The sequence below is a fragment of the Oncorhynchus kisutch genome, linkage group LG6 (genome assembly GCF_002021735.2).
Source record: "Oncorhynchus kisutch isolate 150728-3 linkage group LG6, Okis_V2, whole genome shotgun sequence".
Taxonomy (NCBI): domain Eukaryota; kingdom Metazoa; phylum Chordata; class Actinopteri; order Salmoniformes; family Salmonidae; genus Oncorhynchus; species Oncorhynchus kisutch.
Genome location: NC_034179.2, coordinates 49,888,287 through 50,148,575, shown reverse-complemented (window position 1 = coordinate 50,148,575; position 260,289 = coordinate 49,888,287). Strand labels below are relative to the sequence as shown.

General features: G+C 42.2%; 5 protein-coding genes across 51 annotated transcripts; 3 read left to right on the top strand and 2 right to left on the bottom strand.

The window, feature by feature from the left end:
• Positions 1-35,145: 35,145 nt before the first annotated feature.
• On the top strand, positions 35,146-87,349 carry picalma (phosphatidylinositol binding clathrin assembly protein a). 47 transcript variants are annotated; one of them, XM_020485853.2, is made up of 25 exons: positions 35,356-35,501; positions 35,734-35,873; positions 50,618-50,760; positions 51,315-51,390; positions 53,406-53,508; positions 53,790-53,883; positions 54,092-54,203; positions 65,808-65,914; positions 66,009-66,050; positions 70,496-70,581; positions 71,216-71,339; positions 71,615-71,745; positions 73,698-73,798; positions 75,352-75,498; positions 76,075-76,158; positions 76,503-76,583; positions 76,823-76,915; positions 78,445-78,564; positions 78,759-78,789; positions 78,913-79,012; positions 79,348-79,371; positions 81,916-81,975; positions 83,561-83,665; positions 84,791-84,894; positions 86,761-87,177. In XM_020485853.2, the coding sequence occupies exons 2-24, from the start codon at positions 35,744-35,746 to the stop codon at positions 84,881-84,883; spliced, it is 2,187 nt and encodes a 728-aa protein (XP_020341442.1). In that variant the 5' UTR covers positions 35,356-35,501; positions 35,734-35,743; the 3' UTR covers positions 84,884-84,894; positions 86,761-87,177. The 47 variants fall into 47 exon arrangements, with proteins under 47 accessions (XP_020341453.1, XP_031682728.1, XP_031682737.1 ...); XM_020485854.2 differs by having other exon boundaries at positions 35,357-35,501; positions 71,609-71,745; positions 78,466-78,564; XM_020485852.2 differs by having other exon boundaries at positions 35,357-35,501; positions 71,609-71,745; positions 86,764-87,177.
• A 1,039-nt stretch (positions 87,350-88,388) lies between these two features.
• On the bottom strand, positions 88,389-98,403 carry ccdc83 (coiled-coil domain containing 83). Its single transcript, XM_020485867.2, has 10 exons — positions 97,765-98,403; positions 97,058-97,142; positions 96,573-96,741; positions 96,250-96,417; positions 95,896-95,987; positions 95,762-95,830; positions 95,055-95,176; positions 94,658-94,728; positions 90,328-90,515; positions 88,389-88,675 (listed from the first exon to the last, which is right to left on the bottom strand). Exons 1-10 carry the CDS (start codon positions 97,827-97,829, stop codon positions 88,490-88,492), a joined length of 1,215 nt encoding a protein of 404 aa, XP_020341456.1. The 5' UTR covers positions 97,830-98,403; the 3' UTR covers positions 88,389-88,489.
• A 7,059-nt stretch (positions 98,404-105,462) lies between these two features.
• Positions 105,463-107,540, top strand: LOC109892944 (CREB/ATF bZIP transcription factor-like). Its single transcript, XM_031826853.1, is given in 3 exon segments — positions 105,463-105,564; positions 105,566-106,592; positions 107,082-107,540. Coding segments are annotated over 2 exon segments (795 nt in total). The 5' UTR covers positions 105,463-105,526; the 3' UTR covers positions 106,323-106,592; positions 107,082-107,540.
• A 1,918-nt stretch (positions 107,541-109,458) lies between these two features.
• Positions 109,459-112,223, bottom strand: tmem126a (transmembrane protein 126A). Its single transcript, XM_020485850.2, has 5 exons — positions 110,917-112,223; positions 110,556-110,683; positions 109,954-110,147; positions 109,760-109,874; positions 109,459-109,673 (listed from the first exon to the last, which is right to left on the bottom strand). The coding sequence occupies exons 2-5, from the start codon at positions 110,666-110,668 to the stop codon at positions 109,475-109,477; spliced, it is 621 nt and encodes a 206-aa protein (XP_020341439.1). The 5' UTR covers positions 110,669-110,683; positions 110,917-112,223; the 3' UTR covers positions 109,459-109,474.
• A 9-nt stretch (positions 112,224-112,232) lies between these two features.
• LOC109891842 (disks large 1 tumor suppressor protein-like) lies at positions 112,233-211,000 on the top strand. The gene is made up of 5 exons (XM_020484318.2): positions 112,233-112,663; positions 116,750-116,881; positions 192,116-192,264; positions 210,473-210,541; positions 210,983-211,000. Exons 1-5 carry the CDS (start codon positions 112,645-112,647, stop codon positions 210,998-211,000), a joined length of 387 nt encoding a protein of 128 aa, XP_020339907.1. The 5' UTR covers positions 112,233-112,644.
• The last annotated feature ends 49,289 nt before the right edge of the window (positions 211,001-260,289 follow it).

Here is a 260,289-nt window from a genome sequence, read left to right as displayed (position 1 = left end):
CCCAGCAGCATTCATTGAGCGAGCAAGCGAAAGTTAACAAGTCACAGAAATGTACGTTCCAGTGGCAGTCAGTGCCGTTTAAGATGAGGGAGGACAAATGTTTTTTACATTTTTTTTAAGCATGGCGTTATTTCTATTACAGCATATTGGAGGACTGTCATTCATATTCCATTCACCCAGTTCAATGTAATGGCAATAGGTTTAGGCTACTACATGATACTCTAATGTTCCTATACTCATGTCCTATACCCATCAACCTAACCTATGAATGACAGTTTATAACATAGGTGCACACAGGTCGAGAGACACATTTAAGGTGACAGACGGTGACATTCAATAATGCCTTGCACACTCTTACCTGCATCTAGCTGATATAGGGTGTAATCATTAGTCCAACAGTTGCAAACAGTAGTTTTTATTGGACAAATTCAGGTATGTTTATCCCCGTTTTTGTTACTTTTGCTTCTGTTTAAGAAATGTTTTCAACAGAATCGGCAGAGTGAATACTACACTGATCACGCGTAAGCACAGTTCACTTTCATAGCAGCCACGTTGTATTCCTTCTCGCATCTATGCGCTTTCCTCTCACCTCTTCCCTGGTGGATTTCAATGCACAACACATCAGCTGTATGTGACCAGGCAAAAAACACCTTTCCAAGCCAAACCGCTACACACAGCCTACATCGTTGTCACCATATTAGTTATATTAGTAACATCGTCAGCATAGCTAATAGAACTAACGCGTTTGTAAACCCGCTACAATCATGTATTAATGGTGGCAATAAATTAGTAAAACCAAAAGCTTACCTTGGAAGAGTTCCAGACTTGTGTTGGAAAGTCATAGTCAGCTAGCTAACATAGCATGTTTGCGGTTTCAAATACTAAATGTTCAGTGAATGTGAATATTTAGGTGGTTTAAATTAGGCTAAGTTTCCTACTAACCTAAGTTGACAGTGACAAATTCTTGCCTGTCCATTATTCTAGAACTAACGATGACTGAGTGTGAGGAATGTTTTCCATAATGTACATTTCATGCATATACATTTGAACAAAGAACATCACATTTAGTGTCTCCATTTATCGAGTATGGAGACAAATGGTAAAGGTGATCAAATACTGCCTGAGAAAATCTAAATATTGTGTAACCTACCAATAAATGTATATAGAGGAGTGCCGGGTGGGGGGCACAATGTTAGTCCAGAAATGTGAGTTTTACCTTGTATGCCAAAATCCTGAGCCTCTGATGGAGACAGAACTGTCATCAACGTATGCTTAAGTATTCCCCCCTCTAGGAGCATTTGTGTGCCCTGGTTACCAATGTAGCCAACTGTAGAGAAAGCGAAATGCCTAAGCAGTATGCAATCTTAAAATCGCGTGGTCCAGTGAAACTATACGGCAAAAGCCTGGGCTCCTGACCTGGACAATATAATTCTAATCACTGCATGCTATATTAGAAAAAACAATCTGTTTTTCACCCTGTCAAACTGATTATATATTGTATTCAGTCTTCGAGATGCTCTAACAAGCATGTGTATCTGTACTTGGTGCTCTTCAACTCTAAAATGCATTTGGCAAAAACACAAAGAAAAAACAGCAGGTCTCAATGTCTAATAGTGAGTGAATCAGCTGAGCCTATGCATGCTGTATAGCACTTAGTTGATCCCTGGGAACAGGAGAGGAGAGCTGAATTAGATCTTGGGAGAAAAAAGTCAGACAATTAATCACAGAAATCATTGTAGCATATGCACTAGGAATGAACATCCTGACAGTCAAAAAAAAAGACAGCTACTAGGAGAATGAAAGAGGCATGGTAATCTGCATCCTGCTCCAACTATGCCTATTGACAGGGATAGTGTAGCATTTATTTGTCAGCATGAATCAAAATAGTAAATATTTTATTTAACCTTTATTTAACTTGTCAAGTCGGTTAAGAATACATTCTTATTTACAATGACGGCCTACCAAAAATCAAAAGGCTTCTTGCAGTGAAGGGGGCTGGGATTAAGAATACAAATAAATTAAATAAAAGTATAGGCGAAAACACTCATCACGACAAGAGACAACACTACATAAAGTGAGACTTAAGATAACAAAGCATGGCAGCAACACATAACACAACATGGCAGCAGCACAAAATATGGTACAAACATTATTGGGCACAGACAACAGCACAAAGGGCAAGGTAGAGACAATACATCACGCAAAGCAGCCACAACTGTCAGTAAGAGTGTCCATGATAGAGTCTTTGAATGAAGAGAATGAGAACTGTCAATTTTGAGTGTCTGTTGCAGCTAGTTCCAGTCGCTAACTGCAGTGAACCTAAAAGAGGAGTGTCCCAGGGATATGTGTGCTTTGGGGACCTTTTACAGAATGTGACTGGCAGAACGGATGTTGTATGTGGAGGATAAGGGCTGCAGTCGATCTCAGAGCGGGGGGGGGTTTATAAATAAGCATCAACCAGTGTGTCTTGCAACGGGGTGAAAGAGGAACGATTACGATAGAGGAAACCAAGCCTAGATTTAACTTTAGCCTGCAGCTTTGATGTGAGCTGAGTGAAGGGCAGTGTACCGTCTAGCCATACTCCCAAGTACTTGTATGAGGTGATTACCCCGCTCTAAACCCTCAGAGGCTGTAATGACACTGGTGGGGATAGGGGCAGTCTTCTTACAAGAGTTTGTTCACAGTTAAAGCAAGAGGAAGCTTGTTGAACACTAATAAAGCTTTGTTGTAGAACATTTAACACAAAATCCGGGGAAGGGCCAGCTGAGTATAAGTGTATCATCTGCATATAAATGGATGAGAGAGCCTCCGACTGCCAGAGCTATGCTGTTGATGTAAATTGAGAAGAGCGTGGGGCCTAGGATCGTGCCTTGCGGTACACCCTTGGTGACAGGCAGTGGCTGAGACAGCAGATGTTCTGACTTTATACACTGCACTTTTGAGAGAGGTAGTTAGCAAACCCCTCAAAGACACCAATATTCTTTAGCCAGCCCACAAGAATGGAATGGTCTACCGTATCAAAAGCTTTGGCCAAGTCAATAAAAATAGCAGCACAACATTGTTTAGAATCAAGGGTAATGGTGACATTGTTGAGGACCTTTAAGGTTGCAGTGACACATCCATAATCTGAGCGGAAACCAGATTGCATACCGAGAGAATAATATAGACATCAAGAAAGCCATGCAGTTGATTATTTTGAAGTTATTCCAACACTTGATAAACAGGGCAAAATAGAGAGAGGCCTATAACAGTTAGGATCAGCTTGATCTCCCCTTTAAATAAAGGACAAACCGTGGCTGCCTTCCAAGCAATGGGAACCTCCGCAGAGAGGAGAGAGAGGCTAAAAAGGTCAGAGAGAGGCTTGGCGATTATAGGGGCAGCAACCTTAAAGAAGAAAGTGTCTAAACCATCTGACCCAGATGTTTTTGGGGGGTTAAGTTTAAGGTGCTCCTTTAGCACCTCGGACTCAGTGACCACCTGCAGGGAGAAACTTTGTAGTGGGGCAGGGGAAAAAGAGGTTAGGAGCATTGGGGCTAGTCGCATTAGAAGGGGTGGGAGATGTGGAAATGTTGGATGGGCAATGAGGCATGGCTGAATCAATTAGGAATCCTGACTTAATGAGGCGGTGATTTAAAAGCCCAGCCATGTGCTTCTCGTCAGTAACAACCACATCAACTTTAAGGGACATGGGCAGCTGTGAGGAGGGTTTATTCTCTTCTCACAAAACATTACTGATGAAAAAAGTAAGAAGTTTCTTCATAATATCTTATGTGGCATTGACATTAGGGACGTGCTTGAAACCAATAAATACGCCAATGTGACGGGGATGATACGATTTGGTTATTTTTTTATTGTTCAAACATTACAGCCATCAGACTAGCTATATGAAAACCAACAATGGATAACCAAGGAAAGTGCAATAAAAACTTAAGCAAACAAGAGCTTGAAGTGATGGTGGAGGAAATAGCAACCATGAAAAGGTTGCTGTTGGGGAGACTCGATAACTGCGGGGTCACTGTAGAGACCAAAAAGAGAGGATTGGCGAGAGTGGCCGAGTCTGTCTCTGCCGTCGGGGGTATGGCAAGGGACAGTGACGCCGTAAAAAAAAGTGGTTGCAAGTCGGTTGCTAAGAAGAAGGGAGCTGATAGACCATTCATGTGGACCAGCTGGAGGAGAAGGTGTCATTCATGATAGGTGAGACTGCGGGGGACTGTGCGACCGGTAAGTTAGGTAGCTACGTTAGCTAGCTAATGCATAACGACATTATAGCCAACATAGCTAACGACCTTAACGTTAGCCAAGTTTTTCTTTGCAAGTTGACGAGATAGAGCTAGCTATTTAACACAAATATTTTAATATATTTATGAATGACTAGCTATCTAGATAATGCGTGTTTAATTTGTTTTCTTGCTGTATTTAAGTATCCGGTAGCCAACTGTGTATGTGGCGCAAGAAAACATTCATGGTTACAAAAGTATCCATTCGGCTCAAGACAAGGGTTTAGCTGTCCTAAAGTTAAGTGCATTTCCAATAAGAAATCCTAAAACATTATTTTCAAGAATTCCATTTCATCTTACCTTTTTTCTTAGGAAGATTTTTTTTTTAAATTAAGAACATATCCAAGGGCTTTATTGTGGAATAGCAACTTCGCTTAACTTTCTTCATAAGTCTATAGTTAAGGAAAAAATGGCAGTTAAGAAGTTTTTGTGAATCCGGCCCCAGGTCTTTAACCATTTTCCAGAACTCCTTGGATTTAGACCCACAGATAGAGAACTGTTCCTTACAGTAACTAACTTGGGCCTTCCGGTTATCCTGAGGGCACTTATTTCTCATTTGCCTGAACCAGAGCCAGTCAGCCTGAGTATGCATGTGCCGAGCCTTTCGCCAAATGCAATTCTTGAGGTTGAGTAACTCTGCAAGATCACGGTCGAACCAGGTTGCTGAACCTCTTTTTAATTGTTGGTTAACATCACTGAGAATATCAAATAAGAAGTTCCAAGCGTCTTCGACAGAGGGGATCAAGCTGATTCTATACCAATTTACAGAGGCCAGGTCATGAAGGAAGTCTTGCTCATTAAAGTTTTTCAGCAAGCGTCTATGACAAATCAGGACAGGTCGTTTCACTGAGCAGCCATTACGAACACAGGCTGTAACACAGGGATCATTAAGGTCATTACAGAAAACACCAGACTAATACCTATCAGGATTATTTGTGAGGATAACATCAAGGAGAGTAGCCTTTTCTGGGTGTTTGGAGTCATACCTTAGTAGCCTTTTCTGGGTGTTTGGAGTCATACCTTGTGGGATTGGTAATCCCATTGCTTTAGGACTTGGTCGGGTAGTTTAAGTATGTTCCAGTTTAGGTCACATAGCAGGACAAATTCAGACTTAGTGTAAGGAGCCAGGAGAGAGCTTAGGCCAGGTAGGGTACAGGCCATGCTGATGGAAGACGATAACACCCAGCAACAGCCGACGAAGAGGTATTTGAAAGTTTAATGCTTAAAACCAGAAATCAAATTGTTTGGGGACAGACTTGGTGGAGACAACTGAGCACTGAAGGTTATCCTTGTTAATGATTGCCACTCCCGCACCTTTGTAAGATCTGTCTTGCAGAAAAAGGTTATAACCAGAAAGGTTAACATCGGTATTCAAAACACTCTTTCTTAACCACGTCTCAGTAATGACCAACACATTTGGATTGGAGCTGTGAACCCACACTTTCAATTAATCCATTTTAGGTAATAAGCTTCTAGTGTTAACTTGCAGAAAACCCAGGCTTTTACAAGAGCAGAAATCAGTGAAACAGATATCAGAGCACAACTCAGAGCATTTTGCGACAACCACAATAACATCTGCTAAATTTCTGTATGTGACCAATAAAATTAGATTTGCTCCTGCTAGCAAGCAACAGGTCTAATTGTTGTAGCTAGCTACATTGCTAAGGTTTCTGTGTTCTATATAAAGTTGGGAGTTATTTTACAGCTATATAGATTACAAATATAAAAAGACAGAAATCACCAGCTGTGTTTATATACCTTAGGCGCAGAGAACATGATTGGCAGATGTGATAAGCAGATGATAGTATCTGGATAGCACACACATTTTGATTGGTTTACTATTTAGTACTTCATAGAGTTTGCCTGTCCAGCTAGCGAGTGTCTCTAGCACAAATGCAAGCGGAGCAATCAAGGAGGGAATGGGAGTTTTCATGCGAGGCAAACTGGTTGCGGACTTCTAGGGGTTCAAAGTGAGTGGTTTTCTCCATTGGTTTGAATGGGTAGTTGAGTAGGGCGTGACTTCAAAGAGTCAAGCCCTTCAAAACATACAAACTGATGCGTAAAAAAACACAGAAACTCAGTCAACCAATTGAAAACATAGAACTGTGTTTTTACCTAATAATTTCTACCCACCACACCACTGTATTTGACATGCGTTTTAGTTTGAGCGCACCCTTGTAGGCCTATTGAGGTCTGGTGTAGTCCACAGTCAAACATTTATCGGTCACTGTTAGCCCAGTAAATGTATTGAAAGAGGACCCAGTGAATGTAGAGAAAGAGGCCATAGATGGCCACGGAGAGAATAAAGAGCTATGAACCCATACTGTATTTTACTTATTTTCTAACAAATGCATGTCTTAGCATCAACAGTTTGTGTGTGTTGTTTTGTGGGTCAGAGCAAGATGAATGCTGTTTTGAGTAAAATATAACATGTTGAATGGGTCCTTATGGTTGTAACGTTAGTTGTATTGACAAAACACAATATGGGTTAGGGTTATGACCAAACCCTAACATTATCCTAAACGTATTGAGGAATCATCTTAGGTAATTGCAGATTTTGGCCAATAGGTGTCCTCCTAAGGGAATATATTGTATGTGATGGGAACAAGACGTGGGTTTTGAAATGTTATCCAGGGTTGCATACAATTCATGTGTATGTAAATCACACCTGGGTCCAAATTGTATTGTTTTCTTTCAAATACATTAGGTGGACTTGATTCACAGATGTGAATGTTTTATAGTTCCTGTGTAGGCTACATTTTATTTATTTTTTTATATATATTTTTTGGAAAGGTAGGTGGCCACTTAACAGTTTAGCAGTTGAGTCAGTTGTCTGTATGTGAGTGAGTGAAAATAAATGCTAATCTCAATGATATTGTTTTAGAGTTGATATAACCTATGTGCGGCAAAACCAAAGCTAAAAGGAATAGATGATTCAAATGGATGATTTTTTTCCAAATCCATCAACCAATTGCACATTTCTGAAATTCCTGTTTATTCAATTTGGGAGATTTTTTAAGGATGTCTCATGTTTATTGTGTTGTGAACTGATTAGGTAACACACTCTGTACGAACATTGTCTGGATGATGGCTTGTCTCTCTGCGATAATCAAAGTGTGAGGGTGTCAGTCAAGGACCTCAAAATCATTTCACTTTGCTATAATACAAGGATCTGTGAACATCTTGATATGAATTGACTTTAGTGTTTGCTTGATGTAGTCAACTTCCCTAAAAGTGCATTCCTCAATTGAAAATGAGGTTGAAACTTCTCACCGAACCTGAGATTGAATGATAAAGATACATCTGTTATTGGTTTGACATGTGCAAAGTCTACACTGGGAAAAAAGCAAGAGCTTACAGACATTTTGCCATTTTTCATTACATTCTTGAATTGATTAAGTATTCTAAATTTGACATTAACTACATTCCATTAGGGTTGCACAATTCATGGTCATATGGCAAAGTAACAGGATTTTTCAAAAACCATGGTAATTCATTATCTTGGAAATCGCTGAAAAATGTGGGAATTTATACTTGTAAAAGTATGTATTTTTGTTGATTCTTTATCTTTTTGTCCATGTTGTCGATGAGTTTCTAGTGGATAGATCATGATGAAAAAACATAAAATCATCAATGTTGTGATGCAACTCTTCAAATTTTACAATTACCACACTCAGCCCCAAAATACAGATACAGTGGGGTCTGGAATTATTGACACCTTTGATAAAGATGGCAACAGTAGATGGGCCAGAGTGTACTTCCAGATATCATCAGCAGTAATACAATCAGGGCATGGCAGAGGACCAGGAGAGCTCTGCAGTGTTGATTTTTTCTGACATTCAAATGTGCATCAGATGGCAACAAGATCATATTGTACAGAAATTTCATCAGGTAACATGAATATAAAGCCGGCAAGAGGTGGTTCGAATAGGATGGGAGGCCAAGAGTCTGTGTAATCAATAGAGAGTCAGAGTCCTGAGTGTGGGAACAACAGTCTGTCCCACGGTTGGGAAAAAAAGAAAGTTCATAGTCAACAAAGCACGCAAGAGTCATGAGGCAAATAGCATAAAGCACAAGAAAAATATATAAAGACTTGGGGCTAGCCATTGTAAGTTCAAAGAGTCACTCGCCCCAACAAGATAACTTGAGAGAGTATCTCTCTATGAGTCCAGTAGGCTATAAAAGTATGAGATAAAATAAATAAATAGTAGGCCTATACTAGTTCCTTAAAGAATTTCTGAGTAAGCTCACATAATAAGCTTCACAAGTTAATTAGCCTACCTAAAATTCAGATCAGTCCAAAGTCTGCACTGTGTGTATAAGTGCGTGTGTGCTGGAGGGGAGCGAAAGCCCGGGAGAGTGGGTGGAGTGTGGTGGGGTACCTGTCCCAGACAGGGGGAGACAGGCCAGGGCAGGTGGTGAACAGATCGCCAGATGGAATCCTAGCAGCAGTCAACGATAGTAGGTGTCACACCCGTTTGGGAGAAGCTTTTTTTTCGAGGCAGATTCCTTGTAGAAAATCGCAGCCATCTAGCTATCAAGTGTCTGTCGACTGTTTGTTTTTTTCCATGTGCAAAAGGTGGTTGTTAGCTATCTGTATCTCTTCAGTTATGGCAAATGTTCCTTTACGATGTCCTCTTATTGAGGTCATTTACAGTTGAAGTGTCCTGGCTCCATATCGGTTCAGAAATGATCTAATTAGCTCTAGTGCGCCTAAAGTCATTTTCCAACGCTTTGTCACCGTTATATCAGTTCTAGCGCTTTGTCGCTGTTATATCAGTTCTCGCTCTTTGTCGCTGTTATATCAGTTCTAGCACATTGTCGCTGTTATATCAGTTCTCGCTCTTTGTCGCTGTTATATCAGTTCTAGCACTTTGTCGCTGTGTTGGTGTTCAAATACTGGAGAGTTGAGACCAAATCACGGACGCTGGACAGAGTGGATTTCAGTTGTAACAAAAGACAGTTTTAATGAGTCAAAGATATCTTGTCCTGCAGTTTTACGTGCACGGATCTAGTTCATTTAACTCGGTAAGGAGTCAGGTGAAAAAGAGACCTAGACATTGGTCACAGCAGATTTTATACATGGAATATGTAGGTGGAGTCTTGTCGTGTTGGTCTTCTGACTGGTCCCAAAGGGTTGGAGGCGGACCTGCTCTAGCCAGATCAGAAGCCCCATTGGTGCACAGCAGAGTCTTGTTCTCTGAGCTCCCGACCAGTAGAGGGGGTGAGATGTGTGTTTATACTAGGAGATGTTTGCGTCAGGGGTTCGTGAGGTAGAGGGGCATTTTTTATGGCTGGGTGTATGTGTTCATGCGATGGAATGTCTTTCTTTCATGGGGTCGGGAGACAACAAAGCTGAGGGGATAGTGTTAGGGGGGTAGTTTTATTGCTGGCTGTGTGAGCTAGTTCCTGTTTTAGCAGGGGTACGTAAGATGACTTGAGTCAGGCGGTTTGGCTTGGCGCTGTATAATATATGAGCCATGTATATGAATGTTTACATATATATATATATATATGACAAATCCCCCTCTTCCCATGTACTAGACGTGAAAACTATAGCAGAAAGGTGGTGGTTCCATTCGTGGGTATACATAAGGTGGTGCTTCTAACCTTGTCTGGTGTGCATGGTGGGTCTGTAGGTGTAGTGCTACGTTTGGTGCGTGTGAGATTGAAGGGAGTGGTGCTAGGAATGTTATCAGGGATATGGGTTGGGGTGAGAAGGGTTGATGCTTTAGTATGTGTTTGTTGTTCTATTAACCATGTGAGAGTGCCTAAGGACACCCCAAAGATCAGTAGGAATATCACAAACAAAGGGCCAGATATCCCCAGCCTCACCCAGGGAGGGAGAAATGTCCCTCTAACTGGGCGAGGTTCCTTTTTCAGGGGAGGCGGAGTTTGATCCTGCATCACCTGAGGAAGGAGTGTCTTCATTTGGAATCGAATTTAGGCCGCTCAAATCAGCTCTGACTTCGGTCAGTGATCTGGAAGGAGTTGGGGCTAGGGTGCAATGTGTAAGGTGGTGCCAAGGTGCGCCTGATTTACCTTTGACCTGGACTGAGTGTGAAGTAACCTCCTTCACTTCGTACGGTCCAGTCCACCTGGGTTCCAGCCACTTTATCTTGTGGACTTTAACCCTCACCCAGTCACCAACCTTTACCTTCAGTGGTGGCGTGTCCCCCGGCAGCTCCCCTTCCTGGACCTTGTGAACCTGGGTAGAGAGTGCTGCAGAGGGAACCGTCAGTTTTTTCACATAATCAGACATTACAATTTGTTGTACATCAAGGGCGGGCATATGACCTCCCTCCCTTGGTGGACCAGGCATGACTCTTCCAGACACTTTTGCTATCTTAGCTTTCAAAATCTGATTTAGCATTCCACCAGACCTTGGGACCGGGGGGTGGTACACAGAACCAAATCTGTGTGTTATGCCAAATCTTTCTTCCACCTGTCTCAGGTGTTTGTTATTGAAATGTGAGCCATTTGTCACATTTGATTTTTCTTTGGATGCCATACCTGGGTATTAGTTTGGTTTTTAGCCACTTTAATGACTGACCTAGCATCCTCCCCTGCTGTTGGTATTGCCTCTACCCATTTGGAGAACCTATCTATTATAACTAGGAGATAGCGTTTATCTTTACATTGTCGGGGCCCATGTCGGTGTAATCTATACTAATGTCCTGAAAACATGCATTAGGTACTGGGTATTAGCCCATCGGTGTTTGATATGGTTTCTTTGGGTTGTGGCTGCCACATATGTTGCATTTGTCACAAAATAAGTCAGTCATTTCTTTCATGTGAGGGTGCCACCAGATGTGCGAGGCCTTTTGGAGGGTCTTTAGTTTGCCTTCGTGTGTGGGGCCATGTGCTTCTCGTAAAAGTTCTGGGTCCATCAGTGTGGACTGCTCCATGGGCATAGGCTGAGTCTGTATAGATATTCACAGTCTTTCCTTTTCCTCTGATGAGGGCCTGCGTCAATCCGATGATTTCAGCTAATTGGGCAGGTGCTGGTTAAGGGATGATGGCTGATTCAAGGGTGACATGTGATCTTGCTGTTGCTACTGCATGTGATTAGGAAAGGGTCCTCCTCTTCCTCTGCCACTTCCTGGTGCCTTTCCTCGTACACTTTCTCTCCATTGCTGTTGCTGCGGGGAGAGTGGTTTCCTGCAATCTCTGGCAAAGTGACCGGGAATTCCGCAGTTATAACACTGGTAGTTTCCCCCTCTGTATGGTCCAGTGTAGGGGCCCCATTGAGCCCGTTGCTGTTGCAGGATATACTGCTGTGGGGGCGGGTATTGGGGTGGTGGGCCCCCCATAGGAGCATTGAGTGGGGCTGCCTGCTGTTGGATCATCTGAGAGACAGTCTGGGCCACTATTTGAGAGATGTCTGTTTTGGTGCCTGACTCCTTCGTTTCTTCCGCCACCATCTGTTTCTTAGGTTTTTCTCCTTGTTGTGCTTCCTTCAGTTGGAGTTTCAGGAGTTGTACCTGGAGGGACTGCACCTGGCTCTCAGCACCCCCTCTTTCCCTGTAAAGCCCATGTCCCTATCTTGAGCTCCACCTCCGCTCTCTCTCTCGTGCCTATTTTTTAAATTAAAAAAAAAGTGTATCTCGTTTCTCTCCGTCTCACTCGCTTTTGCATGCTCTACTGCGTCCTCTAGTTCTTTTTGCATATCTTGGAGTTTCCCCCCTGTAGGGGGTCCCCCGCTAAAGTAACCTGCTTGTGTCCATTTTAGCCGTAATCCTTTCCACACTTTCTCCACTTTCTCATACTGTTCTTTACCTCCCGCTCTATTAATCATACTCTGATCTAAATATTCATTGAATCTGAGTTTGGGCGTGGTGGCTGCAGACATTTTTATCTAATTCGTCAGATTTTGTGTATAATGCGTTATCTAGGTTTTAGTCAATCCTTTGTGTGGCTTATTTCTATCTTTGTATACTCAGGCCGTCCCTGTTCGAGACCAGGGATGTACTGTAGTGCTAGCACAGACCTTCTCTCGCCCCCACCCTCGCACAGAAAGATCTTATCAGTAATGTGGTTGCAGTTACGTGTGTGCCTCCGGCATGTAATTCGAATTTGTTCAGCGATTTGTTTAGGTATTTTCTGGAAATGATTTGGCGATTTCCTTTTGGAACAATATATCAGTGAATATATGCGGTTCTATAACAATTTTCAGAGTAATTCTAGCTCTGTAGGAAATATAGATAGAAATTTAGACAACTAATAATCAGTGTATAGCTCGGCGGCTTGTCAATCAAAGGCAGTGCTTAGCTCGGCGGCTTATTTAAGTACTTTCTAGTCTATAACAATTGTCAGAACAATTTTAACACTTTAGGCAATACCAGCAGAATTGAGAAACTGAAAATCAGTGTTAGCCCGGGCGCTGTCAATCAAAGCGTCACATTGATTCGACTATTGGGTGGCTAGGCTATCAGCACGAGTGCATAATAGCCCAGTTACGTAACTTATCCTGGCGGTTACTGTTAGAAATTGGATATGTAGACGGGCGAGTCGGTCAAGGATCGATTCAGACAAGGTGGTAAATTGTATGACAAGCTACAGTTTATTCAGAGTGAAGATATCTAGAACAGCGTAATTACGGCTCTCCCGCTGGTTCCTACGGAACTGCTGACAAAGAGGCCGATACAATCAGTACACCACTTATATATAGAACAGAAAGTAGGTCGATTCTGGAAGATCGGATCTTTGGATTGGTTCAGCTGGGGTGTAGTCTGTAGTCTTCCGCCATTGGCTCAGTTGTCTGTCCGTCATCGTAGAATCCTCTTCGGGCACACAATGTTCAGCTACAACGGAGATTATGTGTGTGCGCGCTGGTTTTGGCAATTAGTGTAATGCGGGAGCTATCCTGTAGGGGACCCCACAGGCTCTACTTTGAGTTGTAGCCCTTTATTAACAATAGTTTGGTCACCTTCATAAGAAATAGCATTTCTCTACAAAACCCTCTCTTCACGTCTCACCAGAGACGTGACACAACCTAACTGGATCCAGACACAAAGAGAAACTTCTCCCAAGGGGACTATGAAATAAGGCACGGTATTAAACAGAAATAGATATATATGTATTACCATCATGTTCTCCATTCAATCCCACTATGTACTAAGTTGGCTACCAGCCACCTAGGAACTTACAACCCTCATTTAACAGAGCAGAGAACAACAGCTCAAAATGAAAGTAAAATGCTTGTCTACATAAGCCAACTTTTTTCCCGCAGGAAAAAGTTGTGATTCCCTCTCTTCACATCTCCAAAGAGATGTGTTTTAAACTAGGCAAGTCAGGCGGAATGATCCACTTGCATAACACATACATACATCCCCATAAGGCAACAGCAGATATAATGTAAACCTAATAGGCACTCTCCTCCTCATCCTCGAATTCAAGTAGGTCTTTATCCAGCAGAGGAAACATCTGGGAGGGGGAGGAAAGGTCAATAGCTCTAGAGATAACCCTAGTGGCAAGGGAACGGATGCATGGAATGCAACAGCATCCACAGAGAACTAAAATGGCAGCGAACACCGAAATGGATACCAAAATGGAGGACACCAGGGTTTTATATTTACCAAACGCACTCATCCAGGAGTCCCACATCGAGGTATCCATCCCAGAATGAGATTTCATTTTACCATTAAGCGTCCGCAGACCTTCCAGAGCTACGGTCAAGCTACCATCGGAGGCTGTGTTATTAGGGATGAAAGTACAACACTGGTCACCAAACATAGAGCAAACTCCACCTTTCTCCGCCAGTAGCATATCCACTGCAATGCGATTCTGGAATGTCATAAGAGAAGTTGCAGCCAGGCTCTCATGCTCCATACCGTTATCTCGCACCTGGCTCCTGTTATCTAACAAAAAAACGCTTGTTCTCGCAACCCCACGCTCTGAATGTGCCCTCCCTTCTGTATTTTTTCCAGCATGAGAAAGTCCCCTGGCCCTGACACTTTTAACAATGTTTCAAGTCAGCTATGTTGCATAACACTTGCATACATCAACACAAGCCAACAGCAGATAATATTCAATCATATATATGGTAATGGCTATAATGTAAAACACAGGATCCAATAATCCCTCTTTTTCACACCCCCAAGGGTGTGAACAAAAATTCAGCAATGAATCATATAACAGTCACAGAGTTTAAAATACCTTCATGTCAAAAGAGAACAGCTCATTCAAAAACAGAACAAAAGAAAATGGTGTGAAATTTAAGTCCCCCTTTTGACACCCACAAGGGTGTCACTTAGCAAAAACAGGATAACACTTTATTGTCATGTAAGATACAGGATAAAACTTTGGTCATGGAAAACAGAGTAAAGCAAAGCAAAGCATTATTATAAACCATCTGGTCCTCTCAGCTACTCCTATCCTGCACCAGTTGGGCTTCATGCCACCCAGGGACTCGAAACCTTCACAACAGGGAGAACAAACATACTGGAAAGAAAACCCATCATAAAGATGTATAACAAGGAACTGTGGTGGTGTAAGATTTATTCTACTACCTCACCCACAGCATACCATGGGTCATCCTCAGTCAGTCCCATCCTCCCCTGAAAGCATGCTTCAGTATCAGCATCTCCAACTGGAGCATCAAGCAAAGGCATCATCATGCCTGAAGCCTTCACCACATCTGTAACAGACTTCTTGAAACACAGTATGATGCAAGCAGCACACCACATCAAATAACAAAAATACAAAAATTAGGGTCAGAAATCCAGTAACCACCATTCTAGTGTACTTACCAAAACCAGGCTCCCACTCAAGAGAACAGGCCAGACTCCTCCACCCCCGCCATGGTCCTCATCTCAGCAGATAGTGCATCAAGTGCATCAAGCCCACTAAGGGCCTTAGATATACTACCATCTGGACTGGTGTTATTAGGAATATACGTGCAACATTGTTCACCGAACATCTTGCATACGCCCCCCTGACTGGCAAGAAGCATATCCAAAGCAAGTCTATTCTGTCTGGCAACCCTAGATGTGGCCTCAAACTGTTCAGACATACCAGTGAGTGCATCACGGGGGTAATTAACAAAACGCTGTTGATCATAGTAGATGTAATGAATCCATGCAGTCTGTCTTGCATCCACTATGGCTGGACCTATAATCCATCATTCCTGCCCAAGGCCTGAAGCTCATGAGGAACCCCCACCGGCACTCCCAACAGGTTAGTGTGTATGTCAACTACATCCTCTGTCCATGGAGCACTACTTATATGTCTCCCATGGGATGGAATGTTTTCAGGTCCCCTGGATACAGAACCCAACAGCTGTTCAGCAGTAACATCAACAATGGTCAGTGGAATTATCAAACTGGTCAGAGCACACGTACCTTGCCAGTCTCCTCTAAGAATGGGTCTCAGCACTCTTTTGGGTCCACAGATCCACCACACATCAGCCAGACCACTAGTTTGGTTTAGGCCTGTAACTGGCCAAGTGGAATTAATGGTTATGTTACTACTGCAATCAGCTTCAGGCAATCTCCCATAATCAATGCCATTACCTGTACCCGTGATGCAACTGTAATTGCCCCCATATGCCTCAACACCCCAAGGGGCCCGATGAGGAGGTACTGTAGGAAACACAAGGCTCAAAGAGGAACAGAGAGTTGAATTGGCCTCAACCAGGTAAAAACCTCTCAGAATACACAACCACCCCTCTCCTTCTCCTATAGCAAATGGGTGTGTAGCCAGAACAGGTCTATCATGACCAATGTTTCATGTAACTCATGCAGTCCTTTCTTTTCAGGGTCTTAACTGTATACCTCATATAAGAAAGCCACAAATTGTCCATACCAATAACACCAGTCTCAGTGCCTAATTGATCAATAGCTGAATAGTCTCTAACATTAATTACCTGAATGGGATTTTTAACACAGTGGTGGCAGGTTCGGTCCAGGGGTGGTAGAGGAGTGTGTCTGGCCCCGGTTCATCTGTGACCTCTGGTTTTGGCAGCACCTTAATAGAAAACACACCCATCGTGTCTGTCCCGGTCCTTTGTAGTCCGAGGGTGTAAGTGCCTGCATCAGAGAGCTTAATAGTTTTGATGGTTAGTAGGATTTCATCACCTTTACAAAGTTCAACAGTGCTCCCAGGTTTTCCCATATCATGGAAAACCTATCCACCTTTGTGGGATCCCCTATGCTATAAGGATACCCTCTCTTCCAATCCCAGAACTGTCCCAAGTCGGTTATCCTGTAATCCCCATACGGACACCCTCCCAATTTAATATAATTTCATTTATAATTTTCGTCCACTTGTTCTGTAGACATACATTCAGCACTCCACGGGTCAGAACCTGGAATCCGCTGGTACATCACCATCTATTTCCATCGATTTCTCCAGAGTCCTGGAAATAAGGCCTCATACACAGGGAATTAGACAACAGCCCCATAAAACTAAACAGTCACACAGGTGAATGTAGCCCATAATACAGTGATCATAATATTTTCCCCATTTTCTGAACATACTATCAAACCCAATTAATCAGAGAAGTATCCACCCCAGAGTTTTCTGTCAACCCGTGAGCCAGGGTGGTCAAACCAGCTGAGGCTTCGGGCACTGATTCGTCCGGAGCTGTGTTATTTGGGATGTCACCCACGATAAGACAGCTCAGACAAACAGCTTCCATGTGAAGCCCCACCCTTTCCCCGAGAACACATCACTTAGCAAGAGCCAGACACATCTTCACTTCTAATGAACAAAAACAGGGGTGACAGGACAGGGAGGATTTTCTTCATTCGAGAGATGGCCCCCGGAATTCTGTTAATTCCAGTTCTCCTCTCGAACACTGTTTATTGTTCGATAGTGTCAGTGTGTCTTACCCTCCCGCCGTGCGATATGAATCCGGGTAGCTCTTTCAGCTAGCTGTCACCAGGAGACCTTGGTATGGTCCCCCCAACAAGCCTCTGGGACTGGATTGAGTGACTTCACCTGTAGTTCACCTATAATGCATAAAATGCTGGACATACAGGCTTGGTTAACAAACAGTTTCTCATATTTTTTATCTGATTATATCTTTACCTTCTATGCCCATTTGTTTAGCTACATTTTTTTAAATTATTAGTTTCTTATCCAATAGGCCCCATCCTATCCTAGACCACAATTTACCTATCCCCCTTTTGATACCTGGCTTTGCCCAGGTAACAACCTTACCTACTGTAAATAATGACTTAGGTAAGATTAGTATATTATCCTTCTGTTCTGACATTATCATGTAGGAGCGCCCCTTTAATTTTCCACATGTCCAATTCTCCCTTTTGTCTCCACTCAGTGACTGTTATCTACACACTCTGTTATCTTTGCTCGTCCTGGCTCCCTTCTAAAACTTCTCCTCTCTGCTCTCCAACCGTCAAGGTCTCTGCAGTGCGGGGGAGGGCTCATCTGTCTGCCTTTTCCCATGTTTCCACATTTTAACTAAATGTCTCACTGTTTGGCTTTATCTAAACTCATGGATTTTTTATTTTTAGAAAAACATGTCTATGGTGGCAATTTCTAAAGTCTTTATATAGGTTAAGTAAACTCCACTATAATTAAGTTACCTTAAAAAACAAATTAAATTTCAAAAAACTTTTAAAAATCTTTTTATTTATTTTTTAAACAGTATTACCCATGACCACAAATGTATTATTCAAATGGCACCCCCTTGTGGCTGATCAGACCACCCGAGAGAGCCATGAAATCCGGTCACGGGTTACACCATCCCCCCACATTCGTGTTCCATACCATATTAGACATATTAAAGAACACTTTATCCTTAAAATAAAATAAAAATCACTTGTGTAATTAAAACTCATAAAATAAAAAACTCATAAAGGTTCCATATGTGAGCGTGCCTCTTTAAAATATCATGTCTCTGGGAACATGGAAATCCCCTTAACCCAAACATTTACTACAAAAACAAATCCTAATAATTATGATAATCCCCTCAAACTCAAATAATTTGTCTCGATGTTTCATGTCTTATTCGTGTTTCTCCAAATTGTCTCCCCAAAATACTTCTTAAATACCCAGCCATTAGACAGACACACACAACTGTGATAAATGTGCACTGTCCCTTTAACATAAAAACCTCAGCCTGCAATCCACTCTGCGGGCCTTTCATTGTTCTCCATAATGAAAACAGATTCTAATGTTAGTATACCTTGACCTCCTGTTTAATTTCAATGATGTTATCTGAACAATCAAACCAAAATCAATACCCGGGAAGTACTTGTGTAAATGAATTAAAATAACTAAATAAATCTACCTTATTTCTCAGCATTTGGTTAGAACACCACTCCCGTCTTACATCGACCACACCCATCGCCCCGTACCTAGTGTACAGCTTATCTATTACTCAGTGGCTCAATTAATGTTTAACGTAAGTATGTTCAGATGTTGATTATGTAATTCTACAACATTAGTATAGTTCAAACCTCATAATATAAATCCGCAAAAATAATTTTGCGTTAATAGAGTTTAACACTTTTTCCAACAGTCATGCACCCCCCTCAATATTCTATGATATAACTCTCATCAGCAAGCCTGCGACTTTTTCAACATTCTCACCGGTTCCAGCTCCAACTGAAATACCTAATGTACCACACTCGCTTTGTCCCCGACCTCATTCATATCGATATTAGTCCCCGACTGAATATCAAGCGTGTTTCATGCACAGGATTTGATTCTCACAAATCTTCATTTACGCCAGTAAGCAGACCAGTGGGAGACGCAATGGCCCCGCCTTCTGTTCATTCTCTGTTTGGTCCCTTGGTTCTTAAATACATGGCTTTTATTTCTTTCAACTTCTTTGTCTCTGGCCTCCTGCTACGTCCCTCTCAACTCACATTCCATTGTTTTCAGCTGGGCCCCTGTTGGCGGCCCCCCCCCCCCTAGATAACCTGCTTGTGTCCATCTTAACTTCAATCCCTCCCAAACTTTCTTTATAGGCGTCCATCGTTCCTTTCCCCCTGATCTATATTCAATTTTTTGTTCTAGGAACTCATTAAACCTCAGCTTTGGAGTATTAGGGGTCGCCATTGTGAATTTGCTTTAAACGTAATTTAATTTAATTCAATCGGAATTTAATCGTAGTTTTAATCGAAATTCTCTCCTTCTATCTGAATATAGTTAGCATATACTTCGCCCGACGTTGATTAATACCCACGATGTATTCGAAGAGACACTGCTGCTCGTACTCTGCCTTATCTCAGAGCTTCTCCTTCGTATATTCAGGTTGAGAAAAAACGCATGGGCTGGTATAGCATTTGTGGAGCGCACAACCAAGGGATCTATTCGACTATTTAGTCTCAATATTTAAATATTATATTCAGATATTATTTCAATTATACATCAGTCATTTCGTTCCTGATTATACATTTATACATGTACCTATTAACATAGGTACATACAATATAGACGTTTCGGATTTATCCAATATCCCTTATTATAATTCTATCTCTCTCCCTCTATCTAACCACCAACAATCTTAATGGAAACAATTACAACCACATTGCATTTTAACATAAACAGTTACAAATAGACAAAACAAGACAAAACAACACGTTATATCTCTGACCCCTGAAAGCCGATCCTTATCAGTGAATTCATATCAGACTGAGCCGTACCGGGTCACGGGATAAAATTACAATTTATCCCCTCGGCGCCAGATTTAATGAATAGTAATTAACTACCCCCTTACTGATCTCTATTCCTGATCCCTATCGAGCTGACCCCTATCAGAATTATTACACATGTCCGACCCCTATCGGTGAATCTCTATCAGACTGAGCCGTACCGGGTCACGGGATAAAATTACAATTTATCCCCTCGGCGCCAGATTTAATGAATAGTAATTAACTACCCCCTTACTGATCTCTATTCCCGACCCCTATCGGAACTATCCAGACAAAACAGTGATCACTCATCATTGAAAGCTAGCAGACTGTGCTGACCGGGTCACGGGTCCCAAAATTACAATTTGTCCCCTCGGTGACAGATTTAATGAATAGTAATTAGCTATCCCCTTACTGATATCTCATCAATGATTTATATCACACCGGCCGTCGCCGGTTCGTTACTACATATGTTCACATACACTGTTATTTCGACTCGTCAGCAAATTATAAATTTACACAAGAATTCATACTTACTCGGAAAAACTGATCAAAATTTGGACAGACTATACGACAATATGCAAAGTTTGATTTAACAGGCTTTTGCTTACCTTATTTTTTATGGTGCACCTTGAAATTAGTTTTCCGAGTTGAGCAGAATTGTTGTCCTCCCCCGAAAGTCTTCACCCGTCTTTTTTTATTTTTTTATTTATTTTGAACCGTCCTTTCACCGACTCGCCCCCCCCACACCCAAATCAACTCACTTCGACTGGATCGTTAGTAAACTATCCTCTGCCTACCATTTCTGTTAGAAATTGGATATGTAGACGGGCGAGTCGGTCAAGGATCGATTCAGACAAGGTGGTAAATTGTATGACAAGCTACAGTTTATTCAGAGTGAAGATATCTAGAACAGCGTAATTACGGCTCTCCCGCTGGTTCGTACGGAACTGCTGACAAAGAGGCCGATACAATCAGTACACCACTTATATATAGAACAGAAAGTAGGTCGATTCTGGAAGATCGGATCTTTGGATTGGTTCAGCTGGGTTGTAGTCTGTAGTCTTCCGCCATTGGCTCAGTTGTCTGTCCGTCATCGTAGAATCCTCTTCGGGCACACAATGTTCAGCTACAACGGAGATTATGTGTGTGCGCGCTGGTTTTGGCAATTAGTGTAATGCGGGAGCTATCCTGTAGGGGACCCCACAGGCTCTACTTTGAGTTGTAGCCCTTTATTAACAATAGTTTGGTCACCTTCATAAGAAATAGCATTTCTCTACATTACTCCACAACAAACGTTTCTCTCAATTTAATTTCCCCGGTCTCAAAATCGTGGAACGTCAACTCTAGTTCATACGTTTTCTCAATACTACATTCATTTGTACGACATTCACCTTGAATTTCCAACATCCATAATCGTGTCCTTTACATGTTAAAACACAGCCTCTTATTTAACTTCACCTCTATACACAACCTGATAAATATATAATCAGGATAGTTTTCCATGCAGATTTCAGAACAAATAGGGTCCCAAAGGAATTTAACACATTGGTCAATCACAATTCACACATTCCTATTAACGTAACTCAGTATAGGCCAATTATAAAAAAATAAAAATAAAAACCAGCAAAACAAGATATCCTCGATCAATGCCTTAGGTTTTTATGTAAAAAATTATTTGGCAACGATTCATACTCACGCCCAGTACTTTCTGATCAAAATTTGGTTTAGGCTATAATACAATATGCAGATTTCGATTTAACAAGCTCTGCTTACCTTATTAGTAGAGCGCTCTGATCAGATTTCCTGAGGCAAGATGAATGGCTGATTGTCTCCTGAACAGGTCACTATTCCGTCTGATTCGAACCGGATGATTTGTCTCGCCTCTCACACCAATTTATCATAGATCGAATTTAGGAAAAACCATCCTCATGCAACCAAGTTCTGTTGGTGTTCAAATACTGGAGAGTTGAGACCAAATCACGGACGCTGGACAGAGTGGATTTCAGTTGTAACAAAAAACAGTTTTAATGAGTCAAAGATATCTTGTCCTGCAGTTTTACGTGCACGGATCTAGTTCATTTAACTCGGTAAGGAGTCAGGTGAAAAAGAGACCTAGACATTGGTCACAGCAGATTTTATACATGGAATATGTAGGTGGAGTCTTGTCGTGTTGGTCTTCTGACTGGTCCCAAAGGGTTGGAGGAGGACCTGCTCTAGCCAGATCAGAAGCCCCATTGGTGCACAGCAGAGTCAGTAGAGGGGGTGAGATGTGTGTTTATACTAGGAGATGTTTGCGTCAGGGGTTCGTGAGGTAGAGGGGCAGTTTTTATGGCTGGGTGTATGTGTTCATGCGATGGAATGTCTTTGTTTCATGGGGTCGGGAGACAACAAAGCTGAGGGGATAGTGTTAGGGGGGTAGTTTTATCACACTTTATTGTGTGAGCTAGTTCCTGTTTTAGCAGGGGTATGTAAGATGACTTGAGTCCGGCGGTTTGGCTTGGCACTGTATAATATATGAGCCATGTATATGAATGTTTACATATATATATATATGACAGCTGTTATATCAGTTCTAGCACGTTGTCGCTGTTATATCAGTTCTCGCTCTTTGTCGCTGTTATATCAGTTCTAGCGCTTTGTCGCTGTTATATCAGTTCTAGCGCGTTGTCGCTGTTATATCAGTTCTCACTCTTTGTCGCTGTTATATCAGTTCTCGCTCTTTGTCGCTGTTATATCAGTTCTAGCGCTTTGACGCTGTTATATCAGTTCTAGCGCGTTGTTGCTGTTATATCAGTTCTCGCTCTTGTTATATAAATAATCTAATATAAAGCATTACTAGCAGACCAAAGCTCTGGTTAAACCGGATGCCCTCAGATAACTCTGGGCCCAGTGTCCTCAGTCAAGTTTAGAGCCTACGTGCAATAACATGATTATCCGAAGGACACACAGCTGCCATCACGCAAATATACTCCCCTGTAAACTACAAAGATCATCCTGCAACACTAGCGAGCTTAGAGTGCCAAGCTATCTCACTGACATTGAACCCTACATGCACTCCTGCATAAACAGGAAACACCTGAGCCTAAAACAGACATTACCAGTCCCTAAATCCACGCTTTCCTTGACACACATACATTTCATGAGCACTGTACACTCACACTATACCCCCCCTACTGGTCGGGTGCCAAGAGCAAAGGACTTTGCTGTGCACCAATGGGGCTCCTGCTCTGGCTAAGAGCAGGCCCGCCTCCAACTCTTCAGGACCAGTCAGAAGATCAACACGACGAGACTCCACCTACATTATTCTGTGTATACATTCTGTTGTAAACTCTGGCAAGGGAGCCTAATTTTTTTGACTCCTCACAGAGTCATATTGCTTAGGTCCGTGCACGATGTAGGACAAGATATCTTTGACCACTAAACTGCCGTTTTGATACACCTGATTCCACTCTGTCCAGCGTCGTTGTTTTGCATTTCCTCTCCAGTATGTAAACACCAACACTCTTTGTCGCTGTTATATCAGTTCTAGCGCTTTGTCACTGTTATATCAGTTCTAGCGCTTTGTCGCTGTTATATCAGTTCTCGCTGTTATATCAGTTCTCGCACTTTGTCGCTATTATATCAGTTCTAGCGCTTTGTCGCTGTTATATCAGTTCTCGCTCTTTGTCGCTGTTATATCAGTTTTAGCGCTTTGTCACCGCTATATCAGTTCTAGCGCTTTGTCGCTGTTATATCAGTTCATGGGCTTTGTCGCTGTTATATCAGTTCTGGCGCGTTAATATGTTTTATGGGGGGGGAAAGTATGAAGTAGGTTACCTTCAGCATTTGTACAAATTATGCCGCTGACAGGTGACGATTGCTGGCCGGATACATGCCAACATGTGTCTGACTGTTCCATTCATAGGAATGCTCACAGAGAGGGCATGTCTGCATGATGCTGATGAGAGCCCCCTTGCTGGTTTTCACTATGATGCATGTTCGGCTGCAAATCTCTCAAACAACTGCAGCAGGTCATTTTATGAGGTGGTGTTGACTGGGAAAGGCCTTTGACAGGGTGTTATAATAGACAGCCAAGTGGTAAATTGCATTTTGTTCTAAAGAAAGGACAAAGCTTTTTGCCAATGCACTTCACAACCAAAATGACTGTACTGGTTGTATCTGCATGGCTGGGGAATTAGCCTACTAGTTTATCAAGCCGGGTATTTTTGAATACAACTTTTCACATAACATACATTATGTCACGTTCTGACCTTAGTTCCTTTGTTATGTCTTTGTTTTAGTATGGTCAGGGCGTGAGTTGGGTGGGTTGTCTATGTTGTGTTTTGCGGTTGGCCTAGTATGGTTCTCAATCAGAGGCATGTGTCATTAGTTGTCTCTGATTGAGAATCATACTTAGGTAGCCTTTTCCCACCTGTGTTTCGTGGGTGTTTATTTTCCGTGTCAGTGTTTGTTTCCACACGGAACTGTTTCGGTTTTGTTTTTTCACATTGTCGTTTATTGTTTTGTTCAGTGTTCTTATTAAAAACCAAGATGAACACTTACCACGCTGCGTATTGGTCCGATCCTTGCTACTCCTCGGAAGAGGAAAGCCGTTACACATTACCTGTTGTTGTTGATGAAGCAGTCTGTGTCATCAGGGCAGTAACTTTGGTTACTATCAGAGTAGTGATGGCGTGTCCTTTTCATAACGGAAAAGGTGTCACAAGGGTACTTGTGTCGCATGACACACTTGTATTCTGAGATCTTGCCTGATATGCTGTGAAAATAGCAAGTGAACAGCGAATTAAATAATTTTTTGAGGTAGCTAGACCATTGCAATCACATTGCTGTTATGATACTGTTGCTCCTTCTGATAGGTCTGGCATCCATTCATGACCAAAGCAACAGTCTGGCACCCAACTGTGCACTTTGTCTAACAGAAAAACAGGGTCAACGATTGTCATCATCCCTCAATTATAATTATAAACTGGGTGGTTCGAGGCCTGAATGCTGATTGGCTTAAATGCTTGATATTTCAGACCGTACACCAGAGATATGACAACTTTTACCAGCTGATAATAGCAATAAGGCACCTCGGGGGTTTGTGGTACACTACATACAAAAGTCTGTGGACACCACTTCAAAATCAGCTTTTGCTCACAAATAAAATAAAATTTATTTATACAGGCCTAATTACATCAGCTGATATATCAAAGTGCTGTACAGAAACCCAGCCTAAAACCCCAAACAACAAGCAATGCAGGTGTAGAAGCACGGTGGCTAGGAAAAACTAGAGAGGAACCAGGCTATGAGGGGTGGCCAGTTCTCTTCTGGCTGTGCCAGGTGGAGATTATAACAGAACATGGCCAAGATGTTCATAAATGACCAGCATGGTCAAATAATAGTAATCACAGTGAACAGGTCAGGGTTCCATAGCAGCAGGCAGAACAGTTGAAACTGGAGCAGCAGCACAGCCAGGTGGACAACAAGGAGTCATCATGCCAGGTAGTCCTGAGGCATGGTCCTAGGGTGGGTAGAGAGAGAGAGAACTTTAAAAAAATACTCCAGATATAGCAGAATGACCCTAGCCCCCCGACACATAAACTACTGCAGCATAAATACTGAGGCTGAGAGAGGAGGGGTCAGGAGTCACTGTGGCCCCATCCGATGATACCACCAGACAGGGCCAAATTTTCAGATTTTTGCAATGTTACGTAAATGGGGAAAAGCTGTCCTCAACATTCTTGATATGTTCGTCAAAAGAGAGTAAAGCCGAGGTCCTTCACAGTTTTATTTGAGATGACTGTACAACCATCAAGATTAATTGTCAGATTCAACAGAAGATCTCTTTTTTTCTTGGGACCTAGAACAAGCATCTCTGTTTTGTCCGAGTTTAAAAGTAGAAAATTTGCAGCCATCCACTTCCTTGTCTGAAACACAGGCTTCCAGCATTGGCAATTTTTGGGCTTCACCATGTTTCATTGAAATGTACATCTGTGTGTCATCCGCATAGCAATGAAAGTTAACATTATGTTTTCGAATAACATCCCCAAGAGGTAAAATATATAGTGAAAACAATAGTGGTCCTAAAATGGAGCCTTGAGGAACACCGAAATCTACAGTTGATTTGTCTGAGGACAAACCATTCACAAAGACAAACTGATATCTTTCTGACAAATAAGATCTAAACCAGGCCAGAACTTGTCCGTGTAGACCAATTTGGGTTTCCAATCTCTCCAAAAGAATGTGGTGATCGATGGTATCAAAAGCAGCACTAAGGTCTAGGAGCACGAGGACAGATGCAGAGCCTCGGTCTGACGCCATTAAAAGGTCCTTTACCACATTCACACGTGCAGTCTCAGTGCTATGATGGGGTCTAATACCAGGCAAAAGCATTTCGTATACATTGTTTGTCTTCAGGAAGGCAGTGAGTTGCTGCGCAACAGCTTTTTCAAAAAAAATTGAGAGGAATGGGAGATTCGATATAGGCCAATAGATTTTATATTTTCTCTTTTTCAAGAGAGGCTTTATTACTGCCACTTGTAGGTACACATCCGGTGGATAGAGAGCCATTAATTATGTTCAACATAGGAGGGCCAAGCACAGGAAGCAGCTCTTTCAGTAGTTTAGTTGGAATAGGGTCCAGTATGCAGCTTGAAGGTTTAGAGGCCATGATTATTTTCATCATTGTGTCAAGAGATATAGTACTAAAACACTTGAGTGTCTTCCTTGATCCTAGGTCCTGGCAGTGTTGTGCAGACTCAGGACAACTGATCTTTGGAGGAATACGCAGATTTAAAGAGTCCGTCATTTGCTTTCTAATGATGATGATCTTTTCGTCAAAGAAGTTCATGAATTTATTACTGCTGAAGTGAAAGCCATCCTCACTTGGGGAATGCTGCTTTTTAGTTAACTTTGCGACAGTATCAAAAATACATTTCGGATTGTACTTATTTTGCTCAAGTAAGTTGGAAAAATAGGATGATCGAGCAGCAGTGAGGGCTCTTCGATACTGCACGGTACTGTCTTTCCAAGCTAGTCGGAAGACTTTCAGTTTGGTGTTGCGCCATTTCCATTCCAATTTTCTGGAAGCTTGCTTCAGAGCTCGGGTATTTTCTGTTTTCCAGGGAGCTTGTTTCTTTATGACAAATGTTTTTAGGGGAGCAACTGCATCTATGGTATTGTGAAAGGTTCAATTGAGTTCCTCAGTTAGATGGTGTCGGGTCTTTGGCTATGCCGGATTAAGTGATATAACATGCTATTCTATAAAATAATTTCTCCGCAATTAATACCACATGATTGAGCTAATCATGTAAATGTAATTAACTAGAGAGTCGGGCACCACAAAATAATATTTATAGAGCTGTTATCTTCCAAATAAACTCTTAAAGACCTAGTAATATTTTACATCATTAGCAGTCAATATCAATCTTAATTCAGTCTCATCTGAAAGTTGTACATTATTTTATCTGCACGAACCCTGGCTAACAAGTTGAATCAGCAATATAAAATTGGGTTTAATTATTTATTTACTAAATACCTAACTAATCACACAGAATTACACATACACACAATTAATCATACCTTGATTACAAATTGCGTCATAAAGGAAAACGTCCCGAGCGGGCGGAACAGATATGACAGCTTGTTACACGAAGGAAAAGGGGCTGGGTTGAGTGAAGGAGCGGGAAGACTGAGGAACAAAGGGAAGAAGCTGGGCTATCGTAAATACAGTATCTTATGCATTCTAAATTACCGCCCATTTGGAAAAGGAAAATGCAATAAATATTTACTCTGAGCTGCGCTTCGGTAGGTTGGTGGTAGATGGAAGGCCGTGTTTCCCAACCGAGTCCTTTGAAGAATGTCTCTGGTGGTCAATTGGATACGTTGTAGTAACGGCGTTGTGTGGTAGACGGGATACTCTGCCTGTTCCTTCCTAACCTGCGTTTGCAGCTACGGTTGCTAACTCAACGGCTAGGAGGTATCACTTCTATAGTGAATAAGAGTTCAAAGTTCATACCATTCTCAACCAAAGCTCACGCTGATGTTGGCTTCGTTCTGTAGTTATTATCTGAACCATTCTGACATAGGACCGTCGTCCTATATCCCCGGAACAGGAAGTTATGTTGTCGTCAAGGGCTTATATAGGAAGGGAGAGGAGGGCATGTTTGAAAAGTTTTATAGCCCATGTCCCTTCACAGGGCGGGCCACTGATTGAGCAGTCCTATCTTATGAAAACCCACATCTCACATTTTAGAAGCTAAAATCACATTTCATCCCATCACAAATCATTTCATATTCAAACATTTAAATTGAACAACATTTCCATGTGAATCCGATAACTCTGATGTGTAGACTTTCCACTGTAGAGTTTGTCATCTTATCATTGATGAGAATGTCTCAGATGACAACCGAACTGACATCATATTCATTAAGTACCACCGCATATGTTCAATTGTTTGGATTACCAGAATATAGTTCATTTCCCCCCACCTACTGATGTTCCCAGAATCTCTATGTTAACCAAGGGTTTTGCAAACGTAACCTCAGTAGGGTAGAGAGAGGAAAAAGGGGGGAAGAGGTATTTATGACTGTCATGACAGTGGTTAACTGATTTTTGTCCTCTGACGTCCTTGGGTAGGCAGAGGGAGTCTGGAAGGGCATCAAGGAATCTTTGGGTTGTCTGAGAACTTATAGCAGGACGTCTGATGCTCCTTGGTTGTGGTCTGAGCAGATTATTTGTTGCGATTGCAAAATAAAATGGTTGTCCGATAGTCCAGGATTATGAGGAAAAACATTAAGATCCACAACATTTGACAGTTGTATAAAATCGAGCACACAGCCATGCAATCTCCATTGACACACATTGGCAGCAGAATGGCCTTACTGAAGAGCTCAGTGACTTTCAATGTGCCATCATCATAGGATGCCACCTTTCCAACAAGTCAGTTCGTCACATTTCTGCCCTGCTAGAGCTGCCCCAGTCAACTGTCAGTGCTGTAATTGTGAAGTGGAAACATCTAGGAGCAACAACGGCTCAGCCGTGAAGTGGTAGGAATATAGCTCACAGAACGGGATCACAGAGTGCTGAGGCATGTAGCGCATAAAAATGATCTGTCCTCGGTTGCAACACTCACTACCGAGTTCCAAGCTGCCTCTGGAAGCAACATCAGCATAAGAACTGTTTGTTGGGAGCTTCATGAAATCGGTGTCCATGGCCGAGCAGCCGCACACAAGCCTAAGATCATCATGTGCAATGCCAAGCATCGATTGGAGTGGTGTAAAGCTCACCGCCATTGGACTCTGGAGCAATAGAAACGCGTTCTCTGGAGTGGTGAATCACTCTTCACCATCTGTCAGTCCGACAGACTCCTTCTAGGTTTGGCGGATGCCAGGAGAACGCTACCTCCCCCAATGCATAGTGTCAACTGTAAAGTTTGGTGGATAAGGAATAATCGTCTTGGGCTGTTTTTCATGGTTTGGGCTTAGTCCCTAAGTTCCAGTAAAATAACATTTTAACACTACAGCATACAATTCCATTTTAGATGATTCTGTGTGTCCAACTTTGTGGAAACAGTTTGGGGAAGACCCTTTCCTGTTTCAGCATGACAATGCCCCCGTGCACAAAGCGAGGTCTCTACAGAAATTGTTTGTTGAGATAGATGTAGAAGAACTTGACTGGCCTGCACAGAGCCCTGACCTCAACCCCATCGAACACCTTTGGGATGAATTGGAACGCGACTGCGAGCCAGGCCTAATTGCCCAACATCAGTGCCCGACCTCACTAATGCTCTTGTGGCTGAATCGAAGCAAGTCCCTGCAGAAATGTTCCAACATCTAGTGGAACGCCTTCCCAGAAGAGTGGAGGCTGTTATATCAGGAAATATTAATATATAGCATAAAATATCAATATTAATGCTCATGAGTTTGTAATGAGATGTTTGACGAGCAGGTGTCCACATACTTTTGGTCATCTAGTGTATGGCCAATATACCAAGAATGTGTCCAGGCACTTCACATTACGTCGTTTCATGAGCTGAAATATCCCAAAAATGTTCCATATGCACAAAGAGCTTATTTCTATCAAATGTTGTGCACAAATTGGTTTACATCCCTGTTAGTGAGCATTTCTTCTTTGCCAAGATAATCCCACCACCTGACAGGTTTGGCATATCAAGATTATGATTAAACAGCATGATCATTACACAGGTGCACCTTGTGCCCGGGGCAATAAAAGGCCGCTAAAATGTGCAGTTTTGTCCATAACACAATGCCACATATGTCTCAAGTTTTGAGGGAGCATGCAATTGACATGCTGACTGCAGGAATGTCCACCAGAGCTGTTGCCAGAATTACATTTTTATTTCTCTACCATAAGCAGCCACCAACATCATTTTAGAGAATGCCCAACCGGCCTCACAACCGCAGACCATGTGTATGGTGTTGTGTGGGCGAGCGGTTTTCTGATGTCCACGTTAAAACTAATGATGGATAAAAATGTGTTTTGTAAAAGTCAAAGATCATTTTTTATTTATTTTTATTTCACCTTTATTTAACCAGGTAGGCTAGTTGAGAACAAGTTCTCATTTACAACTGCAACCTGGCCAAGATAAAGCATAGCAGTGTGAACAGACAGCAACACAGAGTTACACATGGAGTAAACAATAAACAAGTCAAAAACACAGTAGATTTTTTATTTATTTTTTATTAAAAAAAATAGTCTATATACATTGTGTGCAAAAGGCATGAGGAGTTAGGCGAATAATTACAATTTAGCAGATTAACACTGGAGTGACAAATGATCAGATGGTCATTTGCAGGTAGAGATACTGGTGTGCGAAAGAGCAGAAAAGTAAATAAATAAAAACAGTATGGGGATGAGGTAGGTCAATTGGGTTGGCTATTTACCAATGGACTATGTACAGCTGCAGCGATCGGTTAGCTGCTCAGATAGCAGATGTTTAAAGTTGGTGAGGGAGATAAGTCTCCAACTTCAACGATTTTTGCAATTCGTTCCAGTCACAGGCAGCAGAGAACTGGAAGGAAAGGCGGCCAAATGAGGTGTTGGCTTTAGGGATGATCAGTGAGATACACCTGCTGGAGCGCGTGCTACGGGTGGGTGTTGCCATCGTGACCAGTGAACTGAGATAAGGCGGAGCTTTACCTAGCATGGACTTGTAGATGACCTGGAACCAGTGGGTCTGGCGACAAATATGTAGCGAGGGCCAGCCGACTAGAGCATACAGGTCGCAGTGGTGGGTGGTATAAGGTACTTTAGTAACAAAGCGGATGGCACTGTGATAAACTGCATCCAGTTTGCGTAGTAGAGTATTGGAAGCCATTTCGCAGATGACATCGCCGAAGTCGAGGATCGGTAGGATAGTCAGTTTTACGAGGGTAAGTTTGGCGGCGTGAGTGAAGGAGGTTGCGAAATAGGAAGCCGATTCTAGATTTGATTTTGGATTGGAGATGTTTGATATGATTCTGGAAGGAGAGTTTACAGTCTAGCCAGACACCTAGGTACTTATAGATGTCCACATATTCTAGGTCGGAACCATCCAGGGTGGTGATGCTAGTCGGGCGTGCGGGTGCAGGTAGCGAACGGTTGAAATGCATGCATTTGGTTTTACTAGCGTTTAAGAGCAGTTGTAGGCCACGGAAGGAGTGTTGTATGGCATTGAAGCTCGTTTGGAGGTTAGATAGCACAGTGTCCAAGGAAGGGCCAGAAGTATACAGAATGGTGTCGTCTGCGTAGAGGTGTATCAGGGAATCGCCCGCAGCAAGAGCAACATCATTGATATATACAGAGAAAAGAGTCGGCCCAAGAATTGAATCCTGTGGCACCCCAATAGAGACTGCCAGAGGACCGGACAACATGCCCTCCGATTTGACACACTGAACTCTGTCTGCAAAGTAGTTGGTGAACCAGGCAAGGCAGTCATTAGAAAAACCGAGGCTACTGAGTCTGCCGATAAGAATACGGTGATTGACAGAGTCGAAAGCCTTGGCCAGGTCGATGAAGACGGCTGCACAGTACTGTCTATTATCGATGGCGGTTATGATATCGTTTAGTACCTTTAGTGTGGCTGAGGTGCACCCGTGACCGGCTCGGAAACCAGATTGCACAGCGGAGAAGGTACGGTGGGATTCGAGATGGTCAGTCATCTGTTTGTTGAGTTGGCTTTCGAAGACCTTAGATAGGCAGGGCAGAATGGATATAGGTCTGTAACAGTTTGGGTCCAGAGAAGAGGGGGATGATAATAGTTTCACTATAGTTGTAGTTTTTTAAATGATTTTATATTGTTTTTTCATTATTCGTTTTTTATTTGAGTTTACTATAATACATTTGCTACTGACTGAATCGAATCCCATTAGTCTCCAGCTGCACAACATACGTAATCAATTTGAGCACCAGGCTTGTCCATATAGCCAAGTATGATAAATGACGTTGACAAGATGGTCGACTGACTGCTCTAACAATGTAAATACATGTCCACAAAGGCGAAAGGCAGACCTAAAGCGGCGAGATTAGTTGGGAACATTCTAGCCAATTATATTTTGTAGAAAACATCAATACACAACTGCCAAGTACCTCAACTCCAAGATGACTTCATCCACGGAGTTGAGCGCAGGCTATAGTTTATTTTTTCTAAAATGAACCGCCGACTCCTTTGAGTCTATATGCAGACCATACTCATAAAATAAAATGTGTAAACTCTTACTGTGTACCTATGTTTGTCCTCTACTGTTGCGTGCTTTTCTTTGTTTGAAATCCATACTTTTGCATAAAACGTTAATCAAATAAAACTACCAACTATTTTCTCATTGCTGTTTCTCTAAATTGGCAACTCGGCTCGAATGCATGTACCAATCGACTCTCAACAAGGAAACAGTCTGTGGTTGTATTTGATGAACATTTCATTAAAACATATGGATTTCAGCAAACAAAGGCACGTAACAGAGGATAGATATAGGTACACGGTTAGTGTTTAAGAATTGACATGTTGAAGTATCAGCTGCATAGCGACTTGAAGTCGCGGTTCATTTCAAAAACTTTAGTCTGATCTCAACTCTGTGGACGAAATACTTGGCAATAATCACCTAAGCATTATGAAACTTTTATTCGATAAAGTAAGCATCACCTATCAAAATAGCAATTCACTCTAATCTTGACCATATTTGACACTCAATAGGCAGGTTTCCATTGATCCAGGTTTATTAGACAAAAGTAGTGTCGCAGCAAAGACATTTCGGCATGTGTAATGGAAACTGCAGGACTAGGAAAACTTTTGTTAAAGATGGACAACCTCTTGATCCGTTCGAGAGGGGTAGATTTGTATTTTGTCTAACTTTCTTTATTGCGACAAATGATGGAAACACTTTGGAAATAAATTATTGCTGAAAAATTGAAGGTACACGGGCATTTGATGTCATCACATAACTATAAATCAATCAAATGTATAATTAAAGCCCTTTTAAATCAGCCAATGTCACAAAGTGCAATACAGAACCCAGCATAAAACCCCAAAAGACGTAGAAGCACGGTGGATAAGAAAAACTCCCTAGAAAGGCAGGAACCTAGGAAGAAACCAGGCTCTGAGGGATGGCCAGTCCTCTTCTGGCTGTACCGGGTGGAGATTATAACAGTACATGGCCAAGATTTTCAAAGGTTCATCGATGACCAGCAGGGTCAAATAATAATAATCACAGTGGTTGTAGAGGGTGTGACAGGTCAGCACCTCAGGAGTAAATGTCAGTTGACTTTTCATAGCCAATCATTCAGAGTTAGAGACAGCAGGTGTGGTAGAGAGAGAGTCGAAAACAGCAGGTCCGGGACAAGGTAGCACGTCGGGTGAACAGGTCAGGGTTCCATAGCCGCAGGCAAAACAGTTGAAACTGGAGCAACAGCACGACCAGGTGGACTGGGAACAGCCAGGAGTCATCAGGCCAGGTAGTCCTGAGGCATGGTCCTCAAAGAGAAGAGAGAGAAAGTTAGAGGGAGCATACTTAAATTCACACAGGACACAGGATAAGACAGGATAAATACTCCAGATATAGCAGACTGAACCTAGCCCCCGAGACAAACTATTGCAGCATAATTACTGGAGGTTGAGACAGGAGGGGTCGGGAGACACTGTGGCCCCGTCCAACGATACCCCCAGACAGGGCCAACCAGGCAGGATATAACCCCACCCACTTTGCCAAAGTACAGCCCCCACACCACTCGAGGGATATCTTCAACCACCAACTTACTACCCTGAGACAAGGCCGAGTATAGCCCACAAACAGGAAGATCACGTCAGTGACTCGACCCACTCAAGTGCCGCACAAAAGAAAGATCATGGTCCAGAGTAACGCCGAGGTCCTTCAGTTTTATTTGAGACGACTGTACAACCATCAAGATTAATTGTCAGATCCAACAGAATATCTTTGTTTCTTGGGACCTAGAACTAGAATCTCTTTTGTCCGAGTTTAAAAGCGCCACTCCACATTTCATTCTAAATGCCTAATACTTGCAAAATAATAAATGCAAACTCTTTGCAGGACAAGGATTGCCCTGACTTTCAAGAATGCCTTAATAGCTTCGCCTTGCTATTCTGGTTGGCTAGCAAGTTTCACCATCCAATTATTTCAGATCAAGAGCTCACCAGTTTGAAGTCTTAATCCGGGAAATTAGTGACCTCTGGTTGGTTCAGCCATCCTATCGGAAAAATGTATGGGGAAATAATGCTTAAAATAAGTGCTAAAGCTAACACAGGCTTAATCTGCTTAATACATTTCGTTCTATTAGATAGTAACAGTAATTTAACATTACGATTATGAATTATGAAGCCTTTGTGCTTTTTTAAAATTACATACATTCTTCAAAATTCACAAAAAGTGATGTTAGCTGATGAAGATTATCTCAGAGAACAAAACGTATAAAATATAAACCCGTGTTTCCTACATATATTATTTTTGGCGTTTATCCAAAAACCCTACAAAAATGCCATTCATTTTCCCAATAAGTTTTTTCCAACGAACCATGATAGGAGTTAGTGCCTACAATAAACCGCCATCACTATTTATCTCTATTGGAGTGCAAGTTTCATCATAGCAAAATGATGGCACATGAGAATTATTAGAATATGGCAAAAAAAAACGCGCCCTCAATCTGCCTGGACAGATTCTGGGTGGAGTTGACCCTACTGCTTCACCTCTTCCTTTCTGATAGGCTATAGCCCGTCCCTGGAGGATTCAGACCCGCCATTTTCCTGCAAGCCTCCAGTCCATTGGAGCCAGCAGGGGGAGGTGAAGTAGAAAAGAGCACAGACTTGTTCAGTGGGAACTAAAGAGAGAGGGAGACTCAGTCAGTGCGAGAGAGCGAAAGAGAGAGGGGGAGTCAGTTAGTGCGAGAGAAAGAGAGAGGGGAGTCAGTTAGTGCGAGAGAACGAGAGAGGGGGGAGTCAGTTAGTGCGAGAGAACGAGAGAGGGGGGAGTCAGTTAGTGCGAGAGAACGAGAGAGGGGGGAGTCAGTTAGTGCGAGAGAACGAGAGAGGGGGGAGTCAGTTAGTGCGAGAGAACGAGAGAGGGGGAGTCAGTTAGTGCGAGAGAAAGACTTTGTTAGGAGAGACCGCTCATTCGGAATTGGCAAGAGGTAAAAACTCTTAAGTTTGTATCCAATATAATATACAACCAAACTTCAATTTTACGCTCACTTATCGTGGATGTGGGCTCCATATCACCCTGGGATTTAGCTACAAGAGTAACGTTTCTGCCGTCTCATTTTTCTCGTCTTTATTTTGTGTCATGTGGCAGAACTGTGGAAGCTACAGAGGACAATAGCGATTCCACAGGATTTGAAACATTTGTTCTATATCTTAATACAGAAGTGCGAAGATGTCTGGGCAAAGCATTACGGACAGGATAACCGCAGCTCAACACAGTGTTACCGGATCTGCGGTGGCAAAAACTGTGTGCAAGGCGACTACGCATGAAATTATGGGTCCGAAAAAGAAACATTTAGATTGTAAGTATCAATATGTCGGCGAGTTGCCACAATGTTGCGTTTGATCAAGCGTATGTATTCGTTAGAAATTGTTTGGACTCTGGCTGAGGCCTACGAACATAAACCGACCCGTAGGCTATAATCAAGTAGTTCTTGTCTGATGTTCGCCTACCTATGAAACGATGCGAGATTATCTAGAAATGTTCTACAATTGCCCTAAATTCGAGTCAATGTCATGCTGTCAATTTTCAATTTTCAATTAGCCTTGGCACGTGCTTGTCATGTAAACAATGAGATTAACTGGATTACAATCACGGCATAGCCTATAGGCTACTATTTATTGTAACGTTTTAAACTTATCAAGAAATGGTTTGACTTCCACCAAGGATGATGGTTATAATTTTAATTATATATAATGCAATTATTTAATAATAATATAAATCTGAACTGCTCTAATTTGTTTATGCTGGTTTCTATCTCCTTCCAATAGCGATTTTACTTGCTTACAGGCAATTTACTGTCCACTGAGTGTGCCTACACGATCGTATGCTCTGCGAACCTAGACGTTATCAGAGGGTTTCTCCTCCCAGTATTTTTGGCTGACTCTGTTCTTTAATCGTTCAATGGGGAACCTCGACAGAAACGTAACTTTTAGTGTCATTACCCGCAAGATGGTCTGACTAGGCATGTAAAATAATACCTTATGCACTTCCTGACATTTGACCATAGTTGAGTCAGTTTTTACCCTTTTTGGGCCTATGGATAAGACCCAACTATCACAGTGAGGAGTGATGTTTGCCTATTAGGGATCAGGGGACCATTCGCCTTGGCGGCCATGATGTTGGGAATAAAGCGGGGACACAGGTTCACACCACCTACTCTTGTGATAAGTACCATGGGATCTTTGAGACCAGACCACAGTGCGCCACACCTTATACCACACCCATGTTATATGGTTCATGAGCATTGTGAAATCAACTTGCATGCACATAATACACAATAAAATAAACACTGAATAAGGCAAGTAACCTGGGAAGCAATTACTGAAATTAGATCTCAATCCAACCATGTGTTGGTATATTTGATGAGCAATGTATGTGTCGGAGAACAATCTACATAAAGGTATGGAAGTGATTTCTCATTATAAATATTATCTATTGAAGCATGTCATGTGTGCTCAGAGTACTGCAGTGATGTTTTTGCTCTTTAAATTCCCAAATACAACATGCTACCTACTCAGGTTTTTCCGGTTCTTCCTTCTGAATCCAACCAAAATTTGACTTTGCTTTATGCAAACCCCTCCAAGACACGCTTATACAGTGCATTCGCTAAGTATTCAGACCCCTTGACTTTTTCCAATTTGTTACGTTACAGCCCTGTTCTAAAATGGATTATATAAACATGTTCCCTCAATCTACACACTATCTCATAATGACAAAGCAAAAACAGTGTTTTAGAAATGTAATACATTTTAGAATAAGTCTAATGTAACAAAATGTGGAAAAGGGGAAGGGGTCTGAATACTTTCCGAATGTACTGTTTTGTACACTGAGTGTACAAAACAGGAACACCTACCTAATATTGAGTTGCTCCCCCTTTTGCCCTCAGAACAGCATCTAGGATTTGATACCAGCAACCCGCCAGTTGCCAGCTCACTTCCTGTCAGATTTCTCCTGTCAGACCTAGGATTTAAACTGGCAACCCTACCTGCCGCCCCATAAATCCATAGCTCCCCAAATACACCAAAGCAGACCCAGATGGACTGCTGAACAACTAATCAAATGGCCTTCCGGATTGTTTACATTGACCCCACCACCTCACCTGATTTTTACACTGCTGATACTCGCTGTTTATTTATGCATAGTCACTTTTTTTACAAATGACCTCGACTAACCTGTGTCCCCTCACATCGACTTGGTACCGGTAGCCCCTGTACAGGGCCTCATTATTGTTGTGTACATTTGTTACTTCTTTATTAGATTTTTTTTTAAATGGGAAAAAAAAATGAACTTTTGTTTATTTAATATAGAGTTAATAAAATGTATTGAACTGCATTGTTGGTTAAGGGCATTTAAGTAAGAATTTCACGGTAAGGTCTCCACCTGTTGTATTCGGTGCATGTGACAAATGAAAAAGTACTTGATTCGAGATAAAAACCAGGGTCAGACCCACCTCCAGACCAGGATTCGAAAGTGCAGGGTCTGATAACCCGGGATTACCCTAATTCACAGTGGTGGTGGTGCATAAATATGGCGTCCTCCATGCACTTACTAGAATTGCCTCATTTACTAAGTTCGCTGTATTGTTCATGGCTCTCGCTTACTCTACACATTTTTTAAAAATACATTTTTTATGTTGCTATTAGCACAGTATACATGATTGCAATGTCAGCCATAAGATGCTGGCAATTTGAAAAACTGAAAGTAGACTGCTGATATATTGATGCATTGAACCATGTTGCACGCCTTAGCGCCAAAACTCTGTGGATTGTGCTAAAACAATCACGTCATATCTGAATCCCGACATCTCCATGTACCTTCGCCATTGAAAAATCAAGTGAACTTCATCTTAAAGGTCCTCATCCTGTCCACACCTTTTACTGTGTTAAAACAATATGTGTCCTCAACGTACCACCGCTGCATGTGCTTTGCAGACATACCTAGGTTCTGGTCTGTCTTTTTTTCGGGGGATACCTGGAAAGTTGGTGGGCTGCTGTTATATGTTGCAGATCTATGTGATAAGTATTTTCCAAGGAGAACTAGTTCATCAGAACACAACCACTTGTAATGTTGCAAGGAGTGTGGCTGGTGAAAGAGAAAAAAGGCACAAGCAGGTCTCAATGAAAATGACATTAGCAGTGGTTAAGTCTTTTCCTTTCCAACAAACTGACGTTGTGATTGCATGTTGACGCACAAAAATAAAGTCTACAAAAGAGTGCATCAAGTCTTGTTCATGAAAAACTGGAGGTATCAAGTATTTATGGCCAACTGATTTTAGTCACCAGCAGAACAGTTTTCTGTTACAGTGACAATTTGCAATTACAATAGCAAGCCTTCTCAATGGCTGAACAGGTTTTAAGTTGGCATTAGCATTACCCATTTTGACTGTATCCTGGTTTATGGTGGTGGTAAAAATTTGTTCAGACTCAGTCTAGGTTGGTTTTTCATCTAGTCTATTCCGTTTCTTCCTGGTGTTTGCCCTTGCCGTGTCTGGTTACTCCCGTTTAATGGGTTTTAATTCTGGGTCATTCTCAGCACCCTAGCATCAGTGCTGAAGCCGATTGACTGCAGGCATCGCCACGTCAATATCTGTTCACACCATGCTGCTTATTTGTATATGTTTCGGTGACTAGAGAGTGAAACCAATTTCCTGCTGGGCACTATTTTTAGCATTGGCTCTGTAATAAGAAATGTCATGTGTGGTGTTTGACGGGGGTTTTGAAGGGCATGTCTGAAACTCGAAGCTAAAAGAGTGTGTAGAGGCCATCATACCTCACTGACTCCTGTCCCTAGAAGGCTTCTTGATAAGGAGGCTGCTGGGGAGGGCCTTAAGGCTCCTTTTGTAGTCTGGGGGTGGCAGGAGCTTAGCAGGAATGTCACAAAGGTTGGAGGTACTTCAGGAGGGCCAGCAGCACTTGGAGTTGGCGTTTCCTCAGACCGAAATAGCAGTGGTGTCTAGCTCTCCTCCGGTCTGATTTGTACGCAAGATATGGCCCCTTTCTCTTAGCTCCTTTGATTTGGGTTGGGTTTCCGGCCAGTGTCCGCATTCTTTAACACTGCCTGTTAAATAAACTCCACCAAACAACTTTGAGACTTAACAATTACCAGAGAGGGGGGAAAAAATGGTGCAAAGGTCAAACTGTAGTATTTTCCATGTTATGAGCCTGCTCTTGTTTTCTGGTCTGCTTTGGTTAAGAGCAGGTGTAAAATTTTCTCCAAGATGACTGCTCTTGCAATTTTAGAAATATAGAGCTATCACTTTAGTATCCAGTTTGTCGTTATCGGTGCAACTTACCCAACTCAATACTGCACCCATCTATTTACAGAGAGGGGAAAAGACTGCCATTTTATTGCATGGTAGTGATTTTATGGTTTAATTGCTTTTACGCTAACCCATTTCTGCCCATCCCAAAGTGCAAGGGTCAATCGCGAGTGTAGTCTGTTTGATGCTTTAGGGACTTTTCAACCACTGTAAAAGGAACATTTTTATTTGTCATTGTGTCACTAAACTTGTTTTGCATCCCGAAACAGGATGTGTGATCATAATGAGGTATTGAAGTATAGTTCCCAACTTCCCACATCACCTGCCACTTGATATGATGGCTACATTTGGTGAACAATAAAGTCATTATTTTATTTGTTTTAAGTCTGTGATGAGGACCTTTGTACTTGACTATAACGTCACCTTCCTTCAGTGAGTCAGCATGCCTGGACTTCCATTTGGAATTGTTCCCTTTTTTGATTGCATCCTTTGTGTATTTGTTTGTGCAAAGGTCTTTACAATTGGGCAAACATGATGGATGAGAGTTACACCTTGTTTATTTCCAGAAGTAATTTACTTTGACGTCTTCATTTCTTATTCGAGCTCAGGCATACAACTCTCAATACATGCCCTAAAACCAAAGTAATCACACAGGAGGGAGTAGATACGATAGTCCCTCAGCGACAGTAGCTGGGTGGGTGGTGTGGTAGCAATCACCTGACAGTACCTCAGTGGTCCAAATGATCTGGACACAGATCTAGGGTCAGCACACCTCCTTTTGTGAAGGAAACCTCAACACTGACTTTCCTTTTTTCACTGACTTTCCTTTCCATTTTTCTCATATGAAAATGCAAATACCAGGTATCCATGTTGTATTGTAGCTACTTTACTAAAAAAGGTTGTCCGATTACTGGGTGTGTAGGTGAGACTGAAACTAGGAAGCTTGAGTTTACCTGATCTTGTTACTTTGATTATAATGTAAGCCTACAATATCTGTTGTACAAAACACTTGTATTGTTTCCTGGACCTATTTGTGTCACAATAGAGGTTAGCTGCATGGGACAAGGTGTTATGTCACTTGAACACTCAACCACCTCCTACTTAAAGCCCTGAGCAGGAGTGTATTTCAGTTAGATAATTAACCAGAAATGTAAAAGGTAATTTTAGAACAATGTTAAGTTGTGAGGACATCTCTCCTCTCTGCATGTACAATACTGATTACTGAGCAAGCGTGTTCTATAGGATCCAAACTTATTCTGGGAGTTTGACTTGTGAGTCAATCCTGCAACATGATGCATCTGCTGAGGGTAAGGGGCATGTTTCATGTAGGTTTCAAACCTCAGTGTGTAGAGTGGAACCCTCAAGCACTTCAGTGCCCCATAGCTCTTTTTCTTGTTTGTGGTCTGTATTTGAAATGGATACTATCATATGTCGTCAAACTGGTGACCATAATATTCTCCCTGCTGAGCAAGGAAGCACGTTTTAGAATTCTATGCGTTTGAGTTGACATTGCATGTTGAGTAAGCCTACACGGATTCAAAATGTGGACAAGGAGGATTGGTACTGATGGGATTGGTTGAATTGGGCCCACTTTTAGCTTTGCTAGTAACCGTGTGAAGGTGCCATGAAGCATTGCTGTGGGAAGCCGCTACAGACTGCTATATTGGTCCGCTAATACAGGACTAGTAAAGGCCCAGAGCCCTTTTTATTTTTTATATATATATTTTTTTGGGAAAGACTTCCATAAGGACGCCATTTATTTTGCTTGTGTTATAGATTGGGTGTATGAAATGTCCTCTGAAGCACTGAATGTGAACCACCAACTGTTTTTCTTTTTCTTAACCTATGTATTGCACAGTGTGTTAGTGGGGTTTTAGAACCTACTAGGTTGCCTATAGCTTGAATTATTGCTTAATGCCTACTGTCCTGTCCAGTAACCACTGAGGTAGCAGTCAGTTGGGTCAGACCAGAGGACACTGTAGCACATGCAGCATGAGCGGCTCTGCCACAGGTTCAACCTTACACCCCCCCCCCCCCCCCCCCCCCCCTGCAGAACGCAGTCCACTCAGAGCATGTGACTGCAGTGGCATCGAATGACAGTCCCGCAAAAAGTGCCGACACCGCCTGCCCCACTGAATGGAGCCCACTGTAATTCTGAAAAGCCTTTGCGTTTCAGTGTCATGATTCAAAGCTGCAAACCAGGCACTACCATCAAATACTCATTCTTTAACCTCCATATTCCGAGTTTTTTTTCTCTATTGGCCAATGTCATAGATTATCCTCATTAGCCATTTGTCTACAATGAAGTGAAGTGGGCAGTTTGCCTTCAGTTCAGGGTCTTTTGCAAGATTTTTAAAGATTGACCCACTCTGGTCTTACTATACCTGTGTTGTGATCACTGAATACTTTTAGCATGGTCAACTCCATCAGTATAAAATGATTGGATCATATCATCCATATGCTGTGTAGAGCTGGTCCCTAATATAGAGGAAAAAAGGAAACTGGTACAAATTCCACTGATGCAAACGCAGACCTTGAAAGAGCCACCGACTACTCTAGCTGAGAATTTCAATGCACTGTAATAATCTTGCATCTGTCCACTGCAAGATCACGTAGTGAACTAACCTTATTGTACTCTCCTGGAACATATCCCTCTACAATTTCAGAAACTGAATTGAAATGAAAATTCTGAAAGGGGGGGAATCCTCTGGGAATTGACTATAGTGTTAACTGCTACTGTTCTGCTTGATAAATATTTACTGGAGGAGGTAGAGCCTTAATTCAAAGCTGTATGCTACATCAGTGTTTAGGGAAGTGCAAATAAAACATATTTTTGTGGGTTAACACTGATCGCCGTTTGCAGTGAATAAAGTAACGGCCAACATTTTCAATGCATATATTCACAATGGATGGGTAAAATAAATGTAAAAAGGTATGTAAACATTGGTTGTGTTCACCCTCCACTACACCGCAGGCTTGGGAAATAAACTCACTTCCTGACTGTCAACAGCTGGGCAGGATGTTGATTTATATGTATGTGTGTATTCCAAATATGTTAGGGAGATGATTGTTTGGGAGGGTAGGGAAAGAGTAATACCCTTTTGATCGGCTCCCTGTCATTTATGAATGCGTATCGTCTGTCCACTGTCTCCCCACTAGGGCTGGGCGGCATACCGTATTTTACTATGTACTGGTATTGATGCATGGACCAGTTTGGGTTTTTACTTTACCTTCTATAACGGTATTTAAATGTTTAAATGTGATATGCTGTGTGTAATGTCCGTTTTTTTTATAGTTTACTCCGCTACTTGAGTCATCTCTCTCGCTCTCCACACAGACCTAGTCCCACCCAGTCACTCAAGGAGCGCATTTGTTGTTGCTTGACCACTAGACACTTTCGTTCAGTCTGCATGGTCAACGCAACATTGTTTCCAATTTGATCTTAATATAAATCCACAAGTGTTTTATAGTTGCAATATTAGTTTGTTTCTTACATCTGCAAACGGCTAGTTTGTCTTTTCTTAGCAAGTTAAGCCAAATCGTGTTAGCTAACTAGCTAATAAAAGTACTGAGTCAAGAGCAATAACTCGTCCATGGCATTTTCATTCGTTGTCATGTCAAACACTGTATTCAAAGTGCCTACTATTTATATTCTATTTCCATGATTCCAGAAGTTCACCCAAGTGTTTTGATCTTAATCTCAATTGCAACATTTGGTTAAAAATGAGGCCTAGTATTTTTGCCCATATTGTGGCAGTGTGGAAATGATCTCAAATGTGCAGGAAATGCAGAAATTTATGGAAATGCAGCAAACTATTTAGGTTGAATTGAACAGTATAAAACAATCAGAATGGAAAAGACCCATTTTTAAATTATTTTGAATATATATGTTGCCACCCTAGGGCGCACTACTCTTAAAGCAAATTTTAGAACTTTTTATTAATCAAAATCATAAAATACTGTCATAGCGTCAAATTTGAAAAAATACCATGATATTTTGCCCATATCTCCTCAGCCTTACTCCCCACACACCATTTTGAATAGAGCGCTGTGACGATTTGACAAATTAGTCTTTGGCTTATGGCATTTCAAGTATGCACGATTTTTGTGTCATTTTGAAAATGTCTTCCACAAAACGATTCAACTCAAATTTCTAAATTAACTCGTCTACCTTCCCAACCAAAAGAAATCCACTTCTGGGGACATTTTCTTCAAACTCAAGCCTTGTTTTTGTAATTCAGTTGTCAAAGGAATTAGTTGTATCACAAATTACTCTATATTTAGATGTTGAACACTTGTAGGCCTATAGCTTCACTATGGTGTCCTCCCAAGCTCATGTTTATGGTTGGCATCTGTCTCTTCAAAATTAATAGTCATTGGCAAGGTGTTTTTTTTCTGTCTGACAGATGCCGGAGGCAGGAAGTGTTTTGGGGTAATTAATGCTAACCATTTTTATTTTTTCAATAAGTGTAAAAAAGGACTTCATTCTAATCTCCCCCCTGTAAACCTTGTGTTCTGCTGAGCTTATTGGAACTGTTTGCCGAAGCCATCAGTCTGTTCCTTTCATATTTGGCCCATAATCTTGTGTGTTAATTAAGGAACTCAAGGGAATGTGAGGGAAATGCCTCGGCCGTTGCATTCCAATCATTGTTAACTTGTCCAGAGTTCCGCATGGGGGGGGGGGGGGCTTCTACTTTTTATTTGACTGTTTAATTAATTTGAATGCTTTTAATTCACTTCAGCTGCCTTGACCATGTCAAAACTAACATGTAATGGCTATCAAATACCCTTATCTACAGTATGTTTCACCTATGTACAAGCCCTTGACCCTTGCAATTGGAATAAATGTGTGTAGACTATATGGCCGAGGACTGAGAAAATGGTGCGGGGAGGAAACACTTTCAACGGGAGGTCCAGGTCAACCACTGCATAAGCATTCCATAGCACTTAATGTCATCACACTAAATCTGGACTCATGAATTGCATGTATTAATGCATGTATTACAATTATTTATAAATTGATTGCTAATAAATGATATACAGTAGCATATGAAAGTGACCTAGCTTTTATTTTCTAGGATCATTTTCACTTTATTTCATATTTTAATTGTGATTTGACATGTGGCTACAGCTGCTGATGCAGGCTCTTTTGCAGAAATTGGCAATGCACTCTCTACCCAAAATATCATGGTTTGCCATTACTGGAATCCTTTTGTCATGCTTTTCATTTTTAAACTTTCCACACAACCCTCCCAAACCACAAAGTATTCAGAATAGAGCCTTGTCTGATTCCCACCAGCTTGTTCTTTGCACTCCCTAACTTTTTCATGCTTTGGATTCGAGACCTTTGCAGTTTCAGCTTTGACATCCTTTCCAAAATCAGTGCTGAAGTGAAAAGCTCAATTTGCACACTGTTGATATGACACTTGCTGCCATTGTTTTTGTTATTTTAGTCTGGTCTGCCCCAGGTCCACAGTGAGTCACCAAGACTGACTTGTCTTATCTGTACTCTATCATTGTGACGATTTAGCACTAGACTAAAGTCTGTAGGCCTTCTAGGATTTTCAGGCTGGTGGTGTTTTACAAAGAGAGCGGTGGTTTAAACTTGGTTGGGTAACTAAAGTAACTGACAAGTCACCAACCGTGTTATTTTGGTTAGAGGCTGGTCTCATGAGACCCTATATCTGTGAGATTTATAATCGTTATGTACATGATTGCAGTGCCTACTGAACATGTACAAAATCTCTGAATTCAAGCGTGACACATTCTTTTTTTTTTTTTGAAGTTTCAAAGAATCAGACCGACTGCCTGGAATACATGGGTCACATGTACATGCGAATTGGTCTTGGTTTGCTTTATGGAGTGAAACTGCAATTTAGGTTGCTGGACTTTGCTACGCCTGGCTCTTTTTTTTAACCAATGTGTCAGGCATTTTGCCCAATTCAGCCTGTTTTAAATCGGACTCTGGCAAGCTTATTTAACAGTTTGGTCTAATTTTAAACACTTAAAAAAAATGTTTTTTACTAGAACCAATCGCTTGGTAGATGTTGAGTCAGAATCAAAGGGTTTCAGAAATGCTACATTAACTAGAATGGTGATAAAGTATATGTTTGCTAGTAGTTCCAAGAGTAATCACAGTAGGCTCTAGTTTTTGTCCTCTTCCTCTGCTGCGGCCGAAGCCAACTTTCTGACGGTAGTGTCTCCAGATGTTAACAGAGCGAATGCCAGATTTATGGTGTGCAGCTATGCAAGACTCAATTAACATCTGTATTTTGTCTACCACAAGGTGCTATGCACAGGTTGACTAGCATCTTCTGAATTCTGCCCTTAAATGGCTTTTAATACTTCCTGTGAATAAATGGTCAGTTTCCTCTCTCCTAGACTTAGGGGTGTGCCAGTCAAATCAAATTGTATTGGTCACATACACAGGGTTAGCAGATGTTAATGCGAGTGTAGCGCAATGCTTTTGCTTCTAGTTCCGACTGCAGTAATATCTAACAATTTCACAACTACCTTATACACACGTAAAGGGTTGAATATGTACATATAAATATATGGACGAGTGATGGCCGTGCGACATAGGCAAGATGCAGTAGATCGTGTAGGGTACAGTATATACATATGAGATATGTAGGGTATGTAAACATTTTATAAAGTGACATAGTTTAAAGTGACTAGTGAGACATTTATTATGTCCAATTTTGTATTATTAAAGTGGCTAGACTCAAATCTCTATGTTGGCAGTAGCCACTCAATGTTAGTGATGGCTGCTTAACAGTCTGATGGCCTTGAGATAGAAGCTGTTTTTCAGTCTCTCGGTCCCAGCTTTGATGCACCTGTACTGACCTATCCTTCTGGATGATAGTGGGGTGAACAGGCAGTGGCTCGGGTGGTTGATGTCCTTGATGATCTTTATGGCCTTCCTGTGACATCTGGCGGTGTAGGTGTCCTGGAGGGCGGGTAGTTTGCCCCCGGTGATGCGTTGTGCCGCTGTCACTACCCTATGGAGAGCCTTATGGTTGTGGGCGGAGCAGTTGCCGTACCAGGCAGCGATACAGCCTGACGGGAAGCTCTCGGTTGTGCGTCTAAAAGTTTGTGTTTTTAGATGACAAGAACAAATATCTTCAGCCTCCTGAGGTTGAAAAGGCACTATTTGCGCCGCCTTCACCACTGTGTGGGTGGACCATTTCAGTTTGTCTGTGATGTGTACGCCAATGAACCTTCTCCACTACTGTCCCATTGATGTGGATAGGGGGGTGCTCTCTCTGCTGTTTCCTGAAGTCCACAATCATTTCCTTTGTTTTGAGTGTGCGGTTATTTTCCTGACACCACACTCCGAGGGCCTTCACCTCCTCCCTGTAGGCCGTCTCGTTGTTGGTAATCAAGCCTATCACTGTAGTGTAGTCTGTAAACTTAATGATTGAGTTGGAGGCGTACATGGCCGAACAGGGAGTACAGGAGAGGGCTCAGAACGCACCCTTGTTGGGCCCCAGTGTTGAGGATCAGCGGAGTGGAGATTGTTGTTTCCTACCCTCACCACCTAGGGGCGGCCCGTCAAAGTCCAGGACCCAGTTGCAGAGAGCGGAGTTGAGACCCAAGGTCTCAAGCTTAATGACTAGTTTGGAGGGTACTATGGTATTAAATGCTGAGCTTTAATCGATGAACAGCTTTCTTACATAGGTATTCCTCTTGTCCAGATGGGTTAGGGCAGTGTGATTGCGTTGTCTGTGGACCTATTGGGGCAACTTGGAGTGTGTCTAGGGAGTCTGGTAGGGTGGAGGTGATATGATCCTTGACTAGTCTTTCAAAGTACTTCATGATGACAAGTGTTTGCTACGGGGTGATAGTCATTAAGCTCAGTTACCTTAGCTTTCTTGGGAACAGGAACAATGGTGGCCCTCTTGAAGCATGTGGGAACATCAGACTGGGATAGGGATTGATTGAATATGTCAGACATAGATATAAATATATAAAGTCAGTTTGCATACACTTAGGTTGAAGTCATTAACTCATTTTTCAGCCACTCCACAAATGTCTTGTTAACAAACTAGTTTTTGCAAGTTGGTTAGGACATCTACTTTGTGCATGACATGTAATTTTTCCAATTGTTTACAGGTGGATTATTTCACTTATAATTCACTATCACAATTCCAGTGGGTCAGAAGTTTACTTACACTAATTTGACTGTGCCTTTTGAAGAGCTTGGACAAAGTCATGGCTTTAGAAGCTTCTGATAGGCTAATTGACACCATTTGAGTCAATTGGAGGTGGACCTGTGGATGTATTTGAAGGCCTACCTTTCAAACACAGTGCCTCTTTGCTTGACATCATGGGAAAATCAAAAGAAATCCGCCAATACCTCAGAAAAAAATGGTAGTCCTCCACAAGTCTGGTACATCCTTTGGAGAAATGTCCAAACGCCTGAAGGTACCACGTTCATCTGTACAAACAATAGTACACAAGTATAAACACCATGGGACCACGCAGCCGTCGTACCGCTCAGGAAGGAGACTCGTTCTGTCTCCTAGAGATGAACGTACTTTGGTGCGAAGAGTGCAAATCAATCCCAGAACAACACAACAGCAAAGGACCTTGTGAAGATGCTGGAGGAAACCAGTTCAAAAGTATATTTTTCCACAGTAACAATATCCTATATTGACATAACCTGAAAGGCTGCTCATCAAGGAAGAAGCCACTGCTCCAAAATCGCTTATTGTGGGAAGCTGGTGGAAGGCTACCCAAAACGTTTGACACAAGTTAAACAATTTAAAGGCAATGCTACCAAATACTAATTGAGTGTATGTAAACTTCTGACCCACTGGGAATGTGATGAAAGAAATAAATAAAAGCTGAAATCATTCTCTCCTATTATTCTGACATTTCACATTCTTAGGATCACCACTTTATTTTAACTGACCTAAAACAGGGCATTTTTACTAGGATTAAATGTCAGGAAATGTGTAACAGAGTTGAAATGTATTTGGCTAAGGTGTATGTGAACTTCTGACTTCAACTGTAGGTCAACATGGTAGCACTTAGTAATAACTAGCCTGCATTTCACTGTAACATACTTTATTTGATGTGTATAAATTCCACATTTTGTTAATGGATATTTAGTTTGATCTGTTAAATTATTTGCTTTGTACAACAAATATTTTGATGTTATTTGCCAAGCAACCATTTGGCAAGTGATCATTTTGAATATTGTATTGCGGGAACAGCCCCCTAACGTCATAAGTGTTGCTTGAAACGGGGAAGGAAAATCAGAACAGGGTCTCAATGGGTTTTACATGTAAAATAGGTTGGTGCTTGTTTAATCAGCCTTTTGCACTTACAATGTACCTTGAAGCGTGCATGTGCAAACTCCTGTATACCACTTTTAATTGAATAACCCCCAAGCTTTGAAGGTTGAATTTTATTCTATATCTTGACTGACAACTGTCTGAACTGAAATGTTCTCAAGTGATTGTGTTACAAATAGTGTAATCAGATTATCTGCCTGGTACAGTTGAAACTGGGATTCATCTGTGAAGGGCACACTTCTCCAGCGTGCCAGTGGCCATCGAAGGTGAGCATTTGCCCATCTGAAGTAGGTTACGACGCTGAACTGCAGTCAGGTCCAGACCCTGGTGAGGACGATGAACACACAATGAGCTTCCCTGTGACTGTTTCTGTGCAGAAATCCTTCGGTTGTGCAAACCCGCTGTTTCATCAGCTGTCCGGGTGGCTGGTCTAAGACGAGCACTCCAGTGGAAGAGGCCTGATGTGGGGGTCCTGGGCTGGCATGGTTACATGTGGTCTGCAGTTGTGAGGCCGGTTGGCTGTATTGGCAAATTCTCTAAAATGACATTTCAGGTGGCTTATGGTTGAGAAATGCTCTGGTGGACATTCCTGGAGTCAGCATGCCAATTGCACGCTCCCTCAACTTAAGACATGTGGCATTGTGTTGTGACAACTGCACATTTGTGGCCTTTTATTGTCCCTGGCACAAGGTGCACCTGTGTCATCAGATTATTGATATGCCACACCTGTCAGGTGGATGGATTATCTTGGAAAAGGATAAATGATCACTAACAGGGACCTAAACAGATGTGTGCACAGAATGTGAGAGAAATACGTTTTTCATGCGTATGGAACATTTCACTTGTTGAGTATTTGTTTTCAGTGCATTTCAATGTTTGATCAGCCAGCTACTGTGTTGTCATAGAACTGTACATGATTGTTAATCTTATCAGTGCTAGCAGCAGATTTCCTCGAGCTTTCAGTGATGGACCATCTTCTGTGTGAGAGGGAGAAATCTCCATTTGTTTAAGGCCTGTATTAGAGGGTGTATGAATGACCTGATGAGATCTGGCATGAGAGACCAGTCTCATGGCACTGATGGAAAGGTGCCAGAAGGCATCGGCTTTCACTACAGGCCAGATGGCATGGGATCCCTGCCAAAGGCTAAATGATGCCCAGGATGCACTATCCTCAGACGTTTGTGACAACAGCCTGAATATAAACACTGGGTGCAACCTATCCTGGGCTGTGCTAAACAGCACCATAAGGACTTAGTGCGCTGTCAAACCTGGTGGGTCCAACTGACGAGAGCCCGTACCAAGAAGCTTGTCGTTAGCTCACCACAACGGCTTGATTCGGTGGAACTGGTTGTTCAAAATAACATTTGCCAACGCTTTCGCTTACACTCACTCGCATGCAGTCAGTGTGTGTTTGTCTCTCACACACACAATACTATTCCATTAAGACCCTACACTGACTGTTTCCCCTTTTCTCTCCCCCAGACTTGATCCACTGCACCAATGAGATGAACGTGAACATCCCCCAGCTGGCAGACACATTGTTTGAGAGGACGGCCAGCACCAGCTGGGTGGTGGTCTTCAAGTCTCTCACCGCCACCCACCACACCATGGTCTACGGCAATGAGGTGAGTGAAACCTGTCTAGGGGCACAAATGGTTAAGGTTAGGGTTGGGTGAGGGAATTCTGTACCTGGGGATTTTTTTTCGCTCCACAGCTCTGCCACTCAACACTTCCAGCAGAGCTGTAGATAATGGATCTGACTCCTTGGTGATCAGAGAGGCATGTCATGCCAGACACTCTGAATTCCAACTCAACCCCTATCCCTCCATACATATGGCAATTATACCATTGTAACATGCTCTACTCCTGATGATGCCTTTCTCTCTTAAATATGATGTCATGAAAGATTTCACGTGTAAGAAAATAAATTCAGTGTCAGAAGTGACACTAATACTGTGGTGTTAAGGTCTTTTGAAATCCCTTTAACACTAGTGGTTTGAAAAGTGTCAGCAATATCCAGTCCACAGAATTGTCATTTTGTATTATACTTCTTCTTTTGAGGGGGCTTTCTTATGTAACATTGCTATGCATTTTCAAAAGTGGTTGTCTTGTATTGCTGTTAGTCAATCATTTGCATTCACCATCTATGAAGGTTTGCACACATGTTTCTGTGTTGCAGAGATTTATACAGTACATGGCTTCAAGGAATACGCTTTTCAACCTCAGTAACTTTTTGGACAAAAGTGGCCTGCAAGGTGAGTGAAGTCAGCTCTGCACAAACTTTGCTGCAGCACTCTATTTTATCAGGGGTTCAGTATCGTCTAAACTGGATGAGATGACACGCTCCAATATTTTAAAGGTGCTACACATTTGAATTTTTGCTTTGTAATTTCAGAAAATGTCCATAATATATCTACAGTGTTTTGCAATATTACTTACCCGCCAGTGTTTTGATTGGCTGTGATATTCACCTATTGATTTCTCCCACCGGAGCAGCATCTGTTATACTAAGAAAGCTGTTCTGACTTTGGCTGTGTTATATCTTGGCCAGGTCGCAGTTGCAAATGAGAACTTGTTCTCAACTAGCCTACCTGGTGAAATAAAATGTATATATTTTTTTTTATAGCCGTTTTGAAGCTGGTCAACCAAAACCGAAAGTAACTTTTAGTTTTGGTCCACTAGCTGTAAAATGATATCTGTTAATGGAAATATATTTCTCAGGGATTTAGATGGTACAATGATTCCCTACACTTCAGAGTAGGGAATCATTGAGGGAACGGTGTAGAATGAGAGCGATTTCCACTAGATAACACAGCCACAAAGTAGGAACAGCTTTCCCAGTTTGACAACAGATGCCGCTCCAGCGGACAAAATCAATCAACACTGGCAGATAAGTAATACTGTGAAACAATATCATTCCACGGTTGGCAGCAAATATATTATGGACGGTTTCTAAAGTTACAATGCAAACATTTAAAAAAAATCCTGTGTACTGTAGCACTTTTTTTTTTTTGGCATTCAGATATAAATATATTTTCCCGAACAAGCATGCTTATCTGACATGTAGAATAAGGAAATGTCAGCTCTATTCAAAACCTGCAGCGTACCATAACTTCTACCTACTGTGTGTACACACAACAGGCGATATTGAGACCTGCCACACTGTTAGAAGCGGAGAACTGTTATTTTAGACAGTCCTACCCTTTACCCTTTTGCTCTATTCCCAATGAAATGGCAACACTCAGCTCACATCAGGCCCAGCAAAATGTATTTACTTAAAGTTGTTTCCCATGTTAACAAGATGCCTGGCAGCCCAGACCATTGGGACTTTCAAGGGGGAGTGTAAAGGCAGATTAAGCGCCCCTAATAATAACCTAATGCCTTTTGTCAAGTTGTTACTTATAAATTAGGGGGATAGGGAGCTATCAGTTTTAATGACGACTGGATTTAGGTTAGAGTATAGCGCATGACAGAAATCCACTAGATGGTGGGCCTTTGCTTTAGGAGAAATATGGGACTATATTTACGATGCGTACAGTATTTATGATAGTTCATGGTCATTTTCATACATTGTTTGAAGTTGTTTTGGCACAATTCTCAGTGTTGCGGAAAAGACATCAGGAAACTGACAATGTCCAATAGCTTGGAAAATAAACGTGACACCCTTATGAGTCCCATTTGTTTAATTTTCAAACTATTGCACATACTATTTCACATAACAGGTGTTCCTCAAAGGGCCATACAATTCAGTCGGTTTCTTTTTCCATGTAAAGCTTTCACAAGTATCACGATAGTGTGACATTGGTATCATGGCAACACTGGAACACACTTGAAGTGTCCTAAAGTTTGCCTGTGTATTTGTCCGATGGGAAGTAGCCCATAAATCGATGAAAAGAATCAGTTGTAACTTTCATAAATCAATGGAAGAATGTGCCTTTGCTTATTCAAGCTCAAGTGCATCCTTTATTTTCCCTAATAAACAGTTAAGAGTATAGGCTAGTTGCCACCCTTTGCCTTGATGTCACGTGTGCAAAGCTGTCAAGGCAAAGAAAGGGTGGCTACTTTGAAAAATATAGTTATTTGTTTAACACTATTATTTTGGTTACTACATGATTCCATATGTTATTTCATAGTTGATGTCTTCACTATTAATCTACAATGTAGAACATAGTACACATAAAGAAAAACCCTTGAATGAGTAAGTGTCCAAATGTTTGACTAGTACTGTATACCAAGATGCTCAGAGTAATTCCCCTATTGTCTTTTTCAGGCTATGACATGTCAACGTTCATAAGGAGATATAGTCGCTACCTGAATGAGAAGGCTGTGTCGTATCGACAAGTCGCTTTTGACTTTACAAAAGTTAAACGAGGGTAAGGACTTTAATTCTCTATTCACATTTCCTTATACCGTCAGGCTCAGCTAGCATCTATATTGTATAAATACTGTACAGTTGAGTCCTGAAGTGTTTTGGATATTTTTTTGGCATAGTGCTTATTCTTCCACAAGTGCATATAGTTTAGCGGCTAGGGGTTGATTTGGCGTCTAAGTGCATTCTTTTAAATCGCATGCTTCAGCTTATTACACACATTCATGACAGTCCAAAGCCATTAGGATTGGGACCTTAATGATTGGAATATTATCTTTACCCCAGGGCGGATGGCGTTATGAGAACCATGAACACAGAAAAGTTACTAAAGACCATACCGATTATCCAAAACCAGATGGATGCGCTACTTGACTTCAACGTGAGTTTTCAATGCTTGACGTTTTGTACGTTGTTGTATTGCTATGGCCTCAACTCTTAAGCTCCTGTATTGCAAGAAACATAGTTGACGATTGAGTAATCAAGATCCTTTACCTCTGTCCTGTGGATTGGGAGCTCTGGGAGTCAGACCAATGAGTGCTCGCTAGGTTGACTGTCAATTCATCTGCTTTGAACCCCTCCATCTCCAGGTCAACGCCAACGAACTTACCAATGGAGTGATCAACGCGTCCTTCATGCTTCTGTTTAAAGATTCCATTCGACTGTTTGCGGCCTACAATGAAGGCATTATCAATCTGCTGGGTAAGTGCTTCCGCCTTCCAGCTCAAGAGTCTCTGTCCTGCCAAAACCAAGTCCTTATCACTGTCATCGTTACCATTGAGTACTGACGCAAAAACACCTTTGATGCATAGACACCTTCGTACTTAGTTCATACTGTATCCCTGGCCTCAAATGTTTGCCACCACTCACTATCAGCCTGCTGCCATGCTAGCCTGGCAGACTTAACGGGGGACGACGAAGGACGTGTTATGCTACTACTCTGTTTTGCTCTCGTGTTCTAGTTGTGCTGGGTGACATTTGGTCTGTATATAGGTTTAGGGGTTGGGTGAATTCCCTTTTGAACTGAGCCATTCTATTTGATTTCTGAAACGCATAAACGAATCTAGTTTCCAATTCTTCTCATTCATATTAAATGAGTTTCCTGAAGGGACTGGGTTAAACTGAAATTGAGCTCAATGCTGGTGGAGAGACTGGTCTTGCGCACAGTGATTTCAACTACTCTTTCCTGGCTGTCTTTCACACAGTCTGAATTCAACGACTTTGTAACATTAGATCTGTGCATGTTCATCAGTACATGTGTGATTTTTGTCTGTTGGATATGAAAATAATATCTAATGTTGGAAATAAGTTCCAGTACACTGACATTCTTGTATGCTCCACAAAGTTGGACATGATAATGGAGTTAGAGAATTGCACTTGTTTAAGAACTTTATGCAGATATGTGATATTTATGCTATAGTTCTAGTAATTTCATATCAAGGCTATATTCTCTGCTATGAGGATGTATGCCTTTCTCACTCAGATGTGAGCCTTGGGTCTTTTGAGGGGAATGAGCAGGTCCTTGGAGGAGAGCAAATTGGAGATGCGCAAACATCAGTGAGGTTTACAAGCCAGTGAGACATTCATGCACCACTCAGTTTGTATACGTCCTGCAGCATCCACATTTAACTGCCAAGTTTCTGATTTGAGAGAACAGTTCTGGAATTATACTATAAAAAATAAAAAATCTCTCCCATTCATTTGTAAAGGCTGTTTATTTGATACATTTTATCCTGATTTGATAAAAATGTCTGTTAGTGCCTTGGAAAGTATTCAGACCCCTTGAGTTTTTCCACATTTTCTTAAGTTACAGACTTTTTCTAAAATTGATTAAATACAAATCCTCAGCAATCTCCACACAATACCCCATAATGACAAAGGAAAGAAAGGTTTTTATACATTTTGCAAATATGTAAATACGGTGTTTTTATAAAATTGAAATATTCAGGCCCTTTGCTATGAGACTAAATTATCTTCAGCTGGATCCTGTTTCCACTGATTAATCAAGTTGAAGAAAGATCAAGGACAGAGTCCACCTGTGGTAAGTTCAAATGATTGGACATGATATGGAAAGGTCCCACAGTTGACAGTATGTCAGAACAAAAACCAAGCCATGGGGTCGAAGGAATTGTCCATAGAGCTCCGAGACATGATTTGTGTCGAGGCACAGATTTGGGGGAACAGTACCAAAAAATGTCTGCAGCATTGAAGGTCCCCAAGAACATAGTGGCCTCCATCTGTCTTAAATGGAAGAAGTTTGGAACCACCAATATTCTTTCTAAAGCTGGATGCCAGGCCAAACTGAGCAATCTGGGGAGAAGGGCCTTGGTCAGGGAGGTGACTAAGAACTTGATGGTCACTCTGACACAGCGCCAGATTTCCTCTGGAGATGGGAGAACCTTCCAGAAGGACAACCATCTCTGCAGCACTCCACCAATCCGGCCTTTATGGTAGAGGGGCCATACTGAAGCCACCCGTCAGTAAAAAGGCACATGACAGCCTGCTTGGAGTTTGCCAAAAGGCACCTAAAGATTCTCAGACCATGAGAAACGAGATTATCTGGTCTGATGAAATGCCAAGCGGCACATCTGGAGGAAATCTGGCACCATCCCTACGGTGAAGCATGGTGGTGGCAGCGTCATGCTGGGGTCATGTTTTTCAGTGGCAGGCACTGGAAGACTAGTCAGGATCGAGGCAAAGATAACCGGAGCATAGTACAGAGATCCTTGATGAAAACCTACTCAGGACCACAGACTGGGGGCAAAGGGTCACCTTCCAATAGAACAACGACACTAAGCACACAGCCAAGACATCGCAGGAGTGGCTTCGGGAGTCTCAATGTCTTTGAGTGGCCCAGCCAGAGCCCGGACTTGAACCAGATCTGGAGAGACCTGAAAATAGCTGTGCAGCAACACTCCCCATCCAAACTGACAGTGCTTGAGAGGATCTGCAAAGAGGAATGGGAGAGACTCTCCAAATACAGGTGTGCCAAGCTTGTAGCGTCTTATCCAAGAAGACTCAAGGCTGTAATTGCTGCCAACAGTGCTTCAACAAGTACTGAGTAAAGGGTCTGAATATGTATGTAAATGTAATATTCAGTTTAAATTTTTTTTTATACATTTGCTGATATTTCTAAACCCATTTTTGCTTTGTCATTTTGTTTTTTATTTTACCTTATTTAACTAGGCAAGTCAGTTAAGAACATTCTTATTTTCAATGATGGCCAAGGAACAGTGGGTTAACTGCCTCTGGGGGCAGTATTGAGTAGCTTGGATGAATAATGTGCCCAAGAGTAAACTGCCTGCTACTCAAGCCCAGAAGCTAGAATATGCATGTAATTAGATTTGGATAGAAAACACTTTTTTAAAACTGTTAAAATAATGTCTGTGTATAACAGAACTCGTATGGCTGGCAAAACCCTGAGGAAAATCCATCCAGGAAGTGCCATTACTTTGAAATGGCTTTTTCCAATGAAATCCTGTCCACCACTTAAAGGGATAGGACCCAGATTTCGTTCCCTACGGCTTCCACTAGTTGTGAACAATCTTTAGACATTGTTTTGGGCTTTTATTCTGAAAAATGAGGGAGAATTACAACATTGAGTGGACCCTGTGTTCTCAGAGCTGGTTACTGCGCACGACTGGGAGCACTTTCTTGTTTTCCTTTTATATTGACGAAGTTTTTGTCCGGTTGAAATATTATCGATTATTTAGGCTATAAACATTGTTTGACTTGTTTCCATGAACTTTATGGATACTTTTTGGGAGTTTGTCTGCCTCTTGTGACTGCATTTGAGCCATTGGCTTACTGAACAAAACGCGCCAACAAAATGGAGGTTTTTGGCTATAAAGAGGGACTTTATCGAACAAAACAAACATTTGTTTACCATGGAGTGTTGTGAGTGAAACCATACGAAGATCATCAAAGGTAAGTGATTACTTTTATTGATATTTCTGACTTTCGTGACTAATCTACTTGGCTGGTAACTGTACGTAATGCTTTGTGTGCTGAGCGCTGTCCTCCGATAATTGCAAGGTTTGCTTTCACAGTAAAGCCTTTTTGAAATTGGACACGGCTGCTGGATTAACAAGGTAAGCTTTATTTTGATGTGTAACACATTTTTCAAGAATGTTAAATATTTGAATTGAGTATTTTTATTTTACATTTTTTTGCGCTCTGCAATTTCACTGGATGTTGGCCAGGTGGGACACTACCGTCCCACACCCCCGAGAGGTGAAAAAAACAATGCTTTTACAGGAGCAGAAATTGGTGACGCAGAGCACAAAGAATTGGGGCGAGCAATTTTATACAAAAATGTGTGATTTATAGGAAAAAATTAATCTACACACACTACCCCATGGGGCGGCAGGGTAGCCTAGTGGTTAGAGCATTGGACTAGTAACCAAAAGTTTGCAAGATCGAGTCACCGAGCTGACAATGTAAAAATGGTTTGTTCTGCCCCTGAACAAGGCAGTTAATCCACTGTTCCTTGGCTGTCATTGAAAATAAGAATTTGTTATTAACATTAGTAGCTTATTACTTAAAAGTGGATCGATTGTGGGTTCACAGCTCCTATCCAGATTTGTTGGTCATTACTGAGAGGTGGTTAAGAGTGTTTGGAACACTGTTAACCTTTCTGATTAACCTTTTTCAGCAAGACGGATCTTCCAAAGGTAGTGGCAATCTTTACCAAGGATCACCTTCAATGCTCGCTTGTCTCCACCAAGTCTGTCCCCAAACAATTTGATTTCTGGTTTTAAGCATTAAACTTTCAAATCGCTTTTTTTCTCTGTGGGTCTAACCCCAAGAAGTTCTAGAAAATGGTTTAAGACATGGGAATAAACCCTCTTCATCACAGCTGCCCATGTCCCTTAATGTTGATGTGGTTGTTAAAGATGAGGCGCAAAAGGCTGAGCTCTTTAATCACCACTTAATTAAGTCAGGATTCTTATTCAATCAATCAAATGTATTTATAAAGCCCTTCTTACATCAGCTGATATCTCAAAGTGCTGTACAGAAACCCAGCCTAAAACCCAAACCGCAAGCAATGCAGGTGTAGAAGCACGGTGTCTTGGAAAAACTCCCTAGAAAGGCCGATACCTAGAGGAACCAGGATATGAGGCATGGCCAGTCCTCTCCTGGCTGTGCCAGGTGGATATTAGGTGTAGTATCTCTACTGCTCCTGCTGTCTCCAGAGAGTTGAAAACAGTAAGTCTGGGATAGGTAGCACGTCCGGTGATCAGGTCAGGGTTCCATAGCCGCAGGCAAAACAGTTGAAACTGGAGCAACAGCACGACCAGGTGGACAGCGGACAGCAAGGAGTCATCAGGCCAGGTTCTCAGAAAGAATTAGAGAGCATACTTATATTCACACAGGACACCGGATAAGACCAGAGAAATACTCCAGATATAACAAACTGACCCTAGTCCCCCCGACACAAACTACTGCAGCATAATTACTGGAGGCTGAGACAGGAGGGGTCAGGAGACACTGTGGCCCCATCTGATGATACCCCCCCCCCCCCAGACAGGGCCAAACAGGAAGGATATAACCCCACCCACTTCAGCAAAGCACAGCCCCCACACCACTAGAGGGATGTTACATAGATGGAAAAAATGTCTGTCAAATTTGTTTTGTCAAGAGATCAGGGTCCAGAGTAACGCCGAGGTACTTCAGTTTTATTTGAGATGACTGTACAAGCATCAAGAATAATTGTCAGATTCAACAGAAGATCTCTTATTTTCTTGGGACCTAGAACTAGCATCTCTGTTTTGTCTGCGTTTTAAAAGTAGAAAATGTGCCACCATCCACTTATGTCTGAAACACAGGCTTCCAGTGAGGGCAATTTTGGGGTTTCATCGAAATGTTCAGCTGTTTGTCGTCCACACAGCAGTGAAAGTTAACATTCTTTTTCCTGAATCACCAAAAGGAAGAATATATAGTGAAAACAATAGTGGTCCTAAAATGGAGCCTTGAGGAACACTGAAATTTACATTTGGTTTGTCCCTTGACAAATCAAATGTAAATTTCAGTGTTCCACAGAGACAAACTGATATCTTTCCGACAGAAGATCTAAACCAGTCCAGAACTTGTCCGTGTAGACCAATTTCGGTTTCTAATCTCTCCAAAATAATGTGGTGATCGCTGGTATCAAAAGCAGCACTAAGGTCTAGGAGCACGAGGACAGATGCAGGTCCTCGGTCTGACACCATTAAAAGGTAATTTACCGCCTTCACAAGTGCAGTCTCAGTGCTATGATGGGGTCTAAAACCAGACTGAAGCGTTTCGTATACATTGTTTGTCTTCAAGGCATTGAGTTTTTATTTAACCAGGCAAGTCAGTTAAGAACAAATTCTTATTTTCAATGACTGCTTAGGAACAGTGGGTTAACTGCCTGTCCAGGGGCAGAACGACAGACTTGTACCTTGTCAGCTCAGGGGTTTGAACTTGCAACCTTCCGGTTACTAGTCCAACGCTCTAACCACTAGGCTACCCTGCCGCCCTCAAGCATACAAGTACACTGCTCAAAAAAATAAACAGTAACTAAACAACACAATGTAACTCCAAGTCCATCACACTTCTGTGAAATCAAACTGTCCACTTAGGAAGCAACACTGATTGACAATATATTTCACATGCTGTTGTGCAAATGGAATAGACAACAGGTGGAAATTATAGGCAATTATCAAGACACCCCCCAATAAAGGAGTGGTTCTGCAGGTTATGACCACAGACCACTTCTCAGTTCCTATGCTTCCTGGCTGATGTTTTGGTCACTTTTGAATGCTGGCGGTGCTTTCACTCTAGTGGTAGCATGAGACTGAGTCTACAACCCACACAAGTGGCTCAGGTAGTGCAGCTCATCCAGGATGGCACATCAATGCGAGTCTGTCAGCGTAGTGTCCAGAGCATGGAGGCGCTACCAGGAGACAGGCCAGTACATCAGGAGATGTGGAGGCTGTAAGAGGGCAACAACCCAGCAGCAGGACACCTACCTCCGCCTTTGTGCAAGGAGGAGCACCGCCAGAGCCCTGCAAAATGACCTCCAGCAGGCCACAAATGTGCACGTGTCTGCTCAAACGGTCAGAAACAGACTCCATGAGGGTGGTATGAGGGCCCGACGTCCACAGGTGGGGGTTGTGCTTACAGCCCAACACCGTGCAGGACGTTTGGCATTTGCCAGAGAACACCAAGATTGGCAAATTCGCCACTGGCGCCCTGTGCTCTTCACAGATGAAAGCGGGTTCACACTGAGCACATGTGACAGACGTGACTGTCTGGAGACGGCGTGGAGAACGTTCTGCTGCCTGCAACATCCTCCAGCATGACCGGTTTGGCGGTGGGTCAGTCATGGTGTGGGGTGGCATTTCTTTGGGGGGGCCGCACAGCCCTCCAGAAATTTCACTGTTTTTCTATCCAATAATATGCATCTGGGACAGAGTAGGAGGCAGTTCACTCTGGGCATGCTTTTCATCCAAAAGTGAAAATGCTGCCCCCTATCCCAGAAACGTTAAGTTGTAAAAATAGGATGATCGGGTAGCAGTGAGGGATCTTCGATACTGCACGGTACTGACTTTCCAAGCTAGTTGGAAGACTTCCACTTTGGTGTGGCTCCATTTCCGTTAAAATTTTCTGGACGCTTGCCTCAGAGCTCGGGTATTTTCTGTATACCAGGGAGCTTGTTTCTTATTACAAATGTTTTTAGGTGTGCCTCAGGTGGTTAACAGATTTTTGTACTCTGACGTCCTTGGGTAGGCGGAGGGAGTCTGGAAGGGCATCTAGGAATCTTTGGGTTGTCCGAGAATTTATAGCATTGCTTTTGATTCTTGGTTGGGGTCGGAGTTGATTATTTGTTGAGGTTGTAAATAGTCCAGGATTATAAGGAAAAACGCACAGATCCCAACATTTATTCCACGGGACAAAACTAGGTCCACAGTGTGACTGTGGCAGTGCATGTTGGACAAAATCCACTGAGTCTGATGGCTCTGAAAGCCCTTTGGAGTGGGTCTGTGGACTTTTCCATGTGAATATTAGTCACCAAAGATTATAATATCTGCTATGACTACAAGGTCCGATAGGAACTCAGTGAGGAACGCTGTTTATGGCCCAGGGGGCCTGTAAAACAGTAGCTATAAAAAGTGATTGAGTAGGCTGCTTAGATATCATGACTAGAACCTCAAAATACAATTTTTATTTTTTTGTCAATTTAATTAGCTATTGAAAAATGTTAGCAACACCTCCGCCTTTGTAGGATGCGTGGGGGATATGGTCACGAGTGTAACCAGGAGGTGAGGCCTATAAACACTAAATTCATCAGGCTTAAGCCATGTTTCAGTCAGGCCAATCACATCAAGATTATGATCTGTGATTAGTTCATTGACTAACTATAACTCCTTTGCAAGTGAGGGATCAAACATTAAATAGCCTTATTTTGAGGTATCACAATCTCTTTTAATAATGACAGGAATGGAGGGTCATTGTTCCAGTGAGATTGCTAAGGCAAACACCGCCATGTTTAGTTTTGCTCAACCTAGATCGAGGCACAGACACGGTCTCATTGGGAATAGCTGAGCCGTCACTCCTCAGCAGGCTTTGTCCTGTTTGTGGGTGAGTCCCAGAAAGCGGGCCAATTATCTACAAATTCTATTTTTTGGGGAGGGGCACTAAACAGTTTTCAACCAGCGATTGAGTTGTGAAACTCTGCTGTAGAGCTCATCACTACCCCTAACTGGGAGGGGGCCAGAGACAATTACTCGATGCCGACATCTTTCTTGCTGATTTACACGCTGAAGCTATGTTACGCTTTGACCTCTGACTGTTTCTGCCTAACATCATTGGATAAGTTGAATGAAAAAAGTGGGCAGGGGGAAGATGTATACAGGACAGTAATTAAGTAAAAACCGTGAAGTTGGCAGGTAGCAAAGTAAGGTTAGCAACACTGCACAGCAGCACGTCTACAAGTTGTGACCGGAAATTGACTCAGCCATGCCTCCTTGCCCATCCAACATTTCCTCATCTCCCACCCCTTCTAATATGACTTTCCCCGATGCTTCTCCCTTTTTTTCCCCCCTGCCCCACTACATAGTTTCTCCCTGCAGGAAGTTACTGAGTCCGAAGTGCTAAAGGAGCTCCTGATACTTGACCCCCAAAAACCATCTTGGTCAGATGGTTTTAGACCCTTCTTTAAGGTTGATGCCCCTGTCATTGCCAAGCATATCTCTGACTTTTTTAACCTACTTCTCCTTTCTGGGGAGGTTCCCATTTCTTGGAAGGCAGCCATGGTTCATCCTTTTGTTTAAATGGGGAGATCATTCTGATCCCAACTTATAATTTTAGGGCTGCAATCCCGTTACCGGGATCGATATGACAACAGCCAGTGACAGCGCCAAATTCGAACAAATCTCATAATAAAAATTCCTCAAACATACAAGTATCTTATACCATTTTAAAGGTAATCTTTTTGTTAATCCCACCAGTGTCCGATTTCAAATAGGCTTTACAGCGTAAGAACCACATGATTAAGTCACCACCAAGTCACACAAATTCAGCCATTTTTCCAGCCAAAGAGGAGTCACAAAGCACAAATGGAGAGAATTAATCATTAACCTTTGATCTTCATCAGATGACACGTTACACAATACATATGTTTTGTTCGATGAAGTGCACATTTATATAAAAAAATATCTGTATACATTGGCGCGCTACGTTCACTAGTCCCAAAAACATCCGGTGATCTTGCAGAGAGCCACATCATTTTACAGAAATACTCATTATAGATGTCGCCGAAAATACAATTGTTAGACATGGAAATATAGATACACTTCTCCTTAATGCAACCGCTGTCAGATTTCAAAAAAACTTTATGGAAAAAGCAAACCATGCAATAATCTGAGTACAGCTTTCAGACAAAGCAGCCAAAAAGATATCCGCCTTATTGGGTAGTCAACATTATTCATAAATGGCATTATAAATATTCCCTTTGATCTTCGTCAGAATGCACTCCCAGGAATCCCAGTTCCACATTAAATGTTTGGACATAAATGGACATGATCGAACTGAATCAAAGAGCTACTTTTGTTAGCATGTTTGGTAAAAAAAAATCTAAAGTCATGAAGCGCTTTCCCTAGTTGCAGACGAAATGTCAAAGTTCCATTCCTGTCTGTAGAAACATGTCAAAAGCTGTATGGAATCAATCTTTAGGATGTTTTTAACATAAAACGTCAATGTTCCAACCGGAGAATTCCATTGTCTTCAGAAGTGCGATGGAACAGAGCTCCCTCGTGTGAACTTGCGTGGTCAGAGCATGCTCAGCTCATGGCAGACCTTACTCATTCCCTTCTCATTCGGTCGGTGTATTCAATAGGGGCTGGGTTGAAAATCGACCAACCTCAGATTTCCCACTTCCTGTTTGGATTTCTTCTTAGGTTTTTGCCTGCCATATGAATTCTGTTATACTCAGACATCATTCAAACAGTTTAGAAACTTCAGTGTTTTCTATCCAATACTACTAATAATATGCATATTAGCAACTGGGACTGAGGAGCAGGCAGTTTACTCTGGACACCTGTCATCCAAGCTACTCAATACTGCCCCTGCAGCCATAAGAAGTTATAGGCCTATTTCTATTTTGCCCTGTATCAAGTGTTGGAAAAACGTGTCCAACGAACTGGCTTTCTTGAGGTCTATAGTATTCTCTCTGATATGCAATCTGGTTTCCGCTCAGATCATGGATGTGTCACTGCATTCTTAAATGTCATCAATGTCACCATTGCCCTTGATTCTAAGCAATGTTGTGCTGCTATTTTTGACTTGGCCATAGCTTTTGATACGGTAGACCATTCCATTCATGTGGTGTTTCGGAGGGGTCTTTGGCCTGGTTTGCAACTACTTTCAAAGAGTGCAGTGTATAAAGTCAGAATCTGCTGTCTCTGCCACTGCCTGTCACCAAGGGAGTACCCCAAGGCTCGATCCTAGGTCCCACGCTCTTCTCAATTTACATTAACATAATTTCTCAGGCAGTAGGAAGCTCTCTCTCATCCATTTATATGCAGATTATCCAGTCTTATACTCAGCTGGCACCTCCCTGGATGTTGTTAAACGCTCTACAACAAAGCTTTCTTAGTGTCCCACAAGCTTTCTCTACTCTTAACCTTGTTCTGAACACCTTACCAAACCACATGACCTTTGTTTTGGAGAAGAATGCCCCTCTCCCAACAGTTGTGATTACTACCTCTGAGGGTTTAGAGCTTGAGGAAGTCACCTCATACAAGTCCTTGGGAGTATGGCTAGACAATACACTGTCATTCTCTCAGGACATATCAACGCTTCAGGCTAAAGTTAAATCCAGACTTGGTTTCCTCTATGGTAATCACTCCTCTTTCACCCCAGCTGCCAAACTAACCCTGATTCAGATGATCATCCAACCCATGCTAGATTACGGAGACATAAGTTATAGATCGTCAGGTAAGGGTGCTCTTGAGCGGCTAGATGTTCTTTACCATTCGGCCATCAGATTTGCCACCAATGCTCCGTATAGGACACATCACTGCACTCCATACTCCTCTGTAAACTGGTCATCTCTGTATGCCAATCACCAGACACACACTGGTTGATGCTTATTTACAAAACCCTCTTAGGCCTCACTCCCCTCTCTGATATATCTACTGCAGCCCTCATCCTCTACACAACACCTGTTCTGCCAGTCACATTCTGTTAAAGGTCCCCAGAGCGACCCAGGGATGTGCGCGCTTGTCTTTTCAGTTCGCTGCAGTTAGCGACTGGAATGAGCTGCAACAAACACTCAAACTGGACAGTTATATCTCAAGCTCTTCATTCAAAGAGTCAATCATGGACACTCACTGACAGTTGTGGCTGCTTTGTGTGATGTACTGTTGTCTCTACCTTCTTGCCCTTTGTGCTGTTGTCTGTGCCTAATGTTTGTACCATGTTTTGTGTTGCTTCCATGCTGTGGTGTTGTCTTAGGTTTCTCTTTATGTTGTGTTGTCTCTTGTTGTGATGTGTGTTTTGTCCTTTGTTATTTATTTAAACATTTTAATCCCATTACCTGTCCCTGCATGATGTCTTTTTCCTTTTGGTAGGTCGTCATTGTTAATAAGAATTTGTTCTTAACTGACTTGCCTAGTTAAATAAAACATGTGTATGTATAAAAATAAGGCTGTAACAAAATGTGAAAAGTCAAATGTTCTGAATACTTTCTGAAGGCACTGTAATACCAGCATTTTATCACTGCCATTTTGCATTAGTTCCAGTTCTCTGTTATAATTTCCCTATCTATTCATTTCACAGAGAAGTACTTTGACATGAAGAAAACTCAATGCAAGGAGGGCCTTGACATCTACAAGAAATTCCTTACTCGAATGACAAGAATCTCTGAATTCCTCAAAGTAGCAGAGGTAAGATCCCACCTTTTGGAAACTTCTGTGTGATCGGACTCCTACATTCGCTTTTATCTCCGTCATCTTGACCCACCTCTCTTCTTCCTTTCAGCAAGTAGGGATTGATCGAGGGGACATTCCAGACCTCTCCCAGGTAAGATGTTAAAAGTGAGGTAAAAGCAAACTGCTGCCAGCATCCTCAGATCAACTAAACACATCACACCAATACTCCACAATCAATAATCGCTCTCTGTGAAATCCCGTATTGACTACAAGACATTCCTCCACGCCTAGAAATCCCTCCACAACCTGGCACCCACTGAACTCGCTGACCTTCTCCCAGCATATGCCCCCTCCCTCCGCTCTGCTGTTTTCCTTTTCACCCCCACATTCCAGTTCTTCATCGTGGGTGCTAGGGCCTTCGGCTGCTTGGCACCCAGGCTCTGGAAAGCACTCCCCCCACACATACGACATGCAGACAGTCATCTCATTCAAAACACACCTCTTAGAGAAACTATAGCCCAGTGTCCACCCCCCCCCCCCCTGCACCTTCCTAGTTCCCGTGTGTGTCCCCAACTCCTTGTCCGAAACTGGGTCTGTATCCTATTCCCAACTCTACCCCCTAAACCCTTATCCTAAACTGGGTTCGTATCCTCTACCCAACCCCCTCATCCCTCCTTTTTATCGGTCCTGTTTTGATCTGGTCCTTTGATTTTTTTTAAAATTGCACATTTAATTGATGCACTTGATTTTATGTAGGCTTACTTTAACTGTCCTTGAGTATCTTGAAAGGCTTTCCCCAAATAAAATGTATTTGTCACTTTCCTCTATCTCCCTGAAAGTGCACTGAGACGGAGCCATGCTGGACCCCTTAGCTTGACTTTACTTTCAACCCCACCTTAATGTGCTGACTGCTCTCACCACCCTGCCACCTGCTGCAGTTTCAGACCTTCCAAATTGCTCCAGGGCTCTGTACCTATGCACAGCTCTAGCTATAACATATTGCTTGCTGGGCCCACACTGCATGTAGGCCCGTCATAGAGGAAATGCCAGACTTGGTCCCTGTCCGAATACTTTCAAAATGCTTCCGTCCTCCCTTCAGATAATCACAGATCTGATTTGGTTGGATTGGTGAAAGCAATAGCAATGGGTTGATATCCTTTCTCTCATCTATCCAATCACTTCTAGACCTGTGAGCAAGGCAGGGAGAAAAGAAGGGTGCACTTAATTTGCATTCAAACCAGGCCTCACTCGCTCTCCCCTGACCTTGCACTGCATACAGCACAAAGGTGTTAACATCTGCCTTTGTCAAGGGCTATATCGAGTTGGCTAGAGCCGAGATGAAAGAACTAGGAGGAAAATAATACACCTACTTTGCATATATTGGAAATAGCTTAGCTTAGCTTCAGGTAACTGCCAAAATAAAGTAAACTCTACCATAAAGTGTCTTAATAGGGCGTTACAAGTTGGCAGAACAGTGTCAATGCGATGTAGATTCTTCAAGTGTCTGGAACTCTATTGGAGGGATGTGGTGCCATTCTTCCTCAAATTCTTTAAGTTGGCGTTTTGTTTATGGTGGTGGAAAACATTGTCTCAGGCGCCTCTACAGAATCTCCCTTAAGTGTTCAATTGGGTTGCAAATCTGGGCCCAGTTTTTCAAAAATGAATTATCTGGATTTTGCAGGATTAAATGCATTGAAATGTAATTAATAGAACGCGGGTCCCCATTTAAGACAATGATTAGTCCACTCTATTCATTCTATTGCTATGCATTTAATCCTATCCGATAGGTGAAATTCAGATAGATCTGCTGACTTACACACACACACACACACACACACACACACACACACACACACAGCAAATATTTTACTGTCCTTGTGGGAAGCTGAAATGTATTTACACTCCTATTTTCCATAAACCTTGAGCCTAAAATAGCCTTTGTTCTTGGGCACTGGGGAACGGTTCCTTGATTTTACTATCCTTGTGGGGATTTCCGGTAACCAGGACAGTAAATCCAAGCCCCCCACACCTCCTTGGTTCTGGTACCGGTTCCGACAGTTCCGTTTGGAAAGCATTCAGACCCCTTGACTTTTTACAAATGTAGTTACGTTACAGCCTTATTCTAAAATAGATTAAATAAAAACAAATCCTCAACAATCTACACACAATATCCCATAATGAAAGCAGAAACAGGGTTTTAGACATTTTTGAAAATGTATTAAATAAGCAACCTTATTTGCGTGGTATTCAGACCTTTTGCTATGAGACTTAAATTGAGCTCAGGTTTCCATTGATCATCCTTGCTGTTTCTTCAACTTGATTGGAGTCCACCTGTGGTAGATTTTATTGATTGGACATGATTTGTATAGACCTGTGTGTGTGCCTTTCCAAGGTCCCACAGTTGACAGTGCATGTCAGAGCAAAAACCAAGCCATGAGGTCAAATGAACTGTTAGTAGAGCCCAGAGACAGGATTGTGTCGAGGCACAGATCTGGGGAAGGGTACCAAAACATTTCTGCAGCGTTAAAGGTCCCAAAAAACACATTGGCCTCCATAATTCTTAAATGGAAGAAGTTTTGAACCACCAAGACTCTTCCTAGAGCTGGTTGCCCGGACAAACTGCAATCTGGGGAGAAGGGCCTTGGTCAGGGATGTGACCAAGAACCCGATGATCACTGACACAGCTCTAGAGTTCCTCTGTGGAGATAGTTGTCCTTCTGGAAGGTTCCTCTATCTCTGCAGTACTCCACCAATCAGGCCTTTATGTTAGTGGCCAGACTGAAGCCACTCAGTGAAAGGCACATGGAGTTTGCCCAAAGGCGCCTAAAGAGACTCAGACCATGAGAAACTAGATTGAATTCTTTGGCCTGAATTCCAAGCGTCACATCTGGAGCAAACCTCGTACCATCCCTACGGTGAAGCATGGTGGTGGCAGCATCATGCTGTGGGGATGTGTTTCAGTGACCGGGACAGAGAGACTAGTCAGGATCAAGGCGAAGATGAGCGGAGGAAAGTGCAGAGATCCTCAATTAAAATCTGCTCAGGACCTCAGACTGGGGTGAAGGTTCACCTGCCAACAGGACAACGACCCTAAGCACACAGACAAGACAACGCAGGAGTGGCTTCGGGGACAAGTCTCTGAATGTCCTTGAGTGGCCTAGCCAGAGCACGGACTTGAACCCAATCTAACATCTCTGGAGAGACCTGAAAATAGCTGTGCAGCGACGCTCCCCATCCAACCTGACAGAGCTTAAGAGGATCTACAGAGAAGGGAGAAACTCTCCAAATACAGGTGTGCCAAGCTTGTAGTGTCATACCAAAGACTCGAGGCTGTAATTGCTGCCAAATTAGCTTCAACAAATTACTGAGCTTCGACAAATTAGACATAATTATGCAGACAAGGCCGAGTATAGCCCACAAAGATCTCTGCCATTGCACAACCCAAGGGGGGGTGCCAACCCAGACAGGAAGATCACATCATAGACTCATAGATTTGAAACAAACACTTTGTCATAGATGGACAAGATTAATAAGAGATGAAAGGCGAGTTCAGGAAGCCAAGCTAGAGCTCTGACGTTCACAGCGGTGTGGGCAGATGTTTAGATCGAGAGACCCTGTAGAAAATATAAATCTAACATTTTAAATGTACAAATGTATTTTACAGTTATAAGGAAGGTGACATCTTAGTTATTGTTTCTAAATATAGTATACAATCTTTCATACAGTTTTGTTATAGGAAATGATTCATATAAAATGTCATATTTTATCAGATTTGTACTGTTTTTAATTGAGCCTGTGTTAAGTGATTACACCTCAGCAGTTTATAAATATTTCTACCAGGAAGATGCTATTTGAACCTTCCCTGGCATATGGCAGGAGTACTTGTTATTGTTTATGGCCCTCATGATAAATTATTGCTTTTGGGGACTACTTTGATTACCGGTTCAATTTCAATTTAGTTATATTTAGTGACACCCCCCATATGTTCCTTTTGAGACCAAGTCACAGATCTCTTCTAGCCAAAAAAATTTGCCACTGGGCATTTTTCTACATGGACTGTCAATTGCTTAATTGACTCGGGAACCAAACCTGTGGAAGCACCTGCTTTCAATACTTTGTATACATCACTTACTCAAGGGTTTCCTTTATTTTGGCAGTTAACTGTTTCTCTCACTTACTTACCTAATCTTAGAATAACATGTTTTAACATTGTTTTTACGAACATGTTCAGATGGTGCTTTACCAAGACCAGCAGTATTTTACAAGGTCTCATTTTGTGCTTTGTATTTTACTGTTTTTGATTTGGTTTAAATTCCTTTAGTTAGTTGGTACCTTTCTCCCAAAACCTATTTTATTATCTCTGACAATTATCACCTTCATATTCTGTATCTTTCCTTAATTTTCCATCTTCAGATTACAGTTTGTGTAAGTATCTATCTCACTCTTTCTGTGTTTGTAAGCCTAGTACGTTCTCTTCGTGTGCGTTGTGAAATAGCTGAGCATCCTTACTGTTTGTGTTTCCTTCTGCTGTTACCCGGTTGTGATTTTATATTTTTTTCTGAAATTTGAACTCACTGTGTCTTTCCATTATAATAGGCCCCCAGTAGCCTCTTAGATGCCTTGGAGCAGCATTTGGCTTCTTTAGAAGGGAAGAAGGTGAAAGATTCCACAGCAGCCAGCAGGTAGTCCTTTTCCCTTCCCTTTGTTCACTTGCCAGTCCAATGCAGTCCAGTTAGACAAAGCCTGTTTGCTCAGGCACTAAATTTAGCAAGTGGGTATGAGTTGGAGCTGAAGTGTTTGTTGGTGGGCAGCAATCCCAACAATATGTTTTGTTACTGTGGTCCAATGTATGCTTTTCCTTTTCTGTGTTTTGCCAGTTGTTTCCTTGAAAATATTGACAAATGCTCCGGGAGCTACAGTTGCAGTGTTTTTATCTTCAATTTATGCAAGTCCTACATTGTTTTGTGGCTAATATCAGGGGCATTTGATTTGTTTCCTTTTTGTGTCTTTGAATGCACTATAATTATGTGCACTGACCATCAGTGCTCATACAGGGTTTCTGTCTAGAAATGGAGAAGTGTATTATAAAATTGAATTATCCCTCAAGCAGAAATCCTTTCTATTTTATGCCAATCTCCTGCTACTATTGTAGCCATCTATCGAAGTGCAGTTGTAAAAATATGCACCACTTTATTTTACTGAGCTTGTATAACTTTTCTTCTGTCAGCACAGCACTTTTGACAATGGCCTGTTAACAGTCCCCCCCCCCCCCCCCCCCGCTGAACCCTGTCTCTTCCTCTTTTTCTGTCCCTTAAGGGCTAGCACACTCTCCAATGCTGTCTCCTCTTTGGCCAACACGGGCATATCTTTCACCAAAGTGGACGAGAGGGAGAAACAGGCAGCTCTAGAGGAAGAGCAGGCTCGCCTAAAAGCGCTAAAGGTACATTTTTCTTCTAGTGCCCTTGTTCGCTCTGCATATTACCCTACTGGGTTTAATCTGTTCTGGCTTTTCAGTGTTTTGGGATTATTATTTTTTTAGCTCATAAATTGCTCTCCTGAGGTCATTAGTCATTGGCTGATGATTCCAGTGACTCCCCAGCACCAAATTAAGTAAAAAAAATAACATTTTCAGAGCTTGTATTTTAATTTGATCTGGCTAGTAGGTAGGCCTGGTGTTGGGTTTTGTTGAATTTGTCCCGGTCTACTTAGGAGCAGCGTCTGAAGGACCTCCAGAAGGGGCCTTCTTTCTCTGCCACCACAGCTGCCTCCCCTGTGTCAATGGACGGTGGGACCATCAACACAGCACCGGCTATTGACCTCTTCTCCACACCCAGCTTCGCAAACAGGTGAGAGCACCCCTTCTATCCTAGCCCTTACCCATATCTATGCCCGACTGCCTCCTCCCTTCTGACCATCAACACCAGTGTCTTCCCAGTGTAACTGATGGAGCGAGGAGAGTCTGTCACTAAGCAGGCAACATGGCAGAGTAGTGAAGGCAGAGGCTGATACTCAAACAGCTGTCGGGTCTGTCTAGCAAAATGCTGTGAAGTTGCGTAGACTGAGGAATGTTAGTAGTTCATACAGACAAACTTTAGTTACTCGGCTAGCTAATAAAACTTGTGCTGAGCAAAATAATGAGGAGTTTGGTGCCATTGCTTTGCTGCCAGCTCGTTCATAAAGGTTGGTAGCACTGTCATTTATCAATAAACTGCCTAACCCCTCACAGTTATGTTTCTTTATTTAAAATGTACTTCCACTCCATCATAGATGCCATGCTGGCTGGCCAAAGTACTTTTTATATACAGGAAACAGCCTATATGAATGGAAGCACTTGAGTAAATGAGGGATACAAACAAAGTATATTGAAAGTGGGTGCTTCTGCAATTAACATCCCATTGTGCTTAGGGTCATGCATAAAAATGCTGGGGAGGCCATTATATTGGCTACCATGGCTATGCCCCCCATAGGATGACAATGCCCCATCCACGGGGCACAAGTGGTCACTGAATAGTTTGGCCATATGCCATGGTTGTCCGTCACCAGATCTAAACCCAATTTAACTCTTATCTGAGATTTTGGAGCGGTGCTTGAGACAGCATTTTCCACCACCATCAACAAAACACCATTATGGAACTTCTCGTGGAAGAATGGTGTCGCATCCCTCCAATGGAGTTCCAGACATTTGTAGGATCTATGCCAAGGCGCATTTGAAGCTGTTCTGGCTTGTGGTGGCCCAACGCTCTAAGACAATGTTGCGGTTTCCTTTTTCTGTGTGGTTTTATGTACCCGTGTCTACTATTGTAATTCAATTATTTTCAGTGCACATTAATGTAAAAGTGGTGGTGTTGGCCAAAAAACTAGATTACATGCATAGTGTCTAGGCACTGATATGATCACAACTCCTTGTGGAGTTGATGTGTGTGTCCCAAAAGGCATCCTATTCCCCAAAGTACACTACCGTTGACCAGAGCCATATAGGGAATAGGGTGCCATTTGGGATGCACATTATGTTTGTTTGTTTACCCATCCAGTTATTTCAGATCTTTGAGTGGGGCATTAATAGTAGCCTTGTGGTTGAGGTTGTTGAATTTAGACTGGGCAAACCTCCTTCCACACTAGCAAGCCACTGCTCAGTAGTTCAGGGACTATTCCAAGAGAAGCCAGACAAGACAGTCAGTGCCATGTTACCATATAGCCAAATACTCCATTGCTATTAATAGGTCTGCCCATCTATTCTTACACACTGTGCCTTTGCCCACCTAAAGAAATCGATGCCAATGGAATGTATCTGTCGTGCCACAGTTGCATGAATGTCAAAGTACTTCTAAAAAAATAATCTCATACATAAAATGTAAGCATTTATAATGATACAATTATATCTCAACATTAAGGTGGATGGCAAGGGTGCTTGTTGCTTAACTGCACCTCTAGAACGTATTGCATTCCCATGTTCGAGTCAGATCAGGGTAGCTGTTCAAGGAGTGCCTCTGGCTGTTCAAAGGTTATTGATTGCATGTGACTTTCAGAGTACTGTTTCACCTGCTCGACTGCTCAAACAAGACTGCAAAGTTTGTCTTCAGTGTGTGTGCTTGAAATGTTTGGGATTTTTTAAAACTTTTTTTTTTTTGTAGGTGAGGGGTGGGAGTAAGGAAAAGGTAGAAAGCCTCCCACGTCTACTAGATGCAACTTCTACCTTGAGCGTTATGAAAACCTTTTGAATATGCTACGGTAGAGTTGGGGATTTAGCTTTTTGGGAGACTGAATCTTTGTCTTTTACACTTCTCTTCCTCCACTCAAGCACTTCCAAGGCGGCGAGCGACCTGCTGGACTTGCAGCCTGTGTTTCAGCAGCAGGCACTGCCCATCTCCACTGGCCTGCCGACAGCCAACACATGGGGAGGTGAAAGCTCCCATCACACCGTGAACACCTGTTTTACACCCCTTATTGACAAGCATACTGTACATATACACACTCTTTCATTGTATTCCTCTGTGTAAACTAATGTGATAGGCCTGTACATGTGTCATAGTCATACATGTTCAAGCAAGCTTGTGCCTACTTAAACAACTTATTAACTCAGTTTGCTGGTTAGGGATATTCCTTGTGTATTTGACCTAACTCCTGAAGGCTATTGGGGAACTTGAATTGGGTGGCGAGGCCTCCTGAGTGGCGCAGCAGTCTAAGGCACTACATTGCAGTGCTAGAGGTGTCACTACAGACCCGGGTGCGATCCCGGGCTGTATTTCAGCCGGCTGTGATCGGGGGTCCCATAGGGCGGCACACAATTTGGCCCAGCGTCTTCAGGGTTAGGTGAGGGTTTGGCCAGGGGGGCTTCACTCCGCTCACCGCACTCTAGCGACTCCTTGTGGCGGGCCGTGTGCCTGCAGGCTGACCTCGGTCGTCAGTAGAACGGTGTTTCTTCCGACACATTGGTGCTTCTGGGTTAAGCAGGTGGGTGTTAAGAAGCGCTTTTTGGCGGACGCGTGACTTGACCTTTGCCTCACGATCCTGTTGAGGAGTTGCAGAAATGAGACTAGATAGAAATTGGGGAGAAAATAGGGGGTAAAATAAAATTTGCGTGGTGAGACTTCTCAATATCAGCTAAAGTCAATCAACAGTTAAATCACAGTTTGGTAGTTTGCTAGGCAAACTGTCAGCAACTCCGGCTGGACTGTGCACATATTCAAGTTGTTAATTTACCACATCTGATTGCTATGACACCTTCTGTCCATTCATGGGATTGGTAGTTAAACCTCATGACAGAGGTGGCAAATTAAGAGGGACCTTTATCTTGAGTGCCCTGTAATGTTGTGTGCTTTGGAATTCAGGGTCTTGTATCAAATGGAAAGTAAATAATAAGGTTGAAATGATTAGATACAAACCAACCTGTTTGCCTTTTCACTTACAAATACACCAAGTTTAGTGTCCCTCAACTAAAACGTTCTTTTGTTTTATTCCAGTCATTGTGCTATCGCTAGTTAGCATTGGCTTGCGAAAGTACTAAACTTCCTTTTATTCTGAACACGTAGACATACAAATGGTATCTACAAGTTAATCTTACTTTAGGGAATTAGATAAAGGGCATTGCCAAAATTCTGAAGTATACCTTTTTTAAGGCTGTTTGTTTCATGTGAAGAAGTGAACATTTTGGACTGGTGCACAAATTTAGTATATGGCCTTTGGTGTAAACCTATTATGATGGGGTTAGATGCATGTGATAGAAGAACCTGCTTCATGTCAAATATTGCTTACTGTAGCTTAGATACAATTTTTGTGACAGTGAGGCTGTTTATTTTTTATAAGAGAACTCAGTTCATGAAGAATTCTGGTGTGGGTTTTATGTTCTGCCGCACCCTGTGTTGTGTTTCTGCATGCTTCGTTTGACCTGACTCATCGTCCTCTACTAATACCTCCCGGTTCTCTTCTTCTGTTTGTTCCCTTTGCCTGTGTAGATCCTTTCACTTCTACAGAAGCTGTAGATGACTCCATTCCAAACTTTAACCCTTTCCTATCACATCCTGTTGTTGATGCTGTCCATCTACCTGTCGACTCTTCCGATGGTGTTAGTTCTAGGACACCCAGTCATGAAATGTTTGGTGGTAAACAACATTTTTATTTCTATTATGGGGTGTTGTCAATTGTCCCCATTTGTCGTATTCAGCCTGGATGCACCATTCTGCCCTCTTTGTCCTAGTTTTTCACCTCAAGCTGTGAGTGCGTGTGATTTGTATTTACATGGGGTATATGATGTTGTAGTTAGATGTGCTGGCGCTACCAATGTTTTTTTTCAGGAATCTGGTGCTTATCTGGGTCGTTGTTGGTCTTTGGTATTCCAAATAAAGAAAAGTGATAGCGTTTCCCATAAATGACCGCACCAACAATGTTTTAAGTATATGGTGCACTTTTATTTTGATAAAGATGATGCATTTCGACCGTGTGGTCTTTGTCAATTTCTAGCACCGTTACCTAAAACACTTGCTGCGACAGTATATTGTTTGACTGTGTGCTGTGATGACACAGGAGATTTGAATGCCGCTGACTCTTTTTCCTCATATAATGTATATAATGTAACAGACTTCTGTCATTTGTTTTTGCCTCTTTTTTTCTCTATTTTAAGTGATAAGGAAACCAATCGCATTGTTGCTTGAATTTGTATTTTATTTTTGATTCTCCAGATCATTACAATCCCTTTATTGATTCGAGCACCTCCATTACATCTGATCATGAGCACACAGTGCGGATAGAGCAGTTTATCTCAGGTACTTGATGGGGAACCCAACTGACCTATGTTTTCTGGAAACCACGGAAACATAGGACCCTGAACCTACCCCGGGTTCATGTTTGCTCTGGTGTAGCTGCTTTCCTGATTGCCGTTTTGCTTTGAGTACTAGGATTTTGTGTTTAAGCTTTTTGAAGAATTCCTTCCTTTTCACAAACTCTTCTGCTAGATTTTACTTTTCCATTTTGACCATCTTGTGCACTTTTCTGGTGCTATACTTCTCATTTGTCGTTTATCTTCATTTCTAATCTTGTTTCTCAATGTGCCTTCTAAAACGGCCTCTCTTTGCTGTCCATCCTTCCTGCTTGCCTCTGGTTGTGTCAGACTCCTTCTGTGGGCCAGCATCTTACCCTACCACCCCTCTCTTTCAATCTGAGCCCCCTGCTGTAGCTGGTCTATTTGGAGGTAAGTACCTGGGGCTTGCCATTCCTACTGTCTCCTTGTCTTATCTCTGGTCCGAATAGTGAACTTGGATGTACAGAATAGATTTGAATAGACAAGGGTTTCTGCAAGATGGCTGAAGATGGCTAATTAAGTTAACAAGTGAAAGAAATTACTTCAATTTTACACCAGAAAGCTTAATGGCTTGATTAATGCCTCAACTAATATCAGCCCCCAACACTCTTCTGTTTCCTCTGACCCAGGGTTCTCAGCTTCTCCCACCCCGCAGCCTCAGACCGCCAGAGGCCTTAATGTCGACTTTGACTCTGTGTTTGGCAACAACGTGGACTCGGCTGGTAAAGATCACATATCCCCCTACCTCTCCCAATTTACCACCATGAAATATGGGCATGAAATGATCTGCTTTGAAGTGTTCTGTCGCTTCACATAAGTTACCCTTCGGCACATCTCTAGGATCAGCTTACCCTCTCCTAATTCTAACCTTAACCATCAGAGGGGAATCACAAACCTGAACATAGAACAGTGTCTAGGGGCAACATAATGCTTATCCCATGGGCACCACATCCTCTGCTGCCCACTGGGGGCAACTCACCTCATGGGCCATCGCAGTGCTTGGGGATTGGATGTTTTGGAAATAACTTCAATATACTTGCAGCGAGTGCTTGGTCAATGATTGAGAAAATGTACCACCATGAAATATGGGCATGAATGATTTGCTTTGAAGTGTTCAAAAAAAGCATTCGTTTTCTTTTATATTTTGGGGGATGGGAAAGCACAGACTTCCCTCAGGGATTCGTATGCACTGTTTTCAGGTCTGCTCTGGTGCCTTTGAGCTTCTTTAACGAACACTTTTTGAACTCTCACTGCTGGGGCCTGCAACATGGCAGTTTGTCATGAATAGAACCCAAAGACTCCGGGTAGTGCTTTCCTCAGCATCACACTGTAACATAACACTTAAAAGAAACTTCCCAAAAGCTATGTTTTGGTATTTGTTTCATTATCCCGTTGATATAGTCCCAGAATGTTTTGCAAGCTATCAACTTTCAAAATGCAGCCAGTATGATGCATTTAGCATAGTTTAAAGGAATACTGTCTCTTTTTAAAAGAATACTACTTTCAAAAAACATATTTTAGTACTTTGTCAATTTTTCTATTGTTAATAAAATCCCCCCCACTTTTTTTTCTCTTCGTCTTTTCAAGATAAAGCACTTTATGGAAAGCAAAAACATTCCATGATACAACAGGATGTAAAATGCATGATGTTGTGTTTTTTTTTGTGTAGTATTCCTGAAGTCCATCTAGTTATTTTATTCCTTTCACATTGTCTAATCTTGCATGATCTTTAAGGAAAACGGAAGAGCTTAGGAAATTAGTATTGGGACTATATCACTCTCTTAATATAGATTACTGCCCCTGAGTAGTTGGGCCTATGAGGTCATAAGCACGTCACCGATGGGAACATTTGTCAGCTCAATAAAGTGTTAGTGAAGAGAGGAGAATGTACACGTATGTAATGTGTGGTTTTTGGGGCGTTTCGCTCACGACCTCACTGTTGTTTTTGTTTCTCTCCCTTGTCCATTGGGTGAACACACACTTTGGGCCTTGGCTTTTGCATGGCACATGCATGACTGGGTGAGTGAGTTGACTACACACTCCTTAGTCCCGGACTGCCAGAAATGTCATTTTTCTCATGCGACACCCGCTTCCCATTTCGCTCACGTTAACCATTTCCTCTTACCTGTCTCGTCTCTGGTGTTGTGTGTCATTGTTGTGTGTCGTCTGGCGTTCCTTTACTACCTGCTTTTCCCCTCCGTCACTCCTTCCCTCCCACCCTGCCCCCCTTTCTTTTAAAACAATGTTTTAGGTGGCATCCTCAAACCCACAGTGGCCTCCTTGCCCGGCCAGGGGCAAATCCCCAGCGGGCAGCAGCCTGGGAAGCTGGTGTCCGACGACCTGGACTCGTCCTTGGCTAACCTTGTCGGCAGTATGTATCATTAACGTGCTCCTTAGGCCTTTCTCCTACTTTACTGTAATGGTCAACTGCATATGCTATTGATGAATAGCCAAAAAAATTTGCAGACCAGCTTCCAGATGAAGTGTCACGTGCCAGCTCTGTTGGACATTGTCAAATCAGTGGCTCTATGCACTCAACTGTCAATTCATTCTCTTCCTTTTCAGATTTGGGAATTGGCAATGGCGTGGCAAAAAAGTAAGAATGCTATGTTAACTAAACCGGAATCACTTTAAAAACGTTTTTAAATTTTTATTCCCCCCCCCAATACTGATATGGCAGTGAAATGAATAATAATTAACATTTCCATTTTTTATTTAGTGATATTCATTGGAGTCAGCCTGGTGAGAAGAAGTTGACAGGTGGAAACAATTGGCAACCAAAGACTGCTCCCTCTACCACATGGAACCCTGCCACCATGGTAAGTTTGTTCGGTATAAGTCTTGATTATCTATAGTTTTCAAAGTTCTGATCACAAAAATCGATTGCGGTGATCAATATAAATTATACGATTTATGAAAGTAAATGTGTCATTTCCTCATCTGCTTTTGGAATTGTTTATCCAACCCAAACGCTGCTTGGTTTAAGTTCCTGGTGCATACGGATCATATGGACAGGAAGCACCAACTGCCTTTTTAGTGTTTTTTTTTTTTTACTGTGTTAACTGAACTTGTATTTTTTGTTTCAATATTTTCTAATCTCTGTCTCAAATGTCTGCTGCATTGAATAATTGTTCTCCTGGGGGAAAAAATACAGAATGGAATGCATTTCCCACAATACGTAAGTTTCAATGGTCGTACCGTTTCCTGCACTTTTACCAAAGCTGGCATGCCTGGTATTAACCCCACACATTCACCCAGTCACGTCTTCTCTCTGACTTGTGGGCCAAGAGGCCCGGGTCACTCATCACCCGCCCTGCGGTCTGCCCCGTGGGCGCCTTACGACCTGCTGACCTCAATCTAACACCGATGCCACAGCATGATATGTCATGACTGACCTCTCCTCCTCGCCTCAACCCTTTGATCTCCAAAGGCTGGTTTATACTAGGTCTAACGACATGTCTCTAGACTATAAGAATACATCCATGAACCGTTGTTACACCTACTGTACATTGTTTTTTTATAATCCTTTGTGGTCTTTGTTTAACTTCTGGTCACGCATTACTCTGAGCCTGCATTAAGGGTCACATACTACCTGTATAATAAGGACATAACTGTTGTGACACCACGACAGTCATAACATGACAACCTGTTTTAGTTCCAAAATGTTTCACCCTACTATCTGAATTTCTACAATAGGAACACCCCTTTTGAGGGTGGTGGTGTAACCACTAGACCACTCTAACTCGGTAAAAGTTAACAAGATCTGTTTCCATAAGCTGATCTCGCCTGTTGACAACCCTTTCAAATGTCATTAAGACGGTGTTCTCCAAGCTCATGACTGAAGGGTTTCCAAAAAGGTTTCCATGGTTTGTGAGTTGGTATGGTGTTTCCATAAGAATGTTAAATAAGCATTCTTACAACAACAAAAGCCTAGTCCGCAATTATCAAGTGAGAACTGTTATAGAAATATGCCGAAAGACCATGGTACCTTTTGTCTATTGATACTGTCAAGGCCAATGGGAGGATGGACAAGAAGGTAAGCTCTTGGGTAGCTGCATGATCTACAACTAACAAGCTTTATGCTATGTTTTACCCAGACATCACTTTAGTGTAAGTCATCTCTTCGATTTAAAAAATATATATTTATTTTTTCCTTTCTCTTCTGAACAGTGTGCCAAACTGCATGTTGGCTGGGAGGCTAGCAAGACACCCCAGTTTGGTTATCGCAAAACGACTGCTCATGATTTGCATAAAGTTCTGATGGCACCGTCAAGCCTCTGCACTTCACCTCCCTTTCATTAAAAATGACTGCTTTCTGTTTGGGCATTATAAATAGTATCTGGTGAAAACCCGGAGTTAAGATTTGCCACATTCTAACTGATAATTCAGTGGAAGGTTAATGGTTGTAAAATCGATCACAAAAAAATAAACATTACGGTGGTTACCTTGGTCACCAAGAATAATGACTCAGCTTCCAAGCTGTTGAAAGCGGCCTTTGTTTTGAATGGAAATACAGGTAAATTTTTTGGGCGATGTTTGGATGTTCAGTCTCCCTGATACTTGACATAAAAAAAATGCCGTACACCAATATTTGTAAGCATTATGTTTGATTAAGATGTTAACCTTTTGGGCAACACGATCAAAACGGGATTCCAAAACTCAAATAATTAATGTTTTAAGCAAAATGTAGCTTTTTTTTTTTTTTTTTTTTCACCTCACCCTGGACACTTTCTGGTAAGAGTCTTTGAATCAGAACTTTACTAGGAATGGTTTCTGTCCCATTGAATTGACTGTGATTTTAAGCTTCCACAGTGGACTCCCTGGCCTAAATTATCAACATTGTGTTTTAGTGTTGTCAGAAGGTGCTGGGCTATAATGACTTTCAGAGGTGCAGTAGCAGAGTGAGCTTCTCCGGAACCTGATAATTACCTCCATATTTTCCTATTCAAGCAAGTGTCTGCAATCGTTTTGCATGGCCTATATTGTCTGCCGAGTATGCTTTGAAAGTTGAAAAATGGCTGTTGGACTATCGAAACAAGTGCTGAGTATGTAATGAAACCCACATTTATGTTTTATATACGTCCACTTGTTCATTCTGTCTGTTTTTCAATGGCATGATTTGCTGATTAAATATTTCCTTCCTGAGGGTGCCTTTTCATTCAACTGAAAGGCCTGTGATGTTGAAACAAATCGGGGTTTGTTACTACTCTGAGGGCTGTTTGAGAGTCTAGTAGTTTCTCTATAAAAGCCCCCCTCGCGCTGTCTTTCTCAGAAGAGCAGCTCTGCACCTGCAAGTAACAGCTTCTTGCTTCAGGGCTCTCTCGCTCTCTCTCGCTCTCTCTCGCTCTCACCCTAACACACACTGTAAGGGTAAACTAGGGGGAATAAGGACAGGCATGCCAAATGTTTGCCAGATGTGCCATTAGTCTTGCCAAAGTGGGAGCAGGCAGGCAAAGAGACTGAAGTGTTGCATGTGAATGGGACAATTGTAGCTTGTCTGAGAGATAAACAAAGACAACTTTGTTCAGGTGGGTTGTTTCTGGAGAGGGAACTATACGGACCAAAATGACTAAGCATTTGCACCTGTTTTGCAAAAGTGATTAATGAACTAAATAAACATGAATATAAAACGGTCATTATTTACAATTGGTTATATGCTAACTGCGTAAAAGTGACGGAGTGTCCTGGTTTATTGAGTGACCATCTTTGCTTGTTATCTCAGGCACCATCTGTCATGGCCTTCCCTGCAACAACGCCGACGGGAATGATGGCATATGGAATGGTAAGATCTTCTTTTCAAGCTATTGCAGCCATGCCTCAATCGTCGTGAGAATGTGCAACCATATCTGACTTCTGGAGCTTTGTGAATGCCTCCCTCAGTACATTAATTATGTTTCTGAACCTTGTTTTTAGCTGACAGAGAATTCTACACTTTGAACCAATAACAATTGTTTGTTGGGTTTACTTATTTCTATTTTATTTTTAAGATTATACATTTGCCTCTGGTTCACTCCAGGGCCCGGGTTCATAAAACATCTCAATGTAGGATCAGTTTTGCCTTTTAGATTATAAGGAATGGACAGGAGGGGGCCTGATCGTAGATCAGCCCTATTTGACATTTTATGACTCTAGATCTTCCGATGCAAAGGCACCCATCCCTGTGCTTTCAATGAAGCCATAGGGCAATGATCAAAATGTTAAATTTCACCAGCATAAACTCTGTACAATTTCTAAGCAGAAACATGTCTTTAAATGGCAAAACAGAATCCTGCACCCCCTGTCAAAAAATGGTTCTGCGGGCTTCCCGGGTGGCGCAGTGGTCTAAGGCACTGCATCGCAAGCTGTGCCACTGGAGATTCTGGATTCTAGCCCAGACTTCTAGCCCAGGCTGTCTCAGCCGGCCGCGACCGGGAGGCCCATGGGGCGACGCACAATTGGCCCAGCATCATCCGGGTTAGGCCGGCAGGGATTTCCTTGTCTCATCGCGCACTAGCGACTCCTGTGCCGGGCGCAGTGCACGCTGACTAGGTCGCCAGGTGTACGACACATTGGTGCGGCTGGCTTCCGGGTTGGATGTGCGTTGTGTCAAGAAGCAGTGCGGCTAAGGGTTTTGGAGGACACATGGCTCTCGACCTTCGCCTCTCCCGAGTCCGTACAGGGGTTGCAGTGATGAGACAAGACTAACTACTATCAATTGGATACCAAAAAATTGGGGAGAAGAAAGTGGTAAATTGTTCTGGAGTAGCCTATAGCGCATTTTCTGTATTTGTGGGTTAGGGTTGGATGCAGCCTCAGATTTTCACTAGCATGTAGTCGGGTGGATGCGGATGGGTTATTAGATATTGCTGGTGAAAAACCGTAATGTCCAATAAGAAATGCTCGTTTTCCATTGCGTGCGGTAATGAACATGACCCTGTTTCCTGGGGTTCTAAATTCTATCAAAGAGAATCTTGGTGGGGAATACCACAGACTAGCCAAAAGGTCCATGACCAATCAAATTGAAAAATGACCAAGACATTGTAATGGATGTCACCTTGTAATGATTGACAATGCAAGCTGTTGATATGCATCAAGATGAGCTGAATCAGCCATGAACTTTTACATCCCAGTGCTCGTGTCTCATTATGGAGCTATATTTGAACTATAGTTAATCAGTAACCAGTGTCAAATCAGCCAAGGATATGTACAATGATTTTGTTCTGTTAACTCGACTGTGCTTGAAATGAGACATCATACTACTATGTAACCCATCATATCGCTGAAATAATTGATATATTGCTCATGTTATCACCATTTCTTCAGCAGGAGAGAGTTTGGTGCGCGCAAAACTTTCATGACGTTTTCGTTTTTTGTTTGTCTTCCTTCAGCCTCCTCAGATGGGTTCCATGGGCATGATGACCCAGCCCACTATAATGTACAGCCAACCAGTCATGAGGCCAGCCAACCCCTTTGGCACGGCCCCAGGAGCACAGGTACTGGACTCTCCATTCTTCTCCCTTCCCTGGTAGCTTTTCTCTGAACAGATGCCAAGCAGTAGGGTGATGCTGATCTTGGGTCAGTTTAGTATTTTCCGCACCAAAGTAGGAATCCATTGTCGTGAAACTGCCATGTACATTATTTCAAACACCATTTTTATTCCTTCTGACATCAATGCATGTGTGATAGAACAGCAGAGTATGTACTAGAATTGATCATATATTACGCTGCTGGATTCTGAGCTGTTTCGCCCTAATGTGGATCTCCGCTTTGTTAGGAACAGATGAGGGGAAGCTGAACCTTGATCTGTACCTTGGGGATACTTCACCCCCCCCCAGAGCATTTACAAACTCTCCCTGCCCTCGGAGGAGCCTGGTTAGATTGTTCACGTCCTCAAACTAGTATCTTTCAGAATGGAGTCGATTACATTGCAATTTGACAAGTTTACTTGCCGACTTGAAATGGATTTGAGCCCAACCATGCTCCCTACTGCCTTGCAATAGAAGGACGTCTGACTGTAGCCTACTTAAACACCCTCTGAGGTGGTATGCCTGCTATCTGTATGAAAAATATATCTGCAGGATGCATTGTCCAGCCCCACAACTCATTCTCCATAAAAGTGGTATTGGAATATACACATGGTTATTTAATATCACTGGTAAATGGTTTAAAGTGGCAAGTGACTTAAGGAATTATATTCTGGAGGTCAATAGGAATTCTGTGCTTTGGGACTTCTATTCAGAACGAGCTTTCATTCACCCTCGTACCATTTCAGCTATTCTGAATGATGCCTGGCATGTCAACATAGTATTTAGAATAGGATATAACACCCTCATCCTCCTTTCATCTCTTCAGTAGGCTCTAAATCAGAACAATAGCTACCTTAGGAGAGTATCTTGTGAAGCATGTGTTTTTTTTCTGACACGTTTTATCGGTTCTCTTGTCAAGAGCTGTAAGGTTTTACCTCCACATTGACCGTGTTAGGGCGCTACACTCTGGACCTGAGCCTGTTCTCTCCATTCTGATCCCTTTATCTGTAGCTAGGTTCTCCCCTCTTGTTTGTAATTTCCCTCTAGTCGTTCCTCGATTCCCCTCACCCTGTCATTCTCTCTCTGAACTAGCCCTCGGCAGCTTCTAGTCCTTCCAGTCAGAGTCCTCTCAGAGCACCAGGAAAGGACCCCTTTGCACAACTCTCTCTCAAGGATTTCTTGTAGAACCTCTTTAGGTACAACATGTCCTGTGTGCACTGCATGCTCATATCTGCACACGTCTGCCCCGCTTGCCAACACACCAATGTCTCTTGGGTTTGATAATTATTTGTGCTTCAAAGCTTAATGGCCCAGTCTTTCCCTTCACATCACTCAACCTCCTGTAAGATGTCGCTTGCTCCGTTGCCTTGCATGTCTGCACGGAAGTATGACCTAGACTGCGAAACAACACTTTTTGAAAAGTACATTGGCCCATGTGACATTTTGACAAAGTAGTGAAAGCAGCGCTGTTAACAGACTTCATAAACTGAGATTTCTTTTGAAAACAAAGCCACATTGGTGTGCATTAAATATTCACTGTCCATTTACAAGCATTTGCATAAATGATCAGCAGCCTCTTGTGGAAGTTGACCGTTAAAATAAATGGTACAAGTATTGGAGGAATATGGTTTCTTTTGACACGTCTATGCTGACAAAATCGAGCGCTTTGAGAATTGTAAATGTTAATTTTCTCTTGAGTGGACTTCAGCCCTGTATGTTTGTTTATCATGCTGCAATTCAAGCTTCAAACCAGGGGTGGAACCAAAATTATATTCCAATCGTTATATTCCACTGTTCTGACCAGCAAAATAAAGTTCTGAACCAGTTAACTCCTCAGAGTACTGGTTTGTAATTCTTATTTTTAGCCTGTGAAATCAAGTTTGAAATTATTATTTTTAAAAAACTTTTAGCTCATTAAGTTACTTAATAGAACAGGCAAGCTAGTTGTTTACATTGTGTAAAATGTGACTGAAATTGAGGATGGGAAGAGAGCGTTGAGGAGGCTAAGTGCTGGGTATCTTATCTTAGGTCCAGAATTATACCTAGGAGGAGCAATTTTGAATGTCCTTAGTTTGAGCTAGCTAGCGCGCTTGAAAGCTTGAGCAAGCTAGCAAGCTCGTGTGTGCAGAGTGGCACCAGAATTAAAAACACATCTTACCTTTTTTGTAGTTAATAGATCAAACTTGAGACGTGATAACTGGGCCTGTAGTGTCCTTAACTAGCATTGAAAAAGTGAATCCATTCTTCTCTAGCTAATTAAAAATCTTTCTCCTTATCTTCTGAATCAAGCTTGTAACTAACGTCAGTACAGTAGCCTATGCTTCGGGAAGGGCAGGTAGCTTAATCGCACAGGCAAAGATTTTCAGCTTGCAGGCACACACTGGAATAAATTCTTGAGTGACAGTGAGGATTTTACATAGGGATTTTGTTGTGGGACTTGAGAACATGCCTGCAATGTAAAATAAGGTTATTCACCGGTTCCCATGCTTTTAAAGTAAAGGTTCTGTTCCTTGAAAAATCGTATTTTACGGTTCAGTTCTGTTCCCTGAACCGGTTTCAAATCTCTGCTTCAAACACTTAATCGTTTCCCCCCTTTTTTAATTTTTTTTTAATTTTTTGCTGTTATCTTCATTGCAATACATTCCATTTGCATTAAATCAATGTGGCCAGAATGTATTTAATAGATAGTCATTTATTTTGCACTATGCTTTCAGGTGTTTGATTTGGCCAAAAGTATGTCCTGGATGGAAGGCATTTTTGATCTAAGAATATGTCATATGTCCTGTTTTGTGCCTGGAGGACTTCTCAACTTGTCATGACACAGGACCAGCGATTAACTGAATCGTGTCAATGACCTTCCTTGAGGACACACTGCTGTCCTGATCAAACACACATCTGAGAACGCAAGTGCTGGAGAAAATATGATATCTACAAAGATTGTTCTATTATATTCTGGCCTACATTTTGTGAAGGAACTTGGTTGGTTATCAAGGAACAAGGAATATTAATGTTTGGCACTTAAAAAATAAATACATTCAACATGGCCTTTATCTTTCTCTCAGCAGATGCAGTTCATGTAACTTAAAAAGGAGGCGCTTGCCCTCCGAAGACAAACCATGAAGCAGCGAGACTAACTTTCAAGCAAAAATCCAGTTAACTGTTATACTCCTCGTCGAGAATATCAGCACAAATAAGGACTCAAGGGGGGGGAACCATGTCCAAGAGGCGTCAAGTATAGGACACGAATCCCATTTTGTAATTTTGTCTTCCGAGAAACAGTGTGCGCTGCCATTCTAACCCCTCTACAGGGATCACTCATCCCATTTGTCTTCTGTAAAAGATACAAATGGTTGCGGAAAGGGAGACATTGTGACTTTGCTGTTATGTATGGAAAATAGTGGTTTATCACAGAATTGCTTGATCCGATCATCAATCGTACATTATCTAATTGAACCATAACTGATTAGTGAAGCTAACCTCTGTTTATACCATGATTTCCAAAAGAAATTGTATTACGTTTGCAGTAGACATTCCTTGTGCATTGTTTATTTATTTATACCCACGGAGGATATGACCTTGAACTCTTCAGGTGTATACATGGGTATGATTGGATTTGTATAATTGGAGTTTGAGTGTGACTGAGTAAAAAAAAAAAAAATAATAATAATAATAATAATAATAATATAAAGATGGAAAAATGTAACTGACTGAACCAGCATAATGTCAAGCACAGTTCTTAGTAGCTCAGTCACAACCCTGGGGTGATATTGGCATAAAACAAGTTTAATGATTCAATAGTCAATTCTGTGAGCTTGGGTCTTTTTTTTCTTCTTAAGGGAACATTTTCACTCACTAGCAAAGCACTACATTTGTGATTTGCCGGCATTGCGTTGGGAACGATCCACATTTTATGCTTTACACTTGGCATGTAATTTATTTTACATGGAACAATTCTATGGCTGCCTTTCCAAAATGAATGTGCAGAGTGTCCTTCATGCTCAGGCCATCTTTACATAGACCAGGGTTGGGGGAAAGGAGGTGGTCACAGGAGGCAGGGGAAAGAGCTGTGGATGTCACTGGTCAGCTCTAAATGTCAGATCTGGGTTGAAATACTATTTGAAATCTTTTAAATATTTTGTTTGCTCTAGCTTGTCTAGAGTGACAGAAGGGCTGGGTTAGCAGTTTTGGGACTATTCTATTGGTCTATTAAGCCATACAAGATCACTCAAGCACAGATAAAGTATGTTAAATGAATGTCGGGTAAGTGTGCAGTAGGATCCAGTTGAGCAGGGGGGGGGGGGGGAAATGGAGCACTGTTGATCGGTGCTTTGTGTATATAAAATGGATCCTTTCCATCATGGGGGTGGGTGGGACATGTGCAGGATGGTCAGAACATGAAGGTTATTCTATTCATCAAATTAGCATTTTAACTGCATTGTACCTGCAGATTTATATTTTTGTTTATATTAAATATATAAATAAATGTATGCAGAATTTGGTAGATTATTTTTTTTTTTCAATAAAGTGTTTTGCAACAGTATCTTGAGTTTGTGGGTGATTTGAATATCTTGCGTTTGTTTATAGATCTTAATGAATAAGATTTATATGGACAGAACCTAGATCAATACTACTTTAAACCTGTGAAGCATCATGTGGCACAATTGTTGCTTAAGAATATATTCTTAGACCCTTGAGTTTGTAGTATCATTGCAGGTTTAATGGTAATGCCTCTGATCCCAACATGAGGCCAATGCTAGATTTACAAAAGTGTGTATTAGTGCTTGGGCCTGGCTACTTGAACCTCTTGTGGATGATGCGGGCAGTGAGGGGCCAGTCTTCGGGAGCCTGGAGCATCTCTGGAGTTGAGGAGGAGCCTTTGGAGCCGGGGGTCTCGGATGGCACAGGGTGCAGGGGAAGAGCCTGGCCCACCACAGTCAGCAGCTTCATCTCCAGAGGGCCCAGGTGCATGTCTCCCTGCTGGCCAGCACATAGAGGGGGAAGGGAGTAGTCCCATATAAGAGATGCATCCTGTTTGGCCCAAGATTTCCCATCGCAACAAGGAGAGAGATTGTTTCTCTCAGATCCCTACGTTGTCTCTGTTGCATCCACTGCCAAGAGGTGGCACAGAGGCAATCCCTAAGGCTCTCGCTCCCTTCACTCAAGCCTCTGTCCCTGGGTTTTTATTTTTCATTTTTAGGAGGATTCAATGAAGCGCTGACTGTCTGATTCAATACCTTCTGAATCTAAAATGAATGGCATCTGTCAAAAGGAAAGCCAAGTTCGATGTCACATTCATGACTTTGTTTAGCGCCTTACTGAAATCATGTTCTCTTCAACACTGGTAAAATTAAATTCCCAAGTGAATTAGGTGGGCACATGGTTTGGATACAGATTATTGCTGTGATTTAGCAGCATGCATAAGGAACACCCAAGCCACACACTGCTGTAATATTTATAATGAACAAATGTATAAATACATTTTACTGAGTTATAGTTCATATGAGGAAATTAGGCCCTAATCTATGGATTTCACATGACTGAAAATACAGATATGCATCCATTGGTCACATACCTTTAAAAAAAAAGGGCCTCGATCTCACCATGGTATTTTTGTGCATTCAAATTGCCATCGATAAAATGCAATTGTGTTCGTTTTCTGTAGCTTATGACTGCCCATACCAGAACCTCGCCGCCATCATGGGGTACTCTGTTCATGACGTTGACATCAGCAAACCGCTCGCCCACACAACGTCATGCATGTGGTCTGCGGTTGAGGCCAGTTGGACATACTGCCAAATTCTCTAAAACGACATTTGAGGCGGCTTATGGTAGAAAAAATTTACATTCAATGCTCTGGTGGACATTCCTGCAGTCAGCATGTCTATTACACGCTTCTCAAAACTTGACATCTGTGTCATTGTGTTGAGTGACAGAACTGCACATTTTAAAGTAGCCTTTTACTGTGCCAAGAACAAGTTCCACCTGTAATTATCATGCTGTTTAGTCAGCTTCTTGATATGCCACACCTGTCAGCTGGATGGATTATCTTGGCAAAGGAGAAATGCTCACTAACAGCAATGTAAACATTTGAGAGGAAAGGTTTTTGTGCATATGGAAAATTTCTGGGATCTTTTATTTCAGCTCAAACATGGGACCACCACTTTACATGTTGCTTTTATAGTTTTGTTCAGTGTAGCTACGAGCTCTAGCTTGTGCTGTCGCTCAGCTGAGGCTGACCTATATATCTATCGACAGATGACGATGGAGGCTGCCAGTACAGCCTTATCTTACTACTGAACTTTGGCAACTAAGAAAAACAAAAATGGGTTGGACCATGTTTTTGCTTTCTATTCGACCTGAGCCACCCTCAAATGGAAGAACTATCGGCCAAAGCAAGGTGAATGTCACTTAGAGACAACTGCTGTAAACAGAGCTTATGCCTTTGGTCGAGGAAAGCTGAGTTGAATAGTGTTATAAGATACCTCTTAATGCCAGCACAGATGGAGGAAAGGTGAGTCGAGGAAACCATATTTGATTATTGAGATATGCCCATAGAGGTATAAAGATTCAGTTCTACTCTAACGCTAACGGATGTGTTGAATCCGAGAATAGCCTGAGATTGGTCTTACCTGCAGGTAGGTCTGGCTGCCGTACAGAAGCACACTGAGGTCCTGAAGGGGGTCCTCTGTTTGCCTGTAGGCTGCCTCACTGCAGCTGCCACTTGTTTCATCCCTCTCCAACTCTTTGGCCTGCTTTTGAGCCCGCCATGCTTCTGATGCTGGGTGGAGGGGAGGTACTGGGCTGCTGCTTACCCCGTCTGGTGGGAATCATGAAAACTATTAGAAATTGGGAGGGAGGGGTTAAAATGACTACAGTGATTTACTGAAAGATAAAAGCCTGTACAGTATCCAATATGGAGGAAATGTGGATAGGGTTAGGGGTGAAAAGAATTAGCTCAGTAAATGAAAATGCCACATTCCAAGAGAGGAACATGCTGGTAGCCATTGTTTAAGTTTTTATCTTGAGTTGAGCTGAGAGGACATGCCGTCTTAGACGGAAATTAGTGTTAACATGTTGCCAAATAGTCTTGGGGAGGGAGCTGTGACTCAGTGGCTTCCTGGGCGGGCCTCCCATTAGTTAAACGATACTGATCACAGCACCCTTCTCAGTGGTACACTGGTGCCCACTTAGTGGAAGATTTGTTTTACTAACCAATCAAAGGAAAGTCGTCTCCGAAAAATTTAATTGTAGATCAAAATGATCAGGTACAGTGCCTTGCGAAAGTTTTCGGCCCCCTTGAACTTTGCGACCTTTTGCCACATTTCAGGCTTCAAACATGAAGAATCAACAAGTGGGACACAATCATGAAGTGGAACGACATTTATTGGATATTTCAAACTTTTTTAACAAATCAAAAACTGAAATTGGTCGTGCAAAATTATTCAGCCCCCTTAAGTTAATACTTTGTAGCGCCACCTTTTGCTGCGATTACAGCTGTAAGTCGGTTGGGGTATGTCTCTATCAGTTTTGCACATCGAGAGACTGACATTTTTTCCCATTCCTCCTTGCAAAACAGCTCGAGCTCAGTGAGGTTGAGAGCATTTGAACAGCAGTTTTCAGTTCTTTCCACAGATTCTCAATTGTATTCAGGTCTGGACTTTGACTTGGCCATTCTAACACCTGGATATGTTTATTTTTTAACCATTCCATTGTAGATTTTGCTTTATGTTTTGGATCATTGTCTTGTTGGAAGACAAATCTCCGTCCCAGTCTCAGGTCTTTTGCAGACTCCATCAGGTTTTCTTCCAGAATGGTCCTGTATTTGGCTGCATCCATCTTCCCATCAATTTTAACCATCTTCCCTGTCCCTGCTGAAGAAAAGCAGGCCCAAACCATGATGCTGCCACCACCATGTTTGACAGTGGGGATGGTATGTTCAGGGTGATGAGCTGTGTTGCTTTTACGCCAAACATAACGTTTTGCATTGTTGCCAAAAAGTTCAATTTTGGTTTCATCTGACCAGAGCACCTTCCACATGTTTGGTGTGGCTTGTGGCAAACTTTAAACAACACTTTTTATGGATATCTTTAAGAAATGTCTTTCTTCTTGCCACTCTTCCATAAAGGCCAGATTTGTGCAATATACGACTGATTGTTGTCCTATGGACAGTCTCCCACCTCAGCTGTAGATCTTTGCAGTTCATCCAGAGTGATCATGGGCCTCATGGGCTGCATCTCTGATCAGTCTTCTCCTTGTATGAGCTGAAAGTTTAGAGGGACGGCCAGGTCTTGGTAGATTTGCAGTGGTCTGATACTCCTTCCATTTCAATAGTATCGCTTGCACAGTGCTTCTTGGGATGTTTAAAGCTTGGGAAATCTTTTTGTATCCAAATCCGGCTTTAAACTTCTTCACAACAGTATCTCGGACCTGCCTGGTGTGTTCCTTGTTCTTCATGATGCTCTCTGTGCTTTTAACGGACCTCTGAGACTATCACAGTGCAGGTGCATTTATACGGAGACTTGATTACACACAGGCGGATTGTATTTATCATCGTTAGGTCAACATTGGATCATTCAGAAATCCTCACTGAACTTCTGGAGAGAGATTGCTGCACTGAAAGTAAAGGGGCTGAATAATTTTGCACGCCCAATTTTTCAGTTTTTGATTTGTTAAAAAAGTTTGAAATACCCAATAAATGTCGTTCCACTTCATGATTGTGTCCCACTTGTTGTTGATTCTTCACAAAAAAATAGTTTTATATCTTTGTTTGAAGCCTGAAATGTGGCAAAAGGTCGCAAAGTTCAAGGGGGCCGAATACTTTCGCAAGGCACTGTATGTCTATTTCTACTTGCTTCCCATTTCATGTGAAATTGTGCATTTTTCATTTTTTTTTCTTTTTTTTCTGCATTGTTGCGACGGTCCCATAAGTAAGCATTTCAGTTAGTCTACACTTGTTGCTTACAAAGCATGTGACAAATTAATTATTTTGTCAGACGATTGCGATAATTGACATTTGTAAGTGGCAATAACAGATAATTAAGAAACGTGAGGATTTCAGAAAGGCTAACATATTTAGATTTGTGATATTTGCTTGTCAATACAGTCTAAGGCAGCAACTGTTGCACAAACTCAAAGTGACAAGGAATCACTACTCTGTCCCTCTTGTGGTCTTCCCTGCTTCTAGTCAAGGAGCTGCACTACTGGCAACACGGGACAAATGTCTTCACTTGTCAGCAAAAAAAAAATCAATTTCAATTTGAAAGACATCCTAGACCTAGGATCTACACCGCAGGACTGATAACTATCTCTGCAGTGCCATCCCAGCTTTGGTTCGCCTGCTAAACAGTTGAAGATGGCTGTGTTTGTATATTAATGTGTTTTGTTAATTTGTATTTAAGTTGTACTTTCAATTCAGCTTGTTGCTGACATTTGTACAAGGATGTCAAATAAAACATACAATTGATCATCATCAACCTGATGGTTGGCCACAGTCCATGAAGTGCTTCGCAAGGTTGGTCATGGCTCACATCAACACCATTATCCCAGAAACCCTAGACCCATTCCAACAGATCCACAGATGATGCCATCTCTATTGCACTCCACACTGCCCTTTCCCACCTGGACAAAAGCAACACCTATGTGAGAATGCTATTCATTGACTACAGCTCAGCATTCAACACCATAGTGCCCTCAAAGCTAATCAATACGCTAAGGACCTTGGGACTAAATGCCTCCCTCTGCAACTCGATCTTGGACTTCCTGACGGGCCACCTCCAGGTGGCAAGGGTAGGTAACAGCACATCTGCCATGCTGATCCTCAACACAAGCCCCTCAGGGTTGCGTGCTCAGTCCCCTCCTGTACTCCCTGTTCACTCATGACTGCACGGCCAGGCACGACTGTTCACTCATGACTGCACGGCCAGGCACGACTCCAACACCATCATTAAGTTTGCCGACGACACAAGTGGTTTGCCTGATCAACGATGAGACAACCTATAAGGAGGTCAGAGACCTGGCCGTGTAGTGCCAGGACAACAACCTCCCCCTCCACGTCATCAAGACAAAGGGGATGATTGTGAACTACAGAAGAGGACCGAGCACGCCCCCATTCTCATCGCCGGGTTGTAGTGGAGCAGGTTGAGAGCTTCAACTTCCTTGGTGTCCACATCACCAACAAACTAACATGGTCCAAGCACACCAAGACAGTTGTGAAGAGGGCACGACAAAACCTATTCCCTCTCAGGAGACTGAAAAGATTTGGCATGGGTCCTCAGATCCTCAAAAGGTTCTATAGCTGCACCATCGAGAGCATCCTGAAGGGTTGCATCACTGCCTGGTATGGCAACTGCTCGGCCTCCGACCGCAAGTCACTACAGAGGGTAGTGTGAACGGCCCTGAACATCACTGGGGCCAAGCTTCCTGCCATCCAGGACCTCTATACCAGGAAGTGTCAGAGGAAGGCCCTAAAAATTGTCAGACTCCAGCCACCTTAGTCAGACTGTTCGCTCTACTACTGCACGGCAAGCAGTACCGGAGTGCCAAGTCTAGGTCCAAGAGGCTTCTAAACAGCTTCTACCCCCAAGCCATAAGACTCCTGAACAACTAATCAAATGGCTACCCAGACAATTTGCAATCCCCCTTTACGCCGCTGCTACTCTCTGTTGTTATCATCTGTGCATAGTCACTTTAATAACTCCACTTACATGTACATATTACCTCAACTAACCGGTGCCCCCCGCACATTGACTTTGTACCAGTACCCCCCTGTATATAGTCTTGCTATTGTTATTTTACTGCAGCTCTTTAATTACTTGTTACTTTTACTTGTTATTCTTATCCGTATTTTTTAAAACTGCATTGTTGGTTAAGGGCTCGTAAGTAAGCATTTCCCTGTAAGGTCTACACCGGTTGTATTTGGCGCATGTGACAAAAACATTTTTTATTTGATTTGAGTGTTACTCTTCATAATGGTCTCCTGTACTGTGGAGTCAGAGGGTCCCAGGCCTGCCGCCTGAGTCAGGAAGACGTTTCTGTGGACAGGAGAGCAGAGAGATGAGTGAGACCACAGATGGAAAGCAAGGAGAGTGCCGTTTTACCGCAGGTGAGTGGATTAATAGAATAGCATTGCATATAATTGAGGCCGGGTCCCAGATCTGTTTGGGCTGTCTTGCCCAAAAATGGCATGACAAAGACCATAGGAGTTGGCTATGCAACACAAACTGATCTGGGACCAGGCTGTCCAGCTTCATTCAGTAACATATGACATGGCATGTCACACAATGTGACAGTGAAATCAGGGCAAATGGCCATCTACAGTATATGAATGTGGGTGAAGAGTTATGTTGAGGTGAGGAACCTAGAGATTTGCAGGTCCTCCAGGCGACGCTCAAACAGTTGACCCATGTGCTCAAGATTCTCCTCCTCCAGTTGTTGGACGGCCAATGCTGTAATGGATACCTCTCTTGTGTAAATAGCAAGCTGTGGGGTATTCCAGAAAGCAGGATAATTAAATTAGCCAACTAAATTTGATAAACAGCCACACAAACTTGATTTTCTGGTTGATTAAGAAAAATTGTATATTGGTTGTTGCTGTTCAGTCAATTATACCTTGTCAATTTTAAATCTATATTTCTCAAAAATATGAAATTATTTTGGACAGTTAGCTGGATAATTTATACTCATGAATCCATCTTTCTGGTACAGACCCCTGAAGCAAGGGGATGTGCTTTCTGATCATGTCTGGTAATACTTTACTCAACAACCAAAGAACATCCAGCCGACTTGACAACATTGGAGTCGACATGGGCCAGCATCCCTGTGGAACGCTTTCGACACCTTGTACAGTGGGGTGGGGGGGACTACATTTTAAGTGTTGAGTGTTCTTAATGTTTGGTACACTCAGTGAATACTGTGTAACAATAGGGTCACACAAACAAAAATGATGGGTCTTACTGTGCTTTCTTATGCTTTCTTTTAGAACAAATCATGACTACCAGATTATGAACTGTAAAATAAAGCAAACCTAATGTGCTGTTTATATTTTCAACCATACATATGCCATACCTCTCTCTTCAGCCACTCGTTCTCTTTGATCTCCTGTCGGCTGTGCTTGTCAAGGTGTTTGATGGCCCTCTGAGGAAAAAGTGTGTTATCATCGAAAATAAAGAAATCTGTTCTGGTAATGTGCCTTGTCTTACCTCTGTAGCCAGTTGTTTTTTGTCATCTATGAGATGCACTGTCTTCTTGTCAATTTCATTGAAAGTTACATCAAGAGAGCGCTGAATGTTGTCTGTAGAAGTAAGAGACGCGGTCAAGGAAAAGCTGCGAGGACATCTGTCTCTGTGTTGTAAATGAATTGACTTTTGTTTTTGTAAATATTATCTCTTTGATTCAATTATTTTGAGGTTCAATTTCACTTCGCAAAGTTGATTCCTAAAACCAGTTACTGGTTTGTATAGGTTTACAGGGGTCCGAATAAGAGTTGACTTCCCAGAAAAAATGGGCTTAGTTTATCCATCTCTTAGAGGAGCCAAGCCTCTGAGTGCATGTACCTGCCATCTCCTGAAACCCCTTCTGCATCTGAGCCAGCTCAGCCTCCAGGTGCTGGATCTGCTGCTGGTGCTCTTTGCTTCCGGCCATCTTATACTCCTGCCTGATGTGCCTCTCGGCCTGCAAGACGAGCACTTCCTCCTCCAGGCGGATGACTTCAGCGCGCAGCTCTCTCACGCACAGGGACAAACTATTTGTATTCATGTTACATTAATATTGCACATTCATAATATTCCAGGTGGGGAGTACCGGTGGATGGTAAAAGCAGTTATTGACAGGTAGCTTTATGATTATGGTATATCGTATTGGAGAGCCGAGAGACTACCTGCCAGTTCTTTCTCCTGGCTGCGGACTAGCTCCAAGTTCTGCTGCAGAGCTTGCTCCACCTGCTCTTTGTTGACCACCTCTCTCTGCTCCAGCTTACTCTCCTGTTCTTTAGCCTGCTTCCGCAAGACCTTGATGTGCCCCAACTGCTCCTCTTTCAACTGCTCCCTCTGTGTGAGCACAAAACACATTCATTTTATAATGCAGATTCTCTCACTCAATGAGTCAGTGGGTAGGCTATTCAATGACCTTGGTGGCACATTTGGGTTTTTGTCCTAGCACTACACCGCTGATTCAAATAACCAACACATCAATTTTCGATTATTTGAATATACTGTGTAGTGCTGGGGGGGGGGGGGGGGGACCATTTTTGGGGAAACTTTGTCTTAAACTAATAAAGTTGTTGCAAAATAAAACTTACTGATGTTTTGGGGAATGGAAAATTAATACAGACCCTGTAAATTCACAATTGCTTAATGTTCTTACCAATTCTGTGTATCTTTGCTTCTTTGTCTCGAGTTGACTGACCTCCTCCTGGCACTCATGTATTTCCTTTCTCTTAACTTGGAGCCTAAATACAACACACAAGTAAGTCATAGTCTGGGAATGTGTGGTTTGAGTCAATGTAAAAAAAATGGCACGTTCAATTTCTGTTGCTCAAAACGTTAAGGTCTATCAAGCTAGAGGCTTAATGTCTCTGTCTATTTCAAAGGTTATGTATCTAGCTATGAAAAGTTCAAGGAGAGCCGCACACTCGGGGCTCAGATGCAATAACCTAATAACCAACGTTTCGACAGACAAGCGGTCTTCATCGGGGTGTAACGAAACGTTGGTTATTGCGTCTGAGCTCCTAGAGTATGCGGCATTCCACTCCGCTAGCCAGCACCTCGCCAAAATGTGTGTGCGTTTATTTTGCCTCTAGATTATTATATCGAGCTATAACATACGTCGTGACTTTCTGCATCATTCTATATAGCTAGCTAGTTGAACGAATGGATCATGTACGGCTTTTCAATTCAGATCGCAGCTAGCTTAGTAAACTGACAAGCAAATCTAGCTAGCTAGCCAAACTGTCTCGCTTACTAGCTAGCTAACGTTAGTTCACTGACTTTAGATAGTGATATTTGCAATAAACTAGCGTTGCAACATTGGTTTGGTTTATTAACTAAGAAGGTTAATAAAACAGTGCTTACTGAAAATTGATAAAGGCCTCCGCCAACGTAGTTTTGTCTTCATCTGATGACTTCTTCTTACCCATGTTGGCTAGTTAAAACTTCACAAAACAGCTGATATTTGTTTGTTTGACACCTTACTGTCTGAGCGAGAAGTCAGCGTTCCCCTATTTCCATGGAAACCCCATATTCTATATCGACTCAACATTGCCCCCCAGCTTCAAGAAAGTGAACTGTGGGCCTATTCGGGCCGTTCCTGCATGTTGGTCGTCACTAGGTACCACAGCTACAAAGTCACAAACTCATTCTATTTCTACAATTTATCTTCTTAAAATGTGATTTTAAACTCTAACCGTAATCACACTGCTAACCCTAACCTTGAATTATGACCAAAAAGCAAATGTTTGTTTTCATGACTTGTTACGATATGCCAATTTGACTTTGTGGAAGCCCCAGGGGTTTACTGCATGCCATCCAAACTTCTTTGGCCCATGACACCATTTTGATATCTGAAAATTCTGGCACCCCAACCATGTGAAAAAAATGATGTCATTAATAGCCCATGTTTACTTTTTTATTTAGGTCAGAAGTTTACACACACTCAATTAGTATTTGGTAGCATTGCCTTTAAATTGTTTAACCTGGGTCAAACGTTTCAGGTATCCTTCCACAATAAGTTAGGTGAACTTTGGCCCATTCCTCATGACAGAGCTGGTGTAACTGAGTAAGGTTCGTAGGCCTCCTTGCTTGCGCAAGCTTTTTCAGCTCTGCCTACAAATTTTCTATAGGATTAAGGTCAGGGGTTTTCTATAGGATTGAGGTCAGGGCTCCAATACCTTGACTTTATTGTCCTTAAGCCATTTTGCCACAACTTTGGAAGTATGCTTGGGGTCATTGTCCATTTGGAAGACCCATTTGCGACGAAGCTTTAACTTCCTGACTGATGTCTTGAGATGTTCCCTCAATATATCCACATAATTTTCCTACCCCATGATGCCATCTATTTTGTGATGTGCACAAGTCCCTCCTGCAGAAAAGCAACCCTACAACATGATGCTGCCACCCCCGTGCTTCACGGTTGGGATGGTGTTCTTCGGCTTGCAAGCCTCCCCCTTTTTCCTCCAAACATAAGGATGGTCATTATGGCCAACTGGTTCTATTTTTGTTTCATCAGACCAGAGGACATTTTTCCAAAAAGTACGATCTAGGGGCCTCCCGGGTGGCGCAGTGGTCTAAGGCAGTGCCACCAAAGACTCTGGGGTTCGAGCCCAGGCTCTGTCGCAGCCGGCTGCGACCGGAAGGTCCATGGGGCGATGCACAATTGGCCTAGCGTCGTCCGGGTTAGGGAGGGTTTCGCCTCTCCTTCCTGAGCAGTATGATGGCTGCGTGGTCCCATGGTGTTTATACTTTATACTGAGGTCTTTGAGTTCTTTTGATTTTTCCATTATGGCAAGCAAAGAGGCACTGCATTTGAAGGTAGGCCTTGAAATAGATCCACAGGTACACCTCCAATTGACTCAAATGATGTCAATCAGAAGCTTCTAAAGCCATGACATTTTCTGGAATTTCCCAAGCTGAATTTTCCAAGGCACAGTCAAGTTAGTGTATGTAAACTTCTGACCCACTGGAATTGTGATACAATGAATTATAAGTGAAATAATCTGTAAACAATTGTTGGAAAAATGACTTGTGTCACGCACAAAGGAGATATCCTAACCGACTTGCCCAAACTATAGTTTGTTAACAAGAAATTTGTGGAGTGGTTGAAACACTTAAGTTTGAGTCATTAAAACTTGTTTATGTAAACTTCAACTGTATGTGAGAATGCTATTCATTGACTACAGCTCAGCATTCAACACCATAGTGCCCTCAAAGCTCATCACTAAGCTAAGGACCCTGGGACTAAACACCTCCCTCTGCAACTGGATCCTGGCCTTCCTGACGGGCCGCACCCAGTTGGTAAGGGTAGGCAACAACACATCTGCCACGCTGATCCTCAACACTGGGTGGCTCAGGGGTGCGTGCTTAGTCCCCTCCTGTACTCCCTGTTCACCCACGACTGATTTGCCAAGCACGACTCCAAAACCATCATTACATTTGCTGATGACACAACAGTGGTAGGCCTGATAACGATGAGACAGCATATAGGGAGGAGGTCAGAGATCTGGCAGTGTGGTGCCAGGACCACAACCTCTTCCTCAACATGAGCAAGACAAAGGAGATGATTGTGGACTACAGAAAAAGGAGTGCCGAACAAGCACCCATTGACATTGACAGGGCTGAAGTGGAGTGGGTTGAGAGTTTAAAGCTCCTTGGTGTCCACATCACCAAGAAACTATCATAGTTCAAACACACCAAGACAGTTGTGAAGAGGCCACGACTACACATTTTCCCCCTCAGGAGACTGAAAAGATTTGGCATGGGTCCCCTGATCCTCAAAAAGTAATACAGCTGCACCATCTAGAGCATCCTGCCCAGTTGCATCACAGCCTGGTATGGAAACTGCTCGGCATCTGACCGCAAGGCGCTACTGGGTAGTGCGTCCGGCCCAGTACATCACTGGGGCCAAAATTCCTGACATCCAGAACCTATATATTAGGCGTGTCAGTGGAAGGCCCAAAAAATGATCTAGGACTCCAGTCACCCAAGTCATAGACTGTTCTCCCTGCTACCACATGGCAAGCGGTACCGGAGCGCCAAGTCTAGGACCAAAACGCTCTTTAACAGCTTCTACCCCCAAGCCATAAGACTGCTGAACAATTATTAAAATGGCCACCCGGACTATTTACATTTACACCCCCCACCTCCCCTTCGTTTTTACACTGCTGCTACTCTCTGTTTATTATCTATGCATAGTCACTTTACAAATTACTTTAACGAACCTTTACCCACGCATATTGACCCTGTCCCCTTTATCTAGCCTCATTATTGTTATGTTAATTTTCTTGTAACTTTTTTACATTTGTTTTTGTAAATATTTTTTTTTCTATTTCTCGAGTTGCATTGTTGCTTAAGGCCTTGTAAGTAAGAATTTCACGGTAAGGTCTACTAATACCTATTGTATTCAGCGCATGTGACAAATAAGATTTGATTCGACCTTGTTCCCTGTTGTAGTGAAAGCACCATTATCACCATGGTTGCCACAGCCACAAAGTCACAAACTCCGCCTATTTCTACAATTTCTCTTCTTAAATTCTGATTTTTTTAACCTAACCTTAACCACACTGCTAAACTTAAATGAATATTACAACAACAACAAATTACGATATAGACCATTTTGACTTTGTGGCTGTGGTAACTAGTGACTACCTCGCATATACATCAAAGAGCTTAGTTATTGGGTTAGTTATAAAAATTCATCCCTGAGCAGAGAACAACGCGACCAGCACAGAGTTTCTAATGGTGCGTTCAACACACCTGGGAAAAATACGAGGTCAAATCATGACGTCAGTGATCTTCAGGTCGGAGGTCTAGAAAGAGTTGGATGTCCGTTCAAAACGATTTCCCCCCAGTCGGAGCTCGGTTTGTTTTCGAGTTACCAGTTGTCTTGAAAGCACTGAAGTCGGCCATTTCCGAGTTGTTTTGGACGCGTCATAAATACTAACTGTATGGCGCCTCAGTGTTAACGTTCTGAATTTTCGCCATTGTTGACGTCTTTTGTACGTTTCGAAGTTCTCTCAGTTTGTGTGGTCAGTAAGTTTACCGACTTTCAAACAACATTTTATATTTTACTACAAGAACCTGAAGAGTATTGCAAACAAAGAGATCCAATCTTATCCACTTAAAGCTTGACGTACGGTAAGTGTGTGGTTACAGCATTTTAAAAATGTCATTGTTTGTGTGCATTGCCAATGGCTGTCTAAGTAACGTTACCCTGTGACGACCCAAGTAAAAATGTTGGTCAGATTCTGTGCTGGGTATGCTTTACGCTACTCCGCTTCAAGTATAGCTAGCTACCTAACGCTAGCAAGGCTAATGTCGTTAGGCCTAGTTAGTTAGCTTGTCAACTTTCATTTGTTGGAACAGCCTAGTAATCCATGCAAGTACTCACGTGATAATTGATAATGTTAACGTAACTAAGTAGTTGGTGTTTTCGCCAACGTAATTTATTTATAGTTGGCAAGCAATGTTAATGCTTTCTTCTTAAAATTGGTTTTTAAATTTAACCACAGTGCTATAGTAACTTTAAATTAAGACCAAAAAGCAAATAGTTTAACGATATACTATATCCATGGATATGGTGTGATGGTAACTAGTGACAACCCTTTACTTGGGGATACTTCCTCAATTCCAGACTTGAAAGACAACAATTATTCTAAACTTCCATGACTAAATTAGTTGCATGGGGTTCGTTTTGAATTAAGAACATGCACCATTATTAAATTAAATACGTGTTGCTCCATGAAGCACTTCATCCAATGTGTACGCTGCCATCTTGTCTATTTAAAATATTTTCATTGACAGGGCCCACACATTGTTCGTTTACTTTACACTTGTGTGTTTAAGGTAGTAGTTTTGGAATTGTTAGGTTAGATTACTCGTTGGTTATTACTGCATTGTCGGAACTAGAAGCACAAGCATTTCGCTACACTCGCATTAACATTTGCTAACCATGTGTATGTGACACGTTTGATTTGATTTACTTCATGGCCCAAAACATTTAATATAATTTAGTAACAGAGCATTTTATAAATTCATTCGAACTCCACGTTCCAAACACTTAACAGACACACTGTATCCCCTCAGCCCTCAAATTAAGTGGACACTTCTGATGACGTTTGACGAGTATACACTTGCAGGGTGAGGGAGGAAGGAATTACTTTTTAAATGGACCGCCCTTGCACGGAAATGCGTTAATCCCGCGATGATTGTGTTTTCAACCACCGGCATATTGCGCATGCTTTATATGCGCTACAGTCAATTATGGTTGCTTGTTTCCTTACATTTTCTACATAATTATTAATATGCATACTATAATAACTAGCTAACCAACTTTAGCCTGCCTAGCTTTTCAAAAGCTAACCAAAAAAAAACATCACTTAGGAGACGTGTTTGAGCTGTCATGTGCATAAGTAGCACAATTTCTAACTTATTTACATTCATTTTCACTTACATTTCTATGTTGACTTTTCTAGGCGGTTGTACAATCATCGCAAATTGAATTATGGGGTGTTTCAGGACGTGTAGTGAACATAATTGTACACTCGCAATCTCGATCGAAAACAAGAGTTGAGGGGCTTACGTTGTGAACTTCCCTTGTATGGCCCGACATCAAAGATGGTGACGGGTATTCCCCCTACTCTGGCCTTATGCCGTAAGTGGATGAGGGTGTATATTTTATGAGTTTGATACGCAGCCTGTGTATGGCGGTATGGAATCATTCCCAAATCACTGTGTGTAGCTACTGGCTAGCTATATTCTGAGACAATATTTTGGCGCCTAGATGCAGCCTGCTTTGAACAGCTGCACAAGAAATTTTCATATTAAACAGCCTTTATTTATTTACTTTCAGCTACAGTGGTGGAAAAAGTACCCAATTGTTATAAACGTGCTCTCACTGTCAACTGTTAATTTAAGGTTTGCTGAAAATAATGTTTAAAAAAAATGTATGAACAGAACAATATTCAACAACTGAGACACAAACTGACCAAGTTCCACAGACATGTGACCCTGAACAAAGGGGTGTCAAAATCAAAAGTAACAGTCAGTATCTGGTGTGGCCACCAGCTGCATTAAGTACTGCAGTGTATCTCCTCTTCATGGAATTCACCAGATTTGCCAGTTCTTGCTGTGAGATGTTACCCCACTCTTCCAACAAGGCATCTGCAAGTTCCCAGACATTTCGATCCAACAGGTCCCAGACGTGCTCAATGGGATTGAGATCCAGGCGCTTCGCTGGCCATGGCAGAACACTGACATTCCTGTCTTCCAGGAAATCACGCACAGAATGAGCAGTATGGCTAGTGGCATTGTCATGCTGGAGTGTCATGTCAGGATGAGCCTGCAGGAAGGGAACCACATGAGGCAGGAGGATGTCTTCCCTGTAACGCACAGCATTGAGATTGCCTGCAATGACAACAAGCTCAGTCCGATGATGCTGTGACGCACTTCCCCAGACGATGGCGGACCCTCCACCTCCAAATCGATCCCACTCCAGAGTACAGAGCTCGGTCTAACGCTCATTCCTTTGACGATAATCGCGATTCCGACCATCTCCCCTGGTAAGACACAACCGCGACTCGTCAGTGAAGAGCACTTTTTGCCAGTTCTGAATGTCCAGCGATGGTGGGTTTGTGTCCATAGGCGACATTGTTGTCAGTGATGTCTGGTGAGGACCTCCCTTACAATAGGCCTACAAGCCCTCAGTCCAGCCTCTCTCATCCTATTGTGGACAGTCTGAGCACTGATGGAGGAATTGTATGTTCCTGGTGTAACTCGGGCAGTTGTTGTTGCCATCCTGTCCCGCAAGTGTGATGTTCGGGTGTACCGATCCTGTGCAGGTGTTACACGTGGTCTGAGAGGACGATCAGCTGTCCGTCCAGTCTCCACGTAGCGCTGTCTAAGGCATCTCACAGTACGGACATTGCAATTTATTGCCCTGGCCACATCTGCATGCCTCCTTGCAGCATGCCTAAGGCACGTTCACACAGATGATCAGGGACCCTGGGCATCTTTCTTTTGGTGTTTTTCAGGAAGTAGAAAGGCCTCTTTAGTGTCCTAAGTTTTCATAACTGTGACCTTTAATTGCCTACCGTCTGTAAACTGTTAGTATCTTAACGACTATTCCACAGGTGCATGTTCATTAATTGTTTATGGTTCATTGAACAAGCATGGGAAATGGTGTTTAAACCCTTTACAATGAAGATCTTAAGTTATTTGGATTTTTACAAATGATCTTTGAAAGACAGGGTCCTGAACAAGGGACTTTTTCTTTTTACAGTTTACTTGAGTAAAAGTGTATACCTTTTTTTTTAATAGAATGTTATTCAAGTAAAAGTTAGTCACTCAGTAAAAACTACTTGAGTAAAATTATTGGTTTCTAAATATCAAAAGTAAATATAATTGCTTAAATATACTTTAGTAAGTTTGTTAAATTTAAGTGTGTGAATATGCAGGACAGGAAAATGGTCTAAGCGTTCAAAATGTAATGAGTACTTTTGGGTGTCAGGGAAAATGTAAGGAGTAAAAGTACATTCGTTTCTTTAGGAATGTAGTAAAGTAAAAGTTGTCCAAAAAATGTATTAAAGTACATATACCCCCCCCCCCCCCCCCCACTTGTTTTTACACTACTGCACAGATATGACGATGATGTCGCCAACAACTTATTCACTAGTGATGGTAATTTTAGCTAGCAAACGTTAGCTTATATTTAGCAGGAGCATGTTCTTTAGAACCTAAGGCAAGCCTTGCCAAAAACAGACATAGCAATAAAGAATACATTAGCTAGCTAACTAGATGCAACTTCTTAATTCAACATTTTTAGATCACAAGAACCTGATTTTATATTTGATAAAGGAAATGTGCATGGCCTCAAGACAGAAGGCCCTTCCAAATGGGGATTGAGATAATGGCGGGAATGTGAAGAATAGGCGTAACTTACTCACTGAATGCTCAAATATTTATTTCATTGCTAATCTGTTGAAACCCAACAGATTCATTAAACCGACCTAATATTAAAAGAGTGTTATTAATCAATGTAATTTTGTGTATCCTCACAGAAAATCTATGCAGAGTCCAGATTGGAGAGGGAATACATTTGTGGTGCCCGTCGTCAAAAGCTAAAATGATCACCAGACGAAGAGGTCATTCAGACAACACCGATGCACACCTCAAATTGGCCTTTTGAAATTGAAGTCCCTGACTTTGTTGAAACTATACATTTTAAAACGAGTCCCTACGAAGACATGAGCTCAGAGAATGGGGATAAAACAGTCGGATTAGAGCTTGATGGTTTACTTGGAATCGACAAGTTAGACTGGACATTTGAGAAGGATGCTGTCGCCCCTCTTTTCGACATTGGATTGACCGAATTAGGTGTGGGTGACACAACAGATCAAGATTTTGGAATTGCCGCGTCCAGGACGCCATCACCAGAAGGAATGTCTGCTGGTCAGAAAAGGAAGAGGAGAGAGAACCTGTCTGGGCGCATGATCAACAAGAACGCCATCGCTGCAAGAATGAATCGTCTGAAAAAGAAGGAATACGTCAACGGGCTGGAGAATAAAGTCGGGTGTCTGTTGTCAGAAAACCACATACTTAAACAGGAAAACGTCCAATTGAATAAGAGGGTGGAAGAGTTGGAAGATGAGTCGAGGTACCTGAGAGCTGTGTTGGCCAACGAGAGTATGTTAGCCCAGCTGTTGTCAAGGCTGAGCGGTGTGAATGGCATGAAATTATCTTCCTCACTTTTCCAGGAGTCCAACAAGAACGAAGACCACGATTATGCCTTACCTAGGAAACTTGTGAAGATGGAGAAGGAGACCTCTGGTGGCGTCTGTCTGCACGTGGACAAGAACCATGTCTCAGTGGAGTTCTGCACTAAGTGTGCAGAGAGTGCAAGTGCATCACTCAAAATGTAGGGTCGAGTACTTTTCTGTTTTCAGATGTTGAGACTGAACCTGATTTAACCTCAGAGTAACAAAATATCAGGGGAATTTATGAACACTTAAAACTGTTTTGAGATCATTAATTAAGAATTGTTGAATGCGCATGTGTGAAATCTTATGAAACCAATGATTATAAGAACACGTTACTCGTTAAACCTTGTTGCCAGTTTTCTTCTAGGTGATGATTGTTCAACCATGCTGGATGAATGGGTTACAGAACGTCCCTGTCTGCTTGGCTCCATGGTAAGGATCTCTTAACAAGAAGCTGATCATTTGATACGTTCTCAGATGTTTTTCAAGGTTATTTCAAGTTTTAAAATAACTAGGTATACACTGGAACATATGTTTCTCTGTTTGTTTGAGATGAGTAATTACTTCAATTTGTTACCTCAATTTATATTCAACTTTTATTTTATTAAGCTCTATGCATCAAGAATTTAACCTGTAAATACAAATTGACTGATTTCACGCCCAAATATAAAGAAATGGTGGCTTTTTGAACTTAGCAGTCAAGTTTTATTGAAATTGAAGAAAAAAATAAAAGGAGTACGGTGATGTTTCACAATGAGTTTTATAGTATTTGATTCATATTGGCTCTCTAACCAGAATGGGGGAAGAAACAACAAATATAGTTGGTTACCACGGTTTGGTTAGAAATTCTCTTTGTGAAACATCACTATTCTGCTGAAGGATGTTTTTATTTAGCGCCCCTATTTTTCTTTATTGCTAAAGTGGATTCTTCTGTCGGAAGCTGAAGAGGTGGAACTCGCTGCTGCCAACTTGACCTGTTATTTTTTTTTAAAGGTAGTATAACAAATAGTGTAAGTGACTACATGTTACCAGTATCCCACCACACCTTTGAAAAAAGTAGTGAATTTAGAATATTGTGGATGACAAGTGTTCCACTACCTATTGCATTGACAATATCAGAGGTCGTATAATAGTTTCTTCACAAGTTTAACTTGACTTGTGTTGACACCTTTCAATGTAACACATTTGTAAAAGTATATTTTATTATTGATGTGGTGATCCTGATAGAAATGGACTTCACCAATGTTGTATAAACTGAGTCAGTATGTCTTGAAGAATTATGTATAATACAAGATGTTGTGCCAATCTCTAAACGAGAGTACAATTTAAGGAAGATTGGTTTTGATAAAGTAATTGACAATAAATCTTATTTTGATTATGCATGCTTCAGTTATGTATTTTGTCTTGACTGTTGCTGTATGTAATTGATATTAACCTTATTTTCTCTTTTCAAACAGCAAGCTTTTTCTGCAGACAAAGATCTATTAATTCCTCAACGGGGGGGGGGGGGGGCAGGGGGATTGGTAATGGTTCCCAAACACGTGAGGCTTCATTTGAGCGGAGAGCTCATGTTGTATATTCATACACTTATTAGTCTGGAGTACTTGTTTTTGACACAATGCTGCTGCATTTAGGTATAATGTAATAGTTCACTCTCTTAAATTGGCTTCGGGTGTTCTCAGATCTCAAAATTAGTCTGACTAAGTTCATGTCTAGCTATATACCTAAAGCACAAATCTAGATAGAAAATACATGTGCTGTTCAAAATGATAAATACAAGTCATTTTGGATATCTTTCCCATTTTTTTATTTGGAGTTGTGGCATATAGTAGGATTTACACACCTGGTAGGGTAGGCCATTGACTCTTTTTGACAGACCACTTGAGGTCTGAATGTTCAACAAATAATGTAAGGATGGCATGTCCTTAAAACAAGTCAAAATGAGGCTCAGTAGTGTGTGTGGCCTCCACGTGCCCGTATGACCTCCCTACAACGCCTGGGCATGCTCCTGATGAGGTGGCGGATGGTCTCCTGAGGGATCTCCTCCCAGACCTGGACTAAAGCATCCGCCAACTCCTGTACAGTCTGTGGTGCAACGTGGCGTTGGTGGATGGAGCGAGACATGACGTCCCAGATGTGCTCAATTGGATTCAGGTCTGGGGAACGGGTGGGCCAGTCCATAGCATCAATGCCTTCCTCTTGCAGGAACTGCTGACACACTCCAGCCACATGAGGTCTAGCATTGTCTTGCATTAGGAGGAACCTAGGGCCAACCGCACCAACATATGGTCTCACAAGGGGTCTAAGGATCTCATCTCGGTACCTAATGGCAGTCAGGCTACGTCAGGCTTCCTCTGGTGAGCACATGGAGGGCTGTGCGGCCCCCCAAAGAAATGCTACCCCACACCATGACTGACCCACCGCCAAACCGGTCATGCTGAAGGATGTTGCAGGCAGCAGAATGTTCTCCACGGTGTCTCCAGACTCTGTCACGTCTATGACGTGCTCCGTGTGAACCTGCTTTCATCTGTGAAGAGCACGGGGCGCCAGTGGCGAATTTGCCAATCTTGGTGTTCTCTGGCAAATGCCAAACGTCCTGCACGGTGTTGGGCTGTAAGCACAACCCCCACCTGTGGACGTCGGGCAGACACGTGCACATTTGTGGCCTGCTGGAGGTCATTTTGCAGGGCTCTGGCAGTGCTCCGCCTGCTCCTCCTTGCACAAAGGCGGAGGTAGCGGTCCTGCTGCTGGGTTGTTGCCCTCCTACGGCCTCCTCCACGTCTCCTGATGTACTGGCCTGTCTCCTGGTAGCGCCTCCATGCTCTGGACACTAGGCTGACAGACACAGCAAACCTTTTTGCCACAGCTCGCATTGATGTGCCATCCTAATTGATGTGCCACCCAAATCCAGGTGTGCCAACTTGTAGCGTCATACCGAAGACGACTCGAGGCTGTAGTTGCTGCCAAAGGTGCTTCCAAGTTATGAGTAAAGGGTCTGAATACTTATGTGATTAAAAAAAAATTAAAAGCCAGTTTTTTGTTATCGTTGCAGTGTGAACACTGCCATCTATTTGGAATTACAGTTATGAATGGGCCTCTACTCCGATACAGCCGTAAACGACCTCATTGAAAACAGTGAGAAATTACAATCTGCAGTACCCCAATGTTTTTGTTTTGCCCTTTGACATTGCATATAAATTTAGTCCAGCGATAGCGTTGAAATAATTTAGTTATTACATTATGATTATCCAGATGTTTGTACATGTAACTCAAGGACTGAAGAAAATAAAAATACAGGTTGGTTTGAAACTGTTTTAATCCTGAAGCTCCTCGCCATTTGTGGTTGACAACTGAATCAACTTCAAGTAGCTGTCAAAGTGTCTGGAGCTTAGGTAGGTTCCAAAGAACACCTGTAGTACTATCACAACACCCATTTTCCTTAAGATGGGTTGGGTAATGTTCATCCAAAAACGGAGGACGTTTCCCTTTTCTGGCAATGGTGTAGTGTTGTACCTGTCAGAATTACAGTGGCATAATTATGCAAATTCAGTCAGCCAAGCATCTTGATGAAACATTCGACTGCAAAGAGTTGAACATACCTGGTTGCAAGGCCTGCATTCACAGGCAAAGCCAACAGAATAGGATATACGCCAGCACCAACTGCGCCGACAAGGGCACCTCTTATCAGGACACAGGTTGGACAGTTAAGGTCACCTGAAATTAGTTTAAGAATATCAGAAACAATTAAAATATTGTCAAACTTCAACTGCAACTGGAACAATTAAACACTCACCAGACAATAATGGTTTGGATACAGCTACATTATACATGGCCACTGTTGTCAAGAATGGTAGGACAGCCATTGGGAGATTTGATGTAAAACGCCCTTGAGTGACATTCAGTGCTCTCCTGTATAAGCTGTTGGCAATCAGTCCTGCAAATGCCCCATTACCTCCCAGGTACATGGGGCCATAGGTGAAGATTTTCCTGTAGAACAACAGTGATATTTCATAAGTTGTTAATGTTATGTGAGCAAAATGCAAAAGGCTGTCAATTACAAGTAGGGCTAGGGCTGTCAAGGCAATGAAAACATGTCTAGGCTATAGAGATGGATGGATGACTCATCTTTGTACCTGTGCCATTAGACAGGTTGGTTGTTTAGCAACAAAACACATGCTTAACTATGCTTCAGGAAGCTTACTTTCCCCATCACTATTGTGAACAATCTGGCCACCCAGAATAACAACACATGGACTTCTGCGCCATTGAAGCGTGCGCATAGTTTGTGAAGTTGTTTGTTAAACTGACTTGCCTAGTTAAATAAAGGTAAAATAAACATTTTTGGCCACTAGAGGCCTCTATCATTCTCTATGGCATAGGCCTACAAAAATGTACCTGTCAAGTTCAGGCAACCGTTCGAAATTTTCCGCCATCATTTGAATGATCAGGGCTCTGGAAACTGTGCGGCTTGTGCCTTTCTGTACAACGACATTGCTGTTTTCTGACATCTTCAGCAAGATTCCCTGCAATGCAAGACCACATTTTTAAAATAAATGTCACTGTCTGTCAATAATGTTGGCTATCATGCAACACGTTCGATAAGACTGATAACTTTACCTAGCCAACATGACATTTTATAAAACCCCGTCCATGTAGCCTAATTCAGAGAGCAAAACATTTATATATTATTATTCACGATTAGACTGGAATAACGCCAGTCTATGTATTTCTGTACTGTCGAGTATTCCTTCCTTACCTTAGCGATGTTTCAGCTCTAATGTAGCTATGTGCTGTAAATGTTTAGCTGTTTCTTCTTCTTTGGTGGGGTTTAGCTGTTTCAATATTTTCTTCTGTATCATTATTTAGTGAAGGGCGCAGCCATTTTAAACCACGTGCACCAGAGTGAACTCTGAACCTTTCACAACAAATTGTATTGGTTCGTAATCCCGAGCCTGGACAAAAACCACCGCCATGCCATTGGATGTAAAGTTTTGTCAATCAAGGTGTAGCGAGTAACAAACCTCTCCGTTGCTAAGCTAAAACTGATACTGTTTTCCACTCCGTGGCTGTAGATTTGGAAATAAAAACGTGGTGACACAGCAAATAAGAGGACGAGGAAGTTCCAGATATTTCGCAAAGAATATATGAAATGTATAAAATAGACGGGTTATTGCAGAGACATTCCTTTTACAGCAAGATCAGCCAGGCAGGTATTTTCCTACAGGCGCGAGCGCACTGACATCAGGAAAGGCTATGGTTAACCAAACGCTTTTCCAACTTCCAGTTCCACTGTCCAGGCTTTCGTTTTTAGGTAGCCTAGCTGGTTGAGCAACAACGATGCATGTGTTTGCGAGCATTGGTTCATTTCAGTTTGTGAATGGTTGAATAAAGGATGTCATATCCTAAATCAAAGAAAGATGACGGAGAATCACACCAGCTACATAACCTTAGCTAACTGAGATATTGGATGGAGCCCATCAATTGTATTCGTGGTGGTATGACTTGCAATACATTTTGGCCAGCTAATGTTATGTATTTTGATTTCCATATATATCTGCACACCTGGTTCGTTTGACTAATTGGGCCACCCCAAATTCAAAGAAAAAAATGTTAGGCTGGGTAATTGCTGCAAGGTAGCTTAATTAAACTTGATGTGATGTTAGTGTTAGGCTATAAATAGGCGGCTACCCCTACTAATTTAATTATTTAGCGGGTTTTTTCACGCGCTAAAATAGCAATGGTTGCATATTTCACTCTGCCGATTAGCGTTACCCCACCTTTAACGTTTCTTTGGACTGCCATTGTTTTTTTTAAAATCTCCAGGTCATCACATGGGAGCGCCTTTGACTCAATGCCAGCATCAAACTGCAAGGACAGTGATAGAAACGCGGAAAATCTCGCTTAGCCGGGCTCAAGAAAAGTTTGTCAATAGAGAGAATATACCGACCGACCACTTAGCCTAGGCTGTTGTTCATGTCCGTGACATTATCCCCAGATAACTGTTTGTATGGGAACATCGGAACGCCTCCACTACAGCCGTTGCACCTGTCTGCACAGCAGCAAGCCTTCATCGGAACCATAGTTCACACACTCTACAGACAAGACACTTTTCACAGGACAACAGAAAATAGGAGAATTTGGAATTGTATTTATTTACTTGAACACTTTCGGGCTGAATGCATCCCGGGCGAAGCATTGGTTAGGCTACATCTTTGCTGACGATAAATTGAACAAGCATGCCGAACTACATTGCAAGTATAGTTTTTGTTTGTGGCATGTTTTGCCCTATGCTATAGTCTATTATTTTAGACTAGCCTACTGATTCTGTTGGAGCAAAAGCCTATAGCTTTTCAAGCGGAACCTAAGGGCACACACATTATAGCAAAACTAATTCGCCAATGATGTGGTTTCCTACCTAGCGGTTACAACTGCCGGAAACCTTTTTTAATGGAGTAAATCACCAATACGGATCCAGGATTCAACAATGCCTGTAAGAAAAAAAGGTGAGCAGAAACGTCGTTGGCACAACAGGTGTCTCGCCAATAAGCAGCCACAAGTGAAAAAACATCAGTGGCTCTTTGTCATTCAGCACTTTTAGACCCATGTGTGAGTGTAGGCTTGCCTTTAGCCTTTCTAGGTTATGTTCCTGTAGGTAAGCTAATGGCAAATTAAATAAAAAATTACCCATAACTTGTAATGTAAGCCTAATGTGGCCTATGAAACAGAAGTCATTGATAATGTACAAAATAAAGGAAATACCAACAAAGTATCCTAATAGGGGGTTGAGTCACCAGAACAGCTTCAATGCTCCTTGGCAAAGATTATACAATTGTCTGGAACTCTATTGGAGGGAAGCAACACCATTCTTCTATGAGAAATCTGTAATTTGGTGTTTTGTTGATGGTGGAAAAAAAGTGTCTTAAGCGCTGCTCCGGAATCTCCCATAAGTGTTCAGTTGGGTGGAGATCTGGTGACACGCACCCCCTTTAACCCTCTATGCTTCTTTGAAACCCCCTCTTTCAAAATCACTGAGATCTCTTCTAGCCGTGGTAACCAAAATAATGGGCAACTGGGCGTTTTTAATCATGACCCTAAGCATGATGTTAATTGCTTAATTAACTCAGGAACCACACCTGTGTGGAAGCACCTGCTTTCAAAATATTTGTATCTCATTTACTCAAGCATTTCCTTTATTTTGGCAGTTACATGTAGTTTATTATAGATCAGAATATTGGGTAACAAACTGTTTTTATAGCTTTCAGGAATAAGCGTTAATAAATATTTTAAGTACTAGGCCTAATACAGTGCATTCGGAAAGTATTCAGACCACTTTTTCTGTGTTTTTGTTACAGTACAGCCTTATTCTAAAATTGATTACATTTGTTTCCCTCATCAATCTACACTCCAATACCCCATAATGACAAAGTGACAACATGTTTAGAAATGTGTTGCATATGTATAAAAAATAAACCGATAACTTATTTACATAAGTATTACATACCCATATTTACATAAGACCCTTTGCTATGAGACTTGAAATTGAGCTCCGGTGCATCCTGTTTCCATTGATCATACTTGATGATTCTACAACTTCATTGGAGTCCACCTGTGGTAAATTCAATTGATTGGACATGATTTGGAAAGGCGCGCGCACACACACACACACACACACTTGTATATACAAGAGCCCACAGTTGACAGTGCATGTCAGAGCAAAAACCAAGCCATGAGGTCGAAGGAATTGTCCATAGAGCTCAGAGACAGGATTGTGTCTGCACAAATCTGGGGAAGGGTACCAAAATATTTCTGCAGCATTGAAGGTCCCCAAGGACACAGTGGCCTCCATCATTCTTAAATGGAAGAAGTTTGGATCCACCAAGACTCTTCCAAGAGCTGTCCACCCGGCCAGACTGAAAAATCGGAGGAGGAGGGCCTGGTCAGTAAGGTGACCAAGAACCAGATGGTCACTCTGACAGAGCTCCAGAGTTCCTCTGTGGAGATCGGAGAACCTTCCAGAAGGACAACCATCTCCGCAGCAATCCACCAATCAGGCCTTTATGGTAGAATGGCCAGACATAAGTCACTCCTCATTAAAAGGCACATGACCGCCCACTTGGAGTTTGTCAAAAAGGCACAGAAAGGACTCTGACCATGAGAAACAATATGCTCTGGTCTGATGAAAACAAGATTGAACTCTTTGGCTTGAATGCCAAGCATCACGTCTGAAGGAAACCTGGCACTATCCCTACGGTGAAGCATGGTGGTGGCAGCATCATACTGTGGGGATGTTTTTCAGTGGTAGGGCCTGGGAGACTAGTCAGGAAAGATGAACGGCGCAAAGTACAGCGAGATCCTTGACGAAAACCTGCTCCAGAGCGCAAGTCTCTGAATGTCCCTGAGTGGCCCAGCCAGAGCCCGGACTTGAACCCAATCGAACATCTCTGGGGAGACGTGAAAATAGCTGTGCATCGACGCTCCCCATCCAACCTAACAGAGCTTGAGCGGATCTGCAGAGAAGAATGGAAGAAACTCCCCAAATACACGTGTGCCAAGCTTGTACCGTCATACCTAAGAAGATTCCTGTAATCGCTGCCAAAAGTGCTTCGACAAAATACTGAGTAAAAGGTCTGAATACCTATGTAAATTTATTTATTTAAAAAAAATTGGTACCCTTCCCCAGATATGTGCATTGACTCAATCCTGTCTTGGAGCTCTACGGACAATTCCTTCAACATCATGGCTTGATTTTTGCTGTAACGTGCTCTGTCAGCTGTGGGACAGGTGTGTGCCTTTCCAAATCCTGTCCCATCAGTTGAGTTTGCCACAGGTGGACTCCAATCAAGTTATAGAAACATCTCAAAGATGATCAATGGAAACAGGATGCACCTGAACTCAATTTAAAGTATCATAGCAAAGGGTCTGAATACTTACGTAAATTAGGTATTTTTTAAATAAATGTGCAAACATTTCTTAACCTGTTTTTGCTTTGTCATTATGGTGTATTGTGTGTAGATTGATGAGGATAAAAAATATTTAAAAAATCCAGGGGTCTGAATACTTCCCGAATAATTCCTTATTTCTAAATCATGTATAAGTTATACAGCATTTATACTTATTTGTAAGAATTGATGAATTTATTGATGAATTTATTCATTTAAGTGATGGCATTATTTTAATTGAATATTGCAGGGAATAGCCTTAGGACTTATGTATATCGTGGATAATGGAGATAACTTGCATCCCAACTATGTCTAGTGTTTATGGGAATTGTGTGATCATATTCAGTAAAGGATTTTTATATCATTTCTATACATGGTGATTGTAGTGTAAGTTCAGTCCACAAAGCAACTCCATATAAATAAATATGTAATGAGGCTTGTCCTGGCGTGACCTCAGATCGTCTCATCCACTGGTCTGTAATTGTGCAGCAATAAAAAATAAATCCTGTCCGAGTTGTTCAACTGTACTGTACAATGAAAGTAATGGAAGAGGCCTCCCGAATTGGCGTGGTAGTCTAAGGCACTGCATGTATCTCAGTGTTAGCTGTGCCACGAGACATTCTGGGTTCGAGTCCAGGCTCTGTCGCAGCTGGCCGTAACCGGGAGACCCATGGGGCGGTGCATAATTGGCACAGGGTTGTCAGGGTTAGGGGAGGGTTTGGCTGGCAGGGATGTCCTTGTCCCATCGCAAACTAGCGACTCCTGTGGCGGGCCGGGTGCAGTGTACTCTGACACGGTCACCAGGTGCACAGTGTTTCCTCCTACACATTGGTGCGGCTGGCTTCCGGGTTAAGTGGGCATTGTGTCAAGAAGCAGTGCCGCTTGGTTGGTTTGTGCTTCGGAAGACGCACGGCTCTCGACCTTCGCCTCTCCCGAGTCCGTATGGGAGTTGCAGTGATGAGACAGGACTGTAACCTCCAATTGGATACCACAAAATTGGGGCGAAAACGGGGGTTAACATAAAATAATAAACAGAAAGTCATGCAAGATCGTTCAACCTTCCAGACTTACTTTTACTCGTGGAAACTTGAACTAGACAGCAGACGGCCACATCAAGTTAACAGGAATTATAAGTCAATAGCAGTAAGTAAAGACCATTTTACAGTCTGTTCTCATGAGTTTCTTTGAAACAAGTCAAAGTTTAGTGTACTGGGGTCTCCCTTGGTGACAGGGTCTGAGCCCAAGGATGATGTCTCTGTGTGACTGAGTGGTATCTCGCCCCCTGACACCCGTGCCAAGCGGGGACACTATCCATGCTCCACAATTCTGTGCAGTTACAAGTAGTGAAAATGGTTGCTAATTATAAACCATACAAGTGACTATATCGTCTTTTGCACATGCAGTTGTCATTACATGCTTAAGATTACATTTAAAAAAAAATTGTTTTCACAAATGGGGACAAAAATCTGGGCAGAAGCTCAAGCTACTGTAAACCTTATTCAAACAAATTGGCTTTGTAAATTAGTCCTGGTGGTGCTTGTCTGATGTTTGCCATTTCATCACTCGACTGTATGTTTAACTATAAACTAAAATGACTTTTTCTCTTTTGAATAACATTCTAACTGGTCTCCAATCCGTACCCTCCTGCAGACACAGCTAGGGCCCTAGGCCTTTTGGAAGACTACTGTGCTAAACTGAGGAAGCCAGAGGAACAACAGCTCAAAACTGCCATTCAGAGAGTGATGGGGGTCTTCAAAAGCAGCCTGTTCCAAGCACTGCTTGGTAAGTCAAGCTGGATATTGGAATCCATCCATTCTTTTAATTGACTCCAATATGTCAAATGCTTCACCTGTCATTATAAATCAGAGGCATGTCATGAATGTTATAGCATAACAAAAACCAATTTTCCCCTCAACTGTCTATCCATGTTCACCCTTATTCTATTTCATACATACAGTATGGATTTTGATAGACAGTGAAGTAATACCTCTTTTATAATCTAGTCAGTAGTTTTTGGGATTCACAATAGAACACTAGAGATTTGTCTATTGTCACATTTGCTCAAACTGCATTTTGCTATGCCCGAACAGTGGGCACATTCTGCAGGTGTTTTTTCTGAAATATAGTTATTTTGAATTCTTCTGATATTGCAGTAGATGCTTCTCAGTGCCTGTGGTATTTTTAAGGTGCGCCTCACACTCTTTGTAAGGATTCAAACGAAGCATAATGATGTGGGTCTTTTGCATCTTTGATTATTCCCCCGGATACCTTTTCAATGATTTGAAGGGCATGCAAGTATCTCCTCAATGCATTATTGGAGATGGGTATAATGCATGATTCTTATTCATCATTCAAAGGTTCATGACATGGTCATTTTCCAAATGATAAAATAAAACCTACAATCTGACCTCTCGGATTGAGTTTGAAAATGTATTGTAAAATGTATTGCTCGGCCCACGCATTATTGTTCCCAAAGCCTTCTCTGCAGTTCGCAGTGGCAAAGCCGAGATGAAATGAATGTTGGCACGCTACAATCTCTGTATTATTATATGTGACATGAAATTCCGAGAAATGTAAGTGCACCTTTAATGTAGTAACATGAGAGGAGTTCATCATACATAGTTCCCTGTGAGTTGGCATTCAAAGGCTGGGCATGCCTTTTTACACACCGCTCAGACCCTGTTGTACTTGACCACCTGGAATCTCTATCCTCCAAATCAGGTTAATGCTATTTTAGCTTGTTTGAGAATGGGCTTTCACTCTTTCTGGCACAAGCCCCCACTGGTTATCAAAAAGGGCAACAATGATAAGGAGAGCGGAAATATCAATGACATTTAATATGCATTTAAATAGATTGATCTCTAAACCTAAGTAGAGATGTCGAACATGAATATTGCACTCTCAATGCCTTTTGGCCATGTTCCCTTTTGAAGCTTGAAACTTGAGGATTAAGCAGTCACTGGTAAAACGAATAATAAACGAATTTGTTTCATGTAGATTTTACAAACCTGACAATGTTTATTGATCCCCAGAGTCATTGTACTAACATGAGCTGATGCAGGAAACGTTTATGGCAATGTGATACTTTTATTTAGAGACCGTACTGGGATTTATTTTATGGTTTTAGGAGGAAGAGTAAGTGCTGATTGGGGTTTAGAGTAAGGTGCCACACTCTCTGCTGCTCCCTGTTTTATTATTTTCCCCTCATAGTCGGCCTTACATACTGCCTGCAGGCGTGGGTTCGAATCTCACTTCCACCAACATGTAGCCTAAGGACAATTGATAAGAATGATCCATAGACACTGCAACTTCATTTGTAGACTCAAAAGTTTAATATCGGACTGCCTCACAACTTTAGGGGAAACCAGTAAAAAAAGGGGTTTCTCAAATCACTCCAAACCGAACAACCCTCCCTCTTCCTTCAGTTCCATGAACCAGAATAAGATGTCAAAATAAAAATCACACTGTCTAATAAATGTATCTGTTTCGAAAGACGATGCAGATGTTTTTGACTTTTGTTGTGATCAGTAGAAAATGTAACTAAGTGGAGATAGATTGGTGTACAGTCATGGCCAGAAGTTTTGAGAATGACACATATTAATTTTCACAAAGTCTGCTGCCTCAGTTTGTATGATGGCAATTTGCATATACTCCAGAATGTTATGAAGAGTGATCAGATGCATTGCAATTAATTTCAAAGTCCCTCTTTGCCATGCAAATGAACTGAATCCCCCCAAAAAACATTTCCACTGCATTTCAGCCCTGCCACAAAAGGACCAGCTGTCATGTCAGTGATTCTCTCGTTAACACAGGTGTGAGTGTTGACGAGGACAAGGCTGGAGATCACTGTCATGCTGATTTGAGTTCGAATAACTGACTGGAAGCTTCAAAAGGAGGGTGGTGCTTGGAATCATTGTTCTTCCTCTGTCAATTATGGTTGCCTGCAAGGAAACACGTGCCGTTATCATTGCTTTGCACAAAAGGGCTTCACAGCCAAAGATATTGCTCCCAGTAAGATTGCACCTAAAGCAACCATTTATTGGATCATCAAGAACGGGTTCAATTTTTGTGATGAAGGCTTCAGGGCGCCAAAGAAAGTCTAGCAAGCTCCAGGACCGTCTCCTAAAGTTGATTCAGCTGCGGGATCGGGGCACCACCAGTACAGAGCTTGCTCAGGAATGGCTGCAGGCAGGTGTGAGTGCATCTGCACGCACAGTGAGGCGAATACTTTTGAAGGATGGCCTGGTGTCAAGGGCAGCAAAGAAGCCACTTCTCTCCAAGAAAAATGTCAGGGACAGACTGATATTCTGCAAAAGGTACAGGGATTGGACTGCTGAGGACTGGGAAAAAGTCATTTTCTCTGATGAATCCCCTTTCCGATTGTTTGGGGCATCCGGGAAAAAAGCTTGTCCGGAGAAGACAAGTTGAGCGCTACCATCAGTCCTGTATCATGCCAACAGTAAAGCATCCTGAGACCATTCATGTGTGTGGTTGCTTCTCAGCCAAGGGGGTTTGCCCACAACTGTATTCATATCCCTTTAATAAGATGACAATGGCTCCTGTGGTTGTCAGATCAAGATTGAGTTTTTGTGGGACTGGTAACTCCAATATGAAATGCTTCATTTCAATGCCTTTCATTTCGAGCCGTTGGTAATAGGTATTCATGCAGGTAGCCTAGTGGTTAAGAGTGTTGGTCCACTAACTAAAAGGTTGCTGGTTCGAATCCCCAAGCTGACGAGGTGAACGTTAGCAACCCTAATTGCCCAGGTAAGTCGCTCTGGATAAGAGCATCTGCTAAATTACCAAAATTGTAAAACAATTTGTATTTCATTAGGATCCCTATTAGCTGCTTCCAAGGCAGCTGAAACTCTTCCTGGGGTCTAGGAAGTTGATGATGTAACTTTGACAGATTATGATGAAGAGTCCATTGCTAATAGGGTTTGTCACCCTGTTCTTTTGGCCCTGTTCTAATACAATTTTTATGATGGTCATTAACTACATTAATGTATCTGCCACTGTCAGAAACATTTAACATTTGTCTACCACAGCCCCGGTCTAGTAGTTTGAAATGTAATTAACAAGGCCTATTTGCTTAACTACCTCCGTATTTATACAACGCTTTTAAAGGTTGGACAACTGCCGAGCGGGAGTATATTGTTATGATTTTGTTGCCTTTTTTGGAATATGAAATCTAAAGGGGATTGGACGCCCTCATACTGAAATGTGCTGGGGGAAGTTGTAATACTCTTAATGCATGGTGAAGCTTCCACATTGCCAAGCTTGGCTAGGAGCCTTTAAACAAAATATTGGGGGATTATATGTAATCTTTTACAACGTGCTCTTCGACTGCTGCGTAATGCCCCCCGCAACAGATGTTCGGCTATATAGGAGCATACCCATATCTTGCGCTGATCCGCTTCCACGCGTCAAGATTATTGTGCAATACTGATTCACGGATAATCATTGGAATACAATTAAGTATGTGTGGGCACTCTTAACTATAGTGTTTCTCATGTGCTGAGCTACAGAAGAACAACACAACCATATAGGCCATAGTTTTGAGATGTAGTTTGGTCAGAAGGTGTGAGTGGCTGTTGATGTATGATTAATCCCTCACTTGACCTATTTGTAGCATAGACTTGCAGTTACTATAAGAATGACCCACTGTATCTACAGGCCATTTTAATTTTGTGTGTGTTGTTGGTCTTACAAATGAGTCAACTTGCATGATTTAATGATTGGTACTGCAAGTGTTGTTTTTTTTTCTCCCACATTACCAGGAAGTCGTTGGCTGGAGTGGTTTAAAGCTGGCGCCATTGGACTCTGGAGCAGTGGAATCAAATCTAAATCTAATTTTATTTGTCACATGCGCCAAATACAACTCGTGTAGACCTCACAGTGAAATGCTTACTTACAAATCTTTAACTAACAATGCAGTTGTAAGAAAATAACAAGAGATAAGAATAACACAGCAAAGAGTGGAAACTCGTTCTCTGGTGTAATGAATCACACTTCACCTTCTGGCAGTCCGACGGACAAATCTGGGTTTGGCAGATGCCAGTAGAGTGCTACCTGCCCCAATGCATAGTGCCAACTGTAAAGTTTGGTGTCAGGAGAAGTAATGGTCTGAGGCTGTTTTATATGGTTTGGGCTAATGTTACAGCATACAGTGACATTCTAGACAATTCTGTGCTTCCAACATTGTTGCAACAGTTTGGGGAAGGCCCTTTACCGTTTGACACCCCCCCCCCCCCCCCCCCCCCCCCCCCCCCATGCACAAAGCGAGTTCCAAACAGAAATGGTTTGTTGAGATCGGTGTGGAAGAACTTGACTGGCCTACACAGAGCCCTGACCTCAACTCCATCGAACATTTTTGGGATGAATTGGAACAATTAGCCAGGCCTCACTAATGCTCTTGTGGCTGAATGGATCAAGTCCCCACAGCAATGTTCCAACATCTAGTGGAAAGCATTCCCAGGAGAGTGGAGATCGTTATAGCAGTAAAGAGTGGACCAGCTCTGTATCAATGCCCATGATTTTGGAATGAGATGTTTGACGATCAGGTGTCCATATACCTTTGGTTATGTAGTGTGTGTTTGGGGGATTTTTTATTTATTTATCTTTTTATTTAACTAGGCAAGTCAGTTAAGAACAAATTCTTATTTTCAATGACGGCCTAGGAACAGTGGGTTAACTGCCTGTTCAGGGGCAGAACAGATTTGTACCTTGTCAGCTCGGGATTTGAACTTGCAACCTTTCGGCTGCTAGTCCAACGCTCTAACCACTGCCGCCATGGATGAGATCTATTGCTCTTTGTAAATTGTTGATCAATCACCATTTCTCTGCCAACTCTGCTATGGAACTAATGCCTCCTGAAATAGATGTAATCATCTTATGAAGCATTAGCCTAGGTGCTGTCTAATCTGGTCAGGGCATGTGCAACCTGCTGAAACCCATCACAGCAGAGTGAAAATGCAGATGGTTTAACATGTTCACCATTACCAATTTATCTCAGGACCAGGCAAAGGAGTAAGGTTGGAGGCCTCTCACTCAGCTACGCATCTACAGAGATGGAGGGCAAGGAAAGATTCACTTGTTACACATGCCAGTCTTGGAAGGCCATGTTCCTGCTGATTTTTAAATGTGTCCCTGAAGCTCAATGCCTTCCCAGAGTTCACATTTTGATGGTTTTACACAGCTAATAAGTTGTTGTTTAAAAAGGGCAAGACTGGTGTGAATAAGGTCCATTGTTGTGAATGTCAAACACTGCAGAGCAATCATGTTTCACATTCAGTAGCTTCACTTCACCTAGCATGATTGTTCCATTATATGTGCCCTTTGCCCCCTTTAGATCCATCTACCACAAGGCTTGTCTGACTTTTAAAAACCATATTGCCTGCACATGTATTATCTAAGTTAGTCTTATCACATCTATTCATCTGAATCAGTGGGATACACAGACTAGCTCCAGTGGCCTAATCGCAAAAGCAGACCACAGTCTGCCAATTTGCTCCATAGAGGTTTTTAATGGGCTCTATTTGTTATTCAGATGAAAAAAAAGCTGTATGCCAGCCTCCCTTAATAGGGAAGGTATCTCACTGCTCTCCTGTCTCATGGAGAGCCTCTTTCTGGTAGCACCCGGGGCCCCCTACCCCAAAGCTGAACTTGAATTGAATATCTTCTCTCACAGGACGACTGTCCTGACTGGTAGGGGGGGGATATGACACATCTCCCTCAGAATCAGAGACACCGGGGTCTTGATTGGACGTGTGGGTGGGTGCGTGCTTATCACCAGGGTCTTGATGGGAATAGGAGCAATGCTACACATAAGCTAGGCAAACATGCTAATGATGTGTAATGATCATTATTATAGACTACAAACTTGATGGATAATAAAAGGGGTTAAGTAAATTAGGAAGGGAGACTGCCATCTTGTGGCATGTTAGACTTGCAGCAGTTCATTTCCCACTACTTTATCTTGAGACCGTGGAGCAGTTTTATTTATGGTTTGACAGAAAACATGACATTTTGCAATGTCCTCTCCTTTTCTGTCGTCTGCATGACACGCAATGAAATCTATTACATGTTAAAGAGGATACCAAGAGCATTACAGCTCGGTGTTGGTGCGTGTAACCCCCATGATGGTGGTAACTATCAGGTTGTTTCCTCAATTTCCCTTTGGATTGGGTATACTATTTAATTCTAGTAGCCTGTATGTTATTTGACCATTGTGCAACCATGCCTTCAAAATGATGTAGGATACATTTTTGGTGGACATTTTTATCTGTTAAAGTATGGCAAACAGAAAAGGACAATTGTTACTCGGGGCAGCAGCTAAATCGGTAGTGCCAGAGGATCTGTAGAAACTAACAATAGAAAAACAGTGGATTATGGAAAGGTAGCAAATGTCTGTTGCCTTGTGAATCCATAGTCTTTTGTAAACCATGAACAACATGTACTGAAACAATATGTAAATAGTTAGTTGGATTTATACATGCAGATTATATATAATATATGTATACTGAGTGTACAAAACATTAGGAACTCCTTTTTATGCCCTCCGAACATCCTCAATTTCTTGTGTCATGGACTTTACAAGTTGTCAAAGCGTTCCACAGGGATGCTGGCCCATGTTGACTCCAAAGCTTCCCACAGTTTTGTCAAGTTCGCTGGATGTCCTTTGGGTGGTGGACCATTCTTGATACACACGGGAAACTGTTGAGCGTGACCTTGCAGCGTTGTATATATTTTGTACATATTGTTATTATATACGATGTTGCTGATAATGCTGCCACAGGTCCAATAGAGGGCACCATAAGGATTAGATACACACTACAATCCTACTACCAAAGGGTCTTGTGCATTTTATATATCTCGCTGTGGTCCTTGCCATGTAAGGATCTCTGTTGGAGCCCACAGGTGGGAACAGCAGAAAGGTAATATCTGTGTTAGGCCGACATTGCTAAGATGGCACACTTCCTGAATGAAGGGAACAGCAACAGTGGAGCATCCACTTCCAGATGGTCTGAACGAGCTGCAATTCCAGAGGAGCCTCATCAAGTTAATTTATTGGCACATATCAGTCCATGCAAACTGAATACCATGAGCATTCAAATTGCGTATGCGTAAATCTAAATTCATATTTATACCATTTATTAAAGGACTAATCAACAACTCACACACATAATTGTAGCCTAGGAGCTTATGCCTCATTAATTAGATTGCAGAAGTAAGGGATGAGTCACCTCTTGTACCGTTCCGATGTAATCTGGTATTGTTGGATTTTTTTTATGGCCAAAAGGTCCAAACTTTGGCTGTAGCCCAAAGGTCTGTTCGACTCCATGTGCAACTCAACTGTTCAGCAGAGACCACACAGGATTATGCTCTGCACCATTTCACAGCCTTAATGGCCCTACCACTCAAGATTCTGGAGAATGCGTGACTCATCCTCAGAAATGACGAATGGCTATCTCTGATGTGATGGAATTTGTCTCTTTATGAAAAACAGTACACTTTTTTTTTTTTTCTTGTTCAGGGTCATCAGCACACACACACTGAGTTGACCTTCTGGATTGAATTATACTGTAAAAGCACAGCCTATTGGCCTAACTCTTTATTAAACAGAAAATTGCAGTCACAGAGTCCCTATACAGTGCATTCGTAAAGTATTCAGACCCCTTGACTTTTTCCACATTTTGTTACGTAACAGCCTTATACTAAAATTGATTTACATTTGGGTTTTTTCCTCATCAATTTACACACAATACCCCATAATGACAAAGCAAAAACAGTTTTTATTTTAGCAAATGTATAAAAAATGGAAAACTGTATTCAGTATTCAGACCCTTTGCTCAGTACTTTGTTGAAGCACCTTTGGCAGCGATTACAACCTAGAGTATTCTTGGATTTGACGCTACAAGCTTGGCACATCTGTATTTGGGGAGTTTCTCCCATTCTTCTCTGTAGATCCTCTCAAGCTCTGTCGGGTTGGATGAGGAGCGTTGCTGCACAGCTATTTTCAGGTCTCTCCAGAGATGTTCAAGTCTGGGCTCTGGCTGGGCCACTCAAGGACATTCAGAGACTTGTCCCAAAGCTACTCCTGCGTTGTGTGCTTAGGGTCTTTGTCCTGTTGAAAGGTGAACATTTGCCCCAGTCTGAGGTCCTAAGCGCTCTGGAGCAGGTTTTAATAAAGGATCTCTTTGTACTTTGCTCTGTTCATCTTTCCCTTGATCCTGACTAGTCTCCCAGGCCCACTGAAAAACATGTCCACAGCATGATGCTGCCACCACCATGCTTCACCGTAGGGATGGTGCCAGGTTTCCTCCAGATGTGACGCTTGGCATTCAGGCCAAAAGGTTCAATCTTGGTTTCATCAGACCAGAGAATCTTGTTTCTCATGGTCTGAGAGTCTTTAGGTGCCTTTTTGGCAAACTCCAAGCAGGCTGTCATGTGCCTTTTTCTTTTTTACAGAGGAGTAGCTTCCGGCTGTCCACTCTACCATGAAGGCCTGATTGGTGGAGTGCTGCAGCGATGGGAGAATCTTCCAGAAAGACAACCATCTCTGCAGAGAAACTCTGGAGCTCCTTCAGAGTGATCATCGGGTTCTTGGTTACCTCTCTGACCAAGCCTCTTCTCCCCCGATTTTTCAGTCTGGCCAGGCAGCCAGCTCTTGGAAGAGTCTTGGTGGTTCCAAACTTCTTCCAGTTAAGAATGATGGAGGCCACAGTGTTCTTGGGGACCTTTTTAATGCTGTAGATGTTTTTTGGTGTCCTTCCCCAGATCTGTGCCTCGACACAATCATGTCCCAGAGCTCTACGGACAATTCCTTCGACATCCATGGCTTGGTTTTTGCTCTGACATGCACTGTCAACTGTGGGACCTTTATATAGACAGGTGTGTGCCTTTCCAAATCATGTCTAATCAGTTGAATTTATCACAGGTGGACTCCAATAAAGTTGTAGAAACATCTCAAGGATGTCTCATAGCATAGGGTCTGAATGCTTATGTAAATCAGGTAAATCAAAAATAGAAATAAGTATTTTACAAAGAATTCTGAACTTGTTTTTGTTTTGTCATTATGGGATATTGTGTGTAGATGAGAAATATTTATATAATCCATTTTTGAATAAGGCTGTAATGTAACAAAATGTGGAAAAAGTTAAAGGGTCAGAATACTTTCCGAATGCACTGTATGTTGAATATTTCTCTTCTAAGCTCAGCGTAGGGCAATATGTATTTACATAAAGCAGATGGATGTGAGTCATAAATGGACATGACTGTTTGTGGTATGGTTGGGGGTGGGCGTTGCATCTCTGAGTGCCCTCTCCCACACCATGGTGGGCCAAAACTCCAAACAGTTTCTTTGGTGAGCTGGTGAACATGTTCAATATTAAGCTGGTACCTTCCCTCGATTTGCGTGGTTGCGCACTTCTCTACCATATGCAGATATGTCCCAAAGCTGAGGGAGTAAAAATAATAGAGGTTCGCTACACTTTGAATGCTTTTGTTTTTTTGCCATATTGCTTGATCTCGTGGATACCAAGCTTTAGGCACTTAAATTGTATATATTTTTATGAAATTGTGCAAACTGCAAACTTGTTTGCGTGCTCTGGATTGCTGACTGTGGTGAAGTGGCAATCGGAGGGTCTAAATAGCCCCTATATCCTCTTAGCCACACTTTGAAACAGCAGTGCTATGTGAATACTTCCATACAGCCGTCACACAAGTAGGTAGTGGGGTCCTCGTTCAAAACGTGTAGATGTTGCCTAACATTATTGTGTGACTATCAGTGTTGTTGGGTTGGTAGTTAGAGGAGGACCTAGTGCTTCAGCTGGACTGCACCCTCGATTGCCTCCATTTTAACAATGGAGCAAGGTTGTTTTTTTTCACGTTTGATTTCAAGGAAGTGACACTGAATGCGTGTGTCCCAAAGTTGATGGGTTTTCCGTATCTCCTCGTCAAAATGTTTTGCTCTGTAAGTGACCCTCAGTTTTGTCAGCAACATGTGACAACAGAGGGACCCCAAGTTGCTAGGGGTGAGGGACTGGTTTGGCATTGGGGAGAAGAGTGAACCGCATTAGCTCTTCAGATTGCTGATGTCAGATGAGAAAGTGCGGTCTTTGCTTGTTTACATGGAGATGGCAGGAGGGAGCTGTGCGGCTGATCTACATAGGGAAAGCCCGCGGGCTCTTGAGACCTTGTGTATTTTCCCAGAACGCTTCACTTCACTACACACACAATGGCCACCTGGATAAATGAGGCAGACCATATCATTTTGTTTCCTGCTTGTTTAGTCTGAAATTGTTATTTGAGCACAACTGATACGTACAGTAATTAAGAAAAGTAATCCAAGGTTAATAAAATGTAAATATCTTTGCTGTGTTTCATAAGTTCTGATTCTCACTTTCTCCCTTATTCTCTGATTTCTCATCTCACATATGCCATTGGAGTTACATTGCTCAGCTGGCCTGTCTGTTCTCGCACTGACGTGCGTGTGTGTGTGTATTGGTGAGAGTTTGTATTTTATCACTTGGCATAAACGAGGCAGTTCTGATGTGTGTGTGTGTGTGTGCACCTGGCCATATGAGCAAATGTGTTATTTAACTACGCTCGTATGGCATCTGTCCTCTGCACAAGAGGCATTGTGTGTAGACAGGCCCTGGCCTCTGTGAGGAAGACCGACTCGTCCTCCTAAGTTCAGATCACACACTGAGTGTACAAAACATTTGGAACGCCTGCTCTTTCATGACAGACTGACCAGATGAATCCAGGTGAAAGCTATGATCCCTTATTGATGTCACCTGTTAAATCCACTTCAATCAGTGTAGATGAAGAGGAGGAGACAGGTTAAAGAATGATTTTTAAGCCTTGAGACATGGATTGTGTATGTGTTCTATTCAGAGGGGGAATGAGCAAGACAGAAGACGCTGCTGGATATTTCACGCTCAACAGTTTCCCGTGTGTATCAAGAATGGTCCACCACCCAAAGGACATCTAGCCAACTACCCATAAAGTCTCTATCATCCATTCCATTTGTGTCTTTAAAGATGCTACATGTAACATTTTAAGGAGTTTTCGGGATCAAAAAGGGACTTATGTGGTGGGGATGTGGCAATGGGCGCGGTCGGTGCGACTGGGTTTTAGAGGATCCCATCTTGGTGGTGTAGAGAATTTAAAACATTTTTTATTTAAAATATATTTCAGCCAATCTCCTGCAAATCTGCACATTTCTCCATGCAGCTGAGAGAGTTTCAGTTTTTAAAGATAATTTCCTGCAATTATACACATTTTGCCATGGCTAATGTTATTTTTTCTCAAACATAACACAATCAATAGTGCTAAATTCATTGTTTTGGGAATTTTAATTTTTCCATGTCTGTCCATCTTTTATTTTGGTTATTGTTAGTTCTCAAAGATTATATTGTAAAACATGTATAGGTCCATTATCTTTTCTATACACACTGTCTGGTTCTAGTCTTAAATTTACACTGAAAGAGTTTAGCCATCCTGATTTTTATTTTTTTAGAGAAAAAACACTTGACTTAGGTGTCCTTTAAAAATGTTGAGGTGGCCTGCCCAATGATTTTAATTGCAGAACAATCCCTGCATTTAAGCCATATTAGATTTTATTTCCCAGGATACTGCTTAGAAATGCCTAACATGGTTTAGTACTGCTTCTTACTTCATAATAATCCCAAAAACCAGGATGTGTCGAGGTTTTCGTATTGCTAATGTTTTTGCTATTGCTGTCAACCTCACAAACGAGAACCAGTTGTAATTCAGGAGGTTGTACACACAACAACAGCCGGACTGTATAATTACTAAATGTTAATTAGCTGTACAAATGCTAATTAACAGCGTCACACAGCATTCTAAAAAGTATGTTTTACTCTTGTGGAGTAAACTTAAAAATTCCTAATGACTTTAGTTAATCTGTCGTTTCCCATCAGAACCCAAAATATAATCTTGTTTTACTCCATTGTTTGTAATCATTGCAATTATAAACAAAGCTGTATAGCCTAAAAAAAAGTGTCAACAATCATTTTGATATCATGATAGTCAATCTATGAATTTGAAAGTGGTTGTATTTCTCCTGCCCCAACACAGCGTGACCACTTTGTTGAACTGCAGATTGCTGTTTTCCTGTCCCTTGACACCCTTATAGTATAGCTTTTGTTTTAGATACGGCACACACCAGAGTAGGCATGGGTTGGAATCCAACCCTTCTGACTAGCAGCTCTCCTACCTTTTCCTATCTGCTCTTCACTGTCCTATCTGTTCAATTGAATGCACAAAAATACGAAGAGTGGGAAATCTTACTTCTGTTTTTTGGCAGGTATGTTTTTGTTGTTCTGATGTCGATGTTAAGAATATAGTTGTGCTTCTACTTCCACACATTTATGGCACAGTTCCGATGACGCTGAGTGACTGTATGTGGTGACGTCAAGGTTAAAGTCAGAGTTCACCCACTGTAGGAGTGTTAAATAGTCTCTAAGCTCCCATCAATTCAGTGTTACCCTTCAAGAGTAATGTTCCTCCCACTCTTCACTCTGGCTCTGCTTTATCTGGATCTTCCCTCGCTCTCTCCATTCATTAGTGTTTCTCCATCAGCGGTAGTTTCGTGGTTGTGTAGGTGAAGAGCCGCTCTGAAGGCTCTGGCTCAGCAGAGCATGAAATAAAGACGCTATGCAAAGGACTGCCTGTATCTCTAACTCTCACCCACCCATCCTACACACACACACGAATACACTGTAATCCAGATTAGAGGTCGACTGATTATGATTTTTCAATACCGATAACGATTATTGGAGGACCAAAAAAAAGCGGATACCGATTTAATCAGCCAATTTTTTTATTTAAATGTATTTATTTATTTGTATATATTTGTAATAATGACAATACTGAATGAACACTAATTTTATTTTAATATAATACATACAAGTCTATTTAGTCTTAAATCAATAATAAATAAACATGTTCAATTTGGTTTAAATAATGCAAAAACACAATGTTGGAGAAGAAAGTAAAGTGCAAAATGTGCCATGTAAAAAAGCTTTAAGTTCCATGCTCAGAACATATGAAAGCTGGTGGTTCCTTTTTAACATGTCTTCAATATTCCCAGTTAAGAAGTTTTAGGTTGTAGTTATTAGGAATTATATTACTATTTTTCTCTATAGCATTTGTATTTTGTATACCTTTTGACTATTGGATGATCTTATAGGCACTATAGTATTGCTAGCCTAATCTCAGTAGTTGATAGGCTTGATGTCATAACCAGCGCTGTGAAGCAAGCATTGTGAAGAGCTGCTGGCAAATGCAGGAAAGTGCAGTTTGAATGAATGCTTACGAGCCTGCTGCTGCCTACCACCGCTCAGTCAGACTGCTATATCAAATCCTAGATTTTAATTATAATATAATAAACATACAAATAGGAGCCTTTGGTCATTAATATGGTAAAATCCGGAAACTATAATTTAGAAAACAAAACATTTATTCTTTCAGTGAAATACGGAACCGTTCTGTATTTTATCGAACAGGTGGCATCCATAACTCTAAATATTGCACAACATTCAATGTTATGTCATAATTATGTACAATTCTGGCAAATTAATTACGGTCTTTGTAAGGAAGAAATGGTCTTCACACTTCAACGAGCCAGGCGGCCCAAACTGCTGCATATACCCTTACTCTGCTTGCGCTGAAAGCAAGAGAAGTGACACAATTTCCCTTGTTAATATTTCCTGCTAACATGAATTTCTTTTAACTAAATATGCAGGTTTAAAAATATATTCTTGTCTATTGATTTTAAGAAAGGCATTGATGTTCATGGTTAGGTACATTTGTGCAAAGTAGGCTGTGATTCGATGATAAATTAACAGGCACCACAACGCAGGACAAGCTAGTTAAACTAGTAATATCATCAACCGTGTAGTTAGCTAGTGATTATGTTAAGATTGATTGTTTTTTTTGTAAGGTAAGTTTAATGCTAGCTAGCAATTTACATTGGCTCCTTGCTGCACTCGCGTAACAGGTGGTCAGTCTGCCACGCAGTCTCCTCGTGGAGTGCAAAGTAATCGGTGTCCAAAAATGCAGATTTATCGAAACTTGAAATCGGTCGACCTCTAATCCAGATGTTCTTGCAGTGTAATATTGATATTTATTGTTCACATAATGGAAGCCTGGGTCGTGTCTAGTAGGCACAAAATACAATGTTTTGAAGCCTATTGAAATGGGTGACACAAAATATTGTACAAATATGGATGTCAAAATATCAGATGTCAGTTAATTTCAATGGAAGGACACCTGAAGCTGATGGTCTCTGCATTTTGCGTCATACTTAACACAAAATGTTAAGAGGGATCCTGGGTGGCGCAGCAGGTCAAAAGCACTGCTGAGGTGCCACTACAGCCTGGGGTTCGACCGGCCATGTCCAGGAGCCCCATAGGATGCAGCACAATTTGCCCAGCACCGTCCGTGGTAAGGGAGGGTTTGGCCGGTGTGGCTTTGCTTGGCTCAACGTGCTCTTGTGACAAGGCCGGCGCCTGTAAGCTGACTCCGGTCGTCAGTTGAAATGTGTTTGCTCAGACACTGCGGCTGACATCCGGGTTAAGCGAACAGTGTGACAAGAAGTAGGTGGCCAGGTGTATCATCTTTAGTTTGATTCATGACTCGACCTTCGCCTCTCCCGAGCCCATTGAGGAGTTGCAGAGATGAGCCTATGGGCCTATGGAATTTATTTCCTTCTTAATGCATTTGAGCCAATCAGTTGTGTTGTGACAAGATAGTCCATATTATGGCAAGAACAGCTCAAACTGCGTTTTTATCAAATAAATTATACATACATTTATTTATTTATGGTCCTATCTTGATGGAATGGTTCACCAACCTATACCCTAGACACCCACCTGAATGACCCAGATACTAAAGAGAAGTCCCTATCTGTTTTATGGGCCTCCTGTAAGCTGCCTGTATGCAGCCAAAATGCGGTCATTGACCTTCTGAGCCTGCCTAGCAGGGTTAGTCCTGCAAGGCCAGAGCCCCCTGATGGGAGAGAATAATATACAAGGAAGTTCTCGAAGCTGCTGGTGAAAACCTTGACGACCTTGTACCTAGCCGGTGGGGTGCCCCCACCCAGGCGGTGGCAGTGCTGGCAACACTGGCTGCAGTGGCCCATGGGGAGGGGATCATACCCGGAAGTTCAGGGAGGGGCATATTATTGTGGCACAAAATTAAATGTCTGACTGCACAGAGGTGCTTGGGAATATGGTCACAACGGGGGGACCATGTGTTTCAGGGGTAGGGGTATATCTGATCTATCGCCTAGGATGGGAAAATGGTTAATCAAATCTCCTAATTTCTGCCCATTTTTTGCTCAGTTTTGCAGGCCTTCTCATACAGCTGCAACTGTATATGCATTTGTAAAGCAAGACCTTTCTTGAGTTGGGCTCTGGAATGGTGCAACTGAGAATCTGAGTCTATGGCCCTGTCGGTTAAGGGCTTGTAAGTAAGCATTTCACGGTAAAGTCTACACATATTTGGCCCATGTGACAAATTTAAAGTTTGATCTTGATTTGACTTACACAGCCTGGAGGTCTGTTAAGGGCTATTTGACCACGAAGGAGAGTGATGGAGTGCTGCATCAGATGACCTGGCCTCCACAATCACCCGACCTCAACCCAGTTGAGATGGTTTGGGATGAGTTGAACTGCAGAGTGAAGGGAAAGCAGCCAAAAAGTGTTCAGCATATGTGGGATCTCCTTCAAGACTGTTGCAAAAGCATTCCAGTTGAAGCTGGTTGAGAGAATGCCAAGAGCTGTCATCAAGGCAACGGGTGGCTATTTTGACAGATTTAAAATATATTTTGATTTGTTTAACACTTTTGGTTCCTACATGATTCTATATGTGTTATATCATAGTTTTGATGTCTTCACTATTATTCTACAATGTAGAAAATTGTAAAAGTACAGAAAAACCCTTGAATGAGTAGTTGTCAACTTTTGACTGGCACTGTATATATGACTATTATTTATTGCATGTTTTAACCTGGAAGTGTATGTGTTTGTTTGTTTTGTTTGGTCTAAATCCACCATGTTCATATATACACTCAATTCTCTTTGTCTTTGGAACCAAAATGGATTCATGAATCTGCCCCCTAAGTAACATTGTGACGTCTCTTCTGAGAGGGAGAAAGGGTGAAACATGCTGTGTTGATGGGTGATTTTAAAATAATGGGTGTGACAAACCACTGCTGTGGAGAAGGGCTGGTTGTAGGAAGTGGAGGAGGGCTGGTTGTAGGAAGTGGAGGAGGGCTGGTTGTAGGAAGTGGAGGCAGCCGGAATAATCGCTGTCGTTCCCTGGAGAGGAGAAGCTATTACAGGGATGAGCACTGCAAGCCAGAGCCCACTCCACCCACCCATTACGTAAGAGAAGAGAAGGCAGGTTTGCAGTGTGTGTGTGTGTGTGTCAATCAGAATGAGTGTTTGTCCATTTTAGATGCTAAAATCTTTCCGGAGCCACTGCATGGTTACCATGGAAACAAAGGTGTAAAGCTGCATGCAAACAGTTACTGTCATGTACCTGGAAGCAAAAAGATTGTACTGGCAAGAAGAGAGGGAATAAAAGAAAGGGAAAAATGTGTCAACCTTTTTGAATGAATTAAAACAGTGAGGATAGTGTTGTGAACAGCACAGAACTTTGGCTCATTATATTGTGTGTTTTATAGTGTGATGATCAAAAAGGTTATTTTTAATTTGTTTTTCTTACAATGAGAGTTTATCCAAAGGGATAGCCTAATGAATATAAACTGGTGGGAATTCTCCCCCCACACAGACAAAATGTTTATTTAAACCCATGAGCAGATTGGGCACAGATATGCTTGCAATAGGGATTAACATGGGTAACAGGGATCCAGGACTGTCCCAGGAACACTTCACATTTCGCCAATGTCGCAATAATGCAATTTCACAAAATACGCTGTAGTTTAGCAAAAAATAAAATAGCATATTATCCAATCAGGCTGTCACATGGAAGCTTTTAGACAAGCATATTTACTTCACATAAAGTCGCCATAAATTCACATGCATAATTGACACTGCTGGACTGCATTCGCGACCTGAATGCAGTTAGTAAACCCTACCGGAAACGGTGGCCTGTATTCATTGAAGCCAGGCTTACCCCAAAAATGTACCAAGAAAAAAACTACTTTCCAGAGTTCAGTGTGTCAAATCGGAGGGCCTGTTTTTCGGACCTATGGCAGTCTCTATGGGGGTGCCACAGGGTTCAATTCTAGGGCCGACTCTTTTCTCCCAATGATGTCGCTCTTGTTGCTGGTGATTCTCTGATCCACCTCTACGCATACGACACCATTCTGTATACATCTGGTCCTTCTTTGGACACTGTGGTAACAAACCTCCAAATACCATACAACATTCCTTCTGTGGCCTCCAACTGCTTTTAAATGCTAGTATAACTAAGTGCATCCTCTTCAACTGATTGCTGCCCACATCCGCCCGCCCGACTAGCATCACTGCTCTGGACGGTTCTGACCTAGAATATGTGGACAACTACAAATACCTAGGTGTCTGGTTAGACTGACCTCTCCATCCAAACTCACATTAAGCACCTCCAATCCAAAATTAAATGAAGAATTGGCAGCCTCATTCACTCATGCCGCCAATCATACCCTGGTAAATACCCTGGTAAAACTGACGATCCTAGACTTTGGCGACGTCATTTACAAAATATCCCCCAACACTCTACTCAGACTACATCCAGTTTGCTATCACTGTGCCAGCTGTTTTATCACCAAAGCCCCATATACAACCCATCACTGCGACCTGGATACTCTCGTTGGCTGGCCCTCACTACATGTCCGTCGCCAAACCCACTGGCTCCAGGTCATCTATAAGTCTATGCTAGGCAAAGCCCCTCCTTATGTCAGCTCACTGGTCACCATAGCAACACCCACAATTAAAAAAAAAATATATATATTTGCCAATCAGCGTTGAGCTTATCTGAGTGAGCTCAACTGTGAATGGTCCTGGCGCACCCAAAAAAAAGTGTCAAGGGAAGCCAGTTTGGATTTGGCTTCACTCCAATCGCATCAAGAGTATACATCATTGACAAAGTTGTTGTGCATCTCGTTGAGTTGTTGTCCTCCGGTGGCCAGCTAGCTAAAATAGTCCCTTTCCTAAATTAGACATGGATGTAGATAAGGAGTTGTACTTATGGTTTTATTTCATTCTCCGTCATGGCCAATGATTATAACGGCAATTCAACCATAAATTCATACATTGTGCCACTGGCCTGAGAGGATGGAAGTTCAATATGTAGCTAGATGTAGAAGGCTAAAGTTAACTAGCTAATGTTGCCCATGAAAGGAAGTTAAGCTTTCAATCAAGAATTGTAACCAGTTAGCCTATGACAACAAAAATTAAAAGTGTGTATTGTATGACAGAGTGATACAATTTGATGACGAAACAGTGTATTTGTCACACACATGGTTAGCAGATGTTAATGTGAGGATAGCGAAATGCTTGTGCTTCTAGTTCCGACAGTGCCTAATACACACACATCTAAAGGGGTGAATGGGAATATGTACATGTAAGTATATGGATGAGCGATGGCCGAGCGGCATAGGCAAGGTGCAATAGATGGTATATTATACAGTAGTGGCCAAAAGTTTTGAGAATGAGACAAATATGAATTTTCACAAAGTCTGCTGCCTCAGGTGGTATTATGGCAATTTGCAAATACTCCAGAATGTTATGATGAGTGATCAGATGAATTGCAAAGTCTCTCTTTGCCATGCAAATGACTGAATCCCCCCCTAAAAAATTCCACTGCATTTCAGCCCTGCCACAAAAGAACCAGCTGACAGACATCATGTCAGTGATTATCTCGTTAACACAAGTGTGAGTGTTGACGAGGACAAGGCTGGAGATCACGCTGTGTTATGAATAAACAATATAACAATAAGTTAGAATGAAATTTTCACCTCACTTTGTCCCAGTCGAGAGGAGGGGATTCTGTTAAAGCAATGAAATGACGTCATGATCTGTATATAAACTGTTGCTCGTGGTTAAGTGGCAGCGCGCTCCGAGAATAAATTCTGTTACCTATTATTGAAAGACTGGTCTCCATCTATTTTATGCAAACAAGAATCTTACAAATTCTCATAAGATGGATTAAGGGTTTTCAATTAATGAAAGCACATTGGCATAATTAAATTACAGTAACACTCTGTCATGCTGATTTGAGTTCGAATAACGGACTGGAAGCTTCAAAAGGAGGGTGGTGCTTGGAATCATTGTTCTTCCTCTGTCAATCATGGTTACCTGCAAGGAAAACGTGCCATCATCATTGCTTTGCACAAAAAAGGGCTTCACAGGCAAGGATATTGCTGCCAGTAAGATTGCACCTAAATCAACCATTTATCAGATCATCAAGAACTTCAAGGAGAGAAGTTCAATTGTTGTGAAGAAGGCTTCAGGGCACCCAAGAAAGTCCAGCAAGCGCCTGGTCCGTCTCCTAAAGTTGATTCAGCTGCGGGATCGGGGCACCACCAGTACAGAGCTTGCTGAGGAATGGCAGCAGGCAGGTGTGAGTGCATCTGCACACACAGTGAGGAGAAGACTTTTGGAGGAAAAACATCAGGGACAGACTGATATTCTGCCAACAGTACAGGGATTGGACTGCTGAGGACTGGGGTAAAGTCATTTTCTCTGATGAATCCCCTTTCCGATTGTTTGGGGCATCTGGAAAAAAGCTTGTCCAGAGAAGACAAGGTGAGCGCTACCATCAGTCCTGTGTCATGCCAACATTAAAGCATCCTGAGACCATTCATGTGTGGGGTTTCTTCTCAGCCAAGGGAGTGGGCTCACTCACAATTTTGCCTAAGAACACAGCCATGAATAAAGAATGGTACCAACACATCCTCCTGAGAGCAACTTTTTCCAACCATCCAGGAACAGTTTGGTGACTAACAATGCCTTTTCCAGCATGATGGAGCACCTTGCCATAAGGCAAAAGTGATAACTTAGTGGCTTGGGGAACAAAACATCAATATTTTGGGTCCATGGCCAGGAAACTCCCCAGACCTTAATCCCATTGAGAACTTGTGGTCAATCCTCAAGAGGCGGGTGGACAAACAAAAACCCACAAATTCTGACAAACTCTAAGCATTGATTATGCAAGAATGGGCTGCCATCAGTCAGGATGTGACCCAGAAGTTAATTGACAGCATGCCAGGGCGGATTGCAGAGGTCTTGAAAAAGAAGGGTCAACACTGCAAATATTGACTCTTTGCATCAACTTCATATAATTGTCAATAAAAGCCTTTGGTACTTATGAAATGCTCGTAGTTATACTTCAGTATTCTATAGTAACATCTGACAAAAATATCTAAAGACACCGAGGCAGCAGACTTTGTGAAAACTAATATTTGTGTTATTCTCAATATGTAAACATTATTAAAGTGGCATTATTTAGTGGCATTGTACAACGTGACTTGGGATCCATTTATTAAAGTGGCCAGTTTTGGGGTCTCAATGTAGGCAGCAGCCTCTCTGAGTTAGTCATGGCTGTTTAGCAGTCTGATGGCTTTGAGATGGAAGCTGTTTTTCAGTCTCTCAGTCCCAGCCTTGATGCACCTGTACCGACCTCACCTTCTGGATGGTAGCGGGGCAAACAGGCAGTGGCTTGGGTGGTTGTCCTTGATGATCTTTTTGGCCTTCCTGTGACATCGGGTGTTGTAGGTGTCAAGGAGGGCAGGTAGTTTGCCCCCGGTGATGCGTTGTGCAGACCACACCACCATCTGGAGAGCCTTGTGGTTGAGGAAGGTGCAGTTGCCATCCCAGGCTGTGATACAGCCCGACAGGATGCTCTTGATTGTGCATCTGTAAAAGTTAGTCAGGGTTTTGGGTGACATGCCAAATTTCTTCAGCCTTCTGAGGTTGAAGAGGCGCTGTTGCGCCTTCTACACCAAACTGTCTGTGTGGACCATTTCAGTTTGTCTGTGATATGTACGCAGAGGAACTTAACTTTCCTCCTTTTCCACTGATGTCCCTTCGATGTGGATAGGGGGTTGCTCTCTCTGCTGTTTCCTGAAGTCCACGATCATCTCCTTTGTTTTTTTGACGTTGAGTGAGAGGTTGTTTTCCTGACACCATACTTCCGAGTGCCCTCACCTCCTCCCTGTAGGCTGTCTCGTCATTGTTGGTAATCAAGCCCACTACTGTGTCGTCTTTAAACTTGATTATTGAGTTGGAGGCGTTCATGGCCACGCAGTCGTGGGTTAACAGGGAGTACAGGAGGGGGCTGAGCATGCACCCTTGTGGGGCCCCAGTGTTGAGGGTCAGCGACGTGGAGATGTTGTTTCCTACCTTCACCACCTGGGGGCGGCCCGTCAAAGTGCACAGGGCGAGTTGAGACCCAGGGCCTCCAGCTTGATGATGAACTTGGAAGGTACTATGGTGTTGAAGGCTGAGCTGCAGTCAATGAACAGCGTTCTCAATGAAAGAGAGGAGAATGGCATTGGCGTTTCTCTACAAATAGGGTGAGTCAACATGTTTTTTGTATTTGCACGAATGAGCACGCACACAGAAATCAGAACCATGGACAGCCAGATCATATTTTACTTACAGTGATTAGACTAAATTGTGTTTGTTATCTTTTAGTTGTCACTATGAGACTAAGCATAGGGGATTTTAATGATTTTGAAGTTTAAATGGTGCTGGAATAGTGGAGGCAGCTCCTGTTTTCTTTGCAACTTGCGGTAACTCGCCATGGTTCTAAGTCGATAGCTTGACTGTGCTGTAGGTCATGTGACTGTTTGTTACATGCAATATGCTTTGTGGACTTAACCGGGCAGAGGTTGCTCTCCGGTATTGTGATATATTGTTATAATTTTTTCTGCCACTGTCGTCTTATTGTCTCGGCCTGGGGCCTATATACTGTATGACGGTCGCAAGGCATATGCTCTAACAGGTTATTGAGCAAACGAGGCAATTATCACAACACCGGTTGTAATATGGCTTTTTTTTAATGTCTTGGCTTCCCTAGTGATTTTTACCCACGCATCGCTACTGCAGGAAACCCCTACAGTATAGCCTATGAAATTACGTGTGCTTCTTCAAGCTGTCATTGTGACTCTTCAGGCAGTTACAAATTTGATAGGTGTATGCCCAATTCACTTCATCGATTTCTCACAGACATGAAGTCTGTTAACAATTCAGAGGCAGGAAGGAAAATGGTTATCTTCTCCTGTCCTTTCCTTGAGCCCATGCTAATTTCCTATCCAGTCCCTATCCCACTGAAAGCCAAAATCCTGACTCCTGTCGCACATGACAATTCTTAACTTTGTTCTGTAATCCTTATATATCATTATCAGAGCACGTCTCTCGCCTATGCATGTCAACATAACGCTATAACATTTCCCACACTTCTCTGCTCTGTCTTGTACTTGCAGCCCATATGAGCGCTTCGGTAGAGGAATGTGTGATCAGCAAATGGTATGGGGGTAGATATTTATATATTTTTAACTGATTTGGTCCCCATTAACTTGGTATTTCAACTATTTCAACTCTTCATCTCCCCGTTATTCATGAAATGATCTACTGTCTGTAATCATCAACTAAATTTTTGCCAAATATAGGATATATTCTGTAATTTATTGGAGGTTATCTACTTTTTTGTTTGACTGCCGTTAGTTTGTATGATTCGACAACGCTATACTCTGGGTGCGCTCTGTGCATGCTGTGTCGAGATAGCCTACAGATGAAATGCACTAAATTAATTTATGAATGGCCTGTTTTTGCGATTCACAACAATGTCATCGGCGATCAAAGATAGTTACTGTCATCAGTTTATTGTGCTCTGATATCTTTACATAGTGGCCAAGCCGACAAGGTGGTGCAGCTCCCCTCTTAAATGAGGAAAACCCTGGCATAGTGACCATATCTTGGTTTTTAGACGCTTTAAAGCTATAACCAAATCAAAGTAGGCCTTTGCATGTCTTTGCCAACACAGCATGGTGGAGACCGACCAGCAGGTCATGATTAGTGTAGTAAAACGATTACAGAAAAATACGAATACATTTGGTTGAGCGAAGAATCCATCTGTGTGACAGTGTGTGACAATCAAATTGGGTCACAACTGACTTCCAGATTGAGATCTTATGTTATGTGTCTGTTTTGTGTGGCGATGCAGTGGATTAATAAAATAGTTAAGTAGGGCCTACTTTATTATTATTATTATTATTATTATTATTATATTTTTAGAGATTTTTATTTATATATATAAAATTGCCTACTGTAGTTCAGATAGAATAGCATTTTGTGGCCTTCCGAGTGGCGCAGTGCTAGCTGTGCCACTAGAGATTCTGGGTTCGAGTCCAGGCTCTGTCGCAGCCGGCTGTGACCGGGAGTCCCATGGAGCGGCGCACAATTGGCCCAGCGTCGTCCGGGTTAGAGGAGGGTTTGGCCGGCAGGGATATCCTTGTCTCATTGCACACTAGCGACTCCTGTGGTGGGCCGGGCGCAGTGCACGCTGACACGGTCGCCAGGTGTATGGTGTTTCCTCCGACACATTGGTGCTCCTGGCTTCCAGGTTGGATGGGCATTGTGTCAAGAGGCAGTGCGGCTTGGTTGGGTTGTGTTTCGGAGGATGCAATGGCTCTCGACCTTTGCCTCTCCCGAGTCCATATGGGAGTTGCAGCGATGAGACAAGACTGTAACTACTACCAATTGGATACCACTAAATTGGGGAGAAAAAAGGGGTGAAAAAAATAATAATAAAGAATAGCATTTTGTGTCCATGCATCCTATATGTACTAGAGGTCGACCGATTAATCGGAATGGCTCATTAATTAGGGCCGATTTCAAGTTTTCATAACAATCGGAAATTGGTAGTTTTTATATATATATATATATATATATATATATATATATATATATATATATATATATATATATATATATATATATATATATATATATATATATATATATATTTTTTTTTACACCTTTATTTAATCTTTATTTAACTAGGCAAGTCAGTTAACACATTTTTATTTTCAATGACGGCCTAGAAACGGTGGGTCAACTGCCTGTTCAGGGGCAGAATGACAGATTTTCATCTTGTCAGCCTGGGGGATCCAATCTTGCAACCTTACAGTTAACTTGTCCAACGCAATAACGACCTGCCTCTCTCGTTGCACTCCACAAGGAGTCTGCCTGTTACGCAAATGCAGTAAACAAAGGTAAATTGCTAGCTAGCATTAAACTTATCTTTTTAAAAAACAATCAATCATAATCACTAGTTAACTACGCATGGTTGATGATATTACTAGATATTATCTAGCGTGTCCTGCGTTGCATATAATCTGACTGAGCTATACTGTTACACTGGCAATACTAAAGTGCCTATAAGAACATCCAATAGTCAAAGGTTAATGAAATACAAATGGTATAGAGGGAAATAGTCCTATAATAACTACAACCTAAAACTTCTGGGAATATTGAAGACTCATGTTAAAAGGAACCACCAGCTTTCATATGTTCTCATGTTCTCAGCAAGGAACTGAAACGTTAGCTTTCTTAAATAGCACATATTGCACTTTTACGTTCTTCTCCAATACTTTGTTTTTGCATTATTTAAACCAAATTGAACATGTTTCATTATCTACTTGAGGCTAAATTGATTTTATTGATGTATTATATTAAGTTAAAATAAGAGTTAATTCAGTATTGTTGTAATTGTCATTATTACAAATACATTTTTTTCTATTGTTTAAATCGCCCGATTAATCGGTATCGGCTTTTTTGGTCCTCCAATAATCGGTCGACCTCTAATATGTACCCTACTACCAGAGTTGTGTAGGTTACTTTCTAAATGTAATCCGTTAGTTACTAGGTTACCTGTCCAAAATGTATCAGTAATGGAACTGTTGGATTACTCAAACTCAGTAACGTGATTATCTTCAATTGCTTTTAGATTACTTGACCGGGTATGCGCGTAAGCCATTGTGCAATCTTGATCTTTGTCAATCCACACCAGACGCGATTACCACACGCAGTTTGAAATATCAAAAACGAACTCTGGACCAACTGTATTCATTTGGGGACAGGTCGAAATGAATTAAACATTCATGGACATTTAGCTAGCTAGCTTGCCGTTGCTAGCTAATTTGCCCTGGGATTGTTATTTTACCTGAAATGTGCAAGGTCCTTTTTTCTGGATCTTTGTAGAATTTTGACCCATTTTGAGTCACACAAAATTGTGTGTTCTTTACTCCCAACAATTAATCCAGGGATAAAAGGGGAAACCTAGTTCATTTTCTAGTAGTCTCTCCTCCAGCCTTCTGTGGACTTTATATGGCGGTTGGCAACCAACTTTGACTGGAACTGAGGTCCGCACATCTTTTAATCACCTACGTGTGTGTATATGCTCCTAAAAACCCACGAGGAGATGGGACGGGCAGGACTTGCAGCAAGTCAAGTGCCAAAAATAGAACTAAGTTCTATTTTGGCGCCTGGCTACGCAGACACTCGCAGTTTGGATGAAATGATTGGATAACATGTATGTGTTCATTTATGGTGTGGTCAGCATGTAAGAGGCGCAGGTTAACTGGCACTCTAATGCCTAACCCTAACATTTTTTGTTTTCATTCATTTGTACAATGTACACTACTTAACCAAAAGTATGTGGACACCTGCTGCTACAGCAGCCTCCACTCTTCTGGAAAGGCTTTCCACTAAATGTTGGAAGATTGCTGCAGAGACTTGCTTCCATTTAGCCACGAGCATTAGTGAGGTTTGCCACTGATGTTGGGCAATTAGGCCTGGCTGGCATTCAGCCTTTCAATTCCTCCCAAAGGTGTTCGATGAGGTCAGGGCTCTGTGCAGGGCAGTCAAGTTCTTCCACACCAATCTCGACAAACCATTTCTGTATGGACCTCTTTGTGCATGGGAGCATTGTCATGCTAAAACAGGAAAGGGTCTTCGCCAAACTGTTGCCACAAAGTTATTTCCCTTCACTGGAACTAAGGGGCCTAGCCAGAACCATGAAAACCAGCCCCAGACCATTATTCCTCCTCCACCAAACTTTACAGCTGTCACTATGCATTGGGGCAGTTGGCGTTCTTCTGGCATCCGCCAAATCCAGATTTGTCCTTTGGAAAAAGGCGAAGCGTGATTCATCACTCCACTCCACCCCACTGCTCCACTGAGTCCAATGGCGGCAAGCTTTACACCACTCCAGCCGACGCTTGGCATTGCGCATGGTGATCTCAGGCTTGTGTGTGGCTGCTCAGCCATTTCATGAAGCTCCCAACAAATATTTTTTTTGCGGACGCTGCTTCCAGAGGCCGTTTGGAACTCTGTAGATAAAGCATGTGCGAGCAAGGAGGCCTACAAACCTGACTCAGTTACACCAGCTCTGTCAGGAGGAATGGGCCAGAATTCACCCAAATTATTGTGGGAAGCTTGTGGAAGGCTACCTGAAACGTTTGACCCAAGTTAAACAATTTAAAGGCAATGCTACCAAATACTAATTGAGTGTATGTAAACTTCTGACCCACTGGGAATGTGATGAAAGAAATAAAAGCTGAAATAAATCATTCTCTACTGACATTTCACATTTTATAAATTAAAGTGATGATCCTAGCTGACCTAAAACAGGGAATTCTTACAAGGATTAAATTTCAGGATTTGTGAAAAACTCTTCTTACGTATGACGCAACGCGGCGTGCTAGGACACATTCCTTAGCCGTGATCCATTGGCCATATCATAACCCTCCGAAGTGCCCTATTGCTATTATAAACTTTTTACCAACTTCATTAGAGCAGTAAAAATAAATGTTTTGTAATACCCATGGTAATAAGGTCAGATATACCACGGCTTTCAGACAATCAGCATTCAGGGCTCTAACCACCCAGTTTTTAATGTCCCTCTAACCACTGACATCCATGCAAATACAATCAAAACAGCCTACATCAGCCAACATCATATTTTTAAACTCACCTCACTGTGATGATCAATTTGAAGAAAGAAGTGAAACTGCAGGTTGAAACAGTGTAAACGAAATGGACAGCAGTTTCTAAGGTGATGATTCATTTAAAACAAGCATATGCATATTAGAGCTTATGCATAGGCTTATGAGCCATCATACAATACATAACCTACCGCATATTACACATGGGAGAAAAACATAAAACACAACTGATTTAAGATGTCTTTGATATATAATTTGTCTTGCCTTTGAGTGTGGACTGTATTATTATGCATTCTGAATGGACTGGTTACCTTATGCTACGTTCCAAAATGTATATGCATGAGTGTGGGTGAGAACGTATAGCCCTAGGCGATGCTGTTGGTTAATTGATTGTGCAGTGCTCCTTACATTTTAGTGAATTTTGTATTTGAATTTGAATAGCCTAGTAGTAGGAAATGTTTTATATTTTCATAATTCATTCGGTGACAGATGACCTTTTTAGCTATACAGAATATCTCACCCCCATGTGTTTCCATCTCCTCTTCTCTCCCTCTCTCCTTTTATTCCTTTCTCCAGTGCGCAGATGGGATGTCAACAGTTTTGTGAAATATGTTTTGTTGCAAGAACATATAACTATCAATGTTCCCTAACCAGTGGTGATTTTAGCATGTAAATATTGGTGAGGCCCAAAATAAAATATGTGGGATGCATGCCTGCATAGCCACTACACAACACTAAACAATACATGAATTGCACTATAACGGTGACAAACAGTGCCCACAAACTGTTAGTGCCTACATATAGCTGTCCCAACATCTAACCACTGCTACACCTGGCTATCAGCAGAGCCTTGTCTGGCAGAGAAACTGTTTATTCATCCTCATGTACTGCCTTAAAAAAATAACATAGCTGATATGGCTGACTTGCTTTAACAAATGTGGTTTCTACTGACAATTTGAGATGTACAAACTATGGCATAAGGGGACGACAAGCAGATAAGAGGCAATCCGTAATTTCGATTAAGACATTAATGAGCAAGGTAGGACGGACGTCGTCAATATAACTATTTGTTCAGCACTTTTGAAATGTACAGCGACAGAATTCAGAACATGGGCCGTTCTTAGTGTTTTCCTAGTACACCAAGTCAGAATAGTAGGATGAATAAAGGGGGCATACAAACAGACAATGAAAGCTCTTACAATATTCAATGATTACATTTTTCAAAAACAGGGTATAGGCTACATGTGCATCACCGAGTCAGAACATTAGGCGAAATTAAGAGGGGAAAATAGACCAAATCACATGGGCTACTAACATCTTACGACACAACATACAGTTAGTATTACTTTCTTAGCTACAGTATCCATATCTCCCTGACATATTACATAATTTATGAAGCAGTATTATAAGACATTTTTGGACTCACCTTGTTGTGATGTCCTCACTTGAACAGGAAAGTGGTGCGGCGGTCCTTCGTGGGCAAATTTTCAGAAAGCGAAAGAGGCCGGATTTACAATTCCCAGTGGGATGACTTGTTCAAATCGTATTTTCCCAGTTTGAGTTTATTTATTTCTGACTTCCTAGTTGCAATGCTTGCAGTTTGCCACTCACCGATTGCTTCCAAACCACTCATTGTTGAATTTGCCATTTCCAACTTGTTGTGTAATCTTTGTCCAATGGCCGATGAGCACCGATACGTTTTATCTCTAATTTCTCTTCATTATTTCACTCATGTTACAAGGATTAAAAAGGATTTGCCAGTAGCTTGTCGACTTGATTCATGATGACTGCTAGCTAAGATTTTGAAAATATGATGTTGACATGATTAGTCCAATCAAAGCTACTGTACATATAATGTGATTTGACATAATTTTATCTGTGGCCAACAACCTTGAGCCTTCTTGGAAAGGCACTTCTAATGTAACTACATGGCAGGACTCAAAGGGCTCACGGCACAACGCTCTGTATTTTCTGCTGGCTTGCCCCTCCACCACAGAAAGCACTGAGCTAGGCTGAAACACCTGCATTTTGGAGCTGCCTTACTCAAGAAAAGAAAAAAGACCACGTTTGCATGAGGCTTTTTTAACACCATGATAAATGGTTGTTACATTTTTTTCGAACTGCAAATGTGACATGTATTAATGCCAAAATAACATGCAAAACAGGCAAGTCCCCCCCCCCCCTTTAAAACAGGTGGGGCTCCACCTTCCCCGAATGACGGGTTGCCACTGTCCTGAACAGATTTCACTTGGTTTCCCAAGTTAAGCGCTGGGTAGCTGCAGGAACAAGGTTGGAGAGCCCATGGCATACAACATTTGGGTGGAATATCAACTGTCGGGCAGCGAGAGCATGCTCCTCAAACAGTGGTTGATCCGTGGAGTATAATAGGTAGTGTTGTATTTATTCCTCAGCTGCTCATGTTAAGCACATGCTCCGCTATAAAACTGAAGTAGACAACAAAACGGACTGGCGGGAAAGCTCCAGTCCCTATTGGAGTGCATACAGATGACATGTTTTTTCCCCCCCTGCTCCTGTTCCTTCCCATTTGATAATGGCCCATTGTAAATCGAAATACATTTGACATATTATTAAACAGAGATTAAATTGAGAAAAGTCTGATGGGTGAAAATACAATCACTTGATGAGAGAACAGCTGTGCAGTCTATAGTCGCACCGTGCAGCATTTATGTTTTGATTTCTAAGACATTTTAAGGTTTTTATCATTCACATCTAAAGTTGCCAAATAACTTGAGACGGGTACTATATGCTAGATTTAAAGTTATCACTTTTGCGCTCAATATAGACATGTCATATGCACACTCGCTCCGTAATGGGAAACATATCCTTTCTATTTTATTCAGCTGAGTTCAATTATATTCTTTGGTCTATAAAATTATAATGGTGTGGAACTCATAAGCATATCTCATAAGCTTATACTGAACAAGCCTACAACCTATGGTATGGAGTATAGCCACTCAGTAGGCCAACTCCTATTCCGTTCTTCTGAAAGACATTTTCTTCATATTATGCTTCTTTAGACCGACTAAAATAAATCCTGGATTTATTGTAATGGTGTCTATTAAATTGATTTATTATACTTTTTGAGATGTTCCAAAGGCCGCATCAGTGGCTTCAATGTGAACTTGTTTATGTTAATTAATGGTCAATTACCATGATTCCGGCAGTTCTACCCATACCATTCATCTATAAAGAGCACACTTCTCTAGTGAGCCAGTGGTCATCGAAGGTGAGCATTTGCCCACTGAGGTTGGTTGCAACGTCGAACTGCAGACAAGTCAAGACCCTGGTGAGGACGAAGAGAACACGGATGAGACGGTTTCTGTCAGTTTGTGCAGAAATTCTTTAGTTGTGCAAACCCAGTTTCATCAGCTGTCCGGTTGGCTGGTCTCCGATGATACCGCAAGTGCAGAAGCAAGATGTAGAGGTCCTGGGCTGACGTGGTTGCACGTGGTCTACGGTTCTGAGGCCGGTTGTAAGTACTGCCAAATTCTCTAAAACGACGTTGTATGTCGGCTTATGGTAGAGAAATTAACATTACATTCTCTGGCAACTGCTCTGGTGGACATTCCTGGAGTCAGCATGCCAATTGCACACTCCCTCAAAACTTGAGACATCTCAAAACTGCACATTTTAGAGTGGCCTTTTATTTTCCCCAGCACAAGGTACACCTGTGTACTGACCATGCTGTTTAATCAGCTTCTTGATATGCCGCACCAGTCAGGTGGAAAACAATTGAAATGGAAAGAAATAAGCTTTTTGCGCATATGGAACATTTCTGGGATCTTTTGTTTCAGCTCATGAAAAATGGGACCAACACTACATGTTGCGTTTCTATTTTTGTTCAGTAATTTTGACTTTGCAGCTGGCCCATCTAGTGGAAATCACTCAGTTCTGCCTCGGACAAGACTCATCCCAATAAACGTAAACCTGCTTAAGAGGAATTAGAAGAAGACAAAAATGTATTTACCAATTGAACATCTATAGCAGGATAAATTGATGTTCGAGTTTACATAGCTGGCCATAAATTAGATGTTGCATTTCACTTTATGGGTTGGTAATGTAGGCTTCTTCTAACTCATTGCTTTGTACTACAGACAATAATATCATTAGGCTATATCTTTACATTAAAAAAAACAACTGTCTCAGATTTTTGTCAATCCAATTAATTCAATACCCTTTGATCTTCAAAAATAGGATGAAGAAATATGGAAATATAGATTAGTCAAATTGTTTTACTTGAGCATTAACCCAAAAACTAAGGACTAATTAGCCTACTCTGTTTATGGTTTTGTTGTCATGGAGTACTGATTGGGCTGTTCTCAAAATGGGGTGCTTTGAGCACTACTGAAAAGTGCTTATTTGCATGTGAAAAATGTATTCCATTTGCTGCAGGCCTATTGTTTGTTTTTGTTGGTGACACTTTGATATCGCGATAATTTGCAGCTGTGCGAGTTTGAGCATGTGTCCGTTAGGCCGATGGATTTTTTTTTTTTTTTATCAGCACATATTATATTGAGCTCTGAAGTTCTGAGTTCTGAAATTAAACTTGTTTTTGACAGTATTGAGCACAATACCATGGAGGAGTTTAGAAGGGAGGAACTCAACTTTTATTCCATAGGCTGGGATCCACACTATGCAGCTGTTGCAAGAGCGCATTTTTAACTGGCTGTCCACTGGGGCATATTCATTACGCTGATTCTGTTGCAAAATGTTTCTTAAATTAAAGCCAATGAAACGGGGAGAGACCTACCTGAATTTGTCCAATACAAACTCTGTCATTTTTCTCTGTTCGCTTCCGTTTGGTTCTTAAACAGTAAACGGTTTCCATAATGAATACATCGCTGGTCGCAAAAACAATGATTAATAGACAGCTTAAACTGCTTCAATTCAACCATTATTGGGTTAAAATACACATACATTTGTCAACAGCCATTCACAAAAACCACAATCTGTAAGGGGCAAGTAGCTAAATGAGAGACCAGCAGTGTGATTCACATCAATGTGCTATATACAGTACCAGTCAAAGGTTTGGACACACCTACTCATTCAAGGGATTTTCTTTATTTTTACAGTTTTCTACATTGTAGAATAATGGTGAAGAGATCAATACAATGAAATAACACATGGAATCATGTAGTAACCAAAAAAAGTGTTAAACAAAACTAAATCTATTTAAAATTATTCAAAGTTGTCACCCTTTGCCTTGATGACAGCTTTGCACACTCTTGGCATTCTCTCAACCAGCTTCATGAGGAATGCTTTTCCACTTGTTGGCTGCTTTTCCTTCACTCTGTGGTCCAACTCATCTCAATTGGCTTGAGGTCGGGTGAACCTTTCAAAGTTCCTTAAAATTTCCGGATTTACTGACCTTCATGTCATAAAGTAATGTACTGTTCTCTTTGCTTATTTGAGCTGTTCTTGCCTTAATATGGACTTGGTATTTTACCAAATAGGGCTATATTCTGTATAACACCCCTTCCTTGTCACAACACAACTGATTGGCTCAAACGCATTAAGAAGGAAAGAAATTCCACAAATGAACCTTTTAACAAGGCATAGCTGTTAAAACTTCTTAGGGCTAAAGTCTATTTCCCTGAATTTCCGCCTGACTGGTGTGCCCAAAGTAAACTGCCTGTTACTCAGGCCCAGAAGCCAGGATATGCATATAATTAACATTGGATAGAAAACACTTTGAAGTTTGTAGAAATGTTAAAATAATGTATGAGACTAACATAATTGATATGGCAGGCAAAAATCCAAAGAAAAATCAACCGGAAATTGTTTTGTTTTTAGCTCCCAGGGTCTTATAATAGAAAGCTATGGGTTCTATGTAATTCCAGCTCCCAGATTGCAATTACTATGGCTTCCACTAGATGTCAGTCTTTGTTAATTGTTCCAGGCTTGTTTCTTCAAAAACGAGCAAGAATTTAGATTTTTTGTACAACGAGTCCGTTGAAAATTAGTCTGTCGGCACGTGACTTAGAGGAGGCACGCCTGCTAATTGTACATTTCTATTGAACATACTTCTTTCCGTATGAAATAATATAGTTTATTTACATTTTAGAATACCTGACAATTTAATAGAAATGTAGTTTGACTTGTTTGAACAAAGTTTAGCGATAGCTGTTTGGACTCCTTTGTCTGCATGTTGAACGAGTGGATTGCTGAAATTGATGGCGCCAACTAAATAGACTTGTTGGGATATAAAGAAGGATTTTTATCTAACAAAACGACCATTCATGTTGTAGCTGGGACTCTTGGGATTGCAAACAGATGAAGATTTTCAAAAGTAAGTGATTTATTTAATTGCTATTTGTGATTTTATGAAGCCTGTGCTGGTTGAAAAATATGTTGATGTGGAGCACCGTCAGTTAAGGACAAATTATTATTTTCAATGACGGCCTAGAAGAGTGGGTTAACTGCCTTGTTCAGGGGCAGAATGACATCCCAGAAGTTGTTTTTATCTAACAGCTTTGCTATTTTTTTAAATATTTTTTTCTAATCTTACAGGAAAATGCCACGGACAATATCTGATGTATGGAGACATTTCACTGCAACTAATGTAGAAGGAAAAGCTGTGTATACTGTGCAAAATCATATGTGAAGAATGCAACAAAGAAGCAGAATCTTCTGGCCAAGTGCATAAAGTTCCCTCAGCGCTCACAACAAGCAATCTCTTGACAAAAGTCCCTCTACTTCGATTCAAGGTGAAAATGGTGAAACGGACACCTTATTGATAGCAAGAGATCATGGTCCTCCTGGAGTTTTTTTGACTCAATGGAGGAACGTAGTCAGAGAAATGCTGATGAATGTCTTGCCCGAGCTGTGTATGCAACTGGTTCAATGTGTATTGGAAGAGATTTCTGAATGTTCTTCACCCAGCATACACCCCTCCAACCAGACATGCTTTATCTACTCATTTTCTGGATGCAGAATTCAAGTGAAGGTCAAGCAAATCATAGAGAAAGCAGACTGTATTGCAATCATCTCTGATGGGTGGTCGAATGTTAACGGTGGGGGGGGGGGGAAATAATTTATTACATAATCTCCACCCCTAAACCAGTATTTTACAAGAGCACAGACACAAGGGACAACAGACACATCAGTCTCTATATTGCAGATGAGCTGAAGGCAGTCATCAATGACCTTGGACCACAGAAGGTATTTGCACTGGTGACAGACAATGCTATGAACATGAAGGCTGCTTGGTCTAAAGTGGAGGAGTCCTACCCTCACATCACACCCATTGGCTGTGCTGCTCATGCATTGAATCTGCTCCTCAAGGACATCATGGCACTGAAAACAATGGATACACTCTACATGAGAGCCACGGAAATGGTTAGGTATGTGAAGGGTCATCAAGTTATAGCAGCAATCTACCTCACCAAGCAAAGTGAGAAGAATAAGAGCACCACATTGAAGCTGCCCAGCAACACCCGTTGGGGTGGTGTTGTCATCATGTTTGACAGTCTCCTGGGAGGGGAAGGAGGGGACAGACTCTTTTGTTGTTCAGTGAAATCACCCCATTTGAAGCGTCAACTCGTTTAATTAATGTTAAATTCTTAGCTAAATGTATTTTAAAAAATTATATTAAAAGGATTATCATTTGGAATTATCTCTACTTATGATAAGGTAAATGGTTTATTTTTCTGTTTCCATATGATATGGTACATTTTTCCAATGCAAAACACATCTACATTAAAATGGTATTCATATTAATTTGCATATATTTGTCACGCCTTGGTCTTAGTATTTTGTGTTTTCTTTAATTATTTGGTCAGGCCAGGGTGTGACATGGGTTATTGTGGTGTGTTTTTGTCTTAGGGGTTTTGTGGGGTGTCTACGTAGTCTATGGCTGCCTGAGGCGGTTCTCAATCAGAGTCAGGTGATTATCGTTGTCTCTGATTGGGAACCATATTTAGGCAGCCATATTCTGTGAGTGTTTTCGTGGGTGATTGTTCCTGTCTTTGTGTTTGCACCAGATAGGGCTGTTTCGGTTTTCGTTATTTCATTTCGTTATTTTTGTAGTTTCTGCTTGTATAGGGTTTTCCTTCATTTAAATAAATCATGAATCATCATCACGCTGCATTTTGGTCCGATCCTTGTTCTACCTCTTCGTCAGAGGAGGAGATGGAAGAGAGCCGTTACAGAATCACCCACCACACCCGGACCAAGTGGCGTGGTAACAGGCAACAGCAGCAGCTGCAGTGGGAGAGGTTGCACCACCTGGAGAAATGGACATGGGAGGAGGAACTGGACGGTAAAGGACCCTGGGCTCAGCCTGGAGAATATCGCCGCCCCAAGGAAGAACTGGAGGCGGTGAAAGCGGAGAGGCGCTGGTATGAGGAGGCAGCACGGCGACGCGGATGGAAGCCTGAGAGTCGGCCCCAAAAATGTCTTGGGGGGGGGCTCACAGGGAGTATGGCTATGCCAGGTAGGAGACCTGCGCAAACTCCCTGTGCTTACCGGGGGGCTAGAGAGACCGGGCAGGCACCGTGTTATGCTATGGATCGCACAGTGTTTCCAGTGCGGGTGCATAGCCCGGTGCGGTTCATACCAGCTCTTCGTATTGGCCGGGCTAGAGTGGGCATCGAGCCAGGTAAGGTTGGGCAGGCTTGGTGCTCAAGAGCTCCAGTGCGCCTGCACGGTCCGGTCTATCCAGAGCCACCTCTACACACCAGTCCTCCGGTGGCAGCTCCCCGCACCAGGCTTCCTGTGCGTGTTCTCTATCCAGTTCCACCAGTGCCAGCACCACGCATCAGGCCTACAGTGCGCCTCGCCTCTCCAGCGCTGCCGGAGTCTCCCGCCTGTTCAGCGCTGTCGGAGCCTTTCTCCTCTCCTGCGCTGCCGGAGTCTCCCGCCTGTTTAGCGCAGCCAGAGCCTTCCTTCTCTCCAGCGCTGCCGGAGTCTCCTGCCTGTTCAGCGCAGCCTGAGCTGCCAGTCTGCATGGAGCAGCCAGAGCTGCTAGTCTGCATGGAGCAGCCAGAGCTGCCAGTCGGCATGGAGCAGCCAGAGCTTCCAGTCTGCATGGAGCAGCCAGAGCTGTCAGGTTGCATGGAGCAGCCAGAGCTGCCAGTCTGCATAGAGCTGCCAGTCTGCATAGTGCAGCCAGAGCTGCCAGTCTGCATGGAGATGCCAGTCTGCATAGTGCATCCAGAGCTGCCAGTCTGCATGGAGCTGCCAGTCTGCATAGTGCAGCCAGAACTGCCAGTCTGCATGGAGCTGCCAGTCTGCATAGTGCAGCCAGAGCTGCCAGTCTGCATGGAGATGCCAGTCTGCATAGTGCATCCAGAGCTGCCAGTCTGCATGGAGCTGCCAGTCTGCATAGTGCAGCCAGAACTGCCAGTCTGCATGGAGCTGCCAGTCTGCATAAAGCAGCCAGAGATGTCAGTCTGCATAGAGCAGCCAGATATGCCAGTCTGCATGGGGCAGCCAGAGCTGCCAGTCTGCATGGAGCAGCCAGAGCTGCCAGTCTGCATGGAGCAGCCAGAGCAGCTAGATTCGCCAGTCAGCCAGACTCTTCCAGATCTGCCAGTCAACCAGACTCTTCCAGATCTGCCAGTCAACCAGACTCTTCCAGATCTGCCAGTCAACCAGACTCTTCCAGATCTGCCAGTCAACCAGACTCTTCCAGATCTGCCAGTCAACCAGAATCTTCCAGATCTGCCAGTCAACCAGACTCTTCCAGATCCGCCAGCCAGCCAGGATCTGCCAAAGCCAACTACCTGCCTGAGCTTCCTCTCAGTGCTGAGCTTCCCCTCAGTGCTGGGCTTCCCCTCAGTGCCGGGCTTCCCCTCAGTGCCGGGCTTCCCCTCAGTGCCGGGCTTCCCCTCAGTCCCGAGCTTCCCCTCAGTCCCGAGCTGCCCCTCAGTCCCGAGCTGCCCCTCAGTCCCGAGCTGCCCCTCAGTCCCGAGCTGCCCCTCAGTCCCGAGCTGCCCCTCAGTCACGAGCTGCCCCATCAGTCCAGTGGGGTTCTGGGTGAGGACTATTATGCCATGGTCGGCGGCGATGGTGGATTATCCCAGGACGCGAGGGGGAGGAACTATGACATTTATGGAGTGGGGTCCACGTCCCGAGCCGGAGCCGCCACCATGGACAGACGCCCACCCGGACCCTCCCTATGGTTTTGAGGTGCGTCCGGGAGTCCGCACCTTAGGGGGGAGTTCTGTCACGCCTTGGTCTTAGTATTTTGTGTTTTCTTTAATTATTTGGTCAGGCCAGGGTGTGACATGTGTTATTGTGGTGTGTTTTTGTCTTAGGGGTTTTGTGGGGTGTCTACGTAGTCTATGGCTGCCTGAGGTGGTTCTCAATCAGAGTCAGGTGATTATCGTTGTCTCTGATTGGGAACCATATTTAGGCAGCCATATTCTGTGAGTGTTTTCGTGGGTGATTGTTCCTGTCTCAGTGTTTTGTATTTCACCAGATAGGCTGTATAGGTTTTCACGTTCCGTTTATTGTTTTTGTATTGATCGTGTTTTGTCTTCATTAAACATGTATCGAATTAACCGCGCTGCATTTTGGTCCGACTCTCCTTCAACGGAAGAAAGCCGTAACAATATTCTCGTTAATTCCCACGGAAAATTTCCACCCCCGAATATTCCCCAAAAATGACTAAACCTAGTTGCAATTGCACAATGACTGTCCATTGGTTTCAAAAACAATGATTGATAGGCAGCTTGAACTTTTTGAATTCAACCATTGTTGGGTTCAAATACACATTTAGATTTGTGAACAGCCATCCACAACAACCACAATCCGTAAGGCGCAAATAGCTAAATAAGAGAGCAACAGTGTGATTCACATTAATGCTCTGTGTACAGTGGGCTCCAAACAATATTTAAAAAATATATAAACAATATAATTATAGAGAAACTCAAAATACCAACATGTGGGAAATACTGTACTTTATTAATGGTTCAATGGAACCCACCAAAATCATACAATTTATTTCATGCAAAATACATTTCACAAATCAAAGTTTCATAATTATTGGCACTCCCAATTTTGGACATAGTGCAACCACCTCTGGCAAGGATAACAGCGATGTTTGACAAGGTTAAGGAACAAATTTGGAGGGATTTTGCACCATTCCTCTATGCAGATCCTTTCAAGATCCTTCACATTCTTGGGTTTGCGCTTATCAACTGCCCTCTAACTCAGCCCACAGGTTTTCTATTGGATTGAGGTCTGGCGACTGAGAGAGCCATGGCAGAACATTGATCTTGTCGTCACATCCATTTCTGTGTGGATCTTGAGGTATGTTTTGGGTCATTGTCTTGTTGGAAAGTCCACAGATGGCCAAGTCCCAGCCTTCTGGCAGAGGCAGCCCGATTGTCAGCCAGAATTGCCTGATACTTGGTGGAATTCATTATGCCATCAATCTTAACCAGAGAGATAAATACCCCTGGACCTCTGGAATTAAAACAGCCCCAAAACATCACTGACCCACCACCATATTTCACTGTGGGTATGAGGTGCCTCTCCTTGTATGCATCTCTGTTTCGATGCCAATCATGCCGATGTTTCAATTTTGGTCTCATCTAACCAGAGCACCTTCTTTCAGTCATGATTTAAATTACGTTTGGCAAGCTTTGGCACTTACGTCTATGTCTTGGGGTCAGAAAGGGCTTTCTTCTGGCAACCCTTCCAAAGAGTCTTTGGTTGTGGATATGGCATCAGAGGGTGCTTTTTGAAACCTGTTGACCCCAAGATGCCACCAAGGCCTGCAATTATTTCACAGGGATTCTATGGGATTTTGTTGCTTCTCTGACAGTCCTCCTCCCTATCCCGGGGGGCAAAATGCATTTGCGTCCTCTACTTGTGAGGGTTTCAACTGTTCCATATCTTTGGATTTTTAAAAATAATTGCCCTGACAGTGCTCAGTGGTATATTCAATCGTTTGTGGATCTTCTTGTGGCCATTAACAGATTTATGACCATCTGTCTCTTTTGAACTGCCAGTTATTTTCTTTTCTTCATGGTGTTGGATGACAAAGGGATATTGTATGTGTGTTACCTAATCTTTATACCCAGTGAAACAGGAAGTGATGTAATGACTCAATATAGTTCCTTAAGACTTAGATCAACTTAAATAAGTGGAAGTTAATTCTGGGTTTAATTTTGGTAGTTATTTACAATAATCTTAAGGGTGCCATTAATTGTGAAACCTTGATTTGTAGGACATTGATTTTTTTAAATAAATCAATAAATGATTTTGGTGAGTTCCATTGAAACATTAATAAAGTGCATAATTTCTCACATGTTGGTATTTTGAATTTATCTCCATAATTATATTGTTTATGTATTGTTTGTGCATTGCCAGTAATTTTGGAGCCCACTGTAGTTTTCAATAATAAGTGATATCTGTATCGCCATAGACTACACCCCTGCTGTCATCCTTACCTCCAATTATTTATTCAAGTTGGATCATCTTTGGATGCCGACAGCAGTCGCACCATTGGAAGACATAGTTTGGACTGTAGCCTACAAAAGCCTATTCCTGCTCTTTTCCTGTGATCCATCAAACGCATTTGGTGTGTCATCATAGTGGTCTCTGAGTTGTGGTCAGACTCACTCAGGTAGAACTTAAACTTACACCTTTTTTAAATGCTGATTTGAATGTCATTGAGAACAGAAGTGTCCCCCCCCCCAAAAAAACTCTGCAAACATCCTTTCTGAATTTAAAAGTAATCCTCAAAGTAATCTAGTTTTATAGAAGTATCATTTGATTACCATATTTATTATAGTAATGTAATAGATTACAGTTACGTTTTTCTGTAATCCCTTGCATGTAACGGATTATATGGAAGTACTCCACAACCTTGATCATTACACAGGTGCACCTTGTACTGGGAACAAAGGCCACAACACCATGCCACAGATGCCTCCAATTTTTTTGAGGGTGCATGCAATTCGTATACTGACTGCACGAATGACCACCAGAGCTGTTGCCAGATAATTGAATGTTAATTTCTATACCATGCGCCGCCTCCAATGTCATTTTTGAGAATTTGGCAGTACGTCCAACCGGCCTCACAACCGCAGACTGTGTAACCATGCCACCTCCACAACCGGCTATTTTACCTGCATGATCGTCTGAGACCAGCCACCCGGACAGCTGATAAAACTGGGGAGTATTTATCTCTGTAATAAAGCACTTTTGTGGGGAAAAACTCATTTTGATTGACTGTGCTGGCTTCTAAGTGGGTGGGCCTATGCCCACCCATGGCTGCGCCCCTGTCCAGTCATGTAAAATTCACAGATTAGTGCCTAATTTATTTAAATTGATTGATTTCCTTATATGAACTGTAAAATCGTTTAAATTGTTGCATGTAGTGTTTATATTTTGGTTCAGTGTATTACTGCTATATAAGCTGCTGTAAAAGCTGGTAATATAATTTTATTCTTAAATACATTTTTAAGATGGTGCTCTTATGATTATTTCCAGATGTTTAATTAGAGTTAAGCCAATGCGGTTAATGTCAATGTTCTGAGACCACAACTTTCTCCTCCATAGCCGTTGCTAAGTGATAATTGACGCTTCCACGTTGTGCTGTTTATTTCTGATACTTTTCAAAATCTATGAAGATGTCAAGGAAAGCAGATACTCTATATGCTGTTTGTTGACGCCACAACGCAGTTCAGACTTGGATACACATTACCCCGAATGCTAATCAATACAAATGTGCCGCTCTGTTTTGCTTGTTTACAGCGTGTAATTTCGAAGTTAATTGTCTGAGCTATTCTCGTACTGTTACATCACCTACATTTTGAGAATAATGGCACCAACATGGCGGCCGTTCTAAAACCCGGCCCAACTCTCATAATTGATGGCTCTGATTGTTGCATGTAACACACACATCTCCCCCTCCCTGCTCCGTTGTATACTCCGTTAGCAATGTGGGTCGACCAACAAGTTAATTTAGCGATCTCAATTCATACATTACACATTCTTACTTCCCGTCGGTAACAGTATGGTATAATGAATATGCAGACAAGCTTTCATGTTTTAATTTAAGTGACGTTTATTGTACTTATCAATGATGAGCACGCTGTTTGATTGTTTCTGTTCCCCTCTCTCCGTTTCTGTAGCTTCCAGGTGTGCTGGAATAAGGACGCGAACTACGGAAATCGTGGCTGGCTATGTAGTTCCTGTCCCGAATGGGTGTATTGGAAGTCACCATGTCCGTAGTGATGAGATTCTGTAAATGTGTTATTGTATTATGATAAACTGATTGCAAAGGATCAATGAAGACAATTCATAATATGTTTAGCTGAGTGGAAAATGTAGGCTTTGATGTTTGTAATGGCTTAATTAATGAGTTTGATATTTTCTGATGGGAAGGGCTTCCCGACAAAAAGGAACCCCTCTTTTTGTTTAAAGGGGTGGTGGGGGTGTTTTGATTGAGCTGTTGATGGGGCAGCACTTAGCTGTCCCCATAATGCATACTTTTGGTGGCAGTACTGTTTTTCTTCCGGAATCACAATGTAAATAAACACCCTTACACAGAAGTACTTTTGCGGCTCCGCCATCGTTTTATTTGGTAGAGGTTAGGTTTTTCAGTTTAGCTTTCTGGCCTACTCTACCCGACACTATTATTTGGGAGGGAACACTATTTTTAGATCAGTGATGACACATCTCACTTTGCTCAAGCTGGTTCTCTCCAACAGACTCAATCTCTGATCATAGGAGGTTATAAAAATAGAGCAATTAGGACCGTTAAAGGGGAGAGACAATGAATACAACCAGAAAAGATCCAAAATGCAATATCAAAATATCGCTTGAAAAAAAAGAGTGCGTCAATTACCCACTGGGACGCTCTTATCAGACAACAATATATTCAGCAAAACCTGCAATTTAGCATTCGATTATAAACCGAAAGATAGGATGGACAATGGAGGATGGAGAAGGAAAAAATCATGACGCTGTCTCAGAAAAATATAGCGAAACAGTCTCATCCTTACATAAGACAACATCAACCAACAACAATATTTCACCATGTATTCATTGTCTCGTTATTAAGATGGGTATTTATGATACCCATTTTTATATCAGGAAATGTCGACTCTTTTCAGAACATAAATCAATCAAATGTATTTATAGAGCCCTTTTTACACCAGCAGATGTCACAAAGTAATTATACAGAAACGCAGTCAAACTCCTAAGCGCAAGCAATGCAGGTGTAGAAGCACGGTGGCTTGGTAAAGCTCCCTAGAAAGGCAGGAAACTTGGAGAGGAACCAGGCTCTGACAGGTGGCCAGTCCTCTTCTGGCTGTGCTTGGTGGAGATTATAAGAGTACATGGCCATTAAGGCCAGACCGTTCTTCAAGATGTTCATAGATGACCAGCAGGGTCAAATAATCATCACAGTGTAGAGGGTGCAACAGGTCAGCCCCTCAGGAACAAATGTCAGTTGGCTTTTCATGTGCACTATACACACATGGATTTTGTAAAGTAGATATGTGGTAGGGGCCTGAGGGCACACAGTGTGTTGTGAAATCTGTGAATGTATCGTATTGAAGAGGGGCATTTATTATGGGGATCCATAATACATATAAATAGCCGCGCATTCAGAGGTCGAGAGGAAAACAGCTGGTCCGAGACAAGGTAGCACACAGCCACAGGCAAAACAGTAGAACTGGATCAGTAAGGGTGTTATTTCTATAGTGAATTAAATGGCTTACAGATAAAAGGGGTTTCTGGCAAACAGTTGTGGTAAACCTTTGGCCAACAGAAACCGCAATATTAAAGCTGATCTACCCCCTAAAAAAATAAACCTTTGGCCGATTTGTCTCAAATGTGCAACATTGAAATGTATCTACATAAACCAAATCTCACATCTTTAAATTAATTTACTTCTCAGAGAAAAAACTAAACATTCTACATCTAGTAAATATTATAAACATGCATTCAATGTCTTAACAGGTGCAAATAAATCCAATACAACTTGAAATCATCTGCATGGTAATGAAGAAAAGAGCAGACTGGATATTTCCCAAATCAATTATTTCACATTTTTATGTAGCTACAACATTTACAGTTGAAGTCGTAAGTTTACATACACTTAGGTTGGAGTCATTAAAACTCGTTTTTCAACCACTCCACAAATTTCTTGTTAACAAATGATAGTTTTGGCAAGTCTGTTAGGACATCTACTTTGTGCATGACACGTAATTTTTCCAACAATTGATTACAGACGGATTATTTATCTCATTATTCACTGTATCACAATTCCAGTGGGTCAGAAGTTTACATACACTAAGTTGACTGTGCCTTTAAACAGCTTGGAAAGTTCCAGAAAATTATGTCTTGGCTGTAGAAGCTTCTGATAGGCTAATTGATAATATTTGAGTCAATTGGAGGTGTACCTGTGGATGTATTTCAAGGCCTACCTTCAAACTCAGTTCCTCTTTGCTTGACATCATAGGAAAATCTATTTTTAAAATCAGCCAAGACCTCAGAAAAAAAATTTGGAGACCTCCACGTGTCTAGTTCATCCTTGGGAGCAATTTCCAAACGCATGAAGGTACCAAGTTCATCTGTACAAACAATAGTACGCAAGTATAAACACAATGGGGCCTCGCAGCGATCATACTGCTCAGGAAGGAGACATGTTTTGTATCCTAGAGATGAATGTACTTTGGTGCTAAAAGTGCAAATCAAACCCAGAACAACAGCAAAGGACCCTGTGAAGATGCTGGAGGAAACAGGTACAAACGTATCTATATCCACAGTAAAATGAGTCCTATATCGACATAACCTGAAAGGCCGCTCAGCAAGGAAGAAGCCACTGCTCCAAAACCGCCATGAAAAGGCCAGACTATGGTTTCCAATGCAGATGGGGACAAAGATTGTACTTTTTGGAGAAATGTCCTGTGGTCTGATGAAATAAAAATAGAAATGTTTGGCCATAATGACCATCGTTATGTTTGGAGGAAAAAGGGGGAGGCTTGCAAGCTGAAAATCACCATCCCAACCGTGAAGAACGAGGATGGCAGCATCATGTTGTGGGGGTGCTTTGCTGCAGGAGAGACCTGAACTTCACAAAATAGATGGCTTCATGAGGAAGGAGAATTATGTGGATATATTGGAGCAACATCTCAAGACATCAGTTAGGAAGTTAAAGCTTGGTCACAAATGGGTCTTCCAAATGGACAATGACCCCAAGCATACTTCCAACGTTGTGGCTTAAGGACAACAAAGTCAAGGTATTGGAGTGGCCATCACAAAGCCCTGACCTAAATCCTATAGAAATTTGTGGGCAGAACTGAAAAAGTGTGTGCGAGCAAGGAGGCCTACAAACCTGACTCAGTTACAACAGCTCTGTCAGGAGGAATGGGCCAAAATTCACCCAACTTATTGTGGAAAGCTTATGGAAGGCTACCTGAAACGTTTGACCCAAGTTAAACAATTAAATGGTAATGACACTCAATTAGTATTTGGTAGATGTAATGACCCACTGGGAATGTGATGAAATAAATAAAAGATGAAATAAATAATTCTCTACTATTATTCTGACATTTCACATTCTTAAAATAAAGTGGTGATCCTAACTGACCTAAAACAGGGAATTTTTACTAGGATTATGTCACGCCTTGGTCATTGTATTTTGTGTTTTCGTTATATATTTGATCAGGCCAGGGTGTGACAGGGGTTTATGTTATTGTATTTCGTATTGGGTTGTAGTATTTGGGATCGCGGCTGATTAGGGGTGTTGTATAGGCTTGGCTGCCTGAGGCGGTTCTCAATCAGCTGTCAGGTGATTCTCGTTGCCTCTGATTGGGAACCGTATTTAGGTAGCCTGAGTTTCGCTTTGTCTTTCGTGGGTGATTGTTCCTGTCTCTGTGTTTGTTTGCACCAGATAGCCTCAGTCACTTTGGATTTTCTTTTTTCATTGTTTTGGAAGAGAAGAGAAGAGAACGAGCGCCATTCTCCTTGCGGAGATGGTGCTAAATACATCAACACGGTCGGTCCCTGGGATTGGGCTGGCCAATACGATTCGTTTTGCTTGGAAGGAAAAGGAGTTGGAGCCTTTAGGACGGGAAACTTTTGGAAGGATAATATTGATGGGGATTCTAAAGCTGACGGTGAAGGACGTGTTTTGTTTCCAAGGCAACTCGTTGGAGGGAGCATACGACGTGGCACTATATACAGAGGAGAAACACGATGATATCCTGAGAAGGGCAAGAGCAGTGGGAGGCGAGAGGCCGATGAGCCACTATGAAATAACAAGCCTGGCGAAGAATAACTTTAGGGTTGTAACGGTCAACATTTACAACCCATACGTTAAGGATGAAGAGGTGAGGGCCTTTCTGGGGAGATACATGGATAACGTCTCCTCAGCAAGGCACCTCAAAGACTCCCTTGGGTTTTGGAATGGGAGGAGAGGCTTCCAGGCCCTCCTCAGAGAGGACCCAAAGGGACATGGTGGCTACCTCCATCCTCCTGCTATGTTCTCCCTAGGGGCTGACAGGGGGACGTTGTTTTATACACGTCAGCCCCCATTTTGCAGGCGCTGTATGGCCTACGGCCACATATTCGCCTCGTGCAGCACAAGAAAATGCAGATTTTGTGGATCTGAGGAACACGAGGCGAAGGATTGTGACAAGCCTAAGGCGTGCCACGGGTGTGGCTCGTCAGCACACCTGTGGCGGGGGTGCCCGGCTCGTCAGAGGTCATATGCGTCTGCGGCTGGGGGGGGAGCAGGAGCGGGGGATGGGGGAAGAAGAGGGGGGGAAGGAAGCAAGCCTCATGACCAGAGTACAGGTCCAGAGGGGAAGGCCGCAAGGAAGGAGGAGGAGCAAGAAGCGGCGGATGGAAGAGAGAAGGAAACGGAAGGCACGGGAGTAGGAGAACCAGGAAAAGCGGCGGAAGAAGGCAACCGAGTGGAGGAGCATGAGAGAGAAGAAAGCGAGGGAGGAGTGTTGGAGAAGGAGACGGTGGAAGAGCAAGTGGACTGGGGGGAAAGTGCCCTGGTGGAAGAGATGAGCGGTATGGTGGAGGAGCTGGTGGGGGGGGAGGGTGGTATCTCTCCACTACCGCCATCACCAAAGAAGAGAATGAAGAGGAGGGTGCGATTGGCCGACAGTGAGAGGGAGGGGATGGCCAAGAGAGTGATGGGGGTGGGAGAAACCTCTGGGTTGCTGCTGGTTTCCCCAGGCCCTCAACTTCTGTTGGGTGGGGACACACCTAACAAGACTCAGGGCTGGGTACAGGAGGAGGTGGGGAGTTTTTTGTTTGGGGACTCAGCCTCCCCGATTTTTTTCCAATCCAGCTGCAGCACTGGGGAGGGGGAGGATTGTGGGGGTAGACCCAGGGTGCAGGGCACCCCAGAGCCAAACACTATTCCTGCATCCTGGGTTGGTGAGATGGAGGAAGTGGGGGGGATGTCGGGAGTACGGATGGTGTTTTCACCGGTAGATATGGAGCAGGGGAGCATCGGGTGAGTCTCCTGTTTTTGTTTTTTCTGTCTGGGTTTAGAATTTGAGTGTATTACATGTTTTTATTTGATTCTTTCATGGGGTCTAATTTTACTTTTGTTACTTTAAATGTAAGGGGTTTAAGGGATTTTGTTAAGAGGAGGGCGGTTTTTTGTTATTTGGAGGGTGTGGGGTTTGATTTTTGTTTTTTACAGGAGGTTCACCTGAGGGATGGAGGGGATGTTAGTAGGTTTAAGAGGGAGTGGGACAAGGGGGAGTCGGTTTGGGGTATTGGGGGGGTGCACTCATCGGGGGTAGGGATTTTGTGTGGGCACAGGGAGGTAAAAGTGGAGGATTCTTTTGTGGTAATGCAGGGGAGGGTTATAGGGGTGGATGTCACGATAAGGGATTGTAAATTTAGATTAGTGGTGGTGTATGGGCCACAGGTGGTGGCAGACAGGAGGGAGATGGTGGACTGTCTGACGCCCCTGTGTGTCACAAATAGGAAATTAGTGATAGGGGGGGATTTTAATACAGATTTAGGAATAGGGGGGGATAGCAGTGCAGGCGCCATTACCAGGCTAATGGCTTGCCATGGTCTGGTTGATGGTGGTCTGCACACTACTCCGAAAATGGCCGGTCCTACATGGCGCAACTCCAGGGGGGTTGAGCGGAGGCTCGACTATATTTTTGTACCCAGGTCTTTGGGTAAGTTGTCTGGGCGGCTGTTGCCTGTTTTCTTTTCGGATCACGACGGGGTGCTCCTGCAGGTGGGGTCTCCAGTCTGCCTCTTTGGTAGGGGGTACTGGAAGTTAGATCGGGATGTGCTGGAGGAGCAGGCTTTTGTTGACAGGTTTTATGATTTCTTTTGGAGGCTTGAAGGCCTCCGGTCCATGTGCGAGGGGGTGTTAGAGTGGTGGGAATTAGTTAAGGTGAGGATTAGGGCTTTTATAATAGGGTATTGCAAGAGGAAAAAAAGGGAGGAGAGGAGGGAGGTGGATCGTATCCAATTGAACTCGAGTATGAGGCAGGCAACCTCGGCGGGTCGTTTGACTGGGAGAGATCCGTTACCCTAAAGGCGCAGCTCAGGGAGTTGCAGGAGCGGAAGGCTCGAGCTTTCCTGGAGCGTGCACATAGTGGCTTTCTAGAACACAATAAGACTTGTTCCGCTATGTTCTTTAAGTCGGTTAGGGCCAGACAGAGTAGGAAGGTAATGCATGGCATTAGGGAAGAAAATGGTAGTATAGTTAGAGAACCAGAGGATATGGTCAGGGTGACAACTGATCATTTCCAAGGTTTATTTAAGGAAAGGGAAATAGATGTAGAGCAGGGAAATGTGTTTTTAGAACACTTGTCCAGGCGGTTGCCGGAGGACATTAGAGAAGTGATGGAGGCCCAGATTTCACTAGAAGAGGTTGAGAGCGCTCTTAGGAGGATGGGAAAAGGGAAGGTGCCTGGGATGGATGGGCTGCCGGCTGAGTTTTATCTCAAGTTTTGGGGTATACTTGGACCAGTGGTCCTCGAAGTCTTGAAGGCCATCCTTGAGACGGGGGTCCCGGGGGGATCAATGGCTGTTGGTGTGCTGTCACTTTTATATAAGAAGGGGGAAGTAACAGACCTTGGCAACTGGCGGCCATTGACCATGCTGTGCGTAGATTACAAGCTACTTGCAAAGGTTTTAGCAGACCGGTTGCGCACAGCCCTTCCCTACGTCGTTCATGAGGATCAGACGTGCGGGGTAGAGGGCCGCTCTATTAGATGGAACCTACAGTTAATCAGGGACTCCATCGCTTGGGTTGAAGATAGAGGACTGCCTTTAATGGTAGCAGCGCTAGATCAGGCGAAAGCCTTTGATCGCGTGAATAGATCCTTTTTATTCAGAGTGTTAGGTCGATTAGGATTTGGGGAGAAGTTCAGAGGATGGATTCGTACATTATATGTCGGAGCGGGGTGCCGAGTTAGTGTAAATAGTCACTTGGGTGACGTTTTTGACCTCTCGTCTGGGGTCAGGCAGGGGTGCCCACTCTCGGCTCTCCTCTTCGTTCTGTACATGGAGCCTCTGGGGGCTGCCATTAGGGCAGACACAGGGGTGGAAGGCTTGTTGATCCCTGGAAGTGGTGGGCTGCGTGTTAAGATGACGCAGTACGCCGACGACACTTCCTTGCTGCTGTGCAAGGACTCGTGCCTGACAAGGTCCCTTGCCATCTTTGGGGATTTCACCCGAGCGTCGGGAGCGGTTCTGAACCATGCAAAGTCTTCCGTCAAGTTTTTCGGTAGATGGCGCGGTAGAACGGATGTGCCCGGGGGGTTATCTCTCTGTGAGGGGGCCCTGAGGATTCTCGGGGTCCATTTTGAGACCTCCGGCTCAGCGACGCTGAACTGGAACATGCGTATCGCAGTGGTACAGAGGAAGCTAGCAATGTGGAAGGCTAGGTATTTGTCTTTTATGGGCAAAGTCCTGGTCCTAAAGGTGGATGTGTTGCCGTCTCTTTTGTATTTGGCGTACATCTACCCATTGCCGGCTTGTCTGAGGAGGCCTCTAGTGAGGCTTGTGTTTCAGTTCATGTGGAGTGGCAGGTGCGAGTGGGTCGCCAGGGCGCGCATGATCTGTCCCATCGGGGAGGGAGGTAGGGGGGTACCACATTTCCCCCTCAAGCTGGACACAATTTTTGTTTCTTTCTTGTTAACGGAGCTTGCTCATCCAGTGATACACCCATCCGGTTACCTCCTGCGGGTGTTCTTCTCATATCAGGCGAGAAGCATAATGGTGTGGTCTAACACGGGTCCTCGGGCAGAACAGCTGCCGTGGCACTTTGGTCATGCGGCCAAGTGGCTGCGTGCGCACCCTGAGGTTGAAGTTGCCCGAGTAGGTTTAGATCACAGGCACCTGTACGAGGAGGCCAGAAAGGCAGGGAGTCCGGTGCCTGTAGTGGGCATCTCGGAAGTGGTCTGGGAGGGAGTGCAGACGCGGGGTCTGGACAACAGGCTCAAGGACCTGAATTGGTTGAGCCTCCATAGGTGCTTGCCGGTACGTTCCATCATGTACCGGTATAGTTTGGTGCAATCCCCCACCTGTCCAAGATCCTCTTGTGGCAGGGAGGAGACTGTGCGCCATGTCTTTTGGGACTGTGCCTTTGCCGGAGTAGTATGGTCTAGGGCACGGGTGTTGTTAGGTTTGGTAAGGGGGGATTTTGTATTGACGTGGGCCAGGTTAGAGAGAGGTGTAGGGAGAGCGAGAGGGACGGATAGGGACAGGTTTCTGCTCTGGCTTCTCATGAGTCTCTTTAAAAGGGGGCTGTGGGAAGCCAGGCAGAACATGGTGAAGACAGGGAGAGATTGGGGGGTGGAAGGGATAGTGAGGAGGGTGGAAGGAGATTTGAGGGGGAGGATGAAGAGGGAGGAGAGGAAGTGGGGGCAGCATGCTGCTCGGGAGAGGTGGAAGGGGGGTTTAGGGCTGGGTGTCATTTAGATTTGTAAGGGGATAGATTAGGGATGGGGAGATAGGGAAAGGTATTTTGTAGGGTGACGGGAGGGAAGATGCTCCCCTGAGGTTTTGTTTGGGGTTTATGTTTAGTTAAATTAGTTAAATTAAAATACCATTATTTGAGTATGTATGAAAATTATGAGTTGTAAAGAATGAATGGTATTGAAGATAATAAATAATTTTTTATAAAAAAATTAAAAAAAAGATAGGCTGTAATTAGGTTTCACGTTCCGTTTGTTGTTTTGTATTTATTAGAGTTATTTCATGTATCGTCACTTTTCCATTAAAGAACATGAGTAACCACCACGCTGCATTTCGGTCCGACTCTCTTTCAACAAACGAAGAACGCCGTTACAGATTAAAGGTCAGGAATTGTGAAAAACTGAGTTTTTAAATGTATTTGGCGAAGGTGTGTGTAAACTTCCGGCTTCAACTGTACATGAGAGAAACGTGTACACTATGTTAACCTTAGGATGTTTAAAGTGATAACTGAGCAATAGATTTCAACCAGCTGAACTTTAACAGATAATTAACAAAATGTCAATAATTAAAACTAAATCAAACCCGGTTCAGAACTATTGCCTTTCTGATTGAACTTTGGAGATGGCAGCCCTGTAGAAGTCCTTTGTCCAAAGCTTGTTGAATGCATGCACTGGAATAATCAGAAAGCACAAAACAATAACAACAGTAGCGTACTGAAAGCAATTACTGAAAGCATTTTCTTTTGGCATCTTGAAAGGTAGAAATTTAGTTATGCCTAATATGGCAATTCATATTATTTTTCCAAAATTAATTGTTACGTTTTTTTTAAATTCTGTGTTTAAAAATAACAACATTTGTGTCATTTCGACAACCTAGTGCAGGGTCGATATTGGCCAAACACCACATTGGGTTAATTCAACCCAGCAGGGTTGGTTTGTGCTTCTAACCCGGCACCTTCGATCGATCACATGTATTTATAAAGCCCTTCTTACATCAGCTGATGTCACAAAAGTGCTGAACAGAAAGCCAGCCTTGGGTTGAGCGCTTGAACCAGCTGCTGGGTAAATTAGACTATATTGCTGGGTTAAAACATAGTGTGTTAGGTGGTGACATATAAACCCAGCACATTGGGTTGGGGGTTTTCAGTGTAATCCTAATTTCTCTACCATTCCACCCCTCCCTTTCCTACACACAACCAAGATACATTGTTGAAGGTCAAATAATTCATTCGTATTGCCTGCATTTCAGAACATACATCGCAGCACGTCAGAGAATTGTCCACAATGTACAAGAATATATCACTTCTTTAAATAGCTAATTGAAACAAAGCACTATTGTCGAAGTATGTGTTATTTCATCAGATACAATTTCATAAAACAGAATTGATTTATATTATTTAATGACCCAAACAGTCCAAACATCAGACTAAAGCTGAGCTTGATGTGCACACTCGGATAGCGATCTGAGAAAAACTAAGCATGAGTGCATGATACACAATCTGTTTTAAGTGGTATTAACACAGATCTGTCTGTAAGACAGTGCCAGAGCTAACCAATAGATTAGCACATTCAGCTGTCTTAGCTGACAGCACACACACATCATGCTGTTTTGCCGTGCAGTAATTGTCTACATTTGGGTCGAGTCGAAACATTGTTACACTGAGAACAAGTGTAATATATTACGTTTGAATGTCACTCTACTAAGGACTATTTAATTCATAAAGCACTTTTCACAATCCCCAAAATGTAACACTTGTATTTCAAATAAATTGTGATGGATTGAAAGCATACTAGAATGCGCTTCAGCCCAGCTTGAACCAAAAATGTTTATTATGTATTAATAGTACAAATATATTAAGATTTATGTGCAACAGTAGTTGAACGAAAGGAAAACAAATATAGTACATGCAGTGCATTCGGAAAGTTTTCAGACCCCTTGACTTTTCCCACATTTTGCAGCGTTGCTGCACATTTATTTTCAGGTCTCTCCAGAGATGTTTGATCGGGTTCAAGTCCGGGCTCTGGCTGGGCCACTCAAGGACATTCAGAGACTTGTCCCGAAGCCACTACTGCGTTGTCTTGGCTGTGTGCTTTGGGTCGTTGCCCTTTTGGAAGGTGATCCTTCACCCAGTCTGAGGTCCTGAGCTCTCTGGAGCAGGTTTTCATCAAGGATCTCTCTGTACTTTACTCCGTTCAATCTTAGTTTCATCACACCAGAGAATAATGTTTCTCATGGTCTCTGAGAGTCTTTAGGTGACTTTTGGCAAACTCCAGGCGGGCAGTCATGTGCCTTTTACTTAGGAGTGGCTTCTGTCTGGCCACTCTACCATGAAGGCCTGATTGGTGGAGTGCTGCAGAGATGGTTGTACTTCTGGAAGGTTCTCTTGTCTACACAGAGGAACTCTGAAGCTTTGTCAGAGTGACCATGGGTTTCTGACCAAGGCCCTTTTTACTCAGTTTGGCCGGGTGGCCAGCCCTAGGAAGCGTGTTGGTGGTTCCAAACTTCTTCCATTTAACAATGATGCAGGACACTGTGTTCTTGGGGACCTGCAATACTCAAGGATGATCAATGGAAACAGGATGCACCTGAGGTAATTTTCAAGTCTCATAGCAAAGGGTCTGAATTCTTATGTAAATAAGGTATCTGTTTTTTATTTGTAATACATTTGCAAACATTTCTAAAAACCTGTTATCGCTTTGTCATTATGGGTATTGTGTGTAGATTCAGGAAAACAAATGATTTAATCCATTTTAGAATAAGGCTGTAACGTAACAAAATGTGGAAAAAGTCAAGAGGCCTGAATACTTTCCGAATGCACTGTACAAACAAAAAGTCAATTTAACAGAGCTGTAAATAGTGCCTTAAGCGCATATTAGCATTTGAATCTGAAGGGGAAGGGGAAATGGGATATCTAGTCAGTTGCACATCTAAATGCATTCAACCGAAATGTCTTCCGCATTTAACCCAACCCCTCTGAATCAGAGAAACACTCATGGCACATCCATCCATTGATCTATTAATTGACAGGAACACAAAGTGCTTCCTCCTGTGCTTCCTCCTTCCTATGCTTCCTCCTGTGCTTCCTCCTTCCTATGCTTCCTCCTGTGCTTCCTCCTTCCTATGCTTCCTCCTGAACTGTTGTAACTTCAAGAGATATGTTCTGTGTTGGACTGTGATTTATACCTTTCATAGACTGCTGGTATGTCTGCACCCTAACACAAGGCCATTGTCACCCGGAACTGTTGCTTGTATAAAATAACTTGTGTAAACAATATGAGTGTATTATCACCTCCCACTATATAAGAGACATGTAACCATTCACTCTTGGAGTTCTTCCCTCTGAAATCAGAGTTAGATCTGTCCTACAGCCGCTTGTATTAAATATTTAGCTATTATACAACTAAATAGTCTGCCCTAATCTTTGGATCGAATCCGCCACCACAATTCCCACTTTGATGCCATGGAAACCATAAGCATCTCCATACATTACATGTCTGAGCTGTTTTCTGGGAAATTGACATTTTACACAAAGCGGTGGTGTGAATTAACGCCTAAAAAGGTCATTTAATAATAACAATCCAGGGAAAAGGAAGGTTCAAGGGAATCGGGGTCATTTCGATGGCAGTAGGCACTATCCTCTCCAATAGGGTAATTTGGATCCCCAATAAAGGGTGAATCTGGCGAGATCCGTCAGGTCATTTAAGTTTACTTCTGTGGTCATGACCATCTGGCGGGGAGGAGATACTGCTGTTTCACACAATCTTCTCACCAAGGTTGTCAGGCATGAGAATAGGCAGAATGATAGCACAAGGACTCCAACCAAGGCTAGGAGACCTTGCAACATGAGAGTTCCAATGTTGCCTCGTTTTCACCCATGCAAACATATTCCAATCCCACTTGTTATCTCACTTGTTTACAGTAGCTACCACCTGTCTTACAGTGGCAACAGACTCAGCTACCATAATGGAGAAATCCGGAATGGAGGTACAAAATTCTGTCCCCACCACCGCATAAACCCCTCCCCTCCCTTATCCTCTAGGAGAATATCCAAAGCCAATCTATTTTGTAGAACCATGGTACGTGTAGCCACACTTTGTAGACAGATAATAGTACGCTTCCCCCCACACACACACATACATAGTTCCATTTACTGAGGAAGTAGGTTTAGCGTATTCACTGACATTCTTGAGTTTATAACGTATTCCCAAATGACATGTTAGGGTGGAATGTTCCATTTCTCAACGGTCAGGGCAGGGTTATGTTATTGTAGATAAAAAAGTTATACTTACAATGACTTTCCCTCAACTGGAGACTGGTTCCATTTGCTATATAACACAAATAACCTGGGGGAGATTAGGCCAGGGTGATAGGTTGCTTGGGCAGAGAGGTGGGATTTAAAAATTTAAAAAATCAAATTCTCCTCATATAAAACACCTTATCCTCCATCCAATCAAGCTCTCTGTCTTTTAAGGTTACCTGCTTTGGTCCACATCAATATTTCATAAGCACCGAGGTGTGTAGCTAGTAATGGCATAGTCTGGTGACAATCCACAACCCCAACAATCTGATACATTCTTCAGTACAGAGACATTACTAGCTAATTGTAAGAAAGTGTTTGACCCGGGGAAAACCCAATCATGTATATTACCTTTTTTTCTTCTCCGCGGGGTCATCAAAGACCTGGTTCAGGTCAGCGGGGTCATCTACTTCTGGGCTTCCCCTGTGGAAGCCGGGCCTCGTTGGAGCAGAGAGGTTACTGGCACGTTCACCCGTCTCTTTCTCAAAGTTTGCGACCACCCAGACGATGCACACAGCAACAATGAATGCGAGTCCCAGGGTAAGCAGAGTGCCCCTACTGGGTTGTAGGAGGTCCCAGGGTAAGCAGAGTGTCCCTACTGGGTTGTAAGAGGTCCCAGGGTAAGCAGAGTGCCCCTACTGGGTTGTAGGAGGTCCCAGGGTAAGCAGAGTGTCCCTACTGGGTTGTAAGAGGTCCCAGGGTAAGCAGAGTGCCCCTACTGGGTTGTAGGAGGTCCCAGGGTAAGCAGAGTGTCCCTACTGGGTTGTAAGAGGTCCCAGGGTAAGCAGAGTGCCTCTACTGGGTATTAGGAGTGAAAGGAGTAACATATTCTGGCTCTGCTACTAGCTTACAGTGGGAGGCGTGGATCCAGGTGTCTTTCCCTAAGCATTTTACCACTGTTGGGGTGGTGAGGGCGATCTGATGTGGTCCCTTCCACCTGGGTTTTTAAGGTTCTTTACCTCTGTCGTGCCTCCTGACCACTACCCAATATCCAGGCTGGAGATCATGATGGGGACGGCCGTCTGGGGGAGTTTGGGCAGCAGAGACCTGTGCGTGAACAGCTCAAATACAGTTAGTCAGAGCTGTCCAGTACTGCATCAGTGTCATCAGACAATTGGGATTGCAGCTGGTGGTGACACAGGGCTCCTCATGGGACGGGCCATCAGTACCTCGTGGACTGAAGATTTCTGGCAGTTTATTTCTGGCAGTTTATTTTTGGCAGTTTATTTTTCAGAACGACGTTATAGCGTTCTACAAGTACAAAACTTTCAGGGTGAAACGGTACATCAACATGTCTCTTAACTTGCATCGTGTCACACAGTGCTTTCATTATCTTCAAGTTGAAATGTGTCCCCTTTATCATAATTTTGTGGTACAACTAATCGTGGAACAAAATCATGTAAAAGGCATTTAGCCACAGTTTTTGTTTGTTTCCTCATCAGATGTGGAGTAGCTTTCATTCATTACCACCATATATTTTAGTATTTTACAGGTAGGCATGTGAACAAAATCAATTTGCTAATCTACAAAAGGGCCCCAGGGGACTGGTAGGCTTGACAAAGAGGTTGGCACTTTGTTTTCCTGCGATGTGTTCTTGACAAATTAGACATTAGGCTAGATTTGTGCGGCGGTCGTAGTACATTTGGGTGCGTACCGTTCTATTCTACAAGCACATACTTACCATCATTCCCTCTTTGGACACATGACTCACACTGTGATTCATGCGTCCCCAAAAAACACAGCCGTTTGAAATAAAAAATCAACTAAATCAGAATAACATACAATTAGAATTAAATCCCTTGATAAGTCTGTAAGGAAATCATTTTATACCCTAAGGGAATTCAAGGAACACTCAAATAGACTAGACAGGCTTCCCTCACGCCACTTGTGTGTAAGTCGCTCACCCTCCCTTTGTGCTTTCTTCATAGTTCATGGACAGCGCTCTGTCTCCCTCCTTCTCGCCCGTCCGAATCAGAATCATTGATCAATTAAAGGGTAAAGGAAAAAAAGTTAAGGATTTAAATACAAATCTGTTGAGGTTCGTATCAACAACAATACACTTCTTCATACTTATCAGCGTTTACATATTATATTTCAATTTCAACCAATTTCACTGATATTTCTAGCGAGGGTGATAAGAGTTCACCAGAAGTCAGAACAGAGGTCATTCAACACCATTCAGTGAGTTTGTTCTTTCCCTGTATTTGAGACTCATTGTTTAAAAAACAACATGTTTTAAACATTCTCTATACCAGGTTTACATTGGGTTTTTCAGTACATATCTCATCAGAAGAACCTACATGTTTTCAACCAAAATTCGGACAATAGATATCTCTGAAAATATTATTTGTGTTCCCTTTAAAGTGCATCTGTTCTAACCTGTAAAGAACCTAATAAAACCAAATAGAAAAACCCAAACAATAATCAGACACGGTATTAACACCACTAACACATATAAGTATAGACAGTTGGGTTGGTGTGTGTGTGTGTGTGTGTGTGTGTGTGTGTGTGTGTGTGTGTGTGTGTGTGTGTGTGTGTGTGTGTGTGTGTGTGCGGGTTTGTGTATGGTAAAACGTAGGGCAAAAACAAACAAATGGCCAAGTCTTAATTTGGGCGCTCCCTTAACATCCAAATCTGGGTACCTTTTATACTTTATAGAAGTCCCACTAACTGCTCTCCCAAAGCACCTGTCTCTGGAAGCATTTCAGATATAGAATCATTGTTAAACTCAGAGAACTTAGTAGTGGACATTTCATTAGCCCTGGAAGAAAAATAAATAAACATGTACTTAGTTTTCACTATGCTACATCTTAATCAGTGCAAAACAAATTCAATCTTAATCAGTTCTAAAAATTCAATATTCGGTAGTACTGTGCCGATATGTACCACCCTCCCTTCTCAATCGAGCTTACTGCATTTTGTGCAAGACGCATTGATATAACAATGCGTATACATAATCATACTGGAGACACATCAGGTGGTACAGGGTCCCATTTAGCGGAGTAGGCACCTTCTGAAGTAAACAATCTCAGAGCCCCATTCTTGTAATCTTATCTACACATGTTGCATTGACTTATGGCTTCTGTTCGACACTTTCTGTCCCTGGGACATCAATTGGTCAAAATATGAAACCTGTTGTTTAACAAATCTGCTTGGGCCTTCAAAAAGTTGGTGCTGGCTTATCAGCTCATTCTAATATTTATTTTACAGCCCTGGTACTAAAATATTTATTTGCATCTACTTCAGTTTTGGACAGTGTTCCATGTAATGGAAACAGATTATTGGTGTTATTCATACTATTGAACAGAGAAAAAAAATATTGGAAATCATCAAAAACGTATCTTATTCAATTATTCATACCTCTATTCCAAATTTGACCATTGTGTCCCTTACAGCCTGAATACCACTCACTTTCACTGGCGGCTTATCTATGGGTATAAGGGCACAAGGCGAGACCCAAAATGAAGACATAGGAGGCAGGTGGTTGAGCTCTGGTATTTATTATGGCAAAAGGAAGGTCGGGTACAGGCGAGAGTTCATAAACCAGGTACCAGACGATAGGCAGGTTTGAGGTCAGGGGCAGGCAGAGTGGTCAGGCAGGCGGGCTCAGTAACCAGGTCAGAGTCCACACAGTACCAGACAATAGGCAGGCTCGAGGTCAGGGGCAGGCAGAGTGGTCAGGCAGGTGGGCTCAGAGTCAGTACAGGCAAGGGTCAAAACCAGGAGGGTGAGAAAAGAGAGACCGGAAAAGCAGGAGCTGAGACACAAAAACGCTTGTTGACTTGACAAACAGACGAACTGGCACAGAGAGACAGGAAACACAGGGATAAATACACAGGGAAAATAAGCGACAAATGGAGGGGTTGGAGACAAGCACAAGGACAGGTGAAACAAATTGGGGTGTGACAATGGGTCCACAGGAAGCTTACCTTTAACCCAAACACCAGATGGTAGCCTTTGATTTAATATCAGTCCCAAGGCTCAATCCCTCTGTTTGTTATGTGACCTTGTATTGAAACCTTAGCTATTCAAATTAATAAGATATTGCATTATCAGAGTGCTGTCTGAAAGCCACTAATAACATATTACCATGCACATACTTTCAACACTAATGGTCTATCTGCTGTTGTCAAATTTGAATCTTTCCTGGATATACACACGGATCACTCTCAATTTTTTACCCCTATTGTATTGTTAGTTTTTAAACCTTACAATAGAGGTAAAAGCAGAGCATTGAGAGTGATCCGTGTGTCTTAGCAGTAGTGATTGAGAGGGTTTTCCTATTGGGAAGAGTAAAAGGGTCCTAGTTGAAGGAAACAGATATGGAGACTTGTGAGTGTAACAAAGACTGTGATGAAGACAGTAAAATGGAAAGATTCATGGTCTATCTGCTGATGGCAAATTGAATGAGTGTTGTCAGTACAGTGCATTCGGAAAGTATTCAGGCCTCTTGACTTTTTCCACATTTTGTTACGTTACAGTCTTATCCTAAAATGTATTAAATTATTTGTTTTCCTCAATCTACACACAATAACCCATAATGACAATGCAAAAACAGGTTTAGATATTTTTGCAAATGTATTAAAAATTAAAAAACATACCTTATTTACGTAAGTATTCAGACCCTTTGCTATGAGACTTGAAATTGCGTCCTGTTTCCATTAATCATCCTTGAGATTATTTCTACAACTTGATTGGAGTTCACCTGTGGTGAATTCAATTGATTGGACATCATTTGTAAAGGCACACACACCTGTCTATATAAGGTCCCACAGTTGACAGTGCATGTCAGAGCAAACACCCATTCATGGGGTCAAAGGAATTGTCCTTAGAGCTCCAAGACAGGATTGTGTTGAGGCACAGATCTGGGGAAAGGTACCAAAAGATTTCTGCAGAAATTGAAGGTCTCCAAGAACACAGTGGCCTCCATCATTCGTAAACGGAAGAAGTTTGGAACCACCAATAATCTGCTTAGAGCTGCCCACCCGGCCAAACTGAGCAAAAAGGGGGAAAAGGGCCTTGGTCAGGGAGGTGACCAAGAACCCGATGTTCACTCTGACACAGCTCTAGAGTTCCTCTGGAGATGGGAGAACCTTCTAGAAGTACAACCATCTCTGCAGCACTCCACCAATCAGGCCTTTATGGTAGAGTGGCCAGACGGAAGCCACTCCTCAGTAAAAGGCACAACAGCCCGCTTGGAGTTTGCCAAAAGGCACCTCAAGGACTCTGACCATGTGAAACAATATTCTCTGGTCTGATAACACCAAGATGAAACTCTTTGGCCTGAATGCCCAGCGTCACATCTGGAGGAAACCTGGCACCATCCCTACGGTGAAGCATGGTGGTGGCAACAACATGCTGTGAGGTTGTTTTCACCAGCAGGGACTGGGAGACTGGTCAGGATCAAGGGAAAGAGGAACGGAGCAAAGTACAGAGATCTTTGATGAAAACCTGCTCCAGAGCACTCAGGACCTCAGACTGGGGCGAAGGTTCACCTTCCAACAGGACAACGACCCTAAGCACACAGCCAAGACAACGCAGGAGTGGCTTCGGGACAAGTCTCAAAATAGCTGTGCAGCAACTCCCCATCAAACTTGACGCAGCTTGAGAGGATCTGCAGAGAAGAATGGGAGAAACTCCCCAAATACAGGTGTGCCAAGCTTGTAGCATCATATCCAAGAAGACTTGAGAAGACTTGAGGCTGCAATCGCTGCCAAAGGTGCTTCAACAAAGGACTGAGTAAAGGGTCTGAATACTTAAGTAAATGTGATATTTCAGTTTTTTGCTTTATTGTGTATTGTGTGTAGATTGATGAGGAAAATAAAGGTGCTATCTTCCCCTTAATCTGTATAATTTCACCATCACTTTCCAGCAACTAGGTCGCTGGTTATGCTCTGCTACACCTCACGTTAGACCTAATCTTTTTGACCTCTACTTTAGTTGCCGAGTTTCCAATGGCACTCATGCATGTGGTGGTAATTCATATTACACCTGGTTATTGGGTCCGACACTGTTTGTCGTGTGTCCCTATCGCTCGTGTACCGCATGCACGACTGGCTTCGAAGCAGCAAGCGTTTCACGTCTTACAAATTGCATTACGTCATGTGTGGTTGGGTTCTACGTACCATCATGCACGTGTATATGTAGCATTTCCTGTCAACAAATCGGTGTAACAATTTGAGGCGTTCAGCAGGTCAGGGATGGGATAGCGTCAGTGTTTTAAGGTTACTCGTGCATATACCTTTACGTTATGCTTGGCTGGGTAGATATACATGCAGACTCCTCGTTTAGACTCAACACGTTACACTATTTATCTTGCACTCAGCGTGCTTGCATTAATAAACGTTCCACATAATACTTTCCATTACAGCATAATTGCACTTTTGTTCTATTATTCTCTTTATTAGTCTATTTATCTTGTCTTCAATATTTAGATCCAACCTTCGCTCCACTATGTCCCTTCTCCCTGGTGAGTAACTTGTTTATTTTTTGGGGGTTTTGATGCCAGCTGCCCAGCATAAGGTAACTTGTCGTCATCGGCATCTGGCTCCGAGGAGCATTCCTCTGAGACGAGGCCTACCCCAAACTACTCAATAAAATTCCATATTGTATTCTGTCTATGTTGTCATTCAGTTAAGCCTGTACTCGATTGAACTCTGTTACCGTTTTAAAGTCACCGTTGGCCTCATGGTGAAATCCCTGAGCTGTTTCCTTCCTCTCCGGCACCTGAGTTAGGAAGGACGCCTGTATCATTGTAGTGACTGGTTGTATTGATACACCATTGAACGTGTAATTAATAACTTCACCATGCTCAAAGGATATTCAATGGCTGCTTTTCCATTTTTACCCGTCTTCCAAATGGTGCCTTTCTTTGCGAGGCATTGGAAAACCTCCCTGGTCTTTGTGACACAAAATCTCTATTTAATCCATTTGAAATTCAAGATGTAACACAACAAAATGTGGAAAAAGTCAAGAGGTGTATGCTAATACATTCTGAAGGCACTGTATCTCTGTGAAATGTCAACGGAGTACCGACCGTACCGCAATCTTTTTTATTTTCAAAGCCTTTAACATTTCAATTCAGCTTGTGTCATGCTAATTTAGCTTTTTGTGACCCGCGGAAACAATTTTGCAGACGACCACCACAACATGTAAAATCCCTCAAAAATGCTATGAGAAAGTGTCAGTGCTCAGTGCTTATAATCAGATGTATTAGGTTACAAAATCAGTTTTTAGGGATATAATGTTAATGGTATGTTAGAGAAAGAACGATTGAGAACGTAAAGAATCATATTGCTCTTGGTAAAATGTATTGGTGACATTTTACTTGACAGGCAGTGTCATAACACGCTATGACACCGTCATAACATGTCATCATGTCATAACAGCTGACAGCTTTGCACAGTCTTGGCATTCTCTCAACCAGCTTCATGAGGTAGTCACCTGGAATGCATTTCAATTAACAGGTGTGCCTTCATAATTTGTGGAATTTATTTCCTTAATGTGACTTCCGGCGCCGACAGAGATGGCCGCCTTGCTTCGCGTTCTTAGGAAACTTTGCAGTATTTAGTTTTTTTTATGCGTTATGTATTACATTGTTACCCCAGGAAATCTTAGGTTTTATTACATACAGTCGGGAGGAACTATTGGATATAAGAGCAGGGTCAACTCACCAATATTACGACCAGGAATACGACTTTCATCTCATATGTATATACTGTACTCTCTACCATCTACTGCATCTACTGCATCCATCGCTCATTCATATATTGTTATGTACATATTCTTATTCATTCCTTTACACTTGTGTGTATAAGGTAGTTGTTGTGAAATTGTTAGATTACTTGTTAGATATTACTGCATGGTCGTAACTGGAAGCACAAGCATTTCGCTACACTCGCATTAACATCTGCTAACCATGTGTATGTGACAAGTAAAATGTAATTTGATTTGAGCCAATCAGTTGTGTTGTGACATGGTAGGGATGGTTTCCGAAGATAGCCCTATTTGGTAAAATACCAAGTCCATATTATGGCAAGAACAGCTCAAATAAGCAAAGAGAAATGACATTCCATCATTACTTTAAGACATGAAAGCCAGTCAATCCGGAACATTTCAAGAATTTTCAAAGGTTCTTCAAGTGCAGTCGCAAAAACCATCAAGTGCTATGATGAAACTGGCTCTCATGAGGACCCTCACAGGAAAGGAAGTCCCAGAGTTACCTCTGCTGCAGAGGATCAGTTCATTAGAGTTACCAGCCTCAGAAATTGCAGCCTAAATAAATGCTTCACAGAGTTCAAGTAACAGACACATCTCAACCTCAACTGTTCAGAGGATACTGCATGAATCAGGCTTTCATGGTCGAATTGCTGCAAAGAAACCACTACTAAAGGACACGAATAAGAGGAAGAAACACGAGCAAGGGACATTAAACCAGTGGAAATCTGTCCTTTGGTCTGATGAGTCCAAATGTTAGAATGTTTTGGTTCCAACCAGGTGAACGGATGATCTCCGCATGTGTGGTTCCCACCTTGCAGTGGTGTAAAGTACTTTAAGTAAAAATACTTTAAACAACTACTTAAGTAGCTTTTTGAGTTATCTGTACTTTGCTATTTATATTTTTGCCAACCTTTACTTTTACTTCACTGTTTTTCAACAGGACAATGACCCAACACGCCTCCAGGCTGTGTAAGGACTGTTTTACCAAGAAGAAGAGTGATGGAGTGCTACATCAGATGACCTGGCCTCCACAATCATCCGAGCTCAACCCAATTGAGATGATTTGGGATGAGTTTGACCACAGAGTGAAGAAAAAGCAGCCAACAAGTGCTCAGCATATGTGTGAACTCCTTCAAGACTGTTGGAAAAGCATTCCAGGTGAAGCTGGTTGAGAGAATGCCAAGCGTGTGCAAAACTGTCGAGGCAAAGGGTGACTACTTTGAAGAATCTCAAATATAAACAAATCGAAATATGTTTTAACACTTTTTGTTGCTTACTTCATGATTCCATATGTGTTATTTCATAGTTTTGATGTCTTCACTATTATTCTACAATATAGAAAAAAATAAGAAAAACCCTTGAATGAGTAGGTGTGTTCAAACTTTTGACTGGTACTGTGTCTATAAACTCAGCATATAAAGAAACGTCTCCTCACTGTCAACTGTGTTTATTTTCAAACAACGTAACATCTGTAAATACTTGTATGAACATAACACGATTCAACAACTGAGACATAAACTGAACAAGTTCCACATACCTGTGACTAACAGAAATAGAATAATGTGTCCCTGAACAAAGGTGGGGTCAAAATCAACAGTAACAGTGGCCACCAGCTGCATTAAGCACTGCAGTGTATCTCCACCTCATGGACTGCACCAGATTTGCCAGTTCTTGCTGTGAGATGTTACCCCACACTTCCACCAAGGCACCTGCAAGTTCCCGGACATTTCTGGGGGGATTGGCCCTAGCCCTCATGTCAGGATGAGCCTGCAGGAAGGGTATCACATGAGGGAGGAGGATGTCTTCCCTGTAACGCACAGCGTTGAGATTGCCTGCAATGACAAGCTCAGTCCGATGATGCTGTGACACACCGCCCCAGACCATGATGGACCCTCCACATCCAAATCGATCCTGCTCCAGAGTACAGGCCTCGGTGTAACGCTCATTCCTTTGGCGATAAATGCGAATCCGACCATCACCCCTCGTGAGACAAAACCCCGACTCGTCAGTGAAGAGCACTTTTTGCCAGCCCTGTCTGGTCCAGCGACGATGAATTTGTGCCCATAGGCGACATTGTTGCTGGTGATGTCTGGTGAGGACCTGTCTTACAACAGGCCTACAAGCCCTCAGTCCAGCCTCTCTCAGCCTATTGCGGACTGTCTCAGCACTGATGGAGGGATTGTGCGTTCCTGGTGTAACTCGGTCAGTTGTTGTTGCCATCCTGTACATGTCCAGCAGGTGTGATGTTCGGATGTACCGATCCTGTGCAGATGTTGTTACACGTGGTCTGCCACTGCGAGGATGATCAGCTGTCCGTCCTGTAGCGCTGTCTTAGGCGTCTCCCAGCACAGACATTGAAATGTGTTGCCCTGGCCACATCTGCGGTCCTCATGCCTCCTTGCAGCATGCCTGAGGCTCGTTCACGCAGCTGAGCAGGAACCCTGGTCTTCTTTCTTGTGGTGTTTTTCAGAGTCAGTAGAAAGTTCTCTTTAGTGTCCTAAGTTTTCATAATTGTGTCCTTAATTGCCTACCTTCTGTAAGCTGTTAGTGTCTTAACGACTGTTCCACAGGTGCATGTTCATTAATGGATTATGGTTCATTGAACAAGCATGGGAAACAGTGTTTAAATCTGTGAAGTTATTTGGAGTTTTACGAATTATCTTTGAAAGACAGGGTCCTGAAAAAGGGATCTCTCTCTCTCTCTCTCTCTCTCTCTCTCTCTCTCTCTCTCTCTCTCTCTCTCTCTCTCTCTCTCCCTCCTACTCTCCCTCTCTCTCTCTATCTTCCTCTCTCTCTCTCTCTCTCTCTCTCTCACCATCTCTCTCACCATCTCTCTCTCTCTCCCTCTCTCTCTCTCTCACCATCTCTCTCTCTCCCTCTCTCTCTCTCTCACCATCTCTCTCTCTCTCTCTACCTTCCTCTCTCTCTCTACCTTCCTCCCTACCTCTCTCTCTAACTTCCTCGCTCCCTACCTCTCTCTCTCTCTACCTCTCTCTCTCTACCTTCCTCCCTACCTCTCTCTCTCTAACTCTACCTCTCTCTCTCTACCTTCCTCCCTACCTCTCTCTCACTCTCTACCTCTCTCTCTCTACCTTCCTCCCTACCTCTCTCCCTCTCTCTCTCTTTAGCTTCCTTCCTCCCTCTACCTTCCTCCCTCTCTCTCTCTTTACCTTCCTCCCTCTACCTTCCTCCCTCTCTCTCTCTTTACCTTCCTCCACCTTCCTCTCTCTCTCTCTCTCTCTCTCTCTCTCTCTCTCTCTCTCTCTCACCATATCTCTCTCTCTCTCACCATATCTCTCTCTCTCTCACCATCTCTCTCTCTCTCACCATCTCTCTCTCTCTCACCATATCTCTCTCTCTCACCATCTCTCTCTCTCTCTCTCTCTCTCTCTCTCTCACCATCTCTCTCTCTCTCTCTCACCATCTCTCTCTCTCTCTCTCTCTCACCATCTCTCTCTCTCTCTCTCTCTCTATCTCTCTCTCTCTCTCTCTATCTCTCTCTCTCTCTCTCTCTCTCACCATCTCTCTCTCTCTCTCTCTCTCTCTCTCTCTCTCTCTCTCAGGTTTTTACACTATGCACTGTAGATGTCATAACTAGCCATAAAATAATGCAATATATGTCACGACAGGTCTAAATGTGTAATGACCATATTATGACAGGTTTTGTCAACTGTTTTGACATGATTCTGTCCGCGTTACACCGTGTTCTGATGCTCGGTGTTAAGTAAAGTGTTACCATATGTATTTTATAACATAAGGAAGTGAGATTTCATCATCAGAGTGCGTTTTCATCTACTCTGGGCTGTGTGGGTAGACACCCTACAGGTCAGAATATTCACATGCTACACTCTGAGACTAAAGCAAGTCTATGGACGTGTTTGACATGTGATTCCCCAAGGCGGTATTTCGTAGCCATCTCAGAAAGCCTTGCTTTATCAGGCCTACCCCAGCAGGCTTGTGGTTGAGTTTCAAGCTCTTGAGTTTAGATTACATAGTGCATGTATCCTCCTGGAGTAGGGACTATCCTGATGGCCTCAGTTTGGGATTGTTTTCTGTCCCCGTTTTGTCCCCGTGTGCGAAAGCCAGGGAAGATGTCTCCCTGTGTGGAAGCCAGTGGCCCTCCACCCCGGTGATATGTGACCACTTAAAGTGATATCCTGTTGAGCTGTCCTCACAGGCTCAAGTGTGCCCTTCAAGCGCGAGTGTGCTCTTAACCCCCCCCCCCCCCCCCCCCCCCCCATCACTCAGACAGCTCAGCACGCTGAGACAGAGAGGAATGAGATCTGGTAGGGGCCCCCCATACCTCCTCTCCCATGCCAAAGAATGTCACTGCCAGTGCCTGCCGGTAGATTCATGTGTTGATTCAACTGTCTATGAAATTCGGGGACACCCATATGTATACACTGGGTGGGGGTGTATGAGAGAGGTTGTGGAGGGGATTGCTTGTCAGCGTGTCAGCGTTACACACATTCTGAGACGCAGGGCTGCATTAGAAATCAGCTGCCGGAGTGTGTGTCCTGCCCAGGGTGCAATGTCATTGTCTGTATTGGAGTTGAACAGGCGGATTGTCGGAGGATTAGGCTTGCTGTTTGGTTGCAGGGGCATCTGGTGCTCCCACAGCACACTGCTTCAAGGGACCAGCACCACTCAGAATGTCCATGGAGACCAGCAAAGTTTGACTAAACTGTAAGTTACCCTGTGTGCTACTTTTAGTTTTAAACATTTTGATTGTTTGAATACAGTTCACTATTTTACAGTAGGTTGCATATACCGGTAGGCCAATTTTATATTTTATGATATGATAATATATCTGAATTTAAATGAATTACACTTAAAAGCAGCAAAACAGGGAAACACGTCACACAATTCTAATGCTGTGTTTACCCTGTTTTGTTGTCTCTGATTTGTGTTGTTGTTTTTTTAGGTTTTTGAACTGCTGCAACCAAATGTCCTTGCAGTAGGACAATAAAGATAATCTAAATCTGTTCATGTTGCTGAATATGGAACCTCTACAAGTATTACTAAATACGGTGCCGTGTCGTGTTGTTGGCTAGTAGAACATGTGAATATCACATTGAATCTTAAGATGGCTGTGACGAAGAGAATTCTGCATTTACTTGGCGCTTAATGAGTTTAGGGGATTTGCATACATTTTGGTTCAATGAAGTGTGCATTTGTGTGTGCCTACTTGTAATCCATAAATTGAAAAAAAAAAAGAGGCATTTGTGCCAATGGTTTGTTCCACAAATATGTAGTGACTTTCAAACTTGACAAAGTTTCTCAGCTAACTCAAAACAAAATACTAAAATACTCATTCTTAGCAGTGTATTAAGGACTTGCTCGAACAGTTGTCCGTGTTGGGGACTGAACCATTGTACTCCTAACGTCTTGTGATGAATGAAAATTGCTTGTTCTCATTAACCTCCATTTAAATGTAAATGTGGGTTTTGTCCGCGGTTACCTCTAGACTGCTGCAGCAGATAACTTGTCATGGGTTCAGTTTCTTTTGTAGAACATGCAGTAGCCATTCTTTTGAAAAGTCTACATTGTTAACTTTTCTTCGATTGCATTACAAGTAATAGTCCACCTATGTTATTGTAAATTTAGCTTGTTGATATGAACTAATCAATTCTATGGGATGCTCCGTGGTGTTTGGAAATGCTTTGTATGATGCGTTGTTGGCCATGACTTCATGCTGTTTGTATATGTGTAGCTCACTGATCACTTCACTGTGCTTTTTAGTCTACGATCTAGATGTGAAGGAGCCTCGAAGAACCTTTTGGGGTTCAAAAGATTGGCACTATGGGGGAACCTTTTCAGATTCTTAGAGGAAAAGATTCTTAGAGGAACCCCTATGTAAATGTTCAAACTGGAACCTTTTTCTGATGGGAGGAGCTCACATTAACATATTGTAGCGGCAGCAGCCTATCAGAAGATTGGAGGCGTGACTTTCAGATTGTTATTTTTGGCCATCCGTGAAAGTAAATGTCATTCCTGTTCATCATGTTTAGTTGGTACACTGCAAATGTACATTTTCCTTGAATATTTATGCATATTATAGTAATAATATTAACATTTCTGATTACAGTAACTTTTCCAACATTGGGATTTGCATAGGTTTTGATGAACTCATACATCTCTATAAGCCTCATAGAAGCTAATAAAAAAATCTACGTTCACAAAAAACTTTTCGTAATTAAAGCTGGAGGCTACAGTCATAATATAATGGGCTTGATGGTCAATGTTGTATTATTCAATATTGATATTAAAATAGTACTTGTATTTCATCTTCTTCTGAATCTGAGAGCGCAACAAATCCAACGGCAAAATAAATTCAAAGTGCTCTGCACGTGCCAGCAAAAAGGTTCCTCCACGAACCCTTTGCTCCATTGAAACGTGAAAGTTTCCTCAAAGAAGTCTCAACTAGCCAAACTAGCAAATATCCCCAGGGCTCCTCAGGTCACCCTTAATTCTAAGAGTGTAGAACTAGGGGTATTCTGTCCACAAAACCGTTTATATACTATAATATGCACTAAAAGTATGTGCTAAAAGTGTGTGGACATCCCTTAAAATTAGTGAATTCGGCTGAGTTCCAGTTGCCCATCCCTGTTCTATTTGGATCAATTCCATTTCCATTTACCCGGTTTCATAACCATTTTCAATGAGGGTTAAATGCCCAACCGTTGGTCGAGTGAAGCACGTACCATTTTCAAGATTGGAGCCAATTCTATTTCAATTCATTCAATTCCAATTTTCCTCAATGCTTCTCTGAGAAAAAAATTTGACTTGGAATTTCAGTTACTTACTTTATGGCTCAGGTAATGTAGCAGGGGATGGCTAGTGGAGTCCAGATGTCTATGTTCTCTGGCAGAGGTAAATGTTTTGGTGGCTTCACAGTCACATGGTTACATGAAACCTAATATTGTAGTGACCCTTAACGCTGATAAGTACATTTACTGACTCCTCCTCCAAGGGAGCATGCTTTCTTGGAGTCGTTGGTAGCGTGCAGGTCTCAGGACTGCAACGTTAGGGTATACTGACTTCCCCAAGTGACTTACTTGGAGTAGTTGGTAGCATGCCGCGTCAGTTTCCTGACCTCAATGTCGATGGCTTGATTCCACCCTGGGACAGGTCCTCCTGTTTTTATTAAATGTATTATTTGTAAAAAAAAATATATAGGTTTTATTGTCAAATACACCAGATGGGTGCAGTGAAATGTGTTGCTTTATAGAAGTGGCCACCAACCACTTTCACAGTCAAAATGCAAGCCAAGATTTACTGCTCAGATTTTTTTCCAACGTTTCTTAAAAAATGTAACATTGACCTAATAAAAACAGTTCTATAGGAATGAGGTTTGCGTAGTCGGCCTAATACATTATCACAGCACACTGGCTACATGCCAGGCCTGAAAATATAGCTCTTCTCAGACCATATTCTATTTCAAAACTCAAGCTTAGATAAAAAAAAATAGATCAGTTGGTGTAGCAATTGCAAAATAATTAGCTTTTTTATACTGAACAAAAATCTAAACGCAACATGTAAAAAAAAGATATATCTACGATTTTACTGAGTTACAGTTCATATAAGAAAATCTGTCAATTTTAAATATATTCATTAGGACCTAATCTATGGATTTCACACGACTGGACAGGGGTGCAGCCATGGGTGAAGAGCCAGGCCCAGCCAATCAGAAATAGTTTTTTCCCCACATTATTACAGACATAAATAGTCCTCAGTTTAATCAGCTGTCCGAGTGGCTCGTCTCAGACAATCCCACTGGTGAAGAAGTCAGATGTGGAGTTCCGGGTTCTGCGGTTGTGAGGTCTGCGGTTGTGAGGCTGGTTGGACGCACTGACAAATTCTCTAAAACCAGATTGGAGGCGGCTTATGGTGGAGAAATTAACATTCAATCTTCTGGCAACAGCTCTGGTGGACATTGCTGCAGTCAGCCTTCCAATTGCATGCAAAAAACTTTTTTGTAATTAATTCATTAATATTTTCTCCCATATGTGACAAAATGAGGCAGAAAATGCATCCAGTGTCCTAACATCTGATCGTACTGTGCCAAAGAAAGAGGACACTTCATGCATGGCTGCATGCCAGCCTACTGTCTCTGAGCAGTGCTAAAGCTGTTCTCTTTCAAGGATCCGCCACTCAAGTGAATCCTGCAATAGCCTTCTGGCAAAGTGAGTGTCTTAAGCTGAAGCTGCTATAACAACAAAGATACACATACGTGCAAGACGTCAACCTCTACTCTTGGATTAAATTACACACAAGACCGGAGGGGAATTACTTCAAGTTGTGTTGTATGTAGATAAACATGGTGTTTGCCAATCAGTGTTAAACTAGAGTGTTTTGTATCAAACTTTTTCAAAGTAGGACATTTGGGGTTTGAATGAGGTATCCTCCTGGGTGGAATTTGTTCAAAAAGATAAGGGTTAAATTGAATAGCTTTACTTCTCTGTATTGCAGTGAATGTCACCTCTTGGCTGTGGATACCTAGTCTGGTTACCATTCTCTTGAGCTAACATTCCACTGCTAGCCAATTCATGCCATTGCCAAAGAGACGGGCCTTTTTGCCATAGTCTGTCGGCATTAGAACATTGTGGCCCCTTCCGCATGTGGGGAAACGACCTGTGGTTACCTAGGTTACCCCATTGGCTCACAGAAAAAGCATGACCTTTTTCAAATACATTTTTCTTGTCTGCTTGTTTTAGTCAATTAAAAACTATATTTAAGAAAAGTTCAACATGTCTAAAAATTAAATTTCAACATTACCTGCTCCTGAGTGTTCTCACTATTTAGAAAAACAGAATATTGTAGGGCTTCCCGACCGGTACATTAAGCTTGCTAAGACCAGCAACGCAAACAAACGCCCATTGAACATCTCATTCCAAAATCATGGGCATTAATATGGCGTTGGTCCCCCTTTGCTGCTATAACAGCCTCCACTCTTCTGGGAAGGCTGTCCACAAGATGTTGGAACATTGCTGTGGGGACTTGCTTCCATTCAGCCACAAGAGCATTAGTTAGGTTGGGCAATTAGGCCTGGCACGCATTTGGTGTTCTAATTTATCCCAAAGGTGTTCAATGGAGTTGAGGTCAGGGCTCTGTGCAAGCCAGGCAAGTTCTTCCACACCAATCTCGACAAACCATTTCCGTATGGACTTCACTTTGTGCAGAGGTGCATTGTCATGCTGAAACAGGAAAGGGTCTTCCCCAAACTGTTGCCACAAAGTTGTAAGCATAGAATTGTCTAGAATGTCATTGTATGCTGTAGCATTAAGATTTCCCTTCACTGGAACTAAGAGGCCTAGCCCGAACCATGAAAAACAGCCCCAGACCAATATTCATCCTCCACCAAACTTTACCGCTGGCACAAGCATTGTCCTGTCATCTGGGGCAGGTAGCTTTCTCCTGGCTTCTGCCAAACCCAGATTCGTCCGCCGTACTGCCAGATGGTGACGTGTGATTCATCACTCCAGAGAACTCATTTCCACTGCTCCAGAGTCCAATGGCGGCAAGCTTTATATCACTCCAGCCAGCGCTTGGCATTGTGCATGGTGATTTTAGGCTTGTGTGTGGCTACACGGTCATGGAAACCCATTTCATGAATCTCCCGACAAACAGTTATTGTGCTGACGTTGCTTTCAGAGGCAGTTTAGAACTCCGCAGTGAGTGTTGCAACTGAGGACAGACAATTTTTAAGCTCTACGTGCTTCAGCACTCGGCCATCCCGTTCTGTGAGTTTGTGTGGCCAACCACTTCGCGTCTGAGCCGTTGTTGCTACCAGACATTTCCACTTCACAATAACAGCACTTACAGTTGACTGGGGCAGCTCTAGCGGAGCAGAAATTTTACATATGACGTGTTGGAAAAGTTGCATCCTATGACAGTGCCACATTGAAAGTCACTGAGCTCTTCAGTAAGGCAATTATATTGCCAGTGTTTGTCTATAGAGATTGCATGGCTGTGTGCTCGATTGTATACACCTGTCAGCAACTGGTGTGGCTGAAATAGACAAATCCACTAATTTGAAGGGGTGTCCACATACTTTTGTACATACAGTACCAGTCAAAGGTTAGGACACAGCTACCCATTCAAGGGTTTTTCTACATTGTAGAATAATAGTGAAGACATAAACTATAAAATAACACATATGGAATCATGTAGTAACCCAAAAAGTGTTAAACAAATCAAAATACACTACCATTCAAAGTACCACTTAGAAATGGGGTCACTTAGAAATGTCCTTGTTTTTGAAATAAAGGCTAATTATTTTGTCCATTAAATATACACCGTAGTGTATATATTAGATTCTTCAAAGTAACCACCCTTTGCCATGACAGCTTTGCACACTCTTGGCATTCTCTCAAACAGCTTCACCTGGAATGCTTTTCCAACAGTCTTGAAGGAGTTCCCACATATGCTGAGCACATGTTGGCTGCTTTTCCTTCACTCTGCAGTCCAACTCATCCCAAACCAAACCATCTCAATTGGGTTGAGGTCAGGTGATTGTGGATGCCAGGTCATCTGATGCAGCACTCCATCACTCTCCTTCTTGATCAAATAGCTCCTACACAGCCTGGAGGTGTGTTGGGTCATTATCTTGTTGAAAAACAAAATGATAATCCCATTAAGCGCAAACCAGATGAGATGGTGTATTGCTGCAGAATGCTGTGGTAGCCATACTGGTTAAGTGTGTCTTGAATTCTAAATAAATCACTGACAGTGTCACCAGTAAACCACTATCACTTTTATTGGTGTCATTTGGGCTGCAATCTGAGGCACAACTCTAATGAACTTATCCACTGCAGCAGAGGTAACTCTGGGTTTTTCTTTCCTTTGGCGGTCCTCATGAGAGCCAGTTTCATCATAGTGCGTGATGGTTTTTGCGACTGCGCTTGAATAAACGTTCAAAGTTCTTGAAATGTTCCTCCTTGACTGACCTTCATGTCTTAAAGTAATAATGGACTGTCATTTCTCTTTGCTTATTTGAGCTGTTCTTGCCATAATATGGACTTGGTCTTTTACCAAATAGGACTGTCTTCTGTGTACCACCCCTACCTTGTCAAAACACAACTGATTGCCTCAAATGCATTAAGGAAATAAATTCCCCAAATTCCCCTTTTAACAAGGCATACCTGTTTAATTTTTTGTCTACTATATAGTTTTATATCTTCACTATTATTCTAAAATGTAGAAAATATTACAAATAAAAAAATCCATGAATGTGTAGGTGTGTCCAAACTTTTGACTGTAACTGTATAGTGTAGCTTTGTGTCGTCTACATGGACACCGGGTCCCCACATGTCCCACTCCCCCAAGCTGAATAGCCAGAAGCCACAGGGTTCTTTTCGCAGGCTCTATTTGCCTATGTGGGACCGTAGGTCAGGATTTTTGTCATGACAAAGTTGCTTATTTTACAATGGGGATCAATAGGAGAGAATGTTTTTGTTTTCCCCAATTTCTGGATGTGGTCGAGGGGGTTTCCTTCTTATGACATGAATACTGACTCGGAGTATCTTCAAATATGAACATTCTATCATTAATGAGCTCTAGGAGAACAGAGGATTTGATCCTGATTCGATAACCCTCACAGATATCATTCAATCACAAGGATTATGCAAATATTGGAACACTTTTTTCTCCCCTCTTAAATCGTTGGTTTTCGATTGCTGAACAACGATTTTTTTTCTTAGTCGAGATGAAACCAATCTGTCGAAAGTTGATAGCTCACAACTAAATTCTCAAACTAAATACATACCCCAATTCCAACCACAAAACTTCGTAGCTTTTATTTTAAGCTTCAAAATACAACTTGCCTAGTTAACAGCTAAATGTTTGTTTTTTACTTTGTTATAATTGTAATTCTACTTTCAAGGCTCCACACGAAATATGAATGTTATTTTCCACAACCAATGAGCAACTCCGCCGTGAATCCAGCTGCATGTTGAAAGTTGAGATTGCCTAAAGGCCAGTCTCTTTGACAAAGGAGGGGATTTTGGGCTAAAGACCCACTTCAAAGGCAATGTTTTATGCAAGTGAGTAAGTAACCTTCTCTGTCTAGGTATGTACAGATTGAAAGTCTGTTCAATGCCTATTGCCTACAATGCAATGCAAAGTTAATACGTTGTGCAAAACTGGTTCATCAAGTATTTTGTCGTAACACTTTATAATAACTTCATTTAAGACATGAATGATTTGCTGAACATTTTATAAATCATTATTACTACATTTTGGTAACCATATAATTGGAAAGTTAGTTAGCATAATGAATAATGAAATGATAAAATAATTAAATAAATTAGTTTCGTAACTGCATTTTCACCGTATAATTGAGACTTAATGAAAAACGGCTTTGACAAAGCTTCTTCAGCGCACACCAGACTGCTGGTGGCACCAGCTGTTCAAATGGGTCTAGCTTGGACTCCTTGTCAAAGATATTGTCAACTGCTTGATCAAGAAGCATCTAGTACCTAGCATCTATCAGCTGCCAGTCTTCACTAAGGCTAAGGACTGGGAGCAGAGCTGAACATCTATTTAGTGCTTACAGCTATTTGCTATTTGTTTGTTTGTGGTTTCTTTACCTTGAGAACCTGCCTAGCACTGATACAACCCTATAGAATAATGTTGTTTGTACTTTATAACTCCGTTTAGTAACATTCAGTGAGAGTGAATTCCCGACATAATGCAATGCAAATATCCAGAGCAAGTTAACTGCATTGTACTACTACAGAGTTTGGAATTACTCAGCTTCTTTCCCTTAAAATGTTTCCCCAGATATACCTGACAAGGGCATTTGGCGATATGTCAATGATGTTCTCCTGCTATGGCATCTAATATCAGTACCAGTGATTTAATTTCACAAATTGCCCCCTTTTATTTTGACCAATAATGCTGTGATCGTCGGTTTAATCCAAGACCCCCATTTGCATGTACATCTGAAACGCAGCGTGTTGACCTGCAGTAAATGAACGTCTGCTGATTTACACCGGAATTAGCGAAAGGCGTGCCATGTGGCTGTTTTCATCCATATTTCCTCTCAAGAGACATTTCTAAGTATTGTATATGATCAAATGTGTATCCGTCATGTGTTTTACAGATATCCAGGAGATCTATGAGGTGACGCTATTGAACACCCAAAAGAGCTGCGAGCAGAAGCTGGAAGAGATCAACCACATGGCTGACAAGTGGGAGCAAACAGGCACAGGCTTCCCCACCACGGCGCTACAACATTCCTGCCCAACAGAGGTGAGCCTGATGGGACCTCAGAGTAGTGGGCATAGAAATATCATGAATCCTGCCAATAAGGAATAATTGACTTTGAATAGGAAGGCCGTTTCTTCTCCTTGTAGTTCTGTGGCAGTGGTCCTATTTTACCAAAGAGGAAGCTAGATGACTTTAAAAAAACACTATGATATAATATCGCAATAAGATACGTTTTTCTGTGTCATAGTTTAAGCAGTAGCGGTGTGTGGGTAAATTCACTTGAGAAGCCAAGCCAGGGAAAAAAAAAGCCAAATTACAATTTATGTGTTGTGATGTTTGCTCTGTAACCTGTTAGTTCATACGCCACTGGGACATACTGTATAGGCTTAAGGCCGAGACTAGAAGAAGACAACAGTCACACAGTGGCATAATGTTTGTTGCATCATAAAACCGTAGAGCAACATCTGTCCAGTGAAGTCCACAAAGCATATTGCATGTAACAAACAGTTACATGACCTAGATCAGTGGTTCCCAAACTTTTTATAGTACCCCTTCAAAACATTCAACCTCCAGCTGCGTACCCCCTCTAGCAACAGGGTCAGTGCACTCTCAAATGTTGATTTGTTGCCATCATTGTAAGCCTGCCATACACACACTATACGATACATTTATTCAACATAAGAATGAGTGTGAGTTTGTCACAACCCGGCTCGTGGGAAGTGACAAAGAGCTCTTATAGGACCAGGGCACAAATAATAATATAATAATAATCAATAATTTTGCTCTTTATTTAACCATCTTACATATAAAACCTTATTTGTTTATCAAAAATGGTGAATAACTCGTCTAATCAACGTAAGCTTAATATGATGTGGTTGTCCATGGTACTGATTTCTGTGTGTGTAAGTAAAAAAAGCCATTGCCATCCTCGTCTCTTTCATGTTGCTGAAACAGTCTATGACTCTGTTTTTAGTTGTGCTAGGCTACCTGGCTAAAATGCTCGCTAGCCTAACTTTCATGGGCAACGATGAGCCAGCTAGTTAACATTAGCCTACTCAGTGGCGATTTTAGCATGTAAATCTTGGTGGGGCAAAAAAAAAAGTGTGATGCATGCCAGCAAAGCCATTACACAACACAATACATGAATTGCACTATCACGGTGACAAATGGTGCCCTCAAACTGTTAGGGCCTACATAAAGCTGTCCCAACATCGTACCACTGCTACACCTGGCTATCAGCAGAGCCTTGTCTGGCAGAGAAACTGTTTATTCAGCCTAATTTACTGACTTAAAAAAAACATAGCTGATATGGCTGACTTGCTTTAACAAATGTGGTTTCTACTGACAATTGAGATGTACAAACTATGGCATAAGGGGACGACAAGCAGATAAGAGGCAATCCGTAATTTCGATTAAGACATTAATGAGCGAACTAGGACGGACATATTCAATATAATATAAATTAAGAGGGGTAAACCACTCCACTGAATAGCAGGTTAGTGATTGCTTTGCAATACTTGCAGAGTTAACCACTGTCACTGATTCCTTCCAAACCACTCATTGTTGAATTTGCGATTTCCAACTTGTTGTGTAATGTTAATGTCCAATGGCCGATGAGCACCGATACGTTTTATCTCATTTCTGTTCCCATCAGTGACAGAACACTGAGTCAATCACGGCGCAACGCTCCATATTTTCTGCTGGCTGATTTCAGGACATTTTAGCCAAAAACCTGTTGCCTCTGCCAGGAGGCTGGTACTTGACCGCAAATGGATCTTCCAGCGAGACAATAACCCCAAGCACACCTCAAAATCCACAAAGAAATGGTTAATTGACCATAAAATCCAAATTTTGTCTCCGGACTTGAACCCTATTAAAAACCTGTGATTTGAATTGAAGTGTGCAGTCCATAATGGCAGACTAGGATATCAAGGATCTGTAAAGATTATGTATGGAGGAATGGTCTAAATTCCCTCCCAATCTGTTCTCCAATGTGCATAAAACTTTTTAGGAAAAGGCTCAGTGGCAATAACAGGGGTGGCAATCATTTTGACGCCTTTCTTTTTGAGTGGAAAAAAGTATTACTTGTTAAACAATCTTTCTTTCAGCTATTTTATTAGTAGAAAATAATATAAGTTCCCAATTTTTTTGAGTATAAAATATAGCTTTTGTATTTGTATTTTATATGGTCTTTTTTGTTCATATTTATCAAGGGTTCCAATAATTTTGGTCTTGACCGTATATACTTTGTTATCTTGCCAGCCATTGATGAGTGCTTGATTTTATTTTATTAGACTTTTTAAATATATAAAAATCTTTCACTGGGCAACAGATACCTCTACCAAAATTGCAGAGGATTTTATGAACAAAACAATATTTGGTAGGCAAGGGCTGCAGAGTAAAAACCAGTGACATGGGCAATCTGTGCCATACATTCAATCATACAAAATGTCGACATATTTACATACAGTGGTTAAATTGAGATGTGGGAGGTCCCTAGTTCCGGGGTGGGGGCGGGAGAGATACTAGCCTAAATATATACAGACAAAGCGTATATCACAGTATACAACAGGTCGCAGAGGGATATTGACTGCTATATTTTCAGTTCTGGTGACTTTTTAAAAGGACATCCTACTCCAATCTGAATGAAAATAAAATGATGCTGACATCAAAAATATAATTTTCCCCTCCAGAAATGAGTCCAATATAACGTATTAGTCCATATTATCAGGCAGGTGTGCTATTTAGCAACAATTATTATCACCTGATGTTGCTCAACTGCGTAGGGGCTATAAATAAATAGGCTGAGTATTGCCCATTTACACCATTGGAGTAATCATTAGCTAGGTCACATACTCTAACTCTAAACATTAGGCTACATATTGATGACTTCAACGTCTCCCCCAAAAAACGTTCCACTTGCACTCAGCCAACCAAGGATCATGTACTGTGAATATAATGTTGGCCGACCTGTTACACTTGACCCTTGTTACATTTAGCCCCGGTTTTCCCTATGCATTTAACGCCATTGGTGCCTGCTAATGTGCATAATCCAACCCGCTGCTAAAAACTCAGGTTCTAAAATGTTGCATTTGACTCATTTCTTGGATTTGAGAAATAAGTGTAGCTTAGTAACACTAGAATGCTCAGTGATCTTCTTTTAAGTGGCCATCGAAACTGCTTTCAAGGGTGCGTTTTCCCGCGACTGCATTAAGAATGTTATAGGCATTCCTGTTTCTCTCCCTGTGCGCCACTCACAATTTGAATGCACCCTCGAGGAATATTATTTTCTTGCATAGAATGTGACAGGCTGAACAATTGAATAGGTCAACTATTCTACTATGGCAGTGGTCACTAACCTTTTCTGAGCCTAAATCACTTTCTGAGTCAAAATGCGGGCCACTCGGATTATTATTATTTTTTTACTTAAAAAACATAAGCCTTGGCAACATGAACCTATTAAAAACACATATTTGTGCAGTAGGCTATAGGCCCAATACATTATCACTGAATATTGGATATGCTTGAATTTCCCTGCCAATCTCAGACTATTCAAAAGTGTATATTTCAAAACTTGAGGTACATGATCACACTTGTAATATATCATAATTTGTGGTATTACATGTGAGGCACAACTGAGTGAGCATACATTTAAATCATTTGGTTTCTTTATTTTACTTGACTGATGGTGCCTGCATCTGATGGCCAGTCTCGGTGGAGGAAGGGCATCAGAGGGTCGGCATCTCGCAGTCGGACCGTCCCTCAGCTCTCTCCCCTCTCCTAAGACACCGTCTTCGAGCTGTTGGCGAAACTCGAGTCACATTTCTGCCTCATGCACAAATTCATGTTGTCACTAGGGCTGTTGTGACCATATTATGGTCACGAGTCATGAAGGCAGTCAATATCCACATGACTCTTTAGTCACGGTAATTTGGCTTCTCAAAGCCAAGCTTCTCGAAGCCAAACTTGATAACTGCCTGGTACTCAGCAGTATTGTTCCACAAATCACTCTGACATCAATGCAAATGTATTCGAAAATCTAATGAAACACTTCACGAAAATCCATGAGCTCATGTTGCGCAACATTTCTATAGGCTATGCCATTGCTTATATTTACAACAGGAGTATAGCCTACCTGGCTGGTATGAAAATAAACCACGGTGAAAAACGTTGTCCATTCACTATTTATGTGCTTAGATTAGTTATATCTTTTCCCGCTGCCCCTGTTTTGATGCAGGTGCATGATAATGGTCCATTCTAAATCAAAACAAATGTCACAACTATATGCAAAGACAAGATTAAATCAAGAATAGTCTGATGGGTGACAGTATTAGCCTATCACTTGTAAGTTAGATATTATCACTTGTGAATGATGCCCAGCATAAGAAACAATGCCTTTTTGTGTGTGACTTGTTTGAATCATAGTCGCACACCTCATATAGCCTAGCCCATAGGCCTATACGTTTTGTAAGGTTTGTATCACAACTAAAGTGGCCAAATAACTTCTTAAACTTAAGCCCATTAATCCACTTTACAAGGGGTATAGAGCCTAACTGGCATATATAAGCAGCTCGTGAGTTTCAAGTTTGGGAAGATAATTGTCCCATATGAATGCACCTTTATAATATAAGCATTACATAATTGCATTTGCAGTCACTTTTGATAATGTTGTTTTCCCGCTAATGGAACATTTGCGTTTATAGCCGACTGCCTTGTGCGTATTGCTGCGCTTATAGCCGACTGCCTTTTGCGTATTGCTGCGCTTATAGCCGACTGCCTTGTGCGTATTGCTGCACTTATAGCCGACTGCCTTGTGCGTATTGCTGCGCTTATAGCCGACTGCCTTGTGCGTATTGCTGCGCTTATAGCCGACTGCCTTGTGCGTATTGCTGCGCTTATAGCCGACTGCCTTGTGCGTATTGCTGCGCTTATAGCCGACTGCCTTGTGCGTATTGCTGCGCTTATAGCCGACTGCCTTGTGCGTATTGCTGCGCTTATAGCCGACTGCCTTGTGCGTATTGCTGCGCTTATAGCCGACTACCTTGTGCGTATTGCTGCGCTTATAGACGACTGCCTTCTGCGTATTGCTGCGCTTATAATGTAAAGAAAAAGTCTAATAGTTTATCAACGTGAAATTCGAGGCATTTTCAAGTGCTTGTCAAATTGTGAATGAGAGACTATTGGAGTGTGTACAGCCTGCGCAAAAAACAGGAGAGCTCGTGCCTTTCAAGCATTATCGTTAGTCTCATCATGTAGCCTTACAATATATTAAAAAACAAAACATATACCCCAACGTTTGTGGAACAAATATAGGTACATTAATAACTCTAAATGAAGCATATATGAGGACCTATTTCTTTGTTAACCACCAGAATAGCCGCATGTGCGCACTCCCTCAAATCATTTGGTGAAAATATTAATATTTTATTCAGCGTTGTTCAATTGTATTCTTCATACTGTAAAAATAATATAAAATAGTACCATGGAATTATAAGGATATCTTGTCTGCTAAGCCAGGAGATGCTAAATGTGTTTGTTAATTAACGGTCAATTACCGTAAGACCGACACTTATTTGCTTGACAATCACCAGCTGACTAAATTTCATGACCGCCACAGCCCTAGTTGTTACTCCCAGGGTTGGGGAGTAACGGATTACATGTAATATACATGTATATTTTAGATTTGATTACATGTAATCCATTACATGTAAGCGATTGCAAAAACCGGTAACTGTAATTCGTTACGTTACCAGCAAAAATATTGTAATCAGATACTTTTGAAAAACTACTTTGAGGATTACTTTTAAATTCTGAAAGGATGTTTACAAAAATAATCTGACACTTTTTTGTTTTCTCAATGACATTCAAATCAGCATTGAAAAAAGGCACAAGTTTAAGTTTGTTCCACCTGAGTGAGTCTGACCACAATTCAGAGACGACTATGATGACACCAAATGTGTTTGATGGATCACAGGAAAAGAGCAGGAATAGGCTTTTGTAGGCTACAGTCCAAACTATGTCTTCCAATGGTGCGACTGCTGTCGGCATCCAAAGATGATCCAACTTGAATAAACGCTTGGAGGTAAGGATGACAGCATGGTGTAGTCTATGGCGATACGGATATCAATTATTATCAACAAAGCACATTGATGTGAATCACACTGCTGCTCTCTCATTTAGCTATTTGCGTCTTACGGATTGTGGTTGTTGTGGATGGCTGTTCACAAATCTATATGTGTATTTGAACCCAATACTGGATGAATTCAGGAAGTTTAAGCTGCCTACCAATCATTGGTTTTGAAACCAGTGGACAGCCAGTGAAAAATGCGCTCTTGCAACAGCTGCATAGTGCAGATCCCAGCAACAGCTGCATAGTGCAGATCCCAGCAACAGCTGCATAGTGCAGATCCCAGCAACAGCTGCATAGTGCAGATCCCAGCAACAGCTGCATAGTGCAGATCCCAGCCTATTGAATAAAAGTGGGGCTTTTATTGCTCAATCTAATTCATGCTGATTTAAAACATAAATCCATAGGCTTAATGGACACATGCTCAAACTCACACACTTTTGATAGACTTAAAGGGGCAATCTGTAGTTGCTACATCTATTTTTGTACTTGTAAATTATAAATACAGTACCAGTCAAAAGTTTGGACACATCTGCTCATTCCAGGGTTTTTCTTTATTTTGTACTATTTTCTACATCGTGGAATAATAGTGAATACATTAAAACTATGAAATAACACACATGGAATCATGTAGTAACTAAAAAAGTGTTAAACAAATCAAAATATATTTGAGATTTGAGATTCTTCAAAGTAGCCACCTTTTGCCTTGATGACAGCTTTGCACACTCTTGGCATTCTCTTAACCAGCTTCACGAGGTAGTCACCTGGAATACATTTCAATTAACAGGTGTGCCTTGTTAATTAAAAGTTAATTGGTGGAATTTATTTCCTTCTTAATGTGTTTGAGCCAATCAGTTGTGGTGTGACAAAACGATAAAAAAACAGTTGTCTCCAAACTTAGAACATTTAATTACATCATGATATATTCTAAAGAATTCCAAGGCAATAACAAACAAATGGTAAATTAATATACTACAAGTCATTGTTTATATACCCATTGGTGTAAAAATACTTTAAAGTACTACTTAAGTAGGTTTTTTGTAGGTACTTTAAGTAGGTACTTTGCTTTACTATTCATATTTTTGACTACTTTTACTTCACTTCATTCTTAAAGAAAAGTATGTACTTTTTACTCCATACATTTTCCCTGACACCCAAAAGTACTCATTACATTTTGAATGCTTTGCAGGACAGAAAATGGTCCCATTCACACACATCAAGTGAACATCCCTGGTCATCCCAACCGCCTCTGATCTGGTGGACTTACTGAACACAAATGCTTTGTTTTAAAATTATATATGAGTGTTGGAGTGTGACCCTGGCTATCCGTAAAATAAAAAAACAAGAAAATAGTGCTGCCTGGTTTGCAAAATATAAGCAATTTTACTTTTACTTTTGATACTTAATTAAGTATATTTTAGCAACTACATTTACTTATGATACTTAAGTATATTTAAAACCAAATACCTTTAGACTTTTACTCAAGTAGTATTTTACTGGGTGACTTTTACTTGAGTCATTTTATTTTAAGGTATCGTTACTTTTACTCAAGTATGAGAATTGAGTACTTTTTCCACCACTCTATATACCTGTTTCTATTGAGAGGTGACTGTCCAACACCCTGACTCCTAAACTTCATGTTGGAAAATAAAGCAATTCATGATTTTTGTAATGTTTTCAACATTATTATTTCAATAGAACATATTGAGTTGTTCTATTATTAAATAGAAAGATACTGATCTAATTAGTAGTTGTTGTTTTTTTTACTTTAAAAAATGATGTTGTCCCACCTTTTGATGTCACCACTGAAGCACACACAATGTGTGTCTTAAGCCACACCCCTACAAATATCAACAGGGCTGCGTTGTGAACGTTTTTACATTATGGAACGTTCAATTAGTAACAATGGTGGCTTAGACGAAGGCTAACGTTTTACGTGTCCCCAACCGATTGTGTTTTTTTGTTTGTTTATTTGTGCTGTTTGTAACTTATTTTTAAAACTTATTTTGTACATAATGTTGCTGCTACTGTCTCTTATGACCGAAAATAAATTCTGGACATCAGGACTGCGATTACTCACCACGGACTGGCAAAATCCTTTTTTTCATTTAACGAGTCTGACAGGCCCGACGCGAATGATATACTGCTTTCTCGGGAACAGGCCCAGATCCCCATGATTTGCTTGAAGAGGAGGTGGAGAAAAAGGGCCCAGATGGCGGGCTGCCTTCTGAGAATTAGTAGGCGATCAAATAAACTCCCACTTCCTTCCATTCTGCTAGCAAACGTGCTATCTTTGGAGAATAAAATAACATTTGATTTGATTTGAATGAAATAGATTACCTACGCTGAAGATTTAACTACCAATGGGACATTCAAAACTAATATCTTATGCTTCACGGAGTCGTGGTTGAACGACGACACTATCAACATACAGCTGGCTGGTTATACGTTGTAGCGGCAGGATAGAACAGCAGCGTCTGGTAAGACAGGGGGCGGCAGACTATGTATTTTTGTAAATAACAGCTGTTGCACAATATCTAAGGAAGTCTCGAGCTATTGATTGCCTGAGGTAGAGTATCTCATGATAAGATGCAGACCACACTATCTACCTAGAGTTTTCATCTGTATTTTTCAAATCTGTTTACATACCACCACAGTCAAGAGGCTGGCACTAAGACAACATTGAATGAGCTGTATTACGCCATAAGCAAACAAAAACGCTCACCCAGAGGCGCCACTACTAGTAGCCTGGGACTTTAATGCAGGGAAGCTTAAATCCGTCTTACCTCATTTCTATCAGCATGTTAAATGTGCAACTAGAGGGGGAAAAAACTCACCACCTATACTCCACACACAGAGACGCGTACAAAGCTTTCTCTTGGCCTCCATATGACCATAATTATATCCTCCTGATCCCTGCTTACAAGCAAAAATGAAAGCAGGAAGCACCAGTGACTAGATCAATAAAAAAGTGGTCAGATGAAGCAGATGCTAAGCTACGGGACTGTTTTGCTAGCACAGACTAGAATATGTTCCGGGATTCCTCCGACATTGAAGAGTACACCACATCAGTCATTGGCTTCATCAATAAGTGTAACGATGACGTAGTCCCCACAGTGACAGTACGTACATACCCCAACCAGAAGCCATGGATTACAGGCAACACCTGCATTGAGCTAAAGGCCAAAGTTGCTGCTTTCAAGGAGCGGGACTCTAACCTGGAACCTTATAAGAAATCCCACTATGCCACCCGACAAACCATCAAACAGGCAAAGCGTCAATACAGGACTAAGGACGAATCGTACTACACCGGCTCTGAAGCTCATCGGATGTGGCAGGGCTTGCAAACCATTACAGAATATAAAGAAGCCGAGAGCTGTCCAGTGACACAAACATACCAGACGAGAGCTTCAAGTTCTTGGTGTCCACATCACCAACAAACTAACATGGTCCAAGCACACCAAGACAGTCGTGAAGAGGGCACGACAAAATCTATTCCCTCTCAGGAGACTGAAAAGATTTGGCATGGGTCCTCACATCCTCAAAAGGTTTGACAGCTGCACCATCGAGAGCATCCTGACTTGTTGCGTCACTGCCTGGTATGGCAACTGCTCGGCCACTGACCACAAGGCACTACAGAGGGTAGTGCGAATGGCCCTGTACATCACTGGTGCCAAGCTTCTTGCCATCCAGGACCTCTATACCAGGGGGCGTCAGAGGAAGGCCCTAAAAGTTATCAAAGACTCCAGCCACCCTAGTCATAAACTATTCACTCTGCCACTGCACGGCAAGCGGTACCGGAGCGCCAAGTCTCGGAACAAGAGGCTAAACAGCTTCTACCCCCAAGCCATACGACTCCTGAACATCTAATCAAATGGCTACCCAGACTATTTGCATTGCCCCCCCTCTTTTACACCGATGCTACTCTCTGTTGTTATCATCTAAGCATAGTCACTTTAATAACTCTACTTATATGTACATATTACCTCAACTAACTGGTGCCACAACACATTGACTCTGTACCGGTACCCCCCTGTATATAGTCTCGCTATTGTTACTTTACTGCTGCTCTTTAATTACTTGTTACTTATATTTCTTATTCTTACCCATATTTTTTTAAACTGCATTGTTGGTTTGGGGCTCGTAAGTAATCATTTCACTGTAAATTCCTGTTGTATTTGGCGCATGTGACTAATACAATTTTATTTGATTGGTTTGAATTAAACGGAAATGGTGCTGTACTGAACAACCATTTGAAAAAACTGGGAGTTGTTGGGGAATGCTGTCAGCATGGCCACTGCCCTTTTTAAATACGTTATTCATTGCTTAATGCCACATCTCGCCGCACCCACTAAACGGATGCAAATGCACCTCACGTCTGTTCAAGAATGTACAACGTTTTGGGGAAATGTGTCGTTCAGTACAAACCGTTCCGCAACATAGCAAATGTTCAAAATAGAGCTCTGTGGCCACTCACACCATTGGTGGGTTTCTCTCTCTTGCAACATTAGTGGCCTTTCTCTCTCAAAGGCCAATTAGCTAGTGCTACACAGTCCAGCACTCTGTTGCCGACACAGCTCTGTTGCCTCTCCTGTTATTTCCTTGTTTGGAATAGCTTCAGAAAAGAGTAGCATGAAAGCCTGTCTTTGTCAGCAGAGTCATTTTGTGTGATGGGGCCAGGCCTGTGACATTATAATTAAAATCATTGAATGGAGAGAGCTGAAGGGGTGAGTGTTATAAATGCTTGCCATTTGATGAAAGCAAGAGTTTCCACAATGAGTCAGACTTATTTTAATAAGTCCTCGAATTGGAGCTGGAGGTAGATCATTTCTAGATAATTTTATATTTTTACCTGAATACTCTTGAGTACTGAGGCATACCCTGCAGTCCTGAATGAACTCATTTGAGAAAGGCAATCTTTTGGAATAATTGTGCCACTGCTACTTCAACACTGTAAAGGCAAGTTTAAGCCATGCAGGGGATCTTGCCTGTGATGGGATCTTTAAGAATTGACAAATTAGGAAACGATTGTCACTCCTGTAGAACAGTGTTCTTAATTTAGAAGAAAGACGCCAGATTGGTGCACATTCAAACAAATCTGATCTAACAAAGTGGATATTTGCCAAATCCGGGGTTGACATCCATACAAGCATAGAGATAGTCACCTGGAATGCATTTCAATTAACAGGTGTGACTTGTTAATTTGTAGAACTGCTTTCTTTCTAATGCGTTTGAGCCAATCAGTTGTGTTGTGACAGAAGATAGTCCATATTATGGCAAGAACAGCTCAAATAAACAAAGAGAAATGACAGTCCATTATTACTTTAAGACATGATGGTCAGTCAATCTGGTAAATGTCAAGAACTTTGGAAGTTTCTTCATGTGCATTCGCAAAACCATCAAGCGTTATGATGAAACTGGCTCTCACCAGGACCGCCACAGGAAAGGAAGACCCAGAGTTACCTCTGCTGCAGAGGATAAGTTCATTAGAGTTAACTGCACCTCAGATTGCAGCCCAAATAAATGCTTCACAGAGTTCAAGTAACAGACACATCTCAACATTAACTGTTCAGAGTGAATCCGGCCTTCATGGTCGAATTTCTGCAAAGAAACCACTACTATCAAATGTATTGAAATCAATCAAATGTATTTATGATGCCCTTTTTACATCAGCCGATGTCACAAAGTGCTAAACAGAAACCCAGCCTAAAACCCCAAACAGCGAGCAATGCAGATGTAGAAGCACAGTGACTAGGAAAAACTCCCTAAAGAGGCAGGAACCAAGGAAGAAACCTAGAGAGGAACCAAGCTCTGAGGTATGGCCAGTCCCCTTCTGGCTGTGCCGGGTGGAGATTATAACAGTACATGGCCAAGATATTCAAAGGTTCATAGATGACCAGCAGGGTAAAATAATAATAATCACAGTGGTTGTAGAGGGTGCAACTGTTCAGCACCTCAGGAGTAAATATCAGTTGGCTTTTCATCACCGATCATTCAGAGTTAGAGACAGCAGGTGCGGTAGAGTGAGTCGAAAACAGCAGGTCTGGGACAAGGTAGCACGTCTGGTGAACAGGTCAGGGTTCCATAGCTGCAGGCAGCAACACAACCAGGTGGACTGGGGACAACAAGGAGTCATCAGGCCAGGTAGTCCTGAGGCATGGTCCTAGGTTTCAGGTCCTCAGAGAAAAGAGAGGGAGAAGAAGAGAGAGAATTAGAAGGAGCTTATACTTATATTCACACAGGACACTGGATAAGACAGGATAAATACTCCAGATATAGCCCCCCGGCACAAACTATTGCAGCATTATTACTGGAGGCTGAGACAGGAGGGGTCGAGAGACACTGTGGCCCCGTCCCACTATACCCCCAGACAGGGCCAACCAGGCAGATATCACCCCACCCACTTTGCCAAAGCACAGCCTCACATCGCTAGAGGGATATCTTCAACCACCAACCCTGAGACAAGGCCAAGTATAGCCCACAAGGTTCTCCCCCACGGCACAAACCCGAGGGGGGCGCCAACTCGGACAGGAAGATCACGTCAGTGACTCAACCCTCCTAGGGATGGCATGGAAGAGCACCAGTAAACCAGCCCCCGTTATAGGCAGAGACTTGCTTGGGCCAAGAAACACAAGCAATGGACATTTTTTTTAATGTATTTTTAATTTAACCTTTGTTTAACTAGGCAAGTCAGTTCTTATTTACAATGATGGCCTACCCTGGCCAAACCTTAACCCAGATGATGTTGGGTCAATTGTGCACTGCCCTATGGGACTCCCAATCTCGGCCAGTTGTATTACAGCCTGGAATCGAACCAGGGTCTATAGGGACGCTTCTAGCACTGAGATGCGGTGCCTTAGACTGCTGCGCCACTCGGGAGCCCCTCAAACATTAGACCGGTGGAAATCTGTCCTTTGGTCTGGTGAGTCCGTGTCTTTGTGAGACGCAGAGTAGGTGAACGGATGATCTCCACATGTGTGGTTCCTATTGTGAAGCATGGAGGAGGAAGTGTGATGGTGTGGGATGCTTTGCTGGTGACACCGTCAGTGATTTAATTAGAATTCAAGGCACACTTAACCAGCATGGCTACCACAGCATTCTGCAGCGATATGCCATCCTATCTGGTTTGCGCTTAGTGGGACTATCATTTGTTTTTCAACAGGACTATGACCCCCAAAAATGTTTGGTTACTACATGATTCCATATGTGTTATTTCATAGTTTTGATGTCTTCACTATTATTGTACAAAGTAGAAAATAATACAAATAAAGAAAAACCCTTTAATGAGTGGGTGTGTCCAAACTTTTGACTGGTACTGTATGTTTAATTTTTTATTTTATTTTACCTTGGCAAGTCAGTTAAGAACAAATCCTTATTTTCAATGACGGCCTAGGAACGGTCTAACCACTAGGCTACGCTGCCGACCCTGTTGAAGTCGGAAGTTTAGATACACCGTAGCCAAATACATTTAAACTTTGTTTTTCACAATTCCTGACATTTAATCCTAGTAAGAATTCCCTGTCTTAGGTCAATTAGGATCACCACTTTATTTTAAGAATGTGAAATGTCAGAATAATAGTAGAGAGAGATTTATTTCAGCTTTTATTTCTTTCATCACATTCCCAGTGGGTCAGAAGTTAATATGCACTCAATTCATATTTGGTAGCATTGCCTTTAAATTGTTTATCATGGGTCAAGTGTTTTGGGTAGCCTTCCACAAGCTTCCCACAATAATTTGGATGAATTTTGGCCCATTCCTCCTGACAGAGCTGTTGTAACTGAGTCAGGTTTGTAGGCCTCCTTGCTCGCACACGCTTTTTCAGTTCTGCCCACAAATGTTCTATAGGATTGAGGTCAGGGCTTTGTGATGGCTACTCCAATACCTTGACTTTGTTGTTCTTAAGCCATTTTGACACAACTTTGGAAGTATGCTTTGGAAGACCCATTTGCGACCAAGCTTTAACTTCCTGACTGATGTCTTGCGATGTTGTTTCAATATATCCACATAATTTTCCTCCTCATGATGCCATCTATTTTGTGGAGTACACCAGTCCCTCCTTCAGCAAAGCACCCCCACAACATGATGCTGGTGTTCTTTGGCTTGCAAATCTTCCCCTTTTTCCTCCAAACATGAAGATCGTCATTATGACCAAACAGTTCTATCTTTGTTTCATCAGACCAGAGGACATTTCTCAAAAAGTATGATCTTTGTCCCCATGTGCAGTTGCAAACCATAGTCTGGCTTTTTTATGGTTGTTTTGGAGAAGTGGCTTCTTCTTTGCGGAGCGGCCTTTCAGGTTATGTCGATATAGGACTCATTTTACTGTGGATATAGATACTTTTGTACCTTTTTCCTCCAGCATCTTCACAAGAACCTTTGCTGTTGTTCTGGGATTGATTTTCACTTTTCGCACCCAAGTACATTCATCTCTAGGAGACAGAATGTGTCTCCTTCCTGTGAGTGGTATGATGGCTGCGTGGTCCCATGGTGTGTTTATACTTGCGTACTATTGTTTGTACAGATGAGCCTGGCACCTTCAGGCGTTTGGAAATTGCTCCCAAGGATGAACCAGACTTGTGGAGGTCGCCAATTTTTTTCTGTGGTCTTAGCTGATTCCTTTTGATTTTCCCGTGATGTCAAGCAAAGAGGCAGTGAGTTTGAAGGTAGTTCTTGAAATACATCCACAGGTCCACCTCCAATTGACTCAGATGATGTCAATTAGCCTATCAGAAGCTTCTAAAGCCATGACATAATTTCCTGCAATTTTCCAAGCTGTTTAAAGGCACAGTCAACTTAGTGTATGTAAACCTCTGACCCACTGGAATTGCAAACAATTGTTGGAAAAATGACTTGTGTCATGCACAAAGTACCTAATTGTATGTAAACTTCAAACTTCAACTGTATGTTTAGATCTGAAACTAATATACTGTGAGTGTGGATGTGTCAGTTTAGTAGATGCATGGGGCTAAATGAAGGGATTGTACAGGGGACTTTGAACTCTGAGATGGGTTCACCTGTCCTACTACCATGTAGCCTATGGGAGCAGTTCTTTTCCTCTGTTATCAACCGGGCAGTTGGAGCCCTGAACACTGATTGGCTGAAAGCCGTGGTATATCAGACTGTTTACCGGGGGTATGACTTACTTGTTTAATGATCTAATTAGGTTGGTAACTAGTTTATAATAGGAATAAGGCACCTCAGGGTTTTATGGTATATGGCCAATATGCCACGGCTAAGGGCTGTATCCAGGCACTCCTCGTTGCATCGTGCTTAAGAGCAGCCCGCAGCTGTGTTGTTTTGGCCTTATTTCACACCCCATCAGGCCTTATTGCTTCATTCTACAACAGGATCCCTACATAGAAAGTGACACAAAGCAGGTTGTGGCCTCTGCAAGCTTTCTGTCCACTGGCCAACACTGTCTTTTCTGCATTGAGTTGGTTTACCTAACGCTCTGGGGTGAAGTTTCTCCCGGGTCCAGATCTAGAATCAACTTTCCCTCCCCCAATCTTAACCTTAACCAAGGGAAAATTGCTAAATTGATCTCAGATCAGCATCTAGGGGAAGCTTCACCCTACACCTTATACCTAACATCCTAGTTACATTTGTGAAGAAAGAGCCTGAAAAGTCTGGCTACGTTATGTCCCAAATTTTGTCTTCACTCCGTCTTCTCATCTGAGTTAGAAATCTCACAACAATAATGTGATGTCCGTGTTGTTATTTTGTTCCGTGTTCCCGAAACACATGGCAAGTATATTAAGCCATGCTAAATAAAATGAAGGCGTATCAAAATTCGCGGTCTTCACTCCGTCTTCTCATCTGAGTCAGAAATCTCACAACAATAATGTGATGTCCGTGTTGTTATTTTGTTCCGTGTTCCCGAAACACATGGCAAGTATATTAAGCCATGCTAAATAAAATGAAGGCGTATCAAAATTCGCGATAGAGTGTTTTTGATGCAATCTGGTACAGTTTTTTTGATCCCACTATTTGTTATTTTGCCACACAAGATGCAGTCTTTTTAAAATATTTTCCTTGAATTCCTTTGAAGTGAGCACAGTTTCATTGGACACATTTTAAGTGCAAGAATGAGAGCATAGATGGTGAGTGAACAGAGTGAGACTGATTGGAGTGGGGATTTATGGTTGGGTATAAGACTTACAGTGCCTTGCGAAAGTATTCACCCCCCTTGGCGTTTTTTCTATTTTGTTGCATTTACAACCTGTCATTTTTATTTGGTTTCATGTAATGGACATACACAAAATAGTCCAAATTGGTGAAGTGAAATTTAAAAAATTACTTCCAAAAAATTCCAAAACATTCAAAATGTAAAAGTGGTGCGTGTATATGTAGTCACCCCCTTTACTATGAAGCCCCTAAATAAGATCTGGTGCAACCAATTACCTTCAGAAGTCACACAATTACTTTAATAAAGTCCACATGTGTGCAATCTAAGTGTCACATGATCTCAGTATATTTACACCTTTTCTGAAAGGCCCCAGAGTTTGCCACACCACTAAGCAAGGTGCACCACCAATCAAGCGGCACTGTGAAGACCAAGGAGCTTTCCAAACAGGTCAAGGACAAAGTTGTGGAGAAGTACCGGTCAGGGTTGGGCAATAAAAAAATATCTGAAACTTTGAAGATCCCACGGAGCACCATTAAATCTATTATAAGAAATTGTTAAGAATATGGCACCACAACAAAGCTGCCAAGAGAGGGCCGCTCACCAAAACTCACGGACCAGGCAAGGAGGGCATTAATCAGAGAGGCAACAAAGAGACCAAAGATAACCCTGAAAGAGCTGCAAAGCTCCACAGTGGAGATTGGAGTATCTGTCCATAGGACCACTTTAAGCCGTACACTCCACAGAGCTGGGCTTTACGGAAGAGTGACCAGAAAAAAGTAAGCAAACATGTTTGGTGTTCACCAAAAGGCATGTGGGAGACTCTCCAAACATATGGAAGATGGTACTCTGGTCAGATGAGACTAAAATTGAGCTTTTTGGCCATCAGGGAAAACGCTATGTCTGGCACAAACCCAACACCTCTCATCACCCCGAGAACACTATCACCACAGTGAAGCATGGTGGTGGCAGCATCATGCTGTGGGAATGTTTTTCATAGGCAGGGACTGGGAAACTGGTCAGAATTTAAAGAATGATGGATGGCGCTAAATACAGGGAAATCTGTTTCAGTCTTCCAGAGATTTGAGACTGGGATGGAGGTTCACCTTCCAGCAGGACAATAACCTTAAGCATACTCCTAAAGCAACACTTGAGTGGTTTAAGGGGAAACATTTAAATGTCTTGGAATGGCCTAGTGAAAGCCCAGACCTCAATCCAATTGAGAATCTGTGGTATGACTTAAAGATTGCTGTACACCAGCGGAACCCATCCAACTTGATGGAGCTGGAGCAATTTTGCCTTGAAGAATGGGCAAAAATCCCATGTGGCAAGCTTATAGAGACATACCCGACTTGCAGCTGTAATTGCTGCAAAATGTGTCTCTACAAGGTATTTTTGGGGGGTGAATAGTTATGCACACTCAAGTTCAGTTTTTCTTTTGGTCTTATTTCTTGTTTGTTTCACAATAAAAATGATTTATCATCTTCAATGTGGTAGGCATGCTTTGTAAATCAAATGATACTAAACCCCCAAAATCCATTTGAATTCCAGTGTGTAAGGCAACAAAGTAGGAAAAATGCCATGAGGGGTGAATACTTTTGCAAGCCACTGTATCTCTGTGTCCACTATGCAAGCGCTGTGTTTGTGTGCATATGCGTGCATCTGTGTTTGTGTGCCAGGTTTAAGCATTTATTTGTCTTTGTCTTGGACATGTACACAAGAATACATGGGGTACTTATTAAAGAATCACCTTGGCCAAAAGTCAAACAAATAGTGAGGTACTGCTCAGCTTCAAGGTTTAATGGCCGAATGTCTGTATTGTGGAGATGGTATTTTATAACCTGATATAGTATTATGACAATTATTTTGGCACTCACGGGTCAAAGAAACAGTGTAACTTCAGGAAATAGTTTGTTTTTCTGTCGTCCCAATGAAGCCTATTTCTATTAACATAATACAATGATACTTAATGTGTGTGTGTGTGTGTGTGTGTCCTCAGATGAGGGAGCGGAGCAGCTCGGAGCCCAGTAGGAAGGTGCAGACCGAGATCAGTGTAAAAGTCTCTGAAGTGAGTACCATGTGGAATCCCCACTCTACCTACTGTAGTCTGTGTGTGTGTGTATTTAGAGCATCACATTGTCCATCTCATCTGCACCACAGATGCACCTCACTAGGATGACTTAAGTGTACTCAAGTCAATCCGCCTGCTTAGAAGCGTAATTCTGTGGTAATTTGATGCTTAAGATGATTGAAGTGCCAGAACTTGACGATTGTTTGAGAAAGTACACCTCGATGCTGGAGGATGGAACTACCAGTAAAATAAGTCACAGAAGATACTGGGCCATACACAGTATGCTCTATTTAGTTATGTGGTACTACGCTACTGGCCTCTTTTTGTTAAAGTGAAGATGTTCCTTGTGTGATGGCTGGTGCATGCAAGCTTGTGCAGTTGTTTTGGTATGAGCTGGCGATGCAAGAGTGATTCAGAATCTAATCACCCGTCTTTCAGGTCAACAGCAAGGGTTAAACACACACGTGTAAAAAATTAAATGGCCGGTCAACAGCAATGTTTTGGAAACCTACAGGGCTCGACATCGGCGGCTTCCAAACTGCGGGGCCAGAGGGGTTATTTACAGCATAAGAGATTACACCGAATGTTGACCTAAACTGTTGATGGCTTTCCAGGCAGTACCAAGAGACAGTGTTATAGATGGGTTTTGATACCCCCGCTGTGGGAAAACACACTGGCTTGTTTACTAGGCTTAATTTAAGGCACAGAGCTTTTAGCACTGGCTGGCTGCTAGTTACGGGAGAGCTACACTGGGGCTACAGGAAAACAGTTGTTAGCTGCTATACTGTACGCATAGCTTTTTGTATGAGTAAAGCAGGGCACAAGCCACCTGATTTGAAGTGTTTTCAGATGTGAGCAGCACATTGAATTCTTGAAAATAGAATCAGAGTGAAATTTACCCTTTGCCCAAGTTTAATTTAATTAATTGGCAGCAAAGCCATGGTTTTGATTCAAGTATACTGAACAAAAATATAAATGCAACAATTTCAACGATTTTACTGAGTTACAGTTCATATAAGGAAATCAGTGAACTGAAATTAATTTATTAGGCCCTAGTCAATGGATTTCAGATGACTAGGCAGGGTCGCAGCCATGGGTGGGCCTGGGAGGGCATACTGTAGGCCCACTCATTTGGGAGCTAGGCCCACCCATTGGGAAGCCAGGCCCAGTCAATCAGAATCAGTTTTTCCCCACAAAAGGACTTTATTACAGACATAAATAGTCCTCAGTTTCCTCAGCTGTCTGGGTGGCTGGTCTCAGATGGTCCCGCAGGTGAAGAAACCGGATGTGGAGGTCCTGGGCTGGCGAGGTTACACGTGGTCTTGGACGTACTGCCAAATTCTCTAAAACGATGTTGGAGGCGGCATATGGTAGAGAAATTAACATTAATCCTCTGGCAACAGCTCTGGTGGACATTCCTGCAGTCAATATACTAATTGCACGCTCCCTCAACATTTTTGAAATCTGTGGCATTGTGTTGTTTCAAATCAAATCAAATTGTATTTGTCACATACACATGGTTAGCAGATGTTAATGCGAGTGTAGCGAAATGCTTGTGCTTCTAGTTCCGACAATGCAGTAATAACCAACGAGTAATCTAACTAACAATTCCAAAACTACTACCTTATACACACAAGTGTAAAGGGATAAAGAATATGTACATAAAGATATATGAATGAGTGATGGTACAGAACGGCATAGGCAAGATGCAGTAGATGGTATCGAGTACAGTATATACATATGAGATGAGTATGTAAACAAAGTGGCATAGTTTAAAGTGGCTAGTGATACATGTATTACATAAAGATGCAGTAGATGATATAGAGTACAGTATATACGTAGACATATGAGATGAATAATGTAGGGTATGTAAACATTATATTAAGTAGCATTGTTTAAAGTGGCTAGTGACATATTTGACATCAATTCCCATTATTAAAGTGACTGGAGTTGAGTCAGTGTGTTGGCAGCAGCCACTCAATGTTAGTGGTGGCTATTTAACAGTCTGATGGCCTTGAGATAGAAGCTGTTTTTCAGTCTCTCGGTCCCAGCTTTGATGCACCTGTACCGACCTCGCCTTCTGGATGATAGCGGGGTGAACAGGCAGTGGCTCGGGTGGTTGTTGTCCTTGATGATCTTTATGGCCTTCCTGTGACATCGGGTGGTGTAGGTGTCCTGGAGGGCAGGTAGTTTGCCCCCGGTGAGGCGTTGTGCAGACCTCACTACCCTCTGGAGAGCCTTACGGTTGTGGGCGGAGCAGTTGCCGTACCAGGCGGTGATACAGCCCGACAGGATGCTCTCGATTGTGCATCTGTAGAAGTTTTTGTGTGCTTTTGGTGACAAGCCGAATTTCTTCAGCCTCCTGAGGTTGAAGAGGCGCTGCTGTGCCTTCTTCACGATGCTGTCTGTGTGGGTGGACCAATTCAGTTTGTCTGTGACAAAAGCTTTGACAAAACTGCACATTTTAAAGTGAACTTTTATTGTCCCCAGCACAAGGTGCACTTAATGATCATGCTGTTTAATCAGCTTCTTGATATGCCACACCTGTCAGGTGGATTAATTATCTTGCAAAGGAGAAATTCTCACTAACAGGGATGTAAACAAATGTATGCACAAAATTGGAGAGATAATCCTTTTGTCCGTATGGAAAATTCTCTGGGATCTTTTATTTCAGCTCATGAAACATGGGACGAACACTTTACATGTTGCGTTTATACAGTACCAGTCAAAAGGTTCGACACACCTACTCATTCCAGGGTTTTTCTATATATTTTTTTCATTTTCTACATTATAGAATAATAATGAAGACCTCAAAACGATCAAATAACACATATGGAATCATGTAGTAACCAAAAAAATGATTCAACAAATCAAAATATATTTTATATTTGAGATTCTTCAAAGTAGCCACCCTTTGCCTTGATGACAACTTTGCACACTCTTGGCATTCTCTCAACCAGCTTCACCTGGAATGCTTTTCCAACAGTCTTGAAGGAGTTCCCACATATGCTGAGCACTTGTTGGCTGCTTTTCCTTCACTCTGCAGTCCAACTCATCCCAAATCATTTCAATTGGGTGATTGTGGAGGCCAGGTCATCTGATGCAGCACTCAATCCCTCTCCTTCTTGGTCAAATAGCCATTACACAGCCTGGAGGTGTGTTGGGTCATTGTCCTGCTGAAAAACAAATTATAGTCCCACTAAGCGCAAACCAGATGGGATAGCATATCACTGCAGAATTCTGTGGTAGCCATGCTGGTTATAAGTGTGCACCTCCTCCATGCTTCATGGTGGGAACCACAGATGTGGAGATCATCCGTTTACCTACTCTGTGTCTCTCAAAGACACGGCGGTTAGAACCAAAAATCTAACATTTTGACTCATCAAACCAAAGGACAGATTTCCACCAATATAATGTCCATTGTTTGTTTCTTGGCCCAAGCAAGTCTCTTCTTATTATTGGTGTCCTTTAGTAGTGGTTTGTTTGCAGGAATTCGATAATGAAGACCTGATTCACACAGTCTCCTTTGAACAGTTGATGTTGAGATGTGTCTGCTACTTGAACTGTGAAGCATTTTTTGGCCTGCAATCTGAGTTACAGTTAACTCTAATGAACTGATCCTCTGCAGCAGAGGTCACTCTGAGTCTTCCTTTCCTGTAGTGGTCCTCATGAGAGACAGTTTTATCATAGTGCTAGATGGTTTTTGCCAATGCACTTGAAGAAGCTTTCAAAGTTATTGAAATGCTTCATGTCTTAAAGTAATGATGAACTGTCATTTCTCTTTGCTTATTTGAGCTGTTCTTGTCATAACATCGACTTGGTCTATTACCAAATAGGGCTATCTTCTGTATAACACCCGTACCTTGCCACAGCACTGATTGGCTACTTTGAAGAATTTGTTTAATGCTTATTTGGTTATAACATTATTCCATATGTGTTATTTCATTTTAATGTCTTCAATGTTATTCTACAATGTAGAAAATAGTAAGAATAAAGAAACACTCTTGAATGAGTAGTTGTGTCCAAACTTTTGACTGGTACTGTGTTTTTGTTCAGTATAATTACCTCATCAAACTGTTGGGACAAAATACAGCAGATGTAGGTATTGGTCCCGTGATTCACAAACATTGATCTACAGTACACAACATTTAAGGAGAATTGGCAAAACAAAACAAAAATCGAATTACAGTAGATTCATATTGCAATATGATATTCCTAATTTTAATCGAAATCGGAAAACCTAAAATAGAGGGATAGAAAACACCGAACAGGGAGAGGTAGTCAGAGGAGTGAAGGTGTTTGCTGTAGCATGAGAAGTCTGAGTCCTGTTTTGTGGGTCCTGAACATATGACATATAAAAAGCTTGGTGGAGATGGGGGAGCTTAGCATATTATTACAACCTCTTTCTCAAGGCCTTCCTCCACTTTTTATCTCTTTCTTTCTCTCTTGTGCTCTCTCGCTCTTTCTTTGTCGCTTTCATGCACCATTCTATATCGTTCCTCGCCCTATCTTCCTATCTCCCCCTATTTTCTCTCTCTCTCCCTGTATGTAAGGCAGTGACATAAGCAGTAATTGCCACCTCTCGCTCACACAGCCAACACCAAGGCCTTCACAGAGCCAATCCCTCCTGGAAAACACACTCGGCCCTGAACTTTTGCTTTGGAATTTCACAAGCATGATACAGAGAGCGTCTTCTCACAGGTCCTATCTAGTCAATTTCCATAGATTTTTATCAGGTCATTCAGATTTACAGTGCGTTTGGAAAGTTTTCAGACCCCTTGACTTTTTCCACATTTTGTTACATTACAGCCTTATTCTAAAATTGATTAAATATTTGTTTTCATCATCAATCTACACACAATACCCTTTAATGACAAAGCAAAAACAGGTTTTTAGAAAACTTTTTTATTTATTTAAATACCTTATTTACATACAGTACACTACCGTTCAAAAGTTTGGGGTCAGTTAGAAATGTCCTTGTTTTCCATGAAAATATATTTTAAATGATTTGCAAAATGAATAGGAAATATAGTCGACGTTGACAAGGTTATAAATAATTATTTTTAATTGAAATAATAATTGTGTCCTTCAAACTTTGCTTTCGTCAAAGAATCCTCCATTTGCAGCAATTACAGTCTTGCAGACCTTTGGCATTCTAGTTGTCAATTTGTTGAGGTAATCTGAAGAGATTTCACCCCATGCTTCCTGAAGCACCTCTCACAAGTTGGATTGGCTTGATGGGCACTTCTTACGTACCATACGGTCAAGCTGCTCCAACAACAGCTCAATAGGGTTGAGATCCGGTGACTGTGCTGACCAGCTGACTACTTCTTCCCTAAATAGTTATTGCATAGTTTGGAGCTGTGCTTTGGGCCATTGTCCTGTTTTAGGAGGAAATTGGCTCCAATTAAGCGCCGCCCACAGGCTATGCATGGCGTTGCAAAATGGAGTGATAGCCTTCCTTCTTCAAGATCCCTTTTACCCTCTACAAATCTCCCACTTTACCACCACCAAAGCACCCCCAGACCATCACACTGCTTCCACCATGCTTGACAGATGGCGTCAAGCACTCCTCCAGCATCTTTTCATTTTTTATGCAACTTTTTCCAATCTTTCGCTGTCCAGTGTCTGTGTTCTTTTGCCCATCTTTTATTTTTATTGGCCAGTCTGAGATATGGCCTTTTCTTTGCAACACTGCCTAGAAGGCCAGCATCATTTCTTCATTTCTCAGAACAAGAATAGACAGAGTTTCAGAAGAAAGGTGTTTGTTTCTGGCCATTTTGAGCATGTAACCGAACCCACAAATGCTGATGCTCCAGATACTCAACTAGTCTAAAGAAGGACAGTTTTATTGATTCTTTAATCAGAACAACAGTTTTCAGCTATACTAACTTAATTGCAAAAGGGTTTTCTAATAATCAATTAGCATTTGAAAATGATAAACCTGGATTAGCTAACACAACGTGCCATTGGAACACAGGATTGATAGTTGCTGATAATGGGCCTCCATACGCCTATGTAGACATTCCATTAATAATTTGCCGTTTCTAGCTACAATAGTCATTTACAACATTATCAATGTCTACACTGTATTTCGGATCAATTTTATGTTATTTAAATGGGCAAAAAAATTGCTTTTTTTTCAACAACAAGGACATTTCTAAGTGACCCCAAACCTGAACGGTAGTGCAAGTTTTCAGACCCTTTGCTATGAGACTCGAAATTAAGCTCAGGCGCATCCTGTTTCCATTGATCATCCTTGAGATGATGTTTCTACAACTTGATTGGACTCCACCTGTCGTAAATTCAATTGATTGGACATGATTTGGAAAGCTCACACCTATCTATACAAAGTCCCACAGTTGACAGTGTATGTCAGAGCAAAAACCAAGCCATGAGGTCGAAGGAATCATCTGTAGTGCTCCGAGACAGAATTGTGTCCAGGCGCAGATCTGGGGAATGGTACCAAAACATGTATGCAGCATTGAAGGTCTCCAAGAATACAGTGGCCTCCATCATTCTTAAATGGAAGAAGTTTGGAGACTCTTCCTAGAGCTGTGTAGTTATATTGACTTTTTTTCTGACTTGCAGCAGTAGATTTAGACTGTTTATTAGCATGTCTCATCATGTGTCATGCATTTTACATAGACGCTCCTCTTGCGTTCTAGTAGTCCATCTTGCGTTCTAGTAGTACTAAGAACTGGTGTTATTCTTATCTTATCGATTACAGCCTCAAGTCTTCTTGTGTAGGACGCTGTAAGCTTGGCACACCTGTATTTGGGGAGTTTCTCCCATTCTTCTCTGCAGATCCTCTCAAGCTCTGTCAGGTTGGATGGGGAGAGTTGCTGTACAGCTATTTTCAGGTCTCTCCAGAGATATTCGATTGGGTTCAAGTCCGGGCTCTGGCTGGGCCACTCGGGGACATTGTGAGACTTGTCCTGAGCGCTCTGGATCAGGTTTCCGTCAAGGATCTCTCTGTACTTTGCTTCGTTCATCTTTTGTACGACCCTGACTAGTCTCCCAGTCCCTGCTGCTAAAAAACATCCCCACAACATGATGCTGCCACCACCATGCTTCACCGTAGGGATAATGGCAGGTTTCCTCCAGACGTGACGGTAGGCATTCAGGCCAAAGAGTTCAGCCCTTGTTTCATGAGACCAGAGAATCTTGTTTCTCAAGGTCTGAATCCTTTAGGTGCCATTTGGCAAACTCCAAGCGGGCTGTCAAGTGCCTTTTAGTGGCTTCCGTCTGGCCACTCTGCCATAAAGGCCTGATTGGTGAAGTGCTGCAGAGATTGTTGTCTTTCTGGAAGTTTCTCCCATCTCCACAAAGGAAGTCTGGAGCTCTAGTACTTTTCTAAGGACTGGTGTTAGTTATTCTTATCTTATGCTATTGTATCATATGCTGTAGCAATCACATCATTCTATTCATCGTGTATTAGTACTGGTATTAATTATATTTTCTGTGCATTTTGTTCTTTTCATGTCTTACATAATAGTTATATTATGCATTTTGGCTGCCACTCTTAATGCTGTGAAAAATGCTCGCACATTCAGGTGTAAGTTGATATTATTCTTTTTCTACACACAGTATGCATATGGCATGGCTGCCAACATCACAACGTGGAAGCAAATGCTGGTTAGACTCCGTATACATCACCTAGGTGGATGTTGTGTTATTCATGCATGGCTGTATGTTCTGTATTATCTGCACATAGTGTTATGGCATGGTTCCTATTATTACAAAAGCACACAGGGAGGTTGTGGTTACATAGAGGGCAACACTAGCTATCCCTTACACAGCATCTGCTGGAGCATTGCAGTATGATGGCGCATGATTTGTATGAGAGTAGTAAACAAGTTTATGTGCATTATCATGCATGTTTGTACATAGTGCATATGAAGGCATCTTCTACCCTGATGCAGCTCACTGAGCGTGACTCATATCTACCAACCTGTGCTGTTCCAAATGTGTGGGTGCTACGTGCTAACACTGTTCAGCAGTCAAGCAGCGTGATATCTTGTGCTACTCGAATGGCGTTAGTCTGTCATCGGCAAAACATTACTGGGTCTTTTCATCACTAGTTATATTCACAGGACTGCAGCCTCATTATCAAGTTGATCCTCCTGCCTAACCCTAACCTCTCTTCCTCAGATTTTAAGTGATCATCTTGGACCTTAGTGGGAAAGCTGACATGTACACCTGTGCGATGACTAATCAAGATTTGCTATAGTTTCAGCGTTTTGGATGAGCTGTTGATACTAGCATTACCTAGCATGTGTTGGGCTTGCTAAACACCCACAAGGTAATCAGTGTTGGCGATCAAGCATTCATTGCCTCTTATGGGAAAGCCTGTTAGAGCTCATTCAGACACTCTTACACGCATGCTTACAGTGCATTTGTAAAGTATTCAGACCCCTTGAGTTTTCCCCCACATTTTGTTACGATACAGCCTTATTCTAAAATGGATTAAAAAGTTTTGTTCTCTCATCAATCTACACACAATACCCCATAATGACAAAGCAAGAACAGGTTTTAGGCATTTTTGCTAATTTGATACAAAAAATAAAAAACACTTTTACTTTACTCAGTACTTTGTTGAAGCACCTTTGGCAGCGATTACAGCCTCAAGTCTTCTTGTGTAGGACGCTGCAAGCTTGGCACACCTGTATTTGGAGAGTTTCTCACAATCTTCTCTGCAGATCCTCTCAACTGTCAGGTTGGATGGGGAGAGTTGCTGTACAGCTATTTTCAGGTATCTCCAGAGATATTCGATTGGGTTCATGTCCGGGCTCTGGCTGGGCCACTCGGGGACATTCTGAGACTAGTCCCGAAGCCACTCCTGCTTTGTCTTGGCTGTGTGCTTAGGGTCGTTGTCCTGTTGGAAGGTGAACTGTTGCCCAAGTCTGAGGTCCTGAGCGCTCTGTATCAGGTTTCCGTCAAGGATCTCTGTACTTTGCTTCGTTCATCTTTTGTACGACCTTGACTAGTCTCCCAGTCCCTGCTGCTGAAAAACATCCCCACAACATGATGCTGCCACCACCATGCTTCACCGTAGGGATAGTGCCAGGTTTCCTCCAGATGTGACGGTGGGCATTCAGGCCAAAGAGTTCAGCCCTTGTTTCATGAGACCAGAGAATCTTGTTTCTCAAGGTCTGAATCCTTTAGGTGCCATTTGGCAAACTCCATGCGGGCTGTGAAGTGCCTTTTACTGAGGAGTGGCTTCCGTCTGGCCACTCTGCCATAAAGGCCTGATTGGTGAAGTGCTACAGAGATTGTTGTCCTTCTGGAAGTTTCTCCCATCTCCACAAAGGAACTCTGGAGCTCTAGTACTTTTCTAAGGACTGGTGTTATTCTTATCTTATGCTATTGTATCATATGCTGTAGCAATCACTTCATTCTAGTCATCGTGTATTAGTACTGGTATTAATTATATTTTCTGTGCATTTTGTTCTTTTCATGTCTTACATAATAGTTATATTATGCATTTCGGCTGCCACTCTTAATGCCCGTGAAAAATGCTCGCACATTCAGGTGTAAGTTGATATTCTTCCTTTTCTACACACAGTATGCATATGGCATGGCTGCCAACATCACAACGTGGAAGCAAATGCTGGTTAGACTCCGTATACATCACCTAGGTGGATGTTGTGTTATTCATGCATGGCTGTATGTTCTGTATTATCTGCACATAGTGTTATGGCATGGTTCCTATTATTACAAAAGCACACAGGGAGGTTGTGGTTACATAGAGGGCAACACTAGCTATCCCTTACACAGCATCTGCTGGAGCATTGCAGTATGATGGCGCATGATTTGTATGAGAGTAGTAAACAAGTTTATGTGCATTATCATGCATGTTTGTACATAGTGCATATGAAGGCATCTTCTACCCTGATGCAGCTCACTGAGCGTGACTCATATCTACCAACCTGTGCTGTTCCAAATGTGTGGGTGCTACATGCTAACACTGTTCAGCAGTCAAGCAGCGTGATATCTTGTGCTACTCGAATGGCGTTAGTCTGTCATCGGCAAAACATTACTGGGTCTTTTCATCACTTGACTTTTTTCCCACATTTTGTTACGATACAGCCTTATTCTAAAATGGATTAAATAGTTTTGTTCTCTCATCAATCTACACACAATACCCCATAATGACAAAGCAAGAACAGGTTTAGGCATTTTTGCTAATTTGATACAAAAAAACTAAAAAAACTTTACTCAGTACTTTGTTGAAGCACCTTTGGCAGCGATTACAGCCTCAAGTCTTCTTGTGTAGGATGCTGCAAACTTGGCACACCTGTATTTGGGGAGTTTCTCACAATCTTCTCTGCAGATCCTCTCAACTGTCAGGTTGGATGGGGAGAGTTGCTGTACAGCTATTTCCAAGTGTCTCCAGAGATATTCAATTGGGTTCAAGTCCGGGCTCTGGCTGGGCCACTCTGGGACATTCTGAGACTTGTCCTGAAGCCACTCCTGCTTTGTCTTGGCTGTGTGCTTAGGGTCGTTGTCCTGTTGGAAGGTGAACATTTGCCCAAGTCTGAGGTCCTGAGCGCTCTGGATCAGGTTTCCGTCAAGGATCTCTCTGTACTTTTTTCCGTTCATCTTTTGTACGACCTTGACTAGTCTCCCAGTCCCTGCTGCTGAAAAACATCCCCACAACATGATTCTGCCACCACCATGCTTCACCGTAGGGATAGTGAAGTTTCTCCCATCTCCACAAAGGAACTCTGGAGCTCTGTCAGATTGACCATCGGGTTCTTGGTCACCTCCCTGACCAAGGCCCTTCTCCCCCGATTGCTCAGTTTGGGTTAACACAACACAATGCCACAGATGTCTTAAGTTTTGAGGGCACTTGCAATTGGCTTGCTTACTGCAGGAATGTCCACCAGATCAGTTGCCAGAGAATTTAATGTTCATTTCTCTACCTTAAGCCGGCTCCAACTGCGTTTTAGAGAATTTGACGGTACATCCAACCTGCCTCACAACCGCAGACCATGTGTATGGCTATGTGTGGTCGAGCGGTTTGCTGATGTCAACGTTGTGAACAGTGTGCCCCATGGTGACAGTTGGGTTAAGGTATGCGTTTTAGAGAATTTGACAGTACGTCCAACCGGCCTCACAACCGCAGAACACATGTATAGTGTCGTTTGGGCGAGCGGATGGTGACGGTATGAGCAGGCATAAGCTACAGGCAACAAACATAATTGCATTTAATCCATGGCAATTTGAAGCATAGAGATACCGTGACGAGATCCTGAGGCCCATTGTCATGACATTCATCCGCCGCCATCATCTCGTGTGTCAGCATGATAATGCACGGCCACATGTCGCAAGGATCTGTACAGAATTCCTGGATGCTTGAAATGTCCCAGAAATGTCCCATGGCTTGCATACTCACCAGACATGTCACCCGCTGAGCATGTTTTGGATGCTCTGGAATGACGTGCACGACAGCGTGTTCCAGTTCCCACAAATATCAATCATCATTGCACAGCAATTAAAGAGGAGTGGGACAACATTCTGCAGGCCACAGTCAACAGCCTGATCAACTCTATGCAAAGGAGATGTGTCGCACTCCTTGAGGCAAGTGGTAGTCACACCAGATATTGTTTTCTGATCCACGCCCCTATTATTTTTTAAGGTATCTGTGACCAACAGATGCACATCTGTATTCCCGGCCATGTGTAATCCATAGATTAGGGCCTAATGAATTTATTTGAATTGATTGACTTCCTTATATAAACTGTAACTCAGTAAAATCCCCAAAATGGTTGCATAAAGCGCTTCTATTTTTGTTCAGTATATCTAACCTCTACAGGATCGGTAGGTCCCCCGTAGGATGGTTGCGCTAACGTAGGCTAATGTGGTTAGCATGAGGCTGTAAGTAACAAGAACATTTCCCAGGACATAGACCTATCTGTTATTGGCATAAGATTTAAATTCTTATCAATCTAACTGCACTGTTCAATGTACAGTAGTTACAATATGTCAGTGAATGAATACCATGCTATTGTTTGATGAGAGTGTACAGTTATGAACTTGAAAATGTATTAATAAACCAATTTGGCACATTTGGGCAGTCTTGATACAACATGCTGAACAGAAATACAATGGTTCATTGGATCAGTCTTGAACTTTGCACATACACTGCCTCCATCTAGTGGCAGCAGAGGGAGAGAGCAGACCCGTAAAGCTTAAATAACCACCCAATAACGTAGGCATGAATGATTCTTGCCTCTAATTGGTACCATCTCAGCTGATGCGTCAGCTGAGGCGGGGCACTCGGGTTTCCTTTCTGAACTGGCTCCGCTTAATTTCTGAATCATGTTTCGAAGAGAACTGCCAGATGTAATTTTAGATTGTTGTTAGTTTGCAAATGTGTCGCATGTTTTAAGTACAGTAATCAAATTATTTCTAACTAGGAGTAGGAATAGTTTACTCATTTGTCTGCATTGGGCTTGTTAGCTAAGCTCTTTGGGCCTTATAGCATGTTGATTATAGCATTTTAGGAGCTGCATTTCCTCTCAAATCCTTTCATAAATGTATTTTAGTTTTAGACACAGCCAATATAAGTATGTAACATGACAAAATAGTAATGCATGTAAAGGTAATGCATTTTCTGGGTGAATTTCTGGCTAGTTAACATGAATATCTTATAAGAGTTGAAATAATGAGTCAAGATGAACACGCAGGTATTCTTCTCTTGTTTTTATGACAGAAGTGTTTCATAACAAGAGTTATTGGTCTCCATCAGGGACAGCCAGTGTATGTGCTTCAAGGGGAAAAAATGGTCCTGTGTGTTTAAAGGTCTGGGACGATTTCTGGTCCCAGTCCGTCCCTGGTGTCCATTGTGTGTTATGGGCAGCCTCCTCTGACGGGCCATGTTGCTGCATATTAAGAAAGACAAATTCTGTGAGCTATGAGCTGCTTCTCTCTGTTGGACATTTCATACACTTTCAGCTGGATTTCCAGAAAAATTTAATGATCTTGGTTAAATATAGATATCAGGGCTTGTAAGTAGAGTTTTATATTACCGTAAATAGAGTAGACTTTTGTATTTTACAGTAAAACAAGTAGTGTTATATTTTACAGTAAAACGACTAAACTGCGAAGCAATCATTATTTTTTGGATTGGTGATTCAACCAAATGTTCTCATGGAATTTCACAATAAATTCCACTTTGTCCGTAATGGGCACACGACTACTCAGTGTAAAGATTTGTCTCTGCAACAAAGTCAAACATTGCTGTCTGCTTTCTATAAACGTTCCTATTGTGTATGTTTTAAAAATCACGTTAGCCCACTGAGCTAAAGCCTAGGCCTACACAGGTGTGTTCAAGGTTACTCATCATAGTCTTGCAGCCTACACACACACACTGAAAGGCTGCTGCTCCGTCTCAGCATCAGCATCACCGCGGCTCTCTTCCTCCGCGCTTTTCCCTTTCCACACTGTCGCTCAGTCATCGTCTGGGAAAGCAGAGGAGGAGAGGAGAGGGAGCAGGTTCTCAGGTTGGAGGGGGCCAAGCCTGTGGCTCGCTGGCGAGCAAGACCATGCATTTGTATGTGTGCTGGACTTTAAGATTGCGTTAGGATCATGAATGCCTTCAGCATTGTGGAGGAGGAATCTAGTTTCTCAGAGGGGCCCCACTTCCGATAGCAGCTATCCGCGTGCCTTCTCTCCTGTGGCGGCTTACTACTCTTCTCCCCCACCCCCCTCTTTCTTTTCTTCTTCTTCTCCCCCTCTTTTCCATCTCACTCATTTTGTGGCGGCGATGAATTCAAGCACAGGTTGAGCTTTTCTGCCCTGCAATGGATTGTCTTTGCATTGTCACAACTAAGGTAAGAGAATTGGTGCCATTGATAGACATAACGAGAGAGGAGGGATGCAGTGAGAACGGAAGGGAAGAAGCTCTGTTTGTGTCTGTCCTCCAGTGTTGGTTGATCTGCATATTTCCGCTGCCTGCTCAAGGAATGTGTGTGTGTGTGCGCATCTGTGTGTGTGTGTGTGTGTGTGTGTGTGTGTTATGGCCAGTGGTTCACATTTCATGTTTAAGTGTGATTTATTCCCCCCCTACACTCCCAAGTTGTGTGTGTCCATCTATCCACAACGGTCTTAACAGGCTTAAAGCCCCGCTGGGGAGCGACAGCACCTCTATTGAAAATGTCACACTACCAGAACTTGTCGGAAACTTCAGTCAGTCCTCCGCTGTTGCCTTCAGAGAGATAATGACCCTCTTTGTTGTGAAGTCCGGAACATCCTTTTTGATCAGGGGCTAAACAATAGCTTATAGCAGAGCTTGGCTGGGCTGCATCTGGAATCAATTAAGGGGAAGCCTCTTTCCCAGCTGTCCACAATTAGCAGTAGAGTAAAGTATCACTGTGGTTATTTGAATGCAGCAGTTTATTGAGGACATGCACATCCTCTCTGATTTATGTTTGTTGTAAGAGACCAGCAGACTGACCAAGTAGTCAATCTGACAAATGAGAACAATTTTGACTGTGTTAATGGTTTTTATCTTTTTATAATTTTGTCTTGGCAGAAGTGTGAAAGCGGTAGTCAAGGTTTGTTTTTGGGCAGGAAAGAATACCAGGTGTAAGACCTGCTTTGGTGAAGGGGGAAGTATCCCCTAGATGCTGATCTTGGGTCAGTTTAGCATTTTTCCCACTAATGTTTAAGGTTATGATTATGAGAGCCGAGATCCAAGGGAAAAAGTAATTCCAGAGCACCTGCTTTGCAGTCATTCTCATAAAGTTATGTTTGGACTGAATTGTATTGACTAATCATGGAATCCAAGGAAGCCTCATAAGACCCTTAAACTCTGTCATTACTAGAGCTATTCCCTCCATCTCGGATGACACAAATAACATCAAGGTATTGTTCATTGGGTACCAAAAGATAGAAAAGACTGAAACAAGCGAGGGTCTACCTTGGCTTGTCCAATATAAAATGCAAAAGTGTTTCAAAATGTTTTCCGTTGTGTGCCCTAATGAACACGACGCAGCAACTCCTAGAATAGATGATGATCATGTTAATTCCCTTTCTAAAAGCCTGGTTAAATATTTATGTTTGTTTCCATGCCATGTTAAATCCATGATGGAGAACCATGTTTTCATTGCAATGTACTCATTAGGAAAATGTTGTTGAGTGAACAGTTCCCTCATTCCCTCAAAACCATTACAGTAATCAGGTTTCTGAGTTAGGCAAAGCAAAAACTAAAACAAATCCTCCTGTGCAGTCAGAAAGCAGGTGGAGCTCATGAAGAATGACGTTTTTCACTAGTTACCGGCTTTGATTGAATAGGACCCTCAGCTGTGTGGGTCTTTATGTTTTGCAAGGAGGGTGCATGTTTGTGTGTGTGTGTGTGTGTGTGTGTGTGTGTAAGACAGATGGAGATTGAAACAGATTACATAGATATAGAATGAATAGACTGGGCTTCGAACCTCTAACCCTTGCAATTTGACACGTAAACTCATTGGTACACTTGCAATGGCTGCCGGGTATTGTGACGCAATCATTTCCATTGTAATGTAGAATGTTCATTCAAGTTGATGTTAGCTGATGTGGCTCATGCAATGGAATGTATGTTTTGTAACGCCAGTTGAGTTGAATCAACAAATCACAGCATATTGATGGTTACACTTCCTGCTTTTACTTCCTCCTATGCTAGGTTGAAAATATACAGGTTAAGACAATGTCGTCACAAATCTGGGACCAATGCCATTGCTAACTTCCAGCGGCGTTGCTAACTAGCGTAGCTGGTCCCATTGTTGCGAAGAGTTATGGGATATTAGAATCCCGTTGTTTTAACCTTTGTCATAGTCTACCTCGCTCCTATAGGTACACTCGCAGTGGGCGCCTGTCCACTCATTATTCCGTCATTGACTTGAATGCTCTATTCATTCTATTTCTATGGCAGCACATGCAGTCAGTAGCGAAGTAGAGGAGAAAATGGGCGCTTTATAAAAATATGACATTTTTTTTAATATATTTGAAAGTTTAGAACGGAAACCGTGGGTTGACCAATAACCGTCATCCAAAATTCCATGACCGTCACTTTGAGGGCAACCTCTGTTAAAGTATCTAGGTCTGTGGCAAACTAATGCAGGGATTACCAAACTCGGTCCTAGGGTGCACACTTTAGTTTTTTCCCCCTAGCACCACAGAGCTGATTCAAATAATCAAAGCTTGATGAGGATGAGTTGGTTATTTGAATCAGCTGTGTGTGTGTGTGGGGGGGGGGGGCGCGCGCACATCTATTATTGACACAAAATATACAAAAAGAGCCCTTAGGGCACACTGCTCACAGTATGACTCGAGCCATAGGAGAGAGGATGAGAAATGGATGCCCATATACAAAAGGAAGACCTTATCCAATTTGCCGTATTGGAACACCTCTGTTGAACAACTGCCACACTCCTCCTGCCTCCTGTGACAGTCATCCTCAGTATACTGGGTTCATCATTTACAACTTGGATTTCATTGTCTGAGCTATGATCTAAGTGATGGGACATCTATGCAGACATGTATTCTGCATATACTCCTGGTACTAGTTCTGTGTTCGTGCTTTCTTTTCAAAATATGTGCCATCACGATTGGATATCCCAGTAGACGTGTCAACACTGACACTATGCATGGTTGGTTGTTGAGGTGGTCTTTGAAAGTGTCTGTGACTGTGCTTGTCGACACTTGGCCACAGAATGATACCTTAATTAGCCTCCCAGAAGGCATTTGGATGGCATGTGAAGACTGTGTCAAAGGGTTATTGGGACATTAGACTTTGTTACCACATTGGGTCATGTAAGGCCATCACCTTCTTTCTGTGATAGTGTGGGTGGGTGGGTGGGTGGGTGGGTGGGTGGAGGCCACAGACTGCCTTTGCACCTGGTTCACACCACGCAGAAAATGCTGATCAAGCCACTGGAGTCACTACCCTCCCAGCTGGTGCACATGATTCCCTAAACTGGCTGCATGCATTTACCTGGACTGCCCAGCTGACCTAAAAAAAATGCCTAACATTCCTAGCCTGGACAAGTGAGCATAGCTGGGAGAGATTGTATTGTCAGGAATACACATCCTAAAGATAATGACATTTCACATGAAGAGAGATAGAGAGAGATGTGGTAGTCAGCAGATGACTTGCTGTTGGCTGATTAGTTTTACTGTTACTCTGTCTGGCCCCACATGAAAAAGGGAGGGGAATGGGCAAGGTATATGCAAATGAGCTCTGTAGTACTTACTGTAGTTAAAATAAAGTGGTGTTTTGCGGACTGCAGTGTTTTTGCGGACAATATTGTAGTATTTACTACAGTGTTTTTAAGTGGGTGGATAGTATTTTGCAGTATACTACAGCATTCTATAGTAAGTACGACACACATATTCTACAGTATACTACAGTTTATTAAAAAATGTTGTACTGTAGTATTCCATAGGAAACTGTAGGATTTTTCATGTGTGTCCTCTCACATGTCAGACTCAGGCCTGCAGTGTGGAGCTTATTAGCTGTCTCATTCTAGATGCTGAAGTATCGAGCTCTCCCTGGTCTGAGGAGTTGACATTCTAATTCTATTCGGCTGCTATGCTGGAAATAGCATCTGTGTCATGCAGGATAGAACAGTGCTGTGATTGTGACTTTGGTTGTGTAAAGCTATTTGTGTTGCTTTCAGAAGGGAGATTTTACTTCATAAACTCAACAACAATTGCGTAGTTTGGTTTCATTGTCACGCCCTGACCTTAGATATCCTTTTTATGTCTCTATTTTGGTTTGGTTGGGGTGGGCGTTTTGTGTTTTGGCCGGGTATGATTCTCAATCAGGGACAGCTGTCTATCGTTGTCTCTGATTGGGAACCATACTTAGGTACCCTTTTCCCCACCTATGTTTGTGGGAGGTTAACTTTGTTTGATGGCACATATCCTTAAGCGTCACGGTTTGTTTCTGTATTGTGTATTTATTGTTTTGTCGGCGACATCTACTATTAAAAGTGTGTACGCTTACCACTCTGCACCTTGGTCCTCTTTTTCCAACGGCCGTGACATTCATATACTACACAATTCAAATTCCTTTCAAAATACTTGATTTTTCCCACAAGGGGTAATTGTACATGCAGCAGTGCAAATACACACAACAACCAATAACAATTGATTTAAGCCATGACCACAAAAACAATGGGGTAAATGATAAAAAACATGATTAAAGTCCAGCCAGTGGTTCCTTGAGGAATGTAAAAACGGATGTAAGCAAGTATAAATATTAAGTGACTAGGTAAGAGCTCATTTTGTGCAAAGCAGTGTTTATCAGTTCTCATTGACCAGAGGGGTATAATACAAAGCAGGATGGAGTTAGACAGCTAAAATACCTAAATATCCTGATATAATTTTTTTTTTTTTTAGAGAGATAAGCTTCAAATGGTCTAATTGATTCAACACATGAAAACACATATCTAAATTGAGCTTTTTTAATGAACAAGAAAATCAATAGCTATTTCTGTTTGCTATTCAAAGTAAGCTGGCTAACTAATTGATCCTATTTTGTACTATAACACTCAGTTGAATTAAAATCACTTTATTTGTCAATTGCATACAAGATCCAACCTAAATTTGACTTTGGATAGGCCCAGGGAGCTGTTGTGGCGGGTTAAGTGCCTTGCTCAATGGCACAACAGCAGGCAATGTCATCTAGGATTTTATACCAGCAACTCTCCGGGTACCAGCTCACTTCCCTCCAGATTTCTGTTGTCGGTCCTGGGATTGGAACTGGCAACCCTGCAGCTGAAGTCTCTCTTAACGCTAGACTGACTACCTGCCACCCCTTAATGGCATCAGGTACAAAACAGGTTAAAAAAATAGTGTGAAACATACATTTAAATGTACAGTCTTTCATGTTACAAGGAAAGATTTCTGATTTACTTTGTGAGACCACTTCCTGGTTTTGAGTTGGACCCTTACTGTAGTCAGGAAAGGGGGTTATCCCATTTCATTGAATTACAAAGTGTAATTATTTTGATGACAGGCCACAGGCTGATTTGTAGCTCACTGTGCAGCCTGGCATGGCCTCAGACAGTGAACTCTGTCTCTGGGAAATGGAGAGTCTGATGTTTATCTTGGGTCTGAGACAGTGAGGCCTGGGGAACCGCTGGGAGTCCCAGATCGAAGCAACAGAAGCACCCCCGCCCCCCAGTTCACCTCCGCTATTAAGACTCCCAAGTTATTAGATTCCAAGCCCCATATTTCTGCTGTCAGTTTTGCTAGCTAGCTCTACCACTAGCCTTTTGGTTTTGGTTTGTCGTGGGCAGTTCCTGAATCTGGTCTTATTCACTATTCATAGTTTTTTGTTACGGTGACTCCTTTCGGAAAGTTACATTTGGGATCTAATTCGCTTAATGACATTAGCTTGCTGTGCTGCTTGTGACCATGGCAGAGATGGGTTGGCATTTGGTTTATCATGTGAAGGTGAGTGCGAGGGACCACTAATCGAATCTGATGACTGATTGTGTGGGGAGACAGTTCAACTCTGGCCCACACACAAATAACTAATTTGTGTCCTCACAATGTGATGAGATTCCCTAACTATTGAAAATGCTATTAATTTGGCTATTGCCAATGTTATCTGACATGTTGTGTAGGAATCAATTGCATGACATTGACTTATGTAATGACTATGGCCAGCAAACATTGGACTAACAATGCCAAGGGGTAGGAAGAAGCTGCTTTAGCTTTCCATCAGGAATGGACAAAATGCAAATTCAGACAATATTGGCTTCTGTGTGCCCTGCGTGTCTGGTTATTAAGCTAACCCCAAAGTAAGTAATGGTTGCTACTAGCACACACCGTTAGGGATTCAACATCGGCCACAACCCCCTTCCCAGTTTTAAGCATACGCAGCGTAATGATATGCATTTTTCATTCCACCGGCATATTATGTAACGATAGTGAGGCACGTTGAGTGCAGAGCTGTAACAGAGAAAGAGGGGGAGGAAGAGAGCACTCCTACACTATAGTGTGTTGATACTCCACGGACGGTGCTTTTTTACACCCATTCTCTGGGTGGTGATGCAATGCCGAGGACGCATCTCCATCCGAGGGTTCCCACACACAAGGGGGCCCGGTGGAACATATAGTAGCAACTACGGGTCATGTGTGTAGGAACAGGAGCTGATATAGATCCCCCCCCCCGCTATACTTTATTGGAATGTTCTGTTCTAATGCCTACGCAAGGCTTGTGGTAGACGTGACTTACAGACTGTTTTTTTTGTATAGAAGGGACTGGCTCGATGTAACATTCGTTGTCAGTAATGCCAAGATGTAAAAGTGTATTTATGTACATACGAGACGGGATGAAATCCCCAGACTAACAATTTAGATCAGTGTGATTTAATTGTCCTGATTGCCTGTGCAAACGTAGCGTGATAGATGGTTGGGCCAATGATGAATCCAGATTAGAATCCTGATTCAGCGTGGGGAATTGCAGCAAGACTTTGTAGTGAACTCCAATTTACTTACTACTGTACTTAATTGTTTTGCGTCAGACCTATATAAATGCACCTAGACGATCTAACATTCAAATGATGTGTTAGATTTGTATTTGTATTTTTTACCAATAATGGACCTAGTCAAAATGAAAATGTGTTGTCCTCAATCTCTTTACTGCTGTCAATCACCCTCTTCCAATCCCCCCTCAATTATTTACATTGTTTGGCGCCTGGTCAAGTGGTAACACTTGTTGTTTGCGCCAATGGTTGTGGGTTTGATCCCCACCTCTGGCCTTCCTGCTTTCCCCCCTTCTACCCTGTACCCCCCCATCTATTTAAATGCAGTCTCAATAAAGCAACAACAAAAAATACCAGAGGGTGTAATTCCACTCAAATTCAAAAATAGATAAACAAATATTTATATTGTAAGTTGCTTTAAGCAACCAAGTATCTTCTCAATCTCTTTGCTTTATCTTTGGGGAATGCCTCAACTTTAAGTTAAAATAATTACAGGTTTGATACATAGTCATTCTGTGAGTTCAGTGTAGCATTTGAACATTTCAAATATGTGTTAATAGTTTATACATTGTTTATGAATGCTTATTCGTGATTATAAAGTGTTACCCACTAATCACCCTGCCAGTCATAGTGCAAGAATGGACATATAGAGACAGATGGGAGGGAGTGAGATGGTGAGATTGAAAGAGGAAGATGGAGGAATGGATGGAGGTATGGGTGGGTAGAGGGAGGGGGAGATGGATTGATGGAGAGAGAGACAAACTGGTTCAGTAACCTCCTTACACCAACCTGAGCTCCAGATAAAACCATGTCCAGGATACCAAAGGCACACACACTGCCTCTATCCCTCTAGGGCAGGTGTTCTCATCCGTCTGCCCTCAAGGGCCACAGTCTGCTTCTTTTGATCCAGACCTTTTAATCAGTGACTGACTAAGCCCTTGGAAACCTTGCGAATGGATTCGCTCTCTGTTATCCAGGTTATGAGAAACCTTCCCAACATTCCTCTTGTACTTTCATTTGAGGGATGGCTAAGCCTATGTAGTAGCCCATGTAGCCCTCTAAATCCAATGAGCACCGGAGAATAACCAGGCCATTTCTTTCCATGTGGCTGATGCTTTTTGTCTCCCTCATGGAGAGAAATTTAGTCAAGTCAGTGGGGAAGCTCAAACTGCCCAGAGCATTGATGTTCCCGGAGTGTTCGAGGAGGACATGTTCTGACAGATTTGAAAATAAACAATTAGCATAGCAAATTGCTCAGCGCAGGAGTGTCATTGTGTGCTCTCGACGGATCAAGGTAGACTGTTGTTCTAGCAATTAGCAACTTGGATGGGAACAAATCAAATGAACACAGTAGTTGATAAAGGATGTGTTCGCCACGCATCTGCTTTTAGAGTCTTGCTTTAGGTTGAAGCAATCTTGAATAAGTCAATACTCAAGACTGAATGACAATTCTGAGAGAGTCTCTCCTGCTTTGTGGGTTTGTGTTTCCCCACCGTCTTTAGACCAGTGGCTGAATAGATGGTCATTGTGGATTTAGCAAGGGCTTTTATTGAAAGCGACCAGGATTCAAACCGATCGAGGTTTGTCTGCAATGCAGATTTTAAATGCAATGTTCCCATGCTGGCAGAGACCACATTCACGGTCACGCTGGCTATGTTGGCTCAATCGGAAGTGAGCTTTTAAAGGGCGCATTGCCAAATCCGCGATCGGATTGAATTCCGGACTTAAAGTTAATGACAAAACACACCATGTCGACGAACGGTTAAAAGCAGAGCGTGGCAAATCGCAGCCTGTTACATCATTGCTAGTGGAGGGAGAAGAAGAAAAGATGAGAGCATAGAGAGAGGGAGCGAGGGGGAGAGAACTTCTATCTGATCCAAGGATCAACATGGCCATCTCTATACTTTCCTCTGAACCGTTGTAAACAGTTTTTAAAACGCTGCAATAGACGAGCATCCTGTGTACTTTTATTTTTATTTATTTATTTTACCCCCTTTTTCTCCACAACTTCTTGGTATCCAATTGTTAGTAGCTACTATCTTGTCTCATCGCTACAACTCCCGTACGGGCTCGGGAGAGACGAAGGTCGGAAGCCATGCGTCCTCTGAAACACAACCCAACCAAGCCGCACTGCTTTTTAACACAGAGCACATCCAACCTGGAAGCCAGCCACACCACTGTGTCGGAGGAAACACCATGCACCTGACGACCTTGGTTAGCGCGCATTGCGCCCGACCCGCCACAGGAGTCGCTGGTGCGCGATGGAACAAGGATATCCCTACCGGTCAAACCCTCCCTAACCCGGACGACACTCGGCCAATTGTACATCGCCCCACGGACCTCCCTTGCGCAGCCGGCTGCGACAGAGCCTGGGCGCAAACCCAGAGTCTCTGGTGACACAGCTAACTCTTCGATGCAGTGCCCTAGACCACTGCGCCACCCGGGAGGCCGCATCCTGTGTACTTGTACATCAATCTTCCTCAAGCTACAGAAACAGGATGGGTCCTTCTGGCTTGGACAAGGCTACTTACTTTATTGAATTATTGAACAAAATAACTGAAATGGCCATTGACAAATGAGGACAAAATAAACCTGAATACATAATACACCTACACAATTGTGGATAAATCGGATTAGAACGCAATTTCAGACTTTCTTAGCTTACAGTATAAATGTAAATAGTGTATGAATCAACTGTGTAAAGAATAGTAGCTCTTACTGAACTTACAGTTTATTCAGTAACTGTAGAGCGAATCTCTATGGCCATGTTTGAGAGGATCAAATATGTGATGCATTGTGGGTAAATTGTGACTGACCGACTGCTCTAAAAATAATAATGAGTAGTTATTTATGATGCAAGGTGATTTGTAGGTCAGTCAGATGGCAGTCAGCTGTAATGTCCAACAAGCCCATTCTTTCCTGGTAAAAACTGACCTGTCCCCTGACTTCATTGGCCTTCCAGAGTGTTGGAGCTCCTTAGGGTTGTCTGCTAAATATTAACTTTAGACTCATCTGTAGCGTAGTGCTACTTATGCTTGATAGCCAATCGTTTTTAAACTAATCCACACACTGCAATGTCTTAAAGAGAAAATGTATGTTGGGTCAAATTCCCCTTACCTTGAGTTGTGTCTAAATACCCATAGGGATCACATTCATAATAATCCATTGTTTACTTTTGCCACAGCTATGAGTTAGCATAATTAGCATCGTCCAATTTTATGAATGTTATCCATGGTACAGATATGAGGAAAGCTACATTGCAAGCAGAACCTTCCTCAAATTTTCAACATTCAATGACTAAATATGTCTAAAATATTAAATATATTGTCATATAACTGACAAGTATAACATTTTTAACCTGGGTATCAGTTTAGTGCTGACAAATGATTTGTCATAACTTCCCACTTAGTGCATGATTTGATGTGAAAATAGAGCACATTGAGCCTGGACTCATGTTTTCATGTCCATAGATATCCTCCGACATGAACAAGCCAAAACCAGTCTTCCTCTGAAACAGTGCACAAACGGTTCAGCCGTCTCACGTGGAAGAGAACACAGTGCTTGATCCAATCAAGTGATTCATTTATTAGGTAACACTTTACAATAGCTATTATGAATAAGCATTAATAAACACATAATTTGATTGATGAAAATGTAGAAGTGTATAAATAGTATAAGCTTTTGATTCCATGGGCATTTACAATAGTTTATAAAGCATTTAAGCATTTATAGGCATCTTTAAAGATGTATCAATGGAAGATACTAGAAAGTGTTACCATTAATTGAATGGTAAAGGCTTAGAGGACGGGAGCACTGCAGTTCTGTACTTAGGCTCCTCAATATAGTGCTGTTGTAGTTAGAGGTCGACCGATTAATCGGAATGGCCAATTAATTAGGGCCGATTTCAAGTTTTCATAACAATCGGAAATCGGTATTTTTGTCCGCCGATTTAATAAAAATAAAAAAAGTTTATTTTTATTTTTTATACCTTTATTTAAATAGGCAAGTCAGTTAAGAACACATTCTTATTTTCAATGACTGCCTAGGAACTGTGGGTTAACTGCCTCGTTCAGGGGCAGAACGACAGAATTTCACCTGGTCAGCTCCGGGGAGCCAATCTTGCAACCTTACAGTTAACTAGTCCAACGCCATAACGACCTGCTTCTCTCTCGTTGCACTCCACAAGGAGACTGCCTGTTACACGAATGCAGTAAGCCAAGGTAAGTTGCTAGCTAGCATTAAACTTATCTTATAAAAAACAATCGATCATAATCACAAGTTAACTACACATGGTTGATGATATTACTAGTTATTATCTAGCGTGTCCTGCGTTGCATATAATCTGACTGAGCATACAAGTATCTAAGTATCTGACTGAGTGGTGGTAGGCAGAAGCAGGCGTGTAAACATTCATTCAAACAGCACTTTCATGCGTTTTGCCAGCAGCTCTTCGTTGTGCGTCAAGCATTGCGCTGCTTATGATTTCAAGCCTATCAACTCCCGAGATGAGGCTGGTGTAACCGAAGTGAAATGGCTAGCTAGTTAGCGCGCCCTAATAGCGTTTCAAACGTCACTCGCTCTAAGCCTTCTAGTAGTTGTTCACCTTGCTCTGCATGGGTAACGCTGCTTCGATGGTGGCTGTTGTCGTTGTGTTGCTGGTTCGAGCCCAGGGAGGAGCGAGGAGAGGGATGGAAGCTATACTGTTACACTGGCAATACTAAAGTGCCCATAAGAACATCCAAAAGTCAAAGGTTAATGAAATACAAATGGTATAGAGGGAAATAGTCATATAATTCCTATAATATCTACAACCTAAAACTTCTTACCTGGGAATATTGAAGACTCATGTCAAAAGGAACCACCAGCTTTCATATGTTCTCATGTTCTGAGCAAGGAACTGAAACGTTAGCTTTCTTACATAGCACTTTTACTTTCTTCTCCAACACTTTGTTTTTACGTTATTTAAACCAAATTGAACATGTTTCATTATTTACTTGAGGCTAAATTGATTTTATTGATGTATTATATTAAGTTAAAATAAGTGTTCATTCAGTATTGTTGTAATTGTCATTATTACAAATGAATAAAATAAAAAACGGCCGATTAATCGTATCGGCTTTGTTGGCCCTCCAATAATCGGTATCGGTATCGGCGTTGAAAAATCATAATCGGTCAACCTCTAGTTGTAGTACGTAATGGAATAGAAATAGTTGTGTTATATAATAGCATTACATTACGTATTTAGACTCATATTTTAAATGCCGATGCGGGGTATACACAGGACACACCCACACATACACAGGACACACCCATGCATACAGAGGACACACCCACACATACAGTAGTAATTGAGGTTCAGGGCAAGACTCTACCTACACCATATGGGGGCAGATTGTTTAAGTCTGCAGAAAAAACAAGCCTTCTTCTGACCTTTGATTCTACCTGTGTGTGTCCGTGTTGTGTGTGTGTCAGTGTCTGCACATGCGAGTGTGTATCTGTGTGTGTGAGGGTGACTCATTCATTCAGTGGGAGATGCCTCTGGGAGAAGATATATTTATACTTGCTTTGCTGCAGCTTTGCCAGTTCTTCCTCTGCTGCCAGCATGGATCCAGTCGCACGTTTTTTTGGGAAGATTAGGATTTTATTACACTCTCTATTCATTCATTGACAAACATTGCACCTCATCAAGTATCAAACAGGGCAAGCACAACACTATTTGAAGTGTAACATGGTTTAGAGGTTACAGAAGGTCAGTTAGGTTTATCACTCCGTTGCAGACCATTTAAGCGATCTCAGAGTGTACGAGCTACATTCATTATACTTTTCCACCTCCCCAAATACACATTACAAAAATATAAATGCAACATGTAAAGTGTTTGTTTCATGAGCTAAAAACAAAAATCACAAGTGTTCCATATGCACAAAAAGCTTATTTCTCTCAAATTGTGTGCACAAATGTGTTTACATTCCTGTTGGTGAGCCTTTCTCCTTTGCCAAGATAATATATCCACCTGACAGGTGTGGCATATCAAGAAACTGGCTAAACAGCATTACACAGGTGCTGGGAACAATAAAAGGACACTTTCAAATGTGCAGTTGTGTCACACAAAATAATGCCACAGATGTCTCCAGTTTTGAGGGAGCGTGTATTTAGCACACCAACCCAGGACCACATCCGGCTTCTTCACCTGCAGGATCGTCTAAGGAGGGGTGGGGTATCCCTCTCTGTAATAAGAGAGGGGCGGCAGGGTAGCCTAGTGGTTAGAGCGTTGGACTAGTAACCAAAAAGTTCCAAGTTCAAATCCCCCAGCTGACATCTGTCGTTCTGCCCCTGAACAGGCAGTTAACCCACTGTTCCCCTGACCAAGGCAGTTAACCCACTGTTCCCCTGACCAAGGCAGTTAACCCACTGTTCCCCGGTAGGCCGTCATAGAAAATAAGAATTTGTTCTTAACTGACTTGCCTAGTTAAATAAAGGTAAAATAAAATAAAGGCCAAATAAAATAAAGGCCTTTTGTGAGGAAATACTCGTTCTGCTTGGCTGCCAAGTGTGTGGGCCTACTATATGCTCCCTGGCCCAATCATGTGAAAACCATAGATTAGGTCCTAATGAATTTCTTTAAATTGACTGATTGCCTTATTTAAACTGTAACTCAGTAAAATCTTTAAAATTGTTGCATGTTGCGTTTATATTTTTGTTCAGTATAAAATGAATGTGTCAATGTGTGGATGGCTTACATCCTCACAATCAGTCATCTTGCCCACAACATTTTCCTGTCGTGTAACATTGAGATGTTTTGCGGTATCTAATATGGCATGTCACATCACTTATGGGGTTGTCTGAAATGTCCCCCAATTCCCTATAAAACGCACTACGTTTGGTCAGAGCCCTACAATACTGTATGTGTGGCTCTGACCAAAGGTAGTGTATTTTAGGGAACAGGGTGCCATTCGAGAGAAATAAATGTTTGAGAGAAATAAATATTCCATACCTATGCTGGAGGTTGGCGTAGTGGTCAACACAGCTGCCTCCAGACCATGCATACCCCCTACCCATCAAACAGTGTATGTACCAATTTGGTTTCTAGCTAACGATAGCATGATAACATCCAATAAATTTTTTAAAAATGTACCAGGTAAACATTATTTGTTAGACATAGGACATGCCGTAATGATTTTAAGAACGTTTTGGAGAAGATTTTCCCATTTGTCTTTACTAATGCTCTGGGATGCAGAGGTAACCTGTCGTGGTAATTTCCTGTATTACTAAACATTGAGAGAGCAAACCATACACAAGTCAGAGATATAATATTATAAAGTCCGTCTTTAATTATATTAGATTCACCATAGCCCTGTGACTCTCAGATCAATTCAGTGTCTATAAATGAATTATCTGAGAGTGCTTACAAAACAATTCTTAGTATCATTTATAGCCAAGACTCCCTAGTCGACATGACAAACCACAGGTCTTAGGAAAACTGCACAAATGAAGAATTTTACTTGAGAGAGGAGTATCCCATAGCCAGACAGCATTAGCTATAAATTATTGTTCATTTTGCTCTCTTAGACGAGGTTCTACTTCTCGTTCTTGGACACAACATAGGACCAAAACATTACCTCAGCCAATGGCATATATCAATTGTCAATTCTAGATACTCCCATCTCAAATATACACCCCCTCCTGGACAAGATCTGAAAAGACAGTGAGCCTCTTAGGTCATATTCGAGGACAAGATAAGGGCAACCTCAGAGGGGACATACAATAGTTACAGACACATTCCCATAAGAAGACAAGTCTCCAATCTGTCCTCCTCCCCTTCTGATATTCTTCATAGCATCACATGGTTTAACAGATACATTGACATATGAAGACAAGCCTGACCTCTCCCCTCTCTGGGCCCCAAGTGACTAAGCCCGAGCTGAGAAGGGATAACTGCAACTGCCAACAGTATAGTCCAAAAGAAGACATTCTCATGACAATAAATAAGATAATACATCTTATTTATCTATGTTAACTAACTAATTCTGATTCAGCCACGACAAACCTGAAATTGTTTGCTGGGTATGGCAGATCATAGAATCTGCCACAATCTTCACTGTGGATCCCCTTCCACCTGTCTACCTCTCTCCTTTCCATACAAAAGGGAAATAAATTGTATTGTATACAATCAGAAAAATACATACAGTATTGCATGCGCTGGGCCTACATGAATTTCAAGACAGCCTTTCTTTCTGTGGTGTTAAAACATTGTTGCACCGCAGTTTCATCTCTTGTCTTTCATCCACCAACCACCCCCAGTTTTCCTCCTCTTCCTTTTCTCGCAACCTCCTCGTTTCTCCCCCACACACTCTCCCCCACTCCTCCATCCCCCTCTCTCCTTCCCTCCCTCCCTCCCTCACTCTCTCTTCCCACTCATCTCAGTTTGTTTCCAATTGCATTGAAAAACTAAGGGAGATCTTTCTCATCCGGTACACTGTAAAGCAGCTGACTGCCGAACAGCAAGTTACCACGGTAACAGTGTCTGGCACCAAAAATATATTCTATAAAGCATCTTTGATACCTCCCACTGCCTTCTGCCTCGGGCCTGCTCACATACCGCCACTTTCTACACTCTGAGGCAGGATGCATACGAATGAAGAGCAGCTCATCAAGCATTTTACTGTACATGACACATCTGCCTGGAAAACAAACTGTCACATAATTGGTCCTCCACGGCTCCAAATATGGAGATTCAGATGATTGGAGCTGCTGCCCTCTGACTTCCAGAAGAATAATCCTGCGATGATATTTCTGCTTTCAAGCATACATGAGTTTATTTTCAGAAATCACATGGCATGTGTATTATCACTGCATTGTACATTGAGCCCAGATATCCTTCTTGTAGATTCAAACTCGATTGGTGTTCTATTTCTGCAAACATGCTCACCGCAAAAAATAAATTAAACAGTGCACAAAAAATAAACGTAATCTTTAAGGCAAGGCGACCCTGCCCTAATAGGGATTTAAAAAAATCATAATCATATCATAATGAACTTTTACCAGTTGAAGGTAAACACTTTTTTTTTTGTATTACAATTTTTCAGAAATATTTAAGTACAATGTGCAAATGAGGTCCAAAAACATTGCGTTGCAGCACTCACTACCAAGTTCCAAACTGCCTCTGGAAGCAGCGTCAGCAAAATAACTGTTCGTCAGGAGCTTCATGAAATGGGTTTCCATGGCCGAGCAGCCACGCACAAGCCTAATATCACCATGAGCAATGCCAAGCATCAGCTGGTGTGGTGTAAAGCTCACCGCCATTAGACTCAGGAGCAGTGGAAACGCTTTCTCTGGAGTGATCAATCATGCCTCACCATCTGGTAGTCCGACGGACGAATCTGGGTTTGACAGATGCCAGGAAAACGCTACCTGCCCCGATGCATCGTGCCAACTGTAAAGTTTGGTGGAGGAGGAATAATGGTCTGGGGCTGTTTTTCATGGTTCAGGCAGGGCTCCAGTAAAGGGAAATCGTAATGCTACAGCATACAATAACATTCTAGACAATTCTGACCCTTTCCTGTTTCAGCATGATAATGCCCCCGTGCACAAAGCAAGGTACATACAGAAATGGTTTGTTGAGATCGATGTGGAAGAACTTCACTGGCCAGTGCAGAGCCCTGACCTCAACCCCATCGAACACCTTTGGGATGAATTGGAATGCCGAATGCGAGCCATGCCTAATCGTCCAACATCAGTGCCCGACCTCACTAATGCTCTTGTGGCTGAATGGAAGCAAGCCCCCGCAGCAATGTTCCAACATCTAGTGGAAAGCCTTCCCAGAAGAGTGGAGGCTGTTTATAACAGCAAAGAGGGGACCCACTCCATATTAATGCCCATGATTTTGGAATGAGATGTTTGACGAGTAGGTGACCACATACTTTTGGTCATGTAGTGTATCAACAATTCCCTCTGGAGACTATATCTAAGGATAAACACACAACATTTGGTGAATGAAGATTCTTCTGAAGCTGAGAAAAATATGTTGGCGAGTGGGAAGAGTCTCTTTCGGGAAATGGCAGAGAAAAGTACACTGAATTATGGCTACCAAAAGCCTATTTAGACCGATCGCCATCTCTCAAATTAAGTTACTAAAGGTGTTCCACTTGGTAATATTAAATAAATGGGCTTTGAAATTCTGGCCTCTATTTGAACAAATCTAACGTAATGGTAAATCTAAGAGCAGGCAGTAGCATTATAGGTTCAGGAGTGTGTCAGAAAATGTTCACTGTCACAATTATCGGCACACTTGTTGGCGTGAAAGGGTTGGGTTTTGATGAATAAACCAGTTGTGGGTGTGTTGAGGCTTGCCCCTCACAGGCCAATCAGAACGGGCTAAATATGTGGTTGCCTCAATTTGTGTATTTACGATCTTTTATGTATTGCCTTGGAATCAACTCCTTTTATGTATTGCCTTGGAATCAACTCCTTTTATGTATTGCCTTGGAATCAACTCCTTTTATGTATTGCCTTGGAATCAACTCCTTTTATGTATTGCCTTGGAATCAACTCCTTTTATGTATTGCCTTGGAATCAACTCCTTTTATGTATTGCCTTGGAATCAACTCCTTTTATGTATTGCCTTGGAATCAACTCCTTTTATGTATTGCCTTGGAATCAACTCCTTTTATGTATTGCCTTGGAATCAACTCCATTTATGTATTGCCTTGGAATCAACTCCTGTTCCAATGTTAGTCTGTTATACTTAGAGAAAAATGTTAGTCTGTTATACTTAGAGAAAAAGAGGAGGAAGGGAAGCGCTGCTAAGGTACACAATAGTACGTTTTGGCAGACAGAAGGTGCTTTTTGGTAAAAGGCGTAAATTGGTCATCAGAAAGAAAGGAGGACCAAGGCACTCTTCATATAATTAATTAAAATGCTTTTATTTGTATGGCATGTTCAATGGAAACAAAGTTTTAAAACTTTGCGTTTTGGCTGCATGGCCTTCGTCAGGGAGTACAAAGAAATGATAATACAAAGTCCTCTTTTGAACAGCTTTTCCAATTAGTCCTGATTTGAAGAGGGAGTGGTTACAGAATGCATTAGACAAAACAAAAACAATTAAAAAGTCTGTTATAGTTTGTTAAATGGCTTACAGAAACGAAATAATGAAATGTTGACCTATCTTTGCAGTCCACATTGTTCTAAGTAATTGCAATAGCATTCACACTGATATAGGGGCTTGGCCTACTGTAAAATGCATTATGGCTGAGTATGGATATGCCAAACATTGTCAATAAGCAAGATTAAATTCATTATTGACAAGGCCTAAAAAGAGAATGAATAATTCGAATCCAATTCTAAACAAAATGAAACAACTTGTTTTAAATAGGCTATGTCACACCTACAGGCATCATTATCCCCTTGGGCATATAATATTAAAACAATGCAGACTATGGAGGGTTTTACACACATCCAAAATGGGACCTGCGTGGCTTAACAAAATACTGTGGGTCTACCTACGATGCATAGATAAAAAGGGAATGTCCACTCACTGTTGTACTCCTCTGAAACTTTATATTTAAAAAAAGCTTTGGTGATTAAGATGAAATTCCAAGCGGTCTCAGGAGCAAAAACCTTTAGTCTTGACTACTTTTGCGATTGCATTGTGCAGGACAAAGAAAATACTTAATTGAGAGGAGGTTATGCTTGTTTTCCAAATAAACATTTTGATGTTTCTAAATATGAAGTATAAAGGCCCCAAAAGCACATTAGGCTACTCTTGTTCTATGCGTATATGGGCAGTGTGCGTCACGGCTGGATCTCATTCCATAACCAACTGTGTTACCACTAAAAAACAGCTTTTGGTTGGTCTTAAATATCCCTATCAGTGCTGCCTGAAATTAGCACTTTTGATCATGTTTTTAAGGACGCACCTCAAATATTTCAACCCCGCCCATCTGAGCACAAGCCAGCTGATATAAGACAGATAAATTGCCGAACCTGGCGTTAGGGCTGGAAAATGCCAGTGTTCCAGTTTTTACATGACAAAATTGCAATCTCACGTGCGTTGGCTCTAGCACCGCCTTAATGTCCGCCAAAAATAGAGCCCTAATGTGTAATTGAATGTAGTGAGCTTTGAAATGATTGATGTATGTCCATTTGGAAGCGGTTCAAATTCATAAACTGTTTAATGACGGTAGTATGATATACATTTTCATGAAGTTTGACATATCTCAAAATTGATAGGTCGATGTAAAAATGTTATTTCAGCCAGTGGTGGCTGCCTTAAGTAGGTCTCCATTTTTTTTCAAACTTACTCAGTGTCCAGTGTCCAAACTTGGGGATGTGATCTTAACTTCATAGAGAATGTGTTAAGTCATTGCGTATTTATATGCATTTCATCTGAAAATAACATCTGCTGGGTTTTTCTTTCAGGAGTGTTCACCTTTTGTTGCAATCGGTTATTTGACACAGAGCAGCTTTTTAGCTGTTACCAGTGTCCCTTACAGTGTTGAATCAATTGTTGTGAACACTAGAGTGAGAGCTTGTTTTGCGCCCCCTAGTGGATCCCAAGCCCACACACTGGTTGGGTTAGAGATGAGAAAGTGACAGTTAATCATGTTCCGGTATGTAGTTTACCATTCTGTCAAATTGTCAGTTCCCACAGTACAAATATCCTGGCTGTTTGTTGAGTGACAGTGTTGGCTGGTCCCGTAGTGTTCTCTCTATGATAGTGACAAATATACCTTCTACGGGCAGTAGCCTACTGCAATTGCCCTCAAATTGCTGTTCTTGCAGGGATAATTATGTGCTGTCTCTGTAGTAATAACGCCAGCTTTCCTTACAATGATGGCTGTTTGTTTAGTGTTCCTACATTCAGTGATGGCTGTTTACTGTTAACTTTCCCAAAATTCCCATGTTTTCCTGAAGATTCCTGGAATCAGAAGTGAATAAGCTGGAAATCCGGAATCCTCCAACTTGATTTCTGGAAAACCTGGGAATTTTGGGAAATTACTGAAAGTGTGGCTGTTTGTGCAGCACCTGTGATGACCAATCTCAGTTGGCTGTCAGCTGTAATCATGATGGCTGTTTTTGAGTACCGCCACACAGAGGTTTTGTGCCTTTGTGTGTATACAACGCAGCCCGAAAGTTAGGAGTACGGTCGCACAGAGATTTTAAAATGAACTGTACACAGTACCCTTTATGTCCTGTTATGTTTGTAGTCTCTCATGTTCATACTAAAAATGGTTTCCAATCTGACAAACAGGAACGCGTAGTGGTGTAGTAGTATGGTTTTCCTACGCCTCATCACTATGAAGCAACTGTAATACTTTTCTGCAGCTGAGCTTGGAGCTGAAGAGAGGCCTGTTATGTAACAGTTTGTATGAAGAGAGAATAACTTTTTCAGCAGAGGTGGTGGGCAGTGTGCTGGGATTGCCGAGCTCCCCCGGCAGTTACTAACCTACATTTCGGCTTCAATTTCAACTCATCTGCCCTGGGCTCTTTATGTACCTCCGATCCAATCTTCCAAGAGGAAACACCTACGAAAAAGAGGCAAGATATCAGGCATCCTGTTGAGACTAAGGCGAAGTGAAAACTGGCCACCACTTCCTTCCATTCTATTGGCCAATGTACACTCACTTGATAATAAGTGACCTCCGATCGCAGATTTGCTATCAACGGGACTGTTGTTTTGATTTTATATTTTTTAAATGTTTAACTAGGCAAGTCAATTAAGAACAAATTCTTATTTACAATGCCGGCCTACACCGGCCAAACCTGGGCGAAACTGGGCCAATTGTCCTTTCTATGGAACACCCAGCCTGGATTCAAACCAGGGTGTCTGTAGTGCCGCCTCTAGCACCAAGATGCAGTGCCTTAGATCGCTGCGCCACTCAGGAGCCCCAACTGCAATAGCCTTGTAACTGCAATATTATCTGTTTTTCTGAAACATAGCTTTCAGACAAGATGAAAACCATGTTCGTAATTGTGTCAGAGTCCGGCAGGTACAGAATGGCAGGCAGGCTCGGGGTCTGAAAGGCAGAATGGTCAGAAACGGAGAAACTAGAAAACAGAAACTTGAGAAGCAGCAAGACGGGAAAGCACGCTGGTAATACCTGACAAGATAAGACGAACTAGCAACAGACAGAGAACACAGGTATAAATACACAGGGGATAAAGGGGAAGATAGGCGACACCCGGAGGGGGGTGGAGACAAGCACAAAGACAGGTGAAACCGATCAGGGTGTGACATTATGCAGGCTTCAACAAACACAACACAGAGCCGTGCACGAGGGTCCGTGCCGTCACAGAGGACTGGGTGATCTCGCTCGCCGAGGCCGATGTGAGTAAGGTTTTCAAGCTGGTCAACACTCTACACAGGGCCAGACAGTATTCCAGGGCGTGTTCTCAGAACATGTGCAAACCAGCTGGCAGGCATCTTCACAATCATTTTCAGGGATGCAAACTAGTCAACTTTCGGTGGAATTCGCCATTTTGAATCCAAAATGGGTGACCTACGTGATTCGTGTAGATCCTGTGAGAAAAGTTTGGGCGGGGGGGGCTTTGGATGACTACTGGCTGTGTGCGAACAAGTGATGCACGTTTGGAGCAATACTGGCTGTATCCAAGGCTGAGCCAATCGTTCACATAACAACAGAATGCAGCACGTGACTGAAGAGAGAAAGACAATCAATTTGCTAGTTACAGCATCAGCTCGGGCTCTGGAAAGAGAGTGGAAAGGAAGTTTGCCAGTTAATTTACAGCAGCGCGTCCCCTGAACGATAACAAAGAGGTAGGTGAGAAGCCTGACCACGGAGACGGCAGTGAGAAGGTGATGAAGCATACTCCATGAGCTGTAACCGAAAAACAACTGGCATTTGGAAAGTTTGAGGTGAGGGAGAAAGTGTGGTGGAACAAGTATTGTTAGCATTTTTAAGTATCTTGCTAGCTGGATCGAAGTATCCGTTAGCTAGCCAGAGAAATGTTGAGCAACATTAGCCAACTTAACTGATCAAATAATTGAGTTTATGGTGTGAAAATTAGCTGGCTAACAAAGTCCGACAGCTAACGCTACAAGATCAGATGAGCTAATGTTAGTAACCTAACCAATTCGCTAAAGTATTAACTGGTAACGTTATACGACTCCTTGCCTTTGCTCAAATTATAACGCGTTAGTTGCTTACTGGACCCTGGCAATCTGTGTGAAATGTTAACTAGCTAATGAACTAACTACTATCTGTGAACTAATGTTTTCCCTCTACAGTATGTGGTTAATGTTCAAAATGAGAGAAGTAGGTGAAAATGAGGCATTGCTTATTAAATTGGAGCTGGGCCTGGCTTAAGCTGGATGCTACTATAGAGGTGAAAGGAACACCACACAGTTTCCCTCTTTCTCACTTGTTCAATACAGTGGATAAAAAGGGGTATGCCAGGTGTTCTCTCTGCCTGAAAGAGATCAAATATGCCAACAAAGGGTATCATGCTCCGCTGGCACATTGTACAACAGATGTCCACAGGCAGAAAGTGTACAATGTAATAATGTGCAGTGTAGCCTAAAGATATTGCTTTTGTTGTGTTGAACTTGACAGTAACACTTGTGTGAGTGACGGGGATTACATTTTTTATTACATTTTTACTCAGTTAAAGTTTTTTTTGCAGACATGTAGCCGTGTGCACATGTAGCCTTGTGCATCGATGTCTACTATAGCGGCCCCTATAATAGAGCAAAAATAGAATGTCTGTTTGTTTCATTCTATTATACTTAAGATGTTTTTTCCCCAAGTGAAATATTTAGATGTGTGTGTTCACATGCATTCTATTATTTGAGTGTCATTTGCAGTAAAGTCTCAGCAACAAATAACATTGGATTGCTTTCTTTACATTTTTTTGCGTGAGTTAGGTTCACATGAACAACTTTTTATTTTGCACACAGAGACTGATCATGTAGATCATATTCTGTGTTGTTTAATTAGTTAAAACCAATATTTCCCCCTTGCAGGGATATTTTTTTTGCATGTTTCAGTGCAACAAAAAAAAGTGTCACCTTTTTTGGGCCCTCACCAGTTTGCACCCCTGCATGTTCAACCACAGTCTGTAATACTTAAGCTGATCACCCACATCAACGGGGCCTCAGTGGAGATGGCCAAGAGCTTCAAGTTCCTCTGTGTCCACATCACTGGAAACTTAACATGGTCCTCTCACACCAGAACAGTTGTGAAGAAGGCATGGCAGCTCCTCTTCTCCCTCAGGAGGCTGAAAAATTTGGCATGGCCCCTCAGATCCTCAGGAACCTTTTACAGCTGCACCATTGAGAACATCCTGACTATTTATATCACAGTCTGCTATGGCAATTGCACCGCCCTCAACCGGAAGGCCCTACAGAGGGTGGTGCGGACAGCCCAGCGCATCAATGGGGATGAGTTCGCAGCCATCCACGTAAATGCCAGGTGGTGAATGAGAGGGGCCCGAAAAGTGTTCTCCATGCTCCCGTCTGGCAGGCGGAACCAGTGCATAAAGGCTCAGACAGACTCCTCAACAGCTTCTATCCCCTGGCCATAAGACTGTTAAATGTGTAACAACTACTGCACTCCCTCTCCCACAGAATATCCACACTGACTATGTGCCCATCCACAGGTCTCTACCCACTCAGATGCAACCTACACCACTGCTAAAATGATTATTGATTAGACTCCAATGCTTCCCACCCACAGTTGTGTCAAGTTGGCTGGATGTTCTTTGGGTGGTGGACCATTCTTGATACACACAGGAAACTGTTGAGTGTGAAAAATCCAGCAGCGTTGCATTTCTTGACACATACCAGTGCGCCTGGCACCTACTACCGTACCCCGTTCAAGACCCTTAAATATTTTGTCTTTTCTCAAGGCTTAAAAATCATTATTTAACCTGTCTCCTCCCCTTCATCTCTACTGATTTTGAAGTGGATTTAAAAAGTGACATCAATAAGGGCTCATAGACTGACCAGGTGAATCCAGGCAAAAGCTATGTCATGGAAAGAGCAGGTGTTCTTAAGGTTTTGTATACTCAGTGTGTATATTCCTGCTACCAGTGTTCATTTTGGCACTCTTTTTTTAAAATTTCGTCTAATCTTAGTCATTTTGACTAATGATGTAGTCTTGTTATTGTCAAAATGCTGAAATTAAAACTGTGGGCCATTTTAGTAAACTAAATGCCCTTTCATTTTAGTCACATTTTAGTCACATTACATTAGTATTGCCTCAATGACCTATAGTAAACATAAATCACTGACTTCAATGTGCACAAACATACATAGCCTTGTCCTACCAACATATTTGTATAACTGTCACGTTCTGACCTTAGTTCTGTTGTTATGTCTTTGTTTAGTATGGTCAGGGCGTGAGTTGGGTGGGTTGTCTATGTTCCTTTTTCTATGATTTGGGATTTCTGTGTTTGGCCTGGTATGGTTCTCAATCAGAGGCAGCTGTCAATCATTGTCCCTGATTGAGAACCATACTTAGGTAGCCTGGTTTCACTTTTGAGTTGTGGGTGATTATTTTCCGTGTCAGTGTTTGTTCCACACCGGACTGTTTCGTTTGTTTTGTTCTTTCACTTTGTTATTTTGTATTTTGTCGTGTTCAGTTTTACATATTAAAATGGACACTTACCACTCTGCAAATTGGTCCGATATCTCTCACTCCTCATCAGAAGAAGAGGACGAGCGTTACAATAACATCCTATTCTCTTCCAAACAGCAGAAATATGACACACATATATAAGTGTTGTGTCTTTGGCTATGCCGGATTAAGTGATATGACATGCTATTCTATAAAATAATTTCTCCGTAATTAATATTACCTGATTGAGCTAATCATGTAAATGTAATTAACTAGAGAGTCGGGGCACCACAAAATAATATTTATAGAGCTGTTATCTTCCGAATAAACTCTTAAAGACCTAGTAATATTTTACTTCAATAGCAGTCAATATTAATCGTCACCTTAATTCAGTCTCATCTGAAAGTTGTAAATTCTTGGTTATCTTCACGAACCCTGGCTAACAAGTTGAATCAGCAATACAAAATTGTGTTTAATTATGTATTTACTAAATACCTAACTAATCACACAGAATTACACATACATGTATTTAAATCATAACTTGATTACAAATTACGTCATAAAGGGAAACGTCCCTAGCGGGCGGAACAGATATGACAGCTTGTTACACAAAAGAAAAGGGGCTGGGTTTGAGTGAAAGAGCGGGATGACTGAGGAACAAAGGGCGAAGCTGTGCTATTGTAAATACAGTATCTTATGCATTCTAAATTACCGCCTATTTGGAAAAGGAATATGCAATAAATATTTACTCTGAGCTGCGCTTCGGTAGGTTGTTGGTAGATGGAAGGCCGTGTTGCCAAACAGAGTCCTTTATCCTTTGAAGAATGGTCAATTGAATACATTCTAGTAACGTCGTTGTGTGGTAGACGGGATACTCTGTCTGTTCCTTCCTAACCCTCGTTTGCAGCTGCTGTTGCTAACTCAACGGCTAGGAGGTATCACTTCTGTAGTGAATAAGAGTTCAAAGTTCATACCATTCGCAACCAAAGCTCACGCTGATGTTGGCTTCGTTCGGTAGTTATTATCTGAACCATTCTGACATCGGACCGTCGTCCTCACATCCTCGGAACAGGAGGTTATATTGTCATCAAGGCTTTATATAGGAAGGGAGAGGAGGGCGTCTTTGAAAAGTTTTATAACCCATGTCTCATTATGATTAATTATTTTGGCAAAGGAGAAATGCTCACAAACAGGGATGTAAAAACATTTGAGAGAAATAACTTTTTTGTGCATATGGAATAATTCTGGTATCTTTATTTCAGCTCATGAATCATGGGACCAAGAGTTTACATGTTGCGTTTATAATTTTGTTTAAACGTGTTATGGATTGCACCTCCGTCACTCGGTTGCGTCATTGCCGTTGTTATCAACGTTCCACAGACGCTGCAGCCATATTGATGTTCAAAAGTAGAACGGGAGCTAATGACTGTTTCGCCCAGCGATGTAGTCGAGTCACTAAACCTCGAGTCCGAATTGAGTCCCAAGTCCCCTTTGCTCGTGTCCAAGTCTGAGTCACCAACAATCGAGTCATGAGTCCCTATGGCTGAAGTCCGAGTCCCCGTGCTCGAGTCCTGGTCCATGTGCTCAAGTCTGAATCACTGGCTCCACATTAACTCAAAGTAAAGTTATTTACCCAATCAAATATAGTATAGTGGCGAGAGGGAATTAGTAAAGCAATTGTTTGCTCTCCATTTTTCCTTTCTTTCTGTGCCACCAAATATTTGCATATAGGCTACTGGTAATGTTAGCAGGGCCACGTTCAGTTGCAAAACGTTCTTAAACATTGCAGATAGAATTTCCATGAATAGAGTTGACGTTATTCCACATTCAACATGTCAGTGGCATGTTTGTTATACATACAGTGGCAAGAAAAAGTATGTGAACCATTTGGAATTACCTGGATTTCTGCATAAAATGGTAATCAAATTTGATCTGATTTTCATCTAAGTCACACCAATAGACAAACATAGTGTGCTTAAACTAATAACACACAAATTATTGTATTTTTCTTGTCTATATGGAATACATAATTTAAACATTCACAGAGTAGGTTGGAAAAAATATGTGAAACCTTAGGCTAATGACTTCTCCAAAAGCTAATTGGAGTCAGGAGTCAGCTAACCTGGAGTCCAATCAATGAGATGAGATTGGAGATGTTGGTTATAGCTGCCTTGCCCGATTTTAAAAGAAGCCTCACAAAATTTGAGTTTGCTCTTCACAAGAAGCATTGCCTGATGTGAACCATGCCTCGAACAAAAGAGATCTCAGAAGATTAAGATTAAGAATTGTTGACTTGCATAAAGCTGGAAAGGGTTACAAAAGTATCTCTAAAATCCTTGATGTTCATCAGTCCACAGTAAGACAAATTGTCTATAAATGGAGACATTTCAGCACTGTTGCTACTCTCCCTAGGAGTGGCCGTCCTGCAAAGATGACTGCAAGAGCACAGCGCAAAATGCTCAATGAGGTTAAGAAGAAACCTAGAGTGTCAGCTAAAGACTTACATAAATCTTTGGAACATGCTAACATCTCTGTTGATGGGTCTACAATACGTAAACACTAAACAAGAATGGTGTTCATGGGCTGCGCGGAAGAAGCCACTGCTGTCCAAAAAAAACATTGCTGCATGTCTGAAGTTTGCAAAAGTACACCTGGATGTTCCACAGCGCTACTGGCAAAAACATCTGTGGACAGATGAAACTACAGCTGTGTTGTTTGGAAGGAACACACAACACTATGTGTGGAGAAAAAAAAGTCACAACACACCAAGATCAACCTCATCCCAACTGTAAAGTATAGTGGAGGGAGCATCATGGTTTGGGGCTGCTTTTCTGCCTCAGGTCCTGGACAGCTTGCTATCATTGACAAAAAATGAATTCCATTTTTTTTATATGCAAAATTAAGTTTATCAAGATATTTTGCAGGAGAATGTTAGGCTATCTGTCTGCCAATTGAGTTTCAACAGAAGTTGGGTGATGCAACAGGACAACGACCCAAAACACAGAAGTAAATCAACAACAGAATGGCTTCAACAGAATAAAATATGCCTTCTGGAGTGGCCCAGTCCTGACCTCAATCCGATTTGAGATGCTGTGGCATGTCTTCAAGAGAGAAGTTAACACCCAACATCCCAAGAATATTGCTGAACTGGAACAGTTTTGTAAAGAGGAATGGTCCAAAATTTCTCCTGACCATTGTGCAGGTCTGATCCGCAACAACAGAAAACGTTTGGTTGAGGTTATTGCTGCCAAAGCAGGGTCAACCAGTTATTAAATCCAAGGGTTCACATACTTTTCCCACCCTGCACTGTGAATGTTTACACAGTGTGTTCAATAAAGACATGAACGTGTATAATTGTTGATATGTTATTAGTTTAAGCAGACTGTTTGTTGTGACCTAGATGAAGATCAGATCAAATTTATTGACCAATTTATGCAAAAATCCAGGTATTTCCGAAGGGTTCACATACTTTTTCTTGCCACTGTAGCATATTTATATCTGAACATTCCTAAATGTTGGGTCCTGCTGAATGCACCCCTGGTGGTTAGCTATAGCTAGTTAATGAGGTATCATGACTGAACAAGGTGTATCCTAAACAAATGGTTAATGGTCCGGTCCGCAAGTAGCCAAGTTTTAGAAGGCCCGCGTAATGCTTTAATTATGTAGAATGCGGTCCTCCAATGCACTATAGAAGAAAAGAAATTGCGCCGGTGTCATGGGTCATATCTTTTGAACAGTAATGGCTAAGAATCAAGACATTGTTTTCTGAGACTACACAACCTGGCTACGAAATGCAGTGTGGAATGTGCGAGCGTTGAGTGAGACTACAAATTCAACAACATTTCTATACTCAAGGGAGAGAAACTATACTTTTGTTTTACTATTAAACTTAATGCTTATAGTAAAAATGTAGAAAAGCAGCTTGTGTTTCTTAACCAGGCAAAGGGTATCTAATTAGAAGGCTGGCGGTGACTGGTTAGCTACAGGGAAGCAAGAGAGTCGCCTGCAGGATGTGTATAATTGGAGGTGGCGCTGGAAGGGAGCCTGTCTGCAGCTGTCTGCCCACATCGCTTGCTCCCCCGCAGCTCACCAGCTGGTGAAAGTTAGGCTGTGTGTGCCTGGTGTGGCCCATCCTTCCCCCTGCTGAACAGAATGGCGCTGCACATCTGTGCTGCTAATTTTTATTGTGCTTTTCACTGAAAAACTCAATCTCTCCCAAAACTCTTGTCCAGTCCACTTAGTCAGATTTTATTCACAGAGATAATTTTGTCTAACCTTGTTTCAGTCAACTGAAATAAAAAATCATTTTCGTTTAGTTATAGTTTTTTCTGGGTCTACTTGCTCAGTTACAGTCTAATCAATTGCCATTGAAAAATAGGTGTTTGACAAATATTTCAGTCACTTTTTTTGTTTTTACTTTTACCCCTTTTTCCCACCAGTTATGTGATATCCAATTGGTAGTTACAGTCTTGTCCCATCACTGCCACTTCCCTACGGACTCAGGAGAGGCGAAAGTAGAGAGCCAGGCATACGTCCTCTGAAACACGACCCTGCTGAGCCGCACTGCTTCTTGACACATTTCTTGCTTAACCCGGAAGCCAGCCGCACCAATGTGTCGGAGGAAACACCATCAAGCTGGCGACCGAGGTAAGCTTGTAGGCATCCGGCCCGCCACAAGGAGTTGCTTAGAGCGCGATTGGACAAGGAAATCCCATCCGGCCAAACCCTACCCTAACCCGGACATTGCTAGGCCAATTGTGCGCCACATCCTGGGCCACGGCCGGCTGTGACACAGCCTGGGATCGAACCCGGGTCTGTAGTGTTCGCGCACCAACGAGCGTCTGCATTGCTTTGCGCTAAAATGAAGTCAGTTCTACTTGTGACGCTGAACGCTGTGCAAGTCCTGCTTCTCCCATCTCCTCATTGGTTTATAGAAGCAGATACCCACGTGCCATCTCCTCATTGGTTATACCCACGTGGGTGATTGAAAGATGAACTGAGTTCGGTTGGTCGTTGTGGTAACTATGAAAGTTAGATGCCAATTGCCATATAAAGTCCAAAGAAGAAAAACCCTGTAAGAAGGAGAGATGACTAGAAACGATTTGGTTGACTGTTTTATGTGTGGATTAATCATCGGAGTAGAGGACCTTGTGCAATAACAACTCAATGTTTATATCCCAGGACGTTTATATCCCAGGACATTAGCTAGAAACAGCAAGCTAGCTAAATAGGACAAATTAGCTAGTAACTGCAAGCTAGCTAGCTAAATTGCTATAAATGTTTAATGCTTTTTGACCTGTCCCCAAATTAATATAATTGGTTCAGAGTTTGTTTTGATATTTCAACCTGCGTGTCGTTATCGCATTTGGTGTGGGGGGACGAAATCAATTTGCGCATGATGACGCACGTTCGCGGCGTTAACACTGCCTGCTACTAGACACTTTTCAGCCCTGTTTACACGTATGCCTACTAAAAGTAACTTTATGTCTATAAACCCACCTCAGAATTTTACTGTACTCTTTTACACCTGTTGTATCATGTGCACATGGTGAATAAACTTTCAAACTTGATAAGGAAAACACAATAATAAAAAAACAGACATTGTTCAGTAAAAACAGTTCTAGATGCACCAATTCCTTAAATGTTTAAATACCTTGGAGATCATTCCACACAAGTTGCACATTTCTTTTCAAGCATATTTGCCCAACTCAGTGGAAAACTCACTCTCACTCTCCTCTTTCTCTCACTCTCACTCTCCTCTTTCACTCTCTCTCTCTCTCTCTCTCTCTCTCTCTCTCTCTCTCTCTCTCTCTCACTTACTCTCTGCAGCTGAATCCCGCCTGCCTGTCAGCTGCAGTGTTAGATGTAGCATTGCCTCCTTTCCCACTATTTGTCTATGTAAAAAGTCGCTCAAGCAAGGAATCAATACGGTATCACACGACACTAAAGCAGCATAGACCTCGCTCAGTGACGTAACGTTTCTCTGATCTGATGTTTTGGTGCTCTCTTTCGCCTCTGTTTTCCCTTCCTAAAAGAAGCTCAGCCCGTCACATCGTCAGCCTTATGCTCCTTGTGCACTGCAATGCTTTTTGCATGTTACTGTGCACTGGGAAAAAATGCTTCTAAGGTAAGGAATCTATGTTTCCCACTCTCACGTGTGTGTGTGTGTAAGACAATGAGGGCGAGGGGGAAAAAAGGGAGGTTGAAAAAGTATTGGAAGACGTGCAGCCAGCTGCACAGGTGGTTGGGATTTTTTTTTTCCCGCCTCCTCTTACCAATTGTGTGAATGTTACCGTGTAGGCTGCAGTCTTTCATGAATTGAAGAGGGAGACTACCGTTGTATCAACAAGCATTTTTATTCGGAAACTGCTGAGAAACGCTCTCCCTAATGCCCTCTGACAGCTTCAATACAAAGCATAATAGTGCATAATATCATTTGTAATGAGGCTAGAGTTTTTGTTCTCAGCCACAAAAGGGGCTTTCCACCTCTCTCCCCCTTGCCTTGCTCACCCTCAGCTCCCTGTGCCTTGTGCATGCACAGATATGTTATTTCAATTAGTGCCTGTTTGTCATGGTTAGCTGAGCGCAGTGAACTCTTTTGAGAGTCCGAGTCTTTTTGTTTCCATATATTAGAGGGGTCAAAAAAAAGAGTGGCCACAATTCAGGTCTGGAGATTTCTCTCTGTCATGCGGAGAGTGTCTCCCTCTTACCCACCGCTTCTGGCAAAGAAGATTCCCTAGACAGATATTTGCCGTAAGCACAGGGACCAGTTTCTTTGGGGGTGCTGTCCTTGCCATTGTTTGTTCGGAAGCTCTAATAAATGATTGCTTAATTTGAATGAATGCTGAGATTATTATTGAAATGAAAATGGTTTCACGCTTGATGTCCAGCAGCTACACTTATTTTGCAACACTGTTCATGACAGTCAAATTCAGAGCAGTTATGGAAATGAATCAGTGGGTGGGATGGGAATTGTGGGTAATGTATGCATACCGATGATTCAAACAGCAATGTCTTTGTACCTGGACTACACAGACGATAACTAATGGCACACTGATGAATTACTGATGGATCGGTCCCATCCTTCAAGAGTCAAGTTTGTAGTTGTGCTGAGCACATGCAATGGGCATTGCCAATGCATATACTTTAACAGTGGCGACATCTCCTGCCATCTCTAGGTTAAGCCTCGACTTTGAAGGTAGAGCTTAACATACCGCAGAAATGGTAATAGATGATTCATCACAATATGTAGTTGTGACTTATTTCCCCCCCTACTATAGCTGATTAGAACAGCATGCAACTCTTTACGTGTCATATGCCACATTCACAGGGCAGGGCTATGTCTTTTTAATCATTCATAAATACATTTGTACTACATACTACGCTTTCTACATAATACTTCTATTTGAAGTAGTTGTTTTTGGCTGTGTATTTGAAAATACTAAAATACACAGAAAATACAAGTACTTAAATACACATGTATTTGAATGCAAGTCTGCTACGCATGCTGGACTATACTTTATGTGGAAGTAACTTCACCTTGGATTAGTAATTCCAATAACTATGCAGGCATGAGGCATGTTGTACAGACTTGAATATTGAACCTCACGTTAATTCACGTTTTTGATAACAAGGCTATTTATTGATCAAGTTCACTGAGTGGTACTTTCATATTGACATTTTGCCAATGCAAAATGTGGCACAGTTGTCGAAATAGACTGTACCATTTCATGTTGAATTTAACAGCATAGTTGTGCATCACTATAAAGATGAATTATGACACCTTTCATGGATATAGCAAAATGAAAGGTTTTGAAATAGAGAGTATCGGGTGATTCATACAAGTCGCTTATTTGATTTGTTAAAAAATAGTGACCCACGGCATATTATAGGTTATACAGCAGTGGTCACCAACCGGTCAAGGCATTCCTAGTTGATCGTCAAACATTTCCGTAGAAAAGCCAACGATAAAGGCTTGCTTTCCTTAAAAATAAAAGCCAACGTATGCTTGATCTGGTGGTTGTCGGAGGCTCCGTATGGAGGGTGTGACGCAACTGCAGAGCCATCGGAGGCAAGCAGAGGCCAAATTGAGCTCTGTCCCCCTCCCAAATTTTGTAAAGCTACGTATAGCTCAGCATTGACATGATTGGTTGATGGTAGGTGTGGGCAGGAGGTCCTATATAAACACAAACTCACTTCCTTGACAACATCCTTCACAACTGCTCTGCTCAACAGCCTTGAGCTGATCCGGAGCAAGAAGTATGAACGCCCTGACTTCTGCAGAGGCCGTATCACTGTAAATGCTGCAGTGCATTTTATTCGTGTTGCGCTGTTGGCGGTAGGGACATTTGAATCAGAAGCACTGAGCACCGATTTAAGCAATGTGTTCTCATTTTGAACCATTTAATTTGTCTGAAAATAAACTCTGTTTGCCCGGCTGACTGGGAGATCTGTGGCTAAATCGAGTTTGCATGCTGTGCTGGCCAATCGGATAGCTTAAATTACCGTTCCTACAGCTTCCTCGACCCTGGCCACAGCAAAGTTTGATACTAGCCTATGTGAGGTTTCATAGCTTTTAAAACCATGACCAGACAGAGACTGTCAAATAATATAGCAAAGTTTTTATTCAGCACTGTCAACGCTGTTTTTATTTAACACTATTGCAAAACATAAAACGCACTTCTCCCTACTTCCACTTGCGCTGCAATGAATGAGTAGCCAACCCCAAGTGTATCAATACTCATACCTTTTTATTATTAGAAGCAGCTTGCTGTGTCTATTTTAATATTGAGGAATATTTTACTTTCTCAGGTCATAGGAGCCACATGAATTTGTGCATTATGCAGATGCGGTGCGACACGAGTTTCGGCATTGTGTCAGTGTCTCCTCTCTCTGGTCAGTCTGACTGGTGGAGAGGAAGGAGGGAGAAAGCAGTACCACTGAGACTAATGCCGTGTTTAAAACAACTGGGAACTCTGGAAATCTCGGACTTCAGTACGTTCAAGACAACCGGGAACTCAAGGAAAAAACGAGATCCGACAGGGAAAAATCTTTTTAACGGTCATCCAACTTGGAATTTTAAGTCGGAAACTTTCTAGAGCTCTTTTCCGACTTGTAAATCACTGACGGGGATGATTGGAGCTGGTTTTCTTTCTGAGTTTCCAGTTGTCTTGAAAGCACAATGACCATCAGGTGCAGGTACCATCAGTCCAGTAAAATAAAAAAGCAAGTGATTTGCAAGTTATTTACATTTATACTCAGCTGTGTCTTGCAAGTGCTACACCAGCTGATCTCTTTTGTTATCAAAGATCAAGTTTTGAAATATAAAATGGTCTGAGAATATCAATTTTGGCAGGCCAGGCATATAGCTAATATACTGTGATAATGTATTAGGCCTAGTGCACAAACCTCATTCCTACAGAACTGTTTTTATTAGGTTCATGTTTAAACATATTTTTTTTTTAAAGTAAGACATGTTTAAAAAAAAATCTGAGCGGTAGATCTCTGCTTGCTTTTTTTGACTGCGAAGAATGACCTTGACTCAGAAAAGATTGGTGAACACTGATATACAGACTAAAATGGATTGGGCAGGGAGAAAAAGACTGATGCTATTGAAGTGAACAGTGATGCCACTGTGAATATTGGGGAGGACAAGCTGCTGCTGCAGTGTTTTGTGTGTGTGTGTGTGTGTGTGTGTGTGTGTGTGTGTGTGTGTGTGTGTGTGTGTGTGTGTGTGTGCGCGCATTTGTTTGAGTGTGAGGACGTTGCCGGTTTGTGTATATTGACTACACATTTATCATCTCTAGGGTGTTAGTAGTAGGTTAGATTTTTGTTCTCTGCGTGTGTGTGTGGCTGCTTTGGTGAGTGTTTTTTGTTGTTGTTGTGCCTTCTAGCTGGCACAATTCCATGTGTGTGTGTGTAAACCTTTCCAAAAATATATCATGCAGTAATTGGTTCATTGGTTCATACAAATAATTATATATACTGTATATTTATAACATACATTTTTTGTAACTTTGGATAGTAGCATCAACTAAATGGCATTCATTATTATTTTAATAATGGATCAGAAAACCAGTCAGTATCTGGTCTGACAACCATTTGCATACAGCTCATATTCAATCTAACTAACCTAGTAACTGAGAAGTTAAAAACAGTTCAAATACCATTTGAAATCATTTAAAATACTTTAGCAGTGCTTGATTGCGCTTGCCTGGCACAACCCAAGCGGGAAAAAATATATTTTCATTTATTACAAGTATACAAATAATATACACTGAACAAAAATATAAATGCAACATGCAACAATTTCAAAGATTTTACTGAGTTATAGTTCATATAAGGAAATCAGTACATTTAAATACATTCATTAGGCTCTAATCTATGCATTTCACATGACTGGGAATAAAGACATATGTTGGTCACAGGTACCTTAAAAAAAAGGTAGGGGCCTGGATCAGAAAACCATTCAGTATCTGGTGTGACCAGCATTTGCCTAATGCAACATGACATCTCCTTCGCATAGAGTTGATCAGGCTGTTGATTGTGGCCTGTGGAATGTTGTCCCACACCTCTTCAATGGCTGTGTGAAGTTGTTGGATATTGGCGGGAACTGGAACACACTGTTGTACACGTCGAACCAGAGCATCCCAAAAATGCTCATTGGGTGACATGTCTGGTGAGTGTGCAGGCCATAGAATAACTGGGACATTTTCAGCTTCCAGGAATTGTGTACAGATCCTTGCTACATGGAGCTGTGCATTATTATACTGAAACATGAGGTGATGGTGGTGGATGAATCGCACGGCAATGGGAATCAGGCTCTCGTCACGGAATGTGTTTGTTGTGTATTGTTTATCCTTTCCCATACCATAACCCCACTGCCACCATGGCACTCTATACACAATGTTGACATCAGCAAACTGCTCACCCACACGACACCATACATGTCTGCGATTGTGAGGCCGGGTTGGACGTACTGCCAAATTCTCTAAAATGATGTTGGTGGCTTATGGTAGAGAAATTAACATTACATTATCTGGCAACAGCTCTGGTCAATTGTATGCTGCCTCAAAACTTGAGACATCTGTGGCAGTGTGTTGTGTGACAATACTACACATTTTAGAGTGGCCTTTTATTGTACTCAGCACAAGGTGCATCTTTGTAATGTTCATGCTGTTTAATCACCTTCTTGATATGCCATTCAGGTGGATGGATTATCTTGGCAAAGGAGAAATGCTCACTAACAGGGATGTAAACAAATTTGGGCATACATTTTGTGTGTATGAAAATCTTTTGGGAATCTTTTATTTCAGCTTATGAAACATAGGACCAACACTTTACATGTTCCATTTATATTTTTGTTCAGTGTAGTATGAACCCGCCTGCCATAGTGACACCCTGCCAGGTGCCCTTGACCAGGCAAGATGAGCTGTCATGTTGGATCATGAGAATATTATAACTATGAACACAGCCAACCACCTGCAATATACATGCACCGCTGGGTGACCTTGCTGAGCAAGAGGAGCTGTCGTCTTGGTACATGAGAATATTCTACCTATGAACCACCGGCAAAATACATGCACCGCCAGGTGTCAGCCACTCACCTAAGGTAACAGGGTTATATACTGTATGAGATGCAATGCAGAAAAAACGCAACATAGATGCTGGATTATAGGGCTAATG

What these genes read in the sequence shown, in the direction of transcription:
- picalma (XM_020485852.2), top strand. Translation starts at nt 35,744, where the DNA reads ATGTCTGGGCAAAGCATTACGGACAGGATAACCGCAGCTCAACACAGT. An exon ending in CCATGGTCTACGGCAATGAG is followed by an intron (nt 50,761 to 51,314) that starts GTGAGTGAAACC and finishes TCTGTGTTGCAG; the next exon opens with AGATTTATACAGTACATGGC. An exon ending in GATTCCACAGCAGCCAGCAG is followed by an intron (nt 70,582 to 71,215) that starts GTAGTCCTTTTC and finishes CTGTCCCTTAAG; the next exon opens with GGCTAGCACACTCTCCAATG.
- ccdc83 (XM_020485867.2), bottom strand. Translation starts at nt 97,829, where the DNA reads ATGGGTAAGAAGAAGTCATCAGATGAAGACAAAACTACGTTGGCGGAG. An exon ending in CCAGGAGAAAGAACTGGCAG is followed by an intron (nt 96,418 to 96,572) that starts GTAGTCTCTCGG and finishes TGTGCGTGAGAG; the next exon opens with AGCTGCGCGCTGAAGTCATC. An exon ending in ACAGGAGACCATTATGAAGA is followed by an intron (nt 90,516 to 94,657) that starts GTAACACTCAAA and finishes GATTCCCACCAG; the next exon opens with ACGGGGTAAGCAGCAGCCCA.
- tmem126a (XM_020485850.2), bottom strand. Translation starts at nt 110,668, where the DNA reads ATGTCAGAAAACAGCAATGTCGTTGTACAGAAAGGCACAAGCCGCACA. An exon ending in CGGTTGCCTGAACTTGACAG is followed by an intron (nt 110,148 to 110,555) that starts GTACATTTTTGT and finishes GTTGTTCTACAG; the next exon opens with GAAAATCTTCACCTATGGCC. An exon ending in AATGCAGGCCTTGCAACCAG is followed by an intron (nt 109,674 to 109,759) that starts GTATGTTCAACT and finishes TAATTCTGACAG; the next exon opens with GTACAACACTACACCATTGC.
- LOC109891842 (XM_020484318.2), top strand. An exon ending in CCTGTTCCAAGCACTGCTTG is followed by an intron (nt 116,882 to 192,115) that starts GTAAGTCAAGCT and finishes TGTGTTTTACAG; the next exon opens with ATATCCAGGAGATCTATGAG. An exon ending in AACATTCCTGCCCAACAGAG is followed by an intron (nt 192,265 to 210,472) that starts GTGAGCCTGATG and finishes GTGTGTCCTCAG; the next exon opens with ATGAGGGAGCGGAGCAGCTC.